General features: G+C 27.9%; 23 protein-coding genes, 1 long non-coding RNA gene and 2 pseudogenes across 50 annotated transcripts; 11 read left to right on the top strand and 15 right to left on the bottom strand.

The window, feature by feature from the left end:
- Window positions 1-14252: 14252 nt before the first annotated feature.
- Window positions 14253-27883, top strand: LOC132937924 (uncharacterized). Of its 2 annotated transcripts, XM_061004540.1 has the most exons (5): window positions 14253-14335; window positions 21965-22235; window positions 22326-22589; window positions 22978-23092; window positions 25062-27883. In XM_061004540.1, exons 2-5 carry the CDS (start codon window positions 22207-22209, stop codon window positions 25230-25232), a joined length of 579 nt encoding a protein of 192 aa, XP_060860523.1. In that variant the 5' UTR covers window positions 14253-14335; window positions 21965-22206; the 3' UTR covers window positions 25233-27883. The 2 variants fall into 2 exon arrangements, with proteins under 2 accessions (XP_060860523.1, XP_060860524.1); XM_061004541.1 differs by lacking the exon at window positions 21965-22235 and having other exon boundaries at window positions 14263-14339.
- Window positions 27884-31173: 3290 nt separating this feature from the next.
- LOC132938628 (dolichyl-diphosphooligosaccharide--protein glycosyltransferase subunit 4) lies at window positions 31174-36652 on the bottom strand. Its single transcript, XM_061005565.1, has 3 exons — window positions 36384-36652; window positions 34316-34433; window positions 31174-31719 (listed from the first exon to the last, which is right to left on the bottom strand). The coding sequence occupies exon 2, from the start codon at window positions 34430-34432 to the stop codon at window positions 34325-34327; it is 108 nt and encodes a 35-aa protein (XP_060861548.1). The 5' UTR covers window position 34433; window positions 36384-36652; the 3' UTR covers window positions 31174-31719; window positions 34316-34324.
- LOC132938822 (tigger transposable element-derived protein 6-like) lies at window positions 31637-33994 on the bottom strand. Its single transcript, XM_061005830.1, has 3 exons — window positions 33633-33994; window positions 32610-33385; window positions 31637-31719 (listed from the first exon to the last, which is right to left on the bottom strand). Exons 1-3 carry the CDS (start codon window positions 33992-33994, stop codon window positions 31637-31639), a joined length of 1221 nt encoding a protein of 406 aa, XP_060861813.1.
- Window positions 36653-36833: 181 nt separating the features above from the next.
- On the top strand, window positions 36834-40377 carry LOC132938627 (ribonucleases P/MRP protein subunit POP1). Its single transcript, XM_061005564.1, has 7 exons — window positions 36834-36983; window positions 37053-37186; window positions 37642-37763; window positions 37830-38066; window positions 38139-38877; window positions 38954-39199; window positions 39265-40377. Exons 2-7 carry the CDS (start codon window positions 37063-37065, stop codon window positions 40257-40259), a joined length of 2463 nt encoding a protein of 820 aa, XP_060861547.1. The 5' UTR covers window positions 36834-36983; window positions 37053-37062; the 3' UTR covers window positions 40260-40377.
- Window positions 40378-42497: 2120 nt separating this feature from the next.
- On the bottom strand, window positions 42498-45855 carry LOC132939543 (SH3 domain-binding glutamic acid-rich protein homolog). Its single transcript, XM_061006769.1, has 6 exons — window positions 45417-45855; window positions 45136-45321; window positions 44488-44592; window positions 44372-44421; window positions 43928-44015; window positions 42498-42992 (listed from the first exon to the last, which is right to left on the bottom strand). Exons 1-6 carry the CDS (start codon window positions 45459-45461, stop codon window positions 42864-42866), a joined length of 603 nt encoding a protein of 200 aa, XP_060862752.1. The 5' UTR covers window positions 45462-45855; the 3' UTR covers window positions 42498-42863.
- Window positions 45856-53132: 7277 nt separating this feature from the next.
- LOC132938600 (1-acyl-sn-glycerol-3-phosphate acyltransferase delta-like) lies at window positions 53133-56384 on the top strand. Its single transcript, XM_061005523.1, has 7 exons — window positions 53133-53549; window positions 54022-54194; window positions 54303-54464; window positions 54556-54746; window positions 55261-55402; window positions 55774-55993; window positions 56083-56384. Exons 1-7 carry the CDS (start codon window positions 53366-53368, stop codon window positions 56169-56171), a joined length of 1161 nt encoding a protein of 386 aa, XP_060861506.1. The 5' UTR covers window positions 53133-53365; the 3' UTR covers window positions 56172-56384.
- Window positions 56385-73500: 17116 nt separating this feature from the next.
- On the bottom strand, window positions 73501-74494 carry LOC132939866 (uncharacterized; annotated as a pseudogene).
- Window positions 74495-98672: 24178 nt separating this feature from the next.
- LOC132939177 (uncharacterized) lies at window positions 98673-105838 on the bottom strand. The gene is made up of 3 exons (XR_009663957.1): window positions 105292-105838; window positions 99870-100027; window positions 98673-99745 (listed from the first exon to the last, which is right to left on the bottom strand). It is a non-coding gene; the product is annotated as an uncharacterized LOC132939177 (long non-coding RNA).
- Window positions 105839-106097: 259 nt separating this feature from the next.
- Window positions 106098-108185, top strand: LOC132939175 (ribonuclease P protein subunit p29). 3 transcript variants are annotated; one of them, XM_061006224.1, is made up of 6 exons: window positions 106098-106396; window positions 107110-107154; window positions 107241-107389; window positions 107449-107651; window positions 107711-107898; window positions 107966-108185. In XM_061006224.1, exons 2-6 carry the CDS (start codon window positions 107151-107153, stop codon window positions 108100-108102), a joined length of 681 nt encoding a protein of 226 aa, XP_060862207.1. In that variant the 5' UTR covers window positions 106098-106396; window positions 107110-107150; the 3' UTR covers window positions 108103-108185. The 3 variants fall into 3 exon arrangements, with proteins under 3 accessions (XP_060862207.1, XP_060862206.1, XP_060862205.1); XM_061006223.1 differs by having other exon boundaries at window positions 106098-106420; XM_061006222.1 differs by having other exon boundaries at window positions 106099-106413.
- Window positions 108186-113979: 5794 nt separating this feature from the next.
- LOC132937936 (PDZ and LIM domain protein Zasp) lies at window positions 113980-146658 on the bottom strand. Of its 13 annotated transcripts, none has more exons than XM_061004564.1 (16): window positions 146255-146656; window positions 128240-128391; window positions 125925-126111; window positions 125713-125861; window positions 125550-125650; window positions 124893-125094; window positions 124548-124736; window positions 123162-123270; window positions 122693-122734; window positions 121860-121959; window positions 120554-120592; window positions 115849-117805; window positions 115250-115436; window positions 115041-115161; window positions 114831-114946; window positions 113980-114727 (listed from the first exon to the last, which is right to left on the bottom strand). In XM_061004564.1, the coding sequence occupies exons 1-16, from the start codon at window positions 146360-146362 to the stop codon at window positions 114650-114652; spliced, it is 3837 nt and encodes a 1278-aa protein (XP_060860547.1). In that variant the 5' UTR covers window positions 146363-146656; the 3' UTR covers window positions 113980-114649. The 13 variants fall into 13 exon arrangements, with proteins under 13 accessions (XP_060860547.1, XP_060860550.1, XP_060860554.1 ...); XM_061004567.1 differs by lacking the exon at window positions 124893-125094 and adding an exon at window positions 125301-125430 and having other exon boundaries at window positions 146255-146651; XM_061004571.1 differs by lacking the exon at window positions 115849-117805 and adding an exon at window positions 115536-115632 and having other exon boundaries at window positions 146255-146639.
- Window positions 146659-149056: 2398 nt separating this feature from the next.
- On the top strand, window positions 149057-152702 carry LOC132938821 (cytochrome P450 4g15-like). Its single transcript, XM_061005828.1, has 4 exons — window positions 149057-149101; window positions 152007-152179; window positions 152243-152421; window positions 152515-152702. Exons 1-4 carry the CDS (start codon window positions 149057-149059, stop codon window positions 152700-152702), a joined length of 585 nt encoding a protein of 194 aa, XP_060861811.1.
- Window positions 152703-155063: 2361 nt separating this feature from the next.
- LOC132937947 (uncharacterized) lies at window positions 155064-156021 on the bottom strand (annotated as a pseudogene).
- A 531-nt stretch (window positions 156022-156552) lies between these two features.
- On the bottom strand, window positions 156553-159029 carry LOC132939331 (uncharacterized). Its single transcript, XM_061006429.1, has 3 exons — window positions 158737-159029; window positions 158434-158687; window positions 156553-157582 (listed from the first exon to the last, which is right to left on the bottom strand). The coding sequence occupies exons 1-3, from the start codon at window positions 158807-158809 to the stop codon at window positions 157325-157327; spliced, it is 585 nt and encodes a 194-aa protein (XP_060862412.1). The 5' UTR covers window positions 158810-159029; the 3' UTR covers window positions 156553-157324.
- A 1555-nt stretch (window positions 159030-160584) lies between these two features.
- Window positions 160585-162348, top strand: LOC132938590 (52 kDa repressor of the inhibitor of the protein kinase-like). 2 transcript variants are annotated; one of them, XM_061005507.1, is made up of 4 exons: window positions 160585-160846; window positions 161056-161207; window positions 161280-161299; window positions 161790-162348. In XM_061005507.1, the coding sequence occupies exons 1-4, from the start codon at window positions 160734-160736 to the stop codon at window positions 161796-161798; spliced, it is 294 nt and encodes a 97-aa protein (XP_060861490.1). In that variant the 5' UTR covers window positions 160585-160733; the 3' UTR covers window positions 161799-162348. The 2 variants fall into 2 exon arrangements, with proteins under 2 accessions (XP_060861490.1, XP_060861489.1); XM_061005506.1 differs by having other exon boundaries at window positions 161280-161364.
- Window positions 162349-162703: 355 nt separating this feature from the next.
- On the top strand, window positions 162704-167071 carry LOC132938589 (biogenesis of lysosome-related organelles complex 1 subunit 2). The gene is made up of 5 exons (XM_061005505.1): window positions 162704-162948; window positions 163017-163129; window positions 166191-166321; window positions 166391-166502; window positions 166677-167071. The coding sequence occupies exons 2-5, from the start codon at window positions 163072-163074 to the stop codon at window positions 166814-166816; spliced, it is 441 nt and encodes a 146-aa protein (XP_060861488.1). The 5' UTR covers window positions 162704-162948; window positions 163017-163071; the 3' UTR covers window positions 166817-167071.
- A 572-nt stretch (window positions 167072-167643) lies between these two features.
- On the bottom strand, window positions 167644-174870 carry LOC132938588 (uncharacterized). Its single transcript, XM_061005504.1, has 10 exons — window positions 174512-174870; window positions 174280-174431; window positions 172236-172357; window positions 172062-172170; window positions 171783-171999; window positions 170405-170671; window positions 169624-170198; window positions 168228-168381; window positions 168107-168154; window positions 167644-167910 (listed from the first exon to the last, which is right to left on the bottom strand). The coding sequence occupies exons 1-10, from the start codon at window positions 174608-174610 to the stop codon at window positions 167872-167874; spliced, it is 1782 nt and encodes a 593-aa protein (XP_060861487.1). The 5' UTR covers window positions 174611-174870; the 3' UTR covers window positions 167644-167871.
- A 3057-nt stretch (window positions 174871-177927) lies between these two features.
- Window positions 177928-182039, bottom strand: LOC132938530 (out at first protein). Of its 4 annotated transcripts, none has more exons than XM_061005418.1 (5): window positions 181680-182039; window positions 181197-181310; window positions 180950-181084; window positions 180695-180878; window positions 177928-178894 (listed from the first exon to the last, which is right to left on the bottom strand). In XM_061005418.1, the coding sequence occupies exons 1-5, from the start codon at window positions 181773-181775 to the stop codon at window positions 178695-178697; spliced, it is 729 nt and encodes a 242-aa protein (XP_060861401.1). In that variant the 5' UTR covers window positions 181776-182039; the 3' UTR covers window positions 177928-178694. The 4 variants fall into 4 exon arrangements, with proteins under 4 accessions (XP_060861401.1, XP_060861402.1, XP_060861403.1 ...); XM_061005419.1 differs by having other exon boundaries at window positions 177931-178981; window positions 181862-182039; XM_061005420.1 differs by having other exon boundaries at window positions 177931-178981; window positions 181865-182039.
- A 150-nt stretch (window positions 182040-182189) lies between these two features.
- LOC132938207 (serine/threonine-protein kinase SMG1) lies at window positions 182190-212993 on the top strand. Its single transcript, XM_061004908.1, has 51 exons — window positions 182190-182820; window positions 185203-185315; window positions 185401-185570; window positions 185634-185715; window positions 185783-185830; window positions 190213-190338; window positions 190440-190678; window positions 190752-190909; window positions 190967-191118; window positions 191195-191373; window positions 191477-191628; window positions 191719-191866; window positions 192038-192179; window positions 192263-192490; window positions 192551-192691; window positions 192819-192955; window positions 193023-193228; window positions 193307-193494; window positions 193857-194176; window positions 194240-194381; window positions 194512-194622; window positions 194690-194898; window positions 194969-195125; window positions 195198-195350; window positions 195422-195660; window positions 195727-195986; window positions 196059-196366; window positions 196664-196846; window positions 197426-197875; window positions 199019-199246; window positions 199316-199400; window positions 199465-200007; window positions 200082-200244; window positions 200825-200978; window positions 202065-202184; window positions 202250-202518; window positions 204601-205027; window positions 205103-205607; window positions 205667-205863; window positions 206133-206318; window positions 206728-206964; window positions 207026-207314; window positions 208922-209221; window positions 209284-209441; window positions 209558-209722; window positions 209877-210027; window positions 210149-210309; window positions 210533-210695; window positions 210760-210903; window positions 210970-211076; window positions 211930-212993. The coding sequence occupies exons 1-51, from the start codon at window positions 182469-182471 to the stop codon at window positions 212005-212007; spliced, it is 10323 nt and encodes a 3440-aa protein (XP_060860891.1). The 5' UTR covers window positions 182190-182468; the 3' UTR covers window positions 212008-212993.
- A 7521-nt stretch (window positions 212994-220514) lies between these two features.
- On the top strand, window positions 220515-224078 carry LOC132938554 (MIP18 family protein galla-1). Of its 2 annotated transcripts, XR_009663921.1 has the most exons (6): window positions 220515-221138; window positions 221212-221291; window positions 221927-222110; window positions 222182-222281; window positions 223832-223972; window positions 224062-224078. XR_009663921.1 is itself a non-coding variant. In XM_061005464.1 (4 exons), exons 1-4 carry the CDS (start codon window positions 220955-220957, stop codon window positions 222277-222279), a joined length of 546 nt encoding a protein of 181 aa, XP_060861447.1. In that variant the 5' UTR covers window positions 220516-220954; the 3' UTR covers window positions 222280-222433. The 2 variants fall into 2 exon arrangements, 1 of the variants encoding a protein (XP_060861447.1); XM_061005464.1 differs by lacking the exons at window positions 223832-223972; window positions 224062-224078 and having other exon boundaries at window positions 220516-221138; window positions 222182-222433.
- Window positions 224079-224641: 563 nt separating this feature from the next.
- On the bottom strand, window positions 224642-227800 carry LOC132938553 (p53 and DNA damage-regulated protein 1). 3 transcript variants are annotated; one of them, XM_061005462.1, is made up of 3 exons: window positions 227271-227612; window positions 224944-225188; window positions 224642-224876 (listed from the first exon to the last, which is right to left on the bottom strand). In XM_061005462.1, the coding sequence occupies exons 2-3, from the start codon at window positions 225173-225175 to the stop codon at window positions 224707-224709; spliced, it is 402 nt and encodes a 133-aa protein (XP_060861445.1). In that variant the 5' UTR covers window positions 225176-225188; window positions 227271-227612; the 3' UTR covers window positions 224642-224706. The 3 variants fall into 3 exon arrangements, with proteins under 3 accessions (XP_060861445.1, XP_060861446.1, XP_060861444.1); XM_061005463.1 differs by lacking the exon at window positions 227271-227612 and adding an exon at window positions 226248-226375; XM_061005461.1 differs by lacking the exons at window positions 224642-224876; window positions 224944-225188 and adding an exon at window positions 225205-226385 and having other exon boundaries at window positions 227271-227800.
- Window positions 227799-231000, top strand: LOC132938547 (DNA replication licensing factor MCM4). Of its 2 annotated transcripts, none has more exons than XM_061005454.1 (3): window positions 227799-227928; window positions 228028-228076; window positions 228149-231000. In XM_061005454.1, exon 3 carries the CDS (start codon window positions 228151-228153, stop codon window positions 230848-230850), a length of 2700 nt encoding a protein of 899 aa, XP_060861437.1. In that variant the 5' UTR covers window positions 227799-227928; window positions 228028-228076; window positions 228149-228150; the 3' UTR covers window positions 230851-231000. The 2 variants fall into 2 exon arrangements, with proteins under 2 accessions (XP_060861437.1, XP_060861436.1); XM_061005453.1 differs by having other exon boundaries at window positions 227804-227942.
- Window positions 231001-231314: 314 nt separating this feature from the next.
- On the bottom strand, window positions 231315-234392 carry LOC132938551 (dnaJ homolog subfamily C member 2). The gene is made up of 3 exons (XM_061005456.1): window positions 234234-234392; window positions 233783-234075; window positions 231315-232922 (listed from the first exon to the last, which is right to left on the bottom strand). The coding sequence occupies exons 2-3, from the start codon at window positions 234013-234015 to the stop codon at window positions 231425-231427; spliced, it is 1731 nt and encodes a 576-aa protein (XP_060861439.1). The 5' UTR covers window positions 234016-234075; window positions 234234-234392; the 3' UTR covers window positions 231315-231424.
- A 182-nt stretch (window positions 234393-234574) lies between these two features.
- Window positions 234575-236045, top strand: LOC132938555 (barrier-to-autointegration factor). 2 transcript variants are annotated; one of them, XM_061005465.1, is made up of 3 exons: window positions 234575-234971; window positions 235456-235615; window positions 235860-236045. In XM_061005465.1, the coding sequence occupies exons 2-3, from the start codon at window positions 235478-235480 to the stop codon at window positions 236004-236006; spliced, it is 285 nt and encodes a 94-aa protein (XP_060861448.1). In that variant the 5' UTR covers window positions 234575-234971; window positions 235456-235477; the 3' UTR covers window positions 236007-236045. The 2 variants fall into 2 exon arrangements, with proteins under 2 accessions (XP_060861448.1, XP_060861449.1); XM_061005466.1 differs by lacking the exon at window positions 234575-234971 and adding an exon at window positions 235116-235299.
- A 181-nt stretch (window positions 236046-236226) lies between these two features.
- On the bottom strand, window positions 236227-246609 carry LOC132938552 (diphthine methyltransferase). 3 transcript variants are annotated; one of them, XM_061005459.1, is made up of 5 exons: window positions 246302-246609; window positions 237213-237528; window positions 236883-237143; window positions 236634-236772; window positions 236227-236575 (listed from the first exon to the last, which is right to left on the bottom strand). In XM_061005459.1, exons 2-5 carry the CDS (start codon window positions 237505-237507, stop codon window positions 236227-236229), a joined length of 1044 nt encoding a protein of 347 aa, XP_060861442.1. In that variant the 5' UTR covers window positions 237508-237528; window positions 246302-246609. The 3 variants fall into 3 exon arrangements, with proteins under 3 accessions (XP_060861442.1, XP_060861440.1, XP_060861443.1); XM_061005457.1 differs by lacking the exon at window positions 246302-246609 and adding an exon at window positions 245023-245264; XM_061005460.1 differs by lacking the exon at window positions 246302-246609 and adding an exon at window positions 238130-238373.
- LOC132938550 (DNA replication licensing factor Mcm5) lies at window positions 241920-245028 on the bottom strand. The gene is made up of 3 exons (XM_061005455.1): window positions 243785-245028; window positions 242986-243713; window positions 241920-242919 (listed from the first exon to the last, which is right to left on the bottom strand). The coding sequence occupies exons 1-3, from the start codon at window positions 244583-244585 to the stop codon at window positions 242259-242261; spliced, it is 2190 nt and encodes a 729-aa protein (XP_060861438.1). The 5' UTR covers window positions 244586-245028; the 3' UTR covers window positions 241920-242258.
- Window positions 246610-246893: 284 nt separating the features above from the next.
- On the bottom strand, window positions 246894-250125 carry LOC132939653 (uncharacterized). Its single transcript, XM_061006936.1, has 2 exons — window positions 249858-250125; window positions 246894-249515 (listed from the first exon to the last, which is right to left on the bottom strand). Exon 2 carries the CDS (start codon window positions 249488-249490, stop codon window positions 248699-248701), a length of 792 nt encoding a protein of 263 aa, XP_060862919.1. The 5' UTR covers window positions 249491-249515; window positions 249858-250125; the 3' UTR covers window positions 246894-248698.
- Window positions 250126-251313: the final 1188 nt, after the last annotated feature.

Raw genomic sequence — 251313 nt, 5'->3', positions numbered from 1 at the left:
TTATTTTAAAAAAAATGTATTTAAAAGCATAATTATAGAGAAAAAAAATTATTTTTGAATCATAAATATTTTATTTATATTTTTCTTTTGATAATACTGAATCTGTAAACCTGGCCGGTCATTACGGTCATTAAAGGCCAATTCTTATTTCCTAGTAAAAACACTATAAACCATACGGGCGAGCGTCGCCGACGGCAATACTGACAGCTATTGGTAAAAATAAATATTTTATTCTTGAAAACATTTTAATTAAATAAGACGATTAAAATTTATAATATTTATAAACATTTACACAATATTTCAACTATTACTCGGTATAGTATAATTCAAAATATTGACTAGGAAACCGTGTGCGGCGGCTATTTATTTTTAAATTATTTAATTTACAATATTCAACTATCAAAAACTTGTTTGTTGTAGATTTCTTCTACATTTTTACCATAAAATGCATTTATATACTCAAAATCTTTAAATATGCATAATCATATAAATTTAGTAAAATATGCAAAAATATGCAACATAAATTGTTGTATTTCAACTGTATGGTTCATGAAACGAATTTGTATCGAATCAGATTTGAAATATGCAGCTTCCTGAGAAAGATGCAAATGCATAAAGTTCCGAGCTCTGGTTATAAGTCATAGTTATTTGTATAAGTTCAAGACCTGTTAACTGTGAAATACATTATTATAATAATTAAAATGATCTATATTTTATTTAATATTGAATTATCGTATATATTGAATTTTACACGGTAATTTGTTCAAAAGTTCAACTAAAAAACAAATGTTTGATACATTGTTAGTTCCAATACTTGACACCATGAATTACAGTATTATAGTACACACAGTACAGTATATTGCACTGTGTTACTGTGTAAAGGTACATTACACCTATACGGAAAAAGTAGGTCATTTCAATCTGATGGTATTAAAAATTGAAACACACATAATATCATAATATTATGTGCGCACATATCATTTTTATGTAAACTCATTATGATAAATTAGGTACAATATAATAATATAGTTAGTTTGCAAATAATTATGTAATAAAAAAAAAAAGTGATTAATTTGCATGACAGTTCCGCGGTAGGAAAACGAACAATAGTGTAATATTAGACCATTGATCGTAATTTAAATGAGATAAATTTTATTGAACCGAAAATAATTTGTTTGTATTTCGTGTAGGTATAGGTAATATTGTGATGTTTTAATTTTTTCAACAAGTCGTATAATCGCGCATAGCGCCCAAAATAATATATTCTAATTAGACATAATAATAATTTGATGAATAATATACGTGATGTAGTATTATGCCGTGTCGTGCACACATGCGGAACCGTTTAACTGAAATGAAAACAAATAATGATAATATGATATTTTGTAAAGGGGCTCATCGTTGGTCGTGTGTCGAGTATAAACGTTGTAGCATATGAGAGTGAAACTCTATAGGTGGGCACGGTTATAATAAAATACGATAAAATGCTAAAACGCGTGCGACGGAGACAGACGACCAAACAAAATATGGTGGAAAACAAAGGTTGACAAACGAGATGACAACAATGCCCCATTTTAAAAATGCACTTGTATAAACCGACGGTGCCAGTAACACTTGTTTAAACCGCCATCGGCGCATTATAGGTACCTATATAGAAGCCACGCCGCCGCCGTATAATAGTGCGCCTACATATAGGTAATACATTAATATTTTTTGACATAACTGAAAAACTCTCGAACCGTAGGAATAATATATTACCACACAATTTACTGGTTTTCGTTTTTTTCTGTCCACCGATCTACGGGGACTCATTGTTTGTACCATACATTTCGTACGAAACCAAACACACGCGTTTACGAAGAGCATGCCAATTTATGCCGCTTTTCGAAATTCCCGCGTTGTAATAAAATATAATATAGGTACCAACATTACCGCGGCAGTTAACGAAACTTAAAGAACATTATTATTCATCAATTATAATGTTATTAAAAAGGTTACAAGTCTGAAATATTATTTTAACCATCTAAAAAATGTTAACGGTTTGATTTAATGATCTCGAATTACTCCCGAATTATGCGCCAGTAACGTTTGCAATTTTCCATAATCACCGTCGGTGTAGGTATATAGAAGCCATGCCGTTTACGACGTATAATTGTGCGCCTATGCCCTATATATAGTTTATACATTAATATTTTTTTTTGACCTAACTGAAAAACTTTCGAACCGTAGGGAGCATAATATACCTATCTGGTTTTTGGCTTTTTTTTTTTTTGGAGTAGATAAAAGATTTTGGTTTCTGATTGATTTTCCATTTGTTTTATTTCCACCGATCTACAAACACGTTAATTGTATCATACATTTTTCAAAACCAAACACACACGTTTATGAAGCGCATGCCAATTTCTATTTTTGAAATTCGTTTACTGCAGTATAGTTGTAAAAACAAATATAATATTGTATGATATAGTTATCAACATTACCAGTTAGCGAAATCGATCAAAAAATAACACTATTATACATCAATTAATCGCGTGTATAATATTATTGTGTTATTAAAACGCGTAGGTAATATTTTATAGACAAAACATAAATATAGGTATAGGTATTACAATCGATAGTTTAAAATACTATGTGTCAAAAGTGGGATTGCACAGCTGAAATATTATTTTGAGTAACTAAAAAATGTCAATAATTGGATTTAATGATTTCGAATTACTCGCGAATTTCGCATTAATCAACATCGGTGTAGGTAGAAAAGGTATATATAGAAGCCGTGCGACCATGCTGTCGCTGTATAATAATTAATAGTGCGCCTATATAGGTAATACAATAATATATTTTTGACATAACTGAAAAACTCTCGAACCGCCGGTATAATGTACATATACAATTTACAGGTTTTCGTTTTTATTTTAACAGATCTATGGACTCGTTGTTTCTACCATAAATGTTGTACAAACCAAAGTTTGGTCACCAAACACACGCGGCATGTTAATTTCCAATCTCAAAATTCCTGCGTTGTAATAATAATTAATATGATATTGATACCAGCATGGCAACATTACCAGTAATATTGTTGACAAAATTTATTAAAAAAGAACACTATTCATTAATTTATTAATCTCGTAGGTTATATTTTAGATAAAACATAAATAAAAAGTGTAGGTATTGTTAATATAGTTTAAAATCCTAACGTATACCAAGGCGGGTTACAAACCTGAAACATTTTGAGCAATTAAAACATTTTTATATTTCAATTTTAAATTATGTTTATATAATATAATTAGGTGTATAGAAGCCACGCCGTCGCTGTATAATAATTAATAGTGCACCTATATAGGTAATACATTAATATTTTTATTTTTTTTTTGACATAACTGAAAAACTCATGAACCGTAGACAATATAATATATACTTACAATTTACTGGTTTTCGTTTTTTTTTTTAAGGGTCCCGGTGCCAGTTTTTCAAGATTTCCACAATTCAATAACATTTTATATTTTAGTTTCCCCCTCAATTATAAGACTTTCCCACTTATCTACTACCCGATACTTATTTAAGAAGGGTTGATAGGGTGTATTATATTTAAAAAAATTACTTTACGGGAATAACTCTCAAGCATTGTAGAATTGTCGGATTTTGATGACTATTTTTTTATCTGAAAGAAGAAGACTTCCTACAGCCCGCATCGATCTCTGATTTTGTATTTTATTTCAAACAATTGTATTAAAAAAATTGTAAAAAATGCTTTTTATCTTGTATTTTTTTAGACATATTATGAAGTTTGAGAATAAAATATTGAAAAACAGAGATCGATGCTAGCTATAGAATATTCCCCTCTAGCATTGATCGATTTAGGTTTTTTTATTGTTAATATTATGCGTTTCAATTGATAAAACAAAGCGTTACGAAAATCGGCCTTGCAAAAATAGGTTAGAAAAAAAAGTTTGTACGCAGCCCTAAAACGTTAACATAAATATGTATTACCTGTTGATAGTTTAAAATTCTAGTGTAAGGCGGGTTGTAAATCCGAAACACTTTAAGTAATTTAAACATTTTAATAAGTTAATGATTTTGAATTACTCTAAAAACCGGAAAATGTTGAATTTACAAACCACGTATATCATTGGCGTAAATAGGGGGGAGGGGGCTTGGGGGACTTAGTTTCCCCCCAGTTCAAAATCTAGTAGTTAGTACTAATTTTTATATTCTGTGGTACTAAGCAATATGGGCTATGGGGAGAGGGGCTTGAATCCCCCCCAAAAAATTTAGTCAATTTGCGCCTATGCTATGTATAAACTTCGACAACTTTGTATCTCTATGGCTCTTTACCGATAGTACAATAACAGTAGTTTATTTAATTTTTGTAACTCTCGTTTTTGTAAGCATTAAACTATCTATTGTGTTTTGTTTATTTTCACACGTGCCGTAATTAATGTGTTTGTTAAGCCAACACAGCTACAGTCAGAACTGAATACCTTTTTTATGAAAACTTTAAACTGACATTCAATTTAAAAACAACCCTCAGAGTTTTTTATTTTCTAAAATTCCATATAGGCCCAATACACCAGAGCGGTTCAATTAATTTTTTTATTTAGGTATTATTATTGTATACAGGATGTTTCTAGTGTCGTTGTATACTTGTATGAATGGGTTTTTAATAATTACAGATCGATAAATAGAATTTTTAAAAAATATCAACACGACGTGTTTCTTTATATTAAAATGTTATAAGTACACAGTTGTACCAAAACAACAAAATCAACTTTATTTTCTTAATGTATTCTAGACTCTAGTAGGTATTGTTTTTCTTTCAGAAAATGTTGATTATAAAATCAACAATATTTTGGTTTAGTCGGTTTATGTACTAATTTAGTAAACGACCAGCTAATAATATAGTTTAGTAATTAAATGGAATACGTTTGATATACCTATACTTGATGTAATAGTATCAGAATTGACAACGTTATACAACAATACTACAGATCTAAATATATATAATATTTTTCAATTGTTTTGATACAATTAAATATACATTATATTTTTAATTGTTTTAATTCAATTTAATTTTTTATAAGCTTATAAATCACAAATCTCAATCAAATTATAGGTAAGTATCGTCTTTGCTCGGGTAACTGCTTTACTTCGTGTTTTATAAACAGCCATGCCTCATAAACTTAACTAATTTGTTAATAGCAATAATTAATAAACGTACAGATTTTATTTAGGTGACAAAAAAATAAGGAAATCTAATGGAACATAGAAAACATTATTTCATTCATGGTCAGGATAAATACACGAACAAGCAGGAATATTCCAGTATTAATACCGAAATATTGATATTATTATATTTAAATTTGTATTTTTAATTTAAACCGTTAATTAATTTATTAAACTTTAGAAGGTGTAGCTAACCAAATTAACGATTTGACCATAATATAACTTTCAAAAAATAGCACTACCATAATTCATTAAAAAATAAATAGCTATCTACATATTTTCAAAACACACATTTTATTATATTGTTGGTACAACAGAGTGCGCCTAAGAAATATTAAACTCAACTGTCATAAAAATAATTGCTCGTAAAGAATAGAGCAATACATTTTTATAATTTTTTTGAAATTCAATTTTATCGATTCGTTTAATCGTTAAAAAAACATGTGTACGACATAGTATAAGATATACTCTGTAAGTGTATGCACAGTTTGCATGTGTTTCAATTTTCGCAACACAGTTCATACAATGACGCTACAAAAATATTATGAAGGTTATTTAATGGTATTTTATGGGATTAGAGGAGGATTCACATCGCACCCGTATGTAATATAATATTATATATAGGTAGGTTAGATACTTTTACGTTTTACCTATGCAGTCTTGTAAAAGATATTTTTTAAAAGTATCCAAGTACAGATACCTACTTATTTTGAAAATTATTTACAATACGTATTTGAAGATACTTTTAAACACTTTCAATTTTTTATTTTATGAATCAATTAAACCGATTTTCGTGTTATACGTTAATTTTATAAAGCATTAGAATTTTAAGTTGAGTATGATTCATAGAAAAAAATAATATTACACATTATAAGTTCTCAATATTTATTATTTTTACAATTTTACGTGATTAAAATTTTAATTAATATAAACTAAAAATGATAAGTATTTGATTTTGAATATAGATACTTTGAGAGAGTGTGGAAATGCATTGTCCAAGTGCCTACCTATTTTTTTTCAAAAATATTTAAAATGCGTATTTGAGTTGTAAAAAGTATTTGATTACCTTGGAAGATTGTTAGACCCCCACACAGCATTTGGGAAATGATAATATTTTGGGAATGTTTTAAAATTCTTGAATAATGAATATTTGACTAATACTATTTTATAAATATTTTCTTCTATTTATAACAAAATATTGTACTATGTGATGGCATAAAAATGTTGACTCAATATTTTTATAAAGATGCCGTAAACATTTTTTTTTTGAAAATATATGATTAAAATGTTTTATTAATGTTTTTTCTAAAATATTTTCAAAAATATGAACTTCTTGGCCAAAGAATATAACTAAAATATTTCCTAATTATTTACGCAACTTTTTTAAATATTTTGACAACTATATATAATTATTTTTCTGAAAAAATTTTTACTATAGTTAGGAAATATTTTTATGCTGTGTGGGACTAGTACGCATAAATTGGCAGATACCTAGGTATGCGCAATCGTATAAAATATTCTAAGTCCGATTATCAGATGAGCGTGTATTCAGACTTACATAACTACGAGACAATCAAATAACTGTGCGTCTAAACCCACGGTCAAGTATAGTGCAGTTGTCAGAGGAAAAAAAACCTGAGATAAGATATGGGTCGTAAACGACTGATGGGGGAGATAATATCATTTAGTGTCGAATGGCAAGTGGAGAGCCGAGGGACGGCCGTTCGTTGTTTTCGGTTGGGTCGTCGTGGGTGCGAGTTATTATAATATATACCTATATATAGGTTAGGTACTCGAGAAATCGCAAAACAATACAAAAACTAACATAATCAGAATATAATATGCGATAAGTGTTTTTTTTTTTTAAAACAATTATTATTCTATCGTGTTTTACCGCTGCAGTTTCCGTCGGTTTCCGTTGCACGCGTTTGTGTATATCGACTCTATTATAGATCACTCCACAATAGAATGACGACGCTTTTGGCATAAAAAAAAGAACGAAATTGCGTGTTATTGATCGCGTTGTTTTTATTGATCGCGCCACGGGACAATGCTTTTTTTCCGTAAGCCACGCACCAAAACATAACTGTCGAATTCGCAATTATTGAATATAAGGATTTAGGTGATCTCCTCCGTATATATAGGTCTATCACCGCTGCACATTTTGGTAAATTTTATTTTAGTTTCTACAATTTTATAATATACACAATAATATTATGCGTATAACGCTTTCATTTTGTATTACTACCTATACGACTCAACTAAAGTCTCCGCCGTTCATTTATATTATTCCTTCGACCTATATACTCTCTCTAAAACTCCTCGTTTGTGTGAGTAGGCATACCTACTACATATTTTATAATTCGGAAGACACTTTATATTTGGTAATTATTATTTCACTGATCGTAAGTAAGTAAGAAATTAAAGTTCAAATTAAAATATATGCGTGGTACGTATAGCTTAATTTCGATTTTTAACGGAGAAGAATTTAAACATAAAAATTGTATCGAGTATAGATTAATACTGCATGACTAAGAGTAACTCGCGAAAACGCCTTTAAAATACTCAAAAGCGTTCTGTAAATAAGAAAACTTATAAAATATTTCCTTATCGTCCGATTTGCGACTAATACTTTTTTTATCCTAAACGTTGGTAATAACATTAAATTATTTAAAGTTGAAAAATAAAATGTTAATAATATGTTAATTTATCGTATTTGGTTTTAACATATTAGTCATGTACCTAATAATATAATGTGTATTATATTATTTAAAATAGTTTAATTGGTAACACAATTAATTCATTACACATCGTTATTAATAAATATTATAGTACCTACCTATATAATAATAGACCATGTACCTAGCTACGACCTACCTATTATAATATGTTATCATGTAGACAATTTATAACAATCCATACAACTATTTTGGTCCCTACAGTTCAAGTATAGTTACGTATCTACCTCTTGAAACAGTTGAAACTGATAAGATATTTTAAACTTGTGTGAGGTTTGCTAACTACGTGGATCTAACAATTATTTAAGCAGAGGGTAAATAGTGATATTTTTTAATGGCATATATATAATATGATATTGTAATTAATTAGACGTAACTGTAGATATTCATGCAATTTGGTGAAAAAGTTATCAAAAAAAGTACAATGCACACATAGGTAGTTATTATTTTATAAACCTTTATTTAGCTTCAAGAATATGTGAACATTAATAATATATCAAGTAAAACAATAATTTAAAATTACTTTTTTCCTTTACTATCCTATTAATAACATCATCTACATATTTATTAATATATTTACAAATATTATGCAATAAAGCCTGAAATTATATTAATTAATAGAATTTCACCGCATTAATCATAGGCGGAAATCCATTACAATTTCAGAGGGGGCCAACATTTTTAACATCAATTATAATCATATTTTAATTCTATAAATTAAAAAAAAGTCATTAGCATGTAGTATAAGTAATAATAATACACCTACGTGTTATTTATTTAAACATTCTAGAATAGGTACAAAAAAAACTTTAAGACTGGAAGTATGCATTATTTAAAATGTAAAAGATTTCGATTTATGACAAACAATAATCATAAGCTAGGCATCTTTCTAATTCTAAAGTAAATAATATAGGAACTATGTAATAAATATTTATTAGATATTATCTGACCCGTGCAAATAAGAAAACTACGTTCTGATGGAGCAGAAGGTACTTATTGGCAAAGTAGTAAGTTTATTGTTGAATAGATTATCACACAAAAGTTATGGCAGTATGCATCCAATGCGGCAATGCTTATAATTTATTGTATAGTAATATTGATATCTATAGTACCCGAATAGACCTACAATAGTACCTGACAAGGTGTATAATATGCCAATACACCTTGGTACCTGATAGTAATATTATCTATATTGTTATCTATGGGATTATATCATTTAAATTAATTAGGTAACCAGTTCAACATGTAGATTATAGTAACGCGTTTTATATCAGATATAATATAAGAGATATGTAAATTCCATTTGGTAAATAATATGATAGTTATTAGTGATAACGGTAGTAGTCATACTACTGTAAAAAAATATTAAACGATTCGGCGAAAAAACGTTCGATTGTGAGTGGGTGTCGCCACGTCGGGAGTTTGCAATTTGCACCACTGCAGGTAGTCGAAAGTAGTGTTTGTAATTAACACCAAAATAAGGGTATGCAATTTGCATCACCCTCAGGGAGTCCAAAATAGGAATTGTAATTTGCACCAAAATGAAAATCGATTATTTTTTCGATATTATCTCGATAGTACCAACTTACAAGCTTCTATATCCTAATATAAATTTAGTTTAGTTTTTATTTATAAAATAGCTGAGCTTATACACATATTGTTGTAAGTTTATATAACTAATTATATGTAAAATTATTTTAATTGGCTAAATTTTTTTTATATTCATAATTATACAATTTTATATAAACTTACAACAATATGTACAACAACTTGTAAGTTGGTACTATATCGAGATACTATCGAAAAAATAATCGATTTTAATTTTGGTGCAAATTACAATTCCTATTTCTTACTACCTGAGGATGGTGCAAATTACATGTCCTTATTTTGGTGCAAATTACAAACGCATTTAAAAAAAAAATGATGCAAATTATACATGTTGTTTATATTTTGGTGCAAATTGTCTACAGCCGCCACGTCAACCCCCTTCAAAAAATTCACCCCTGTTTGAGTAGGTACATTTAAATAGGATATGCCATAAAATTAGTTTTGGGATATGAATTTCGTATTCTATTTAATATGGTGGTTAATTTTTAATATCAGGTTAGGTACTATTCATAATTATTTTCACCGTCCGGTTATTAATATTTTATAATTTAAAACATAGTTTACTTTAATTTAACTAAGTATGCCTTGTTTTATGTAGGCATTTTAATTTAAGTTTGAAAATCATAACATATTGTTTTGGGATAGTTATTTTCTATTAATATGAAAGCATTACTAACTATAGTTACTACTTTCTATTATATTACTTATTAATTATTACTCATTTAAAAATGTAATATTTCCATGATAAATCCTCCCCACTGGAAATTGATATATCTTTTCTATTCATTATTGTAACGACTCGTGATAGAAAAAATAAAGTACAAAATTAGTGTAAAACAAACTTTGAATTAGATGAACATCTTAAAATTGCTACACTGTGGAAACATTTTACGATCTAGCTGAAAAATAGATATATATGCCTAGCCGATAACGTACAACAAATTTTCGTTGCGGATAAAACGAAAATAAGTCTATATGGTTATATAACCAGTCGTTAAACTCTTGGTCCTTAAGGTTCTTCGTGGTCTCCTCTAGTTGGTATATTTCAGCAGAATTACACGACAAGTTATATTTTTCCAGAACCGCACTGTGGGGGGAGGGGGCCCGGGCCCGAAATTTTTTGTTGGTACGGCACTCATACGAATTTTTTTAATCAATGTATCAACTAAAACCCAACAGCGCAACACGGGATAAAACAAAAATGAAAATTGCAGGCGAGGCGATGCGTATAAATAAAAATAGTTGTTCTGTTGTTCGCTTAATTTATATGAAATAGGTATTACTAGGTAATTAAGATAATGACCGACCGTCTTGCGACTCGTGCGTCGCGATAGTCATAATATCTATACTAGGGTGGTGCTTAAAATTCAACTTTTAGAAAAAAATTGTGGCACCTTGCCAATTTGTTCTATATGATATAAATGAGCTGTAGGAAAAGTTTCAGGTGTAATAATTAAGTTTTAAAGGTCGCTACCAGCAGATAAAATAATGCTACAGTTAAACGGATAAGTTTGGAACCCGATATTGTTTTAAGAAAAAACTTAGAAGATTTTGTAACCGACAACACTCGCAAACTCTTTGACATATTAGGAATTTCTTCTCAGTTTTTTAATAAAGATGTCGACCATTGGGATAAAGACGAAGATTTAAAAAAAATTTTTTATTTATATTAGGATTTTATTAATATTTTCTTAATATTAGGAATTTCTTAATATTAGGATTTTATTAATATTAGGATTTTCTTAATATTAGGATTTTCTTAATTTTAAGATTTTCTTAATGTTGTCGGTTACAATTAATGAAATCCTAATATTAAGAAAATATTAAGAAAATCCTAATATAAATAAAATCCTAATATTAAGAAAATCTTAATATTAATGAAATCCTAATATTAAGAAAATCTTAATATTAATAAAATCCTAATATTAAGAAAATCATAATATTAAGAAAATATTAAGAAAATCTTAATATTAATGAAATCTTGCATTGAACAAATGTCTTTGTGTGTAAGATATATTGATAATGGTTTTATTAGAGAAGACTTTTTAGAATTTGTTCCTATTTATGATGCTAGTGGAAAAGGAATGGCACATACAATTATACGAGAAATTGGAAAACTAGACTTAAAATAGAAAATTTAATCGGTCAAGGTTATGATGGGGCGAGTGCAATGAGTGGCTTGTATAGTGGTGTCCAAAAGTATATTAGAGATGAAATACCACACGCGCTTTACATTCAATGCGCGGCATTGTAATAGGAAAATCTTGTACCATTCCTGAAATACGAAATTGTATTGGTTTGGTCTCAACAATTATAAATTTCTTTCGAAAATCTTCAATGAGATCTGAGGTTTTAAAATAATGTATAAAAAAACATATTACAAGTACCCAACAAAGTACCCTTATAAAAATGTGTGAAACACGTTGGGTAGATCGTCACGAAAGTATATTGAGATTCAAAGATTTATACGAAGTTATAGCTTATGCATTACATAATCTCGAAAATAATCATAATATAGAAACATCGCAACTCGCTTTTCAATATTATCTAAGACTCATCGCTCGTCTCAATTTATAATAGCATTATATGTCATAGAAAAACTTTTTGCCTTTACATTGCCATTATGTAATGCATACAAAAAGTAAATAATTATTTATCTGAATGTTGTGAAAATTGTATACAAGTTTTATCTTCTATTCGTATAAATGCCGATAAAGAATTTCAAACATTGTTTTTAGAAGTCGAACAAAAATTGAATTTATGGGATGAAACTATTCAAATACCTCGAATAACTGGGCGTCAATTGTCTCGTAGTAATACGTCAGCTGAATCACCGGAACAGTATAATAAACGAACAATATTTATACCATTTATCGATTATTTTAAAAATCAATTAATAGAACGATTTTCTAAACACAACGAAATTATTTCTGTATTACAAAAGTTGATTCCAAATCTCCTCAACAAATTTAAAACTAGTTAAAATGATTTTAAAAAATGTATAGACTTTTATAAACATGTTTTACCCAGTTTACAATACATTTGAATCAGAATTAAAAGTATGGATAGAAAAATGGAAAAAAGTTCCTCAGAATGAGTTTCCAAAGTCTGCTATTGATAGTTTCAGTAAGATATTCCCTGATTTTTTTCCAAATATATGGTGCTTGATGTCAATATTAGTTACTTTACCGGTATCAACAGCATCATCGGAAAGATCATTTTCAACGCTAAAAAAGATTGAAGTCGTACTTAAGAAATAGTACAAGTGAAAATCGACTAACAGGATTAGCCCTCATGTCAATTCATCGCAGTATTTCAATAGACACTGAAGAAGTTAATAATAATTTTGCAAGCCAACCTCGAAAATTGGGTTTTTTGATTTGATTTGATTTATATAGGTAATATTCTAGTTTTTATAATTTGTTATTAAAATAAAGTTAATTTATAATAATACTTAAATACATTTTTTTTTATAACCCCCCCCCCCCCCCCCCCCCCCCGAAATTAATTCCTATACACGCCACTGGTGGTTATTACCAAACAATTGTCGTATTCTTTATCTTGATTCACCACTCTGTGCCCACGATAAGCAATACTTACAAGCTACAGCTGAACACTTTCGATAATATGTTCGTGACATCCTAACCGTGTTATGTCCTTATCCGAACTCAATATAATTTGTAGGTACGTGAGTTGTATAATTGGTGGGTTAGCCATTATATTATTATTTTAAAATTTTGTACTTGGGATGTTTTAGACTACTTATATAAGATAAGAATTTGTTACCCACTCATATACATAATAAATATTACTATAAATGTAATTGATTATTACGCTCATTTGGTGGGTATCCACGCTCATATATTTCTATCTGCATATGTCAATCATAGGTATTATTACAGTATTACACCATTTACTAAATTTTAAGTTACTATATAATTTTTACAAAAATATTTAAAAACGTCTAGTTAAATTTCAACACGATAAAACCAAATGGTTGTTAAAAGATTAAATTGTAATTGTATGAGGCGAATATTTTTAATTTTGCTCCGGGTGCCAAATCATAACGGCACGACTGTATTTTTCGTTTGCATAATTAAATTATTATTGGTTAAAAATGTTATATCCATACAGTTTGTTAATACAGTTAAACTACATTGATATCGCCTGTGTTAGTCAGTTGACTCAGTAATTTTCAAGAGTTCTACGCATTTAAATCTATAAATATTATAAAATAAATTTTCTGGTTGCCTCCCCGAAACACGCAGGACCGTTAAAATCGTATTTTATTTTATGATTTCGATTTGATACGTTTCCCATAATCCACAGGTTAAAGACACACAAAACAATTAATGACATTACCATAATATATTACACACGATGACACAGTGAGCAAACACGGACAATATTTACAGTCGAGTAGGTTTTGTGACCGTTTCGTGTGATAATGGTAGCAGTAGCGTAACGTAGGTGGAGGAAATAATGCTTTTTTTCTAATATTTAGCGTCTATACTATATAATATTGTAATACGTGTACTTACCGATATACGTTTTTTGGAGGAAGTCAAAATGGAAGGGGGTCGTCGGTACAATATGTATATTGAAACAAGTGTTATGGCAATAGGCGAAACGGTAGTGATAGGAAATTTTTTAACACACTGCACTCGTACTTTAATTGTCGTACAGCACAGACCACGGGAGCAGCGACACGGCGCGGCAGCAAACTTCTACCTATACCTATATCCCGCGGGGACGGCGAAATCTTGAACGTAAGTAAGTCACAGTGGTTAATATTTTTATCGAGTGTATGGTAATAATATATTCTCGACGACCTGATCACTTGAGCCAAGAGGACAAGTTTGTCTAAATTGTATACAAATCAATTTGTTCGTTCGGCTCGAGTCATGAGGATCGTCAACAGCGACTTTATATTATATATTATGTACTCAAATATTACTGCCTATTTTTATATTACAATATTATATATTGTGTTACATATTATTATCATTTATTGAGATTTCGAAATAAAATACTTATATTTGACTTTTTAATATTTCTCAATAGCGTATTATTTTTTTATTTACATTATTATACCTATTATTGTTTTATACCTATACGTGTACTGTTTTCAATCGTCGACATAAAATATAGTTAGGATAACTAAACCGTTACTTAACTTATTTCCAATTTGCAATACATAATATGCATTTAGATATTTTTTAAATTTTACAATTATTATCACATCATGTCTTTATATGAATATAATATTCTAATAATCAAAATGCATTTTACATTTCCCGCACGACTTAACATACAGCATTGAGCATAAGTACACATTTACTAAAAGCTTCGTTTCGATTTCTGTTCACGGCTGTATGATGGGATATACATTTTAAATACAATTAAAACCATCACAGGTCCTGTTAAAGCTCGTGGCTACTTATTTAAATATTAAAAATGCAAATTTATCGAAAAAAAAATTGTTAATCATATTATAAGTATGGAACGAATAAATTCTCAGAACACGTTGACATAGATACCTAGATAAAATATATTACACTGGTAGTTCAAACTTCAAAGTGTACCTACCGGGTTTATTTTTCTACATAAACGCGTGTGTGCGATACTTAAGTAAGTAATACTATTATATACATACAAGATACAATAATAAAACAGTATAATAATCGGACGAAAAAATAAATTTTACAAAAAAATAGTTTGCAAATACCTGCGTGTCCTCTTCCGCTCGACTGCACCACGCGGTTACTTATAATCGTCGTAAAGTCACAACAGTTTAGGCGCTCGCAAAGCTACACATAGTGTGTAAAGTCTGTAATATATAATAATATACAATATACTATTATATAACAATAATAACATGTAGGTATACGCACCACACACACACCAATAAAAAGTTTAACGCAATTACGGTTAAGCGCATTAGTCGTGATCGATATAAATAATAATAATAATATAATATGACACTTAAATCCTAAAATTTTTTTTCCCAAACGTCGGTGCAGTATAACGACGAATGCCATTCTCGTTTCGCAGGGTGACCGAACAGACAATTTGGCACCGAAGTGGCTAAGTATATTATTATGTATAGGTACCTGACCTATAATAGATCTCTCGTGATTATATACGTATAATATAATAATAATATTAGGTACACGCGTATTCCGTATAATACCTATACATATAGAGCAGACAACTGCACAAGTGCATAGGTAATATACATATACCTATATAATAGAATATAATTTGCGCCACGTCATACATTTCACAAGTGTCACACGCTTTTGGCCCAGCTGCGCACTTATCGGCACACCGGCGTGTACCTTTATAATGTCGCATACTTATCATGGGAAATATATACCTACTCGATATCGTACAAAATAATAAAACGTTTCACGGTTTATGGATATCGCCGTGCACAATCGTCGACGGCGTTTACGATCGTTGTTTTTGACAACATATTTGTCATTGTTTTTCTTATCAAACCGTCGCCCCCCTATACGATATTGTATAGGCGCACTGAAACATACGACACATAGGTAGGTAGGTAAAACGCCATATAACATGTATACTAGCCGGCGTCTGTGCGCAGGCCGCAGTTTTAATTTTTTTTTTTTATTTAATAGATGTGATTAAAATATAATGTATAACGTCTGATGCGAGGAAACGAGTTTTTGATAACGATGTAAATTTTTTATGTATATATATTATATATGTTATGTATTATCGATGCACGCTCGATATCGTATTATCCAAAGATTATACACGAGTGCGTGCGACCCGAGCGTGCGGTATATATACAGGCCTATATTATATTATTACACTATCATACGATTTTTGACAACACGATACTGTTATAATATAGGTATTTGGTATACGGTATACCTAAGCGCAAAATTACATACGGAATTCGGTTGGTTAGCGGTTATCGAATTAGTAATATAATATTATTGTCTTATTGACAAAGATATAATCGCGGAACAGAATGCGAGTTACACGTAAATCGTACAGGTGGTATATACCGACATGTGTATAAAATATGTAATAGAGCTGCACACGGATACGAATTGACTCCCATAAACACACGTATTATTGTATCGCAGCTAGGAATTCATAGTCGAAGGAAAAGTTTTAATAAAATAATTAATATTCCATAGCAATATATTTTGAAATGTAACAAAAACATATGAGTTTTAAATAATCTTAAATAATAATTAAAGATACCATAACATACAATAATATTCTGGCTGCAATCACGCTGCGTGTTATAATAATTGAGGCCTGAGGGCCCCTACAAATGAGGGGCCATCAAGTGTAAAATTTAAAAAAAAAACAAAAATAGACCAATGTTTAATTAAAATATTTTTAAATTATCTCATTACCTCTTATAAATTTAAAATAAAATTGCATGGCATAGGTCACTGTTGCGCTCAACCCCTCAATTAATAGTTATACGTACACCTAACGGGAAACTAGATTTGACTGATTTGAGTAGGAGTTATATTATATAAAACGGATTTTGTCTTTCCAAATTAGTAATCTCTCCCGTTCTAGTTCAATATTCTAGAGATCTATTATTTTTGTCAGAATCGAGTGTCGCCAGTGTCGGGACACGAACATATAAGAAATATACCCTAACCTAACCTACTCAAGATCTATTATACAGCGTCTACTATAGCTGATATATTAAAATTGTTAACAACTTCTTTTACACGATACCACGAGAGATAAAAGTTATATTTAATAAATTCTTTATATCACCTATAACTAGTTTTATCATATAGCAATTAACATTTTAGATTTTAAACGAAGCGATGAATGTATTGATTTTACAATAATTTGTGTTTTTTTTTTATTTATTTTTTTTTTTTGTGTCTGTCATTACCTTTTAGCAGGGCCATATTTACCATAAGGCAGGATATAGGCAACTGTCTATGGCCTCCGTTATTAGAGGGTCTCAGATTTTTATGAACTTTTTTTATTTTTTTTAGAGTACTAATTTCATCGTATAAAATAAATATAAGAAACATATTATAATATTTCAAAAAAAATAAATAATTAATCTTTATCAGTGTAAAATGTAAATGAAAATAAAAAAAAGTCTATTTTTAATAAGAAAGAATTGATAACTTAGGCTTACTATCAATAGAAAGTGATCTTACATCTTCTTTAAACTTCGATGACATAATAAATGAATTTGCTTTATAAAAAGCAAGAAAAGTAATATTATAAAATAGCTTATTATTAATTATTTCTATTATAAATATAAAAATGTACTGTTTATTATAGTTAATAAATAATATAAAAAGAAGAAATGTTTAATTTTGTTTTCAATATCAATAATAAATATAATATTAATGAATAAATAATAGGTACAAGAAATATGTAGCCTGTAGAGATAAAAATGAATAACATTATAATTATGTTAGTGAAAATGTATAAGTTAATACTAAATTAATATAAATTATTATTTTGTTTTATACAATTTGTTTGAGGAGGGAGGGGGGCTATAGTTTAAACGCCACTGTTGCCAAGGGGCCACGTATTTTATTTTGCCTAAGGCCACAAAATGCCTAAATCAGGCCCTGTCTTTTAGGACAGTAAAAATGCTTGGATTTTCTTCAACAGTAACTTTTCTGATAGGAAAGTGAATCTAGTTGGTACTTGGAGGGGGGTCAAAAGTAAAAATTTCTCAGTAGTTTTCAAAAGCGACGTGAAAAACAAAAGAAAAATTAAGGAAAATCGGGAATTTTTATGCAACTACTTTCGAGAAAATCTTTGGTTTTGGTTTTTGGTGCAACTCTAAAACAAACGACCGTAGGTACATGACATTTTGACTGAATGTTTATATTAGCATTTTCTATACACCATAATATTTTGACTTATTTTGAGCTGTTTACGGATTATTTGTTGTAGTTTTTTTTTTCTATAAAAATCAATAAGATTATTTATTGGGTAAAAAAGCTTGAAAATTTAATAGAAGGCTCCTAGGTTATTGTTTCAAAGGCAGATGAAGAAAATTAAAAATCCATAGTCACAATTTTTTTTATAAGCATTTAAAGATCGAATTTTGACAAAATTTATCAAATTTAAAATTTAATAATTATTTTGTAGTTAAAAATTTATAAAATGTTCAACTTTTATAGCTAAGGATTGAAATTTTAAAATAACGTTCCACATAAATAGGTAAATATATAAATTAATTTATTCACAATATTATCATCAAATATACTTAGTAATATCATAGGCTGACTGACCGTTTTCGCTCAGAATCGTTTTTCTTATACAATGATATTATATCATTGAATTCAAATTTAACACCATCCATTACAGTGACCCACTTGTAACCTACTGTACAGCAGAGCGACATCCACTTTTTTGTTTTATCATTTTAAAATGCCCAAAAGATCAAGATTATTTTTTAATATTGAAAATCCGTTAATATTTTTAAAATAACATATTTTATAAATAATAAATTAAAATATTACCATTAATATAATTTTATATTTTAGTTTTCTACAGTCAAAATTAAATTTTAAAACCTTAGCTTTGCATTTCCGTATGCAGTAGGATTTCGAATACAATTAGAGTAAAATTCTTTATCTTCAATTCATGTTGGTAACATAAACTAAATTGTGATCATATCTCGATTTTGTAAACTAGTTCAAATTTAAAATAACATACTTTTATGATAATTCAGAAATTATTAATTTATATAAATTTAACAATTCAATAAATATGACTATATCAAGACAATTTTTATTTTTGCTTATGAATTTTATTTAAGTAACTGTATTTTGAAATTTGTAATGGTTTTTTTTAATCAAGAAATGGAAAACTATTATATGTAATTAATAATTAATATATTGATGTATACTTAGTTTTAATTACCTACCTAACTACCTATAAATACAACACAACACAATGCGTCAATACAATATTTTACGTTAAAACTAATATTATTAACTTAAATATTTCTATTTAGTACTGTAGTATACAATATAGTATACCTAGTGTAAAATGTATCTAAATACAGTAATATTGATTTCAATATTTAACTTTACCTATTCAATAAATCGCGTATTTCAGAAATTAAAATCACAATGAGATATAATAATATAATATAACAATAATCATTTCCTCGAAGAAAGAGCTAGTTTATACGTTCTATTATACTTATACGTATATTGCAGATGAAAAAATAACGATATACATTCGAGTCTCGCAATGACTCGATTTTCAATGGGAATAAGTCAAAATTCGACTTATGTATTTTTTGAGTTAGGCGTATATACCTCAAAAACAAGTTCAGGTAATAAACTTCAAGGGGTGAGAATAAAACTCGAGTTATCGCGGTTTTCGAGTTACCAAGACTTAACTGTATTATATATTTAATTTTATTTGCGCGTGAATCAATAAACAAACACACAACCATATGTTCTCGCATTCAGTTTTTGTTTACATAATTGTAGTATTGTGAAAACTGTGTTCGTCAAGGTTGTAAAACTATACGGGCTTCGAACGATTTATAAAACTACAAATTAAAAACATTTAAAATTTTACATGAAAAAAATATATATAAAAATTATTTCAAAAGCAATTCCGGTCTGCAGTGAAAGACGCTCAAATTTCTTGGTCCCCGATTGGTCCTGTTAAATTTTGGAGAACTGACTTAATATTTTCTGAAAGCACATCTACTGCTGCAGCAGATACATGAGACCAGACGACTGACAAAAACGCATCGTAGACATCTTCATAACAATTATTAATAAGTGGAACCAATGATAAAGCCCATATTAATATGTTAATTAAATCTAAAATATTATTGAGTACCTATTGACCATTATTTCTACAAAACCATTAAAACAATGAAAAATTTAAAATTTTATTATACGCACGAGTACATTATAACTACCTACTATATTATGCAATAAATACAATGCATACACACGAACGTGTAATATAATATATTTCATAGTGTTATAAAGTTTAGTGTGAGGACTGATGTTAACAGCTGCAGGTGTCAAGTGGCGTGTGTACTGTGTATTATGTTTACGTATAGTTAGGTACTGTAGTTATAACTATAGGGCTCGGAAGTTATAGGAGCTAATAAAGGAAAAATATGCATGTGAATATTATGCATAAAAAAATGTAAGATGTGCATGAAAAAAAGTGTGAAATATGTAAAAAAAATGTTAATAAGTATTGATCAAAATTCAAAATTCAAAAACAACCATTCCCAGACAGCATTTTGTAATGATAATATTATAATAGCGTTATACTAATATTGTTCGTTATTACAATGTTATAATAATATTATTAATCAAAAAATTTCTGTCTGGGTTGTGTGTTGTTATTAATGTGCACCAAAAAAAATGTAAAATATGAAAAAATAAATTCGAAGATATGGTAAATATCGGAATAGATGTTAGCGAGATAGAGATTAAATGCGCAACCCCCCGTGCAGGTAAATGAATAGTAGACTGCGACAATAACAATAAATACCTACATTAAATAATATTGAGTTTTATATCCATTATTGTTATTAAAATATACAGCTTAAGAAAGAATAAGATCAATTTTTTAGAAAATATTAGTTATGCATATAATATGCGTACGAAAATCAATAATCATGCACTTCTTCTCTAAATTTACGAAATATACATTCTAAATTTTTTGATTTTTAAGCTCACCATTGCAGCATATAGCTCGGGTTTCTAGCTTGGTCTGCTATAAATCGACAGCATATACAATAATATGCAACTCCTATAGCTTCCGACTTTCCGAGCCCTAGTTAGGTATAATAACTTAATATTTTTTAATACTTTTTAACTATTACTAATCACAAAATATGGATTACTAGATTATAAATTATATTTATAAATTCTAAAATGTTAAAGTAAGTAATGTATAACACCAATTAATAATTATATAAGTATATAATATTATATATATTACATGATATATGAATAGTGTAAAAACATTTCAAAACAACAAAAAGCCAATTCAAATGTCGTGTAGGTATATTAAATATAAATTCGATTCGCTCAAAGTATAGATACATTTTATCTACTTTGAGCGAATCGAATTTATAACTAATAACTCATAACTGTGATAGCTAGAACTACTATTATAATATTATTATCGGACGAAGAGAATATTATTAAACGTCCACAACATCCGAACTCTAATATTGTATAAAACTATAGTATAGGTATAATATAAGACATAAGTACAATGGAACCTCGGTATCTCGAAGTCTCATGGGCTGGTGAGGTGATTCCGAACATTTTAAATAAAGATTATGTTTATTTTTGGAGAGAAATTGTTTATTCATTATATACTTTTCATTTATATAATATATTTTTTATTGATAATAGGTGCATATTATTGAATAACATATAGGTACATACGAAATCAATATACTTTTTTTGGCGCCATCTGCAGCAGGGGCATACGCTTATGTATATTTTTGTCTTTATTCAGTTCTCATTCGATTGAATCATTAATATTCGGGACGATTCTAAAAACGAATTAATAAAAAAAAAATCGATGTAATATTATAATAATATACGTTGGCCTAATAAGAATGCCGCCGGGTATTTGAAGTTTCAACCACCCGATGACCACGACCAACGTTGCGGCCAGCAGGTGATATAACATAATATGTACCTTGGTATATGTATCATTATAGGAATTATACGATATAATATGACTAATAATACACTATTATATGTGCAGGGGCACCCTCGCGATACCGGCGTCCTTGGTTATACCCTCCTTGGCAACTAACTACAGTATGCGACCTAAACAAATCGTCGATAATATTGTCGTATGGCATTTCACGAATCGTGTTCGTTACGTTCAAACGTGCGTTAATATTTTTTTGCGACCGGTTAGCGGATATAATAATATTATAATTATGTCGGAAAAAGATATCGCCAGGCAAGTATTGCGTGGCTACATAGACCGGGAAATCGACTTGGAAAACCAACTAAAAGAGATGTGAGTACCGATATTATACAAACCATATTTTTATATTATGTGATAGGTACACAAATATATTTATTATTTTTATTAAATATTGTTTATATTGTACAAGTTTCGTGTCTCATTATATTATGTCGTGGACGTCCGATTTAGAGACCAAAAGAGATTTAATGACGTTTTTATTACCAAACTGAGTGCCTATACATTATATGATACATACATCATTCAAAATATAATCTTTAAATCGTTTAATCACTCAAACATTTCATCGACTGAATAAAGTTTGTAGTGTGAAAACGTTTCACTAGATAATATACTCTTAGTTCCTACTGCCTATATTTAAGTAAATCATATCATGTTCACGATATTATATACATTAAAACAATGATTTTTATCTACACAGATTGAACAGGCGCAAGACGGTGGTGGTAGAAGAAGGAGACTTTTTTAAAATCCGCCGAGAACAGATGGAGAAACAGAAGAAAATCGCAAAAAAAAGGAACGAAACGTTTTTAAAAGTGGGTAACAGATAATACTACCTATGTCCTACATGAATCCCGGGAAAAAAATCGCCAGACAACAATATTACTCACAACCACATGCAGCATGAACAAATATTTTTTAACGTTAATTAGTATCTATAATTATCATTTACCACATTATTATTATTCAATTACAAATACGTATATTATATTATATTATATTATTAAAAAAATTATACATTATAAATAATATTTTGTTTTAAATATTATGTGTGATTCAACTTAATTAATTTAACAACTTCACAAATATAGCATATAAAAATATTTCATTTCGAATGATCGATACGTCAAATAATAAAGTTAAAAACATAGTAAACAAAAATATTATACAAAATATAAATAATAATATAATAATAATTATCAAACAATAATTTATTAAATGTAGGCACGAGGCATATTACACATAATATATTAACGTAATTTAAAACAAAATGTTATTTATAATAATATATCATTTTTTTTATAACATAATATAATATAATATAATATGCGTATTTGTAATTAAATATTAATAATGTGGTAAATATAGATAGTAATTAACGTTTAAAAAATATTTGTTCATGTTGCATGTGGTTGTGAGTAATATTGTAGTCTGGGGATTTATTTTCCAGGGAATTTTTTTTCCTGGGGATTTTTTTTCCGATTACCGTCCTATATATAAACCCAACCAACTCATAATATTTTCGTTAATATTGTGTAGTATTAGTACGTACTTCGCAATATTGTTGATAACGTTAATTTATTATTCAGATACCTCACTGCCTTAGTACAATTTATAGAACCTAACGGGTATTATCATTATATTTTAACAATTACCACTAAATTTAAAAACACATTTACAAATTATTAATTAAATCAAACTATATAAAAAGAAGAATTATATAATCGTATTCGTAGTTTGTAGGTACGTCGTCCTAAAAATGTCCATAAAAACGAACGTGTGTCTTTTAACCTAGGAAGCATTCAAACATATAATAATAATATATAGGTAGATGGTTATAAATTCAAGTTTAACGTTAAACATCATTTTTATTTTGAGGTACCTAGAAATATAATTTTCAATAACGTAGCCTACAGCTTTTTGGGAGCGTGTCCATTCAATATTAATTTGTATAATAGGCACCCAGACCCAGTATGTAATTGATATTAGATTTCTTAATTATATCTTTGCATGCAATTTTGGTAAAATCGATATGACTTAAAGGTACCTACAGCATGGCATAAGTACTTAAAAATTTCAATCTTATAATAATAATATAGTAACCGCATGTCCACGTTCAATAATTTGTTGTTTTTTCATTTACTTTATAACTCATATAGTTGTAAATTATAATACTTGGTATGATTGAAAAAAAAAACTCAACCAGTATAATATTAGTGTATCTCTATTTTATAAAATTATAAACATATTCGAATTTTTTACTCTTTTTGTGGTGTTTGTAAAAGAAAAAATGGTGGACAAGTGGGTATAGCTCTGCTGTACAGTTGTATAGGTGTCAAGTGGATCATCCCTCATGATATGTTAAATTTTAATTTTACTTCGAAAATTCAATTTTGACCTCATAAAAGCATCAACTAGGTTCACTTTCCATCAGAAAACTTACTGAAGTTGAAAATCGAAGCATTATTTCGACTACTTATTGTGTACTTACACACACACACACAATTAAAATTAAATAAAACACATATCGCTGTAAGATCAATACATTTATCGCTCAAAATCTTAAATATTTAAATAAGCATAGTTATTAAAAATGATACAAATTACAGTTATGAGTTAAAAGTGGGGGTTAATAGCTAGTGGAGTGAGCAGGAGCAGAGGCAAATCCTATTAACAGTGTTATAATGTTATATAATATTTATGCTACTCCCTAATATCACGAAATTAATCACAAAATAATATTACTAACGAAGCACAATTTTACGATAAAAATTGTTTGTTTAGGATCTCGAACACGCAACTGCGAAATTGAGAGCATCTCTCGCTTGCGACGACCTCACCGACAAAAAGTTAGACAACGAACGCAAAAAAATTTACAGATTATGTCAGACAGACACGGCGAGAACAATCTGTTTAATACCTTCCAGGAAACTGTTTTTGACGTGTAGGCTGTGATATTTTATCTACAAATCAATTTTTTTGTAGTATGAATTTAATATATAATATAATATAATATGATTCTTAAACAAACTCAATGTATATAAACCTATACTATATAACATGTACTATGTACATTGTACATATCTATTATTATATTTATTACTGTGCTATTATGATAAGAGATCTGTTTAGGAAATGAAAGGATACCTACAAATCGCGTGATGCGAGTAGGTACGGGATATGAAGAAAAAATTGTAATCGATTAGAAGTATAAAAGTTTCTTTTATTATTGTTATTGATTTATAATGTTTCGTAGTTTTGTTTCTGTATAGGAACATATTATATTTATAAAATATAGGTTACCTACTTGAAAGCTGAAGTTTTGCGTTAACTTTGTAATGTTCATATAATTTAACCTAATTTTGTAGATTTATTAAATTGTGATTTATTTATTATAAATACATACCTACAATAAAGATGTCGGTCAAGTTGCTCCAATGCGAATAAATCCTTAATTTTGTGAAATGTTTTTCTCTTCATTATACTCACATATTATTAATACTTAATTGTAGCAAATTATGAAATAAAAATTTCCAATTTGAATTTAAAAATGTTATAGGTACATTTTTAACTATAATTTTTTTTTGCAAATTTTTGTGATTTTGATGACATTCGTCAAAATTGATTTTAAACTCTCATAAAAAATTTTTATCGATTTACGATAAATTTTGTTTTCATTTCCGCTATTAGCAATTCTTGTGGAACCTATTTTACTAAATGTTTAAGGTTTTTGACTGAGTTAAAAATTTAACATCCACAGTTATTGAAAATAAAATTTTAATATATGTTTATAAATACCTATTAAGTTAAAAATCAAAGAATTTTTTCTAATATAAATCGTGGTAAACTCTTCCGGTTGTATGGTAGGTACTCCCGATTTTCAAAACTATTAAACTCCCCGGGTCAACGTTATGTTTACGGTTTACGGTACCTGTAGGAAATATGAAAACTCTCTCGAGTAGTTTTTGGATTATATATTCGAAAAAATTATAGACTATAAACAGACCGAAAATTGGACGCACCGCCTAATATTTTTATATGTTCATATTAGTTATGTCCAAGTCCACCCTATAGTTGTGCGTCACGTAAGATTTGGTGAGCGGCACGCACGCTATCCGTTGGCCTAGGATCGCATGCGCCGCAAATTTTTAAACAATGTAATTTTGCTCAAGTGTGGACCCAGCTTTATTATACTCGTATATTAAAAAATTAAATCTGTCAAGAAGTTCCATCACTGGATGGATTCTTCTCTCAAGCCTACAAACTCCCACAGCGCTTGTACTCATTGTAAAAAAATTAATTTACAGATTGTATAACAAATTAATGTAACAAAAAAAAATAAATAAATAAACATTATTATAAAAATGTAATTATGATGTTAATTTAATTTGAAATTAATTTAAAATATTATTTTATTATTTACTATAATTATAGTAAATAATTTACTTTTATTTTAATGAAATTCATATGCGTGGATAATAGATATTATATTAAATTAAAAAAATTTTTATGTTCATGTTATTATAAACATTAAGTTATAATGTATAAACCAATAGTTATTAGTTATTACGAACTCGGGAGACTTTACATGTGCCAGTCAGGTAGGTACCGGAGTAGACCCGGGAGAGTATTATACGGGTCGTTAAAATTAAGATATTATACATTTGCCAAAATCGGCCAAATCGTGAACAAATTCACACAATTCAGCCGACAGCTATATCAGAAGGATGACGTATTCCCGAGGCCTTTTTTTTCACTGGGGTTATAAATAGTGAATTGTTCGACCTTTTTGCACCGGCGCATCGCCGGACTACAGAAAATATACTAAACCCAATATAAGTGTTAGACCTTGTTATTGCTAGTAGTTTACTCGACATAATAATGTGTTCTGTCGTAAAGGTCACGTTTTACTAAATGTCACACTGCGAGTTTCAATTATTCAGCGTAAAATATTGTTTGGACTTCAGATGAATTGAAAAAACCGAAAATAGTCATTAAGGGAGTTCGATCCCATATTCCCATCGCTGTTTACTACCAAAATATCTTATGCCAACTACTGTACCGTCATCTATTCTAGCCATCGGACAACACTTGTTAATGATAATATAGGCAGTGGCGTATTTACGGAGGGGTTTTCGGGTCTCGACCCTCCCCCTCCCCACCAGAATGGAATAATATAATTATTAATTCATAACTTTCATAACTCGTATATGCAGGGTTAGAGACTTCTTGATTTTGTACGTTTTTTTGTAGTGGTCGTAGATTATTCTAGGTAGGTTATACATTTGTTTCACGAAATGGCGAAATTAAATATACAAAGTTTGAATTTGCATTTTTTTGCATATTTTAGAAGAAGTGCATATTTGTGCAATTTTTTAAATTTTGTGTTACGTAAAATTGTGGAGGATAATCATATCTGGATAACATTCAAGGATATTTTTTAAAATAAATTATGTTTGAGTAGGTAGCGTGTAGGCGCAAATGGCGTTTGAGATTTGGGGAGGCTGAAGCCTGAAGTCCTTATAATATTGAATAAGGACAAGGAGGAGGCTTGGTCCCCTAATCTCCCCCCCATATTTGCGCGTATGGTAGGTAGGTACGTGAGATCTTATGAGTCTCTCTGTGACAAGACTTTGGTACCTAAAGCTAATTGAAATCTAGATTCTAGATTGTACGAAGAAAAGAAAACCAGTAGATAGTAGTCCCCCCCACCAAATCTTTGCTATGGATCCCTGCCTGTGCTAGTGTCCCGCATTATCCGTTAAGTTGTGATTTCGATTTTTTACTCACACACTTACCTACCATATGAAATTGGGTAACTCCGGACTCCAGACACCCACGTATAAATTCATAGAAAATCGAAGAAATCATATTTGGTTGACTCCTTCACGTTTAAAAAAAAGTATTTATCGACGTTAAATACGATAACATTTTTTTCAATGAACATGTTAAACACATTTCAACAAAAGAAATAAAAAAGTTCTAATTAATAATAAATAATAGTTAAGTGAAAATAGGTTTATTGAATATTAAAAAAAAGGTTCTACAATATTTCATTCTAAAATAAAAATAAAAATATTTAATTAGGTAGAACTTTTTCTGTCTTATTTATTGTTTTTTATTATTATTCAGCTAATAATTCTTTCTCATCGCTCATCGCTACCAATCTTCTAATACGAAACAATGTAATTATTATGAAACATTGAAATCTGTATCTCGATCGTACAATTCTGTTGAATACGGATAAATGTAATAATTATTAGGTAGTGATTAATTTAATTAGAACCTTTTCATACTAACGTATTGTTAATAATTTAGTTCCATTAACCGTGCGTTTTCAATTTGATTAAATTGTGTTTATAATTTAATTTTTGGCGATTTAGATCCTTTAACTTTTAAAAAAATGATCGTATAATCATAAAATATGTAAGCATTTTAAAACCATTTTAGTTAAAAAGTGACTTTGGAATAATTAGGATTTAAAACCTTATCATTCTAGACCCACGATTAGTATACCCTAAAAATGTCAAATCGATAACTCTAATAAATTGTAATATTTATAATTATAAATTACGTATGCCATGTCTTACAATGTAATTTGTCAAAAAATAGTATTACAGGTTGATATTGTAATCGTGTATAATATATGTGATGATAATTGGTACATTTTGTTAAGGATAACTGGTGCATTTTAGTATAGGTAGTTTGGAAGGAATTGGTATATATAATAATGTACTTTTGAGAGCAACTGGTGTCTGGTGCATGTCCAAAATATCTACCAATATTTTGTAGAAATGTAATCAATTTCCTAAGGTAATTAGTAAAATTACTAATTATTAATTTAATTTCCTTTATAAGTAAGATCCAATAAAAATGTTAAAAAATGTTTTGTCCGAATTTAGTGATTTACCCCATTATTACGGAAGGTACAAACTACCAAGTTTAATTTATTATATGTACAGATGTTTTTTCTATAATCCTAGAGAATAGTGATTCAAATATTTTAGTATTTTCACAGATAACCTACAGAAATCAGAGATTTAGTATCCATAAATAAAAGATTATAGCTTAAGAGGAAGCTACACCTGCTGTGTTGATTCCCTCCGTCATACAAAATTTAATGTAAAAAAGGTGGATAAGTGGATGTCGCTCTGCTGTACAGTAGGTTACAAGTGGGTCACTGTAATGGATGGTGTTAAATTTGAATTCAATGATATAATATCATTGTATAAGAAAAACGATTCTGAGCGAAAACGGTCAGTCAGCCTATGATTTTACCAAGTATATTTGATGATATTATTGTGAATAAAGTAATTTATATATAACCTATTTACGTGGAGCCTTGTTTTAAATTTTCACGCTTTTTTACCCAACAAATAAAAATTTATTGATATTTATAGAAAAAAAAAACTAAAAAAATTGAAAACTGACAATGTCCGTAAACAGCTCAAAAAGAGTCAAAATATTTTCAACATTTTATGGTGTATAGAAAATGCTAATATAAACATTCAGTGAAATTTTCAAGTATCTACAGTCATTCGTTTTTTAATTACAGTAAAATAAGAAAATTGTTACATGAGAAATTGAGTGAATTTCAAATGTTGTAAAAATATAAATTTCAGACGCTCATAAAAATTTAATTTAAGTTTCTTCTACATTTTTTTTTTGATAAAGGTAGACAAACTTATGAGTAATCTTATATTACATTTTCAAATCTTAGATTTAAAAAGAAAAATTTTTATGAATTCTCATCAAAATAATTTGCTATTTTTCGTGATTTTTCCGTATTTTGTCAAAATTTGAACTTTAAATGCTTATAATTAAAAACTGTGACTAAGGATTTTTAATTTTTTTCATCTGCCTTTGAAACAATAACCTGGGAGCCTTCTATTAAATTTTCAAGCTTTTTTACTCAACAGATAAAATTTTATTGATATTTATAGAAAAAAAAACTAAAAAAATTGAAAACTGACAATGGCCGTAAACAGCTCAAAAAGAGTCAAAATATTTTCAAAATTTTATGGTGTATAGAAAATGCTAATATAAACATTCAGTCAAAATTTCATGTCCCTGCGGTCATTTGTTTTAGAGTTACACCATAAACCAAAATCGATTTTCTCGAAAACAGATTTTGCGTAAAAATTACCGTTTTTCCTTAATTTTTCTTTTGTTTTTCACGTCGCTTGTGAAAACTACTGGGAAATTTTTACTTTTGACCCCCCAAAGTACCAACTAGATTCACTTTCCTATCAGAAAAGTTACTATTGAAGAAAATCCAAGCACTTTTACTGTCCTAAAAGGTGATGACAGACACAAAAATAAAAAAAAAAATAAAAAAAAAAACACACATCATTGTAGAATTAATACATTCATCGCTTCGCTCAGAATCTAAAAGAGTATTTAAAAATTGTTGTATTTAAATTTTCGGAGAAGTTAAAATCAAAAATGTGGGAAGTCAATTTCAAGTAGACTTGACGATAAATTCAAATCTGTTTCTAGAATTCTTATCGCTTCATTAGATCAATGGTATGTTTAGCAAAAAAACATTTAAAATACTATGTCGCACGTGTTAGACAAGAACAGAAAATCATGGTATCGAATCCCCTTAGTTCATTAACAGTATAATGTTGTAAATGTTATAAAATATAATATACAGATAAATAGTTGTCGAACGCAGAGATTTAATTAAATTAATAGTGACAAAATATTAATTGGTAATTTTTATTTCCCCAGAATTTGACAATTTTAGAATACATTAATTTATTGTTTAATCAGAGGTACAATTTATATCATTTTATAAATTTGGATATACATTTTGTTTAACATTATCTGCCTTCTAAGTACTGGGAGTTTTTGAAGACAGATTTTATGATTTATCAATAAATAGAATTATAAAAACAGATAATATTGTAATTTTTATTTCAATAAAGTTGATTAATCAAATTACAAAATAGAACTAAGTATTAATATTTAATAATTTAATTGAAGTTAAGTAAATAGTGTTCATTATATAACTTTGTTAATAAAACACAAATAAATTATAATATTTAATTTAATGTATGGAAATAAAATTATAAAAAGAATATTCAACATGAAAATAATATATTATTTTGATAAAAAAAATTGTTGTTTTTTATGAAATGAATTGTTGCGTTGATGAATTGGTAAAAAAAAAAATCACTGAGATGCAGGGCCATTCAATCATACTCTAAATTAAAAATTACTATGATTTGAATGACCCTGCATATATTTTTTTTCTAATTTAAATTAATTTTCTGTTAACATTGAATTGGTGGACGTAGGTTGAAGTATTCATAATCCAACATTGAAATATAAATTGAGTATTATTTCATTTTATTTTAAGTATGGAATGATATCCAACCCGTAGTTGAACATCTTGCTATATATTGCAGCTGACCGGAATGTAATTCATATTGATATTCTGTAAAAATGTAAAAATTATATATTTTTAAATATGTTTTATGATTAATTGTTAATTATTCTATCCTAATCTATAGTAAAAATCACTATATAATAAATACAATTTCATATAACATAAATCATTTTCAAGTCTCTAGGAAATCATTGATTAATGTACATGATCATTGTATTATATAAGATTATAATGTTATAGACATGTTAACCAGTACAAGCACCCTGCCCTCTCCAACCATTTATACTGTATATTTTATTATTTATTATGTACAACAAAATCATATTCAAAGCATCTAAGAATCATAATTGAATTACATCATCTAACATATTGAACACTCATTTACTGCATAGAATAAAATATGCAAGTATTAATCATGTGTAGTATAAATTAAATCTAGTGTCAGTTTCAGTAATTTTAAGAACTCAATCTCGTAACCAATGTTACCCCAGTACTAGGATTGCCAGTTTCTCAAACAGTTATTCTCGTATTGTAGTAATCAAATTCTCGTATCTTCAGTCAACAAACAAAAATATAATATAAAAAATATTTACTCCAGTAAATGATTATAAGATTGATTTATTGTAATTTGTGTAATAGTTTAGGTTTGTCAATTTAATAAAAGAGAAATTAACTATGTAATGACACGTTAACATTTTTAATAATTATGATTTATTTAAAGTAAATTTACATTAATATGTATTCAAAAGATCTTAGAAAATACATCCCACATTAAAAATTAAAAAAAAATTATACCAATTAAATTATGTAATATGTTTTGAATGTAATATAATGATATTAAAATTTTTCTTTTTTTTTTAAGTACTTAATTTATAAATGTGGCATTTTAGAAAAAATAAAACGTTCAACTCGATCAATATTAGACATAGCCGCTTTACTTCCTTTTAATGTTGGGAGATAACGCCTTATTATTTTGATAGCATTAATTGTATCGTATAATGATTCATTTTGGCCAGAATCAGAATCTTCATCGCTATTATTATCTTCAGCAATATCAATTAAGTCTTCACTATTTTGTACATATTTGTGCTCTGTGATCATTAGATTTTTGTCTCGACTGGCTTTTTTTAAATGTGTTGACTTGTTTTTAATCGATACCATCGCTTCACTAGCAGTATCATCATCAATTACTTTATTAGAAAAACATTCAATTCCAGCTTTTTTAAAACACTCAGCAATTACCTGTGGCTGTATGCTGCTCCATGCTGCAGTTATATGGCGTAATGCATTCAATATTATGTTAAGCTGCTTAGTGTTTGAATTTTTTAAGACATTTAGATAGTGCTTTTCATAGTATTGTTTAAAGACATTAATCACACCTACATTCAGAGGTTGAAGATTTTTTGTAATGTATGGTGGAAAAAATACTAATTCCACATTTTTCAACGCAATATCTTTTGGAATAGTTGAACTATAATTGTCTACAATAAGTAGAATTTTCCGATTATTTTTGATCATATTTTTATCTAACTTTTTTACCCAAAAACAGAAATCCTCATTAGTCAACGATGTGGTTTTTTTTACAGAATACTCACATGGGAAAGATTTGTTATCAATGAAAGATTTAGGTTTCAATGGTTTACCAATTACAAGTGGATTAAATTTTTCTGTTCCATCAGAATTAGCACAGATAAGTACTTTGAGAAGTTCACTGCTAAGTTTATTTTTATAACATGTTTTGATGCGTTTAATATTTTTAAAACCAAGTAATTTGTTGGACATTAGTTTGTAACATAACTCAAATTCAGTAGCATTAAAAACGTCTTGTGAAGCATATTTTTCTTTAAGTTTAGGTAAAATGTTAGAAAACCAAACATTTATATCCTCATAATTTACTGACTTTCGATTTTCTACTGACTTTTTGGTAATAAATTAGGTTCCTTTTCTTAAATCGATCCAACCAGCCATTTGTTGCATTAAAATCTGTGATTTTCAACGATTTAGCAATTTTTAATGCTCTACGTTGAATAATAGGACCATTAAGAGGCATAGAATTATCATTCATTTTGTTGATCCACTGTATCAGAATTTGTTCAAGAGTAAAATATTTTCCATTTTTTATTTTCTTTCGCTTGTTTGATCCTTCAATTGCACATTTTTGTATTTCTTTTCTTTTGACAATAATTGTTCGTAGAGTAGACTCCGATATATTTAGTGATTCTGCTAACTTTGTTTTTTCTAATGAAGGATTTGAGTCATATTTGTGTAAAATTGATAACTTCTCGGTGAGACTAAGCGCAATACGTGATATTTTTAAACTCATTATGCTAATACTCATTCAAATAATTGACAACGAATAAAGATTCTATACTGACTCACAAATCATATAAAAACAGGTACTGGGGGAACACATTTATGATTCAAAATACACAAGATAACATTATCATGTAGGTACTAAAAAGTTTTAACATTATTAAGATTATAATAATAAAATGTGCTTATTATGTGGGATCAAAGTATTACAATAAACAGACATATTAAACTAGATACTGGAACACTATTGTGTATAAACTTGCAACCTAAAATAAAAAACTAAAAAGTTATGAGAATAATATATTTTGATAAAATAAAATTTTATACTTACAGTAAAAAATTATTTTGATGGGAAATTTGCCGTCACGTAATGGTAGAGAACAACTAGGAGAAATAAGCCGACACCCAATACATTGGCAAATACAGCTAATTGAACGTCTGTAATCATTCTAAAAATTAAAAATAAAAAATAAAAATAATACTTTTTACATAATACCTAGTATAAATAGTAATAAAATGTACACATTTACAATAAAAAAAATATTATGTTTCAATAGGTAACGTTTTTCTTCTGGATACCAATTCAAATGTTAATAGTATTCTTTACTAATTAAGATTGATATTACAATGAACTAATTAGCAATTAGTGAACGAAAATTTACTATGTCGTGTAAAACGGAGACAACAAATGCATAGGTAGAGTCCTCTTAATACAGTGTGGTTCAAAAATTAGAAATATCAAATGATTTGTTCATTCTAATATCAATCTTAATTAGTAAAGAATACTATTAACATTTGAGTTGGTATCCAGAAGAAAATCATTACCTATTGAAACATAATATATTATTTTATTATAGTTCTAAGACCATTCAAAAATATGTAGATTAGTTTCCACTCAATCATTATACATGAAGAATTCACATTTGTTGTTAAATTTTTAACAATAATTATAGTACCTATGTATCATTAGTCCAATAACATACGTCATATCTGAGCGCAAGGCAGTGCGCCAGGCCAAGTTCAAGTTATGCCAGTGTATCTTTACACGAACCAATTCGCCCAGTTTTTCTATCCCATATATCTCTGTCTCCTCTTAAGATAAACTTTTGAAATTTAAAACACAGATTAATCTCGAGTAGCTTAGGACGCTGTAAGAAAATGAGCCCTTAATATTGTGCCATTTCAAAATGGGAGGATTTTATGAGATAAGGTCATAAGAAAACATTGATGAAAGATTGCATACTCTTATGAATTGAATGGAATTATTATCACTGAATTATCATTATTTTGTATAATACAAAGAGTTACCAAAATAGCCATTGTTGAATATAACCATCTAAGAACTTTGTATAGGCCAGACTTCACAACTATTCTATCTAAAAAGTCTAGACGACAAAAATAAAAGATCGTATTTGGCTATCTTTGCCTGGTATTGACAACGCTCAAGAGTACAATCTCTCAGCTCCTCAACAGACCCAAACGGTCTTATAAGAGAAAATTTATGACATATAAAAAAAATATTTAAAACATTAACACGTCGTCCACGATGCTAAAGCCCTCAAAAGTAAATAATATCCCAACAAAAACCTAATGGTGAGAAAAGGCCAAGTTCCAAACTCCCTCCCAAAAAATTTGGCCTATCAAAGTAGTGAAATCTACATTGTGGCCAAGTCTGCTGTTTTTTAATTCATTACCTCACTGCACTCCTACATTAAAGAGCAACAATTCTCTTTTATTTGTATTGTTTAACACTTGGCCAGTATAAAACATCATTATCGAATGTACTCACTTATGACTTACATGGGTGATGAGGAGAAGAGAACTCAGAAAAAAGTTTAGATTTCTTCTCAAAAAAGATAGCGAATCATAGTAGTGGTATCTACATTGCGGCCAAGTCTAGTTAATGCCTCATTCAGAAACTGGCCAAGTGTTAAACAATACAAATAAAAGAGGAGTGTTTAATGTAAGAGTGCAGTGAGGTTATGAATTAAAAAATAGCAGACTTGGCCACAATGTAGATTGATTTCAGTACTTAGATAGGCCGACTTTTTTGGGAGGGAGTTTGGAACTTGACTGTTTTTCACTGTTAGGTTTTTGCTGGGTAATATCTAACCAAACCAACTTCCTACATTAGCGATTGTAGAGACTAGAGGGAGAGAGAGACCGATAATAACAAAATATTATTATTTATTACTACCTGTTCTAGTCGGCTGGTCATACTTGGATCGAAATATGATACGACCACGAGACATTACAAAGATTTTCAATGATATTCTTTATTTAACGAAACACAATTCCTACAAATATATCTTGAAAGTATATCTGTATATATATATACTTACTAATTAATATTTTGCGAAAATGATAGATAATCATAAGACGGATGACCAAATACTTACATCGGACAGCGGCGCGTGCGTCTCGTATTTGTTCGAAACTCCAAAATGATCGACAATTCACAAATTAGTTTTCTGCAGAAATCTTTTACCAGCCACCAACACAAGTTTCACGTCGCTATCCGGTGTGCTCAGTGTCTCGCTGTTTCAGTAATGGTAATCGCCAGCCGGTATCGTCAGAAAAATAAATTAAGAATATTATAGAATTGGTAAATACTAAATTCAATGTTGTATTGTTGTCGTGTTAATTAAATATGTTGTGGCGAATACTGGCGATGACGGAGTCGGATTTGATAAGATCACCGGGTCGGTCATGGAATAGAAAAATATAACATGGTAAATGCTTATCACCACCACGTCCTTATCAATCATAATATTAACATAAACGACCATGTGCGCGAGCGCGACGTGCTCGACTATTTTCTTATTATTAATTTGAAAATTCTTCGGTTTCAGTTTTTTGAACTTTCGTTAACTTTCGTAAACGTAATTTCCCGTGAGGTCCATTATGAAAATAATATTGAAAACACTCGTCTATTTGATTATTGAGAAAAAATCTCTGACACACATTATACTCTAAGAATTTATTTGTTTTAATTTATAGTACGTTTGCGGATAATACCTAATATTTATAGTGCATTTTGAATTTATCATACATTTTACGTTAAATAGCATTGTAAGCATGGATCATCTGCATACAATATTGGAAAACACTCCTGGTCATGTTAGACCAGGGAATCAAGTTGATGTAAATTCATTTTTATCTGCTCGAAATCAAGAAATACAAGCTTTGCTCAAAGAAATTCGTAAGTCATTCAATTAAGTAAAAAATTTAAATCACTGCTGTTGCCTTTTTGCTTGTATGTACTACGTAACTATAGTATATAGCAATATATCTTAAATTTTCTGAGATCATGGAACACTATATAATAATATTTTTTAATGCGGAACCCCCATGAAAATTAATATTAATAACTAATCAAAAAAGTAGGGTAGAAGTTTAGAGTTATAGAACCCCTACAATTTATTTGTGCAATACACTTTAAGAAACACTGGTATATAGGACCTTTAAGTTGTATGCAATTATATTGAAAAAAAACACATATTAGTTGAAGCAAAGTTAACTGTCAAATACTAATCTATACTAAAAAAGTGTAGTGTGTTTTTATTTTAAATCATTAATTGTTATGGTATTATGTTAACTCACTGGCTATTATTTTTTATTGTTATTAATTGTATGAATTTTTTCAATTATTTTTAGAGACCCCAAAAAAGTGCAATAAAATGATATTTCAACGTCTTCCAAAAAAAATGCGCCGTCGAGTCATGAGCACAACTGTGAAACGAATGCCTAAAGATTTAAGAACTGCTCATAAAAAATCTGTACTTAAAAATATAGATCTGAAATTATTTTTATCATATTCAATATTTTGTTTAAATATTATTTAGATTGAAAAGCAAATCAATAAACATGTGAGGCGTAGAAAAGATTATAGACGTAAACCCAAAAGTCTGCGATTGGACTATATGAGACGTCAAAAAAATGGAAAATGGCTGGAAACTCATGTATGGTTTGCAAAACGGTTTCACATTGTACTTAAGGATGGATATAAATTACCTAAAAGCTCGCATGATAAAACTTATCGAGCCTGTTACAGGGCTATAGGAAATCACTGTTTAGCTCAGGTAAAGTACCAATATGACATAATATTATATAACATTTTTACTGTACTCATGTTTGTTATTTTATTCATTTAGGATGTATCTTACATCAGTTGTATTGAACTAAGAGGACCCTATAGTCAAATAATAGAAGGTTTAATGCACCATGTTAATCAAGATTGTGGACGTACATTTAAAGCCAAGTGTTATGAACAAGGAACTAGAGAAGGAACGATTTTCATGTACAAAAATGGTGCTTATCCTTGTGGAGCTATTGGTAGGGTGTCATTTATTTGGGATACTTGTGCTCAAGACAAAATAAGAGCCGTGTGGATTTGGGCAGAACCTTCGATTTATGCACAGTTAGCAAAAGAATTACAAATTACTTTTAATTTAAAGCAAAATGACTTAGATATTTTAGAATCTGAACCTCCAGTTCTAAAAAAGCCTAAACTTTTAGAAATTATAAAAAAATCAAAGAATATATCAACTCCTGCAGTACAGACTTTTGTTAATAGTGCCATGAAAATGACTTTATTAAAAGATTCTTTGAATAGGCTAAGACTGACTGGACCATTATCAAATAGTGTTTTGAGTCGTGTACTATATCCTGCTGATTTGGTTAATTCAAACAGTTGTATTAATAAAAACTGGTGGTCATCACATTTGAAAAATCTAAAAAGTTCTATTAATATCCAAACAAAACTTTGGGAATCTTTAAGTGGAGCTGATAGACCAGAATCATATCCATCAAATTGTGTAATTGGATTTCACACAGTAGATCCAAGGCTGGTGTTTCCAATGAAAAGAACAAAAGCTTTGCCTATTTCGAAAGGTTTTTAAATTTTTATTTATATACTTATAAAATGCATAGTAAATAGTTTAATTTGTTAAGAATGTTTGATTTTTAGATTTTCTGCTAGAAGAAGACTATTCTTTTAAACTGCCCACAATAGCAAGTGTTTCTAAAATTTGGGATTTAAAGGTTCGAGATTGGTCTATGCAGAATAAGATGCCCAATTGTGAAATGAATATGTTACGTAGTAACTGTATTATTAATGGCAATGACAAAATTGCTTTGGATAAACACTCAATGTCTATTATACCAATTATTTTAATTCAACGACCTGGGCAGTATCATCCAATTACTAGACCAGGTTATTCAATTAAATTTAATATATTTTACTATAGACTTATTTAACCAAAAACTAATTTTTGTTAGGTTATGGTAGTGGCTGGGATATTGTCTTACCAGCTGGATGGGCGATGCCATTTTGGTTAGGTCTAATTATGAACGGATGTCAACCTGGAGGACTACGAGAAACTACAACCATGGTACTAGAACGATGTTTGCCAAGACCAGACGAACCAGATACTGATGCTGGAAACCTGAGAGCTATGTTAGAAAAAGAAGAAGCAATGAAAAAACACTTTAGACTTCCTCCACAAATGCGAGTTAATTACATTAAGTTAGGTTTTCAGACTCCATTTCATTGTCCTTGGGACATTCTCTGTAATGAATGGATGTTAGATTCTAATAATAAATTTGTATTACGAAATATCAAAGTATTAACTCAGCTACAAAATTTAACTTTAAATTTAAAAGAAAAAATTGATGTGAACAATTTAAAGTCTGAATTTGCTGACTTACAAACTTGTTTAGTGCCCATTAGGCTTGAGTTATCGCAGAAAGGCATTCTGAAACCTAATTCACACGTGTGTTTACCAACTCTTGATGATTTAAGTAATGTTGGAGACAAATCTAACTTGGGTCCTTTAGAGAAAATGCACAAAGATTTGAATGCTTTCAAGCGTAAGATTTATCGTTTGGAACATAAAAAACTATTGAGATCCCTGAGACGTAAACGTGTGTTAGAAAAGAAAAAGAGAAACATTCTCTGCAAACGATTTAAACAGAAGGTATCTCCAACATCACAAATAGTCAAGGAATATTTGAGCCAAATGAAAAAGTTGTGGATTCCTGAAGAACAAATGCCCTTAAAGCACAGTTGCAGTCGTGTCATTTTGGGTTTCTCATGCAATAGTCATTTTAGTTTTACTAAATCCAAATATGTTGGCATTGGTTACATGCCTGGCCCTGCACTATTGGAGTTGTTTAATCTCTGGTCAGAGTCTAAAACAAATTTACCATATGTACTTATCCGAAATCCCAGTACTAATCAGTTTAGGTATGCTTTTCTAAGTATAACAATTTAATATAGAAAATAATGTTACACATTTCTTCAATGATATTGTATTATTAATTAATTATTTTTGATAAAATGTTTAAATCAGTTTAATTGCATAAAAAATAAATATAAAGATATATAATTAATTCTATGTTTTGTCATTTTATCATCTATAATACTTAGGGTTCTAAATTTAAAATATTTAAAAATTGAAAATTTCACTGTTCATGAAATATTTTGATGAAATTATGAAAAATATTTTTTCTTCTTTTAAACGTGATCGGTTATAGTCTATAGATGATTAGTAACAATAAATTGATTACAAACTTAGAATTAAAAAAAAACCAATTATTTTTGTTGATTTATTATTTCATATTTGTATATTCTATATTGTATAGTGCTGAAAAATATTCCTGGCATTATTTTGAGAATAAAAACATTTTTTCCACGAGTTTTAAAATATTGTTGTATATCAGCGATCCAAAAGATAATGGTTTGAAATAAAGTTGAAGTCAATTCCAACAATGAATGAAATAATAGTGTATCTTCAGTAATTATAAAGTAAATACTAAATTTAATACTTAGATCTAATAGTTTGTTATAACTATTATAGATTTGTTAAACAACTTATAAATTATATGTAAATATGTTACATATTTTCTTTGTTTCATACAATAAACCAACTTTTAAAAATATTCACTTAGAAGTTGACGACTATAAACTTTTAGGTATAATAAACATTTTATTTTTATTTTTCATCAAAATGAAATATTTCAAGAAAATAAATTTCATGAAATTTTAAAACCCTAATAATACTATATTGTATCAATAATATTTTAGAAGGTACCTTGACGGCTGACTTAAATGTGGGAGTGAGGTTTTAGTATGCAGCTGGTGTATGTTGTATGGATCGTTAACGGGGAGGGGGGGGGGTTGACAGATTAATGTTGCCGTCCAAAAATCCAATGTTCCTTTATAGTATGAAATGTAATTCAAGTAGTTAAAAAAATATTTACCTTTTGTCTAGACTCTGGGTAGTGACTGTATTAGCTTTATTCCGCAATAGACAATATTTGTTCGACTTCAGTAGTAGGTATTTCACCAGTGTTGGATGTGGCTAAATCATTGTGGTCAGCAGAAAAATCTGAAGAATCTGTGACTTTGTTTCCTAGCCAAGTTTACATTCCAGTGAAAGATAAATCTCATATTGACATTCAAGTTTTCTCTGAAATCAACATTAATATTTTCATTTCACAGACCTAGGTAGAAAGTAGTGAAACTGATCATTTAACATTTGACTGCATATGATTGGTAGGTAGTTGTCAAGTTGTAAATTCATTATATTATTATAAAGTAATTTTCTTATTTTTCCACTAGTCTTCATGTAACAACAATTTCTATTAATCAAACAGATAGAGTACACATAGATTAAAAATCATACAATAATCTATGGATTTATTGATACATTTTATGAGTTGGAGAAAATTAACCAAATCTTACACAAAACTATTTAATGAATTCAACAATGTTGTATAAGGTATTTTAATTAAATAAAGTTGTATTTTTGATTTAATTTCTATAGCTTACTAAAAATTAGCTATTAATAATTGATTAATATTTTTAAAAAAAAATTATTTTAATTCAATAGCAAATATTTTATAAAATTTGAATTCAATCAAACTGTTTTCCCAACATACATATTTGGTCAAATTACTTAACCTTTTGAAAACAGTTAACACGCTTAACTGAAATTGTGCTATTACCTAAAAAGCGTATACAATATAAATTAGTAAGCTCAAAACCCTAATTATAAAATAACATGAATATACATTTTAAGTCCATAAGAACAGAAATACTGTAAGTATTACTATACAACATTATTGTTAAAAACACTTGTTACAAAAAATTATATAAATAATAATTTTATTTCTATAAAATTATAACTTTTAAATAAAATGTTATATAATAAGACAGTTGAATGCTGGTTAATTTTATAAGCATCCATCCATAGCCTCAAAAATAAATATATTTAGTTAATATATTATACAATATGCCCAATATAATTTATGATCAACTTGTGTTTATAAGCAATTGTAATTTAACTTGAACTGGCAATAATTAATTATTGCCTCCAGCAATCAAACATATTCGTATAACTTGTAACATTGAATAAAACATAATTGGTAAAAAAGAACATTTCTTAAAATGTATTTGTATAAATAAATAAATATAATATAATAATTATAATAAAATAAAATATATAATATAGAGCAAAATTATTTATTTATTCGCTTAATATCAATTGACATTTAAAGATTGTTCTAATATTCTGAAGGCGAATCAATGAATATAAACCAAAAATTACATATTATAAATATAATGTGGTTATGGATAAAAATGACAATCATAAATATAAGCATTCAATATTTGTTTAAGGAATTATTTTGGTATTTAACATAAAAAAAAATAATAATATTAAATCTAATACTTGAAGTTTCAAACTAGAAAAATATAGTAACTTTTGTTAAAAGAAAAATAAATAAATAAAATAAAAAAACTTGTTAGAGTAGAGGCAGCGAATCAATAATTAATATAATTTTGTACATTTTTATTTTGAGTAGCTAAAAAAATCTCACTCTTCAATTTCTTCTTCGGTTTCTGATAACAATTCTTTTTTAGTTTCTGGGACATCCAATAATACATTTGTGTCATCTGGAAGTGGGACGGAATTTGGACTTACAGTTGTCTCTTTCAATTTGTTCTAGAACCCATCAAAGATATAACATTAAAAATCTTAGACAAAAATATAACATATGATTTTTTATTTACATTCACGGTAGACTGAATACAAATTAAGAATGCAATGTTAATTAAAGAAAATAACAATTCATGCAATTATAATGTCAAGCATCACAATTTTTTGATGATTTAGTATTTTACTAAAGTATATATCAATCAAAGCAACAGATAAGGTAGGTATAACAAATTATTAACTAATATCAATAGACAATCAATACATATATATTTAAATTTGAAAACATTAATTATAGTTAGGTTCAATAATGTAATAATCATTAAATGTATGGTTTATTCTTAATTATTAAATTTATTGCTATTAAAACTTAAAATCATAACTTAAAAATAATTGTGAAACAATGAAAGTTAAAGCAATAGAAAATTTGAATTAAATTGGTTTATGTTAAAAATTTTAATAATAATTGTGTTTTAATTAAATTAGAAGTACTAACTAAAAAATTAATATTTTAAAAAGGTTATAACAATGGTTCAACTTAGATTTATTTTTGGAGGAAGTTATACAGGTAAAATCTATATTTCTAGGGGCAATTTTCAAATATACAAAAAGAAAATATTATTATAATTTTGATATCATAACTTATGTTACAACTCCCTTATCCTCAAGTGGTTATGAAACTTCTTTAGTTTTTGTATTCATCAATATCACACTTAAAACTTTTAGATTTTATTCATTTTTTAAGAATAGATTATGTTAATAAGTGCAAATATTATTGTATAATTATTTATTAGTGTAGTATTATTCAAATATATGCTAATATTAAACACTACTAATTTTTGTAGTGAAACATTAAAAAATACTGTTAGAAAATACAGATTATCGAATTAATAGGAGAAATTTGTTAAAAAGATATTATAATTGTTTATTTAATTGCTTGTCACCTGTGTGTCAAGCGATTCATTATCACTATCTTCATCATCAGAAGTCAAAGGTTCTTGTTGTTCTTCATTTACTTTTTCATTTACAGTTCTATGAACGGTATAAATTTAATTTAAAATTATTCATTCAATAAATCAGTTGGATGAGTACACAATTCAATTTCTAGTGTTATATAAATTTGAAATTTCTTTTAAACATGAAAACTGAAAAGTATAAACTAATTTCTAATAAAATATTATTTTGTGATAATAATAACAATTGTATTTATAATGCATTACATTGAATGTAAACTAAATAGTAATAAAATAATTGTATTATAGGGTAGAGGATTTTGTATTTGCAATAATGACCTAAATTATTTTTTTTTCTTTTAAATAATCAAAGCAATAAATATGTACCCATACTTTAGAATAAAATTTAAATTTTAAATATTTTTAAAAATTTACCCATCATTTGTATCATTGTCTTCATTTGTACTTTCAACTTTAACATCTTCCTAAAAAAACAAATATTAAGGGATTAGTAAAAAATAAATTTATTATAACAATATTTAATTATTTACCACGGTAGTCGAGCCATTTAATTCTTTAGGAGGACTTTTAGTAGAAATATCAAAAAATTTGTCCAACTCATCCAATTCATTAGCTGTGTCAAAATCATCATAGTCCTGTATAACATATCATTGTTTATTTAATAAAAAACCTTTACATATTAAAAATCCAAAAGGTACAACCAGTTTTACTTTGTTGTCCCGTTAAGTAATAATTGTGATACCTATACAGGTACATTTAAAACATGTTTTTATATTAACAAATTCATAATATTATACTAGATAGTATAAAATATAGTTTTGAACTAACGGTTAATTTCTCAAAGGAATATAAGAAACATAATAAATATAAAATATATACAAGGTTTAAAAAATATAGAACATGACAGGACAGAAAAGTTTTTCAGAATAAATAACTAGACATTTCCTAATATGGTAAATAATGATCGCTTTCAGAATTTGTTACCATCTAATATTTAATAAACGAACCAACTGGCAACTTCGTCCATACATAACAAGGCTATGCATTTTAATAGTATTAACCGTGTTGTTCTTATATTGTCTACAACCATTTAAGTATACCGACATTCCAATTGCACGACTAATATTAAGTGCGATTGTTTGATGTGATGTACACACATCTGACATCATCGAACTAACCCCGCAATAAACATCGTCGTTGAATATTTGCGGCGGCAAAGCATTTTTTGAACCATCCTTGGTCTTGCTGTTGGTCTGCATGTAAGTCTTCTCGTCCTCTTTCCCTGGTTCAGTGATATCCACCAGGTCGTACGTTATGCTCTTGCTGTCCAATATCATGGTGACTCTCTGTTGTCGTTTCTTCACCTGCAACCGCATAGCGTGTGAGGGACCAAAATGACCAAAAAGACGTCGGGGGGCACATCCGTCTGACGATATCGTCGTCCACGCGAGCTACTTACCTCCTTGTTACCCGATATGCCGGACATGTACACTTTCACCACCATTTTCGGAAGATCTATTATTGTATTTCCCGTCGCGTATTCGTGGACAGTGTGGGCGACTATTAAAATCGCACGGCGGAATAGGAATATCGCGGAAAACCTCGGTCGATCGAGTATTTAGTAATGTATTAGGACAGAACGTCGTCTGTCGGTACTCAGTCGGTCGTGAACTTACTCGGGAGTCGGGACGTCTTGGTTTTTCCTAATCAGAAATTCAAAGCGCGTTATCAGCGATCGGTGATTGTCCGCCGCCGTCGGAGGAGGAGGGATTCTGCAACTGCGGTACTGATGCGCGTGCGCGTTGGACTGCGGTTATATCTGTAGGTACAAATTTGATAAGCTGGTTATTAGCAGTGCCGTGGCCGGACGGATGTTCTGTGGCGTCTGTCGTGCTTGTGGACCACACGACTACTGCAGTTGTACTACACGAGTACACGTCACACGACCTTGCTACGAATGCTACGACTATAATAACTTTATAATTTATAAGTTATAACAATGATATTATTATTGTCGTATAGGTATTCGTATTTACTATTTATTATTTAATAGGTCCCCCGTCCTGTCACTGTGTCGCCTGATATTCTGATCCAATGTATTATTAATGTATATAGTATATATTTGTCTTAAGGTCGACCATTGTTGTCGATGCTACGATATGGCTTTATACCTAGTCAGCTGCAATTATTATTTATTACAATTTATTGTGTTCACGTGTAGTATCTATATGACTATAATATAAATAGGTACCTCATCTACCGCTGTGACTTTTCGCTTTTGTTTTATTCTAGTCATTTTATGCATAAAAGGTAAATTGTTTTTTTCCTTTTGTTCTGTGCACAAACAACAATGTTGTATTATTATATTTCTTTTTTATGGTTTATATAATAATTTATTATACTAGCTGATCCCGTGCACTTCGTTGCCCGTTAAATGTATCAACTCTATATGACTCAACCTTTGTTCAATTCGTTATTTAATATTCGGTGTATGGTGTTCAACATTTTTCTTAACTTTTCCGTTGCCCGGAAGAAAAATTCTGATTCACAGCAGTACATTATCAGGTAGGCAATCTACCTGTGGTAGATCGCGGACCCCATGCTGTTTGTGCGTAAGTGTATGATTATAGTGTATAACTCTAAAGTATTAAAGTTATAACAAGTTTGTCGTTTTTACTTAATTCCACCTACAGTGGATTAATATAATCAATTTATACAAAAACCTATTCTAACCTAACCGTACTAAAATCCGATGAATTAAAAAAAAAACCAAATTTAACCCTTTGTAAATTAACCTATCTTCTTACCCAGAGGTCCAATCTACCCACAAACATTAATTTATATATATGTATATTATATATAACTATATAAATACACAGGCTACAACTATACAGACTAAACTCTGGAACTACTTATCAGATCTTCTTGTATATATTATAAATGACGACCGACCGACCACGTGCGAAGAAAAAATTGCAGTCTAGGTCCCTACACAAATATACAACTGTGTCATAATAATGACATTTAATTTTATGCATAAAGTATATTAAAGTTTGAGTACTCCGTTTTTTCTACTTTTAGTCGTTGTTTCCCCGTATATAAAAACGGTTATGGGGGACGGAGTGGCCAACCCGAGTTCGATACCTTGGCCGCAGGTGGCATTTTTCTCCGGGCAAGTCACGGTGTCCAGAGAACAAGTGCCGCCATCCCCCCCCCCCCGGGGCACGGCACGTGCCCCATTAGAAATTCTGCCAAAAACACAACACACACGTGTACCAACCTACCCAATCTAAAAAACCTACAGTGCCCTCCCCCATACCCAATGGCCTATGTTGCCGCGGGTTACCCAATAAAAAAAAAAAAAAAAACGGTTATGTTTAATTTTTTGTCTCAGAAATAATCGTAGATTTCCATAATAAATTAGGTACCCTCTATAACCCGTGTAAAATTATATAGGGTACTCTGACCAGGTGTACATACATTTATGAGTTTACGGCGTATAATAATTCCAACTTCTAAGTATATATAGTAAAAAATAAAAAACAAATATTATTGACTTATATTCCTCTAGGGTGTGTCATATTTAAACTGTGATAAATAAGCTATTGAGTGATAACCCCCTTTCGACTCATAAAGCAAATTGGTAGGTACCTATACCTATATCTATCTACAAAGTTTACTTCAATATATTGGGTGTATCTAAATCGCACAATAATAATATAGGTAATACTCTAGTATAATAGCCTTATAGGTACATATTTTATTTTATGCTTGTAGTATGGTTGCTGTCGGGATGTACATATAATATTAAATAATATTACAATAATTGTATTATTAACTATATAATATATATGTTATTAACATAATGTTACTATTCTGTTCAGTATAGCTTAACCGTTTACAGTTAAGCCTTAACTACAAACTATGATTTTTTTTTATTGTTAATTGTCTTACTAGTTTTATAATCTGTTTTATATAAAATAAATATAATGCTATCTTCAAATGTATTTTTATTTCATAACAATATGTTTTATGTGTGACTGTTCATATAACTATTACAGTATTAACATTGCTAATATGAAGTTTACAGCCCTGTGTATATATATACCTATTTATAAAATCCTGCTACATCAAGTCATACCTAAGTTCCGTAATTGTTTTTGTACTTTTTGTACAGTCTACGGTGTACAATATTAACATATTGATATAAATAATAGGTAATTGTATGATCATAACACATAACTATATACTTGATATTTAAAAGTAATACAGCTACTTATACTTTATTATTGTAAAGCTTTTATTATATTATAAGCATATATTTTTTAAGTTTAAATAATAATATTATATCAATATATAGGTAGACATTTAGGGTTGTAGCTATCTAATTTCTATTGAAAACTAAAAGTATTTTTATTACCCAAACGTACTATTACCTATACAGTAGAACCTAGAAATCTCAAAGTCTCAATAAGGGACCAAAACAAATCAATTTTCCAAATCGAGTTATTAGAGTAATTTAAAATATGTAAATGAATGATTCAATGATCAGAACAGAAAACACTTCGATATACAGAGACTTCAAGATACCGGAGTTCGAGATACCAAGAATCCACTGTATTAGGTAGGTACCTAACAGGTACCTTTATAAATTACGAGACCTGCAGTGGACTGAGGGGTGCTCAAATGGTTACGCTGATGCCACATGATAGTACCATCATATATTAGTTATAAATTATGATTTATGAGCTACATATTATTAGGTACCGTAGATGGTAGATGCAACTTTTTAAACATAAGTTTTACGTCTTGTAAAACGGAGACAACAAATATGTGAGCGTAGCGTCCCCTCAAGATGATATACTACTTAGTACCTACTTATATAGTATCATTGTCTTTAAGTGGAGTTTACTAAATAACGATTGACTAGGTATAAAGAAAATGTGAAGTGAACATTTTGTTTAGCTTTATTTTTATTAACTAAAAAACGTGCAAAATATGTGAAAAATCGAACTTGTCCGAGTTTGCCCATGCCACGCACTGCCATCCCCTGCTACTTCTCGCCATATCATGTCAATATGCCATGAGTGCCTTGCTATATGGACTAGTGTTTTTCAACCACCTAAATCATACTACCAATTGATTTTTAATCAATATATTCAATAAACTTATACTTAAATATTCAAGACGTTGTCGCAAAATCACGGATTAAAAGAAATAAAGTCTTAATTAACAGTAGATAGGTAATAATTGTCTTATTACCTAGGTATTAGATTAATTTTAAAAACATATTATGGTAGAATAAATTATATTATAGTTTAGATCAGGGGTAAGCAATAGGTGGCCCGTGGAAGGGAAATAACTGGACAGCCAAAAATATTTTTTTAATGCTGGTTTTTCTCATATATAGGTAATAGATATATTTTGATTATATGTTGTATTTGGATGTATTTTGGCTCCACATACATAGATATGTGAAACTTAACTATCCAAAATGACATTTTTAAAGAATAAATATCGTTCAAGATTAACTGATCACCACCAACGGCACCAACACTCTGCGCATTAGTTGTTCTCCAACAGTAAGTACAACATTTTAAAAAACTGGCTATTATTATATCATATTAAATAATTTTCTTTAAATAGCTTAAACTGTATTTGTTGCACAAAAATAAACACATTATATTAACTAATATTTAAGTTTTTTCTGGCACTCGAAAATTTTTTTTCAAATTATCTGGACCGCCATAGATTTTAATTACCGACCCCTGGTCTAGACGTTAAAATGTATCTACTATTACATGAATATAATATGTATAAATATTGTTAATAATAATATATAATAACATTTTTCGATTATAATATTTCTATTATATTTATTTAATTACGAATTATAAAAATGAAATGCGTGAAATTCTAGTGGGCACGACTCGACATAAAAAAAAAAATAGTATTATGATGTCCACGATTTTCTATTAGAGTATTTAATCAATATATAAAAGTAAAATAAAAAAGTGGGTAAGTGGATGTCGCTCTGCTGTACAGTAGGTTACAAGTGGGTCACTGTAATGAATGGTGTTAAATTTGAATTCAATGATATAATATCATTGTATAAGAAAAACGATTCTGAGCGAAAACGGTCAGTCAGCCTATGATATTACCAAGTATATTTGATGATATTATTGTGAATAAAGTAATTTATATATTTACTTATTTACGTGGAACCTTGTTTTAAATTTTTAATTCTTAGCTACAAAAGTTGAACATTTTATAAATTTGTAACTACAAAATAATTATTAAATTATAAATTTGATAAAGTTGAACTTTAAATGCTTACAAAAAAAAATTGTGCCTATGTATTTTTTATATTTTTCAACTGCTATTAGAACGATATATCAGGAGCCTTATATTAAAACGCTTTTTTACCCAACAAATGAAATTTTATTGATATTTATAGAAAAAAAAACTAAAAAAATTGAAAACTGACAATGTCCGTAAACAGCTCAAATAGAGTCAAAATATTTTCAAAATTTTATGGTGTATAGAAAATGCTAATATAAACATTCAGTGAAATTTTCAAGTATCTACAGTCGTTCGTTTTTTAATTACAATAAAATAAGAAAATTGTTACATGAGAAATTGAGTGAATTTCAAATGTTGTAAAAATATAAATTTCAGACGCTCATAAAAATTTAATTTAAGTTTCTTGTAGATATTTTTTTGTTTGATAAAGGTAGACAAACTTATGAGTAATCTTATATTACATTTTCAAATCTTAGATTTAAAAAGAAAAATTTTTATGAATTCACAACTCAAAATAATTTGCTAATTTTCGTGATTTGTCCGTATTTTGTCAAAATTTGAACTTTCAATGCTTATAAATAAAAACTGTGACTAAGGATTTTTAATTTTTTTCATCTGCCTTTGAAACAATAACCTATAGGAGCCTTCTATTACATTTTCAAGCTTTTTTACTCAACAGATAAAATTTTATTGATATTTATAGAAAAAAAAAACTAAAAAATATGGAAATTGACAATGTCCGTAAACAGCTCAAAATAAGTCAAAATATTTGGAAAATGTTATGGTGTATTTTCGATTTTCTCAAAAACAGATTTTGCGTAAAAATTCCCGTCTTTCCTTAATTTTTCTTTTGTTTTTTATGTCGATTTTGATTCTGAAAGTGAAAACTACCTAACCCCCCAAAGTACCAATTAGATTTACTTTCCTATCAGAAAAGTTACTGTTGAAGAAAATCCAAGCACTTTTACTGTCCTAAAAGGTAATGACAGACACAAAAATAAAAATGTCCGTATCCGTGCAGTTTAAAAAATCCAATTATGCCGACTGGAGGAGACGGTACATTTGATAAATATGATTAGCTTATAGTTGGGTAAAAGATTTTTTACATGTAAGAATGGAATCGGGACATCGCCATGTACATTTACAAATTTTCTCTCTTCGTTACGTCATTCAACCTATATTTCCCGGTCTATACAAATACGAACATACATAACGTACATAATATAATATTGTCAACTATTATAAATATTATTTTACGCAGTCGTTAAAATATGAATATTTTATATGCTTTTGGGATTATTTCATAATTTATTAACCTCATTATAATACATATTATCAATCGTTAGATTATTTATGAGGTTCTGAGCGAAGACTCCCTTCCTTTCGAGGTACTCCACCTCATCTTCAGTAGTGCTCCTCAAGTGCAAGGATATAAACTATAAGGAATATTTTTACTTACTATTAGTCGGAATAATAAAGCTAATTTAACAACCGTTGTTAAAACTATTTGTATTATAAAATTAAACATTATGAATTATAATAAAACGTAATACAGTAAATTACAGGACCTATGTCAATAAAAGTATTAAAAATGTATAAAAATAAATACAAATTATTGTCATAATATTAGGCAGCTGATTTGTCTTTAAACTTGATAGGTAGCAAGACTAATAAATGGCCAGATGTATACCTATTTTAATGATTTTTTTTCAAAATATTTTTATACGTTGTATGTTATAAAAATATTTTGAAAAAAAATCACTAAAATAGGTATACATCTGGCCATTTATTAGTCTTGCTACCTATCAAGTTTAAAGACAAATCAGCTGCCTAATATTATGACAATAATTTGTATTTATTTTTATACATTTTTAATACTTTTATTGACATAGGTCCTGTAATTTACTGTATTACGTTTTATTATAATTCATAATGTTTAATCTTTTTATACGTTGTATGTTTCTAAAATAAAAGAATTATTATACATTTTTTTTTTTTTATTGATCTTAAGCTTCGGCAACTATGGCCATTAGCTTATTATAAATTATAATAGATACTTATAATGTATTATTTAAACAAATGACAATTTTTAATATTTTAAAAGTAGGAATTTAATACAGGTGTCAGGTGCCTATGCCGTATTACACAATATCATATTATATTTATTATTATTCAACCTGGAACAAATAATTTTAATTTTTTTAATTTTTCAAAACATACTCGCAGAAACGGAATAAATGTACAGATGTATTACTTAGGTACCTATGAGGAAAAAAATTATGCGAGTACCTACATATAATATTATAATACAACCAAAAACCAAAAAAATTGTTGTTGATGGTTTTTAAATCAAATTAAAAAAATCTTTACTCGTTATTTATTTTTAGAATCAATTTTAAATTTAAAAAATGCCTATAAATATGCAATTATAACTTATTATAGATAAACACATAATAGGTATGTATAGGTAGAACATAGTTTGTTGATTAAAATATACAAACTATATAATAATATTAATAGATTATTGATGTATTTAGACAATTTTGCAATACCCGCTATTATTGATTTAGTGTCATCATTTTTATTGTATGCCAATCAAAATATTCCATATTTGAGTATAAATCAATATATCTTAGTGGAACTAATGCAAAACACAGCGGTATACATCTAATAAAAAATAAAATAAAAATTGTTAAAACAAGAAATGTGTCTGAGCTGCGTGTATGTGTACCTATAGTTAAACGGTTTAAAATATATTTTGTGATTATGAAGTACAAAGTGCATATTTTATTATTATTAAACATTCATCATCGGATGAAATCAATGACCTTGCATAACCTTGTTTTTGATAAAACCTGCAAGTACATTTCGGGATTTCATGAATCCCTCAGTATACATTTATGCTACTTACACATTACACATAATATAATTGTCACTATCTGTAATAGGTTTTCTGTCTTAAAATTCACGATCAGACGCGGTTCTTCTCTAGCAAACGCTTTTTTAGTTTTAATCGTTCCAGTGTCGATTCAACTCCTCGGTGTTATTTAAAATTTAAATGATTTGATATATCTCACTCGTTTTTTAAACACTCAATCAGCAAAGATGACAACAGATATGTCATCCATAAAGTCGTCTCCAGTGACACACGTATTGTTCACACTGGTGTTTTTAGTGTCTGGCCTTACTGTTAACTTATTGCAGTTATTATTTTTTATAACTCTGTGGCCACTAAACAAGGATCTTTTCAGAAAAATTAACTACTATTTTTCATACATTATTTACTCAGGTATACATACATTGATAAGTTATTTTAATAATCAAAGGACAAATTAATTTAATAAAATACTACATTTATATATAGGTACTTGAACTTATAGTAACTACTTGAGCAACCTTCAAAATTCGTTATTAATGGATCTTCAATGTTGCTTTTATACCTACTTATACAAATTAACCTACAACGGTTGAAAAAAAAACGATTATTTATAAGTTATATCATAGGTATATTATATTGGTGTACCTATACATATTTTGATATTAAATTAAAATTAAATAATAATTATGTTTACAGTCTTATTTAAACAACCACCAAAACTCGTTATCACTTATCAATGAATCTTTAATTTTACTTTTATACTTATAAAAATCAACCTATAACAACGGTTGAAAAATTACGATTGTTTATAACATATATTGTACCTATAATTTTTTTAGTATAATTTACTAAATTTTTATTTAATGTAATTTTTTTTTTACAGAACTCGTTTTCTTGTCCGATTGGTGGGCTGGTATACCGTATTACTTTTATATAAACAAAGAGGATTACAAGTTCTTCGGCAACGAACATGCGATATTCATCATTAACCACAAATACGAAATTGACTGGCTAACTGCTTGGGTCGTACACGATCGAATCGGTGGCATTCTCGGGGTAAGTTTTTTTTTCATACCTACGACTGGATTCGTATATAATCGAAATAAGAACTAGCGATTAATCATTAAATATACGTTTTTTAATTATTGCATTGTTTAATAATAGAACTGCAAAGCATTCGCAAAAAATAGTCTCAAATACATGCCCGTGATTGGTTGGGCTTGGTGGTTCGGCGAATTCTTATTCCTTCAGAGAGACTTGGTAAGAGACAAGCACACAATCGAAACGAAGCTCGGAAAATTGTTTGAACATGGAAACCCAGTCACGGTATTTTTTACATTCAATGAAAATGTTCACTACACCTACTATGTTATTATATGATAATATTTTGATGTTCTGTTTCGAAATTTCCGTGCAGATGTTGCTATACGCAGAAGGCACCAGGTTCACAAAGGATAAACAAGAGGCCAGCATTAAATTTGCTCGGTCTAAAGGACTGCCGGAGTTAAAGGAACACTTGCTCCCGAGGACTAAAGGTTTCAGCATTGGATTGCCTCATTTTAGACACAATTTGCCAGCCGTATACAACGTTCAAATTGCTTTTAAAGGGTACATATAACATCATGGCTAAATAATATACATTTTAGGCGGCTCTTAGCCATTATTTATTGTGCCGGCTATATCTTGTACAACGTTTGGGAACAAATCTACTTTACCAGACACCCTTTTTTTTCAATTTTTTTTCTCAAAATACGTGTTTTTTCATGTTCTAAATTCAAAAATGTTTGAAAAAGTTTGCGGAAACTTACCGGTCAAAAGTTATGGCAATTCAAAGTTGTGACCAACTCGAGGTGGTTTTCTAAGTACACGAGCTCGCTCAGACATTAAAATCGAAAATATCCCTCGACTTATTGTGTAAACCCACCTCGAGTTGGTCACAACTTTGAATTGTCATAACTTTTAAACGGTAAGTTTCCTCAATTTTTGAATTCGGCATGAAAAACACGTATTTTGAAAAAAAAAGAAGGGTGTTTGGTAAAATAGATTTATACTCAGCGTTTCTTCCACCGATAACTTTCTTTCTAACTCATTTCTTTTCAATATGACTATATCGCAAATGCAGAGACAAAAAACCATCGTTGAGAGCGTTGTTAAGTGGTCAACGGTTTGAAGCACACGTGTACATGGAAAGAATACCCATTGAACAGGTTCCAGATGGTGACAAGGCGTGTGAAAAATGGATGTACGATATGTACGAGAAAAAAGTAATAGTCCATATTTTATAGTTTTATAATTATATCAGCTCGGTTTTCAATACAAAAATTATTTTGTAGTTATAAATATTTATAAAATATTCAACTTTTATAGCTACGAGGATTGAAAATTTAAAACAAGGTTCTACATAAATTACTTTATTCACAATTATTGTATCATCAAATATAAGTACTTGTAGTATACTGTCTAGTATCATAGGCTGACTGACTGTCTTCGCTCAGAATTGTTTTTCGTATACAATGATATTATATCATTGGATTCAAATTTAACACCATACATTACAGTGACCCACTTGTGACCCGCTGTACAGCAGAGTGACACCCACTTGCACACCTTTTTTAAACATATATTTAATCAACAGGATAAAATGATGGTCAGCTTCTTCAACACAGGAGATTGGTTCAAGGAAAGTGGCGTAAAACCAGTGGAGAAATTTGTTCCGCCATATCGTTATTACTGTCTTCTAAACATGATTTTTTGGTCTATCTTAGTTTTAGTACCATTTTTCTACTTGGCATTTAACATTTTCATTTCGGGAAATATACTTCATATATTATTGTTGGTGGTACCAATTGGCTTGCGTGAGTTTAATATTAAAACTAACAAAATATATTATAACATGCTGTAAATATTTCATCATTAAATTTAATCTAAAATATTTTATTTGCAGTTCACGTAGTCTTATCCAAAATGTTGAGCGTTTCTGAAATAAGTAAGACGTCTTCACAATACGGTACAGAGAAACAAAAAACAAAATAAATACAAATTAATGAAGAAAAGAACAAATGTTTTGTTTGAATTAATAGTTATAAAATACAAGTTAAAAATATTTGTTTAAATTCTTATTGGCTTTTGCCATAGACCATAGAGCTATACTGAATATTCCAATAATTTTAAATTGTTTTGACGTTAACTATATTTTAAGCTACCTCTTTTTTCTAAAAATAAAAATAATATATTATGTAAATAACATACTACGTATTTTTTCTTATAGTACACTTGAAAAAATTTTGTTTTGAAAAATTATATTTATTCATTTTAAATACATTATAATATCATACTGAATATTAAAATTCACTACTATTTACAATAAAACAAAATATTGTAGCTTATATTCATAATACAATTTCCGAGTGTGAAGTCGTTTGGTTAAGTTTACGATTAATACAAATTTTTTACATCAATTTTTTTTATTGATCTTAATAAATTGGCCATTGCCTATTAGTATATATTTACATAAAATATATTACATCAAGTTTATATTAAATTGTTACATTAATTTTATTTTAATGTACTATTATATCATATAATATTATATACGATGATATACACTATTTCTAATTTCTGATTATTTCTAGGTACCAAAATAATTTTTTTTAATAAATTAGGAATAATATTTTAGGCCGCTATTGTGTTACCAGTCCTATATCTATTTATAACATCCATATTATCTAGGTACTATTATTTTTTTTATACTTTATTTTGCTTAACTAATTGGGCGTTTATGGGGATAGTTGCCATTTCCTGAAATGGATCATGGCGTCATTGCCAAAATGAATATAAATACAATACGAGTAGAACTCGTCTAGTTTTTTGAGAATTAGGAACCTTACCAACTTATTAAACCGATGTAGGCATTCGCCGACCGTGATTTCTTTCCAGAGTAACACTGTTGTTGTGGACCTCTCATAGTTACTTCCAGTCTTTTCTGGAGTACAAGTTGTTGACATTTTGTCTTAAATATTTTTATAAATACATTTATTTATATTTTGTTAATCTAAAGAAACCGGTGTTATTTGTATTTGAAACTTATAATCGTGAGCTTTCACGCTACACGACTATTATAGTAGTTCATAGCTAATTATACAATATATTTAATACAATTATTAATATTTAGTTGTGTGTAGAGATAGAACAGACGCGACTGTGGAGCACAGTGACACGCACGCAAATCAGTGGCGTATTTAGGATTTAATTTCGGATCGAGGGCGATAGCCCCCCCCCCCCCCCATCACAAATACAGTTTATACGAAACTGACGCAAAACCTGTTGTATCTAGTATAATTTAATGTCATACAAATCATTAAAGAAACATTGCACATATTTGCATGCATCATAATTTCTTACAGTGGTAGTGGCGTGTCGAAGAGGTTTTTGAGAGGACATGGCATCTGAGTTTTTCAGTGGGTGAGTGAGAGTAGTCAAGGGCTCATGAACAATATAAGGATCCGGGGGGACTATTTTGTACGGCATATAAGGATTTTTTTCGTGCGTATGATCGTTCGTACGCATTATATTCGTATACGAACGTATAATTTGGTATTTTATACAGCCTACGAAATGTAGATCTATGAATCTTTTTGCCGTATAACGTATAACGTCATTATAATATTATGACGTACCTACGTCGGTATTTTAATTTTGTACCTATACGAATACATCGTATATGGATTATGGATATATTTAAAAATGTGTACAACGTATAACCGTCTGTATCTATAAGTGTAATATATATAATTTACCTAGGTATATATTATACTTTTTTTAATTTTTGGGGCAGTCACCATCTTTTTGGGGCAGTAAAAATACTTCGATTATTTGACTTAAGCTTCTTTTCTGAAAATAGGAAAATAGGAAAATAGAAAAATGAATCTAGTTGCAGTGCCGCAACAATAGGGTAAGCAAGGTATGCATTGCATTCCCTTGCTAGATTTTATGTTTAAATAAGGGGCCCATCAACAAGAAAAAAAATTAAATAAGTTATTATTCGAAAAAAAAATGGAAAATATACCTTCTATAATATATTGATATTATTTTAGATATGTTTTATTATTTTGATATTATTCGAAAAACAAAAAATCAAACAACTAAATAATTGACATTTTTAGATTTTAGCGGAGCGGCGAGGCGAATGTATTGATTTTATAATGATGTGTTTTTTTTTGCATTTTTTATTTTTTATTTATTTTAGATTCTGAGCGAAGCGATGAATGTATTGATTTTACAATGAAGTGTGTGTTTTTTTTTATTTTTGTGTCATCACCTTTTAGGACAGTAAAAGTGCTTGGATTTCTTCAACAGTAACTTTTCTGATGGGAAAGTGAATCTAGTTGGTACTTTGGGGGGTCAAAAGTAAAAATTTCCCAGTAGTTTTCAAAAGCGACGTGAAAAACAAAAGAAAAATTAAGGAAAAACGGGAATTTTTACGCAAAATCTGTTTTCGAGAAAATCGATTTTGGTTTTTGGTGTAACTCTAAAACAAATGACCGTAGGGACATGAAATTTTGACTGAATGTTTATATTAGCATTTTCTATACACCATAAAATTTTGAAAATATTTTGACTCTTTTTGAGCTGTTTACGGCCATTGTCAGTTTTCAATTTTTTTAGTTTTTTTTTCTATAAATATCAATAAAATTTTATCTGTTGAGTAAAAAAGCTTGAAAATTTAATAGAAGGCTCCTAGGTTATTGTTTCAAAGGCAGATGAAAAAAATTAAAAATCCTTAGTCACAGTTTTTAATTATAAGCATTTAAAGTTCAAATTTTGACAAAATACGGAAAAATCACGAAAAATAGCAAATTATTTTGATGAGAATTCATAAAAATTTTTCTTTTTAAATCTAAGATTTGAAAATGTAATATAAGATTACTCATAAGTTTGTCTACCTTTATCAAAAAAAAAATGTCTAGAAGAAACTTAAATTAAATTTTTATGAGCGTCTGAAATTTATATTTTTACAACATTTGATATTTACTCGATTTCTCATGTAACAATTTTCTTATTTTATTGTAATTAAAAAACGAATGACTGTAGATACTTGAAAATTTCACTGAATGTTTATATTAGCATTTTCTATACACCATAAAATGTTGAAAATATTTTGACTCTTTTTGAGCTGTTTACGGACGTTGTCAGTTTTCAATTTTTTTAGTTTTTTTTTCTATAAATATCAATAAATGTTTATTTGTTAGGTAAAAAAGCGTGAAAATTTAATATAAGGCTCCTGATATATCGTTCTAATAGCAGTTGAAAAATATTAAAAATACATAGGCACAATTTTTTTTAATAAGCATTTAAAGTTCAAATTTTGACAACATTTATCAAATTTATAATTTATTAATTATTTTGTGGTTAAAAATTTATAAAATTTATAAATTTTTAACTTTTATGGCTAAGGATTGAAAATTTAAAACAAGGCTCCACGTAAATAGGTTATATATAAATTACTTTATTCACAATAATATCATCAATTAATATACTTGGTAAAATCATAGGCTGACTGACCGTTTTCGCTCAGAATCGTTTTTCTTATACAATGATATTATATCATTGAATTCAAATTTAACACCATCCATTACAGTGACCTACTTGTAACCTACTGTACAGCAGAGCGACATCCACTTATCCACCTTTTTTTTAGTTTTTTTTCCTATAAATATCAATAAAATTTTATCTGTTGAGTAAAAAAACTTGAAAATGTAATAGAAGGCTCCTAGGTTATTGTTTCAAAGGCAGATGAAAAAAATTAAAAATCTTTAGTCACAGTTTTTATTTATAAGCATTTAAAGTTCAAATGTTGACAAAATACGGAAAACTCACGAAATATTTATATTGATATTATTAAATATTATTAATACTGTAGCCGGTTAAGTTGAATTATTATTATTTGTTTATTATCGTATTTGTATATGATAATAAATTATAGACGTTTCAATTACCCACGAATAATATTTTTAAAATAGGCATATGTATATATTACAAGTAACAACGAATTAAGAACGATATTGCAAAAAATAATTGCCGGAAATCATTAGTTTTTAACTGAAAACGACAGGGAAGTCTGAACTTGGCGGTCAGTCTTATTTTTAAGTTATATGACGTATTATAACTAATTGAAATTTTTGGTATTTTCATATGTACCCGGTATACCACACTGCGCTTGCTCGAACAATTAAAATCAAAAACATCCCTCGACTTGTTATGTAAAACCACCATGGGTGGGTGTCAGAATTATTTTTGCATCATCAATTTTAAAACGTTGATTTACCTAGATTAAAAAATAAATTAATTTGTAATACTTAAGCTCGGTAAACTTTAAGCGTTGTACGGGTGCGTAAGACACCGAAAATCGTGAACTTCTTAAGGCTATACCATAAAAACCAATGATTTGCAGGTAGTCGAGTTTTGGACAAGTACCTACATAGGTAACTTATAATAATACATATTGTAAATTAATTAGGTACCAAAAAAATATAACTTCTCAAACACTTTGTCTATTGGCACTGGCGGGAGAATGTATTAGAATGTCTATAAACTTGCGGACCAGTTTGTATAGTTAAATTTGGCATGCGAACTATAATTGAAATAGAAAACCAGAATAGGTGCATTGCAGATCACAAAGATTTCTGTAAAAGAACATACGATTTATAAATATACTGTATAGGTTTATTGAGTACTTATATAATAATATATAAGTTCTTTGGATTTATCATAGTAAATAATATATTTTATGATATCTATGGCAATCGTCAATTGTCGAAATTCGTCGGCGACGGTTAACAATTCTAATAATTTCAGCAATACTATTGTATTATAAATATAATATATTGTATATTTTGATTTTAGTGAACAAAAAAATAATAGGCCACAAATATAAACGGACAGTTCGTTAAACCGGATAAGTTGTAACACAAACTCGCAAATTTCGTTTGATCAGGTTATTTTCATAAAATATTTCGATACTTTCAAGTTTCAGCTCATCGGAGTAAGATGATTAGATAAAGATGGATGAAGATAGCTGTTTCTTCGGCGATGGCAGCACTCTAGCTATACGTTTCACCGGAAGAGTAGATGTTTACGAGTAAGTTTGTTTTCATATTATTACCTACTATTTTACATTTACTTTTTAGACTTAAATTAAATATTTATTACCACGGACAATCTGTTAACTACGTGACGTAGAAGCATTTATAAGTTTAATCCCAATAGCGCAATGTATAAAATACGCGAGACCGTCTTCGTTTCACCACGCCAAGTTTAATACGCACCTTTTTGCATGTTATACTATACGCCGGGTATCACCTTAGGTTTGCGCGAAGTATTTAAAACAATATAATGTTATTAATCTTTATATTTTATATTTTTATATAGGTACATAAATACATTATACACCTCATATATTTTATTAGTATACTTACACCTTTTTTAGTGTAGTTTATACCCTAGATGGCTATAGATATAGGTATTAAATGTCTTGCAATTATATATTTTACTATAATTATTAATTTCATTATAATATAATATAACAATACACTCTAAATTAAATTAGTTGTTATCAAGACAGATAGTCTTAAAACAAACTCTTTTCTGGACGTTTTCAAAACGTATTATGCATAAAAAAAATTGCACAGTTGTCGTAGCAGTCAGTTGCTAGATCAACCCGTGTGACATCAAATAGGAATTATTCTTGTTTTTTTAAATAGTTTTTTCGAAAAATATATGTAACATGTATAGCTCATACAATTATGAATTTATAGTTAATGGAAATGCGGATGTTTATACTTCATAGATATTTTTTTAGTTAATAATCGTGTAAATAATTTGATTAAACAATAAGGTACTTACCTACTCATCACTAGTATCAATTGTATTATATTACGTGTAAAATCACCAACACAAGGTGCAGACTGCGTTTAAAAAATTAAAAACATAAAATAAAATATAAAATAATGTTGTAGTAGAAGCTGGAAACTGTAGTTTATTTTAATTTATAATCCAATTAATGTAACCGAGAATGTAACTATTAAATTCATCATTGAATGATTATTCAGAGATCACTTTGGGATAAATGTAAATTAAATTAAAAATAATTAAAAAACATTTTGTGAAAGGAACAAGATTACTGCTAATATTTAAGTCTTAATTATTATTAACAAATAAATATAAATAATAGATATTTTAATAGCTTTTTACTATTAACATTCAGTGTAAATATAGTTTCTGATCGACTTACCAATATGTAATAAACCTATATGTAATAAAATAATTATTCATATCAAATAATCCTAACAATTTAATGCAAGGATTCTCATAAATTTATCTTACAGCAGCCTTAAAACACCAAAAATACATTTGTACATCATTTACAAAATTTTAGTTCCCTATTATGGTGTAGGTATTAATACAATTAATACAAACAATAAATTGCTATTCGAAAACACAATTTCGTATACCTATTATTATTTACTAAATACCTACAATTAAATTAAACTAAAAATAAACATATTATGATTACACACTGAGTGCCTATAATATAATATTATATATGAAAATTGAATCTTTATTACGAATACTTATCGTTTACACAGACCACAAGAAAAAATAATTAAAAATATTTAAAAAAAAAACACACACATCATTGTAAAAATATAGTTGGTATTATAGTATTTGATGAATTTACATTTACTGTATACGTTTATGGCTTTCCGTTAACTCTAAAATCCAGTAATCACATTTTTATTTAATAATTCATAAAATACAATATGCTCTTATAAAAATATTCTTGTGCTTCTGATATCTATTCACCACCTTAATCAATAATTAAATTGATAAACGAAAATAATAATTTAAATAATACCCATATCATATTATTATAATCAAAATTATAAACTATTTTGGTTTATTGTCATATCAAATTTAAATGAACAAATTGTTCCTTAACACGGAACTCTTTGATATAAAAAGTTGCATTATATTATATCCGTGGATTCATCATATTGACGTACCTAGTATAATATCTATCATTTATTTATTTAATCTATGGCAAATCTCAAAGTCGTTGCAGAAGACACAGTCGATAAAAAATTCTAAAATTTCAATAAGCAAAGAAGATATGAGCAAAAAACTTACTGCGTTTTGTATAATTTTATTTTTCATAAATCACAATATTCTAAGTTCTGGCTGTATTCTGGAGCGTTTCCTCATGGGCGTCGCAGTTCACACACGTCACGGATTCCGCCGAAGGAGTCGATAATTAAAGTAAGTTTGTTTTTATATTCTTTTGGGGCTTAAATTTACTTTTAAGACTTAAAACAAATATTTAATGTCACGAAAAATGTGCTATCCAAGTGTTGTAGGCGCATATTTTAGTTCCGGACTAGAAATGTATAAAATACGCGAGATATAAACGCCGTCGTCGTTTTTCCAGTCCCTGTTTGTAGAATAATTATAATTAATAGGTGCATACCTATACAGTGTACTTAATATTATAAATATATAAATATTTTGGTTTAATTTATAGAAATATATGTTATGACTTATAAAGTTATAACTAAAGACCGGATTTATATGTTTTTACATATCGTTACTGGGTCTGCAGTCTTACGAGAGTAAAAAATGTGGATGATTTGTTCAATTCTGAATGCATAGAAAAAAGTTTTTAACTCATTTAGCATATTTTGGAATATTTTGTAAATTGTGAGAAAAAATTTGTATTTATTTTTAATTTTAATATTACGGTACCCAGAAAAAATTTTTTTGAACATTTTCAATTTTTTATTTTATCATTTCCAACTCTTACTAAAGTGCAATAATATTCCATTAGAATACGAAACTTTAAATACCTAATAATTAACTCACTATTAATATAAAATTGAAAAAAAAAAAATTTTAAATGCATATAAAAGTAAATATAATGATGTTTATTGATTATTTTTGCATATTTTTGCTTTTTTTTTGTATATTTTGCATATTTTAGCATATTTTTTAAATTTTTAAGAGAATATAATGAAAATATTTTAAGGTTTTTTCGAGAATATTAGCATCATATTTAAGGTATTTTAAGAGAATATAAATCCGGTCTTTAGTTATAACTGATAATAATAGTCATAAGATACAATTTTAATTAATAACTGGTAATTTTTTTTCCAAATACAACGTTATAAGTTATAGGTAACTATTAATTTAGTGTCACATACTTAACTTCTATTGTTCACCTAATATCTATATTCTATATCATAGGGATTAGGGATGTATAACCATGTACACATAAAAGTATATTCACGGAATGGTCAAGTGCCTATCCTGACGTGTGCGCACTTATGAATAATATACCTACTCATATACTCGTATAGGTATATAAATATACCTATATAAATAGTGTAATACTACATACACGAATGTGTTACCTATTATGTCCCTAAAAGTTCAACAGTTATTATTATATTTATTAATTTTTTAAAAATAGGTAGGTACATTACAAGACTAATTAAAATCACATTTTTTTTTTATTTTTTTGAACACAATGTTTTAAAAATTATTAATTAATATATAATTTATTGGCATAGTACTAAATAAATTAATGAAATAAAACAAACACAACTACTATAATTATTAGTAATAATAATATATCCACGTATAAATTATTAAAATACAAAACGAACAAACGAAAAACGATTCTGAGCAAAGATATCGTTAACTAATAAATAATATTGAGATTAAAGTAATTTATTTTTTTCGGTAGAAAATCGGTATAAATATGAATTATAAATATTTTTTTATTTTCATACCATGACGCGTGTGTGAAAAATTGTTTATATTAAGTGTTTAAAATGTTAGATTTCGGTTCGGCTGATTGTCCACCCCCTCACTCTTCCGCATCAATGCATCAGAAATTATTATTTATAATATTTAAATATAAACTGCATTTTCTGAATTTTCTAAAACATTGCTTTCCAAGCAAAGTATTCGTTCCATATATTATCAACGAATTGAAAAATGAAATTAGAACATTTATATGGGATAAAGTCAATTTCATAAAAACTTATTAGAAAAAAATTAAATACAATTAAATAAAGGTAATTATTTTTCTTATATTTCTATTTTTTTACGTACCCATTATGTTCGATACTATAACTTCAGTCTTCAGTTATAGAAAACAACACTTGCCAATATGGAATTACTGTCGAATTTTTTTATTTTAAAATATTAAATAGCATCTGATCGACTGATGTGCTATAATGAAACTCAAAATATAACGAATACACTACCTATACACTTATCTAAATTCTATTTTATATTCGTTTAAATTGGACTTTTAATTTTTCTGGCCATTTTATTAAGCTTTGTAATATAAGTGCATTAAATCGTATTTTTAAGGTATTTTTCTTATTTTTAATGCATATAAATCCACGTCCTATTTATAACTTAACGTTATTTTGTATATACCAATCGATTAGTGTACACAATAAAAAATATAATATTATTGATGGGTTAATAGGTTGATAACTATTATGTAGGTAGTTACAGTTTTGTACGTTCAATGTATCGTTCTTAATTCATAAAGTAGGTAAATGAGTCAAATGATTTTGTCAAGGGGTGGGGGGGAGGATATGGCTGATTTTTTAACATGCACTATTTCAAGGGCTCTTAACCTAAGGGGCGCACCACTCTAAAGAGGAGTGACACAATTTCGTAAGGGGGGGGGGGGGGGGGGGTACGTGAAAATGTTTAAAAAAAAACACGAATTTATTTAGTTATTTTGTTATTTAGGTAATACATATTAATTAATAGGTATTTCTTAATTTTTTTTTATTATTTTATTTGAAACATTATTTTTAAATATTGGGATCAATAAAACTATTTTTATATAATTACTATTTTATATCAATTAAAATTTGTTTATATACCAAGTAATAAATAAATGGTTACCAAGTAAAAAAACCGTTATCTATATTATAAATTTGAATTCAATTTACCGCATTTGCGTCTAGTAGAAACAAATAAATGTTTTTTTGAAGATAATGTAAAAAAAGGTGGATAAGTGGATGTCGCTCTGCTGCACAGTATGTTACAAGTGGGTAACTGTAATGGATGGTGTTAAATTTGAATTCAATGATATAATATCATTGTATAAGAAAAACGATTCTGAGTGAAAACGGTCAGTCAGCCTATGATTTTACCAAGTATATTTGATGATATTATTGTGAATAAAGTAATTTATATATAACCTATTTACGTGGAGCCTTGTTTTAAATTTTCAATCCTTAGCCATAAAAGTTAAAAATGTATAAATTTTTAACTACAAAATAATTAATAAATTATAAATTTGATAAATGTTGTCAAAATTTGAACTTTAAATGCTTATAAAAAAAAATTGTGCCTATGTATTTTTAATATTTTTCAACTGCTATTAGAACGATATATCAGGAGCCTTATATTAAATTTTCACGCTTTTTTACCCAACAAATAAAAATTTATTGATATTTATAGAAAAAAAACTAAAAAAATTGAAAACTGACAATGTCCGTAAACAGCTCAAAAAGAGTCAAAATATTTTCAACATTTTATGGTGTATAGAAAATGCTAATATAAACATTCAGTGAAATTTTCAAGTATCTACGGTCATTCGTTTTTTAATTACAATAAAATAAGAAAATTGTTACATGAGAAATCGAGTAAATATCAAATGTTGTAAAAATATAAATTTCAGACGCTCATAAAAATTTAATTTAAGTTTCTTCTAGACATTTTTTTTTTGATAAAGGTAGACAAACTTATGAGTAATCTTATATTACATTTTCAAATCTTAGATTTAAAAAGAAAAATTTTTATGAATTCTCAACTCAAAATAATTTGCTATTTTTCGTGATTTTTCCGTATTTTGTCAAAATGTGAACTTTAAATGCTTATAATTAAAAACTCTGACTAAGGATTTTTAATTATTTTCATCTGCCTTTGAAACAATAACCTAGGAGCCTTCTATTAAATTTTCAAGCTTTTTTAATCAACAGATAAAATTTTATTGATATTTATAGAAAAAAAAAACTAAAAAAATTGAAAACTGACAATGGCCGTAAACAGCTCAAAAAGAGTCAAAATATTTTGTAAATTTTATGGTGTATAGAAAATGCTAATATAAACATTCAGTCAAAATTTCATGTCCCTACGGTCATTTGTTTTAGAGTTACACCAAAAACCAAAATCGATTTTCTCGGAAACAGATTTTGCGTAAAAATTCCCGTTTTTCCTTATGTTTTCTTTTGTTTTTCACGTCGCTTGTGAAAACTACTGGGAAATTTTTACTTTTGACCCCCCAAAGTACCAACTAGATTCACTTTCCTATCAGAAAAGTTACTATTGAAGAAAATCCAAGCACTTTTACTGTCCTAAAAGGTGATGACACAAAAATAAAAAAAAAACACACATCATTGTAAAATCAATACATTCATCGCTTCGCTCAGAATCTAATCATCCATCGGTCATTATCCATATATATATTTTCTATGATTAGGACGGTTAGGTTATAATTATAAATAATCTATGGCAAATGACAATCGTTTGAGACGAACAGCGCAGGGGCGTATACAAGGGGGGGGGGGATGTGGGGGTCAGATCCCCCCCCAATAGGCCTTTTTAAAATTTTATAAAATAGTGTTCTTAATGACTTAATGTAAGGAAATTACAAGGAAAAAAAGTGGCAAGGATTTTTTGTAAATTTTTATTTTAACACATTCAACAATTAATTAAAAATAATTTACTTAATATTAATCAGTAATCATATATTTATTTCATATTCATATAATCGTATTATGTGATATTTGATAATATGTATATTATATATACAAGTATAATAACTTATTATAAGATAATAATATGTGGCAGACCAGCCACGGGCCGTCGCCAGTCGCCACCGTCACCGATATCAACGCGGCGGAGACGACGCCCGCATGTCCGTGCGTATAATAATACATTTTCCTATACATTAGAAAAAGATTTATAAAAATAGCTAAAAATAGCTAAAAATAGCTTAAATAATAAATATTATTATCTAAAAACAAAAATCAACAACAAATATTATTATTTATATATTAAATGTTGTACGAACAAGTCATAACTACATATAACTACTTGTAGAATTTAAAATAAAATGTATTGAATATATATATGTTTTATCATTTATTAGGTATTTAAATGTGCACATACCTAGGTTTAGGTATTTTTGTTCCATAATAATTTGTTTGAAACTGATCCCCCCCATACAAAAGTTATGTATACGCCACTGGAACAGCGATTCCAATACGTACTCACATATTTCGTTCCATTCTGGTTATGAGCTAGGTGCCTATTTTTATAAATGTCATTAATCTCAATACTTCCAGACTGAACTTTTGGATCGGAGATATGAGACGCGCGCTGCATTTTGCTTGGCGGAGACGCACAGCTCTGACGACTGACACTAGACAATATTATACACTCAAAGGGACCGCGTTTCGCCGGAAGAATAAATAATCACGTAAGTTTTGTCCTACTACTCTGTTGACGCGGTAGACCTAATGTAAATATTTATTGTCAGACAAACTTATATACCCGCTAGACGTAGAGTAGTTTTTAAAATCCAGTTGTTATAGGTGTACAAAAATTAGGATATTATGAAAAATACCTTAAATTATAATACTTTGCCTACAACTGTTAATTTATTGTTATAGTAGAATAATTTTTAAAATTTTAAATCAATGATTAGGTAATGCTTTTATAAGTAGGAAGGTAGGTTTTTATACCTACCTAACAAAATAAGAAAATACATAATGATTAATGTTATTTAACATGATTTGTAAGTACATAGCAGATTATACCTATCACTTGGTGACGATTATTTTTGTTTTGTACGTTCTTCGAAATCCAGTTCCGTCACGATAGTTTTAGTTTTCGTTAAATGTGAAACATACATTTTCTATGCATACGGGATACGGGCATTAAATATTTGGGTTTTAAGAGAACACCTCAAACGTACGTTTTATTTTGGGGGTTTTACGGGATATACCTATAGGAAATTTTCTTCAATTTTTCACATTTCACTATTTGATATTGTGATATTATTTGTACCTAGGTTAAGTTTCTGTTTTAGAATCGATCGATATGTTACCTAGGTATATCACATCTTTAATTTAAATTCTGGTAGTCGAGTATTGGACAAGTACCTACGTAACTTATAATTCGTATCGTAATTTAATTACTAAAGAAATATAATTTCCCCAACAGTGTCTAGGGCCACCGGCAGCAGAATGCATTATAGAATGTCTATAAACTTGTGGTCTAGTATATGGTTAAAATTGGCATGCGACCAACAACTGGGGGCTTGTTCTGGAAAATTTAAATGATCCAATAAGGTTCATCTCATTATTTGAATTAAATTAATTTTTAAGCGATTGTTGTGTTAATCAATTTTTCAATTTATTTCATTCAACACACTCGTCTCAGTTTTCTAGTACCTCTAGATTTCTCACAAAATTCATATCGATCATCTCACAGCTTTCATATTCAAAACCAAAAAAATATGTATTTTTATCTTATTTCAATCTTTTTCAACGAACACCAGAATATATTACAGATCATAAAGATACTAGTATTATATACTAGATAAGTTTCAATTAGCGAGATGTAGAGAGAGATGGAGATGGAGCGAGATGTAGACGGATGGAGATAGCTGTTTCTTCGACGACAGCGTGTGCTGCAGTACAGCTAGGTTTCACTGGAAGAGTCGATGTTTATGCGTAAGTTTGTTTTTATATTATTTTGGTCTTACATTTACTTTTTAGACTTGAATTAAATATTTATTGTCGCGGAAAATCTGTTAACTAAGTAAAGTAGAAGCATATACGTTTACTACTGCCTACCAAAGGCGCAATGTATAATAATAATAAATTATATGCCAGTCCGAACAATCCAAACGCTGTCTTACTCGTAGTCGAGTTCTAGTTGATAACTGACTTGTGAATAAATGTAATTTTTGTTAGGTATAAAAATAAAACTAATAAATCCTTGAATACAACATTTAAAAATACAAACTCTGTGTAATAAAAATTAATATTAGGTATTTATTGGTAGGTTTATATAATATCTGTAGACTGTAACGCATAGGTCATTAGAATATTGTAGAACATTTTACTGCATAAGATGCGTGTTATTTCAGAAATGGTATTCGTCAGTGAACATTTTCAAACTGGGAATAATATATCATAAGCAGATTGAAATGTGTGAACGTTTCAGTGTTTCGAAGACTAAGTTTCGTAGCAGATTTTGATTCCGTCACGGGGTATGTATTTTCTTATTTCTCAGTAGGTTTTTTTTATTATAGTTAATTGATCAGGGGATGTATTGCCCGAAAATTTTCAATATTTGTATTGTAACTATACTGGTATAACACTATTCGGGCTAACAATAAAGTCGTGTTCAAAATTAGAAAATTGGTGAGGTATGATATTTTTTTAAGCAATTCTTTCGAGTAGGAAATTCGCTCAATGATATTTAAATATTTTCACCGATAATCAAGTACGATGACTTGTAAGTAACTAGAGACTGAGTGAATAGGAATTAGGAAGTGTATGATATGGCGAAGATAAGGAAATGGGTCAACAGGATTTCAGAATGTTTGGCGTATGAAAGGGAAAGATGAAAAAGAAATGTAAGGTTAGGGTAGGTAAGTGGAGTGAGAGTAACAGATATGAGAATAATAAGTAAGGTGTTAAGGTACAAAAGAGGATAAAATAAGAAATTAATTAAGGGTAGTGTAGAGTAGTGTACATATTGTAGTGAAAACAAGAGAGAATAGGTTTAGTTGGTTCGGTCACTGTATGATAAGAGATAGTGAGAGTGGCTATAGAAGTTAATTTAGGGGAGAAATGATGTACGAGAAGACTGAAGAAGAGATGGATAGACAAAATACCGATCATATGGAGGTGTGGAATGAGAGTGGCTGAACCTGTTTATAGCTGTGATAGACCGGGGACGAAAAAGTGTAAAGGTAGAATAGTTATGTTAACAATACCGACTACGTAGGAAAAGATCTTGAATTGCAAAGGCCCTATCGACTCTTTGGCTTCAACTAACCATAGGTTTACCTAACTAACCTTCTTATGACTCATTAGGACACTTTGAATAAAAAGATCCTGAGTTGCAGGTTGCTGAACTTAAGTGTTTGATTATCAAGTTGATCCTTTGATTGTTGACACCTTAATCCATGCTATGGATAAAGCCCATAGATAATAAAGATATGGATAGTCCACGCCTATGTTAAATACATTTGAGGCTGCGTTCCCGGAGGGGAAGGCAATTGAGGCTCCTTTATATTGATAGTCGATAGTCGATACTCGATATAAGTATACTTTATTTGGCCTCAATTTATTGTTCCCCTCGAAGACCGCTGATAAGACCATTATGTCCTATCCGTTGACTGCAAAAACCGCACACTTTTGATAAAATACAGGTCAAAACCGCACACTTTAGGTAGGTTAAAACCGAACATTTAATAGGTCAAAACCGCACAATTTTAGAAATTGTCGTATCCAAAAACTGCACAGTTATGATTAAATATCAATTTTAAAAAAATGTCAACTTAAAAATGTATAAATTCAATAATTTAAAATATTAATTTAAAAAAAATGTAAAACAAAAAATGTATAGGTATATTAAAAAATTTTAAATATTAATTTTAAAAAAAATTAAAACTTTCAAAGTTTGATTGGCTGAAACCGACTGCCGACGTTTTTTAAAAACTTTATACAATCACAGAGATCGTAAAAATTATGCCCAAAATTGAAACAATAGTACATATCATATAATCTTATCTTTTCACTATTTTTACTAAAAATAGTGTGCGGTTTTAACCCACTATAAATGTACGGTAATTTGTTATACAATGACCGTTAAGCTGTGCGGTTTTTGGCTATCGACCTTTTTAGGGCTAAAATCAAAAGTGTGCGGTTTTTGGGTGCAACCGTCCTATCCATATATTTATTATCTATGATGGAGCCATACCCAGCTCACTCGTGTAAACTTGTTGCCGGTTGGGATGTCAGCGCACTATTTGTTTTCCATCTTTGACCCACGCGTAGCATACCAAATGTACGATTAAGAAAACACTAAAATGATTGGGTCAGAGAGAGAAATAAATGGTGCGCTAAAAATCTGACATCCTCTTAGTGTTATCAATTTGAAGAAGCAGTTGATTGTTGACAATTTGACATTTAACATTAACTGTGGTAGGTATTATGATTGGAAGTAAAAGTAATTAGCAGGGCTGTGAATTTAATGCAATGAAAAAGTGTTAAATATTTGCCTGCATGTATGCACTAAAAATAGGCAAATATATGCTCTGAAATATTCAAAAATATGCACTTAAAATTCAAAAAAATACTGAATGAAAACGTTTTTATTAAAAATTTTTTAAATGAATAAATTATAATTCAAATTGGTCTACAAAAAAGATTCTTTATTTACACATTTGGTAGGTAGGTATGTAGGTAGGTAACGGATGAACCGAAAATATAAAAACATTTTAAGAAAATAAGCATAAATACGAAGAAATCATGAAAACATGCAATTATATTAACTAACCAAAAAAAAACGCAAATTGGTAACGGTGTTGTTATAATAGGGAGATAATTGGAAGTCTTGATTAAGTATTTAATCATTTATCTAAAAGAGATGTGCCGGGTCGCCACATTACTATATCAAGGGACCATCCCAATCGGAAATCCACAACAGGCGCAGCATTCCGCCAGTACTGGCTAATGCTGGCATATTACTGGCAGGCAGATTTAGACCAGTACTGAATAACATTATTGGTGCAGTACTAAGTAATATTACTGGTTCAGTACCAAGTAATATTACTGGCGCAATAATATTCTGTACTGGTGACTGGTCTACCATTGCTGGTTCTGTGCTGGCATGCCCTTACTAATAAAACTTATATAAATATTTTATAATATATTTTTAATGATCTATAATTGTCAGTTTATGTATTGTGCCAACATGCAATGTAACAATGATAAATATATTAATATATATTCCTATGTATGTATAAATATAAAAAAACATGTTATAAAATGAGTAGAATATAGTAGGTAACTATAAAAAAGTTGAATACAATTTCCAAATTAATAATATATAACTTAGCATGTTTATGCCTAGTTCAAAAAATAAAATGTTCTTATAGTGATAAATCTTTAGTGTTTCTAAGATATAAATAATTTATAAAGTATAATTCAATTTAGTTCTTCAAAATCTTTATTAAACAACACCTTTTTAAAATACAATTAATATATTTTAATCACTTTTATCTTCTCTACTAAGGCTGTGTTTCATTTTCTTAAAAATCCTTTCTTTCTTCCCACCTTCACGATCCTTAGCACCCGAAAACCAACGGCTTAGTTGGCTTGAAATATCCTTTAGTTTTAAATTAGGGTCTTTGGTAGTAATGGTTTCTGAAATCAAAAATAAATAACACTTAAAAAAATAAAATACAAAATATGAACAATATTATATACCTAATAAGTATGATTATGTCCAAGAAAAGTTCAGTTTCTTGCTTCCATTCGTTTCCCTTCCAAACGCACTATAATTATTATAATAATTGTACTTCCTTCGAAATTATTCTCGGAATAACTGCTTTTAAACTTTCAGATAATTTATCTCCACTTTTAATGGTGATCAACATAAAACATTTCTAAAAAATAAAAAATAGATTTACAAATCAAATAAAACTGTGCAGTTTCAGTAGTAATTCTACCAGCTTTTTTATTAACTCCAAGTTATGTTTTAATTCATTATCAAACTGTTGGAAATCTTTTAAGTTTAATTTGGGCATGTCATCTAAGTTTTCTTCTTGCATGATTTTGTTAATATCTCCTATATTATTGTGGGATGCAAATAAGTGCCTTGTTTGTTTGGCCTCTTCTGTGATTTTATATTCTAAGCTTCTTTTGACCGATTCTAAATTTGCTTTTGAAACATAAGTTTCTGAAGGTGGCATACCTAATTTAAAAAAAATACATTAGGTGAAATTGGTAAGCGGCATAACAAATATTTTTTTTTTTTTTGTAGATAATCACTAAAAAGTATACTTATAAAGTAATATATTATAATGTGCTTGGTATTGTAAAAATGTGAAGAGATACTTAAGTGAAAAAATAATGAGCATACATGCAATGATACTTAATCTTATTGATTAAAATATAATTAGAAGTAGTATGCTAACATATGTGACTGGACTCGCCTATGAATTAAACATTAATTACAATTACACAAACCTATTGGCTATTACATTGAATGAAAATAATCAATATGCGTATACAAAATTGAATACCTATTTTTTTATATTATAGCATAGGTAACCTATTATTTTTATATTAATTCTGATTCATGTAAACAGTGAGTTTTAGTACGAAGTTACAATTTATAATATTAATAACAATAATGAGAACGATAATAATTAAAAAAGTAGATAGGTAGGTGAAAATGCACCTGCACAACTAAACTTTTTTGATGTACGTGGTACGTTACGTCAACACGTGCGTCGTACCTGGGTGGTTAGTAAAAAAATTTAAAAACCGACGACACAATATAGTTTACATAATTTAACAATATTCATAAACATTAACAAGACGTATTGCGCTATAACACTTACACAGACGTAGACGGTATAATAAAATAGAGAATAGTCACTGTTCAGTGAACGCTGTAATACGTATGTGTGTATCGTATTCGTATATATCGTGTGAGTGTGTGAACGCCGCGAAATGATCGAACGATAATACATAGGCAGTGCGGCGTACAGCCGTTATATTATAGTTTTCTCCGAAAATAGGCTGATTAACAACAACAGATTTCTATATTTATAACAGAAATCATTATACTAAACAATATAATAATTAATAATACAATACTATATTATAATATATTTGTTTATTAAACTGTCATCTTCATGAAACTGTGAAACTGAAATTTGAATATTTGTATTGGAATATACTAATATTATAATTTGTACGACTTCGTGAATCGTGGCTAATACAAATATAATACTTAGGTAATAGTATTTTGTTACACATACATTTAAATAAAACAAATGTGGTTCAAATCGCTTTTAAGTATTAACCAAGTTAATTGTAAATCATTATAGTCAAATACGAGTATACGACATACCTTTGATACACTGACACAAAGACAAGGCAAAATACTGTTTTAAAAACAATAAAATTAAAATCAGAAGGTACCTCACCAGAGGTAGGTCATATATAAAACTATAAAATAGCTACCATTATAGAGTAGAACTAGAACAAACCTTTACAAAAATATGTACCTACCAATATTATATCGTAATTCGTAATATACCCACACAATTAGATATTCAGACTACTCAGTCTTAAACGATTACCCTTTATAACACAGTAAGTAAAAAACAGATGTACATGATACCTATGTATTTAGGATGACTGAATACGCCGGTATATTTATATTATTTGCACAGCTATATTATACCTACCCCTAAGCGCTATGCCGAACATTGGCATGGGAATAGGTATACTGATAAAATGTATGATATCAATTTAGAAAATTTAAACAGCTTGAAAATAGTTTATCATTGTGGATGGTTGGTTTTATTAGTGTCCTGGATATTTGTCCTGTAATATTAAATACCTACAAAATCAGAAAAAGTGCCAAAAAGCATTTTATTCATAAAAAATATAAATTAAGTATTATAAGTTCAAACAGAGCCCGTAATATTCTATACTTATATACTGTCAGTATCAAGTATCAAGTTAATGTTGATCTGCCATTATATTTACTTCTATAGTTGATTGCCGCTAATCATTATCTGGTACTCGACTTGAATGGGTATCCCCCCCCAAAAAAAAAATCATCCACTGGCTGTGGAACGAGAAGCTATATTTTCACCGTCGAAACCATTGACCGACACCGACCGTGACAGCGTCGCCGCCAAAACCGAAGAACGAATTACGGACTAGGATGGGTCAACTATATACAATAATAGTTATAGACACAACTACGACAAACACTGGCTGGCCCTTGCTCGCCATTGAAACAGAGCCCGTAAAATGCCAGTACTCAGCCAACCTAGGCTCAACTACGAGGAACAGTGGCTAGCCTTTACTAGCATATCGATTGGAGCGCGTAATATGCCCGTATTATACCAATGTAGGCATAACTACGACAAACACTGGCTGGCCCTTGCTCGCCATTGAAACAGAGCCCGTAAAATGCCAGTACTCCGCCAACCTAGGCTCAACTACGAGGAACAGTGGCTAGCCTTTACTAGCATATCGATTGGAGCCCGTAATATGCCCGTATTATGCCAATGTAGGCATAACTACGACAAACACTGGCTGGCCCTTGCTAGCCATTGAAACAGAGCCCGTAAAATGCCAGTACTAGATCAGCACTAAACTACCAGTGCTGGTTTTCCAGTACTACACCAGTACTGGATAAAATTATGGCCAGTACTGTACCCGTAAGGGCCAGCCAACTGTTGGCTTCCAGTACAGTCACAGTACTGCGCCCTTCGTGAGTGTCGGCGTAAGTCACAATTATCCGATTGGGTATATAGTGTCGTCCATAATTATCATAACATATATTATATTAGAAATACAAACTTAATATTTCACTAACAGTAAATATTATAAAAAAATATTACTCGTACTATACTCATATTATATTATGATTGTATTAGTTACAAGCTCTTGAATTAAGAGTTATGTTTGAGGATTTAATTAATTTCCTAAAAGGAAATGCCTCAAGGTTATGTACTTCAAATTGTTTACACGAGTGAGCTGGGTATGGCTCCATCATAGATAATAAAGATATAACATAATGGTCTTATCAGCGGTCTTCGAGGGGAACAATTGATGCCAAATAAAGTATACCTATATCGAGTATCGACTATCAATATAAATGAGCCTCAATCCGGGAACGCGGCCTCAAATGTATTCAACATAGGCGTGGACTATCCATATCTTTATCATCTATGGGCTTCATCCATAGCATGGATTAAGGTGTCAACAATCTAAGGATCAACTTGATAATCAAACACTTAAGTTCAGCAACCTGCGAATCAGGATCTTTTTATTCAAAGTGTCCTAATAAGTCATAAGAAGGTTAGTTAGGTAAACCTATGGTTAGTTGAAGCTATGGTAATGATAGACGACTACCATCACCGGTCGTGAGCTTTGCGATGATCTTTTCCCACTAACTATCAAGGTATTCGATATTGTAAACATAACAATGAAAGAAAATATTTAAATATTATTAATTTAGTTAGGTTAGGTTAGGTAAGGATAGAGCAAGAAATTAGATGTTAACTAATTATCATAGTTTTTAACACGGTCTTAAAGACTGTCAGCAAGAGTTGTACCAGTATAGTTATTAAAAACTTAAATACAGCCAACATTAAATAATGATTTTTTTACAACAACAAATTATAAAATGTATTTTAAAATATAACAGAATAATATTTTATTAGGGTTTTATAAGGTTTTCAATACTTATGAGTTTTTGTAAATAGAAAATGTATAAAATCAATAGTTTTAATTTAATATATGGTTTTGTGTTTTAATATCCTATTGTCAAAAAATTCTCAGGGTTTCCTTTCCACATGTTTTTACATTGTACTAAATCTAATTTTTTTCCGCACATATTTACAAAGATTAAAACAAATATCTGACTATGTTTTTATTTGCATTTAGACTTTGTAGTTTGTAATTTAATATTGACTGTAGACCCACCAAACACAATATTATTTTAAATTAAACATTAATTTATGTCCTTCATAAATTACAATCACATAGTAGAGTCCGTGCAGGACCTTTTATCATTTAATTTGTTTGCATCCTTTATAATATACATTCATTTTTATACATTTTCTAATACATATATTACCGTGATACACCTCTGATCATAATAACTGTTCGCATTATTATAATGTAAACAACACCTAGTTTTTGGATTGTAGTTAATATGTATTGCAGTATTTAGCTTCCAGCGTATTCTTTTGTTTAGTGTTATTTCACCCAGACTTCTCAAACAATTTTTTTTTCAATTCATTGAACACTAGTAGATTTTTTTGTATAAAATTTTTTTAAGATTAACCGGCTATACCTGGGAGTACGCTGAGTACCTGTGTACATAATATATAATTTTAAAACAGACTGGAATTTTAGTTTGTACTTTGTAATGTATACTTTGTAATGTAATCATACAGTTAAAATAAATCAACATTTTTTTTTGGATTCCTAAAATGCATTTGCCTGCGGGCACCAACACCCTCTTTCAATTTTTTTTTTAGGATTTAACCTCTAGCCAAATATTTTAAACATTGACAATCTGGTACCCTTTGAATAATCTTTGTTTCATGAAATAAGTATTTTAAATACTTTTTTCTGTTTAATATTCTGTGCATTTTAGTTTGAACTTTGAAATGTATTTTTCTTCTGTAAAATGTATTCAAAATTTTTTTTTGGTTTCCTAAAATGCATTTGCCTGCTGGCGCCAACACCCTCCTTTAATTTTTTTTTTTAATAATGTAACTCTTGTTGAATATTTTGTATTGACTTGAAAATTGATAACTTGGTGCTCTATGAATAATCATTCTTTAATGAACTAAATATTTTAAATAGTTTTTTTTTTGTTTAAGATTCTGGGCATTTTATTTTGTACTTTGTAATGTGTAATCATACAGTTAAATTTTTTCAAAATTTTTTTTTGGTTTCCTAAAATGCATTTGCCTGCGGGCGCCAACACCCTCCTTCAATTTTTTTTTTAGGATTTAACCTCTAGCCAAATATTTTAAATATTGATAATCCGGTACCTCTTGAATAATCCTTGGTTAATGAAATAAATATTTTAAATAGTTTTTTCTGTTTAATATTCTGGGCATTTTAGTTTGTACTTTAAAATATATTTTTCTTCTGTAAAATTAGGAAACCAATAATTTTTTTTGGTTTCCCAAAATGCATTTGCCTGCGGGCGCCAACACCCTCCTTCAATTTTTTTTTTTATGATTAAACATCTAGCCATATTTTTTAAACTTTGACAATCTGGTACCCTTTGAATAATCCTTGTTTTATGAAATAAGTATTTTAAATGGTTTTTTCTGTTTAATACTCTGGGCATTTTAGTTTGAACTTTGAAATTTATTTTCTTCTGTAAAATTTTTTCCAATTTTTTTTTTTGTTTTCTAAAATGCTTTTGCCTGCAGGCGCCAATACCCTCCTTCATTTTTTTTTTTAGGATTTATACTCTAGCCAAATATTTTAAACATTGACTATCGAGTACCCTTGAATAATCCTTAACTTTAATGACCTAAATATTTAAAATAGTTTTTTTTTGTTTAAGATTCTGGGCATTTTATTTTGTACTTTGTAATGTGTAATCATACAGTTTAAATAATTCAACATTTTTTTTTGGTTTCCCAAAATGTATTTGCCTGCGGGCGCCAACACCCTCTTTCAATTTTTTTTTTAGGATTTAACCTCTAGCCAAATATTTTAAATATTGATAATCCGGTACCTCTTGAATAATCCTTGGTTAATGAAATAAATATTTTAAATAGTTTTTTCTGTTTAATATTCTGGGCATTTTAGTTTGTACTTTAAAATATATTTTTCTTCTGTAAAATTAGGAAACCAATAATTTTTTTTGGTTTCCCAAAATGCATTTGCCTGCGGGCGCCAACACCCTCCTTCAATTTTTTTTTTATGATTAAACGTCTAGCCAAATTTTTTAAACGTTGACAATCTGGTACCCTTTGAATAATCCTTGTTTCATGAAATAAGTATTTTAAATGCTTTTTTCTGTTTAATATTCTGGGCATTTTAGTTTGAACCTTGAAATTGATTTTTCTTCTGTAAAATTTTTTCCAATTTTTTTTTTTGTTTTCTAAAATGTATTTGCCTGCGGGCACCAATACCCTCCTTCATTTTTTTTTTTAGGATTTAACCTCTAGCCAAATATTTTAAACATTGACTATTGAGTACCCTTGAATAATCCTTATCTTCAATGAACTAAATATTTTAAATAGTTTTTTCTGTTTAATATTCTGGGCATTTTAGTTTGAACTTTGAAATGTATTTTTCTTCTTTAAAATTAGGAAACCAATAATTTTTTTTGGTTTCCTAAAAGGCAGTTTCCTGCAAGCGTCAACATCCTCCTTCAATTTTTTTTTTATGATTAAACGTCAAATTTTTTAAACGTTGACAATCTGGTACCTCTTGAATAATCCTTGTTTCATGAAATAAGTATTTTAAATGGTTTTTTCTGTTTAATATTCTGGGCATTTTAGTTTGAACCTTGAAATTTATTTTTCTTCTGTAAAATTTTTTCCAATTTTTTTTTTTTGTTTTCTAAAATGTATTTGCCTGCGGGCGCTAATACCCTCCTTCATTTTTTTTTTTAGGATTAAACCTCTAGCCAAATATTTTAAACATTGACTATTGAGTACCCTTGAATAATCCTTATCTTCAATGAACTAAATATTTTAAATAGTTTTTTTTTGTTTTAGAATCTGGGCATTTTAGTTTGTACTTTGTAATGTGTAATCACACAGTTAAAATAATTCAACATTTTTTTTGGTTTCCTAAAATGCATTTGCCTGCGGGTGCAAACACCGTCTTTCAATTTTTTTTTTAGTAATGTAATTCTAATTGAATATTTTGTATTGACTTGAAAATTGATAACTTGGTGCCCTATGAATAATCATTCTTTAATGAACTAAATATTTTGAATAGTATTTTCTGTTTAAGATTCTGGGCATATTATTTTGTACTTTGTAATGTGTAATCATACAGTTAAAATAATTCAACATTTTTTTTTGGTTTCCTAAAATGCATTTGCCTGCGGGTGCCAACACTCTCTTTCAATTTTTTTTTTAGGATTTAACCTCTAGCCAAATATTTTAAACATTGACAATCTGGTACCCTTTGAATAATCTTTGTTTCATGAAATAAGTATTTTAAATAGTTTTTTCTGTTTAATATTCTGGGCATTTTAGTTTGTACTTTGTAATATATACTTTGTAATGTAATCATACAGTTAAAATAATTCAACATTTTTTTTTGGATTCCTAAAATGCATTTGCCTGCAGGCGCCAACACCGTCTTTCAATTTTTTTTTTAGGATTTAACCTCTAGCCAAATATTTTAAACATTGACAATCTGGTACCCTTTGAATAATCTTTGTTTCATGAAATAAGTATTTTAAATAGTTTTTTCTGTATAATATTCTGGGCATTTTAGTTTGAACTTTGAAACGTATTTTTCTTCTGTAAAATTTTTTCCAAATTTTTTTTTATGTTTTCTAAAATGCATTTCCCTGCGGGTGCAAACACCGTCTTTCAATTTTTTTTTTAGTAATCTAACTCTAATTGAATATTTTGAATTGACTTGAAAATTGATAACTTAGTGCCCTAAGAATAATCATTCTTTAATGAACTAAATATTTTGAATAGTTTTTTCTGTTTAAGATTCTGAGCATTTTATTTTGTACTTTGTAATGTGTAATCCTACAGTTAAATTTGTTCAAAATTTTTTTTGGTTTCCTAAAATGCATTTGCCTGCGGGCGCCAACACCCTCCTTCAATTTTATTTTTTAGTAATGTCACTCTAGTTGAATATTTTGTATTGACTTGAAAATTGATAACTTGATCTGTGAATAATCATTCTTTAATGAACTAAATATTTTGAATAGTATTTTCTGTTTAAGATTCTGGGCATATTATTTTGTACTTTGTTATGTATAATCATACAGTTAAATTTATTCAAAATTTTTTTTGGTTTCCTAAAATGCATTTGCCTGCAGGCGCCAACACCATCCTTCAATTTTTTTTTTATGATTTATCCTCTAGCCGAATTTTTTAAACATTGACAATCTGGTACCTCTTGAATAATCCTGGTTTAATGAAATAAATTTTTTAATTAGTTTTTTCTGTTTAATATTCTGGGCATTTTAGTTTGTACTTTGTAATGTGTATTCCTACAGTTAAACTTTTTCAAAATTTTTTTTTGGTTTCCTAAAATGCATTTGCCTGCGGGCGCCAACACCCTCCTTCAATTTTTTTTTTAGGATTTAACCTCTAGCCAAATATTTTAAACATTGACAATCTGGTACCTCTTAAATAATCCTTGTTTAATGAAATAAATATTTTAAATAGTTTTTTCTGTTTAATATTCTGGGCATTTTAGTTTGAACTTTGAAATGTATTTTTCTTCTTTAAAATTAGGAAACCAATAATTTTTTTTGGTTTCCTAAAAGGCAGTTTCCTGCAAGCGTCAACACGCTCCTTCAATTTTTTTTTTATGATTAAACGTCTAGCCAAATTTTTTAAACGTTGACAATCTGGTACCCTTTGAATAATCCTTGTTTCATGAAATAAGTATTTTAAATGGTTTTTTCTGTTTAATATTCTGGGCATTTTAGTTTGAACCTTGAAATTGATTTTTCTTCTGTAAAATTTTTTCCAATTTTTTTTTTTGTTTTCTAAAATGTATTTGCCTGCGGGCGCCAATATCCTCCTTCATTTTTTTTTTTAGGATTTAACCTCTAGCCAAATATTTTAAACATTGACTATTGAGTACCCTTGAATAATCCTTATCTTCAATGAACTAAATATTTTAAATAGTTTTTTTTTGTTTAAGAATCTGGGCATTTTAGTTTGTACTTTGTAATGTGTAACCACACAGTTAAAATAATTCAACATTTTTTTTGGTTTCCTAAAATGCATTTGCCTGCGGGTGCAAACACCGTCTTTCAATTTTTTTTTTAGTAATGTAATTCTAATTGAATATTTTGTATTGACTTGAAAATTGATAACTTGGTGCCCTATGAATAATCATTCTTTAATGAACTAAATATTTTGAATAGTATTTTCTGTTTAAAATTCTGGGCATATTATTTTGTACTTTGTAATGTGTAATCATACAGTTAAAATAATTCAACATTTTTTTTTGGTTCCCTAAAATGCATTTGCCTGCGGGCGCCAATACCCTTCTTCAATTTTTTTTTTATGATTTTACTCTAGCCAAATATTTTAAACTTTGACAATCTGGTACCCTTTGAATAATCATTGTTTCATGAAATAAGTATTTTAAATAGTTTTTTCTGTTTAATATTCTGGGCATTTTAGTTTGTACTTTGTAATGTATACTTTGTAATGTAATCATACAGTTAAAATAATTCAACATTTTTTTTTGTTTTCTAAAATGTATTTGCCTGCGGGCACCAATACCCTCCTTCATTTTTTTTTTTAGGATTTAACCTCTAGCCAAATATTTTAAACATTGACTATTGAGTACCCTTGAATAATCCTTATCTTCAATGAACTAAATATTTTAAATAGTTTTTTCTGTTTAATATTCTGGGCATTTTAGTTTGAACTTTGAAATGTATTTTTCTTCTTTAAAATTAGGAAACCAATAATTTTTTTTGGTTTCCTAAAAGGCAGTTTCCTGCAAGCGTCAACATCCTCCTTCAATTTTTTTTTTATGATTAAACGTCAAATTTTTTAAACGTTGACAATCTGGTACCTCTTGAATAATCCTTGTTTCATGAAATAAGTATTTTAAATGGTTTTTTCTGTTTAATATTCTGGGCATTTTAGTTTGAACCTTGAAATTTATTTTTCTTCTGTAAAATTTTTTCCAATTTTTTTTTTTTGTTTTCTAAAATGTATTTGCCTGCGGGCGCTAATACCCTCCTTCATTTTTTTTTTTAGGATTAAACCTCTAGCCAAATATTTTAAACATTGACTATTGAGTACCCTTGAATAATCCTTATCTTCAATGAACTAAATATTTTAAATAGTTTTTTTTTGTTTTAGAATCTGGGCATTTTAGTTTGTACTTTGTAATGTGTAATCACACAGTTAAAATAATTCAACATTTTTTTTGGTTTCCTAAAATGCATTTGCCTGCGGGTGCAAACACCGTCTTTCAATTTTTTTTTTAGTAATGTAATTCTAATTGAATATTTTGTATTGACTTGAAAATTGATAACTTGGTGCCCTATGAATAATCATTCTTTAATGAACTAAATATTTTGAATAGTATTTTCTGTTTAAGATTCTGGGCATATTATTTTGTACTTTGTAATGTGTAATCATACAGTTAAAATAATTCAACATTTTTTTTTGGTTTCCTAAAATGCATTTGCCTGCGGGTGCCAACACTCTCTTTCAATTTTTTTTTTAGGATTTAACCTCTAGCCAAATATTTTAAACATTGACAATCTGGTACCCTTTGAATAATCTTTGTTTCATGAAATAAGTATTTTAAATAGTTTTTTCTGTTTAATATTCTGGGCATTTTAGTTTGTACTTTGTAATATATACTTTGTAATGTAATCATACAGTTAAAATAATTCAACATTTTTTTTTGGATTCCTAAAATGCATTTGCCTGCAGGCGCCAACACCGTCTTTCAATTTTTTTTTTAGGATTTAACCTCTAGCCAAATATTTTAAACATTGACAATCTGGTACCCTTTGAATAATCTTTGTTTCATGAAATAAGTATTTTAAATAGTTTTTTCTGTATAATATTCTGGGCATTTTAGTTTGAACTTTGAAACGTATTTTTCTTCTGTAAAATTTTTTCCAAATTTTTTTTTATGTTTTCTAAAATGCATTTCCCTGCGGGTGCAAACACCGTCTTTCAATTTTTTTTTTAGTAATCTAACTCTAATTGAATATTTTGAATTGACTTGAAAATTGATAACTTAGTGCCCTAAGAATAATCATTCTTTAATGAACTAAATATTTTGAATAGTTTTTTCTGTTTAAGATTCTGAGCATTTTATTTTGTACTTTGTAATGTGTAATCCTACAGTTAAATTTGTTCAAAATTTTTTTTGGTTTCCTAAAATGCATTTGCCTGCGGGCGCCAACACCCTCCTTCAATTTTATTTTTTAGTAATGTCACTCTAGTTGAATATTTTGTATTGACTTGAAAATTGATAACTTGATCTGTGAATAATCATTCTTTAATGAACTAAATATTTTGAATAGTATTTTCTGTTTAAGATTCTGGGCATATTATTTTGTACTTTGTTATGTATAATCATACAGTTAAATTTATTCAAAATTTTTTTTGGTTTCCTAAAATGCATTTGCCTGCAGGCGCCAACACCATCCTTCAATTTTTTTTTTATGATTTATCCTCTAGCCGAATTTTTTAAACATTGACAATCTGGTACCTCTTGAATAATCCTGGTTTAATGAAATAAATTTTTTAATTAGTTTTTTCTGTTTAATATTCTGGGCATTTTAGTTTGTACTTTGTAATGTGTATTCCTACAGTTAAACTTTTTCAAAATTTTTTTTTGGTTTCCTAAAATGCATTTGCCTGCGGGCGCCAACACCCTCCTTCAATTTTTTTTTTAGGATTTAACCTCTAGCCAAATATTTTAAACATTGACAATCTGGTACCTCTTAAATAATCCTTGTTTAATGAAATAAATATTTTAAATAGTTTTTTCTGTTTAATATTCTGGGCATTTTAGTTTGAACTTTGAAATGTATTTTTCTTCTTTAAAATTAGGAAACCAATAATTTTTTTTGGTTTCCTAAAAGGCAGTTTCCTGCAAGCGTCAACACGCTCCTTCAATTTTTTTTTTATGATTAAACGTCTAGCCAAATTTTTTAAACGTTGACAATCTGGTACCCTTTGAATAATCCTTGTTTCATGAAATAAGTATTTTAAATGGTTTTTTCTGTTTAATATTCTGGGCATTTTAGTTTGAACCTTGAAATTGATTTTTCTTCTGTAAAATTTTTTCCAATTTTTTTTTTTGTTTTCTAAAATGTATTTGCCTGCGGGCGCCAATATCCTCCTTCATTTTTTTTTTTAGGATTTAACCTCTAGCCAAATATTTTAAACATTGACTATTGAGTACCCTTGAATAATCCTTATCTTCAATGAACTAAATATTTTAAATAGTTTTTTTTTGTTTAAGAATCTGGGCATTTTAGTTTGTACTTTGTAATGTGTAACCACACAGTTAAAATAATTCAACATTTTTTTTGGTTTCCTAAAATGCATTTGCCTGCGGGTGCAAACACCGTCTTTCAATTTTTTTTTTAGTAATGTAATTCTAATTGAATATTTTGTATTGACTTGAAAATTGATAACTTGGTGCCCTATGAATAATCATTCTTTAATGAACTAAATATTTTGAATAGTATTTTCTGTTTAAAATTCTGGGCATATTATTTTGTACTTTGTAATGTGTAATCATACAGTTAAAATAATTCAACATTTTTTTTTGGTTCCCTAAAATGCATTTGCCTGCGGGCGCCAATACCCTTCTTCAATTTTTTTTTTATGATTTTACTCTAGCCAAATATTTTAAACTTTGACAATCTGGTACCCTTTGAATAATCATTGTTTCATGAAATAAGTATTTTAAATAGTTTTTTCTGTTTAATATTCTGGGCATTTTAGTTTGTACTTTGTAATGTATACTTTGTAATGTAATCATACAGTTAAAATAATTCAACATTTTTTTTTGTTTTCTAAAATGTATTTGCCTGCGGGCGCCAATACCCTCCTTCATTTTTTTTTTAGGATTTAACGTCTAGCCAAATATTTTAAACATTGACAATCTGGTACCTCTTAAATAATCCTTGTTTAATGAAATAAATATTTTAAATAGTTTTTTCTGTTTAATATTCTGGGCATTTTAGTTTGAACTTTGAAATGTATTTTTCTTCTTTAAAATTAGGAAACCAATAATTTTTTTGGTTTCCTAAAAGGCAGTTTCCTGCAAGCGTCAACACCCTCCTTCAATTTTTTTTTTATGATTAAACGTCTAGCCAAATTTTTTAAACGTTGACAATATGGTACCCTTTGAATAATCCTTGTTTCATGAAATAAGTATTTTAAATGGTTTTTTCTGTTTAATATTCTGGGCATTTTAGTTTGAACTTTGAAATGTATTTTTCTTCTTTAAAATTAGGAAACCAATAATTTTTTTGGTTTCCTAAAAGGCAGTTTCCTGCAAGCGTCAACACCCTCCTTCAATTTTTTTTTTATGATTAAACGTCTAGCCAAATTTTTTAAACGTTGACAATATGGTACCCTTTGAATAATCCTTGTTTCATGAAATAAGTATTTTAAATGGTTTTTTCTGTTTAATATTCTGGGCATTTTAGTTTGAACCTTGAAATTGATTTTTCTTCTGTAAAATTTTTTCCAATTTTTTTTTTTGTTTTCTAAAATGTATTTGCCTGCGGGCGCCAATATCCTCCTTCATTTTTTTTTTTAGGATTTAACCTCTAGCCAAATATTTTAAACATTGACTATTGAGTACCCTTGAATAATCCTTATCTTCAATGAACTAAATATTTTAAATAGTTTTTTTTTGTTTAAGAATCTGGGCATTTTAGTTTGTACTTTGTAATGTGTAACCACACAGTTAAAATAATTCAACATTTTTTTTGGTTTCCTAAAATGCATTTGCCTGCGGGTGCAAACACCGTCTTTCAATTTTTTTTTTAGTAATGTAATTCTAATTGAATATTTTGTATTGACTTGAAAATTGATAACTTGGTGCCCTATGAATAATCATTCTTTAATGAACTAAATATTTTGAATAGTATTTTCTGTTTAAAATTCTGGGCATATTATTTTGTACTTTGTAATGTGTAATCATACAGTTAAAATAATTCAACATTTTTTTTTGGTTCCCTAAAATGCATTTGCCTGCGGGCGCCAATACCCTTCTTCAATTTTTTTTTTATGATTTTACTCTAGCCAAATATTTTAAACTTTGACAATCTGGTACCCTTTGAATAATCATTGTTTCATGAAATAAGTATTTTAAATAGTTTTTTCTGTTTAATATTCTGGGCATTTTAGTTTGTACTTTGTAATGTATACTTTGTAATGTAATCATACAGTTAAAATAATTCAACATTTTTTTTTGTTTTCTAAAATGTATTTGCCTGCGGGCGCCAATACCCTCCTTCATTTTTTTTTTAGGATTTAACGTCTAGCCAAATATTTTAAACATTGACAATCTGGTACCTCTTAAATAATCCTTGTTTAATGAAATAAATATTTTAAATAGTTTTTTCTGTTTAATATTCTGGGCATTTTAGTTTGAACTTTGAAATGTATTTTTCTTCTTTAAAATTAGGAAACCAATAATTTTTTTGGTTTCCTAAAAGGCAGTTTCCTGCAAGCGTCAACACCCTCCTTCAATTTTTTTTTTATGATTAAACGTCTAGCCAAATTTTTTAAACGTTGACAATATGGTACCCTTTGAATAATCCTTGTTTCATGAAATAAGTATTTTAAATGGTTTTTTCTGTTTAATATTCTGGGCATTTTAGTTTGAACTTTGAAATGTATTTTTCTTCTTTAAAATTAGGAAACCAATAATTTTTTTGGTTTCCTAAAAGGCAGTTTCCTGCAAGCGTCAACACCCTCCTTCAATTTTTTTTTTATGATTAAACGTCTAGCCAAATTTTTTAAACGTTGACAATATGGTACCCTTTGAATAATCATTGTTTCATGAAATAAATTTTTTAATTAGTTTTTTCTGTTTAATATTCTGGGCATTTTAGTTTGTACTTTGTAATGTGTATTCCTACAGTTAAACTTTTTCAAAATTTTTTTTTGGTTTTCTAAAATGCATTTGCCTGCGGGCGCCAACACCCTCCTTCAATTTTTTTTTTAGGATTTAACCTCTAGCCAAATATTTTAAATATTGATAATCTGGTACCTCTTGAATAATCCTTGGTTAATGAAATAAATATTTTAAATGGTTTTTTCTGTTTAATATTCTGGGCATTTTAGTTTGAACTTTGAAATTTATTTTTCTTCTGTAAAATTTTTTCCAATTTTTTTTTTGTTTTCTAAAATGCTTTTGCCTGCGGGCGCTAATACCCTCCTTCATTTTTTTTTTTAGGATTTATACTCTAGCCAAATATTTTAAACATTGACTATCGAGTACCCTTGAATAATCCTTATCTTTAATGAACTAAATATTTTAAATAGTATTTTCTGTTTAAGATTCTGGGCATATTATTTTGTACTTTGTTATGTATAATCATACAGTTAAATTTATTCAAAATTGTTTTTGGTTTCCTAAAATGCATTTGCCTGCAGGCGCCAACACCCTCCTTCAATTTTTTTTTTATGATTTATCCTCTAGCCGAATTTTTTAAACATTGACAATCTGGTACCTCTTGAATAATCCTGGTTTAATGAAATAAATTTTTTAATTAGTTTTTTCTGTTTAATATTCTGGGCATTTTAGTTTGTACTTTGTAATGTGTATTCCTACAGTTAAACTTTTTCAAAATTTTTTTTTGGTTTCCTAAAATGCATTTGCCTGCGGGCGCCAACACCCTCCTTCAATTTTTTTTTTAGGATTTAACCTCTAGCCAAATATTTTAAACATTGACAATCTGGTACCTCTTAAATAATCCTTGTTTAATGAAATAAATATTTTAAATAGTTTTTTCTGTTTAATATTCTGGGCATTTTAGTTTGAACCTTGAAATTGATTTTTCTTCTGTAAAATTTTTTCCAATTTTTTTTTTTGTTTTCTAAAATGTATTTGCCTGCGGGCGCCAATACCCTCCTTCATTTTTTTTTTTAGGATTTAACCTCTAGCCAAATATTTTAAACATTGACTATTGAGTACCCTTGAATAATCCTTATCTTCAATGAACTAAATATTTTAAATAGTTTTTTTTTGTTTAAGAATCTGGGCATTTTAGTTTGTACTTTGTAATGTGTAATCACACAGTTAAAATAATTCAACATTTTTTTTGGTTTCCTAAAATGCATTTGCCTGCGGGCGCCAATACCCTTCTTCAATTTTTTTTTTATGATTTTACTCTAGGCAAATATTTTAAACTTTGACAATCTGGTACCCTTTGAATAATCATTGTTTCATGAAATAAATATTTTAAATAGTTTTTTCTGTTTAATATTCTGGGCATTTTAGTTTGTACTTTGTAATGTATACTTTGTAATGTAATCATACAGTTAAAATAATTCAACATTTTTTTTTTGTTTTCTAAAATGTATTTGCCTGCGGGCGCCAATACCCTCCTTCATTTTTTTTTTTAGGATTTAACCTCTAGCCAAATATTTTAAACATTGACAATCTGGTACCTCTTAAATAATCCTTGTTTAATGAAATAAATATTTTAAATTGTTTTTTCTGTTTAATATTCTGGGCATTTTAGTTTGAACTTTGAAATGTATTTTTCTTCTTTAAAATTAGGAAACCAATAATATTTTTGGTTTCCTAAAAGGCAGTTTCCTGCAAGCGTCAATACCCTCCTTCAATTTTTTTTTTATGATTAAACGTCTAGCCAAATTTTTTAAACGTTGACAATATGGTACCCTTTGAATAATCCTTGTTTCATGAAATAAGTATTTTAAATGGTTTTTTCTGTTTAATATTCTGGGCATTATAGTTTGAACCTTGAAATTTATTTTTCTTCTGTAAAATTTTTTCCAATTTTTTTTTTTGTTTTCTAAAATGTATTTGCCTGCGGGCGCCAACACCCTCCTTCAATTTTTTTTTTATGATTTAACCTCTAGCCGAATTTTTTAAACATTGACAATCTGGTACCTCTTGAATAATCCTGGTTTAATGAAATAAATTTTTTAATTTGTTTTTTCTGTTTAATATTCTGGGCATTTTAGTTTGTACTTTGTAATGTGTATTCCTACAGTTAAACTTTTTCAAAATTTTTTTTGGTTTCCTAAAATGCATTTGCCTGCGGGCGCCAACACCCTCCTTCAATTTTTTTTTTAGGATTTAACCTCTAGCCAAATATTTTAAATATTGATAATCTGGTACCTCTTGAATAATCCTTGGTTAATGAAATAAATATTTTAAATGGTTTTTTCTGTTTAATATTCTGGGCATTTTAGTTTGAACTTTGAAATTTATTTTTCTTCTGTAAAATTTTTTCCAATTTTTTTTTTTGTTTTCTAAAATGCTTTTGCCTGCGGGCGCCAATACCCTCCTTCATTTTTTTTTTTAGGATTTATACTCTAGCCAAATATTTTAAACATTGACTATCGAGTACCCTTGAATAATCCTTATCTTTAATGAACTAAATATTTTAAATAGTTTTTTTTTGTTTAAGATTCTGGTCATTTTATTTTGTACTTTGTAATGTGCAATCATACAGTTTAAATAATTCAACATATTTTTTTGGTTTCCTAAAATGCATTTACTGCGGGTGCCAACACTCTCTTTCAATTTTTTTTTTAGGATTTAACCTCTAGCCAAATATTTTAAACATTGACAATCTGGTTCCCTTTGAATAATCTTTGTTTCACGAAATAAGTATTTTAAATAGTTTTTTCTGTTTAATATTCTGGGCATTTTAGTTTGTACTTTGTAATATATACTTTGTAATGTAATCATACAGTTAAAATAATTCAACATTTTTTTTTGGATTCCTAAAATGCATTTGCCTGCAGGCGCCAACACCGTCTTTCAATTTTTTTTTTAGGATTTAACCTCTAGCCAAATATTTTAAACATTGACAATCTGGTACCCTTTGAATAATCTTTGTTTCACGAAATAAGTATTTTAAATAGTTTTTTCTGTTTAATATTCTGGGCATTTTAGTTTGAACTTTGAAACGTATTTTTCTTCTATTTGCCTGCAGGCGCCAACACCCTCCTTCAATTTTTTTTTTATGATTTATCCTCTAGCCGAATTTTTTAAACATTGACAATCTGGTACCTCTTGAATAATCCTGGTTTAATGAAATAAATTTTTTAATTAGTTTTTTCTGTTTAATATTCTGGGCATTTTAGTTTGTACTTTGTAATGTGTATTCCTACAGTTTAACTTTTTTAAAATTTTTTTTTGGTTTCCTAAAATGCATTTGCCTGCGGGCGCCAACACCCTCCTTCAATTTTTTTTTTAGGATTTAACCTCTAGCCAAATATTTTAAACATTGACAATCTGGTACCTCTTAAATAATCCTTGTTTAATGAAATAAATATTTTAAATAGTTTTTTCTGTTTAATATTCTGGGCATTTTAGTTTGAACTTTGAAATGTATTTTTCTTCTTTAAAATTAGGAAACCAATAATTTTTTTTGGTTTCCTAAAAGGCAGTTTCCTGCAAGCGTCAACACGCTCCTTCAATTTTTTTTTTATGATTAAACGTCTAGCCAAATTTTTTAAACGTTGACAATCTGGTACCCTTTGAATAATCCTTGTTTCATGAAATAAGTATTTTAAATAGTTTTTTTTTGTTTAAGAATCTAGGCATTTTAGTTTGTACTTTGTAATGTGTAATCACACAGTTAAAATAATTCAACATTTTTTTTGGTTTCCTAAAATGCATTTGCCTTCGGGCGCCAATACCCTCCTTCATTTTTTTTTTTAGGATTTAACCTCTAGCCAAATATTTTAAACATTGACTATTGAGTACCCTTGAATAATCCTTATCTTCAATGAACTAAATATTTTAAATAGTTTTTTTTTGTTTAAGAATCTGGGCATTTTAGTTTGTACTTTGTAATGTGTAATCACACAGTTAAAATAATTCAACATTTTTTTTGGTTTCCTAAAATGCATTTGCCTGCAGGCGCCAACACCCTCCTTCAATTTTTTTTTTATGATTTATCCTCTAGCCGAATTTTTTAAACATTGACAATCTGGTACCTCTTGAATAATCCTGGTTTAATGAAATAAATTTTTTAATTAGTTTTTTCTGTTTAATATTCTGGGCATTTTAGTTTGTACTTTGTAATGTGTATTCCTACAGTTTAACTTTTTCAAAATTTTTTTTTGGTTTCCTAAAATGCATTTGCCTGCGGGCGCCAACACCCTCCTTCAATTTTTTTTTTAGGATTTAACCTCTAGCCAAATATTTTAAACATTGACAATCTGGTACCTCTTAAATAATCCTTGTTTAATGAAATAAATATTTTAAATAGTTTTTTCTGTTTAATATTCTGGGCATTTTAGTTTGAACTTTGAAATGTATTTTTCTTCTTTAAAATTAGGAAACCAATAATTTTTTTTGGTTTCCTAAAAGGCAGTTTCCTGCAAGCGTCAACACGCTCCTTCAATTTTTTTTTTATGATTAAACGTCTAGCCAAATTTTTTAAACGTTGACAATCTGGTACCCTTTGAATAATCCTTGTTTCATGAAATAAGTATTTTAAATAGTTTTTTTTTGTTTAAGAATCTGGGCATTTTAGTTTGTACTTTGTAATGTGTAATCACACAGTTAAAATAATTCAACATTTTTTTTGGTTTCCTAAAATGCATTTGCCTGCGGGTGCAAACACCGTCTTTCAATTTTTTTTTTAGTAATGTAATTCTAATTGAATATTTTGTATTGACTTGAAAATTGATAACTTGGTGCCCTATGAATAATCATTCTTTAATGAACTAAATATTTTGAATAGTATGTTCTGTTTAAAATTCTGGGCATATTATTTTGTACTTTGTAATGTGTAATCATACAGTTAAAATAATTCAACATTTTTTTTTGGATTCCTAAAATGCATTTGCCTGCAGGCGCCAACACCGTCTTTCAATTTTTTTTTTAGGATTTAACCTCTAGCCAAATATTTTAAACATTGACAATCTGGTACCCTTTGAATAATCTTTGTTTCATGAAATAAGTATTTTAAATAGTTTTTTCTGTTTAATATTCTGGGCATTTTAGTTTGAACTTTGAAACGTATTTTTCTTCTGTAAAATTTTTTCCAAATTTTTTTTTATGTTTTCTAAAATGCATTTCCCTGCGGGCGCCAACACCCTCCTTCAATTTTTTTTTTATGACTAAACATCTAGCTTAATTTTTTAAACTTTGACAATTTGGTACCCTTTGAATAATCCTTGTTTCATGAAATAAGTATTTTAAATGGTTTTTTCTGTTTAATATTCTGGGCATTTTAGTTTGAACTTTGAAATTTATTTTTCTTCTTTAAAATTAGGAAACCAATAATTTTTTTTGGTTTCCTAAAAGGCAGTTTCCTGCAAGCGTCAACACCCTCCTTCAATTTTTTTTTTATGATTAAACGTCTAGCCAAATTTTTTAAACGTTGACAATCTGGTACCCTTTGAATAATCCTTGTTTCATGAAATAAGTATTTTTTTAATGGTTTTTTCTGTTTAATATTCTGGGCATTTTAGTTTGAACCTTGAAATTTATTTTTCTTCTGTAAAATTTTTTCCAATTTTTTTTTTTGTTTTCTAAAATGTATTTGCCTGCGGGCGCCAATACCCTCCTTCATTTTTTTTTTTAGGATTTAACCTCTAGCCAAATATTTTGAACATTGACTATTGAGTACCCTTGAATAATCCTTATCTTCAATGAACTAAATATTTTAAATAGTTTTTATTTGTTTAAGAATCTGGGCATTTTAGTTTGTACTTTGTAATGTGTAATCACACAGTTAAAATAATTCAACATTTTTTTTGGTTTCCTAAAATGCATTTGCCTGCGGGTGCTAACACCGTCTTTCAATTTTTTTTTTAGTAATGTAACTCTAATTGAATATTTCGTATTGACTTGAAAATTGATAACTTGGTGCCCTATGAATAATCATTCTTTAATGAACTAAATATTTTGAATAGTATTTTCTGTTTAAGATTCTGGGCATATTATTTTGTACTTTGTTATGTATAATCATACAGTTAAAATAATTCAACATTTTTTTTTGGTTCCCTAAAATGCATTTGCCTGCGGGCGCCAATACCCTTCTTCAATTTTTTTTTTATGATTTTACTCTAGCCAAATATTTTAAACTTTGACAATCTGGTACCCTTTGAATAATCATTGTTTCATGAAATAAGTATTTTAAATAGTTTTTTCTGTTTAATATTCTGGGCATTTTAGTTTGTACTTTGTAATGTATACTTTGTAATGTAATCATACAGTTAAAATAATTCAACATTTTTTTTTGTTTTCTAAAATGTATTTGCCTGCGGGCGCCAATACCCTCCTTCATTTTTTTTTTTAGGATTTAACCTCTAGCCAAATATTTTAAACATTGACAATCTGGTACCTCTTAAATAATCCTTGTTTAATGAAATAAATATTTTAAATAGTTTTTTCTGTTTAATATTCTGGGCATTTTAGTTTGAACTTTTAAATGTATTTTTCTTCTTTAAAATTAGGAAACCAATAATTTTTTTGGTTTCCTAAAAGGCAGTTTCCTGCAAGCGTCAACACCCTCCTTCAATTTTTTTTTTATGATTAAACGTCTAGCCAAATTTTTTAAACGTTGACAATATGGTACCCTTTGAATAATCCTTGTTTCATGAAATAAGTATTTTAAATGGTTTTTTCTGTTTAATATTCTGGGCATTTTAGTTTGAACCTTGAAATTTATTTTTCTTCTGTAAAATTTTTTCCAATTTTTTTTTTTGTTTTCTAAAATGTATTTGTCTGCGGGCGCCAACACCCTCCTTCAATTTTTTTTTTATGATTTAACCTCTAGCCGAATTTTTTAAACATTGACAATCTGGTACCTCTTGAATAATCCTGGTTTAATGAAATAAATTTTTTAATTAGTTTTTTCTGTTTAATATTCTGGGCATTTTAGTTTGTACTTTGTAATGTGTATTCCTACAGTTAAACTTTTTCAAAATTTTTTTTTGGTTTCCTAAAATGCATTTGCCTGCGGGCGCCAACACCCTCCTTCAATTTTTTTTTTAGGATTTAACCTCTAGCCAAATATTTTAAATATTGATAATCTGGTACCTCTTGAATAATCCTTGGTTAATGAAATAAATATTTTAAATAGTTTTTTCTGTTTAATATTCTGGGCATTTTAGTTTGAACTTTGAAATGTATTTTTCTTCTTTAAAATTAGGAAACCAATAATTTTTTTTGGTTTCCTAAAAGGCAGTTTCCTGCAAGCGTCAACACCCTCCTTCAATTTTTTTTTTATGATTAAACGTCTAGCCAAATTTTTTAAACGTTGACAATCTGGTACCTCTTGAATAATCCTGGTTTCATGAAATAAGTATTTTAAACGGTTTTTTCTGTTTAATATTCTGGGTATTTTAGTTTGAACCTTGAAATTTATTTTTCTTCTGTAAAATTTTTTTTTTTGTTTTCTAAAATGTATTTGCCTGCGGGCGCTAATACCCTCCTTCATTTTTTTTTTTAGGATTTAACCTCTAGCCAAATATTTTAAACATTGACTATTGAGTACCCTTGAATAATCCTTATCTTCAATGAACTAAATATTTTAAATAGTTTTTTTTTGTTTAGGAATCTGGGCATTTTAGTTTGTACTTTGTAATGTGTAATCACACAGTTAAAATAATTCAACATTTTTTTTGGTTTCCTAAAATGCATTTGCCTGCGGGTGCAAACACCGTCTTTCAATTTTTTTTTTAGTATTGTAATTCTAATTGAATATTTTGTATTGACTTGAAAATTGATAACTTGGTGCCCTATGAATAATCATTCTTTAATGAACTAAATATTTTGAATAGTATTTTCTGTTTAAGATTCTGGGCATATTAGTTTGTACTTTGTAATGTGTATTCCTACAGTTAAATGTATTCAAAATTTTTTTTTGGTTTCCTAAAAGGCAGCTGCCTTTATAAATATTGAATATTAAATATTGATTTTGAAGTTTTTTTGAATTATTCAATAATATTTGAATATGGAAATAGATATTTTTTTTAGAATACCTACATAAATTAATTTTTATATTGGTATCGCCATTCGTATAATTAGTAGAGAATTTTGGTACAGTTGGTTGGGTTTTTTAGTTTTTTAATACATGATAAATTCAAAAAGTAGTTCAAAATTTAATTTTGCGGGAAATTTTTCTTTTGTCAATCTTAATGTTGATACTTTTTTGAGAATATAAATTTGATTTGAAGGCTTGGCTGCGTTGAATCTTGAAGACTTTAAGTCGATACGACCATTATTGAATGATATACTTTTTCGATATAATACGAATTTGAAAAACATATCAAACAATTTAAAACGCTTGACTGCGTTGTATCTTTAAGACTTCAAGTCGATAAGACTAATATTGATGAAGTTAGGATTTCAAGTATTTTTAAAAAAACTATAAATCTAAAGTTCAATTTTTGGAACTTAGATCAGCTATGATAAATGCTCATTAAGTACCTACTTGAGTTAAAGTATTCAAATACTTTTTAATCACTTGAATACACGTATTTTACATACTTTTCAAAACAGGTATCCGTATTTGAATACTCTTAAAAAGTATTTTTTCTAGTATGTATTATATTAATATTGTTAAACTAACATTCTAATAGATTATAGATTTAAATAATAATTTAACAACTATGTTCCAGAATACAGAATATAATATATAGTGTATTATATATGGATACATTTACGACTTATGTTACACTTATAAGTTATAATATATTTACAAGACTTATTTTATTTATTTGATTTTTTGTTTATTATAGTCAACAAATAATACCTTTTGGATAAATTAGGTATTCACAGAGTTAATTTGAAATTATGTTAATAAATCATAACCATTGTTATTTGTTAACTGTTTTCAAAATTTACATTAACAGTAGTAATATTTAATATAAAATTGTCAAAATTGTACTTCATTGTTATTGTAGTCGTTAAACGTCTGTGTTAAAATATTTCCTTATTTATATGAAAAAAACATTATATAGCCATATAGGTAGTATTATTTAAACATTGTTAATTAATCAAAAGTTCATATTATATAATATCCATTTATAACTTAGAATATAAATTTAAAACCATAGTACGTGCAGTGCTACTCTACCTATGTTGTGTTAAAATAAATTAAATTATTTATCTAAGTAATCACTGTAGCTTATGAAAAAAACAGTCTGTTGTGGCATTGTTCATGTACAAAATGTATCTGAACCACTCAGAACACCCTGAAAAAAAGTTCTAATGATGTGCCTGATAGTTATTAATATAGTATAGTGCAGTGGTCGGCAACCTTGTGAAGAAGGTAAAAATAAAAAAATAATAGAGAATAATTTATACCCTATAAACAGTATAAACATTACTCCAACTTTACAGCAGTTTAGAAAATAATCTTGATTGGGCTAAATCTTCTAAATAATTTTAATATAGGATTTAGTCTTTCCACTTAAATATTAAAAATATTTTGGTAAGCGTCAATAAACTTTAGATTGGGGGCTCGGCTCCCTACACCCCCTCAAAAGATGTGGTTTTTGTTTTATAGGTGGTGGGTGTCCAAAGTTTTTTGGCCTCATAGGTAAAAAAAAGCTTACCACGCCACTGTAGCTGTATTATAAGAATACTATTAGAAGATAAATGAAATCCTAGATTTTACAAACAATATAAATATTGTTATTAAATTATTATTATTTCGCGACATCGAGATTTTCTTCTTTTGGTTTGCACCCAGTTGGATCGGCTGTGAATTAGACATTATTATTAATAACAAAATAACTCAATAGTATAACACGTTTATTAAAGTTAAAAAATATATAAAACAACAGTAACACAAAGTATTAAGTATATTTAAAATTTTCAAAACATTAACGAAATAATTAAAAATGCATAACATAAAATATTTAATACTGCAGAAAAGACACTTCGGTACAAATAAATTTGTATAGAAAAAATATCAGATATTTTATTTATATTTACAATGTACATCCCAACACAAATAGATGACATGAAAAATGAAAAAAATGATTGAAAAAATTGTTTAACAGTAAAAAAAAAATTATGTTGCGTTTGAACAATTTGTTTAAACACCTAAAACTTAATCGTTTTTTTTTTTTAATTTAAATTTTAAAATTAATATTGGTACTGTAAAATACTTTTTATAAAACAAATATATTATAAATTATAGCAAAGTGAAGAAAATATGTTAGTTTCGATATATTCATAATACACATTACACAATGAAGGAATTTGGAACTTTGCAGTATTAATACTACTGCATACATAAGTATATAGTATACAGTATACCTAATTCTTGTTGGGGGTTTTCACACATCTAATAAATTTTTTTTAATTTCAACAATTTATTTTTGATTAATAGAGTATCTTTATTCTTCTACGAATATTCTGAACTAACAAACCAATTTAAATTTATACCTATAAAATATATTGAACAAAGATATATTTTCAGCTGTACGGTTGATCTGGTCTGCATAACAATTGTATTGTTCATATTATAATTCAATTGTCATACATAGTTATTATTGTGTTTTATTAATTAGTTGCTTTTTTCTATGAACGGAAATAAATTGACATATAATATTAAGATAATTTAAATGGGGTAATTTAAATATTGGGAATGATTAATATTTAAATTTACTTTGGAATTACGTATATAGGTGCTGCAACATTTCATTGCGGATACTTTTGGTTATCATATTATTATACAACGATTTAATGACAAATTAATAATTTATTTATAAAGAAGATAGGTGTGCTGATGTAGTTACCGGTGAATTAGGTTCTGCTGATCTGACGATAGGCTAACGGCAATACGGCAGTATGTATTTGAATCTAAATGGTAACAGATAATAATATAGTTATTCGACATAAAGTTATAGGCACAAAATGTTTTATTTTTAGGTACATCACATAAAAACTATAATTTAACAAACACTAGGAATGTAAAAAGTATTACCTGAATCATTGAGTTCTTCGGTTGAAGATTTATTGTATAAACAATTTTTTCAAGGTTACTGCATTTTTATTAGTGCCAGTATACACGTAGGAGAGGAATATAAGTACCTTTAAATTACTTGCCATTAGGTATGTTGCTTTATTGAAATTATTAGGTATCTAAGCAAAAAAAAAACAAATATTCATTATAATATTATTATTATACAAACTAATATTCTATAAAATACGGATTCTAGACCGGAAATATATTTATTTTAATGTGAAGTCAGTTTTAACAATGGTTATATAGGGCATTATAGGTACTTATAATTTTATTTTTATTAAAATGCATAATTTATTTTTATTAAAATCTATTCAAGTTTACGTACAATAGTTCATTTTGATGACATTATTACAATAACAGAAATTACAAATGGGTAGGCACCCGTCACACAATAGTCCACACTGCCGGTTGATTTGGCTGGACTACTGCAGTAGGTCCCTAGCTAGACCAGCATTATTTTAGCCATCAGTTAGGATTTTTGGGGATGGTGGAAGAGGTAAAAAGTTTGATTGGTGGATTTTGATGATTTTGAATTTTTTGGTGAAGTAAGGTGTCGTGACTTTTTGCCAGCTATTTGAATTTTGAGGTCTTTGTGGTGATTATTATTTGTAATAAATTATTTGTTGGAGTTTTGGACCAATATTAAATTATATCGGGGTATTTTTGAATAAATTCAAATCAGCTCATTATTAGAAGTCGTTATTATTGTATCATCGACGAATGTATTAACAAATGCGATTTAAGGGTGTCGTAAGTAAAAATTGTATAAACAAAAGGTGCTTAAGGAACTTTGGACAGCATAGGGTATTTTGTGGGGCAGCAGTTATTAACCCAGACCTCGAATACGTTTTTTTCTAAATAAGATTTTATGAGGAGATAATATGCAGCAGAAAGACATTTTTTTGACTAGAAAAAAAATCTCTCGTGCCACACCCGATCGAACGCTTGTGCCACAAACAACTGCGTAGTATTATTTATTTCCATGCTCGAGGATATAAAATCAACTGAAGTTGATGGACTGTGGAGGGTTTTGATATATAAATACAAACTGGTGATTTAGAATGATTATATCAATGGCATTTAAGAGAAATTTTTTCAAGAATATTCGAGAATGTTGGTAGCCGACCAATTGGTTTATATGGCGAAATAATGTGTGGTGGCTTATATATCTAGTGGCTAGTTTGGGTATAAGAACGATGATTGAGTGTTTACAATCCCTAATGGGAAATATGACAAACGAAGTAATGAATTTAATTACTTGAAAGAAGGATGAGGGACTTTTTTGGGAGATTTTTAACTATAATTAATAATTATAGGTTGCTAATAAAATCATGACCGGGTGATTTCTTGACCGACAGTTTCCGAATAATAATTCGCTATTATAGCAATACACATAGTGGGGTATTACCCCTTAGAACTAGGTTAATTATTTTTAATATTATGTAAATATGGGTAATTATATTATGTCAATACTTAAGCAAAGAATAACGATTTCATTTATTTTTTTGTAATTTAAAAATTTAATATTATTATTCGTGGTACTTGAAACATTTAATGTATTTATATTATTGTGTATATTTTATTCACATAACGAAAAAATAACTACTCTAATAGGTTTTTGCTCAGATAATCGTTTTCGTATGCAATTATTTTAAAATTTTATTACACTCATTATATAGTAATCCAGTTGACACCTACAGTACAGCAGAGTGATACCCATTTTCCCACCTAATTTTAATTATTCTCTCTCCTCCCACCAAAAAAAGAACCAATTTACTACAAGGAATCATCTTCAAAGTCAAAAACTTAAGCATTAAAACTGCTCCAAAAGTTTATGACTATACTGATGACAGACACAAAAAACAAAAACAAACATCATTGTATAAAATCAATGCATTCATCGTTCCGTTCTGCAGAATCTAAAATAATGTACAGTATGTACACGTTAGAACATCCTTTAAAACCTAAGCTGATAAAACAATATAAATATTACAAATAATTACATATTATTACTTAATACCTAATATTAACCAGATAATAAATGGATGATGGAGGTTCCATAGTTTCAAAATATATATTACTTCCATCATTATCATTATTCATTTTACAAAATAGTATATACCATAAATAATACTTAAATACCTAATGACAATACAAACTATTTTAATCGTAATTATATGTTGAGTCAATAGTTGAAAGGCTTTTGACAACACCAACTCTATAGTAGTCATAGTTGATTGTAGTACAAACTCAAGAAACGTTTGTATTAAAATATAATTATAAGGTAAATGCTAACCTAAATTACAATGAAGAGATTGTATACAAATTATATAGATATGTCACGAAGACTCACGGATGAGTTTTGCACGATTCCCTTCTTATGTTTTTGCTGACTGTAATTTACTATAATAGATACCTAATACCTATACTTAATACCGGTAATCAGCTAGTGTATGAATTAAGAGCCTTGATATAAAGAAATTTATATACATCAAGGTTCTCTATCACGTATAAATATATGTATCCGGTGCGTATGAATTTCAGTATAGGTGCCTAATTTATTGAAATCGTCGAATTAAACATGCCGAATTATAATGCCAGTAATGAATTCAACTAATATTCGACGAAAACAAAAACCTCAGAATACAATAAATTACATACATTTTTACCATCACTCATTATTAGGACCCTGAATTATATATGCACTAAAATGATACGAAATAATATGCATCCACTTATGCACTGATTATCATTCAAATTTATGCATTTTAATTAATAATTAAATTAAGAGCAGCGGAAAAACGTGCACCTAGTTGTAATAGTTGTATTATATTACACGATTTTTATCATGTTTTTTATATGAATCAAAATCACGGATTTTGGCAATTGTTTGTTCGTATACATCGGGTTTATAGTTATTCTTTAATGTTGACCCGACCGGAATAGTCCGGAAAAACGAACGAACAATAGTAAAACAAATGGGTATAAAGCACTTCGGTATATTCGTAAAATACAGAAATATGCAGTACCTACTACAGTACTACACATAAAAAAATGACAAAATACATTTTAAACCATCATTTTGAACCATTTTCATATGCAATGAAAAATCGTAAAATTCAGAAATATGCACCCATCAAAAAATGACAAAATATGCTAAAATATGGAAAGTAAAACTTTGTATTCCGGATCTATTGACAACAATTCAAACTGGTAGCCCATCTAGCTACTTTTTGGACTGTTACAAAAAATACGTGCAAATGCATATATTACAAATCTGGGCACTACTCATTACATATACTATTGCATTTCGACTACCAACTTCATTACCTATACATTTTGCGTTTATATATTGCAATCAAGGCGGAGGGAATATTTTCGCATTGCAATGCGTCGTCCCGACGTTGTTAAAATTGAAGCGATACGAATCGGGTGTAAACACCTAACGACTATATTATAGCCGGTATCAAGGACTAATTTCAACCGAGAGGTGGAGGGACAACCAAATGTGCTTTGAATTTTTACCCCAATAAGTTAAAAATTTCGTTAAACTTTAATACATTTGTTATAGCCATTGACGGGGGGGAGGTAATTGCCCCTCCTGTCATCCCTTGGCTACGCCCTTGGACGGTATCCGACGTAAGACATTTTATACCAGCCGCATATATACGTTACAGCTAGTCGAAGTTTAACGACGGGAATTTATCGGCGCGTATATATTATGTGCGTTGGCGTTAACTGAACATTGCGCACTCGATCGATTTATTGCAACAGGTGGGTGGTACATATCATAGACATATTATACGCATAAGAACAATATTCTACTACGTCAGTGGCTCAACTTTGAGTTGTTATATTTTGTTTCTGCCCGGTGGGGGGAGGGGGCAGAAAAATTAAATATTTTTCACTCAGTGTCTAAAAATTTAATGGAGGTAGACAACACCTTTTTATTCTTCAAATAATAATTAGTACCAATAATAAATCTATATATAAACGTATAGACACTATATACCTATATCATACATGGCTAAAAAATATATAGTAGTCCTTGAAGTTGTCGAGCTGGTGAAAATATATTATCAAGTTAGTACTACATCTATATTGTATTGTGTAAAACACTCTAAATGCTTAATGTACCGATGTAATAATTTTAGTCTATTGTACACTATTGCATCTACGGCTATAAAAAAAAATATTTAATGACTTATTAGTAATTAGGTGGGTACATAAAATGCACGCAAAAAATTACTATTCAAGCATAATGCTTTTAAAACAAAAACAAACGTGTTGTAAAATATACGGTGAAACCCAAACGGCTCCCATCCATTTGTTGTCTGTTCCCTCCAATAACGGTTTCCGTCGAAAAAAATTTTACGCGAATACCTACGTAAATTCTCAAACGGCTCCGGTCGACAACAAAAAAATCTGTATAATTTACTTTGCATGATTGCATAAAAATTGAAAATAAAACCAACATAATATTTTCAATACTTTATGATGTAAGTATAATACCTATGATTTTTTACAAAACGCCAATTCTTAAAATTTACTTTGAACGTGCAATTTAAAAAAAAAAATACCAACACATTATTAACTACGCCTCTATTGAGACAGTCCTAAGTGGCTAAGTCTAGTGGAGCCGAAGTGTTTAAAATACGTCCGTGAAGTGTAAGGGCCAACTTCACGGCGGTGTTTAAAATATATTATGACATCGTATATCGAAGCCCCCCCCCCCCATCATCCATCTTTTTTGGTAAAACTAATTGACATCTAGATTGTACGAAGAAATAAAAATTAGTAGAATTTAGTCACACGTCACGGTCTTCGTTATTACTTATTCTTTAAACCAGTAGATGTTCCAGTGTTATAAAAAAAAATAAGTTGTTATTAGTTCACGATAGTTTCAAAATGCCTGAACATGTAATAATGTCCATATGAATCAATATATTATATTTGAATTAATAAACTCATGTATAAAATATTATTTTTATTTGTTTATTATCGTTTATGTACTTACTCATTTTTGAGTTTTTATTTCCAAAATTGTAATATGTTTTATGCATTTTTCGAAAGTAACATAAAAATGTAGATGCATATATCGACTGCATATTTCGATTATTTTCGAGCAACAATTAGTCCCGAACACTTCTCATATGCATTTTTATAATATTATAAAAACACTTACTTACTATGCACTTACTTATCTTCTTGACCTTCCCCCCCCCCCCCATCAAAAAATTTGAAAATACGCCTCTGTATTAACCAATAACAATATTGAATATAACAACAATAATAATTACGTTATGTAGCTGTTGTTCGGGTCTCGTAACAATCATAATAATATTATAAACGTGCGTGTATTATGGAGGTAGGTACGTACCGATGTAGCAATTGAGGAAAATCAACAAACAATAATATATATTGACATATTATTATAACGGGCACGACCGTGGCGGAGGTAGTTGCACTGGCTGCAATGAGCTGGTGTGTCGGCGGCGTCGGCGTGGCGGTCGTGTTTAAAACAACCAAAAGAATATGTAAAAGCCTCGGCGGTCGATGACCGTGCCGTCGTAACGGGAGAAAAACGACCACAGCGAGACGTAATAATAGATGATCATCAGCAGCAGCACGCAAAAGCCCTGAGCCTCGACGGGGGTCATGTTGGGGCCCGGGCGACCTTTAACCGGGGTGCGGGCAACGTGCTGGCGGTCCGCCGTCGGGAGTCTGCACACTCGGGGGCACTCGGCAGTCGGCGGCGACGGCGGCGCGGCCGTGCGACGAAGCGACCGACGGCCGACGATCTACGACCGACGGCCGACGACGGACCGCGACCGGCGGACGGCCGGGCCGAGCACTCGGCGTCCTGGGACCCTGGTACGAATCCGGGCAAGTGATGCGTCCGTGAACGGTGCGACTCAAAATGCACACGTACAGACAGCGGGTGCCCAAATTGTCGAGCAGCTGTCGGCGGACCGCGCGCACGGAGGACCCCTTGGCTCGGCCTGCGCACCGGCCGGCGCGTTGGGGCAGGTCATGGTCCGGGCGAGTCCACGTCGGCCGCCCGGGTGAGGGACGGTACGCGGCCGCCCGGACCAACGATGGTCCCTCACCCGACCGGCGGCCGATGGGTTTGCCCACGACCAAAGCGCAGCGAAGTGCACGTGCTTATCACCGGTGTGCAACGTTCTTATCACCGGCCACGTTCCACAAACGGCTACGCGTCGACTGCAGCAGCAGCTAATAAAATATAACGTTTATTACCTACTCGAACGGTTTCGCTCGCGGTCTCATGAGCCCCCCATCCTGTTCGGTGCACTATTATGTTCTTATCATGGACGGCACAATCAGAGTGCAGTGACAACTACTTTTGCGATGACAAGTGACAACAGCTTCGTCTCGGTGTCTTGAATCGGCGGATTTGTTTCTGCTGCAGCTTCTGTCACATTTGATTGTTTGAAGACGAATTTGCCGACACAGGCAAAAAGGTACCCTAAAGTCGTCGGTGCGTGGTAAAAACATTGGCATTTTTTATTTGGAATTGCGTTACCTTTAATAAATAATAATATTAACATTGGTGATCGGTCATTATTTGAGTTATTGGTATAATAAGGCTCGTAGTTCAGAGTCGTACGTATACAGACGGGTAATGACGCCCACGTCCAGTGAAACCAAATACTTACCCCGATAATAACAGATTGCTTTAAAGGAAAATCACTGTGAACTGTTTACATTTTGAGTGTTATTTGTACACTAAGTGTAAAGTACTCGTGTAGATAGTGGAATTAATTTTTTATAACGATAAAATTGTTTTTAAATGTAACTATGTAAGCTTAACATTTTACGAATAACTAATAAGTAATGTTATTAAATGGTTTCTTTCAAAATTCATATACTTCTAAATATTGTCAACAGGTAGCTATTATGATTTATTAATAATACTTTGCCATAGTTTGTATGCGTTCGGCAGAGGTACAGGTGTTTTGCTGACATAATTTGTTATTTAATTAATATAATACTTAATGTTCATCTTAAACTTACAAGAGTTTTTTTTCTTGATTTTGGATTAAAACTTTACAGTATTACGCTATAAAATATAAAATATCTCATAAGTTTCAATTAATTTAAACTATTTTTCCTGGTGGGGGCACAGTATTATTTTTTGAAAAAAATAAGTAAATTATTATTATTATTATTTCAGGCACTAGTGCATATTACAATTGAATTGAGCTGATTTAAAACATGTGTAAGTAAATTTGATACATTATTATTATTATTATTATTATTAATATTATTATCTATTAACACGTTATATACTCTGTATATTCATAGCTAACATTTTATACACTAAATTGCCACAAACGGAATTTGAGTCTTCTGGGGTCTCAAAAGTGGACAATCTATTAACTGTTAATCAGTTAGCACGTCAATTGTTGCCATTGAAAGTGACTAATAAAGAAATAGATTCCGGTCTTAAAAGGGCAAGTGAAATATAATATTTCAAACTGGTAATGATTATTAATGAAGACTAATTTTCTAGATATACTGGTTGGGTAATTATACGCACAAGAAAAAACCAAAAGCTGTAGATAAATGTAAACCAAAAAACCAATTGAAACGAATACTAGGATTAAATCATCCACCAAAAAATGTTTTGTCATACACTGATGCAATGAAGTTGAATGAGCTCTGGATGTCATACATGAAAAAAATTGTTAATTTTGATGATCTCCGCAAAAGAGGGTAAGACAAGAGGTTTATATTTTTAATCATTGTTATTCATAAATTCTATGATTTTACAGATGGGATGGTACTCCAGGATGTAAACATTGGGAACAATTCATGACTTCGTTGTATAAGTGTGATTTTCACGGTGCTCACATTAAAGTGGTCAGTTCCAAATGTTGTTCATATATTTCGGTGGCAGGTGTTATAATTCTTGAAACAAAAAATACTTTCCAAATCATCGGAGTTGATAATAAATTAAAGAGTGAGTTTCTTACATTACAAATTATGGTAATATATTAAATTAATTAAAATTATATTTGTTTTTGCAGCTGTACCCAAAGACCAGTGTATTTTCGAACTAGAATTTGAAGGATATATCATTCAGCTTTATGGTAAACATTTTGTAGTCAGATCAAAAGATCGTTCTAAAAGGAAAATAAAGGATAATCTTATATTAGAACTGTGAAAATTAAGACTAAAAAAAACAGAACCTATTGTTTAATAATGTATTTTTATGTATAAATTAAAATTTGTTTTTTATGCTAATAATTAGAATATTTTTTGTATTCTTTTTTTTTTAAGATTTGAAGTTTACTAATTGAAATTTTTTAAAGAAAAATTATAAAATACTACTTAGTGACAATTTACAAATATGATATTGTACTGTTGTTACTAACGCCAGGTACACAATGGCAGTAAACCATGATAGCTCCAATCTTGATTTGTGACAGCTAATATCATGACACTAAGATAGTTTATGATAATGATAGTTCAAAGACTGTCGCCAAGAGGACAATATGGTAGTTGGGATCACAATTTGAGACATATTTTTTTATTATATTATTATTATTGCATATGACATGGTATTGGTGTAAAAACATAAACAAAATAAAAATAATAAATTATTAATAATAACAATTATAGTAGTAATACACATGAATTAATATAAATAAATCAATAAACTACAATAATAGTAATAGGTAACAATTATAAGTAAGAGCTAGGCGCTATAAGCGGATGGTATGATTGTGTAATCAATCTAGCGCTTTTTGATCGCTCTTATTTAAACCTGCTGTTCCTCTGCTAAACATTGTTTCCGGGCATTCCTCAACAATATGCCTAATAGTTTGGACTTGACCACAGTTGCAGAGAGAATCATTTCACATGTATGCATTAAATAACTGCACCTACCCAATCCAGTTCTTATGCAGTTAAGCGCAGTTCATTATGGTACGTGGGTATTCGAAACCTTGGACTAATTAAGTTGGATCACTTAAGAGATGATTATTAATTACCATTCCATCCCTCCAATTGTATTATTTATTATAGTGTATACTGTATAGGTACCTTGGTATAAAGACTATAATTAAACATAATATAATATAACTCAACAGTCTATCGGGCATTTTTTTTAAATACCTTTCAACGTCATTTTTTTGTACATACTACATAGGTTAGGTCTTTTTCTATTGATCGGGGTGGGGGAGGGTTAGAAAAGTTATACATAAGTACGCCTTTAAGTACCTACATAATTTGAGTTTTGACAACCATATTTATAACATATAAATTCTTATTTTAAGATGAGATTTGGTAGAGTAAAATTAATATTGCCATTGCTATTGCGAAAAAAATCTTACCGTACCATGTCCCTTTTAAATTGCTACATAACTACCTACTTTAAAGGACCAAATTAAGTATAAATGTATAATGCAATGACTTTGTGTTGTATGTTGACTGAAATATTTAGTTAAGTTAGTGCTCAGTAGTTACTTAGATACTTCAAATTATAACTATTATAACTACCTGTATAATTAGATTCTAAGGTAGGTACTTATAATTAACTATAATCAACTGGTGGATAGATTAGAACATTTTCATTATCATTATTGATGACTGTTGGGCAGCTGGACAATAAAATTAAAATATCAAGTTAGTAGTTACAGCAGCTCTCTAATTTCCAATTGACTACCTATTTTATAGAGAAAAAAACAGTTACCTATATGGCTATATATATTATTATGTATTAATGTCAAAAAATCCTAAAGTTACATGATGAACATTGGCTAATAGGTATTTTCTTGCAATTATTTGAATTACTTATTATAGATTGTATTGACGATGTAACTGTTTTCAAGCTAACTGTAATTCCCAAACTAAATGTTTCATATTTGTTTATAATTATTAATTACTAATCAAATCATTAGTGTGTGTGATAGATTATGTAACTGAAGAAACTTCAAAGTCGGACTTCTTATATAGTAGGTATGTCAAAATGATAGTCTCGTAAAATTCTGAGTTGTAGACTTGAACTTTTCAGATTTCCCTCTAAGTTTGGACTCATGTATTTCGTACGACCGACCTATTAGAATCAATAAGAATTTACTTTTTTTTAAAGTCAAGTTGAAAGTCTAAAATGCACTTATTATCACGTATCCCTCACAAATTACAAATTTTTTTTTTTATTAAGTTACGTGTTTTTTAACGCTGATTTTGAAATTGTTTAGACTTTGTTGCGGGAACGCTTAGAAGTTATGATAAAACCAGAAATATTACCAGAAGTTATGATAAAAATACTCATGGTTACAGGTGCCTGGTTAGGTTAGGCTGGTGCATTCGTAAAATAAGGGTTCAGAGTTAAATTCCAAATATGTACCATACTTTTTTGTGGCATTTTATAAAGTTATTTTTGAGATTCACTCGACACGGTGTTTTTCAAAACAAATCGAGGGATATTTTTGGTTTGCGGAACAGGTGACATGCGACAGCGCCGAACGAGCCAACGGTCTACTTTTGACTTTTTTTAGGAAAATTTACTTTACCTTGGACCCAAAGTTTTTGAAGTTTTTTGTTATAACTTCTTTATGGTTTCTACAAATAAGTTCAAAAAGTTTCAAAATAAGCGTTAAAAAACATGTTTTTCAAAAAAATTTGAAATTCAAGAGGGACGCGGTAAAGTGCAATTGCTCCAGTACCAAATATAATCGATAATAATTTGATTTTTTCAACTAAACACTTCCACTAATTCAATTAGATATAAATAGTATTGTATTATTTAGGCATGTATATTAGGTAGGTACGCGACAATGTGACATTGTGACTGAAATATTACAAATAACAATATTTTTCAGTGTACCTACTTACTCAATAAGGCGTATTACTATATTAGGTATAGACCAACTAATACCTATACTCTAAAGCATGACAAAATTAATATTTTTTGCCATTCTCTATAGGAGGTAGCAATGTCATCATTTCAGTTTTTATTAGACTAGGGCAACTTTTCACTGCTTTTCCGACTCAACATTTTTTTTACTCGGATTCTCATAGCATAGTTCCATAGTGGTTAAAGGGGGGGGGAATAAATGTGCCGACTTAAGGTTGATGTAAATACTAGACTGGGGAAAATGCCCCAGCCCCCCCCCCCCCCCAACCACTATGGCACTATGCTATGAGAATCTCAAAGACGCCACTGATAGGTAGTAGATAGTTAAATACTATAATATAATATAATTACTAGTACCTATATGGCTGTATACCTACAGTGGCGAAACAAACCTAAAATAACCAACATAAGCAACATAAAACTTACCCACCAACAATTTATAATAACCACAAACAGGTGCCTACCTTATATTTTCTATTGAATATTGATAAATACATAATTTTTAAACTACTACAAACTGTTATAGTGTTATTAATCGTAAAGAGACTATAAAAATATGTCCCTTGGGAAAAATAATTAGAAATTAAAATTCTAAAACTAGAAAATCCACAAAAAAATGTCGCTGTAAAAACCGGGCAGTCGCAGGGCCACGAGTATATTCCAATTTACCGGAGACAGGACGTGTTGCCCAAGTCCAGTTCATGAAACTTTGGCAGTCTTGTTAAGAATACTTTTCAAATGTATTCAAAATACGTATTTAAATACTTGGTGTAATTTGTATTAAAAAATACGTATTCACATACTTTTTTTAAAAGTATTTGAATATAAATACAAATACTTTTTTTAAAAGTATTTAAATATAAATACAAATACTTTTTTTAAAAGTATTTAAATATAAATACAAATACTTATTTTTTAGTTAAATAAATGAATAATTAATAATCAATAATTCAATAATGACTAGTCGACTTACCACTACTACCCACGCCATGAAGTACTAATATTGAATAGTTTCTTTAATCAAGGCAACCAAACCTATGTATCCCTCCAACTAATGTGCTTATTGTAAAAATATTTTATACAAATTGTAAAAAATAAAACAAATGACAAAAAAAAAAGTTGAATAACATTAATACCAATATCTTATGTCCAAAATTTAAACTACAACCACAGTACCACCCATTAAATAAGAAGAAAGACTATTTAAAAATTCAAGATAAATGCCAATTCAACCAGTGGTGGTCAGTGTCTTGTATGCCATGGTATAATATGGGAGTGAGGAGCCGACGGGGGTTTCATCGTTCAGTCCTTCTATTATCTGCTTGTATTTTGATGATACCTTATTTATAAATTATCAGAAGTTAGAACCATTTTAAAATAATATTTATAAACAAAATAAACCACGAGAATGAAAAAAATTATTTAGTATTCTAGAATAGAAATACAAATAAAAAGTATTTTTTAAGTATTGAAAATCCATTGGTCAAAAAGTATTTGAAAAGTATTTGAAATACAAAAAAAGTATTTGAATACTCAACAAGACTGAACTATGGTTATAACCTGATTCGGGGTAATGCGGTGTGCTCTATAATTAAAAATAAGTCTCATGACTATTGGATAAGCTGTAGTTCCAGAGCCAACCCGTGACCAAAAATACCCATTTGGTCATATTAGTCTTATTATTATAATATTATTAACTAAAAATACTATAATAATCAATCACCAATGACAATGTTAAAATACAGATATATGCATACCTAGTTAGATAGATAATTACCTGGTTATATATATGTGTATATACAAATTAAGAAGCTGTTTACATAAAGGAAAATTTTAACATTCGTTTAACCCTGCATCATCTTTTTTATGTTTCAATCGTAATGCGACACAATTTAGTAGCCACTAGACAGTTGTAGGTAGTTAGGTATGTATGTCATTAATAAAATACTTGAACAACTTTTATGCATTTTAATATTAAATACAATTTGAGTTAAAAAAAAATTAATATTAATAGGTACCCATTAGCTTAAATGTTATCAACGTCAACATCTCTTTTAAATAAAGAATAAAATATAATATAATATATACCTAGGTATATTATATTATTATGTATAATTACTTAAATGTCTAAATTGTATAATATAAAATATTCACGCCTCACACGCGTACCTATTTATTTTTGTAATTTAATCTAATAATTATAGTATTGTCCGTGTTAATGTTTGCATGACGCGTGTTCATAAGATAATTTAAATTGTAAAAAAATAACTCTTTTAAAAATTGGTTTTTTGATTATATAAGTTAGTTAGAATTTAGTATAAAATATTAAATAACTTAAGTTAGGTACCCAAGTATATCTATTTATAAATATTATATTTATATAATAATATGTAGTTGCCTAGCTCCTGTGCAGAGTTCTCGCCACCGCAGCCGATAGCACGTATTGGTACTCACTGTACTAACAAAAAAAAAATTCCATTATTGAGTCACTGTGAAGTAGGTATGTATTCAGATTATATATTATATTTTTTATGACTAAACAAAAAAGGAAATGTTATGTCTGATCGATCTATTAGTAATATTATTATTATAATATAATTAAGAATCGACGGATCAACTTATGCAGCATCTCTATAATATTAATTTAACACGTTCCTGTTTCCTGCTGTAAACATTGCTGTTATAGAGTTATAGATATACTACCATACGTATAATTTACGATTTCAATTTTCCAATACAAGAATGTAATTTGTTTATTTTTACTCAATGATTATGTCAGCAAATTTACTTATCAATTAAATAATTGTGTTTGCGTAAAGCGCTCTTTGAAATTTAATGCACGCAGACAACGCCCAAAAACAGCTACCTATATTATAAATTTATAATGTTGAATAGCACTATGAAATTTATCACTATTAACTATCTACAATTTAGACACTAAATAACTCTATAATAAAACTATTAAATGTGTAGGTACGTACCTCTATTTTTTTTAAACTTTTTTAACGGTAGATACTTTAATAGTTGAATCCAGGAACACCATGGGGGGGGGGGGGGTCCGTGAGTTCTGGCCCCTTGACAATTCTTTTTTAGTTAGGACAGTTTTTGACTGGTGAAAAAAATTCTAGATAACCTTGAAGGAGCTGATGAGTAGGTAAATCAATTATTACGACAAAATAATTAAATAGGTAGATACCTAGGTGCTATTTATAATATATAATATTTAAAATGGGTAACATGTATATTGTTTAGGTAAAAGCCAAATAAAAATATTACAATAATTATTTAAATAAATTATTAAGGGTAAGACACATAACAAGCTAGACTGCATACAGTTCTGTACTTAAATGGCTCAAAAATATGATACCATAATTTAATGAAAGTCATTACCTCTAACAAAACATTTTTGACAAATAAAGAAATATTCGATTTATATTAGATAACCTACTGGATTACAAAATATAAGGCTATAAATAATTGGTGATAGGCAAGTCCCTACCAAAACTATATGTATGTGGACATGTGGTATGTCGCTAAATATGTTAATCTAAAAAAATTGTTATATAACTTTAAACTGTAATGTGTTTACCTAAATACACATTTGGTATCTACGTAATAAGTAATAAATAAATGATTAAAGTCTATGCCTGAACAAATTTTTGGTACAATTTTGTTAATAAATTTAAAATAAGCATCATCTAAGTCTAAAAATGTATGGATTATTTAAGCTAAAACTAAACTAGAAAATAAATAAATGGTTTAAAATGAAATGGTTGTACACGTCAATAAAAATTGTTTGGTAAGTTATCAATAATTATTCACAATGGTCAATTGATGTATGTATTTTATATTAGCGTGCGTGGCTTTTGCAATAAGGCCTTCCTCCTTTCGCATAGAAACTCTGCCCTTCCAAATTTATCTTACATTTCTATAAACAATTATTAAAATTTTCAACAAAAAATATAAAATAATTGTAATCATCAAACAAATTATGATTAACGGGCACACAAGAAGGACAAATAAATACGTACCGAGCAATTGAAGCACGGACTATGATAATTGCTATTTAAAGCTTCGACCCAACGGTCACCCGCCTCAATTGGGAAACCACAGGCTATGCACTTAGTCGTGAACAATTCATTCCAATCTGCAATATAGGTATAGTAAATAATGGTTATATTTTTATTGCCATTACAATATGTAAATGTTACATTTATTTTTCGATAAAAATAATAACCCACCATTTTCACAATACGGAAGACTATCTTCCAAAAAGAACGGGCTGTTACCGAAAAGTTTGCCGCAATATGTACAGTTGAAACATTCTGGATGGAATTGTTTTCCAATAGCATTCAGGCAATCCTATGATTATAATATCACGATAAAATGTCAATCATTGCTACATTATCTGTTAACGTAAAATCAATCGATAGATTAATAGATATGTTACCCCTTTGATTTTCTTGGAGCACTTGGAGCACACTGGAGCGAGATATTGCTCGAAACAGTATTCACAGTACAGACCGTTGTCTTCCTCCACAAAACCAATGTCCTGTAATGGACGTCTGCACTTTTCATTTGTGCACACGAAATGTTCCGGACACCAAATCTTGCCGAGAGCGGTAATAAATGGTCCTCTGTTTAAATAATAAAATATTAAATATAACGTAATCGTGAAAGCCAGAATTCGTGTAAAAACAAACAAAAATAAAAACCAAAGCAAAAAGCTAACAAACCTTGTGATTTGGGTTTGACAACAATTACATTCGGGGCTTTTAATGATCTTTGGTGCATTGCTATCGATGTCTTCTGTAATTGTAAGTTTTTCGAGTCCTGGGAGATTATTAATAACCGTGAGAAGCAAACAAACAACAATTAAGATGAGTTACAAAAACCAAAACATTGTTAATTAAAACAAAACCAGTGCTGAGTTGTCTAACATTAATATCTACTGATTTTCTTACCTCGAACAGTTGACTATAAATAAAACTGTAAGTACTAACTATTGCACACAAACAAACAAATACCCTAGATCACAGTATTATTTACCTTATGTACAAATTGCATTGTCCACACAACGGCACTCTAGCACCCGGGGTTAAATTTTGTGGGTTCAGCACGCCACGACCCCTTCTGGGTGCTGTAAGACCCGCTGAAGCACCAGTTCTTCCCGTCGGCTGACCACCTATATCGGGTACGGGTATAGGTGTTGGAACACATTTAGGTTGTAGTTTTTTTGTAAGACATGTTAATTTTTTAGATAACAATGAAGCAGGTAATGATGATTTAGGCATAGGAACGACCGGTTCTGCGGGGGTATCGTTAGTTATAGAAATTTGTGGTGTTAATGGAATAGAATCTTTAAAGGATTTTGGTATAGGAGTGGATTTTGGAGTGGCAGCGACAGATGTGCTATTAGATGAAACGGGTTCAGAATTGCTCGATTTCATGACATCGGCATCAGCGTTTTTAGATTTGTTTGAACCCCCATCTAAAGATGATGGCTCATAACCTAAGGCAGGAGCAACCTTAGAATTTACATGAGTTTCTTGTTTTAGAAACGAAGTATTTTTTATAGATGGCTTTGGTGTAAATGTAGATACTTTTTCTTGAATTCCTGGACCTATTAATTTTGCACAAGATTTTTCAGAGGGGGTAGCTCGATGAGGATTTTCTGGTATACTTTGTTGATAACGTGGGATATCAAATGGCTCATGGAGACCCGAGGCAGTGAACGGATGTCTAGGTTGAGGCTTAGGTGGTTCTGCTACCTCATCGATTTCTTCATTTATTACTTCTTTTGGATCTTCCAGTTTGGGCTCATCAAAAACTAATTCTTCTACATATTCAAAACTAGATTCACTACGGTCGAAATCACCTGCTGCTGTGGACCATTTAAGCTCGTCCGATACGGGAGGGAAAGATTTCAATCCTAAAATAGCTATTTGTTCTTCCTCTGAATCAATAGCTGATGCGGGTGAATATATTAACGACCTTGTCATTAGTAAAGGAGCCACAGGTGTTTTTTTATTATATCCATGCATATATCGAACCGGGTTGTTCCCTACATGTCTTGACGATGTATTTGATTCGGTTAATTTATAACTACGATCGGGAGCTATTGCTAACGCTTCTGTCATGGTCATTGGTGATTCTTCTTCTTCTGTGAGATTTTCTATTGGATTTGTAATAAATTCTGAAGCGTCCACAAAAGTAGGAAGGGGGGAATAACTTCTCTCGGGAGCAGTTTTTAGTGCGGCAAGCATTGGCGATTCCGATCTATTTTCTTCGGCTACAACGATTGGTTGTTTCGATTTCATTTTAGGTTCAGTAACAGTAGTATGAGAAATCGGGTGATCTTGTACGATGTCAAGTATTTTGGGTTTTGAACTACAATGTTCATTAACATTTTGAACATAATTTGATTCAACATTTTGAACATAATTTGATTCAACATTTTGAACGTGTTTAGATTCTACAACTTCTAAGCATTCGACCGTGGATCGAGAAATCGTGCTTTCCACTTGATGAACGCTAGAATTAATTAAACCTCGTGATTCGGGTTCTTCATTAATTTCATGCTTTGGTTGTGGTGTAGAGGTTTTTGACCGGCTGTAATTTCTATACTCCAATGGAATTTCTGGTGGAAATATTACCAAATGAGTAGGTGAAATGGATCTGATATTATTATTTGGTGGCAATAGAGACCGAATTTCATGAGGCACTTCTGCAGTAGAAGTTTCTATATCATAGTAATTTGGAATTGGTGATTGAGACCGTTCTTCTTTGGACGAATCTATCAACATTTGGGTGGATATTGAAGCACTTAACGATTGTTTGCATTGGTTTAGTGTACGACTTCCGTCCTTGGTACACGATGTGGGACACAAACTTGAATCAGTAGTTAGTGGTTTAGAAACCACAGGACAAAATGCAGAACCGGTCGAAGATTTAGGTTTTAAGAAAGGTAATCTTGGTTGGGAGTTAACAGAATTTTTAGACTCATCTAAGGTTAGTATTTTAAGGTAAAAACCAAAATAAACATTTGAATTAATTTTTTATCTAATATAAATTATAAACAATAAAAAGCGTACTGAACAAATTATTATAATTTTAATTAGGAACCTATATACTATTAAGACTATATATGATATTCGTCAGATATATTAAATGATTTTAATTCATTTTCTTTTTGCAAATTATTTTATTGAAATAAAAATTGTAAATACTAGTACTTAACAATAATTGTAAGTTTTAAAGCTTTAAAAAAAATAGAAGTGTTTGAGCGTAAAACTGATGGACAGTAGGTGCTTAAATATTTAAATGCGGTCAAAAACTGGTGTAATATAATATTTGTGAATCGTGGTGACTTTTTAAGATTGCTTTACGGCGTTCGAGTAAATGAAGGCGCTGAAGGAGAAGACGTGGTATTAGAGAAAAACGGAATAGCCTTACACAATTTAACAGTACTTGGATGGTCACTTTTAAACTTAAAGGAACTATCCAAAGTTGAAGTGGGCTTGTTGTCAGTATTTGGTACAACTTTATAATGACTATTTGCAGATTGATTTAAAAATGACGTGTTACTTGTTAAAGTATTTAGTGTAAATGTTGACACTTTATTTTTAATCCCTGGCCCCATAGACCTATTAGATAAGTTATCGGAAACCGATGATTGTATCGGTTTCGTTATGTTTAATTGATATTGTGAATAGTTAAATGGCATATTTTGATTTGAAGTAGTACATTTGTATTCAGGAAGAATTTGTTTTTGTTTTTCAAAATCAGGCACACGAGTAATAAATGTCTCATTGTAATTAGATTTACTTTCTATTGGTTCGTAGGGGCCAGTAATCGATAAATTATCGGAAGAAAATTGAGATGATCCTAAACCTGTTATTGGTCCTTTTTGTGAATTCATATTTTGTATTTGTTGAGGTAACTCTTTATTAATTTGTAACAATATTTCAGACGTTTTATTATTATATCCGTGCATGTATCTAACAGGATTGTTCCCAATAGGCCTTGTTGAATTTTTGATATCAGATGATCCAAAATTAATATTTTTAGTTTGAAAATTTGAAATTGTTTTATTAACGTCATTAGCGGGATCTACTATTGGTGGTGGTAAGAGTTCAGAAGCATACATAAAAGTTGGAAGAGGTGAATAACATCTTTCGGGGGCTGTTTGCAGTGCAGCTACTAATGGAGATTCTGGTCTATTTTCATTTTCTGGAGGTAAAGATATCCAAGGTGCTGGTTTAATAATCGGTTCAGTAAGTGCAACTGGTGTAAACGGTCGATCAGGTGCTACTTCCATTGCCATGCTAATTGGCCCCTTTAAACCACGAAATTTTGGTAAGTAGTTCAGTTCCACATGTTCAGGATATTCATCTGGATATCGAGAAATATTTTCTGATTGAGATTTCGTTTTAAAAGCAGCCGTCGTTACTGGTCCATCCATAATAATGGTTTTATTTTTGGGCTCTGGTGTATGTGGCTTAGAGTATATTCGATATTGAGATGGCATTTCAGGAGGAAAAGTGATTAATTGATTGGGTGAAATTGCTCTAACATTATTATTTTGTGGCATTAAAGATCGAACTTCGTGAGGTGCCTCAGCAGAAGTAAAATCTTGACCTTTATCATCTGGAACAGGTGAATGGGGTCTCCCTTTTTTAGTAGTTTCTATTAGTAATTGATCTGCAATTGAGTCATTTAATGAATGTTTTAATTCAGTCATTGTACGACACACTTCTTGAGAACAAATAGATGCACGTTTTCCAGAATCATATGACACTGTCTTAGATACCACAGGACAAAAAGCAGAACCGATCAATAGTTTTGGTTTTAGGAAGGGTAATCTTGGTAATGAGTTAGTTTTGTATTTAGGTTCATCTGAAGTTAGCAAATTAAGGCAGAACACCAATGAAAATAAAAATTGATTAAAATGTTTTCAGTTTTAGAATAAAATTTACATATTTATAAAATTATAAGCATGTACTTGATATTGTCTTTAACCTACTTCAAATTAAAAGGACTATTAACCATACTAATTGGTATAAGTATCCTGTTACTACGTAATATCTTATAGGTAGTGACTTATTGTAATAAGACATTTTATAAATTTTATGTTCTGACTTTATATTTTATAAAATGATTTAATTCAAACAAAAACGGTCAATTAAAAAAAAAATAAGCTTTTAAAATCATAAAAACCAAACAGAAGCTTAGAATATTTGTACAGATATCTAAGAAGTGAATACGGCTGAGAAAGGACGCGGTTTGGAGTTGAATGTTTTTATGTCTGAAAAATTTAAAATAATTATGTCTTGTATTATATTTTATGAGTTATGATAAACAATAATTAGTGATTTAAATTTATTGTTATTAAAAACTATATTTTTTTAATATATATAAACCGTTTCTGCTTATTTAAAAAAAATATTGCTATACTACCAATTGATTTCAATATATTTTACGTATATAATATCTTTTGTTTCAATTCAACACAGTCAGAATATAATTTTTATATTAACTACAATAAAAGAACCGATTCCATAATCACCCATAAAAATCAATCAAAGTAGCTTAAATAGGTTGAGACGCTAAGTACCGGCTACTATTAAACAAAATTAATGTAGATGTAAACCCGTTCTTAAAATAAAATATAAATTATGGAATGGTTTTTTTATACCTATTAGGTACTTTTATGCAAATCAAAAGCTATAATTAAAACTAATGGTTGTTTTACCTGAAGTAATAGATTTTGTTTTCAATTGAGAGTTGAAGCCTACAAAATAAATAATTATAGGTACAATTGTTTTTTCGTAGCACTGTTACTTTATATTAATATGAGAAATAAAATTATTATGATTTTCTAATTTTAATTTTGGTACATTTTTTTTTGCGTGATAAAATATTCTTTTTGTTTATTTTATTTTAACATTTTTAAAAAATATATTTCTTGAAATCTCCGCTATCTTACTAGGTAGGTTTAAATTTCTAGATAAAAAATATTTGAATATTACCTAGACGGTCTCATAGGAATATTAGATAAAAAAATCCAAGGACTATAAACGCTATTCCTTGGATACAGTTGTTACAACTTACAACTACAATAAACATACCTAATCTACTAATCTAATTGTATAGGTACTATTATTCCTCCAATTATCATTTAATTGTATTTTGCCTATTGGTGGCGTCATTTCAGTTTTTATTAGACTAGGGCAATTTTGCACTGCTTTTCCGATTCAAAATATTTTCACTCAGATTCTCATAGCATAGTGTCGTAGTGGTTAACAGGGGGGGGGGGGGGGTGGTAAATGTGCCGACTTAAGTTTGATGTAAATACTAGAATGGTGCAAATTCCCCAGTTGCCTCCCCTCCCCAAATGACGCCACTGACGCGTATGGATGGCGTTTATAAATAATATGGTTTTAGTATAATTTTAGCCAAGGCTGGGCATTAACGAGTTAAAAAGTTAAAGTTAAGTTAAAAAGTTAATTTAATTTTAACTTTTTAACTTAACTAGTTACTTTTGGCTTTTCATTAACTTAACTGTTAACTTACTAAATTTCTTTCTAAATTAACGTGAAATTAACGAGTTAATTTTTCGTTTTAAGAAGTAAGTTAAGTTAATTTATTTTGTTTTTAATTTTATAATATTTCACTATTTTAGTCTATTTTGTTTTCATGTCAAAAAATATGTATCGTAAATTAATTAAAGTTAAAAATATATATCATTCGAATCTAACTTATATGGAAATACTGTATGAAGTATTAATACTATATCCTAAAATTTAGTTTTGGGTTGGAAAAATATTAAGTACGCTAGCGTTGTATAAAAAAATTAACTATTTTTTAACTTAATAAAAAGTTAACAAAAAGTGTGGATTAACTTTTAACTTAACTGAGTTTACCTATAGTTAAATTAACTTTTAACTTATAACTTTTTGTTATTGGTGCATATTAACTTAACTTAACTCAGTTAAAAAAAATCATTAACTTACCCAGCCTTGATTTTAGCACATATAATAAAAAAGTTCATAACTTACCGGTCTGAACTTGGCTGTATCCACCAGAGAACATCGGAGGAGTTGGTGTTTGTTTTGGTGTTTCGTATGGTTTAGCATTCGAAAAAACTTTTGACGGAGTCTGGAAAATAAGTTATTTAAAAAAGTTTGTTTCGTTGTAAATAATAAGAAAAAATTGTTTTGTGCGTTTATAAAACATTGTTGAAAAATGTTGCATTTTGTAAAGCATTAATAACACAAAGTTACAGCGTGTTTCAACATTTTAACAACCTATATCAATCATAGTACAGTACAAAAATATGAAATATACTTCAGACGATGTCATACTGATGATATACGGTGATACTTTTTAGATATATAATTTTAAGTGTAACTTTAAAGTCAAAGCTTTGCAACACAATTTTCTTTGTATAGGTACTAATTGCAGTGGTGAAACTGTGCAACCTGTAAATATAAAATAACTCTTCCCTAGAATTTGTAGAATAATATTTCTTGTGTTGGTATGTTATGTTTATTACAAATGTATACCAAAAGTTTTTCGTTTCATTTCTAAAAATTATTGCTATTTTTAATTTTGCCACTGCCATGGACTAATTTATGACCACGTCAATGTTCAGTAATCACGACTATATCATAGGTATGATGTATATCAAGCAACAACAATAATCAAAAACATTTTCATACAACCAAATAATAACTGTTAACTAACTATAAAAATTATAAATTTAAAAAATCTCATTGTTTTGTTATTTAAATACAAACATAAATACGCTTTAATTATAACTTTCACTCGATTTATGATTGAACAACGGTTAGTATTGAAATTTTCCACATTATAAATAGTATTGATCTACCTGCTGTTTGGGGGCGTTTACGTGACTAGGAGCTTTTGGAGCCTGTATAGTAAAAATATTTTTCATAAAATAAAAACTTCAATTTATAAGAAATATATAATATTATAATAACATAACAAGATGTTAAACATTTCAATATTTTAAATAAATTATGATTTAGGTACCTACATTGAATTTAATTAATAAATATAAAAGTCGCTAGTACAGTCCCCTCAAATGTTGTAGATCCCAAGAATAATGTATTTTTGTCTTAATACTTTTTTTGTTAGTAGTAGACAATATAAATTAACTATAAAAGTATATAGTAGAACATTACATAAAATAATAGATAAAAGTTTAAATTGTAAAAATAAAATAAATGCTTTACTATCAGACATAAATGTTGATCTATTTTCAAACTATTATACATTTGTGTTTATCTTTTGTATTAAAAATATGCATTTATATAGATTCCAAAACTTTAACTTACGTGGAATGGTATTGGCGATAAGGTGCTTGGTTGTGGCGACTGCACGGATTGTACGTCCTTAGGTTTAGTTGGTATTATATTGAACGATCCTAAAGGCGGATTTGAGCCCCTGTTAAAAAAGAAAACCAGTAGAAAATAACGAGGTAGCAATAACAATTTTTACTAATTTCACAAAATTGTGGGTAAGTATTTATAGATAATATTTTTGGGGGTTTTATTTGATTAACCAAAAACTTACATAATTTGAATTATATTACTATTTAGCAGCATTACTAGTATTACTAAGTAACAGTATAATTACGTATATATAATTTTAAGTAAAATACAATACTAGATGTAATGAATATATAAAGATACAATATTAAAAATCTATTTAATTATTTGACAGAAACCTAAAAAAAAGATTAATTAAAAATATAATTGATGAGGTCAATAAAAATGCATGTTAGGCGCCCGGTGCTGATGCCATTTTGTCCTCAAAAATACACTCAGCGGGAATAACGATACCGCCTTGTAGAATCAACCAAAGTTCATATATTTTTTTTTAATTGCTATAGGGAAATATTTTACAGCAATATTTTATTCTCAAACTTTATAATAATATGTCTAAAAAAAAATACAAGATAAAAAGCATTTTTTTACAAATTGTTTAATACAATTATTTGAAATAAAATACAAAATCAGAGATCGATGTGGACTGAAGAAAGTATTCTTCTTTCAGATAAAAAAATAGTCATCAAAATCTGACAATTCTACAAAGCTTGAGAGTTATTCCCGTAAAGTAATTTTTTTCGATATAATACCCCCTATCAACCTCCCTCCCATCCCCCTAAATAGTTTTCTGATAGTAGATTAGTGGAAAAGTCTTATAATTGAGTTGGCAACTAAAATATAAAATTTAATTTTCAAATTTTATAGAATTGTGAAAAATTTGAAAAACTGGCACCGGGACCCTTAATTATTTCATTTATATTCGAATTATTCATTGAACAACTTACCTACCAACAAAACAAATACTGTTTATATTTTTATTCAAAATTAACTCAACAATATTTTCGAAAATATAATTTCTTTAGTCTTAAACGTGTTAAATTAAAAACTAATAATCTTTGTGTAATCGAATTATTGAATTTATATTATCATTCAAAATTAAATTATACTATTGTAGTAGTACAGTGGAATCTTTACAATTCGTCATATTTGGTAAGCTGACGAACAAAACTAATTTTCTCGGAGTTATAATAAATTATACCAAGACCAAGTAAATTTTATATTTTAAAGTTATTGATGACACAATTATTTTTTTTGATTTTTGGACTTCAAAATGTTGAGCTTCAGTGTACATTACAACTACATGAAACAATTCCATTATAAGTAACTACTTACGGTGCTACGGTAACTGGTTCCAAATTTGGTGTCGGTGGATTTTGTCTGGCAACCATTTTGGCATGAATGTCGCAATACAATTTGTTGTTGATGTTGAAATAGCCCACGTTTTTCAGAGACGACCCACAAGTGGCGCATTTAAAACACTCGACGTGCAGACTTTTATCTTTGATGCGTACGAACACACCGCTATATTAAAATTAAACTTATATTATTTAAATAACAAAATTGAATATTATAACTATCACACACAAAAAGTATTAGTGCCACGCGTGTTAGTTTGCTAAAAGTGGTTTCGGGATGGGTTTATAGATAATTGACCAAGGAAAATCCATCAAATCTTACATAACATCGTTTCTGCAATCACTGCACTCAATACGCTTGGTATTCTCCACGTCCAGTTCTTTCAGAGGAGAACCCAAATATGGATCGCGCTGTTCGGGCATGTGCATGTTTGCTGCTATGGGTGTCATAGGGCGTGGTGATGTAGCACGGCCCCCTATCGCATGGCTCGAAGCCGAGAAATATGCGAATTTCGATTGTAGGTCTATTGTTCCAAAATAAAATAAATTTCTTAGCCTCTAATTTCCGAAATATATAAAAATCAGAAATTTCAGACTTATCTAAATGCGTGATAACAAATACAATATACCAAATAAGTTTTCAAGATCAAATGTTCACCCTACCACATTATCTTTTTCAAAGCGTCACCATAAGCACCAAGCACAATACACAACATTTCACATAACTTACACTATGAGTCTCTCACAATCGGCGCAAATATTTTGATTGGGAGCGCTTTGTGGTGCTTTTGGTTCAGGTGCGGACACATGCCGCGTTGCAATTTTGTTCATCGTATCGACAACAACGTGTTGATTAACTTCTGCGTATAGAACATTTTGAACGTCATGGAGAAAATAATACGACAAAGACATTTTTTTTTATATCTCTATTAATTATCAGTGGCGGTATTACGTCATAAAAATTGCATTGATATTTTACCTGTATTTAAATCCCTTGGTTCTTTATCGGCTTCCTGTACCATTCTTAACACTTCGCTATTATTAGCTTCGTAATTTTTTTCGTTTTTCTTAAAATTGACTCTGTAATTTTTTTAAAACTTAAATTACCATGCATTAACAAAGGTTGTGAAACGTCCACCAACCCTAATACTCCTCCAGCCAATACTTCCGCTTGAGCTGTAAGCGTCTCAGCAATGTTCTCCTCACTGTAAATACCTACTGGTGTGTTGTACTGTTTATTTACAATAGCTTTAACAGTACCAGAATCATTATTGTATCCACTCGGATTAACCTATACAAACATTTCCTTAGTGAAAATACACCTATCATGGTTGTAAATTATTTGTTTATTTACTTTAGGCGATGAAGTTCCACTGTATGGCCGTGAAACAGAATTGTGCGAAGAACCAAATGCAGGAGATTGTGGTCCAACTTTGGCCAATGATGTTTTCGTCAGTATTTGGGGAGATTGGGAAAGACGGCTGGGAACTGGACTTGGTCCAACAGGTGTTACTGACGGTTTCCATGTACTTGTTCCACCACTAAAACAGAAGTAATTATACTTTTTTTGGTGTTCAGTTAAGTTTTACTGTCAATTGGTCATTTAAGCTTAGAGTTATAAATTATAATTATTATAATTGTAAGCTTATATTATACAAGTTAACTTTTTCGGATATTACGTATACCTATTGCAGTGTATTGGTTTACAATATAAAATAAAAATAATTATTTACAGCAAAGCAAAACTTATAAAATTAGAAGTACCTACTATTCTTAATAATTCAATATTATGATATTATAAACTAATATCATGAACGTCATAAAAAAATTGAATAAATTATAATATCAAGTGTACTTAAAATACTTTTATATACCTTTTATAATTTATTTACATACAATTCTTTAATTTAAATCAATGAAAATAAAACTTTAAATTTGAATTACCAAAAAGGTAAATTTAACTTTGTTAAAACATTTATAAAAGAAAAAATACTGTCAGTATTGTCACCCCTAATTATTAACATATTATATCATTATTATGAACCCGAACAATATATGTATACTATGCATGCGCATGTAATGTTTTTTCTTTCGCGTGATTTATCCAAAGTTGGCTATGATCCGAAAAAAATATTATTTTCAGCAATGTCAAAGGAATTATTTGACAAGAAACATTAATGTTATTACTTCCTTTTAGAAATAGAATTCACAAAACATATTCCCGGACATATACATTTGACATTTGGACACAGACCAACCACATATTGTATACAATTCAACGTCACATTAGATACTGAATTGCAATATTTAAATGATAGATAATATTTAATTTCCAGACGATTAGTAAGGATTTAAATGTCCTAAAAAAATAAATACGATTTAAGCCACTAATTAGTAATTAGTAATTACATTTAAAAAATGGCCTTAACGATGTTTTTAACATAACGCTAAATAAAAATGGTTTAACTACCTAAAATCTATTGGTATAATTTGAATTTACGTAATTTTGTGTTATCGCAATTGAGCAATTGTTGCAAGTCGTAAATAACACTATCCGTCTATAAATTATATATCTGCCTGCGCGTGACAAAAATGTTGTTTGTTAGACCGTTGAGCTTGTGAAACCGCCACCGCTTTTGTCTAGTACATAGGTAAACACATAATACGTAGGTTTTATACCAGATAAAAATAATATGACAAAGCAAAATAAATAATATATATTTAATTTTTTTTCTTTTCAGCGGTATAGTATATTTATAGTAAGTACCTACCTAAATATATATATATCAAATCGTATCTATTCTTAATTCTTATAAAATAAGCGAAAAATGTAGGTAACGAGGTACAAGCATTGATTAAATACACTTTAGTATATTTAACCAATGGTATAAGAACCTACTCAAAATATGAAAAAAATGCTCTAGAAAGTTTAAAAAATGCAAGTTCAACGAATTTTGTGTTTAGAAATTGTTCTAGGAAATTTTTTTAGGACATTTAAAAAAAAATTCTTTTCGCATTTAAATCCACGTCCTAATGATTAATAAAGAGATATGTTACATTACATAGTAATATATTCGAAAATATTGAATACCATTTATAACTTATACGTGTTAAAAAAAAAATTACTTACATTTAAGTCATACAAAAACTGTGAGTTTGAAATTCAATTAAACACATCAAGTAAATATATTAACTGTAATAGAATACCTGTTTAAATTTGCGTCATCAATTTTGTGATACAGTTCCAAAGTTACTTACAATTAATATTATTTTTTTTAAAGCATTATTACTTACTACACTATGAATGGAAATATAAAGTTAAAAACAAAATGTAACTATTCATACATTTGTTACAATATTTTTGGTTTTACTTTTTTAACCTAATTTATTGTTAACATAATGTTTTTATTCTGTTTTATATTGAATAACATTTCCAGAAACCGTCTATTTCAGATTATAATCAAAAATATATTTCATTCCGTTTCACTACAAACCGCATAATATTATGATAGATCATAGATGGTGACTATTGTTGTTGTTGTATTTTCTGATTAAAAAAAACGGATCAACGTCTGGACAACGTAATCGTCACAATGCACACGGCACGATTCGACAACAATAGAATATAGGATTTACCTACTGAATATTAAAAATTATCATTTCCTTTACCGTTGTATGGTCACTTCAAAAGCGTTCCCAGCTCCCAGGATAACATCTTGGGCATCCTTGTGCTTCACGTCATACACATCTTGATTATTGACCCTAACTAGGGCGTCGCCTACTTGAAGACCAGATTTCTCGGCTAAACTGCCAAAATTCACCTAAAACAAAACATGGCATTTATGTTATTGGACGTATTATGCGTGTGTGGACAGTTATTGGTGTAATAAAAATTGAAATACGCTTCGTCATATTTAAACATTTCGTATTATACAATAGAGATTTACTCGTTCAAGACTACCATTGTTTAGTTAAGCCGCCAATTGAACAGAGATACTTCAGCATCATTAAACAACAAGTGCAAGGCAGATATATGATAATAATATTCACTGGCACATATTATTATGATATCATGATCTATGTATTAAATAAGGAATGTTAAGATGTATTAAATAAAAAAAAGTGAGTTACAAAAATTGAGTGTGGCAGTGGAGTAGGGATCATTAAATGTACACGTAATGATGATAAATGTTTTTCACAAACTATATCTGCACGTTTTCAATAAAATAAAATATACAATCGAACGACAACTATATTAAATAATGTCAACTGAGCGTACAAAAATAGATGATTTCATGAATTAAAAAAATATTTGTTGCAATTGTTATTGAAGACAAAAATATAATATAGGTCAATTGAAAAGCACAATATGGAACAAATTTTAAAATAGATAAAAATTACGAAAATAACTCTATGAACTCATAGTTGATTAAGATGAAAATTAAAATATAGACTATAGTATTGAATAATATAAAACAAAATATGAACAATATTGGAATAAAATAAATAAAAATGTAAAAAATCTTATGAAGTCCAAAAATAAAATATAAATATAACAAAATCAAAAGATTTTAAATTTCTTTTCTTCATTTCTTTTTAATATATTGTAACAATAAATTAAAAATAAAAATAGATTTTTATCTTTCTTTGCTAAATGTCTTATAATTTTCTTAAAAATATGCAAATGCTTATACATTACTACTAGTAGTATAAGCATAAAAAAAATGTAAATAAAATTTGTCTACAGAAAATGAACAATATCATCGTATGTCGTATTATTGTCTATCTTAATTTATTAATTATTTAATAAACTATCTTATCATTAGGTATAACATATTTTCATTAACTGTTCACTTTATATTGTTTAAAAACTAATTAATGTCCGTGTAGGATGTAGAATCAATTAAAATTGTTTGAGGTAAACTTGTATGTTTAAAAACATTGCCTAATCTATGTATTTTTTTTTTTTTATTTGGGTTAAGGCTTCAACTACTCAGGTCATTAGCCTGTGGTACTGTAGGGGAGGGGGTACTGTAGATTTGTTTACTCGTGATTTGTTTTGGCAGAATTTTTAATTTGGGCACCCGTAGGTATCTGCCATGCCCGGGTGGGGGATGGCGGCACTTGTTCTCCGGACACCGTGACTTGCACGGAGAAAAATGCCGCCCGGAATCTATGTATTATTTTTATTATAAACTTCATTTAATAGTTTGAAAAAAATCATCCAGTTTTAATTTCTGTTTGTATAAAATAGTAGACGTTTTTGAAGATGTAGTAAATTTACATTTTGTTTAAAAAAAATTATTATTATTATTATTATTTGATGCATAAATACGAGTAAACATTTACTGACTTGTGGTTCACTGAATGTGTTAAATGAATATATTATGTTTTATGTTCATAATATCTTGAACTAACTCTGTAGAGGAGTGTATATATTATATATACCAACCTACCTACATATGTTATAATAATAATAAAACTAAAATAAAATTTCGATGGGCCTGAAAAAAATAAGAGGTTAAATAAAAAAAATTAAAAATAGAGTGTCTAGGGAAGAATATATTATTGGAAGATGTTCAAAATGAAAAACCTTAAAGTATAATTATAATATATTATACTCATATATATATACACAAGACAAACATCTAAGGAAATACTATATGTAATTTAAGGGGCACATCATTATTACTTATCCATATTTTATAACAATATTGTTTTGAAACAAGAACAGTTAGAAATCTATACAATAATATTATAATATATTTTGTTCTTTAAAAATTGATTTAAATTCCATCTAAATGCTGACTTATAAAATATGTAATATGGACACGGCAGTTTCCCAGAACTCAGAGGTATGTTTTGTTTTCTTTGAGAATATTATATTGTTAGTCAATTATTATAAAATAGTTGTACTGTACATCGAAGAAAAACGCTGATATATTATATAAAAACATAACTATGTTGACCTAAGGTATGCGACTTCATTATCATGACATTTTTTTTAACTGGAAGTTAGTCTGGAGTCTGGATAATACGTAATTAAAAATTTCAACTGAAACAACAATGGTAAAAGCCAATAGGTACCTATTATAGAAAGATACTTTAAATACCTATAGACGTAAACGGTTAAGAGATTACAACTTTAAATTATTATATTTCTACTGAATAATTTATACCTTACATAATTGTATTATGTCGGTACATTGTACACTAGCTAAATATGATAAAATGATAAGTTGACAAAACAAATATAATTCATCATTATATTACACGTCGTGTAATATTATGTATAAGTACTGTATGGTAGGTATGTATTAAAATAACGGGGAGTCGATCTGCTGTATAGTAGGTTTCGAGTGCACATGTATATATATTATATAGGTACTTCGTCATTGCGTCATTTGGGACTTCTTAATTTTTTTAATTACCTAGAGAAACGATTAAAAATAATAATTTTATGAACACAGCGGAAAAAATTAATTCTCAACAGTTACCTGACAAAGTTAACATATATATTAGGTGGTCAGTATGATAGGTGGTCAAAAAGATTGTGGCCCCCAATAGGTATTACCCACGAGCCAGGGTTTCTTTCTCTCTCCAGGGCCCAAATTACGCAAATGTAATAACGACAATTGTTTGATTTACAAAATAATAATAATTAAAATCGTTAGATATATAAACGTAAATATCTGTATAATATATCTAATTTCGATTAAATTTCTATGTTTGTCAAAATAAAAACTTAACATATTTAAAAGATTGAAACGTAGCAGTCTATAAAAAAAAAACTGTTCATTATTATGTACTGATTTTCGATTTTTCAAAACACTGTAGGAATAACTTATGAAAATCTTGTACTGTATTTTCAAGCTTTATCTGACCAAAAAAAAATATTTTATCAACATATATAAAAAAAAAATTTAAAAATTACAAAAGTTCAAATTCCAATAAATTGCTAAATTTTAGTTTGGACTACTTATAGATTCAACGATAGTATTTTTTGAAATATAACAAAATAACAAAATTTTAATTTACTGTTGTAATAAAATTGTACTAGTAACCTTGTATTTGTATACATGTATTTACCTAGATAAAAAAATACCAACTGGATCTAATTTTCTAACAGAAATTATCTTTATTTTTTATTGTTCTAAAACGTGATGACAGATATAAAATAAAAATAAACACATATAAAAATTGTAAGACTAATACGCATTCATCATTCCACTCAAAATCTATAAAATAACTACTAACTAAGTATACCTAATTATTACGATTTTACCTTTTAATTGTATAATTTAAATATTTTAAATATTATCTAAAATAACCATCTAATTCAGAGCATGCTTCAATCCATTTATTATACATTTAAAAATAAATAACATAACAACTAAAACGGTTTTCTCAATTCCTACACAAAAGATATAAGACATTCTGTGTTTTAGTTTTGAAATCTGTTTTGATAAAAACACGAACTACCTACCAAATACATTCACCTACCTACATTTTAAAATCTAAACAGTCAAATATGTAAATACCAGTGTATGTGTTTAAAAAAAAAATGAACAGAATTTTCTTTCATTTAGGTTTGCTATACATAAAAAAATACCTTTCGATATTGTTCGAATATTTACATACTGAACTCGGCACGTAATTAAACGCCTATTGTTCACGTATATATAATAATGACTAATGAGTATGTACCGAACCAACCTAAACTGTTACAACTTGTTATAAATATTATTACTAGGTACCATATTATTCCAACAGTTTGTCAGTTTAACAGATTGTATTACAAATAATATTCCCGATTTAAAATTTTAATAAATAATCAAGGACGTACCCATAACGATAAGAAAAAAAATTAAATTATTTTATAGACCGCGAGCAAACATAATAGTAATACCTACATATTTTGTTCGCTTAGTAAATATTTATAGTGATTTTAATTTTAGTAATTATTACATGTCATATATTTTGGATTGATAAATTAATAAATATTAAATATGAAAAGCCATTTTTCAGCAGCCAATACGCCAATAGGGTTATTACCAACAGAGTTACCCAAAAGTATACATTTCCCTTTGCTGCCAAATCATAAATTGATGGATTCCTTTTTTCACCATATGAAAAAAATATAAAAAGCTTATAGGTTTTTAGCTATTAGTGGGACGAACAAATTATGACAAATAAATGGATAAAAAAATATCAATTATTAAATTAAATCGAGACATTTTAAATTGTTATTTATGTATGATAAAATGTTTATTTATGAGTAAAAAAGATTAAACATTAATACAAAGGTTCCTCATAGTAGTTAAATAGTTGCAACATGTCCATACCACAGTTAATAAATATTAAAAACATATAGGTAGTACATTTTTTTTTTACAATTGTGCTTATATGAGTTCAAACGTTAACGAAGTTCGTAAAAATTAAATACTTTTTGTAAATATGTTAATTATTTTTCAGTGGTCAGTATAATGACAAAATAATGTAATAGTCATAAAAATTATAAAAATATGTGTAATAGGTATACAATATACATGTACATAATATATGTACTGCAGTACAATGTCGTATTGTGTTACATGAACTACGATTATAATTTAAAAAGTTGAAAGATATCGTGGAAAAGTAAATCCACCAATTTGTGATTTGGCGAAAACCGGTAATGCCAATTATAGATGGGTATCATCTGCTGTAGTACTATATCATGTGTATAATATAATCACTATATTATGGATTGTGGCACTCCGATATTAAATCATGTTTGATAAATAAAGTAATTAATAAAAAAAAAATTATTATTTTAATAAAGATATTCATAAAAGTATATTTAAACTATATTTTTTACAAGTACAAGTGTACAACCATGAAATAGATTTATTATTATTTATTATTGATAGTATAGCCTTTATTATAGAATTAATTTCCCAGTACGAAATAACATGTAAGAACATCGTAATATCAATTATTGAATTTTAAAAATGTTTTTCTTAATAATTTAATAACACCTATCAAATTATTCAATTATTCAAAAAACTATATGTCTATGTCTAATTAATCATGCCAAAAGGTTGTTTCGGTATAAAATGAAAATTCCTTAACAGTTAACACATAGTATCAAAGTATCGATAGCAGATACAGGTACCTTGCTAAAAAAAAACCCACCACCGAATAGTATTGTTTAGTTACGTGTTATAGAGTGTACAAGTTTTTATTAAAATTCAAGTTAAAATAATTTATTAATTATAACAAACGCATATTAAAAATATAACATTTCTATAACCACAACTGTGCCTATATAGTTAAAACCCGTTTAAAATGTTTCTCAAATCGAATTTTAATGCCTATGCGTTTTTTAATTAAAAAAGTACAACAAATAAGCGATTATTATCACTAATGTTTATTGTTAACAATAGGTTATATAGCAGTTTTACAAATTCTGAAAATTATTTAATTTATACGTATAAGTAGACATAAGAAAATACCTAATAATTAAACATTAAAGAAAAAATATTCCCTGTAGGTATTCACTACCTACCAGCGAATTTATATATAAATATAATTAAATATAACTTATAAATACGTACACTTATAATATTTATTATGATAATTATTAATCGTCATGGAAAATGAATAATTTTGGTTAAAACAGTGACTACATTTCCAAAACATAACTTTTATAAATACTAATAGATTTTTAAAGTTTCATCCTTATCAGTTATTGTTTATTATTTGACCATTAATTAGACACATTATTTATAATATATAATATTATAATATATTTAATTTGATAGCACAATTATTATTATAATTGTTTTATAATAAGCCTACAAATAATATGATATTTTAAAATAAGATAAGTTGGAATATAATAAATTAGTACTTAATAATATATATTATTATTTATTATAACATAATTATCTATATTGATTATATAGTTTTAATATTGATGGCAATTTTTGACTATTCAAGTATTATTAAACTACACAATATAGATGTATCCGATTTTTTTTAGTTTTTTGCCTATATAATATGTATATGTCGATAAATGTTTTTTTTCTCGGTCAAAAAGCTTTAAATCTAATACAAGGTTCCTCATAAGTTGTTATTATTTCTAATTAAACACTAATTTTTTCGATAAGGATTTCAAGTTAAAATGTTGACAAAATTGGCCAAAATTACGAAAAATTAAAATTTATATTATAAGTAATTAAACATTTATAAAATGTTAAATTTTTATAGCTAAGGCTTTAAAATTGAATACAAGTTTTCTTATAAGTATAGTTTATACTGAAATCAAAAAATATACAAGTACAATTTTTTTCTATAAACATTTGAAATAGAGTTTGGTCGAAATTAGATATTTAAACAAAGAATAACGATTTTAGTTATTTTGTTGTAATTCAAAAATAAATTTAACTTCCTGTATCAAATGACTAGGTACACAGTACACTCGACATCTACTCTAGTACAGCAGTAGCTACCTACTTTCCCCCTTTTCAATTTCATATCCCGAGGCAAAATATATTTTCCCAACAATTTCAATATATAAAAACCGGAGAAGTCACTCTGCTGTATAGTTGTAGGTGTCGAGTGCCCCTTGTTATTGAGTAGGTCATTTTAATAGATGTGTTAAGCTTATATTTAATAATAAATCATTGCGTACCTACGATAGACGATTCTAAGCAGAGACAGCATATGCCCTATATTTCTAAAAAGGATATTATAACGTATTATATAATAATATTTGTATATTAATAGTTATTTATTTTTCTATTAGTAATACAGTAGGACAGCAGGTTGAACCAATTCTTTTCAAAAACAATATGTTTTATTGCCAATAATATTTTTTTAATTATAATAAAATATTTAATGTAATATTTTATTTCAATATCAAATTTTGTTAAAATTTGAATTTAAAATATCTATGGAAAAAAATTTTGCATAATAATATGTATCTATTTTTGATATTTTTAGGTCACTGTAAGAACAACTTGTGAAGAATTTCGTACTAAACGCTTTTTTACTCACAAACAAAAAAAGTAGAACATTTCAAATGACGGTTTATAAATAGCACGAAAAGAGACAAAATATTTTTTAATTCATCTCATGTCTAGACAATTATAATGTAAATATCTGGTGAAAATTAAAGTTTCTATAAACATTCATTTTTGAATTTTAACAAAAAAAAAAACAATATTGATGTTGCTAAAAATGATTTTGCATAAAAATTCATGTTTTCCCCTATTTTTAAAAAAAAGTGCTAAAGTAGGTACCAAATAGATTCAATTCGCCACCAAAAACCCCCATGAAAGTTAAAGATAGATGTACTACCTACCTATAAAAAGTGCCCACAGAAACATATCTCTGTTACACACTTACACTTCTCCACGGTGGCACGGTCTACAGTTTAGACAAAGTAAAAAATAAAGTAAAACTTAAGCCCCTCAAATATGGCCTCAAAATGGTCGTAGAAAAAAATGTTTTCACCAAAATAAAAATGATACTGTAGATGATAATTCATAACATTTCATATATTTAAACACTGGTATTAGGTTATATGATGCCTTAATTCAGAAACTGCTTGAAAATATTCAAAAACTACAAAAAATATTATTTTAAATAATTAAAAAAAAAACCACTTTAGTAAACTTTGTAAATAATGTCATCCTTGATTTGATGAAAGAATATTAGCACGAATTGACGTTCGTTACACTAATAATAGCTACTATTTTAAGTCCAAGACCATGTTTTAGCAGATAATCATATTGCTGTTGCAGTTTTATTGCGTCTTAACACTTAACATAATAAATACTTTTAAAATCATAACTATTCAGGACAATGAACTCATAACTAATAATAAAATGTAGGGTATTTTTTACAACATAGTTTGCGAGTATTTTTAATGTTTAATAGGTAGGTAGGTAGGTAGGTAACTTAAAAATGTTGCAAATAATGTTTTAAAAAAAAAAAAAAAAATAATATTTAAATCCATTGAGCCAACCTGTTTAGATAATATATATTTAATATATTATAATTGGTAAAAAAAGAAAAACTGTAATTTTTTGAGTTAATACATAATATATTATATGTATTATAATTATAACAAATTTAAGTAACTAATATCTGTATTACATATATTATTATATTAAATTTAAGAATTAAATTATAAAATCTGTAAATGACATTAATATTAACACTAATTGCTATATGTTGTAGAATTTAACTGAATTTGGTCCAAAAAAAGGCACTGTTAGAAAAAACTGCATTGCATTTTTATACCTTATCTTTTTAAACAATTTTTTTTTTTAGAAGATTAAATAAAGTTTTATTATTATTATTATTATAAATTTCCTGAAGCAATCTAAACTGTTTTAATGATAAACATAATAAAAATAATATAAATAAAAGCAGGAAAGTGAATGTCGCTCTGTTGCACAGTAGAGTACAAGTGGGTCAATGGATAATGGATTGTATTAAACTTGAATTCAATGATATAATAGAGCATTGTATAAGAAAAACGATTCTGATCGGAGACGGTTTGTCAGTCTGGATTTTTTATATTGTTATTATTTATTATAGCCTGTAAATTGAATTAATATTATAATATTGTAATTTTTTATTCGTTGCAATGTTGATAAACAAAACGTTAGAAATTAAAATCCCATTTTTAGCGGTTTTTTGTAATTTGTTGGTAGTTTTCCCCGTGGCATTAAATAACTATTGAGAAAATGACCTCTTTAAAGTATCATCTTGATCCAATTTGCTAAAAGATAAGGTACTATATGTTGAAATCGAAGCACTCCTTCTGGTAGAAATTTTGTATACATGATAAAAAAATAAATAAATAAATAAACACCATTGTAAAAATTCTAGCTTCCTCGCTACGCTCAGAATCTAAGACATCAATGCATTATTTCAAAATCTATTGAATACTAAAACTTTAAATAATATATTAGGTATACTAATCAATATAATATTAGGTATAAATGTATAATGATTTGATTAAATGCCATTGTCATTTCCTCTTCCTATTTCTTGTTATTATTAATATAATAGAATATGGTAATATATAATAATAATATGTTAGTGGGGGACGAGGTGGCCGAGTGGTCTAACGCGACGGATTCGGCACAGCCGGTCCGAGTTCGATCCTCGACCACTGGGCGGCATTTTTCTCCGTGCAAGTCACGGTGTCCGGAGAACAAGTGCCGCCATCCCCCCACCCCGGGGCACGGCAGAAACCTACGGGTGCCCCATTAGAAATTCTGCCAAACACAACACACACGTGTACCAACCTACCCAATATAAAACCTACCAAACCTACCCAATATAAAACCTACAGTGCCCTCCCCACACCCAATGGCCTATGTTGCCGCGGGTTACCCAATAAAAAAAAAAAAAAAAAAAAAAAAAAAAAAAAAAAAAAAAAAAAAAATATGTTAGTAATATTCATAGGCGTTATGTATCCGTGGACACTTTATAGTTGATATAGTAGACAAAATGCTTCGATCTTCAACTATAAGAGTGATTTCTATTAGAAAATTGGATCTGAGTAGTATAGCATACTATTAACTACTGGGGGCGTCAAAATGTAATTCCCAATAATATTCAAAATAATCGGAGAACAATTTTTTTTGTAAATCAATAACTGTGAGAATTAACAGAGATTGGAATTAGACAGGCACTGTTTAGTAAGTTGTGGGTACCATACTTAAAAAAATCGTACAAATTGTATATCAACGATATTACTCTAAATAATATAAATATTTTACTATAAGGACGCAATGGAAAAGTTAAATATAGTTATACAATTATAAGAGAGTAAATAAAATAAAATTGTAGAGGTTAAATTGTAACTGACGTAATAATTCTATCTTTGATAAAATATAATAGAACAATATTACAAGCGTGGGTGGTACTCTGGTTACATTACGAGTTGTCTACATTAAAATTTACAAATTTATGACATTTTACTTACATTTCCATTTAATATTTTAACACACATAATTCCTATATTGCCTATAGCTACCTACCTCAATACCGTGACTTAGAAAATACTAATAAACTATTTGCTCCACCGTTGAAAAATAAAATAGGTAGGTATAATATTAAAAAATAAGAAATACCTTATAATATGTATAGAATGTAGTTAATAGTTATAGATGTTTAAATAATTCCAACGTAATTGTTTTCGTGTAACTTAAAGAAAAATGCTTGACGTAGGTAACAATAATAGTCCATAATTACGTTTCAGAGAAATGTGCATAATTTTTCAGCAAAACTCTTGAAATATAATTTGTATCAAACTTAAATCACTCGAATTGTGATTAAGCTACTGGAATTATTTATTGCGAAACGTGTGAACCGATTAAAAGAGTAGGTAGAATAAATATCTAAACGTATAGGTATATTTAAATTGTTTTTATTGCGGGAGCTCATAATAATATGCTTATTGCAAAATGCAGATATACCAAGTAGAGATACAAAATTAAACATTTTTACAAAAAACAATAAATAAAACAGTTGTAATTTAACAAATTATGTCATGTCTTAACAACTATAGTTTTACTATAATGTTTTATACTTAAGTCACGTATTACCATTTACCTATCTATATTGCTGACGATTCTATAATAATAAGTAACAACACTCGTATAAAATGTTTAGTCTGCACATGATTTTAACACAGAGAAGAATATTATCTATGTAATATACTAATATATAATATAAATCGAGGTGCCTAATAATTTCAAAAATGTACAATCTCAATAATTATTATTAACACAATAGATTCAATAAACAAATTTATTTTTAAATAATTAACACGATTACATGAATAATAGATAATAATCTCATTGTTACAAAAACATTTCAAATAACCTAATATATTCTGTAATCTGTATCTGTATTACCGACTTCCATCATTAATTAAACACGGAAACAAAATAGTCAATATATTATAGACATGTACCCACAGAATATGTTTTACTACTCAGCGTTGCGTTTCATGTGTTGATGAACATTTAAATAAAAAATGAAATAGGTACTTTTTGTGAAATAAAATGAAAACTTTCTTTTATATTCTTTCATATATTTGTATGATATCTTATACAGTTATACATATTAATACCTCATACAATTTGTAGTAATGCTAATAACATATTATATATTTTTTATTTGTAACACTCTTTTCAAACAATGGAAAATTTAATTATTTTAAGACATTTTTTTTTAAATTCATATTCTAGTCGAAAACTACATATTATTATAAAATCATTGGCGTACCTTTAGTCTCCGTTCTGCAGAGACATATTATTTTTTCCCCATCTTTTTGTAGTAAAATTAATGTTTAAATATAAATGTTTTCATATTATTTTAATATTCGTTTTAAATTGTTTATTCTTCAAAGACAATAATATAATATTATAATATCATCTATCAGTTAACTACACATTTTTAAATTCTGCACGCAGCGATTATTGTATTGTATTTAATGTCATAATTATGTGTTTTTTTCTGTCATCACGCTTAGGAATCAAAATTAAATCTTTAGTTTTATACTTTAAGAATGGTTTCTAATAGGTAACAAATTGGTTAAAAATATCCATTACTTTATTATCGGGAAAAAACTATAAAACGAAAAACCGGAATATTTACGCATCATCAGTTTTCGATCAAATAGTTTTTTGTTGTACCTAACTGTATACAGTTAGGTTAAGCAAATATCAACTTGAAATTTTCAAAAAAAATAATTTTCAAAATATATTTACTGTTTTTAAAGCTATTTTTAGACGTTTAAATTACATTTTAACATTTTTCTTAGATTTATATTTTCTCATAACACAACTATAATAATATGTTTATAGACATATAGTAATTACTAATTAGTTAAGCATGCATAGATTCATGGAAAAATATTTCATCAAAATTATATACTACACATCAACAAAATATAATCATATAGTATTCAAATTAATAATACGTGAAGCATAAAAATGTATAATATTAATTTTATAGGAATTATAATGATGAAATATTTGGCTTCATTCGACCAAATGAAGATATTTTATTTTTAGGTTTGTTGGCATTACAACAAAACATTTTTGTCCACAATGTAGGTTTTAGAAAAATAGTGCGAATAATAATTTAAATTTAACTCTAACAAGTTGAGGTAGGGTACATTTATTGGTATTGACCTTAACCTATAGGTATTTTAGAAAATAGTTTATTCAAATTCTAAGTATTTTTATTTGTAAAATCAAATATTTGAAAGAATTATAATTATTATTAACTGTATTTAATATATTTATTTACGTTTTTAATAATATATTATATTTTAGTAGGTAGGTACATATTATGTATTAATATTTGTTTTATTAGGTGTCAAAAATAAAAATATACTATTTTTAATCTTATATCACAATTCACAAATAATATTATTAAAGTGCACACATAAACATAAACATGTTTAAATGTTGTTTGCAAAACTCAATTTACATACCTTAAAGAAAAAATATATAAGCGAAACTAATATATTTAAATGTTTAATACTATCAAAAAGATATTTATTCAAAGTGTATAACCTAACTTTCAAATATACTTATTAGTTGGAAGTTGGAATACATATATTTCGTAAATGTTTCTGGACTTAGATAACAATTGTATAAAGACACCAAGACTAAGTGTACTATATGTACCTACTTATTTATTACATTTTATGTATGCTTTACTTCGTCCTATTTGTAAACACGTAGATATCATATGGCTGAACCCATTAAAAACGAATAAATCTCATTTGTATAAGCTGTGTCTTTAAAAAGTACACCCATTTTTAGTTTTTGTTTAACTTATTATTCAAAACGTTATTTATAACTATATATCTACTTGGTCGCTATTAAGCCATGTCCAAATGCATTTTATTGTTGGATTTATTTATATAATATTTACTTGACAGCGCAGATGTCGAGAATCTACTATCTAGACGGTGTTAAAGCATTATTCGTACATGATAGCAGCAGATGCTTACAGTATTTTTTTTTTTTGTAGTTTCGTAAATTATAAAAACAAATAATTAATTTATGATATGATGAGCTAAACACATTATCTGATGTGGTGGACGTTTCGAGGCTATTCAATCGCCAAATCATATTATATAATGTGATCTAGTAAAGTTAATTGCTTTGACCAATATTTTGCCAAAACGAAATTTGTGCACACTTCACTTTCTGGCATAGCTCCCGAACATTCGAACCGTTCTGCATTGTTTTTCTTAATATCATTAACCCAAAAAAAATATTTCCGGAGTATTTAAAATTAACTTAATATTATAATTAAATCATAGTATCTTATACATCATGAGCAATCTGTATAGTTATTAGTTTCATATAGGTTAGTTTCAATTATCATTGGTGATTCAGTTATTGAATATTAATCATAATATGATCACACTCCTGCAACTTATTCTGGATATTTATACAGAAAATTAAAAGGATTAATTCTTTATATATAAAAATGGAAACACTGAAATTAACAAACAGATAGCGATTATTATTATTTTTTTTTAGCAAACTATCATCAAATTAAAAACATATATAAGGTCGAGATAGGACAGAATGACATCAAACGGAAGTTATATTTTGCAAACATATTATAAATATTCGGATGTTATACGGCATTCGACAAATATCGACGTCAGTACGTCATTTACTGACTTACATAATATAATATAAAAGTCTACAAAGTACAAATATCATATTTTTTATTACTGTTCATATACCTACGTTTGACGAACTGAATCGAGTATAATCCCATTTACATTCAAATTTCGTTAATCATTAGTCCCTATATTATAATGAATCAAATACTCAACTTGGTATGATTTTCAATTTAGTTTTAATAAATCAAACAATAATAATTAATATATAAGTGAAAAATATTGACAAATATATCGTTTATACTCTATATTGCTAACCTCTGCTGATAGCCTGATATATAATTAATATAATCAAAAGTGTGTATAATAAATGTGTAAATACCTACCAATGATTGCATTTTGAGAGTAAGAAATATCTATTTTATGATTTTAAGTTAAGTTAGTAAGTCATATTATATTATTATGTAAGTTATTTTATTATTTTATTTGGATTACAGCTGATGATCGTTTTAATATAAGAGTAGATCACATATTATTTTGGTTGAAAAAATGAACACATCTACAACTTACTCTAAAACAATGCATTTTTAAATCTCGCCATTATTACCGTTGTTATGTATATATATTAAATCGAATGGTAACTTTTTCCTATTATTCATTAGAAAAATGTCGTTCATGATATTAATATAATATAAATCATAATTCATAAATATTGTAACCGTAATATGTATTATAATTCACTAATTCACTATGAATAAGTACAGTAAACCCAATTAATAATTAATATATCTCACATTATCAACTTTACCATAAATACCTATTACCTACACTTTCTAATATTACCAATACTCTTTTTGACTAAAATACTGAACATTTTTTTATGTTTAAAAAAATTAAGTGGTCAAATACGATTTATTTAAGGAAAATCGTTGTCAATGTAGTTTTGTTGAGTATATACCTACTATGTGTTATAATAGCGAGTGTCACACATTTATTGGTACAATTTATCGCCACTTGTAAGACCTGTTTTTTGGTGTTCAATTAAACGGCATTAAATAGTATTAAAATTACCAGATTTCACAAAAATATAGGAGCCAGGAGCCTTTTATTGTATTTTTGCTTTCTCAAAAAATAATATTTTTTCATCTCATAGTTTTATTTTTGATAATTTATAATTACCTACTTTACTTTTAAAATAATTGCCAAATTTAGTTAAATTTTTAATCATATACATTACATATTATGTGTATAGTAAATTAGTAGGTGTAATTGTGTAAAAAATTTCGGCTACAACTACTTGCAACAATTTATATTAAAACCTAAAATAAGCGTATTAGTTTATACTACGAAAATTAATATACACCAAAGTAATTTAATATATCATTTTTTAACACATATAGGAATAAAGGTCGTATTAGTAATTTTTATTGTCCACGACAAGTTAACAGTGTTAATGTGTAGTAATAATGATAATAATAATACTTATATACAAGTGTCATTGTTTAAACAAGTGTTTTACCATTTGTGAACGAACATACTAGATTGAAATAGTTGTTGTTAGGTACCTATGTATTATATTCTAATAAACTTTATACCGTTTAAAATAAGTATAGGTATAGAATTAATATAATTTTTCGTCCTATAACTTATCCCAAACTAATAAAATAATAAAACAAATATCTAACATCATAGATTCATAACTATCCATCGGGCATGATGTATAAAGTATAAACTATACGTTTTAGATAATAATATATTTTTTTTTTTTTTTAAAAACGACGATATAGTTATCGGATAGTAATATATATGTACCTAATATGAATAATTGCGAATATTTTTAGTTAAAACTTCAAATTATATTTTCGTTATTATGTATTGTTGTTATAATGTATGTACACGGAACTTATTTTTTAGGTTTGCCGTTTTAAACTATATTATGTATTATCATTATATTATCAAAAATCAAAATTAATAATTATTAATTACATTGAGAATATTTTTTTAATATTATGTGTGTTACGGAATTCCTACTAAAAAGATTTTCAATATTTTCCTATACCTATATAATACACTTTTTCATGGTGTATTTCATCATAATATGTATATAGTGATTGTACGGTGCATATAATATGTTATACATTTGTTAGAAATAATTTATTTACCTACACCTAGCCCAGCTGCAGTTTTCAGGCATTCTATTAAATCGTAATAGTAATGCAAGCAGACAGTTTTTATTCCCCTAGGACCTAAAAATCTCGGAAATTGTAGGTAGCCGGTAGGTTAGTTACAGGGATTCGTAATGAAATTGAAAATTTTTTATTCGGCATATATAAAAATGGATTGTATTCTCAACATCCTAAATAAAAAAAGAAAATATTATAATAATTACTTTGCATTTATTTTCAATTATCTATAATGACCCGTAATGCCGCACAATACGAGGTATGACCCAATCTTGAATTACGTATACAAATGTATATATATATTTAACATAATATTGTTGGATGTATCTAATTCTAATATACCTAACAGCCTACAGGGGTCATTGTAATCGTGGGAGAATCGTGATGTACTAGAGCCGCAAATGTCATCACGGACATAATAGATTTTTCTGATATTTTGTTTCTGCTTGACTGCCAAACCAATATACCACATCTAAGATAATTATCCGTGTTAATCCTCTGGACCATAAACTTTATATAGATACTCTTAATTTTGCACTGGAAAACGACCGAAAATACATAATTTGAATATAATGATCGGTATTAATTGCTAAATTGGGTTGATTACGAATTGATTTCGTGATTGGCGATTATAACAATCGAATAACTTGTGACAGTGGGAACATTGCCCAAATTACAGAAGGCCAATACGCACAGCTACATAAATAGAAAAGACTCTATACTCGTATGGTAACTTATACTAATGGAATGGTCTCAATACTCTCAATGCTTCGAGTTTTATTGAATGGAATTTCTGTTGGAAGAACAGTAGACAAGCATATGTACGTGGAAATTAAATCACTAAAATAATAATTAATTTATCAAAATATAAAAACAAACATATTCGAGTAATTATTTACGAAACTAATGGAATGTAGCTATATACAAATAATACCATAATCACTAATGAGACATAATAACTATTATAGTAGGCACTTATAATATATACAAAAACAATTTAAAGGTCAATTTCATTTAAGTTGAGCTAAAATATATTTCTGTAATATGTTAACGAATATAAGTACTTTACTAAAATTAAATAAATACAAATAGATTACGTAAGTTTATTCATAATTTAATAATCGTCCACTTTGCCTATTTACATTTATTCGATGTTTTAGCTCATACCATTTCTATAAAATATAAATTAAAAATTATAATATATATTTTCTAGAATTTGGTTTTTTATAATTTGTCAATCCTTCTGTGTTAATTTCAATCAAAAGTTACATCTATAAATTAGTTATGAAATTATAATTATTATTTTTAAATAATTGAATGTAATTGCCATGATAACATTTTTATTTAGGCATGTCAATATTTAGACATTTTGAAACTATAAATTATAAAATAGATTATATTATTTACGAAAATGAATGTATGAATGTTTCAATATTGATCTGATTGAATATGATAATAAATATACCGATGTTGATACATAATATTGATTTAAAAGTTCTAAAAGCATATCAAAATTATTCTTTTAGAATATAAATGTAATATTGGCACTATTATAATATAATATATTTCATCTGAAAAAAAATCTTAAATGTATCACCTACCTACTTATTATATAGAATTATATATGAATTTATTGATGTATGGTTAAAAATTGTTTATAAAATTAATAATCAATACAATCGAGTATTCGTGTTACAGAGAACTTTTACATTTTAATGGACAACTGTTATTATCTATTACAGTATTATTATATTATCTAACCACTACAACACTATTTGCTAAATTTATTATAAACTGTCAATTAGGTACAATAAAGAATCGTTTAAATCTTACCTTTTGTATAAGCAACGGTGTCCCAAAATCTTTGCCTCCTTGTAATCTAAATCCCCACGGAGACGATTGGTCGTGCCTGGATAATTTCAAATTTATTAGCTGAGCCATTTAAATGTCTAAATAATTTCGTGTTGTCACAAAAAATTGAATAAGTAATTACGCCCGCGAAAAAAATTAAGCCGGAGGTATAATAAAATAACGATTTAATATGAGTTTTGGCCGTTATTTATTTATTTTAAATATTATGTGTCTTATTATTTCTCGTTAATAATTTCCCGACGTTAATAATGATGGTCAACACTCAACCGACGTGAGCCAAGACTAATGCATTTTTAGAACAGAGACGTGAGCGCGCGCGCGTGTTTAAACTCTACGTTTTATTTTTGAAGCTTCTCCGGATATATAAAATGCGCCAGCAGTGACGACAACTCGACCCGTAATGCGCATATCCTCTTTCACGTTATCAACCGCGAGCGCGGTGCAGATTGTGCCATTGTGGAAGGACAGGGCAGCTGCTGTGTATACCGTGTGCTTGAAGTATCATAAGAATAAAGAAACGATTTTAAGTCAGTGGTATACTACTAATTCAAAGATAGGCAAGTTACTTTTTTTAAAAAAATTAATATAAGCTAAATGTGTAAAAAAAAAAATAACATTAACTAGTCAAATAAATAATAGATACCTGCCTACATTTGTTTGGAAAAAAAATATATATTATTATTAAGAGACAACAGTTCACAAAGTATAACCGACTACGTTTTTTTCGCCAAACCAATTTGATAAAACATTTTTATTTTTACGATAAGTATGTATATTATATTATGTAGTCATGTAGAGACACCCACTATATGTTAATAAAATAAAATATTATAGCAATTATATTTCATAATAACTTGTAAAATATAACTTTATTACGGTCATCGGGCCATGATGCAAAATATTTTGTTCACAATGATATAATAAAAAAAAAATTGTTTGTAGGTAATAACTTGACAAATAACTAGCTAAGTATTCTATAATTCTATTATAATAAATAATAATATTAATAGGCAGGTAATTAATAACATAATATTTTATGGAAAAATAACAAAATAATGTAATAACTCGCATTATTTGTTATTAATATAATATGACAAACTTTGATTTATATAATATATGTATTATAATATATGCCCAAATGTCCATTTACCATACGGCGTGCATCTATTATACGTATAATAGAGTATACCTATAATGTTTTTACTAACGTTTTAAATTAAATATTATTTTCTATCGATTAACTTTAGTTTTCGTTTCCAAAGAATTATTAACCACACGGTATGTAACATTGATGAGGCGCCAACTCGGTTACATTTTGAGTCGGTCAACAAATTGTATTTTACTTTACACCATTAAACATCAGCGATAATTAGAACAACAAGAAGGGAGTAGGCGAAAAGTTACATTGTTATTAAAATATTTGTTGAATAGCTGATTTTGTGTTCTATGTGATGATGGCTTATAAAGGATATGGGTATACTAGAATAGCGTGAACAGTGAGTACCAATGGCGCAACTAGGGCTAAAATGTTGGTGGGGCTGTAGCCCCCACCTGATAATACATGAAAAGTAACCCGTGGGGGCGATGCCCCCCACACCCCCATATATATTCACGTAAAAATATAAAAAAATCAATCAAAAAATAGGTAAGTATCTCTTTTTTAAACACAACCTATAAAAAGGTGGATAAGTGGATGTCGCTCTGCTGTACAGTAGGTTACAAGTGGGTCACTGTAATGGATGGTGTTAAATTTGAATTCAATGATATAATATCATTGTATAAGAAAAACGATTCTGAGCGAAAACCGTCAGTCAGCCTATGATTTTACCAAGTATATTTGATGATATTATTGGGAATAAAGTAATTTATATATAACCTATTTACGTGGAGCCTTGTTTTAAATTTTCAATCCTTAGCCATAAAAGTTAAAAATTTATAAAATTTATAAATTTTTAACCACAAAATAATTAATAAATTATAAATTTGATAAATGTTGTCAAAATTTGAACTTTAAATGCTTTTAAAAAAAATTGTGCCTTTGTATTTTTAATATTTTTCAACTGCTATTGTAACAATATATCAGGAGCCTTGCATTAAGTTTTCACGCTCTTTTACCCAATAAATTTAATTTAATGATATTTATAGAAAAAAAAAACTAAAAAAATTAAAAACTGACAATTTCCGTAAACAGCATAAAAAGAGTCAAAATATTTTCAAAATGTTATAGAATTGTGCATATAGAAAATGAAAATATAAACATTCAGTAAAATTTTCATGTATCTACAGTTATTCGTTTTTGAATAACAATAAAATAACAAAACCGCTACATGAGAAATCGAGTGAATATCAAATATTGTAAAAATATGAATTTCAAACGCTCATAAAAATTTAATTTGCTTGTAGACATTTTTTTTGATAAAGGTAGACAAATTTATGAGGAATCTTCCTAATATACCGACATAAATTGTTTCCTTAAAACAAATACAGGCATACAGCTAATGATATTTACTATATTTATCATAGGCAATATAAAATAATGTAATGTTTAAATAGTATTTAAAATAGCGAATTGTTTTAATAACCCACTTTATTTTTGTTATTTAATAACCGTTGTTGTTTCATTTCTGGTAAACAAAAGCGTGACGCGAAAAAAGTTCGTTAAAAGACAAGTGTTACTTATGAATGAGAGTGAAAAGTGTTTCAAAATAAACTATATATTTACTATACAAATGTAGATGTATAAATAAATGATCTGGACTTTAGATGAATCCAAGATTACAAGAAACATTAGATGTAACCACAGCTACCGTAGATTATATGCACCAAAATTGACCCAAAATATATACGTCATGTGAAATTTTCACCAACATTTTTTAAGTGCGTTTGTAATTTGCACCATCTCAGGCTGTAAAAAATATAAATTGTAATTTACACCAAAATTCAAATAGCGTATTCTTTTGATTATATACGTACGTGCGTTTCGATAGTAAAGTCACGGACTAAGACATCCCAACTATGAGAAGCCAATAATAATGACTTTCAAAGAACACAGAGTCATAGAATATTCCATTTTATTTTCTTATTTCCTTATTAACCTATTCATGCACACACCGTTCTACGGTAGGCACGTCAATATCTATTTACTTTATAGCTATACCTAATAACAATAATAATAATTATATATTATATATTAGGTATGAAAAATTAATATAATATAATAATTAATAAAATAGTCGAAAATTGTTAACTTGAAGTTGAAGGGACCGGCCAGAAAGTTCGAGTTATCCATGAATAATAAAATTATAGAAAATTATAGGGATCACGGAAAAAGTTCGAGGTATTGATGATTTCGAGTTAACCACGTTCAACTGTATAATAAATGCATTATTTTTTTCAAAAATTAATAAAATGTGTCATACTGTTTAATAACGCTATTACGACGGATGGAACGTCAAATTTTCTAATGTTTATCAGATAAAGCCTCAATGGGTAATTAAAAAATCTAAGAAATAATCCCTTGAAATAATAAATAGAAAAATTATCAGTAATTTAAGTCCTTCGAGTGCCTACGTCAATGAGGATATACCGACGAAATTATCGAATACCTACTTGATAAATGATTATCAAATACCTACACATATACATACTAATTTTGGCGTAAATTTCAAACATTATTTTCGACTACCTATAATGGTGTAAATTACATATTATCATTATTTTGGTGCAAATAACAAACTCCCAATAAACTGAATACTTTGATAATAGCACAGCGCCCTAAACATTTTATATAGGCAGAACAATTTACACTCTCCCGACCAACTACAAGTTACCAATACATTTTTTGGATGTATTTCATAAGTGTATTTTATGGTTGTTCTACTAACTTTATGAGGGTAATTATTATTAAAGGGACCAGGTGCCGGTTTTTCAAATTTTTCGCAATTCTATAAAATCTGAAAATTATATTTTATGTTTTAGTTGCCACCTTAATTATAATACTTTTCCGCTAATCTACTACGCGATACCTATTTGGGGGAGTAGGTTCATACTTCATATGATGTATTATTCAATATAAATGACTTCACAGGAAAAAGTCTCAGACCTTGTAGAATTTTCGAATTTTGATAACTATTTTTTATCTGAAAGAAGAAGACTCTCTGCAGGCCGCATAAGACTCCGATTTTTTTTGATTTTATTTAAAATAATAGTATAAAATAATTTGAAGGAAAGGCTTAAAATTGTCTTATTTTTAAAGACACATTATAAAGTTTGAGATTAAAACATTGTAAACGGAGTTCAATGCGTCCCAGGGCTGCCACCCGTCCTGTATTTCACGGGGCAGCCCCGTTTTCAACAAATCTGGCCCTGCGTGCCGCATCCCGTTTTAATAACCAACGGGACGCAATATGTCCCGTATTTGAATATTTCTTAAAATAATACACAAAAAAGTGAAAAATTAACTAATTATATTATCTTATATCAAATTTGTTTATAGGTATACATAAATGTCATAAATATATAAATAAAAAACCAAAAGTATAAAACTTTAAAAGTAATAGGCTTTGTTTATATTTTTAATATGTTAATCTGTTCGAATTTTTTTAGGCCTACTTAATTGTGTGCACCAAAATTATTTGCATACCTAATAAAAGAAAGAGCCATATTTATATTATTATTTTGAACTTTAAGGAGCTATAAAAATTGACAATATTTTATTTCATCGGAATGCTAATTAATCAAACTTAATAATATTTAAATACATGTGGGCTCCGTATTTTTGACATTGAAGGCTGGTAACCCTGATGAGACCTGTAGAATATAAGCTTCTATAAGTTAAAAAAAAAATCAAATTTGATTGATTCAGCAGAACAAGATCATTGTTCCCGTAATTGTGGACAAAATTACGTTGGCACCCGGTGGTGGATGGCGATAACGACAAGGGAAAATATTAAGTGGACTGACTCAACAACGACACGCACTTTTTATGAGCTTAGCGAATTAAACAACGTAAAAAAGAGATAACTATATTTTCAGAGAAAACGTAGAATGCACACAGAGTAAAACATAATTTTTTTTTTTGAAACACTCATACATAAACACAGTAATATTCTATTGGATAGCCTTTTGGCAGCATTTGCTAATTTATTCTAGATTTTTTAACCATTAGAGTATTAGACAGTTAGATTAAAATAATTTTTGTCAAAAATAAATTAAAGATACATTATAATATTATTTTATGAAATATATCTAGGTGTTATTAAGAGGGTGCAATAGTAAAAAAAAATATGGCATAAAAACATGGTTTCGTACTTCAAGTAATACGATTTATTGAAGGGGTTCACAGAAAAAATACTTATTATGAAAATTGTAGAGGACAATGTTTTAAATGACATTATAATTTATAGGTATGTAATTACAGGGTAGTGAAACCAGCGCTATCACAATCTGTTTTTGTCCATTGATGTTAGCTATACATCAAGATAGGTATCCAAGTAAATATAAATAATTATATAGTATAAAAAAATACAACAAATTTTTGAGGTTTTCGTGACAAGTGTATATAGGTACACGAAAGTTGAATACGTCAAAAAATGTTTAAATTACATTTTTAGTTACTCAGTTTATATTTATATGGAAATTAAAACAATGTAGATATGTTATGTAAATAGTTACCTCACTTTTTTTTTTGATAAATTTGATTTTTATATTTTAGAATAAAGTTTGCGATGAAATTTACGATATATTTGTTGTAAGTGATCAAACAATAACCATTAAAGATACTACTAGACTTGTGTATTTAGAACAAGTGATAAAAAAAACCCTTCGATTATACCCTGTAGGACCATTGCTTTTCAGGGAAATTCTAGATGATCTTAAAATATGTGAGTGAATTAAAAAATTTACTACCTGTGTAAAATAATATTGAATTAACTGTATTTTAGTTTCAAGTGATTACGTACTGTCAAAAGGAACAACTTGTGTTATAAGCCCAATAGGCACACACCATAGTCCTGATTTGTACCCAAATCCTTGGTCTTTTAATCCTGAAAACTTCAGTCCTGAAAATGTCACTAAACGTCATAAATACAGCTTTATTCCATTTAGTGGTGGTCCAAGGGGTTGCATAGGTAAAGTAATACTTTGTGAAATCATAATAATAATATTAATATAATACTTCAATATATTTTAATACCTACAATTGTATTTAAATTCAACAACAGGAATCAGATATGCCATGTTGTCGATGAAAGTCACGGTGTCAACATTCTTGCGACATTTTAGCGTACATACAGATATCAAATTAACAGACATAAAGTTAAAATTAGGTTTATTGATGAGAAGTGTTCATGGTTATCCTGTTACGATTCGACCAAGAGACAAAATACCATATAACATATTATTATTATAATAAGAATCAGCTAGGATAACACGCAATTAATAAATAAATCAAAATGTGAATAATGTTGATATTAATTATTAATATGCGATGATTAGTATAATATACTATATTTTGAATATTTTTACATTAGATATTGGTACCTAATCTTAAAAACAAAAGGAAATCCGTAAACTCTAGACTTCACCTGCTCCGCCCACTTCTCCGCTCCAAATTAAGCACCAGAAATAAACTGTTAATTTATAAAGCTATTATACGACCAATGTGGGCTACGGCATCCAGATATGGGGCTTAGCTAAACCCTCAAACCTGCGTACTATAAAAGCCTTCCAGTCCATATGCCTCCGTCAAATTGTATCTGCCCCATGGTACATAAAAAACACCAATTTTCACAACGACCTAAAAGTAGTTACACTTTCACATCTGACTAAATCCCGCACCTCTCATTTCACTCAAAACTAACCCATTAATAAAAAGACTGTCTTCCTGTGCAATCCCTGACAATCCTTAAAGAAGATTGAAACGCTCTCGGCCTAGAGACTTGATGGTTTGACCTATCGGGTGGTACTACTGAGTACCTTCCCACTCCGTATATTCACCGCTATTCCACTCAACAAAATATTACTTGTAGCTTGTAATTATTCTTTTAATAAAAAAAAAAATTCTAAATACATATCGTTATATGCATCTTTAAGACTGTCTTGTATTGGTATAAAAACTAGTATTTTAGATATATTATATAAAATATATATTATTTGTATAAGATATAATCACAGAATACCTAAATGAAATATATGTAGGTATATTTCATATAGGTACCTATTCTGTGATATAATGTCATAATGATGTACCTATGACTTCCCCTTCCCGTCAATAAACTGTCATCAAACTTACCCATTGTATAACTTGTAAATATAGATTGTAAAATGTATTTTACATTTTCTTCAATAAAAAAAATATTATAGGTATACAGACTGTCCCGTGAGGATATACCCATTAGCTGTAGAAGGAAACTCGCCGCCCGGACCAAAACCGTTTTTTTTTCAGTTTGCCTACTTATAAACTAAAAAAATGATTTAAAATCATGAGATTAATGAAAATGAAATGTCAACATTTTCACAAAAATAAACTGTATAAAATGGCTATCTTCAATTGTTTCAAAAATAAAAAAATAAATTTTTTAACTTTTTTTACCAAAAAATGTAATTAAATTGAAAAATAAAATTTGTATAGTCCTTGTCTCTGTGAACCTAATAAAAAACAGATTTAACAGATTTATGATATATTTATTATCTAAGGATATCCGCAATAGGTAAATCCTCTCGGGACACCCTGTATATATATATATATATATATATATATATATATGAAGGGTTATGTTATTAATTAATTTACTTATTCATATTGTTATAGGTCTTGAACTCTAGTTGTTGGCTTAAATCTATTTGCGCACTTGTCATTTATTTATACCTATATATGCAATTGACAATAATGATATTTTACTCTGCCCTGAACCTCGCAAATCGTGGGACGGCCCTTAAATTACTATAATGAAAGCTTTTATTTAAACTATTTTTAATTATTTTACAATAAAATTCCATGTAAATTGTCAAATTGAAAAAAACAGATACCTACATATTATTATAAATTATTATACACCTACCTACTACATATTGTAACGATAGCCACTCTTCATAAATATACTACTCTAAAAAGAGTGTCAAATCATAACCCTAACATATACCTACATTATAATATTGTATAATGTATATACAGCCACACAGATGTTCATATTATAATATAAGGTCATATACCTTACCCTTTTTCTTTGTCAAATAAACTGTTTCATCGGCTCGGACGATACCCATCAACCATCGGTCCGATCCACACAACAGCATTCTCCCTGTGTATGCCCTTGGTGACTATACGTAGTGAGATATATAATATATGTTCAGTGTAATATTTTTGTGTTTCAAATAATAAATGTAATTTGTATTCTTGATCAATACTAAATCATAAGTAAATCAATAGTAAACCTATTTCTTCAGTCTGCAGTCGATTTAGGTAAGTTAGATATTTTACTATATAATTAAATCCTTATATATATATATATATATATATGAGAAGGTAGTAATTTAGAGTGTGTGCGCGATATATATAAATAGTAAATCATATACAAGTAAAAAAGAGGTAAATACGTATATATTGCATGCACATCCTATTTTCACATTACTATAATATAAACATAGTACCTATAAATTATAACTTATAAGGGGCGGACTGCTTATTTTTGATCCAGAGTACAAAATTAATTATGGGCCAGTATATATTTTTTTAAACTTACTGATTTCAGTTCCCAGGCCCATTTTAATATCAACAGTTTTCAATAATTTTCTTAATATCATAAATACATGTAACTGATGTCTGTGTTATGTTTACTTGTTTATTTTTAATGAATACCTGAAATATATTGTAAATTGTAATATATAATATTATTATTGATATTAGTTGTTAAAATCATACCTTTAAATATAAGTCTTTATTGGATATTATAATTTTTTTTATTAGTTCATGATTAGAATCTAAATAACCTAATACCAATGAACTATATGCATAACAAAAAAACCAATCATCAGGTAATTTCATATTCTTTAACGTATTTTGTAAATTAGCATGAATTTCAGATATATTATCAATTGAACTTAAATATTTTCATTAGAACAAATATTTCGTTCAGCAATTTTTTTTAGTTGGTTTATTCATAGTTAAGTACTGTAGCAAATCTGAAAAAACTGATGGTATTGCATTTTTTTTTAATAATAATCTATCCCTTTCAATCTGATTAATTGAACCATCGGGCATCTCAGTTTCAAAATATCTAGATATATAAGTTTTGTCAAAATGTTTTTCACATACAGAATCAATTCCTGGTCGCAACTTTTATCAGTCCATTGGATTGCTTTAGACCATTTCTCCAGAAGAAGTGTATCCTATAACAATAAAACATAATAAATTTTAAAAAAAAATTTACTAATTATTACTACTTATATACGCGAGTTATAACTTATAATTATATATTTTTACTATTTAAATAGTAATAATTAAAATTACAAAATATATTTATAAATTTTAGTATTTATAATCAATGGTGGTATACTAGTATGTAGGAATGTAAAACATAAATACTATTAAAATAAATAAAATTTAGATTTTAGTAACTTACCTTCGGTGCTGTAAACATTGTTTTTTGTCTTATTCTGAGTAATTTGTTTTTTTTAATTTGGGATTTGTAACCCTCATAACAATGAGGAACAAAACAGTTTCTGGGCATTGTATTACATGCACATAAAATATAAAATGTTATGGTGTGAACCTACCTAATTCTTATTTCTTATTAATTCAAGACTTAAGTACAGACATTTTAATAATGCATAAACTTTTTGATGGAGCGCTTGATATTCTTAGAATATTTGTGTCGTCTAATGCTAAAGCGTTAACAGTCGATGGACAGTTAACTTCAGCATTGATTATAATGGATTTGTATGCAGCTTCAAACTGTGCTATAGTGGGGTTATTATTGAAACCTCCCTTAGCTCTAATGGCTCCAAATAGTAGTTCTATATGGTCTTGATTAAATTTATAGGTAAGTAAAAATTGCAAAAGTTTGGTTTCTATAAGCTCACTGTAAAGATTTTTAATAGTTTTTAAACATGTTATTAATCCTAAAAATGCAGTCTTGCGTTCTGATTGTAACACTGATCTTTTTCCATATTTAGGTGGTTTCTCAAGACATTGGATGCCATTTAAATAATCTATGGAGTCGTCAATGAATATATTCAAGTTCAAAAAATTACCAGACAGTGGTTTGTTGAAAGGACTCTTACTCAAAAACTTCGACAAAATTCAATGGTAGCTTCAGCATTTTCAAAAAGTTCGTTCTTCAGGTCTTTACAACAATATTCCAAGGCATCAGCAACACTGTTACTGAAAACCTGTGTTGCTAAACGAACCTTCATTTTTTATCGATGATAATGTATAGGTCTTGTTCTAATTTTTGTAGCAGCATGTAGACCAGTCACATTTTGCATATTGACCAAATGTTTAAAATATTTCCATTCAATTGGTTTATTATTTTTGTCAAACAATAATCCCCAATCACCTAAGCAATTCCTTATTAATTTCACCATATGGCATGGGTCAAGAACTATATGTACATTATCTTCTGTTAATGGATGTTTAAAATTTGACTTTAAATCAGCGTAATTTAAATTAGCTCCAAGCAAAGACGCCATCGACATATTATTAGCCGCCCCATCAAAAGTTATTGTTTTTATTATAATACCAGTTTCATGTAGTTGATGAAGACAAGATTTTATAATGTTGGATTTTTCTTCTGAAGATATTCCATTGACTAAGTAATATGCAATCGGTACTTTCCAATGGGTATTTAAACCAACTACCATAATGACAAAAGCATCTTTAGCATATGGCAAATTATCCATTGAATCGGTACCACCTCCTTGACCATAATCAACATAGCCTTGATGCCTAGAACCCGTCCATTGAACATGTTGCTTTATGCTCATTTTATCTATGATCAAACATCCATATAATTGTTTACCAATGATTTTCATTTAATTTACTTTAATGGAAATAGCTTGAAAAGATTCCCTCGTTAATCCTGGTAAGCCATTAATTGTTGTGTACCACTTCCTGATAGTACTAATATCTGGCAGAGCTTTTGAAAATAATTTTCTTATGTATAAATACGCAGATGGAGAGTAATAATGTAATATAATGGCAAACTTTCTTAACTCTGGAGTAATATTTTTACCACTGCCTAATTTTAGTTGGCGCATAAGCAAGTGCTTTTCTTCATCAGATGTAATATTCTAAGGATTAAAATAAATACTCAATTCTTTATTTATTTTTTAAATGTTCTTTATTATTATTATTCTGATTACATATATTTTATATTAATATTATTTGAAAGTATCAAAAAATATAAAACATACATACATACATACATATTTATTTGTATTTAATAACTTTATTTCCCGAGTATTCAAATAGGTACATATTTTTATACTATTCAAAAGAAGTATCTGTATCTGTACTTGAATACTTTTAAAAAGTAACTTATACAAGACTGTACATTATTAATTTATTTTTAAACTGTATTAAAACAAATAAAACATAATATATTTAATGTCTAAGTCTTACACGCATACAACATAGCAAATTTTCGTTCACCAATTTTAATAATGTGCTGTTAGTTTTGATATTCAAGCGAATTGACTTACTATATAACTTATTGCTAAGAACATTTTCTCCGCTTAAGCGTTAGCTTTTATTCAATATTTAAATTTTCAAGCAAGATATGGTTTTGTGAAATATTACAAATTAAAAATGCTCATCTTACTTAAAAATTAAAATATTAAACAAAAGCCAACGCTTAAGCACAGACATGTGTAAGACGGAGACAACCATAGACCTCTAAACTAATGGACAGCGCATTCCACTTCCCCCTGCCCACAATGCACGGAAATCATATAAGAGAAAGAAAGCAGAAAGGGTAAAGAGGTAATGATAGACTTATAAACTAACACAGTATTTCCCCCACGTTTTCTTTTCTCTTTTACTCTATATCGTACCCCTGACCTCTAGTCCATTAGTTTATAGTTCTATGGAGACAACAGACGCATGGGTGGCATCTCTTAAAAGTAACTTAAACTGTATTTACCTTCAACATATATGAACCATTAGCATTTAACTTGCTTTGGGACTGTAAATCATCAATTAAACTATAAAGGTTATTTATTTGTAATTTGAGACTACGGTTTTTTTGCTGTAATAATTTTATTTTATCATTTTTGGTTTTAATCATTTGTTGATAAGTTCTCCAAAACATTTTCCGTTTTCTAGGTGTCTCTACATCTTCCTCAGAAAAGTCTCCAGCATATCTTAACAGTTTACGTTTCTTTTCTGAAAGATGGACTGAAAATTCAAGTATACAGTTAAGAATGTTTTATAACTAAAATGTTACTTTTTGTAATATCAATATTTTCATTTGCTTGCAAAGTAGTCACTTCAGTATCATAATATGTATCATTATTCATTGAATCTGTAGAATTATTTTCATAATTTCAATTTTCATATATAATATTATTTTATAGGCACTCAGTATATTATGTAATCATATGTTTATTTTTAGTTTAGTTTAGTTGTAGGTATTTAGTAAATAATAATAGGTATACGAAATTGTTTTTTCGAATAGCAATTTATTGTTTGTATTAGTACCTACACCATAATAGGGAACTAAAATTTTGTAAATGATGTACAAATGTATTTTTGGTGTTTTAAGGCTGCTGTAAGATCAATTTATGAGAATCCTTGCATTAAATTGTTAGGATTATTTTATAGAAGGTACTTACATATATGTAAGTCGATCAGAAACAATATTTACACTGAATGTTAATAGTAAAAATCCATTACAATATCTATTATTTGTATTTATTTGTTAATAATAATTAAGACTTAAATATTAGCAGTTATCTTGTTCCTTTCACAAAATGTTTTTTAATTATTTTTAATTTAATTTACATTTATACATTTGGCATTTATCCCAAAGTGATCTCTGAATAATAATTCAATGATTCAATTTAATAGTTACATTATATGGATTATAAAAACTACAGTTTCCAGCTTCTACTACAACATTATTTTATGTTTTTAATTTTTTAAATTCAGTCTGCACCTTGTGTCGGTGATTTTACACGTAATATAATAAAATTGATACTAGTGATGAGTAGGTACCTGATTGTTTAATCAAATTATTTACACGATTTCAATAAAAAAATATCTATGAAGTATAAACATCCGCATTTCTATTAACTGTAAATTCATAATTGTATGAGCTATACATGTTACATATATTTTTCGAAAAAATTATTTAAAAAAAAGGTGGATAAGTGGATGTTGCTCTGCTGTACAGTAGGTTACAAGTGGGTCACTGTAATGGATGGTGTTAAATTTGAATTCAATGATATAATATCATTGTATAAGAAAAACGATTCTGAGCGAAAACGGTCAGTCAGCCTATGATTTTACCAAGTATATTTGATGATATTATTGTGAATAAAGTAATTTATATATAACCTATTTACGTGGAGCCTTGTTTTAAATTTTCAATCCTTAGCCATAAAAGTTAAACATTTTATACATTTTTAACTACAAAATAATTAATAAATTATAAATTTGATAAATGTTGTCATCATTTGAACTTTAAATGCTTATAAAATAAAATTGTGCCTATGTATTTTTAATATTTTTCAACTGCAAACTGATATTAATGTATTTTATTTATTTATTTATTTTATTTATTTTTAACAAACAAGTTCATTAGACACTTGGATTTTTTCTAATACATAATTTTTTAAACTTGGAACTTATATCATTGATTATAATTTTATTATTTAAATTTTTAAATTTTTATTTATATTTATTTTATTTTATACTTATATGTTGTGTTGCAGACTACAAAATATCGGTATAAGTTAATATAATAGAATACATTTATTTTATATTTGAAATATAACTTTTAATAATATTAGATATGAATTTTTTTAAATCCTTACCTTGAATAGAACCAAATATAATAATTTAAATGTAATCAAACGATTATGTGATAAAGCAACTGTCATGATAGTGTGATACTGATAATAATAGTACTGATAAGAGGCGCTGTCTCTAAACCATAGAGTAATTACCACAGAATAGATTAAATCAGAAGGGACACTTTAAATGTAAACAAAAACGTGGCGGCCATGTTGGCGTTGGCTACTTTATCAATTTAGTGTTATCAGGTAAACAACTGGTATCATAATTCATATTTTTCTTTTTTTTATTCATTAAAAAATTTAGCAAGAGCATTTGTTACACGTTTTTTATTTATAGTGCGTACTGCCTTTTAACTGTGCTCTTGTGGTCTGTGCCTTTGTCAAAAATATTGTACATTTTGTTATATATCTTCATATTATAACAATGTCGAGCCGAAAGAGTGGGTATTCATTTAAATGTATTGTGAAATCGTGCGGAGAACTTAAAATTCAAAAAGAAAGTGTTAGTTTTTTTTCTTTTCCCAAAGATCCTGCTCGGTAAGTATTTTATATTATAACTTATAATGATGTTAATTATCAAACTATTCAATGGTACTTGTTAAATATATAACATAATATTACACAGTTGCACAATATACCAAATGTTTTAAGTCTAGTAAACTATGTAGTGCACCTACAATATGTAACAAGAACCAAGTCAATTGTGTTTTTTAGTATAAATAAACCATTTTTTATTACACTTTTAGATGTAAAATTTGGTTAGAGCGATGTCAACTGCTAGCTGACATTCTACAACAAAAAAATACTAAATTATGTGGAAAACATTTTGAAAAAAATATGTTTTTAAATTTTTTGGAGAACAGGTTAAAACCAGATGCTATACCTACACTATTTCCAGGTACGTAAGAACTAATATGACATTTAGCAGCAGTAATTTTCTAATCGCCTTTTATTTTTTATTTATATTCAGATGAAAGAGATGGTTGTGATGTAAGTACATCTTTGGAGTTATCATCTAGTGACAAAGTTGGAATCTGTACCTTTATTAGCAGTTGGTAAAGGAATAGCTTCTAATTTAAATGAATTTTTATGTAATGTACCTTTTAAGCACCCATGTTCAAATTTTGATTATGTTTATTTAATTAAGCTATTTGTAAGATTTAGAATATTTTCTTCTGTTAAATTTTTAAATAGAGAGTTAGTATCAGAACGTCAATTTAAAAATAGAAAACTGACAATACTAAAACATTTATAATTAATGATAACATGATGACATAATAATGTAAAATTCATCATATTCTAGACAAATATTGTTTAATTAGTATTTAATATTTATTATTGTTGTTTTTTTTTATTTTTTTTTTATTTGTACAATTTAGTTATTATAATTATAATTAAAAAAATTTCTTAGTCTAATTTGAGATTACATGTTGTCTAATATTTTAAAAATAATGACTTATTTATTGTTATAATTTTACAGGCACTTTAGACACCAGGATCCTAAATACCTGAAAATAGTATAAAGATACAAATTACAATTAACTATGTCAAAATATACAAGATAGAAATATATCTAAGACACTGCCCATCACTGGCAGTGAAGTGATCTCATTAGTATCATTTAATTATTTTAATATGGCTAGTATATTGGTCACGTATATTAATTTATGTTTTATTTTTCAGAAATATTTCACTGCTGCTTCTGCTTCTCCAACTTCGCCTTTATTCCACGCAAGTGGGGTCTACTACTATTTGTTTTGCTCAATATACCATCATATTCCTGCAATAACCAATCCTCTTTATCTTTTTCCTTCAAATTTGAGTTACCTGTCTTGACTTTTATTATTTCTTCATGCCTCAACATGCCTTCTCAATCTATTCTCTAATTTTTAACCCATATTCATATGGTATCTCTCTCCACTATTCAAGCCTGCCTTCAAACACTTGTGTGCTATTAGCTTTTAAAACTACATCAGCTGCATTTAAGCTTATACATAAAATATATATTTGATTTAATAAAATAAAATGTGTATTTTTTCCACCATGTGTTTCAGTACATTATCCTTCCTTAACTGTGTATTTGATCCATAATAGTCTTTTACGGTTGCTAAAATTAAAAATTTTAAATTTTAAGCATGTACCTAGCAAATAATTTGAATAAAGCTAATTGGATCTATACATTTTTGGAAAAATATTGTAATAAACATTTTGTTTTTCTGGTATGGTGACACTGATTAACCAACGCCAACATGGCCGCCGCGTTTTTGAGTATTCTGTATGTTTACCGTGTTAATTTTTATCAGTGTCCAGGCCCTGTAATTACTCTACGCTCTAGACGCTCGTTAGTATAGCACAGCCTATTATTAATTATTATCATTTATTTATCACCTTTAGCCGTGGTAGTTAATATTATATTTCACACATTGTTTTGTAGTTCTATTACTTAAATTTGTGTTTAGAAGATTATGTTCTATCTTCTATAGTAGTTAAAAACTTACAAACTACTTGTTAATAATATCACATATACAAATTAAAAATAAAAACATTCTAAAGATTATACTTAAACTTTTCTGATCAATTATTATAATATAGAAATTTCAAAATACTACATAAGAATATAAGACGACAATACACATAAAGTATTTATTTAATTTGACTGATTAGTGTTTTGACCATTGACTGTAATATAAAAATGTATCATTGGTAGTCCAACAGATTAAGAATTCAATACTTACCAACTTGAGTCATCAATTATAGAAATTATGTCCGAGGAAGATAAAATTGAAGACTTTGCATGTGTAGAAGAATCTCCCAAAAGAGGTGAAAAAAGTTTTATTTTATAAACTAATATAATTTCTTCTATGTATTAATTGCTACAATTAATTTATTTTGAAAATATTCTTCTTCTTAAGCATTGTTTTTGATAGGTACTTACTGTTTAAAAATGTCAGGTTATTTAAATATTATTTATATCTGTTATTAAGAAATTTAAATATATAACTTTACTTTGGCATAATACTCACAATATTAAGAAAAAACTATCATAAAGTGGATTTGATATTCATATAAAAAAGTGATAGGTAATTATCATTAACATTTAAAACATTTTTCATGTAAATAAGGTTAGTTAATAAATGTCAGATGTTTTAAAATTATAATCTTTTAAATAATCATATTAATTTGTTACTTGTTATGCATTGAAATTAAAATAGTATGAAATTATTAGTTATAAATTAATTTATGGCTTATACATACATTTGTGTGGGATTTGTTACTGTTAAGGCTAAATATGAATTAGAATAACTTTATTGTTCATATATAACATTGGAACAAAATCTCTTTACCACGCCCCACATGAATTTCAAATTCTTTTTTAAAAAAGTTGTGTTCTTCAACGCTGATTTTGAAACTGTGAATTTTTTGCGGAAACCATTATTTTGTAAGTTATAGCCTTCCAAAGTTTGCAATTTTACGTTTATACGCTTGCGCACAACACTACTTTGCTGCCACGCACAGTGCCTATTTAACAATTTTTGAACCTTGTTAATTAAAGTAACGAAAGTATCAGTTAGGGCCGTCAAAAGCGAACCATTTTGAAGAGGTCGGATTTAGGAAATATTGTACATCCATCGTTATTGCTTTGTGACTATGTGTGTAGTGACTGATCATTAGTGTGTGTGAGTTCCCCGAACGATTTATGTAATTAAACTATTAAAGATAAACGACGGCTAAGTTTCTTGAACCTCAGTAACGTACATACGCGCAATCACGTCACTATATTTCATGATAAAAAAATGTTCAATTCTCCTATGTGCTACGAAACTCCCAAAAAGCGGAAGAAAATTTCACCCAGTAGCAAAAGCACTATTTTAATTTTGAAAACATATTTGAATTCCTTAAGAGGACGCTACCCATACATTTGTTGTCTTCGTTGTACATACATACGACATAGCAAATTGTCGTTCACTAATTTCAATAGTGTGCTGTTAGTTTAAATACTAGAGCGAATTGACCTATTATAAAACTTTTAAGTAAGAACATTATCTGTACCTGAACGTTGCCGATTTTTCAAAATTTTCATTTTTAAGCAAGATATGGTATGGGTACGTAAAATATCAAAAATTAAAAATGCTCAAATCTCGCTTGAAAATTAAAATATTGAATAAAATCCAATGCTTAAGCACAGATAATGTTATTATCTAAAAAAATTATAATAGGTTAAATCACTCTAATATCAAAACTAACAGCATACTATTGAAACTAGTGAACGAAAATTTACCATGTCGTATGTGTGTAAGACGGAGACAACAAATGCATGGGTAGCATCCTCTTAATCTCTTTTATAGATTATGTAGGAAATGGATTTTTGATTTTTAGTATTGTTTAATTAGTATAGTACCAAATTAATTTTCTTTTTTTTTTCAAGATTCACTTTTATTTTAGTATTAGTGAAAAAAAATAATTCGCTTCCTACAAAACAGAGATAAAAAGCAGGGAAATTCTTTTTTTTTTTTTTGAAATTAAATTTGAACTTCTGAAAGTATTGTTGTTTTCCGCTTATTGGTCTAAATGCACAAAAAACGACCAGCTTTCAACAGTCCTAATATAGACTTGTATTTTTGTTAGTTAATTTTAATAATATTCTAACAAAAAATGGAATGTTTTGTTTACAACACATTTTGATATAATTATAATAATTTATTAATATGCTTATATTAATGAATACATTAATCTTTGGTTTACAATAATATGAATATATTGTTTTATTAAATGTAGGTACTACAGTTCAATAGTTGTTAACATAAATATATAGTCATAAAGAGAGTAGATGTGGTTTATGAACAAAGGGGTCATAATTAAATTATAAAAGCATTTCAAAGGCTAGAGATAAAAATTAAGTGCTCCCCCCCCCCCCAAAAAAAAAAAAATTTCTGGCTACGACTGAAAAGTATATTATAGTGGCTCCGCTAACTGCCACCGTGACGGAACTACCTTTTTAAAGAGACACAGAATTCACTCACTCATAACCATGTGCACAGTGTGAGCCCAGGGTCGACCAGAAATTTTAGAGGCATGGTAATATTTGGGTAAATGTATTTAATGCGTTATATATTGTAATAATATGTTCATGGAGATCATCGAAACCTTATTTTTCATGTTATAAAATTAAAAATATTTGTGTGTACCACTACTCATTAGTCACTACGCTAATTGTATTCATCCATCGAAAACATTGTATACAAAATATAAATACAGTAACTATGGACATTAATAGGTTAATACATCTATGAAACATCATGCTTATTTAATATTAAACCCATTAGTATATTTATAATAAGTCATTTTCAAATTTAACTGCTTACTTTTTTAATATTTACTGTGTTAAGTAATATTTAGATTTTTGATCTGCACTTTGCGTGAAATATTACGAGACATTATTATTATTAATTTTATTCTTATCGATATTCATAATATTGTAATTTATTTATAATTAGTTAATTTACAATGTATGTTGATGTGTTAAAAATATTAGGAGCACTGTCCAAGTATTAGGGCACTAATTTGTCCAGGCACTCCCAGAAATTGAAATCCGCGCACTCATATGCACTCACTGTAGTATTTTAAAGCTATAATAATTTAGGTTAGGTATGTTTAATGTTTAAAGTTCTTGGTTTAGGTATTTGGTATTCTCTAAACTATTGTACCATAACACCATAAAAATAATAGGCAATTATTGATTTTATATAATCATATTTTTTGTAACATCAAATTAATGAAACTATATTACTCAATAATATAAAACATAATTATTTATTTATTATTTGTTATTAATTATAATTATTTTATGTAACATAACTTAAAAATTGTGTACTTTTTTTAGGACCAACTCTTTCAACTAGCACTAGTAGTTTTGAACGTAATGATCCTCATGATCCTAATTTAAGCTTATTATCCACTAAAATGTTTGAAAAAACATCTGAATATTTGATGGGAGAACTTAATATTACTGAGGTTGGTTCATGATATTTTTTGTTAAAAAAAATAATGTGTATTTAATTCTATTTTATTTGTTCCATATAGGAGGATTATAAATTATTGGAAACCATGAATAAAGTCACCATGCAAAAATATGCATCTTATAGACAAATTGCTTCAGATGTTGGCAAACAAATCATTGAACTAAATGAAAAATGTAATATGTATAATATTTTCATTAAATTTAAAAAGTTACTACTTGTTACTTAGTTTAACATTCCTTTCTTACCATCGCTTGTAATTTTATTCTTGTATTTATCTTTTACAAATAGATGCTTTTATAGTTTCCTTGATTCCAATTCACTTATTTACTTATTATTTTTTTATTCAGATAAATCATTAGAACCATACCTTTCTCAAATTGACCAGATTGAAGATAGTGTTTCAAAGCTAGAACAAGCAGCGTTTAAGTTAGATGCATATGCCAAAAGATTGGAAGCAAAATACAAAAGTTTAGAAAAACGACAATAATTTTAATGTTATTTCATTTTTTTTTTTTTTTGTATCCTGTGATAAGTTTAACATAATTATCTATATTGAATAATAAATAAATATATAAACTATTAATTTCTTTGAATTAAAGTACATTTTATTTTCATATTTTTTTAAAAATTGTACAACAATTATTTTATGTTTAAACTACTAAATCAATTTTATATATAGATAAATTAAATTTTGAGTTATGGTTGTAGTATAATTAATTAATAATATCTGAGTTTTAGTTAACTTGGTGCATTTTTTGAGGAGGGGGAGGGATAAAAAAGACCTAATGACTTATAAGTTATATTTTAAGATTAGACCAAACCTAAGTTTCATCTACTGAGCTAATCTTCTGCTTATTCTACTTCATTCCTGTCTTAAGGTTGAGCATTTTTTTAAATAAATTTAATAAATTTTTTTTTATAATAAAATACATAGTTTTATACATTTATGTTAGTTAATAAGACTTCTTCATATGTATTTGAATTTAATTCAAATTAAAAGAATGTTTCATTATTTGGTAATCTAAGTACAAATATTAATTAATACTTGGTAATTAATCTATTCGTTTTTAAGTATTATACTTAGTTAGATAGGGTATACAAAATTTTAATTTTTACAAATAGGTATTGTGTTGATTTTTTATAATAATTTATTATTAGTTATGATTTTCAGCCGTCTTAAAACATTTAATAGATAGCTTAGCTCTACAAAACTGTTTTTGATTTGATAGTAGATACCTGTGGAAAATTAAAAACCAATGTTTCACTATTAGACTTCTAACAAAATATAACTACTAAATTAATCAAAATCAAATATCAGAGAATTAATTAACATTAAATTATTAACACATTAAAAATAAGACATAAACTTAATACAATAAATTAGAAAGTTTTGGTACATTTTGTGATATTCTAACATTTTCTATGATATTAAACTAAAATGTTAATTGTAGGTATAACAAATAATAACAAATAACTTATACTAAATAATATTTTTTAGAACAGAATACTACTTTGTATTTAAAAATAAAATATAGTTTACATCTAATGTCCATATTGATTATCTGATTCAAAATCCGGAACCTAAAAATCAAAATATGTAGCTATATACTTATACCCAGAGCTATAGCTATAAAAAATATTTCTAGTAACAAACGTAAAAAATCACAAAAATATGTTCACTTAATTTACAATAATAGGTAGGCAACCTAAAAATTGCATAGCAAATTGTAATATTTAATAAGTATTAGGTAATTATTGGTATTAATTATGTACTTACTGTTCTTGGTTGTGGGAGTGTAGCTAAGTAGAATTGTCTTGCGTCAATCTGAATACACATAATTATAAGTCATTAATGTAATTTAAAAGGAGAGAATTTTTTTTAAATATATTCATATTACTGGTTTGTGGTAGTAGAAATCTTCTTCGGCAGCGACTACTTCAGGCCTATTTTCAATACCCCCAGTATTTTTTTTCTCAATATTATGTACTAATTTGTATACCGCTGAATTAGACAAATCAAATTTTGGTGGCTCGTACTTTCTAAAATTTACCCTAAAAAATCAAAATACTTATTAAAGTCAAAAATATCTTCTTTTTTTTATTAATTTAGGAAATTAATAAAGGTACCTAATACCTTTTCTTGCGTGAATATAAAGAATCAAATAATCAATTGTATTCTATTGTATTATATTATACAATTAGTTTAATTATCCTTATATACATATTAAGTATAAAGAATCAAATAATCAATTATATTTTAGTATAATACTACATTATATTATTTAATAATATGTAACATATATGTTATATATTCAATTGTCACCTGTCAGCCATACAAGTTGGAACAAATTTGTTCTCCCATAAAATAAAAGACATTTATCTTTTTATAACTGATGCTTTTTATTTTATTTTTTGAAAAATATTAGCAATTTTATAAGATAACTACACAAATTTTGATAATAAAAAAAAATATATTGTAAATTTGTAACCATAAGATTCTAAAATTAGTTAATATGCCTTAGTTATTTAGCACCAACAAACACCTCAATTGTAAAGACGTCAATCGATAGTTTTAGGTAGAGTTTTGAGAGCTTATTTTTTAGTAATAATTGTACTCATACCTCAAATTAGACGAGTCAATTATTGCTAGTTACTTAATACCTACTTGTTACTAGTTGTATGTTTACTACTGTTGTCTCTGTATTACTAAATCATAACATAGGAAATATTATGTTCAAAATATTAAATTTTTTTGGTATTTTAATAGTATAGTAAATTGGCCTGTTATCAAATTTAAAGTTAAGAATATTATTTAAGGTCCCACATAAGCTTTATTTGATATTTTAATTTTGAAGCAAATTTCGAGAATTTTTATAAATATTCTAGCTCCATAACGTTCTAAGAGCTACATTCATAGCCCTGCTCAAAATCTAATATTCTACTTTATATGAGTATATTGTATATAAGTGATATAATGTATAATCAGGGGTGGATGGTTCAATCAAACTATTTGAACAGCCAGTTTTAATTTCATTTGGTGCTAGTGCATGTAACTATGATATGCCCGACCCTGTCTATAATATATACACATTATATACCAACATAATATCATTGATTATAAATACTATAGATGTATCTAACTAATATAGGCTGAATAGGAGAAAGGCATATGTGCCATTCAGCATTCTACATAAGCAAATAGATCAATTCGCCTGAATAGGTAGATCGTGGATGTTAATGGTACCTAAATATTCTATATTATTAATTTAAAAATTTTAAAAGTTCAATTTTTACCCCAATGTAGAACCAACTAAAACTTCCGCTTGTGATATCAATGTTTCAGCAATAAATTTCTCATTGTAAGCATCTTTGGGGCATCTCCATTTGCGACCACCTGGTAATACGATAGGTCTTGGCAATGGTGTAAGGGGGTACATTGGCCTACCACTAGGTTCTCTATCTTCAGCTTCTTCATCAAAATTATCTTCTGATATTCCATTAGATTCCAATTCTTGTACATCTTCAAATGTTTCATCAATGACTGTCTCAAACACTTCATCATCATCATATAATGTCTCAAGTGACCCGTCATCAACATTTTCCTGTTCCTCCTTGTTTTCTTTTTGTTCTTCTTCGTCATCATTGTTTTTAGTTTCATTACTTTCAGTTGATTGAATTTTGTGTGAGAGTATATCTGAAAGTTGTTTTTCCAACAATGAAATATGATTTTGTATCTGTAGCGGTAATTCCCGAATAGCTGACAACTGATTTTGAATATTTAATATACTCTTTTCAAACGTATTCTCAGGCTCTTTGTTCACCTCAACTATTTTTGATTCATAAATTTCTTCATTTTTTTCAATAAAGTCCTAAAAAATATAGTTATAAATTTTAAATTAAATTTTACATTTGCATTAAAAATGAACGATCAATGAATACCTAATTTATTTTTAATTATATTAGTGATATTTGTACAAATTTGAATTATCAATTACTGAAAATTAACGTACTTAAAACATTTGGGTATAGGTCACTACTAATTTATTAAGGTGCATAAATTGTTATATACATCTACCTCATTTGTTTTAATATTTTCTTTTTCTTCATGGTCAATCTCACTTGGCTCTTCATCTCCTTCAATTTCAATGTCAATTAGATTTTCCAAATTCTCTTCAAAATTTTCTACATTATGATCAATATTGTGATTTTCTATTTCTGTTACTGTATCCGTAGATACAATACAATCTTCTATATCACTTAATTTACATTTACAGTTGGTACATACTTGTTCGCAAGAATCTGATTTATTTTCCTCGACTAGCTGATTTTCAGATTCATTTACCTAGATATCAGAAGTTGTTTTTTTTTATTATTACTTATAATCACAATACCTTGATAGTTAATATATTATACAAAGTGATTTTTTAAGCATGCTCACCCTATTTTTATGCTGAAATTATGCATATATATTCAAGTTCTGACTTTTGGTATGTTTAAATACACTTGAAAACCATATTTACTAATCCTTGAGATTTTTTTTGTATCACTTAAGGTTGATCCAATGACAATACAAACTTCTGTTTCTCAAAAAAGAACGATCTTTTTCATTTTTAATTATCAAGCAGATATTTTTTTTTGAGAATTTGTAGGTAGGTATCTAAATCAAAATTCAAGCGAATAGTTTTTGAGTTATATAACTTAGTATACTAAGAATAATATGTCTATATAGTAATGGGCTAAGTAGATCTTAGGATCTTAGGCGATTTAAAAAAGTTAGTAATTACTATTGATTTGTCAATACCTATAAATAATATAAATATAATTTGTAAAAATGATCCAAGTATAATAAATACTACATATACCTAGTTTTTATTTTTATAAAACATTTTTTAAGGATTATTATTCTTGGTATAAATATTATAATAACTCAGAAACTACTCATTAGAATTTTGATTTAGACACATCACAATTTCCAAGAAAATCATCCACTAAATAATTTGCAGTATAAAAGAGGGGTTCTCATTTGAAATATAGAAGTTTGTATTGCCACATGACACTATTTAAGCAGTACAACAAACATCAGAATTTGAAAATATGGTCATTAGGCATACCTACTTAAAATTTCTAAAAATCAGAATTTAAACAAATGTATTATTAAAGGGAAGTATTAGGGGGTGAGCATGCCTAAAAAATCACCCTCTAGAAATTCGCTAGACTAAACCGGTATGAAAAATAATGCACCGGAATGTTTGGACCATATCATTTACATATCCGGTGTGGGATAATGAACCATGTAAATGATATGGTAGAATATCCAGGTGTATTATTTTTCACACCGGTTTAGTCTAGCAAATTTCTAGCCTGTATATATATATATTACCTTAATGTTTATTAATGTACAGATAGAATATATTAAAATGTAATTTTATATAATTTAATTCATAATATCACACCTCAGTTTGTTTCACTTCTTCAGGTTTTTTTTTTTCAGGCGGTCTGATTTTTGGCCTATTTGGTGGTGTTAAAAATGTTGAAAATCTTTTTGTCGGACACCTTTTTAATTGTTCTTGCTCTGATTTTTGGTCAAAAATTTGTTCTTCTTGTAATGTTTGAAATACCAGTGAATTTTTAATGAAATCACATTTAGGCACAAAACGTTTAAAATTGACACTATCAAAATTTAAAGTATATTAATTTAAATTAAATACAAACATTATATATTTACTATTTACCCTATGACATTTTTCCCATTATTTTCAATAACTTCAGCACTTTCTAATAATTTTTCAGCTATTTCTTCCTCAGTCATCTCATGACCACTCTCATATGATTCTGATACAACTAAGCCACAGAATTATTAAACCATTATTATTAGTTTAAATCCAGGAGTTACCGTTTGGACTGACCTGATACTACATTATCTCTATGCTCATATTCAGTTAAACTTCCAATAGAAGATGTTGCACGATCAATGACTGAAGGTGTGTGTAGTCCTCTGGTCGGTGTAACTGCTAGTACAGGACTTCCTCTATAAATATAAATTTAATTTTAATTTTGTGACAAATAGAAATAATTACTTATTTTAATAGTTTTATTTGTGTTTTTTTAAATTTTATTTAGTAAATATACTAACTAAACTTCAAGACATATTATGGTACCTAACAGACAATATAATTTTATATAAACATAAACAATTTTAAAAAAGAAGTGGCTTCTGATGTAACTTTAACATAAATTATTTTATGTTGTTGTATATTTATAGGTATTATACAATAAGTTGGTTTTATTTGTACAAAATCAAGCAAGAAATAATTGAATAGAAACGTTAGGAAGGTATATAAAAACTAAAAATAAAATAAAGATTATTATAGAATATTAGAATTTAGAGTAGGTAGGTATACTTATAACTTGGTTAATTTAAAATGTATTATGAGATAGATGAACTATCTATTGCCTATAGTTTAAATTGAATTGTCATATCATAGGGGTGAATTATTGGCACAAGCACATTTCATCCTTTAACAATGAATTTAAACTAAAATTAAAATTTTAAATAAAATTTATGAATTTATTAAAATTTTGATTTTTGGAATTTTTAATGAATTGAGAACAAATTTTCAAATTCTTGAGATTTTTTGTACTACATAAGATGGGAACTGTACTCTGTAGTGATATAAACTTCTGTCATTGAAATAATAGAACCCCCAGTTTGTCAGATATTCAAATGTTTACATATACTAAGGATAATAATCTTTAAAAATTCATAAAATATTTAAAAATTAATTTATTGTTATTTGAACTTTACCTATTTAATATTTAGTGATCACAATTCACAATTCATGCTTATTAAACCTTTGTACCTACATAACATACCACAGGTTAGATGGTACAACATCTCAAAAGCGTGTCTACGGATCGTGCCTCAGTGCCTATCATTTTGGGAACAAATCTACTTCACCAGACACCTTTTTTTTAAAAAATCGTTTTTCCTAAAATACGAGTTTTTGAATTCTTATTTCAAGTGTTTGAAAAAATTTGCGGAAACTTTGTGTTAAAAAGTTATTACAGTTTAATTGCTAATATAACAATATAGGTAGGTACGGCTAAATACACAACACTGCGCAAATCATTAGTTTCGAAATTACAACGAATGATTAATGAGTAATAACGGGTAATATACATTTAGAATTTTGCACTTTATTTTCGATTTTTCAAAATACGATAATATTATTATATATTATGTTAGAACAAGTATGACAACAAATTACTAGTAGCTTTCTATGACTTCCGGCTTCGGTCGCCTTCTAAGAGTTCAATCGTTTAAACAAATAAAATGTGTAACATTTAATAAGGAGTTTTATAAAAATTGTCATATTTTTACGTATAATATGAGAATTAAATAATAATTAATATTATAACTGTGTCAACTGTGCTGCTATATTAATTGTAAACAATTTATTATTAATTTTATTTGAAAGTTTTGTTACAGTATATTATGAAAAATATCATAGTACGATGGACCGTCAACCCAGTGGCGCCCGATAATAAACAAAGAAGTAGGTACCAAAAAATGTATTTTGAAATTTTTTATGTTCTTAAACTACCTAGTAAAAATAATTATATTAAAATATGAACCCTCAATTTTATTAACAATTTATAACTTTCTATATATTATGTTATACATAATGTGTTTTTATTTTAGTTTTAAAAGTATTTTTATTGTTTTTACATGCCGATAGTTAAATTGTTCAGTCACAATTAAAAAATGTTCTTATTATTGCGAGTTTTTTTATCTAAAAACTGGATGTTTTTTCGTCTCTAAAAAAAAATAGGTGACACGATATGAAAATTAGTTATGCCCCCTCAGCCACCAGTCTGAACACGCCTATGTTTAGCATACTTGGTGAATCACCATATACACTATATGGTATATTAATTATATTTATTCACCGTAAAATCGAAAGAGTAATACTATTGCCAGCTTCTAAAATACATTGCTGAGCTTCACTATGAGTTATCTGTGCTGTGTTATCTCCATTAATTTCAATAATCATATCTCCAACATTCATGCCAGCTTCCTCGGCCAAACTACCTCCAGTCACCTATTTTAACAGTTAGGTAATGATAATTAAGAGATCAATATTTCTTTAACATTCAACTCTATTTTAAATTTAAAACTTACCCGAACGACAGTAAGAGGAATTCCGAAATCATGGCCTCCTGTCAGTCGAAATCCCCAAGGCGTGTCGTCGTATCGATGAAGTTCGATTTCTTCGCACATTTTATGATTGTATGAATTTGATTTGTGAAAATTATTTATGAACGTATATAATTTATATGACAATTAAGTAAATTCTATAAATTGATTTGCATAACTTCAAGTTCATCGTAAAAAATCGTTCAGCCATGCGTTCGATTTGTATTCTAGCTGTACCTATATTGACGATCCACTTAGGATACTCTAATCTCAGAATACCTTTTGGCTTTTAGCCATTAATACCTGACATTCTAATTGTACATATAACTCAAGATATCATTACGTACGAATAGTGTCGGAGTAAAATTGGCACATCATGAATATAGTGATCTCATACTACCTATAATTTATTATAACATATATAGATACCTATGCGGTATTGTAAATAAACATATCCATATTTTTGAAACAATCACAAATCATAATATATTTTCTAATATACCTTATACATAGGTAGGTACCTACCTAATTCTGACTATTAAAAATGTGTTTTATATTTTTATTAAAATGACTGCATATTGTCCTTAGTATTACAACTATACCCTAATGGCCTAATCCTAAAGGCCTAAACGTCCTAAACTATATATATAGTCATAGATATTAATATATAGGTACCTATTTAAATATGCTATACTTAGACACTTTAACTCTTAATAAATACCTACCTATTTGAAATTAACCATATTTAATGAATTGTAACTTTTTGCATTGTAAGTGTAACTATGTGAGAAAGTTGATTGATACATGTACTTATGGACTATGGTATAACATGTTTTTTAAACAAATATATTATTATTAATGTTGTTTAAACTATTGTTAACGATGTTTTAATTATACATGGATGCTTATTAAGAGTGATAAAACATGTAGATTTAAGATTGTAGGTAATTATAATATTTAAATTATATGGCAAATCGTGTAATACAATATACAATATGTAGGTAGGTAGGTAATATAAAATAATCATATTATTATAAAATCTAAATATAGTTAAATTGTATGTATGCCAAATGACCTAAAACTTAATACAAATATACATGACGATTTGATTAATGTTATTGCAATGACACAAATTGAGCGTTTTGTAAACACTAAACATTTATCCAAACAAAATACCTCTATCAGAAATTGCATTAAAATTTAAATGTAGGTACCTATCGAACAAATAGGTACCTACGTAATAAATCGCAATAAATATTGCGCAATGCCGCAACCAAATGTCAATACTTTTATAGGGAAATGTAAACTCCTAGTTCCTACACGAACAACCTTTTTACCTGAAAATCAAAGATATTATAATCTCTCTTACATAGACATATTTACTTGAAAAATAAATAGGGTACCTAATATACTACACTCCAACATTTTATTTGAATACCGATTTTGGAATTTAAAAGCTGAAAAAGTTAAAAATGTTAACTTGAAAATAATAAATATTAAAATTTATTTTTATGAATAAAATACAACGTAGAACGTGTTTATGCGCTGCGTATTATGACAACGGTATAATGATTCTCATTCTAACGAAAAAAAAATATAAGTCGGTACATTTAATTATTGTAAAAAATATTTTTTGCAGTTATTTACTATTCATGGTTTTAACTTTTTAAGAATCAAAATGATATTCAATTAGTTTTTGCTTTGCTTCCTGACAAAAATAGCCATACACAAAGCACATTATTTTTAAAAATTAACGAAATTTGCTTACGGTTCCAACCATAGTTACAGAAGAAAAGTTAATTTATAATTACACAAAAAAATAAATAGGTATACACGAGGAGAAATTTCACGTTTAAAGTTTATCTTCAAAGTATGCCACAAAAATAAACGTAAATTAATATGACTATTGTTTTAACATTTTTTATTTTTTTTCAATCAATTTTTGATTTAAGTTTGTACTTTTGGTTAATGTATTGACGGCTCTAGAGCGGGCACTCCATTTTCAATTCCTCCCAAAAGTACCAACTAGATTCACTTATCTATCAAAAAAGACGCTAATCTCGAAAATCGGAGCATTTTTACTATCCAAAATGTTGATGATAGATTTTCGTATATGTATTAATGTATTGCAAGACTGATATTTTATTTTTAAACGGTTTTAAACTTGAGGATAAACACGATATGATTATAACATGTGATAATATTATATGCACTCTAAGTCTCTAACAAGCATATTGTATCGCGTCGTGAAAATTATGGAATAGCCACAGCACCCCACCCATATATTTTAGGGCAAGTTGATATATAATATGTATACAATCAATTATAAAATTTAATTAAAATTATTTTTTTACTACACAAAATACAAATATAAAACGTTGATAAATAGTTACAATGTGGCATTATTTTACCTAACGGGTTACAATAATAAAAGTACAAATATAGAAAAGAATAGCAAATTCGAGTTTAGAAATTAGAATATATTCGTTAGAACGGCATTGATCCAATTTGGGGAAATTGACCCATTAGTTATGAACCGTTAGGATGATTGCTTATTCCACAAAACAAATGTTTATGTGGGCGAATAATTATGAACAGGTTTATTGTAAAATTATTTTATATATTATACTATTTTTTAGATTGTAATGTATCGTTAAAATTAATTAGTTTTATTTATTAAAGTTAGTAAGATGAAACGTATAATTATTAAACTTAGTTATAGATAGTGCTAGCTAGGAATATCTTAATGTATAATAAAACAAATTAAAGGAATTGTATGCAATAATAATTAATGAAAAATTATATCAATTCAAATAAATTGAAAATTAAGTCTATTAAGAAACTACATTCTAAGTAGAAGTATTGTTACTGATCTAAAATCTGAAGATAATCTTAAAGAAAAAAAACATACAAAGTTTATAGGAAACCCAATACATTTATCCTTTGCTCAAAATCTATAAGTGTGACCATTTTTCAAACCCATGAAATCACATGTTTAGTAAAATTAGAATTTGTAGGTACTTAACTTCATTTGTTCCAAATTAAATATTGATGTAGTATAGTCTCTGAAGCCTGAAATAATTTGTTAGAATTACTGATTTAACAATAAAAAAAATTGACATATAATATACTAGCTGTCCAAGAAAAAATGATCCAATTAAGTATTATAAATTATATTTTTACAATTTGTTATTTGAATGCATTTGTTTATAATTAAAACTTCAATAATAGCAGTATTTACATAATTATAAACAATTATTTTTGTTATTGAACTATTGAAGTATAATAAGAATTCAGTATTTAAACATAATTAAATGCAATTTTTGTTTTACATACATATTTAATTTTAAATTAATGATTTATAAAAGTTTTTTTCTTTGCTAATGAGTAGTACATACAAACTTAGTGTGCTTGGATTTTGAGAATATAAAATTTGGGGTGATGAGCTTGATGCATGGCAGTGTACATGACCCATAAGATCCTGAATATTAGACATTAACATCCAGTGATTACAGGTTGAATTATTTTCTTTCTTAAGAGGACGTTACACCGACATTTGTTATCTCCATCTTACAAGTGCGCATCATAGCATATTGTATGTCAGTAGAACACGTTACAAACAATTTACAATTTTAAAATACCCATAACTCGCTTTTAAATTAAAATATAATAAAAAACAAATGCGGTTTTCTTGATAATAACCTAACCTTTAAAATTTAGAATTTTTTGAATTTTGTTAATTCACTCTTATTGTTAAACTAACGGAGCTAAACGTGTTCTGCTGAGCATACAATTTGCTATGTTACGCACTTGTAACACGAAGACAACACATTTCGGTGTAACGTCCTCTTAATACAGATGTCTAAAATAATTTTCTTTGTAGTCACATGGCTAGCTTTGGTATCATTATACTTCTATATTGATTTTCTTACTAGATTCTTGTCTTTTCTACAACTTGATGGTAATACTAAAATTGTGGTGTTGGAATTATTATTAAAATATAATTTCTAATTTAAATGAAGTAAGACTGTTTTTAAATAATATGTTTTTATTATTATTAAATATAAAGAATATGTAAATGCAACATTTATTTATACATTTATTTACCTATGTACAGCAGAGATCTTTAATTTACCTTATAAATACATACCAATAATGATACAACGTGTTATTCAATTGTCAAACAATGTTGCTTGTGTTTAACAATGTACATAAAATTCATAATTTTACCACAAGTCTGTATACCACATCGATAACTATCAACCGCTGTTGACTTTTTACCAATATGGTCTTTGCAGAATTTTAAAGCACAAGGATACCAAGGAATGGTTACTTTCATCGTACATAAACAGTGTGACCATACTTTACCTGTATCTCGACATAGTTTCAAATTAGAGTTTGGCGATTTATAGTTAATATATTCAACAGCTTGTAATAAATTTCCCAAGTACATACCTAAACAAATAAAGCATATAAATTAATAAAATAAAATATATTTAAGAATTTTAGAATGGGAGTTGACCAGGAAAGATAATTTTAGAATATTTTGTACGAGTGTGATGTTTAGCTGAATGCCTGAATATAGTTGAATATATTTATTAAAAGTTTGAACTTTTCTTCATTTATTTCAACAATGTTTTATAAATCAAAAACCATTTTAAAATAATGTTCACCATTTGAAACTTAGCAAATTTAACTTAAGTATTGTAAATATAATATTTATGAACGCTGAATGGGAGGCTGAAAATAATATATTAACCAACTTACATAGATCTCTCGTTAGGTCCAAACTAGACTATGGATCCATCTGCTATACCAATGCAAACCCCAATATTCTTAAAACAATTGAATTCACAACAGCGGTCTAAGAGTTGCAACTGGAGCATTTCGAAGCAGCCCCATTCCAAGTATATTATCTATCTCTGGAGAACCTCCCCTTCACATTCGTAGAATCAAATTAGCTCTAAATTATATTACTCGCATCCCCCCAGAAAACTCAACATTACCATTATTAACACAAAATCGTTTTGCAAATACATTTTGCTCCAATCCCAATCTAAAAAAACCACTGGGTTTAAGGATGTTGAAGGAGTCCACCTAGCCATTCAACTACCCGATTCCACCATTAACATTTGTACAGATTCACTCAGTGCTCTAAACAATCTGAAATATAATTTACACTCAAGCATCCTAGCAATCAAAATAAGTAACATCATTGAAAAAGCCAACAAGAACATACGGTTCATATGGACTCCTGGCCATTGTGGAATTGATGGCAATGAGAAAGCTGACTAAGTAGCTCGTGAAACAGTAAATAACCCTCTGACTGAAATACGCACGTACTCCTCACTCATCGACATCCATAGGAATGTCAACACCTTTTGTACTAATTTATGGGAATCTGAATGGCGTCGTACACCCAATAACAAACTGAGAGAAATAAAAAATACTACCGAATACTGGCCTAAACCCCATACATCAAATCGCAAAGATGAAGTAGTTATCAATAGATTACGTATAGGTCACTCAAAGATGTCCCATGGACATCTTATGCGCAGAGAAGAACCAGCAATGTGCCTAACCTGCGGAGAACCTCTCACAGTCAAGCACCTCCTTATCAACTGCCGTATCCATACAGATACCAGAAAAAGTCTAAAATTGTCCGACAACCTCTTTGAAGCCCTCAGCCCTATCCATGACAACACCAACAAAATAATCATATTTTTAAAACAAATTGATATGTATAATTTAATTTAAGAATTTATTGTATAACTATACTCTATTATGTACTAATTACCAATTTTTGTTGCAACCTTAGCAGTTGATGTACCATGAATAAAAAAAAAAAAAATAATATTTATGATGGTTAGAGATTTGAATAAAGTATGTTTAAAAGGTTATAATTTTTTAAGTTTAGCTCAGGTATTTCAAGCAAAAATTCTTTTTAATATATTTAGTATAATCATCAACAAAACCGTACAAGATTTTTAGCAAGGCGTTTTTTTCTTACTTAAGTTTATCATAAATATTGCTTAGTGTGCAAGAGCCTACTTAGATTTTTCTAAAGTTTTCAACATAACATACAGGTAATAAATTAAAATAAATTTGTTAAAAATAAAGAAGGTTGGATGTATACAAATATAGTTGTTACTGTATAGTTTTAATTACCCGGTACAGTAGCCCATTTATCAATGTCAAATTTGCTAGTAAAAGTTGTATCTTGTGCTTCAGAACATAATGATCCAACATGTTGTGATATATAATTACTATCTTTTAATTTGATTTTCATATCTATTGTAATATTAAATACACCTTTATTTTCTTCTGCAACACGAATTGTACCAGGATTTTTCTGAAAAAATATTTATGTTTGTAATATACATTTATAAAGTAATTAATACTATTTTTCATTTATAATAATACTTGTCTAAGTTTTGACATTGCATCTGGTGATATAAATTCATTTGCATGTACATGATTGACAAAACAAAGTATTTGATATGGCTTTTGACCACGTTCTTCTTCTCCAAGCAACAACACTTGTACTATTTGAACTTCCTAATATGAATTAATACATTATTTATATAATATGTACCTACCTATATTTCATTATTCATTAATAAGGTTAAAACATATAATAAAAGTAATATTTATATATAATTGTAAATACCTTTATGAAATCAATGTGTTGTGTGATTAATGTAGAGTCCGGTAGTTGTAATTCTAGTGTGATTGTATCATCTGTTATATTTGCATATATTATTTCTTTTATAACACTACCATCCTAAAATAATATGTTAAAATAAGTTATTAGTTATAATTATAAATACACAATATGTTAATTTCATGAGTTAAAAAATAATAATCAGAGTAGATAATAATAAATACATTTTTTTTAAATGAGTAAGTTGGCTAAGATTTCATTATTTTTTATAATTTGAAAAATAAGTATCCTAAATAAAAAGTTAGGAATTAAATTAGACTCAATAAAAAGAAAGCCTATTTCAAAAAGAGTGTACAACATCAGTGTACTCATTAAATTAATTTAATCAGAAACTGTAAAACTTAAACAAAAATGATAATGTGTATTTTACATTTAGTATTATTAATATCTCTATTTTATACCTATAATTAATTATTTGTTAAAAATTACCTGATCTTTAACGTTAACAACTAAACAAGAAAATTGACAACTATAATTTAGGATAATATAAATAACATAAAAATAAATTTTCAAAATATTGATCATTTTTACACATAAACTACATTTTCATAAAACCATTGTTTATTTAATCGATATAATCAATTTGTAGTTAATAATTTGTTCTAACATACTACCATGCATATTTTGTTCCATATGTCAAATTAAAATACTATCTGACAATATTTTGACAAAAATAATAATAGTAATAATTAGTATTGTATTTCAATTTTCAAACTCAAATTGTTCGGAAAATCAGAAGTCAGAACAAAATTGTTCAAAATTCAGAATTGTCTGTGCTTAATGTTTTCATATAAGTTATCAAGTAATTTGGGGTAATTTACATTGATAACAGACATGAATATAATAAAAACCACGGTATACAGTGTTGGTTGTAAATATTATTTCGGTTACTTCGGTCTGGTATCATCAAACGTGATAGCGCATGCGTTTGAACTTACTCCTACCCTCCGCTCATTCATAAGGGATAACCGCTCGAACCTCGAACTTTCATCCTTTTCGTAATTCTATCAACCCCTGAAGGCCTGATCCCTTCCTATTCATTCAATTCGTGTGTTACATGTGCGCAGGTTCAATGATAATGAATGAAAGTTCTCAATGTAAGTATGACGTTTTTTTTCATGAACGGAATTCGTGATTGGCGCGATGCACTCTCAACTCGTTCCCTTGATAAAGAATCTTGTTACTCTTTCTGAGTGACCATTGTCCATTATATCGGCTATGAGCGATGTTAAGTTACCAACGATGATCACCATAAAGTCTAAGAGTAAACCAGATGTGGATAAGGTAGCTGTCAATGGTTCCATTGATAAACGACTAGAATCCAGTTCAAACAAGTTAGAAAACGATGTAGCTCCTGTCGATCATTATACGAAGAATGGCACCTTCAACAAAGATGATTATCGTAACAAGACTACAGGATCATATTACCGAAGCAACAGAGTTTTAGTAAAGAACAGATCTTACAGTGGTGACCAAGGATTTACTTCACGTAAATATTGTGATGACATTCCTAAAAGACGAGATGAATCATTTGACTCCAGATCCATGTATTATTCCAATTATCGTAATGGTAAGAAATTAATAACTGTTGTAACCTATTAACTTTGTTGAGGTTGAAATTAATTGATAATTTATAGATTATTATTATAATACAACCACAATTCAGATCATGAATTATTCTTAATTTTTTTTTTGTTAACGTAATGATACGATGAAAAATTATCACTTCATATTATACTTTTTGAATTTAACTAGTTGTAATATTTATATTAAAATATATTCTGTTTATACCATTTGGTATATTTATGTATTACAATACTGGCAGTTAAATCAATTAACTTGTTGATCAGTGATCACATAACTAGATAGATTAGTAATATTATTTCAATGTTTTGTTCAAATAAAACATAATAAGCGAAGTAGCTTTCATTTATATTTCATCTACCTATGTAGGCATGACATTAAAATGTATACAGTTAACTAATATATTTTATTAATTTTGTCACCTTATTGTGAAATAGGTATACATTATTAACACTTATCCACTAATTACTTTATTTATTTTTCGTATACTTGAACATTTAAATATAGTTAAAACTCAATTAACTCTTTGTTTTCGCCTTAAACAAAAAAAAAACAACTTCTCTTTTACCTCTTTTACTTCCGTAAAATATAGAACATTTCTGCTCAAAAAGCTCGAGCCTCGAAGAAACAAAAGAAGATGATGGAATATTTTGTTCAGTATTTTTGAATGAAATATGAAATTTGTACACACATTGTAAAATATATACGTTTAATTTATTGACAATAACTGTCATAGTCCCAGTCCTGACAGTGACAGTTAATTGAATTTCTACTGTACCAATATAGTAGTAGTCTTACAAAAACATATAGGTAGATACTATAAAACAACTTTTAAAATATTCAATATTGAGTTATTAACGTACCTATTGTTTTTATAATTTTAATAAATTATTGAGTTATTGTTTGCAATTTAAATATTTTAGATTCTGAGCGAAGAGATGAATATATTGATTTTACAATGATGTGTTTGAAAAGAGACAAAAAAGTGCTTGGATTTTCTTCAACAGTAACTTTTCTGATAGGAAAGTGAATCTAGTTGGTACTTTGGGGGGTAAAAAGTAAAAATGTCCCAGTAGTTTTCAAAAGCGACATCAAAAACAAAAGAAAAATTAAGGAAAAACGGGAATTTTTACGCAAAATCTGTTTTGAGAAAATCGATTTCGGTTTTTGGTGTAACTCTAAAACAAAAGACCGTAGCTACATGAAATGTCAACTGAATGTTTATAATAGAATTTTCTATACACCATAACATTTTCCAAATATTTTGACTTATTTTGAGCTGTTTACGGACATTTTCAGTTTCCATTTTTTTTAGGTTTTTTTCTATAATTATCAATAAAATTTTATTTGTTGGTTGAAAAAGCTTGAAAATTTAATAGAAGGCTCTTAGGTTATTGTTTCAAAGGCAGATGAAAAAAATTAAAAATCCTTAGTCACAGTTTTTATTATAAGCATTTAAAGTTCAAATCTTGACAAAATACAGAAAAATCACAAAAATTACCAAATTATTTTGAGTTGAGAATTCGTAAAAATTTTTCTTTTTAAATCTAAGATTTGAAAATTTAATACAAGAAAGTCAAATTTAAATTTTTATGAGCGTTTAAAATTCATATTTTTACATTTGATATTTACTCGATTTCTCATGTAACGATTTTGCTATTTAGTTGTTATTCAAAAACGAATAACTAGATACATGAAAATTGTACTGAATGCTTATATTTTCATTTTCTATACACCATACAATTTTGAAAATATTTTGACTCTTTTTGAGATGTTTATGGACATTATCAGTTTTCAATTTTTTTAGTTTTTTTAATGTAAGGCTCCTTTATAAGCATTTAAAGTTCAAATTTAGACAAAATTTATCAAATTTAATAATTATTTTGTAGTTAAAAATTTATATAATGTTCAACTTTTATAGCTAAGGATTGAAAATTTAAAACAAGGTTCCACATAAATAGGTTATAAATACATAATTATGTATTTAAAAATTTTCAAAACTAACATATTTCCAGTGGTGTATTTAGGCCGTGGCCCCCAGGTATATTGGAAGGCCACAGTTTATCATGACATTAGAAAAACAAAATTTTAATCCAACGAAATGTCCATTCTTAAGTATATAATGTTATTTTAAATACATTTATGAGTAGTAAACAATTATTATCATACATACTAAAAAAGAACTAAAAATATAGATACGTTTATAAATTAATTAATTTATTTTATTTGGTATTCAAATTATTGTTAGCAGCTATACCCATATTGATTTTTGTTTTCTTATTATTTATTATTGATATTTTTTATACTTATAAATTCGAGAAAAAAAATGAATTACCTATTATTTATTATTTATATTTCACAATTTTAGATTCATTTAGTAATAATGGACCATCTGAGGATTCAAAAATTTCAAAGATTATTAGAAAAATATTAAATGAGGAAGATACTAGAACACTTATAACATTATGCAATCAACTTCAGGTATTTATTTTATGCTAGATAGATTAATTACATTTTATAACTAGTTTATATCTATTATTGTTATTTCAATTCTTTGTTTTTATAGGAAGTTTTTGTTCTGCCTGAGAATAAAAAATATATTAGACGCTCTGTTGATAACATAGTTGAACACCTTTATGTATGTTTTCATTCAACTACAATTTCATATAATGGCAAGTGCACTGTTGCTAAATGTTTAGGAAAATTTGGACATGCTTTACAATTTGATTGTAAAAGGTATAAGAAATATAATTTGAAAATACCAAAATGTTGTTTACTAACTTCATTATATTATTTAAGGTTTATTGATTTGATGTTTATTAAGTATAATTCAGAACGTAGTAAAGAAGTTAAAACTTTGATAATGCTGGCCTTCTATGAGGTGAGTCGAAAAAAATATTATTTAATAATGAACTTGATTATAATCTAATTGAAATGTATGTTTGAAGTTATCAATGGTTGATCAGAAACGGTCTTATTTGGAAAGTTTGGCATCGGTATGTATTTTATTTGTGTGTTTAATTTTGATTAGTATTTAGATATTATCAAAAAAGTTAGGCATCCAATTATTGGTTATAACCAGGGCTTGGAACTTTATGCGCTAAAAAACAATCATATATGTGTATATGTGTATGCACTTAAAAAGTGCAAATCTATAATTATTTTACATAACTTGTAATTATATAGAAATAAACCTGGAGGCCATGAGCTCTTAGTAAAAATAAATCATTTCTTATTGAAAATAACACCATGCCATTCATAAGAAAATTACAATTAATACTCCGTATAGTATTGACAATTTGTTTGTTTTTGATTTTGTATTAAATTATAAACATAATTTACATTAATAATTAATTTAAAAAAAAAAAATAATACGCTAAAAATCTTTAATTATGCAAAATCGTATAAATTTAGTAAAATATGCAAAAATAGTCTACATATTTTTACTATACTATGTAATATGAAACAAATTTGTATCGAATCAGATTTTGAATATGCAGCTTCCTAAGAATTATGCAAATACTTGAAATTCCAAGCCCTGGTTATTAATATATTAAAATATTACATTAATACCAGTAACATATTTTAACAATATTTTACGCTTAACAAATAAATTATATTTATACCAATATACCTAAATTTGTATAAATATTTATTTTACATGTTAAAAATGTATTGTCTTAAGTAGGGTTACCTTTGATTTTAAAGTTATTCAAAACCTGCAGTGCCGACGCTAAGGGAGGACAAATGGAACATATGTCCAGGACCCGCGCGTGTTAAGGGTCCCAAGATTTTTAATTATTATCTTAATATTGTGAAACACATTGATATTTTACATTAACAAATTATAAATCTATAAATTTATTATTCTATACCTACTACACATGTATAATATTAATATTATTCCTATCATCAGTTATTTGGAAAACAGTATTTAAATTTAGCCATAGTACAAAGTAAATCGTTATCGATACGACGAAGGAGTAATATTTTAATCGCCGAGTAGGATTGTAGGAGTATACTATAATGAAATTAATAATATAAATATTTATTATCTCTATAGTTATTATTTTCTCTGTTCTTTGTTTGGAAAGGCTTAACGTGAATTGCCGTATGCCCGTATTATAGAAATTTTATTAAAAAATAAAACAATTATTTGATTATCTAATATTATATATTCGACATTTGAGTATTTGACTGCAATCCGCTTTGCCCCTTACAGTATTTTTTCAACAATTTCTGCATAATATCCTAAAAGTAAGTTATTACAATTTAGTATATAGTATAGCTGTGTTAGATAATGTGTACCTACTGCGTGCGTATCTAGTGTATCAGGATTAGTTTTGATGTATTTTATTGTCTACCACCACCACATACTTAGATATTAAATAATTTATTATTTCATTCAAACATTTTGATGAATTTTTTTATTTTTTATTGATGGTTTTATAATTTGTAATTATTAAAATTAATATAAATTAATAAAATAATAAGCCCCCACGAATTTATTAACTTATAATTTTCAACACATACATATTATTTTATTGTTTGTAAATAATTTTGTGTTAACACATTATAATAAAAAAAAAGTATAAGAATAACATAATATTATTATTTTTAATGTTTAAAATTAAAATAAAAACAGCATTTTTTTAAAAAAATCCTGATTTAAAAAAAAGCTAAAATTATGCCCTCCTCTGGGTACCTATTACCTATGTCCACTGTCCAGGGCCCCGCAATACCTAGCCCCGGCACTGAAAACCAGTTACAGTAGTCACTCGATAATTCAAAATTCAGGGGACTGAGTTAAAAATTCGATTTATAGAGGTTTTTGATTTACCGAGTGTTCGAATAATTGGTTTTCCCCTCGAAATTGAAATAAGAGAGGTGAAAAATTGTAGGTATATATTACATATTAAAGTTTAGATTAGGTATAAGGTACGATAACATTTATAAACTACAATAATATTTAACCACCGTTGTTATTATCAAGTGGCTGCTGTATATAGTTGGCAGTGTTGGGAATAGATAACTAAAAAATTATCTAGATAAGATAATTTTAACAAAATATTATCTAGATAAAAATAAAGATAACATAAATGTAATTTATCTAGATAAAGATAAATACAACAATACATTTATCTATATAAATATCATTTTTTCACACTTATTTTTTTATTGTTTTTTAGTATTTTTGTAATATTTTATTTATATTTATATCAGTATAATGACATAATATTTATAATAACAACAAATTGAGCCTTTGAAATACAGTTCTACGAAGTTAATTTTAATTTATTTTTAAAATGAATGGGGAAATAAACCTATACTTAATTAATTTTAATATGCTCATTATGGCTAGTAGAGAACGATGTAAAGTGCAAGCCCGCATGCCGGTTCTCGTATTATCGTAATATTGTCGTTGGCAATAATAACAAGAAATATATTCTTCTAATTTTATAAATAATTCATATTATATTAGAATTTTAGTAACATTGGTTTTATAATTTTTTAGGGGCACTATAATATTTATCTAAATAAGCCCATTTTTTATCTAAGCTAAACAATAGATAAATCATAACATAATTATCTAGATACTTTAAAAGATAATTTATTTCAAAAAATCTAATTTAGATAATTCCCAACACTGATAGTAGGTGTCAATTGTACTCCATTATTGAGTGGCCACTGTAATATGTTAAATTTTATTTCAATGATAAACCATTGTATACAATGAATAACAATTCTGAGGGGGAACTGTCTGTCGGCCAATATTTCAAAGAATTTATTATTGTACATTTATATTGCTGTTAGTAATATAGTAGGTTAAACTTATTTATTCTAAAACCAATTTACGTATATTATTATATAATAATAATTAAAATATTACTAGCTGTTATTAACTTAATAACAGATTTATATTATAAAAAGCTTAAAACTGTTTTAAATATTTTAAAAACTTAATTGTGTGTAGCAAATAATAATTTTAAATCCCAACACAGACTAGTATTGTTATATTTAATTTAAATATCCAATTTCAACAAAATTTGAACTTCAAATGTCTGTAAAAGAAAAATTATACTTATGTATTTTTAAAATAAAATGTATTGCCATAAGAACATCTTATAAAGAACCTTGCATTAAAGTTTCAAGCTTTATCTCTAAAATTTGAAAATGTTATTACTTTTTTACTACAAAATAATTTAAAAATTATCATGATTTTGACAAATTTTGAACTTTAAACCGGTCTGTGTATGGTAAAAGTCGAGTTTTTTTTTTCATTGAGTAGGCACTAATGGATGTATTAAAATTGAATTCAATGATAAATCATTTTTTGTGATGAAAAAAATTTTAAATTTTGGAAAATAACCAACTAGATCCATTTTTCTACATTAAAGTTTATGATCAGAGAATTTTTTCTCATGGATTAAGGACTTTGATGTCCTATTAATTCATTGCATAGAATCTAAAATTATTCAAATTTATTATTTAAAATTTTTTGAATAATACTAAAATGTTAATTTAGGCATACATTTTTATTATACCTTTGCTCCAATATTGTTAAAGTTTAAATTTTAAACTATTATAATAAATTAATGTGTCCATGCTAATCTTTTTTTTTAAATTCCAGTAAAAATGAATTATGAGAAACCTAGTATTAAATTTCACAACAAAATAACTTAGATTTTCCTGATTATTATGATTAGTAATTTTTTTTGTTTGTGACTTCTTTATATTATTTTTTAGCATATATAATATTATAATTTTCTGCCTGAAACCACTTGAAGTTGAAGATCAATGCATATTGTTTATCATATAAAAAAATATTATTGTATGTACTATGTATATCCAATACATTTATTTGCATTATTCATTTTAAACATAATTTATGATACAGTTTCTTCTGATTAAACTTTAGGAAATGTCTAATAAACAAATATACTTTTATAAGTTACCAGTAGGATGTTTTTAGTTTTAAACAATTCAACCATTTGTAATTCTTAATTTATAAAGTGAGTAATAGTATATTAATAATAACGAATGACTATTAATTTCATATTATAAATGACCTAGGTGCATAATGAGTGATTACTGTTTTTTGTCCAAAAATTGTAATGTATTATTTTTATAATACTGTAATTTAACAATAAAAACTACTCAAGAACATACATTTTTTAAATTCATTATTTCTTTTTTTATATAAGTGATTGTTGTGTTATCCGTTTTCTCTAAAATAATTTCCATTTTTGTTATTTTTATTATAATTAATAATTAGGTTCATTAATTAAGCCAACCTTTTATTTGATTTTATGTTACTTACCTCATCTAAATATTTTGCTTTTCAACTAACTTGCATACGTTTTTTTTTGGTTTTGAGCTTATACTGGAGAACATGTACTTGACTTTAGAATCAATTGATTCACCTGAATTAATTACAGTCACTGCTGATGTTGCTATAAACTTTTCCCATGTGTACTGCCGAGCTTTTGAACCTTACTTTAAGGTTAGTATTTGTGTACATATTACCAAGAATAATTATACTTAATTATAATGAATATATTTATTTATTATTATTATTATTATTTGTATTGTTGATGTTCACAGGACACAGTGGATATATTAGTTGGTTGGCACATTGATACTTCTCAGTCTACAGAAACAAATCAACGTATATCACAATGCATTTTTCGTTTATCAACTTATTGGACTGCTGACATGAGCTTCACTCTTGGCTTACTTGAACAGTTATTAGAAGATATGTCTTCAATATCTGACAGTTTTGAGGATAATATCAAAACAAAAAAACTTAGTGAAGATTTAGATAAAATTTTAGCATTTATAAGGTACTATTTCCATTTATTAAAACATACAATTATTAATGTATGTATATGTATTTTTACATTTGTTTATGCTTAGAGTATTCAGTATTGTGGCTGAAAGTGTTGGAAAACATTTAAGTCCTAAAAGTTCATCGGTTGTGTCCTGGCCTTTTTTAAGTAATGCACTAATGACTATAATAAAGACTCTGCTTAAATGTGTAGATGTTACTGTTGATGAAAATATTATTGAAGCCGGTAAAAACTATTACCTATTGTTATTTTTATTTTCATTAATTTCTAAATATTTTATAGCTAATAACTGTATTTGGTTGATTCTGGATATTCTTCAATCACAAATGCCTTCAATTAACGATTTAATGATAAAAGTCATTGAAAAAGAAATGCTACATATTGATGAGTTCAAATTAACTGTTATTGTTTCAATATTCAGAGTAATTTCAAAGGTTTGTCATTAATTATTAATCTTAAAATTGAACAAATGCCAATAAAAAAAAAAAATATTTATTTTTAATTTATTAGGTTATACGAGAAGGAAGTACAAATCTATCTAAAGAATTTGTTGAAATGTTGTTATGTGGTGATTCACACTTACGTCAATTGAGATTTTTACCATCCGTGAAATTACATGATTCAAATATAGCACTTTACCAAAGTTTATTAAGTATGAAAAATGTTTCTCTGGTGCTCATAGTTTACAGGTATTTTGTTTTATAATAAGAATAATATTGTTATACATTTTTTAAAATTTATTGCCAAATAATATAATTTGAATCTTAAAAATAACATTATGTTTTTTTGTAGGTATATCACAGGAGATTTGGAAAAAGCTTGCCAAACATTAGACCCTAATCTGCCATCATTTTGTGTTGATAATCCATTTAAAGACATCGAATATACACTTGAAGAAGCATCTATTGTTGTTCATATAATTTTGAAAAGTCTAACAGTTATTGGTACAATTTATATATTTTAATATATGATTTAAAATGAATTTAATTTTTGTATTTTGTAATAAAGTTAAATTATTTTTTTCCCCTAAATAGCCAATGACAGTAATTCTATTATTGGTATGTGGGCACTACAACCAAGTATTTTTGAACTATTATCTACAAAGTTAGATCCAACTATTATCAAAATGAATGACCCTCTGCGTTTTTCATTAATGTTCTTGTTATATTCTCATTGTAAAAAGTAAGAACATATTTAAACTTAAATTAATAAAATTATGTATTTGATTTTTAAAAATTGTATCTAGTTTCTACTTGACCATACATTATTAACAAACAAGTTTATTTTATTATTTTACAGTTCGATTCTAATTTATTTTATGTAATTATTTAATTCTACTTCCAATTTTTTTAGGCATAACAATTTTGTTGCAAGTAGCCGATTAGTGACAGCTGGAAGAACAAGTGAAAAGTCTCAGCAAAACGTAGAAATTAATTCTCATAAGAGTGGAAACCTTGTGAAAATCTTAAATATCTTTGAAAAATATTTGAAAATGGTATTTTTTATTATATTATATAGGAATATCCTACACAAAGCATTAATACATATTTACCTAATAAAATAAATTATAATTTTTAGAATGTAAATGTGGATTGTAAGCTATTAGTTTTGAAATGGATATATGAATTACTGATGCACGCTGATAGTGCTAGTTACTTGAACATAATTTTACTTTCACCAGAAATGATTAATATTGTGCGTTCTTTAATATATGTAGCACTAAAGCGTAATGAAATTTCTTTATTTGATGGCATAGCGCAAATATTAAATATTGTTCTGGGAAACCCTACATTCTGCCAGTCGAAGGTAATTAAAAATTATATATTCAGATATGTTTATATTTTAATTGTATTGTTTTGATTGCAGCCACTTATAGTTGTTGACATTTTAGACTTATGTCTTTCATGCATCAATCTTACAGAACATGATATTAGCAAACAATTCTATGCCTTAATTCATAAAATATCCCTGATTACTGTTTTACAAAATGTATCAATCTGTTCGCTGGTAAGTATTACACTAGAAATTATAAAAAAAACATATTTAACTTGTGTCTTATTTATTGTATATTTGGTTTTATTTTAAACAAAAAAATTAACTTACTTTTCTGTATTTTATATTTTTGCATAAATAGAAAAACAAAAGCAAATTTAATAAGAAAATCAATCAAATGATGAGTTCCCATATGAGAAGAAAAGCTGTTGTTACATTAAAAACTGAGTATTTCAAAAATTATATGTGTGAAATGATTGAACCTAATAGCAATAATAAGTAAATAAATAATAATTTTTTTATTGGATATTTTTAATTATAAAATGTTTTGTTTGTATTTTTCTAGTGATTCTACCACCCATTGGTTATTAGATGTAGTAAACAGTTGTTCTTTTGACATTGATAGTGGCGAAACTGAACTTTTATCTCATGCTCAACACTGTCGTGTTCTATTATATTTTTGGATCAACTGGGAGGCAGCTAATTTTTGTGTTATAAATCGTCTTCGTACTCCATTTGGAAAGCCTAATTCTACTTTTAGAGCCATTGAAGGTATTATATATCAAATAACACATTTTAAGTATTTTCATTTATTTCACCAATAATACAAATATATTTTTAATTTTGTAGGTGGAATTAAAATTTGGGCACGAGATTCAATATTAGCATTAAATGATGATACAAAAGTTAAAAACACAGAAGGAAAATTAAATAATCTTAGATATACTAGAAATTTAGTGGCATTCATAGAATGTTTAGAGAAATCTGTTTGCAATGCTATTGATGGTACTGCAACTGCTCTACCAACTGCACAAAAAGTAAGTGTTTAAAAATTTAGATAAGACTAGCAGTTTTATTTTAATATCTTTAAACTTGAATTTCATCTTTAAAGAAAAAGTGTTTAATATAGGTCTTTTTTTGTACATTTTTTTATTATAAGAACACTAAATAGTGATGGGTTCAAATCCAGCCTTAGTTAGTTGTTAAAACTAAGCAAATACATTTTATATTCTGAAAGGAGCAATGATTGTATTTATTTGTTTACAATAACGTGTGTTGTTTTTCCTAACTAAAGACAATTTTTGTCTCAAATGTTGTGATATTAGTTACAAGTTAAAATTTTTTGGCCAATAAATAAAATATTCCAATTTATTACATACATTTTTTATATATTTTTTAGCCGGTTAGACATTTTTTTCATACAAATCGTAATACTTGTTATGAATGGAATTCAACAATACGCAGTGCAATGCTTGCTGTATCCTTAAATTCTGGTCTTAGCTCTTCAGCTATTCGTCATGGTCAATATTTAGTTCATCATTTATCAAAACAGAGCGAATTTCCAGTTAAGGAGTTTATTTTAGCTATAATTCAATTAGCTTGGGCTTATTGTAAACTTAAAGAATCAGATTGCATTCGTGGGCTTTATGAGTGGTCTAAAGAAGTTGCTCACATGAAACTTCCATTTTTGAATATACTTGCTGATCAGGCTAGTGGAAAGTAAGTTGGAAAATAATTTTCTGGTTAATCAATTATTTTACTTAAATATCAATAATTTTAAAGATTTGAAGAAGCAGCCGAATCATATATGAATTTGCTTACTACAAGCTCAGATCAAATAATAATATACCTTAAAGGTGGAGGAGGTTCAATTAATAATATTGAAGGTCCTTTAGAAGTTTTACAAAAATTCATCATTGAACAAGTATATAATAGAATTATTTTTAAATTAAGTTTATATATTTTCAAAACAAGAGAAGATACAAACCAAAATATGCAACCTATTTCTCTACTTAACTTTTAAAATATTAAGTATTAACACTTGTTATTTTCAGTTAAAAGAATGTTATATGTCAATTTGTGACTGGAAACCATTAATGGATTGGTCACAAAATGAAGAAAATCTTATACCATCAATTGCAAAAGATAAATATTTTTGGCAAAATGTAAGGATCTGGTGCTTATTAAAAAATAATGCTTATAATAAATACTATTTTACTATTTTTTATTTAGAGATATGTCTCTGCTAATGATTTGCAAATTGTTAATGATGTCGAAGAAGGAAATTACAGTTGTATTGATGATTTAGTTAATTGGTCCATTGATAAAAATGCTAAAATAGTAAAAACAAACTGGAATTGCTATGATCTTATAAACCAAATTAAAAGTCGGCTGATGTATGTTGTATTGAAAATGAATATTTCTAAAGGAAAATTAGATACGTATGTAACATAAAAATATATTTTATATAAATATTTTATTGGTAAAAACATTTTGGATATTTTATTTTAGTGAAAACAAATTAATTGTTGAAGACTGTCGAGAAGTAGTACAGAATCTTCTTCAAGAAAGTTTAACAGACAGTCTTTTGGAGTACACACAAGAAGTATCTGTCCTATCTTATGCAATAAACTCACTCTTAGAAAACAGCCCTATACTATTTAATTTAGTATGTTTTTAATTAGAAAAAAATGTATTTTAACTAGTTATTTTATACATTTTTTTTTATTTTTCTATACAGGTTAATGATATAAGTAATAAATCAGTAAGATCTAATTTACTATGTCAGTCATTGTTGTGGAGTAAACTTCTAGAAAATCAAATGTCAGAATATGAACACAATATTCAACAAATAAATAAACCAAAATCTGACACATCAATATTATATTTAAAGGTAATATTCAAATTATTTAAATTAAAATTAGTCAAAATTAACCTTAAAATATTTTATCATTTAATTTGCAGTTGGCTCATGTAGCCCGCAAAGAAGGCAATGTAAACCTTGCTACACGAGGAATGCTTCAATACTTACGATCAAATAGAGCATATGATTTTATAAATCTACCGTCTATGGGAAACAAATCTGAATCTATTTCATGTATGCTACAACAGATTGGAGAACTTCTTGTGGATGATACAAATGCATCACAATGGCCAAATAATCATGCTTTAGTAGTTAGGCAGTTCTCTAAACTTGTCCATCAGTAATACAAATAAATTAAATGCTTAAAAATATAAATGTACTGGATTATTATTATTTTTGTTTTTAGTTGTGTCTCACAAGAACTGGGGATAGAAATGTGCATGAAATCGGCATTTAAGTTATTAGAACAAGCACAATTCATGAATGACAATGATCTTAAAGAAGATAGTTCTCGAATGTTAATTACATTAGGAAAATGGTTAAATTGTGGAAATAATATTCCTGACAAAACTCTTATTAAGTCATCTATTGAAAAATCTGATATTTTATTGAATTTTTCAAATGAAAATTTATCAAAAACTAGCCAGTTAATTCGTGAAGTCATAAGTATATATTTATTTATATTTTATATTTAAATAATGTTTTTTAAAAATGTTTGTAATTGTATTTATTGTACAGAATCTGATTATACGCCTTCAAGTGATTTGGATGAACAAACTTTGATGATTGGTCAACTTTTAAGAATTTCAGTATCATATTGTCCGTCAATGGCAAAAGCATGGAATGAATTAGCAGGCTGGTGTTATAGATTAGGCCGTAGAGTAGTGGATGAAGCATATAAACGAAATACATATCTGTTGAATGATACAGAGATGGCTACTATAGATGCTTATATTCCTTTCAATGCTACTCGAGAGGATCGAGACAAAATATATAGCATTCTTAATGTAGTTACATCTTCGCCACAAGATGATGATGATATTGGTGTATGATATATTTCATGTACTTCTATGGTTAAAAACTTTTTTTAGATTTAATATTTTTGGTTTAAAATAAAAAAAAAATAAAAATGGTTTTAAAATTAAGTAATTAGTGTAACTTCAATGGTTATTATAACTAGTGTAAACTCGCCATTTATAAAGATGTACATATATATCAAGTTTTAAGTTATCCAAAAATGATATTTATATTTTATTTTATTTTTGATCAACTTCTTAAAAAAAGTTTTGACCTTTGGTATACTTTTTTACTCAGTTAATATATTGTAATGTTTTTATTTTCAGAGTGAACATATTTATACTACTGAAACACTAGAATATCAATTACAGAATGTTTTACACTTTGAAGATATAGAGCTTTCTGGATTGATTGATTGGTGGAGAAAATCTCATTCAAGGATTTATGGATATTATCAATTATCTGCTCAAGCTTATTTTAAATACTTACAGTTATGTAACAATCATCAGGTAAATAAATATAACATTTATAAACAAATTTACCAGAGGTCTTCAAACTGGAATAATAAAATGCTGAATAATTACAATTTATTCATATAAATTAAATAATATTATTCATATAATATTCAACCAAGAATAAAATTATAAAAATATAATTAATACAATTTGTTAGCCCGTCAGCACACATTTATAATTAAATGTATATTATTATAATTTAAAACAACTTTGTTCATCTCATTATTTAGTGCAAAAAAAAGGTCAATGTGTCATGAATATTTTTTGAGGAGCACTGTGCTGTGGTTATTAAAAGTTTGAAAACCACTGAAATATACTATAAGGCATAACCTACATTGTTATACAACTATTATTTTACCAAGTTTTTAAAAAAAGTTAATTGTTGTTGAAACAGTTATTGGTATTTAAATTCGTGAAATTAATTCAGTTGATTTCGAGATATGTGGCTTACCTTTAAAATATCATGTTATTTTTATTCAATTTATGACATTAATTGACAATTTACTGAGAAAATTATAGTATAAATATATAAAATGTTTGGTAATTCTAAATAACTATTTTAATATTAATTAGGAGGAGTCTATTGCAGCAACATTGAGATTATTACGTCTTACTGTTAAACATGCTCTTGAACTACAAGGTTCATTAGAAGAAGGCCTAAGCAATACACCAACACAGCCATGGCGTTCCATTATACCTCAACTATTTTCAAGACTTTCTCACCCTGAACCTTATGTTAGACGTACCGTGTCTGAATTACTTTGTCGTTTAGCCATTGATGTGCCCCATTTGATTACATTCCCTGCAGTTGTTGGATCTGATACCGGTCTCAGTACTATAAATGAAATACCTTCTTCAGGCTTGTTGAAATCTAGTAAAGAGGTTGGAGATGAAACAAATTCAGTGCATGAAGAATTTGATAGCAACGAAGAAGACGATGAGGATTTAAAAATTGGACAAGATGAACAGGCTATGGTGTTGGAAGACTGTTTCCATTCAATGGTCAATACACTATCAAAACAGGTATTTAAAATAATGAATAAATATTTTACTACAAACAATATACATTTAAGAGGACGATACACCCGCATGTGTTTTCTCCGTCTTACAAATGTACAACTTAGAAGAACTGTTAAGCGCGAGAAAGAACCAAAAAGGCTATAGTCATAACTAAGAAACGAGATATTCACCACATAAAAAGAAGAACTTTGGTTGTTTTTATTTTTTTGATATCATTTGTATCAAAAAAGTTTTTCAAGTTTGAAAATCACAAACAAATAAACAATAATGGTTTTTGAAACAGTAAGAACTTTTTTCATATAAGTGATATCAAAAAAATAAAAACAACGTTGCACACCCAAAGTTCTCCTTTTTATGTGGTGAAAATTTTGTTTCTTAGTAATGAGTCTAAAGACCGGATTTATATTCTCTTAAAATACCTTAAATATGATGCTAATATTCTCGAAAAACCTTAAAATATTCTCATTATATTCTCTTAAAAATTTAAAAAATATGCTAAAATATGCAAAATATACAAAAATATGCAAAAATAATCAATAAACATCATTATATTTACTTTAATATGCATTTAAAATTTTTTTTTTTTCAATTTTATATTAATAGTGAGTTAATTATTAGGTATTTAAAGTTTCGTATTCTAATGGAATATTATTGCACTTTAGTAAGAGTTGGAAATGATAAAATAAAAAATTGTAAATGTTCAAAAAAATTTTTTCTGGGTACCGTAATATTAAAATTAAAAATAAATACAAATTTTTTCTGACAATTTACGAAATATTCCAAAATATGCTAAATGAGTTAAATATTCTCTAACCCATAAAATATTCTCAAATATGCAAAAAAAACTTTTTTCTATGCATTCAGAATTGAATAAATCATCCACATTTTTTACTCTCATAAGACTGCATAGACCCAGTAATGATATGTAAAAACATATAAATCCGGTCTTTAGTAATGACTGTAGCCTTCCGGTTTCTTTCCCGCGCAAAACAGTTTTCGCTATGTTGTACTTTTGTAAGACGGAGACAACACATGTGGGTGTAGCGTCCTCTTAATGTATCAATACTTTTTTAAATTGTGTACTTACAACAAAAATTTGATTTTAACAAGTTACTTTAAATATTAAACATTTAATTTTATATTTAGGCCGGTGAAATGATTTCTGAAGTACGGGTTTTAGTATCTGAATTGAGGAGAATTACATTATTGTGGGATGAATTATGGTTAGGAACATTAGTGCAACGTCAAACCGATATAAGTAGACGTATTAGTCAACTAGAGGCAGAGCTGAACAAAACTGAAAATCATCCACATCTTACAGATATAGAAAAAGAACACATTTCTGTTGAAAAATACACTATGTTACTTAAACCAGTAATATATTTTATTTATATCATTTTCGTAATTTTTAACAATTTTATTAAACAATAAACATTTTTATAGATTCTTTTTATATTTGAACAATTACATGCAATTACTTCTGCTAAAGCTGAAACACCTCACGAAGAATGGTTTCAAGATAAATTTGGTAATTTACTACAAATTATATGTAATAATAATAATTATTAATTTGAGAATATATATATTTTTAGGGTCATATATTACTCATATGTTAGATAAATTACGAAAACCTACAGATTCAGTTAGCATAAATGTACAAGAAGTATGGAAGTCTATAAAAAATTTGCAGAGTAATCTACAATCTCGCATAAGCAAAAGAGGTTCATATTCTTTGAAAATGGAAACAATTAGTCCTGTCCTTGCCAATCTTAAAGATACAAAAATTGCCATGCCAGGCGTTGAACGAGTTGTTACAGTAGCTTCCATTCATAATAATGTGGCAATTTTACCTACATTTACTAAACCAAAAAAATTAATATTCTATGGATCTGATGGCAAAGTATATACATACTTGTTTAAAGGTTTAGAAGATCTACACTTAGATGAACGAATAATGCAACTTTTATGTATTACTAATACATTGCTTAGTGGGTCTTCTGATCATTATAGAGCTCACCATTATCCAGTAATACCACTGGGACCAAGATCTGGTTTAATATCTTGGGTAGATGGTGTTGTACCTATATTTATGTTGTATAAGAGATGGCAACAAAGACAGGCTTCTAACAATGATGGTAATAAATAATAATTAAAATCTCTTGTGGTCGAATTTACAATTTTATATTTTTATGTGTTAATTTTATCATAGGTGTGAATATGCGTCCCTCAGAATTATTTAACTCCAAATTAACACCATTGTTGAAAGAAAAAGGAATTGTCAATATGGAAAATAGAAAAGAATGGCCATTAAGTATTCTAAAGGATGTGTTAGTAACTTTGATGAATGAAACGCCAAAAAATTTGCTTTCAAAGTATGTATAACTAGTATAAATATAAAAAAAATTTATAGGAAATATAAGCTTCATAAAATACAGGGTTTCTTGTGAGGATATACCCATAAGCCTTAGTGGGGGACTCGCCACCAAGACAAAAACCGGTTTTTTGCTGTTTTCCCTAGAAACTAAAAAAATTATTAAAAATCATGAGGTTAGTGAAAATAAAATGTTGAAAGGTCAAAAATATATATATAATATATAAAATTCTTATCTATTAATTGAGTCTTAATTTTTTTTTCATGTGTGTTCACCTCTGAAATATAACAAAAAAAAAAATTGAAATTTATATAATATAAACAAGTAAAATAATTAATACTATTTTTTTTTTCTATCTGTTATTTTTTTTTCTTCCTTGGACAGTACACTTATAATATGCAAGTGTAAATAAAAATATTGTATTAGGTATATTGTTTGTATTACACTCGTCATTTCTATTCTAAAAATAAAACAAGGTTTTGAATTAGTAGCCTATTAATGATAGAATTTTTTTTCCTAGCCTCTAAGTATTTATAGTTGTTTAATTATGTATGTATAATCTATTTATTTTTTCTTTTAGTGAACTTTGGACACAAAGTGTTGATTCTGGTTCTTGGTGGCAATCTACATCATTATATGCAACATCGTTGGCTGTTATGTCTGTAATTGGTTATATTATAGGCTTGGGTGATAGACATTTAGATAATGTACTTGTTAATTTACAAACTGGAGAGGTTCGTATATTTTTTATTTATTTTTTGTTCTTAATTTAAGTTTCAGTTTAATTGTGATGGATCTTTTTTTAAGTATCCTAATTAAAATAATAAATAAATTATATTGTTTTAATGTTTTGTGATCCTGTGATGCACAAGTTTACTAAATAGTAAATAGTTACTTTAAAAAAAAATGTTATGTTTTAACCCTATATTGAATTAGATCCCACACTCACGCATGATTTACTGAAAACTATTTTGACTATTTACATAATTGCTACTCACATTCAAACCAAAATTTAACTTTATTTATTTATTCATAATTTTGAATAATTTTAACTATTTCTAATTAAAAAATCTTATGAGTTATGTGTTTTAAATAACTTTTTTGTCACGCCTGCACCGAAAGTTTGGTTTTCGATTGCGGTTGAAACGTTGGAAAGCGTCCTTTTTCCGTCCAGCAGGCGATAAAGCGGGAACCCCTAAAAGTGCCGTGCATTAAAGTGGAAATCCCATTTATCATGCGCAGCACCCAGCACAACCAGACACTGTAATCTATACCACGGTCTTTACAAAACATAAACTTTTAGTTACAATTTATATTCATATTATAACTACATGCGTGACGCTTAAAATAAATAAAACCAAATTGTTTCTTTCTTGAAATATTGTTGTAGTAGAACTATAGTCAAGTCGTTGCATAGATCTCTGCATTACCTTTGCCGTGATCGATGAATGCAGAGGTGTGATAAAGAATAGTATGTGTGGCTCGTGCGGGAAGGCAATTTCAGTCTTGGGCGAAATGCAACTGAAATAGCTCACTTCCCGCCCTGGCCACACAATATACTACAACATAATATAATATAAAGATACCTGAAAAATAAAATACTTAGTAAACAACCTTGAGGGTACTTATAACATGATTAATAATAAATTGAATTACGTGTTATTTTTATGTAATACTTACATACTAATATAATATAACTTTTATTTTTCAATACTTTACATTCTATGTTTTGATCAAATTAAAAGAATCCAAACCTGTCTTAAATTACTATTTCTTTATACCATTATAAATATTTAATTGACTAACTATTGTATTTACAGGTAGTACACATTGACTATAATGTATGTTTTGAGAAAGGTAAAACATTACGTGTGCCAGAAAAAGTTCCTTTTAGGTTAACTCCAAACTTAAAAGAAGCTCTCGGAGTTACAGGGATTGAAGTAATATATTATTCATAAATTATTAATACATTTTTGAATTAACACAAAAAAAATTTTTTAATCAGGGTAAATTTCGTTTGACATGCGAACAAGTGATGAAAGTATTGAGAAAAAACAAAGAAACTTTATTAACATTGTTAGAAGCATTTGTTTATGATCCTCTTATTGATTGGACCCCCGGTAATGAAACTGGATACACAGGTGCTGTATATGGTGGAGGTCGATCAATTGTAATGGAAAATCGATTAAACAGACGACAGCTAGAAAAAGAAATTACATTGGCTATGCTTAATGTGCGCATTACAGAAGCCAAATTTGATTGGTTAAATAATAGGTAATTATTATACAAATACTAATAATCAAAAATCAATCTTCTGTATAGCAGAACCTAACCCAGGTTGCATCTAGTATTCTAGGTCACAGTAATAGATGCGTTGTTCATTGTTTATACTTTACAATGAAAACGATTCTGAGTGTAGACATTTTCTCAGCATTTATGTCTACAAAATAATTCGCAATTTTGAAGAAATTCATCAAAATTTTAATTAAAATATTCTTAAAAAAAATATGGTCGTAAGAAAAACTTATGAAAGACCTTGTACTAAAATTTCTATAAAAATTACTTGTAAACTAAAATTTTATCATACTTAAGTCTAATAAAAACTAACAAAAAACTTATTTGTAATTCTTAATGTCTATAAATATCTCAAAAAGAATAAAATAGTTTTTAAATTTTAGTATGTCTACTGATATATATTTTTAAATTACAACAATATACCAAAATCAATTTTGTTAAAAACTAGTTAATACGTAAATATTTATTTTTTTTCGTAATTTTTAATTTTTTTGATTTTCTTATTATTTTGAAAAGTTATACAAATACAAACTAAGTTCAATTGTTTATCAAAAACTCTAAAAAGTTTCTTCACATTAAAAATAAATAAATAAAAAGGTGGGTAAGTGGATGTCGCTCTGCTGTACAGTAGGTCACAAGTGGGTCACTGTAATGGATGGTGTTAAATTTGAATTCAATGATATAATATCATTGTATAAGAAAAACGATTCTGAGCGAAAACGGTCAGTCAGCCTATGATATTACCAAGTATATTTGATGATATTATTATGAATAAAGTAATTTATATATTATAACCTATTTATGTGGAACCTTGTTTTAAATTTTCAATCCTTAGCTATAAAAGTTGAACATTATATACATTTTTAACTACAAAATAATTATTAAATTATAAATTTGATAAATTTTGTCTAAATTTGAACTTTAAATGCTTATAAAAAAAAATTGTGCCTATTGTAACAATATATCAGGAGCCTTACATTAAATTTTCATGCTTTTTTATGCAACAAATAACATTTTATTGATATTTATAGAAAAAAAACTAAAAAAATTGAAAACTGACAATGTCCATAAACATCCCAAAAAGAGTCAAAATATTTTCAAAATTGTATGGTGTATAGAAAATGAAAATATAAGCATTCAGTACAATTTTCATGTATCTAGTTATTCGTTTTTGAATAACAACTAAATAGCAAATTCGTTACATGAGAAATCGAGTAAATATCAAATGTAAAAATATGAATTTCAAACGCTCATAAAAATTTAAATTTGACTTTCTTGTATTAAATTTTCAAATCTTAGATTTAAAAAGAAAAATTTTTACGAATTCTCAACTCAAAATAATTTGGTAATTTTTGTGATTTTTCCGTATTTTGTCAAGATTTGAACTTTAAATGCTTATAAATAAAAACTGTGACTAAGAATTTTTAATTTTTTTCATCTGCCTTTGAAACAATAACCTAAGAGCCTTCTATTAAATTGTCAAGCTTTTTCAACCAACAAATAAAATTTTATTGATAATTATAGAAAAAAACCTAAAAAAAATGGAAACTGAAAATGTCCGTAAACAGCTCAAAATAAGTCAAAATATTTGGAAAATGTTATGGTGTATAGAAAATTCTATTATAAACATTCAGTTGACATTTCATGTAGCTACGGTCTTTTGTTTTAGAGTTACACCAAAAACCGAAATCGATTTTCTCAAAACAGATTTTGCGTAAAAATTCCCGTTTTTCCTTAATTTTTCTTTTGTTTTTCACGTCGCGTTTGAAAACTACTGAGAAGTTTTTACTTCTGACCCCCCAAAGTACCAACTAGATTCACTTTCCTATCAGAAAAGTTACTGTTGAAGAAAATCCAAGCACTTTTACTGTCCTAAAAGTTGATGACACACAAAAAAAAAAATTAAAAAAATAACACACATCATTGTAAAATCAATACATTCATCGCTTCGCTCAGAATCTAAAACATACATCATTGTCAGACCAATCACCAATACACATTCATAGCTCAGATTTCAGAATTTAAAAAAGAAAACAATTAACGAAGACTAAATTTTTTTAGGGATAATATGTTGGAATCAATGACCAATATTATGGAAAGTTTAAAGAAATTTTTGATGGAAAGAGAAAAGTTACAAAAGATGGAAGAAGGTTTAGCCGAAAGTCATCAGCTCATGGCATTGGTTAAAGAAGCTGAAGCATCACCAGCTGGTCAGCATCCACTGTATAAATTGCCAGAACGATACTTTGCATTACAACAAACCCAGAATATGATGATTGGTGCTACAATGTCATTAAGACAAAAAGTTGAAGACTGTGATTCACGGTTGTCACAGTATGAAATGGCTGTACATTTTCTTGGAAGTAGGCAAATTCGTATATTAATTGATCAAGAAGAGTCAAGGTCAATTCAATTATTTAACAACCTTTTATTTGACGATGTGAAAGAGTTTTTACAAAATGCTGGCCAACCTATTTTAATTGAACAAGTAATATTTGATATTAACATTAATTTGTTTTTTTTTTTTCATGTATAAGATTTGTAATTTTATTTGTTTTTACAGTGTATACAATCAAATGATGATTTAACACTTTTATGCCACCAAAGAAGCAAATTGCTCACGTTGTGTTTAAGATTGCTTTACGATGTACAATGTTTGTTAAATCTGTTTCCAAAATCGCATGTTCGTAATCATCGGCTAACATATTATAGACGATGGTTACAATTGCTAATGGATTGTCCAACAACATCAATGTGTGATCAAATAAAAGAAGAACATAAAATGTTATATTTAGGTGTTCCTAATGCTGAACCCCCAACACCACAAACAGTAGCATATAACATGCAATTACAGCAAGCTGCTCTAGAAGCAAGTCACAGAACTGCTAAAATTGTAGAACGAATCAAAATAATTGACACAGAAAATGAAATAACTTGTTCATTGTTAAATGATGAAAATTCTATCATTAAAATAAATGAAAACTCAAATGAAGGCCTAGAATTTGTTATTGCTACTGGTTTATGTGCAATAAATAAAAAATTTTTGATGATGGAGACTTCTACATCAAGTAAGTTTATCTTTAAAAAAAATGTATAGGAAATTACTAACAATAATTTGGATATTTAGATGCAGGGACACAGCTATTAGATATGACTTCAAAAGATGGAGAATGGGTTTTGGTTGACATGTATATGACTACTACAATTGCAGTTAAAATGGTCTCATCCGTTTTGACTGATAATGATAATGTTGAATTTGATACTGATTTAGCCTTTGCCTTCAACTGTTTACGTGCTATACAAAACCTTTACTGTAGCCTACAGGTATGATTATAATATGATATAATATACTAAATTACTAACATATTTATAATAAATGTTATGTTTAGTTATTGATCTATAATTATATAATATTATAATACATTCAATGCTGCTTCTGATTATTTCTTAAGAATTTTGATTAAATTTCTTACTCTAGAGTACTGCATCTCCTTGAAAAATTTAACATCACTAGCTAAATACTTTAGCTAGTTGATTTATTATATTGAAGAATTATAATACATATTGATATGCCTATTGATTTCTAATTATAGAAAATGAACTACAATTTTTTGGATATCATAATGCCAGAAACCATTAAGAAATTATGTGTGGAAGAACCAAGTACAATAACTATTATCACAGAGTTAAATAATGTAATAAATAATTGTTCATTGAACTTTAATGATTTGATAGAACAACTCAATGTTCATCTTAGACATGTGATTATGGGAATGAAGGTAATTTGCTTTTTTTTGTTCTTTTAAAATGTCATTAAGAGTAGGTCAGCGTATTGTTTATTTTCTCTCTCTAGCTCACACACAACATAGACAAAATGCATTCACACAAATTTGTTTTATTTATGTTTTTAAGTAATTTTAAAGTAAAACAATTACCAGTTAGGATAACATGCATATTTATATCTAGTATTGTTCTAATTTAGTTGCTAATAATTTTTTTATGTCAATAGTTAATATAAATACAGATAAAATACCTCTGGTGGTACTGCAGTTCAAATACTTACACGGAAGAGCCTAAACATATTATAGGCTCAACTTTTCTCTCATTTTTTTGAATACAATATTTTTTTTTTATTAACACTTTAAATACGAAAGATTCAATTTATATATATTCTTTATTTAATTTCAGTCCCCAAATGAAGATTGTCGAACAGTTGTACAACAAGTACGAACAAAATTTGCTGAAATGATAAAAAAACCAGAAAATGTGGTATTATCTCAAGGAGAGATGCTTTTAATTGGCTTTAATGGTCTTTTTGAAGATGTATCTTTGGCTAATGAAAATGTCATTAAAATGACATCCAAGCTCAAAGTTTCGACAGCTTGGAAAACTGTCGATCAAATTAGAGAAGCAAAATCATTACTTGTAAAGTGTACCAGTTGATACTTTAAATGAAATACTTACAATTTACTTTATTAATTCATAGGGAGCTGTTATGGATGAAGGCCCTTGCAGCATATTAGATGATATAATGTTCTTGAAGTCTCTTCTTACTATAAAAGAGGTGTTCAACATGTGTGCTGAAGTAGCAATTAACTTTGGAGGTAGAAATACACAATGTCGTAGTGGTTCTCGCTATAATGAAGATATGATATCCAAGCCCGTGAGATGTTTTGTTGCTGATTATTTAACTAAACGATTATTAGGACTCTTTTCACACACAGTGGCTGTTAATATTTGCTTTTTATTGCAACATACCGGTTTCAATATCAATGGTAACATAATTTGTTCTTTTAAAACCTAATACATTTTTTTTTAAATTGCGGAAAAACATCCCAGTAAAAAATCTTATTGCTAGAAAAAAAAAACAGTATAAAGATTAATCCATTCTAATGTTATTTACTTACACCTTAATAATAGTTAATAACAATTTAAGTGTAGAAACATAAATGTTTAAAATATTAATTTAGCTTTTTACCATTAGATTAAGTACAAAAGAGCATAGTACTAAACATTAATAAATAAAAATAAAATATATATTAGATTTTAACAAAAAAAAAAACTATTCAAATATAATGAAAAAACAGTTGCCAAGTCAGGGATCGGCATGTAAACTTTCTTGATTTTTAATTTTTAGAAATGTATTAACTGATATCACACCCAAACGGTATAACAATTTGAATCCAGAAAAATATCGGTGTGAACAGCCCAACAAAAAATCATTTTCATTTTCATTTAGAGATAGATCTCCAAAACCGGAGAGCGGATTTCGTTGTTTGGAGTCTTGTTGGATTCACATTGGTTAGGAGAAGTGCAGTGAAGATTTTCAGAACTTAATCTTCAATTCTCTACAGAACATTAAAAAAAATTAAAACAAATTTTATTGGGCGTTTTTTAATGTTTTTCAGCTTTACAGCTTTGTAGTGAATTAATGATTGGAGATAAAGTTCTGAAAATATTCACTGCACTTTTCCTATGCAATGTGAATCTAACATGACCCCAAACAACAAAATCCGTTCTCCAGTTTCAGAAATCTACCTCGCTAAATGAAAATCTAGCAAAAAATAACTCTTTTTTATCAGTACAAAATTAAATAATTTTTTAAAAAAAATTTTAATTCCACATTTAGTATTTACTTGATGATCCCTTTTTAAGGAATTATCAACCAACTTTCTACCTATCATAGTTTAGGAGAAAAGTTATAAAAATAGACATTTTGGGACTGTTCGCGCCGACGTTATTATGAATCCAAGTGGTTATACCGCTTGAGTGTGATATCAAATCCCTCTCATTAATATTTTATATTAAAGCTAGCTAAATTATCTTCCTACTCATCATTACTGAGTTACATTTTTATTATTTTCCTATACAACACAAATTCTTGAAGATTTCAAAATTCAGACTTTTTTCATTTCAATTACCATACTTGATTAAAAATCAAGAAAGTAAAAAAATTTAAATTATGTAAAATGAAAATAATAAATAATTACAACATTTTTAATGTTACACTTTATCAAATTACATTTTGAACAACACCATCAAAGTAAATGCAAACAAACTTTTTTGTAATGGATACATAATATTATGGCCATTGTCTAGGCTTATAATTTCTATTAAAAATTCACTATGGTCATGAATATATATTTTATAATATATTATTATCTATTATATGTTTGAACAAAATCAGAACAAGTATATTATCTCAAATATTGCACCTATTTAATATTTTATCATTAAAATTATTATTAATCAATTTAAGAAGTATTAAATGGATGTAACTTTTTTATACTGCTGATTTTTTTACAGTGATTTTTTTCCTTGAGGATTTGTTTCCCAAACAATTTAGTTTTTATATTTCATATATATTTTTGTTGTTTTATAGCTGAATTAGAAAAACGAGATATTGGAGCAGATAGTAAAGTTCCATTAGAAGAACTTTGCAAAAAGTGTATGGAAGAAGGAATTAAAGTTGGTAAATTCAGTCGTGGGCAATCGATGGATTTATCATCTTCTTTGACAAAATTAGAAGAAGTTTGGAGAAAAATTGAACGACACACTCATTTGACACACAGAGCTCATCAATCAGACATTGGTGCACAAAGATTGGCTATACAATATGCAGCCCATTGTTGGCTCCATGCTATCCCAGCTGCTGGACATTTGGATAACTTGCTCATTCCTGGTGAGTACATAGTTATTCAAAATGTTGAATTAATTTAATTTTCATTCCATTTACTTTTAAAGATCGTGGTACAATTTTGATGGAATTAAACAATATATTATCGCCATTGGCAGTAATGCAATCTCAAATTATTGAACACATGGAACATAGAAGTTCATTAACATCGAGTGTTGATCAACGTTTAAAATGGGCTTCAGGGGCAAACCCAACTGTTGTAGAGGTATAATATACTAAGAACATGTTGATAGTTTAATAATATAGGAATAAAACATTTCATAAGTTGTGAATTATAATATTATGTAATACATTTTATAATGTAAAATGTTAACATTTTAGATGGCTAATAATTTTGGAAACAGAATGAAACATGAAAAATTAATGATAGACACCAACCAAAACTTATGCAGTTCTATATTGACAGTAGTCAGTTCTCTGTTGCAAACAGAATCATTATTCACCCGTACTTCAGAAGCTATTTCTGCTGATATTTCATTTTTACAAGTATTTATATTACACAATAATGATTTTTAAAAAAACTTTTAAATACAATTAAGTTGTAGTTACTAGTTATTCTAACAATAATCATACATTATATTATGTTATAACACCAATATGTGTATAAAATAAATACTAATGATTTTATTATTTTTAATAGTTGGTTGAAGATTATCAGAAAGCATGTTACATGGCTACAAATATTGGTATATCAATAACGCCAGAAGAAGAAACTCTTATTAAAGTAGTCCCTATACCTCAAGGACCTATTGAGTGGACTTGGTTGAACAACACAGTTCACATTATTTCTGGTAAATCATCTAAAAAATCTAATTATTTCATATACTGTTATCATTGTGATTTCTCAATAATATTTTATTTGTTAGTTTAATGTGAATTGAATTTATGTAATTTATACATCTTTGTGTTTAGACAATGTTCAACAATTAATGGCTGCCCAAGAACCACTCAGATCAGAAATTGCTTGTATTCAAATATTGATTAAAGAACAATTGAATGTTCTTAAATCCACTTTGACATCCCATAATAAAATAATATCCGACGTTCGTTTATTATTAAAGTCATTGACAAAAGTATGTTTAAATATTTAAATATTTAATATACTGTGCTATATATTTTACTATTAACTATACAAATAATATATAATTTAAAAAAATTTTATTTAGTCTCAATTATTTAATTGTTTTTGCTATTTACTGTAAAATATTTATTTTTATTTGATTTAATTCAAAATTATTTAAATGTATATTGTATAATAGTAATAATATAAAACTGATTAAATTGTTTATTTTTCAGATTGATAATGTTGGTACAGCTAGTATTAACTATTTAACAAAATATTGTTCTTATTTAGACCATTTAATGTCTTTAATTGAACAATTAACAACAATTAATGAACCAACTATTCAACAAGTGAATGTTTTACTCGAATCGATACAATCACTTCACAAAAAAACACGTAAATAAATGCCATTGTACAGTTAAACAAAATATGTTATACTAATTTATATGTTTTATTTCAGCACAAATTTATGATGATTTACTAACAATCTTGGGTGAAAAGGGATTACTTATAAAACAGCATAAACGTCCACCTTTGGTACGTCAGGATAGCATTTGTTTGTCACCAAGAAAAGGATTACCAAGAGATCCCCATACAGGAAAAGGTATTTTAATTTTAAACAATTTAGTTGGGTTGATAGTTGATAAATATCTAAACAATGTTTTTCTAGCGGTTCAAAAATGTAACGCATACGCTGTAAGCGTTTGGCGACGTGTAAGAATGAAACTTGAAGGTAGAGATCCAGATCCTGGTCGAAGATCAACTGTTACTGAACAGGTAATAAAAATTGAATGATCTGTGTAATAGTGTGAAAATCAATTTTTTTTTAACTTCAAATTCTAATAAAACTTTAGTTTTTACTTTGTTTCTATTAAATAAATTTTCTGGTATTCTAATATATTAAATAAATTGAAAATTTTAATGAAAATACAAAATATATACTAACTATGTTACAATATATAAAATCCATCTCAAGTTTAATTGAAGCAACAATGTTCTTAATGAAGAAGACTAATGCACGTATGTTTTGCTCCATCAAACATAATACAATATACCAAATTTTTGTTTATAAGAATCATGTTTTTGTTATTAGTTTTAATATTACACTATGTTGACCCCATATAAAATTTAAAGAAATGATTATTATGTGTTCTCTTGTGGTTCTTTTTATATTTTAATTTTAAAGTATGTTTTAATGTAAAAATGTTCAAAACTCTAAATTTAAAATAATAAAAGAAAGTGAGAACACAGATAATATTCTTACCTTTAAATTTTGATGATAGGTCAATTTACTGTAATATTATAACATATAACACAAAACAGATTTTGCTAAACGCTGGTTTGATATGTTGTGCGTTTGTAAGACAAAAATTACCACATGCATCATCATGTCCTCTTAATCTAATTTTTCAACAGCAGTATTGTTTTTGTAGTAATATCTATCATAAAAAAAGTTATCATATAAAAATTAACTTTTATAAAATGTTTATCTTTAAAAATGTTATAATTTGACAAGCGACTGTTTGAGTGTCCATTCTTAATTCTTATAACTTTGATACTTTATATTTAAAAAATATCCAATTAATAAAATTATTAAATATATTATTGTACATTTTATTTCATTTATTAGGTTAATTGGGTGATAAATGAAGCCACGAATCCAGACAATTTGGCACTGCTGTATGAAGGCTGGACACCATGGGTGTGAATAACCAAAGTTAAAGGCACTTGATGGTGTCTTTTGGGATTGAATTATAAAATACTTTTACTACGACAAATTGAATCAATGACCGCGCAAAACCTAAACGAGTTTTATGAACAAAACTACACAGATGGGTTAGCAGTGTGTTTGTCATTTATAAATTACCAATAAATTATATAAAAAAAAAAAATAATATTATTAATAATAAAAATAAAAAATCCCATAATTATTAGCCATGAGAAAAAGCAATTTATTAAAGAAAGATCAGTGTTATTATAATGGCTATTTAAATGGTATCAGATTAAGGGTAAAGTTGGTGAATATGTCGTATCTCGTAAAAAAAAGAGCATTAGTTTGTGGTAATGATTGTCATTTTTTTTCATTAGCATTAAGTAATTCAATATTTCTTAATATTAGGTCTTTGTTGCGTTTCTAAAAATACATTTACTTTTTCACCACATGTCTATATATATATTTATAATTTTTTTTTTTTGTCACAAAATTTGTTCAATTGTAACACATTTTTTTTGAAACAATGTAGATTTATGACTTTTATTTCTGAAACATAAGAAAATTGTAGAAAATTATACTATACAATGAAACATGGTCGATCTTTTTAAAAATATATACATTTATTAGAACTAATAATAATTATATTGTATGCAAATATGCATGCATTCACCTTAATTAGTAAATAATAATATTTACAAACTTTTTAAATAAATTAAATTGTATTTTTTGTGACAAACAATGGATAGTATGTGTTTATTGTACATGAAAGAAGGAAAAAAATATTGATCATGTGAAAAATGTTTGTTCTGTATTATTTTTGTTTAAAATTTACAACTGTCTTTAAAATTATTTTTCTTTTCGAAAATAGTTTTCGTGCTTTTTATTCTTATAATTATATAAAATTGTTTTATTAAATACATAATAATATATTGTTTTTAATATCTATATTCATATAAGGGTATAGATATATACAAATAATTTTTTGAGGTAATACCTAATATAATATTTTATCAGAATTCAAGATCTGGTGTTAACTGTTAATATTATGTTCATATGTGAATAATTATCATTATGATACACAGTGAAACATATTTTTTAAAAAAAGTTTTTTCACTAGTTTCCTTGTTTTTTAAATTCATTAGTGTGATTTACCATCAGGTGCTCAGGTCCAATACCATCAAACAGTCATAATTTTAAAAATTTAAAAATGACTATAATATTAGCGCCATTCCCGACAAAATTCAATCCTTTATGACCCTCAATAATGTTTCTATATTATGTTTCTATTGCACAGGTACAAATAAATAGTGACCCGTAACCCGTTCCACGTTAAACCCCGTCAAATACCTATTGGCCTTCAAGGCTTCAACGTCGTGATACCTTTGTATAATTGTATTACCCTGTGATATTTGTATTATTATTTAATTAGAAATACATAAATGTATTTCCTTTCATACCTAAGATTAAAAATTTTAATAGAAGATTTTGCACAAGTTTCCTACCTATAACAAACAAAAAAAAGTGTACTTAGACAGAACTTTATCTTTTTATGCGCTTTTAAACTTATAATTTTTTCTACATTTGATATTCAGCGGTAAATAATTGATTTTTTTATTTTTTTATTGATATTTGGTTGTATCTTCAAAGCGAATAACCGTAGACAGTAGACTCATTAAATGTTTACCATATATTTATATCAGCATTTTTCATAAACGGTGAAATTTTTAAACTATATAAAGCCATGATAATTTTTTCAAATTTTATAAACTTTTTTAGTTAGAAATTCATAAAAAGTTTTTCTTTTCATAGCTAAGATAAGAAATTTTAATAAAAGATTCCCAACAAAATTTTCTACTTATAACAAATCAATTAAGTTTAGCGTTAAGTAACAATATTTTTTTATGAGCGTTGGAATATATAATTTTTATGATATTGTATATGTAGTAGTAATTTATCAAAGTCAACGAGACCTTAAAGCACTCACCCAACTACCCACCCACCACCTACAAAAGTTATGGGGTATTTACCCCAGTAGCCATACGTTCGGCGCCACTGAGCTAGGCCTAGGCTAACGCACAGTCTTCGCTCGGAATCGTTTTTCGTATTCAATGATTTATCATTGAATTCAAATATAACACATCCATTACAATAACATACTCGACAACTATACTGTACAGCAAAGTGGTACCCACTTGTGTGCCTTTTTTTAATTTTTTCATTTCTGCCTGTCATCACGATTTGGGGCCGCACTTTTTCGATTTTCTTCAACAGTATCTTGTTTGATGAGAAAGTGAATTGGTTGGTACATTCGGGAGGTCAAATTTTAAAATTCTCAATAGTTTTCAAAAGCGCCGGGAAAAACAACATAACAATTAAGGAAAAACGGGAATTATTACGCAAAATAAGTTTTTGACTAAATTGCATTTGGTTTTTGGTGTAACTTTAAAACAAATGAACGTGTATATAAATGAAATTTTCACTGATTATTTATATTTGCATTTTCTATACACGGTAAAATTTTCAAAATATTTTGATTTGTTTTTAATTGTTTAGGGACATTTTCAGTTTCCAATTTGTTTAGTTTTTTTTTCTATGAATGTCAATAAAACTGTATTTGTTGGGTAAAAAAAGCTTGAAAATTTAATACAAGGCCCCCGCTATAAATATTAAAAATCCAGTCACAATTTTTTTTTATAAGCATTTAAAGTTCGGATTTTGACAAAATACTGGAAAATTACGAAAATTAACATATTATTTTAAGTTAAGAATTCATAAAAATTTTTTTTTTTAAATCTACGATTTAAAAAAGGTGGATAAGTGGATGTCGCTCTGCTGTATAGTAAAATTTGAATTCAATGATATAATATCATTGTATAAGAAACACGATTCTGAGCGAAAACGGTCAGTCAGCCTATGATATAACCAAGTATATTTGATGATATTATTGTGAATAAAGTAATTTATATTTAACCTATTTACGTGGAGCCTTGTTTTAAATTTTCAATCCTTAGCTATAAAAGTTAAACATTTTATACATTTTTAACTACAAAATAATTAATAAATTATAAATTTGATAAATGTTGTCAAAATTTAAACTTTAAATGCTTATAAAAAAAAATTTGGCCAATGTATTTTTAATATTTTTCAACTGCTATTAGAACGATATATCAAGAGCCTTATATTAAATTTTCACGCTCTTTTACCCAACAAATAAAATTTTATTGATATTTATAGACAAAAAAACTAAAAAAATTGAAAACTGACAATGTCCGTAAAAGGCTCAAAAAGAGTCAAAATATTTTCAAAATTGTATGGTGTATAGAAAATGAAAATATAAGCATTCAGTACAATTTTCATGTATCTAGTTATTCGTTTTTGAATAACAACTAAATAGGAAAATCGTTACATGAGAAATCGAGTAAATATCAAATGTAAAAATATGAATTTCAAACGCTCATAAAAATTTAAATTTGACTTTCTTGTATTACATTTTCAAATCTTGGATTTAAAAAGAAAAATATTTATGAATTCTCAACTCAAAATAATTTGCTATTTTTCGTGATTTTTCCATATTTTGTCAAAATTTGAACTTTAAATGCTTATAAATAAAAACTGTGACTAAGGATTTTTAATTTTTTTCATCTGCCTTTGAAACAATAACCTAGGAGCCTTCTATTAAATTTTCAAGCTTTTTTACTCAACAGATAAAATTTTATTGACATTTATAGAAAAAAAAACTAAAAAAATTGAAAACTGACAATGGCCGTAAACAGCTTAAAAAGAGTCAAAATATTTTGTAAATTTTATGGTGTATAGAAAATGCTTATATAAACATTTAGTCAAAATGTCATGTCCCTACGGTCATTTGTTTTAGAGTTACACCAAAAACCAAATTCGATTTTCTCGAAAACAGATTTTGCGTAAAAATTCCCGTTTTTCCTTAATTTTTCTTTTGTTTTTCACGTCGCGTTTGAAAACTACTGAGAAGTTTTTACTTCTGACTCCCAAAGTACCAACTAGATTCACTTTCCTATCAGAAAAGTTACTGTTGAAGAAAATCCAAGCACTTTTACTGTCCTAAAAGGTGATGACAGACACAAAAATAAAAAAAAATTAAAAAAAAAACACACATCATTGTAAAATCAATACATTCATCGCTTCGCTCAGAATCTAAAAAAAAAAAACTAATATAGTAATACATTTAACATGTAAAGAAGTAATAATTGTAATTAAAAAAAAAACTTCTATACGCTAATAACGTATTTGTTGTTAAAGCAAATTGATCAAAAATAATAAAAAAATCAGTTTACATAGCTAAAAACAAGTCAAAATATTTTGAAAATTTTATCAAGTATAAAAACTTGATACTATAAACATTTGGTGTAAATTTCAAGTATCTACGGTTATTCATTTTTGGACATCAATTAAGAAAATCGTTCCATAAGAAAATGAGTGAATACAGGTACAATTTGTAAAAATTTGATCTTGAAACGCTCATAAATAACTAATTTGACTTTCCGGTAGACATTTTTGTTTGTTAAAGGTAGAAAAACTTCTAAAAAATCTTGTATTGTAACAAAGACGATTTTTATGTATTTCTAACTTAAAATATTTTATTATTTATTTATTAATTTCAACTGTATATACATTATACATATATTAATATATTATATATAATATATGTACAAAGCAATTACATGGATTATAAGTTGATACCTACTATAAGCAAAAGCTTGTGTTGAGAGTAGGGAGTTTAAGTTACTAAAAAACAAAAATTGTTATTTAATTTTACATATATTTACCTAGTAACTGACATTTCTATACTAAATATAATCATTTATAAAATAATTTGTAAAATGTCATGATTTTGTCAAAATTCTGACTTTAACGCTCATAAAAAAATTACTATGGATTTATGCTCAAATTTAAAGACGCACAAAAAAAATCACATTATAATAATATATGCATGTATGATAAATATTTTATTCACTATAACAACTTAAACTTAATGCCTATGCTTTTATAATGCACTTTTCTGCCTACAATTTATAATATAATATTTCCAAATAATCTGATTTAGATAATTAGATATCACTCAAATGTATTCTTTTTTTTTTCTAGAAATCTAAATAATTTGAATTAAGACTATTTTATGAAAATATGAAATATATTTTTTATACCCAATAAATAATAGAAAATTATTTATAACATATTTTGATAATTATTTTATTTTTCATATAGGTAATACGCTAATACCACAGAAAAGATAAAATCTATACTTCGTCTATTCTCAATTCAGCGATAATACTAGCCAATCTTGGAGGGCATTGCCCGTGACAAATTAAATAATGCTAGTGGGCATTAAACTCCGCTAAATGTGAACTAAACATAATTTTAACATTAATTTGGGTGTTTTTTACCAAACATAAAATACAGCTCTAAATGTATATTCAAATTTCATAACTAAATATTGTATTTTCCGTAACCAATGGCAACACTCTATACTTACTAACAAAAAAATATTCGTTGGATTTTCAGAGTCCATAAATCCTAATCTAGGAAAAAAATCCCCAAAGCTATACCAAGGCAATATTAGCAATATTATAATACATAAATAACAAAATGTTATGTAAAAATAATAATTATAATTTATGATACTAATATTATTTTCAGTCAGTGTAAGACAAAGTCAGCGTTCGTTTGTGGAAGTTTTCAATAACAATAAATAATAATAGTAAAAATTATAAAATTAAAATTATAATTATAATATCTTAGTCAGTAAATTATAAAAAAAAGCTGATCAGTTCACTTGCGCATAAAATAAAAATAATTATAATAATATTAATAGCATAAAAATAATGAAAGTTTTTCAACTTTTTTTTTCAAATCATCCGAACCATCAACAATATTTATTTATATCTATATTTAGTTGAGTGTTACTACTGGCCGCTGGGTAGCTTGTGGTCACCTCAAGATTTCAGGTCGTGTATATTATTTTTGTTTTTGTTCACACTCATAATATGCTTATTGTAACTGTAGTTATTACAGATTGTACCTACATATTAACATAGGTATATTGAATATTCTAATAAATGTAAAAAAAAAATAAATATTTATATTATCCGCAAGCGAACTGAGTAACTTTTTTTAATAACTGACTGCCTAGCCCCCCCCCCCCCAAAAAAAAAAAAATATCCCCTATAAGGCCCCTATGGGTTATTTTAAATTAATGGTTTTATTAGGTGGGCTTAGCCCTCTCCCCCAGAATTTAACCCAAGTTGCACCGGTGACCATTGAATTGGCTTACAATTTTGGGTAAATATTAATTCAACCCTTGAACTGGCTCCCTAAACGGTAAAATATTATTATTTAACAAGTGGTTCTCATATTATTATACGCGTTTACTTTTACGTCGTCATTGGCACTTTGCACTCAAGTATAGTCTAGTAACACGTACGTTGTTATAACTTATAATATAGGTATTATATAATATAGGTACCTATATTATATAATGATTTTAGTATTTAGTCTTATCGAACTAATCGTTGTAATCCTCTACAATAATCGATAATCATTGATTCCTATTATATACCTACTACTTTAATTTTGTTGTTAATATTTGATGAGCACGACAGTCAACAGCCATGTATTTATAAATTGTACTTTAAATTCGAAGACATGACACTGCAGATGTAAATTCAAGGTTGAAACCTAATATTTGATTGATTCATTCAAATAGTAGCCAAAAATAAATATAAGCCACGATAAATCAAGTTAATTATATACCTATACTATATTTGTATTAAACTTATTAATTTAAATTTATATAATATTATAGTATTTATACCTGTAGGTATCAGATGCCTATTACCTATACATAATACATATTTTTTTAATTTTTTATTTATTGTTTAGCTTTTATTCTTTCTCCATGTGCACTTTTGTGAGATTTTTGTACAATTGTACTACATTCATTAAATAATTTTGTGTAAAAAAATTCATATAGTCAGATATATATTACTAAATTAGGTACATATAGTATATTATAAGTCTATGATTTGGTAGGTAGTAAGTACTAGATTAATAATTATGATTATCTTATATCTATTAAAATAATTAAATAGATAATTTTAGTCGAGTTTATTTTTATGTTTATCTAAATAGATTTTTGGTATACCTAGGTTATGTATTTGGTCTTAATCTTTATCTAGATGAAAAACAATTTACCTGGGCTTAACACTGCTGACAACGATGACTATTATATAATAACATTTTGGTAACCAATATATTTTTGAAAAAAGGTAGGTAGCGAGCCAATTCAAAAATACTTATTAAGGGTAAAATATCGACTAGTTGTTACTTGTATTTGGAATCCAATTCAATTGCGCCGGTTGTGCTTATGAGCCATGAACATAAGATAATTATCAATATAGGTATAGAACTAAAGACTATAGTTATCATAAGCGTGGGCACGGGGTAGTCACGGTAGGCACTTGACTACTCTGCGAACTCTCCCCGACCCCCCTCAATATTCAATATTATTATTATTATGATAATAAAATTGATATTCAATCATAAAATACTTTTTTACTATGGTAAATTTAGTTAAATGAGATTACCCCATACAAATTAGTTTTTATAACTTAGGTGTGAATATGAATATTATATATACGTAATATGTGCGTGTGTTCATGTTTTATGTACTTATGTATACAATTACCCTGCCAGAAATTCTGCGCACGCTTATGTCCAGCAACATTTTAATTCTGACCTGTTGTTAAAAATTGTCTAATGTTTTGTTTGATGGCTTCAGTTTTGAGATTGGTAATCCATGATATTAATACAATAATACCTACATGGCTATATGGGATGGAAACTTAGTGCCCGCAGGTGGGTTGGGACTTTGGGAGGGCTATATTTTGTTGGAAATGTATTTGATCGGAACCGTACCTATACCGTAAGGTAAGTCTGTAACCCATAATATATATTTCCAAAGAAATATAAATATTGTCCTTAAAAATATGCTTTCGAGTTCCGACAATCCAATACAATATATTATTTTAAACGGTTTAGTGTATACGATTCCAAAGAAATAAATGATTCAATAAAATACAGTTCCAAAAATATGTGTTTCCGAATGGCGTGATCTTCCGCAATAAAACGGTTTGAAACGACCAAAACAATCAACTTTGGTGCACCCCATCATTCCCGCCTCAGTTTTGACCACGATTTTAGATCGTAAATAGTTAGAACAGATTAAATTTTAAATTACAGAATAGATTCAATTTTAAAATGTATCTATTCTGTGGTTGTTTTATGATGTGTATGCGGTTTTGATACACCTTCCCTAGTTCACAGCATAGACCTCACACCAAGGTTAAGGTCTATGGTTCATAGTTGTTATGACACATATAAAATAAACACATTTCTATATAATCTGTGATTATGATTCTCCCACCTCAGTTATGATACCACAGGAAAAAACTGTATTTTGTGATTGAGTAGGTCACTGTGACACTGTAATTCACGATTAAAGATTATATTAAATTAAATTGTTTCTTAAATCGTGCTGTAAAATGTAAATTGTAATCCAAACGTTAAAGACAACATTTTATTTTATTATCAATAATATTAGAAACATTCATAGTAATAGCACAGAATATATGAAATTTCATATATTCTGTGGTAATAGTAAGTTCATACCGCGGGCAACGACACGGTTATCAATTATCAGCCTCTGTTGTTGTTGTTGTTGTTACTTTATGGTTGTTTTCGGGGATTATAATAAATATAATAATAATCATAATCATTTGTATTTTAACTTGTAATCAGTAACTATGTGCGAAACGAAAACAATTTAAAATAATACTTATAAAACCAATTTTGTGTATGAAATTTTTATTTTTCATCGAAACCGAAGTACAAAGAAAAAAAATTGCTCATGATTTTGACTATAAGTAGTTTGTTGATGATGTTTGCTAATCTCATGCAACAAACAAAAAAAATTATTCAAGAAAAGTATTTAAAAAACGACAGTGGAAATACGACGGTAAACCCGATTGCAATTGAGGCTACTGACGAACAACTCGACGAAAAAACACATGAATTGAAGGACCAAATCTATGGTGGGTATCATCACTCAGTTTAATAATTACACAATATTGTTAATTGGTTTTAAAATTATTTTTGAACAAACAGATATTATTAGAACAATTAAGGATCCGGAGAAACCAGCTACGCTGGAAGACCTTAGTGTCGTGTATGAAAATGGAGTAGAGGTCAGTATTCAAAATAATGATTTTATTAATTGGTAAATAAATATTATAATATATTCTTTCATTAAACTTACACTTTAACTTGTGCATACAAGTATTCTTCCCTTCACTCCTGTATTTTGTGGGGTCGGCAGCCTTTGTATGTGCATATAAATATTTTATTTATATTTACCATTTTTAATAATTGGCCAAGTTATTCAATGGATAAGATAAGGTAAAAAATACTATTTTAAAATAACTACTTATTATTACTCGTCATTGCTGTTCAGTAAACAAATCATTACATTTATTTATATACTAAAATACCAGACTAGTTATCATTGAATCTATGTAAATTATGAATTAATTATTTCTGAATCATACAGTACTAAGGATTGAATGTATAATGAATTATTAAGTTAATTTTTATACAATATAATTGTACTAAAAAATAATCAATTAAATAAATTAAAATTTTATGCCATCTTATAACTTATAAAATAATTGTTATACATTTTATCACCTATACCACGGAGTATACCATACTTGCCAGATTGATATTTTATGGTTATTCTCATATGCTAGAATCATAATATATTTATGTCCCTTGTTCCATATGGAAATTACTTAAAGGGCAACTTTGAAAATGATAATTTCAGGTAATTAATCAAAGAAACTTGAAACTATATACTGTCCGAATTGAATTTAATCCTACAGTACCACATTGCAGTTTAGCTACTTTAATTGGCCTTAGCATAAGGATTAAAGTTATAAGATCTATTTTGGAGAATGTTAAATTGGATATATACATTAAAGAAGGTGCTCACACAACTGAAGAAGAAAGTAATTATCATTTTATGGATTATTATTACATAGTTTGTAACTATCAATATACTTATTCATTATATTTACAGTTAACAAACAAATAAACGATAAAGAACGTGTTGCAGCTGCAATGGAAAATCCAAGTTTAAGAGATGTAGTGGAAAAATGTATAAAAGAGGAAGAATAAAAGTTAGTTTTAAGTACATATTATGATTATTATATATTTATGTTGAAGAAAAAATTTATACGATGGTGTACGCCTTTTTATTGAAGTAAATTTTATTAAATAATATAAGGGAATATTATTGCAATATAGTTATGTATTGTAAATTGTTTAAAAATTTGATTATAATTCATTACCAGGGAATGTAATATGATAAATCAAAATAATTATTATAAATTATAGTTATTTAAAAATCAAAATACTCAAAATAATATTATGCTTTAAAATATATAGTTGTGACACGCAAACTTCACAGTGAAAATACCTAAAGAATGAAATCGGTTAAAAAATGATATCTTAAAATTATTTAAAAAATTTTTTATAAATCATTTAGTTTTTAAAATAATCTGTGTTCTTTGATAAAATAATTATAACTGCAAGGCTGTAACTGAAAAAAAATGTGTGTGTGCAAGCAAGCGCATATGAATTAACCTTAGATCATTTACTATGGATGTAGTTACAGCGTATGATTTTGTTGCCCCGATATAGTCACTGAATTAGGTAATCGATGTGCGCAAGCGCGATGCAACTCCTCGCATAATTATCCATAGGTACAATAGGCATCTGTGAATAAATATGCGAGAAGTCGCATTGCGCATGCGCATATCAACCATCTAATTTGACAACTTGTCAATGATATCGGCAATGTTTTTTTGTATTGATGTACTACGCTGTGGCTCCATCCATGATCTAAGGAATTAACACTTCTTTTGAAGTTTTTAAATATCTAGGCTTTTCTGAAAATGAACAATCTCGCAGTAGATTTGACATGGACTGAACTCAGTATCTTATTCGATGGGAAAGTGAAAATTTTTGGTGCATAGGGGAGGTCAAATTTTAATATTCCTAATAGTTTTCAAAAGCGCTGTTAAAAACAACATACAAATTAAGGAAAAACGAGAATATTTTGTAATTTAAACAATTGAATTTATATACATGAAATGTTCACTGGTTTATATTTGCATTTTCTATAACAAAAAATTTTCAAAATATTTTGATTTGAGCTGTTTACGGACATTTTCTGTTTTCAATTTTATTTGTCTTTTTTTCTATAAATATCAATAAAATTTTATCTGTTTGGTAAAAACGCTTGAAAATTTAATAGAAGGCTCCTAGGTTATTGTTTCAAAGGCAGATGAAAAAAATTAAAAATCCTTAGTCACAGTTTTATTTATAAGCATTTAAAGTTCAAATCTTGACAAAATACGAAAAAATCACGAAAATTAGCAAATTATTTTGAGTTGAGAATTCATAAAAATTTTTCCTTTTAAATCTAAGATTTGAAAATGTAATACAAGATTCATCATAAGTTTGTCTATCTTTATCAAAAAAAAAATGTCTTCAAGCAAATCAAATAAAATTTTTATGAGCGTTTGAAATTCATATTTTTACAATATTGGATATTCACTCGATTTCTCATGTAACAAATTTCTTATTTTGTTGTAATTAAAAAAACTTATGACTGTAGATACTTGAAAATTTCACTGAATGTTTATATTAGCATTTTCTTATTTAGTGCCAGATATAAAAGCCGGAATTCTATTTCTACTGTCCAAAGGCATTATTGAAATGACAAATGCATGTGAAAATGGCCACGAAATGTTTATAAAAGGGTCGAGATGGCAATGTCAACGAAGGGATTGTTGTAAAGAGAAGGGTATTAGAGTAAATAATTGGCTGAACGGTTCGAGATTACCGATAAATAGTAATGTATATTTTATATACTCTTATGCTTACCTACTTCAGTGACGTATTGCAAACGTGAATTGGGTATTGGAAAAAATGCGGTAGTCGATTGGAACAACTACTTACGAGAAGTTTGTGTTTCGCGCATGGAGAGCAACAACAATCAAGTAGGTGGTCCAAATTTAATAGTAGAAATAGATGAAAGAAAATTATTTAGATCTTGTAAATTAAACCTATACCAATTATTTCAATTTAAAGTATTAATGCAGATCTTACTAAACTTTAGAGGACCATAGTTAATAAACTAGCAAACCAAAATTGATGATTTGACTATCAAAATTTTCAGAAAAAAAAGCTTCACCAGAATCCATTAAAAAATATAGTAGTTGCCATTTGAAAAAATAAAGTTGATTTTGCTATTGGTATACCTGCGTGTTTAAACATTTTGAAATTGTTATAAAAAAATTGCCTGTTAAAAATAAAGAAACACGTCTTTTTTCATGTCATCGATCTATAACCGTTAAAAAACCCCGCGTACAATGACATAAGATACACCCTGTATAATATATTTGTATAGTTATCCAGAGAAAAATTTACCTGACAGAATTATAGTATAAACATACCCATAATAAATGCATAATATTCCAAGTAAATAATTATATTTTCATTTAAATTAATATATTGTTGATAAGACACTTAATATGTTTAATCAGCTATTCCGAGTACTTGATTCATTGCTTTCATTTCTTTCTTTGTAAGTGGATTTAAAAATAACCCTTTCACTGGTTCTTTATATTCCATATCATTCAATTTATTCACTTCAACTTTAATGTCGCTTCGAAGAATATTCATACGATTATTTAAAGTAACTTGATCTGAAAATTATTTATGTATTTTTATACATTATGATGATAAATTAATCAAAAAATAATATAGGTGTACCTGCTTGAAGCATAGTTTTAGCTTTTTCAACAGAAACTTTTACCATGGTTAAACCCACTGCCATCCATATCTTATCTTCTGGTATTTTACAGTTTGTTAATGCTCTAATGGCCATGCGATTACTATTTCTACTTTTATCCAAGGCAACCATTTCACTTTTATTAAGAAGTATTTTTTCTGCTTGTCTTTCTACTTGAAATAAGTATTCCATTGTTGTATTTTCGTCAAACATAATGAATGATTTACTAAAAAAAAAATATTAAAAATGATAATTTTATTACGATATTAATTATTTATTAACTCGTTGTTAGACTGATAATAATAATAATAATTTATAGTAAAATATTTAGACCAATGCAACAGGAAAATTATTGATATTAAACTATAAACACAGTTTTTTTTAAAAAATATATATTTGTGATTACTAAAAATAATAAAAGCATATAAAAAATGGTATAAATTTAAATTAATTATTATGTTATGAAATCCAGTTTCACATAAATACAGTTTATACATAAATTATTACAACAATAGTAAGTAATAAAAATAACAATATTTTTGTTACATTGTGTTGAAGATTATCAGTTATAAAATAATATTTTCTACAGTTTTTCCATTAATTTTTTAGTTATAGCCTTCATTGCTTGCTCTGCTATTTGTACCGCCATCATTGCTTGGTCCATGTTTGGTGGTAATCCATGGTACATTTTTTTCTGTTCACATTTTAATTCAGAAGTTTCTGAACAAATTTCTTCTTGTTTCTTTTCAATGTCCGTTATTTTTTTGACCAACTTCACAATTTCATCACAGTTGTCTACAGTCTGTATACTTTCAATTGGTTTAATATTGATAGGTTCAGCTGTATAGCCTACAGGTGAGTAGTTAATATTAGATAATTCACATTTAAGATCATTCTGTTGTTCAATTATTATTTTTAATTTATTTAAATGTTCATCAATGTCATCAATAAACTCTTTTTGCTTATTACATTTTTCAATCATTGACAAATATTTAGTGAATAGGCTACTTGCATTATAATCATCAATACCGGTTTCTTGTAGGATGTTTGCCGCAGATTCTAACTGGACATCTTTTGATAAAAAGTTTTGAGAAATTCCAGTTTTATTAAAGTAAAACAATTGTTCATTTTTCAAAGCTTCTTTGAAATTTGAAAGTTGTGTAGCATAGTCATTGCTTTCTCCTTCAATTGATAACTTTTTGACAGTATATTTCATTTGATTGTATAACTCTTTGTTGTCTTTCAATTGTTTGACTTTATCACAACTTACTTCAAATTCACTTACTATTGATTTCATTCCCATATTTAATTTTTCTGTATCCGTAGTTTTTAAATTTGACGCCATTCTATTTGTTGATATAGGTGAGTAGTAATAGGTATAAATAAATATATATTTCAATTTTAATATATTTACTTACTCAATCTGTCAAAACAAAAATATATACATATTGCTTAGAATTCAATATCAATCATATATTATATCTGAATTTAATTATTTAAAATAACTTGTTTTTAAAAAAATTGGGAAATTTGCTAAAAAATTTAATTTTTCCAAACTTTATAATTGGGAACATAATATATAATTTTAAATGTACAATACTATAGCTAGCCATACTGATATACATCAGTGATTCCCAACCTTTTTTTTACTCTAAGCCTCTTTTAGATTTTCAAAAATCCCACACCACCCTCCTGGGTTTTTAATTTTTATATACTGAATTCTTAAATATAATAATATAAAACGCCTCCCTCAAAATTAAAAAATCCCACGTTGAGATTCATTGATCTACATACTCTGACCATTTATATATATTTTTAAGAAATCTAATGAGAATTTATATAATGGTTTTTTTTCTAAGTTCTTGCTACCTGCCTCCTAGCTAGGTTGATATGATTAATTTTCGAAAATTAATTATACATAATAATCACAGCTATGCAAAGGAAATATTCAGTGGTAATTACTTAAGAGCAAATAGAAACAAACTAAAAACATAATATAGGTAAATAGGCAATACCTACCATTACTGAATTACTGTACAATTATAAAAACAATACAAAAACCATAGAATATTTTATTACATGCCTAACTGATACTGTTTATCATCAATTATTATTATTTTATTCTCTGGCACTTTTTATTATATTTTCCAACAATAATACAAGCAGTAATGCAGTATACTAAAAATATCCATTGTGTGTAAAACTCTACCTAATATTGTGTAATAAAATAACTTGATAAAAGTTTGTTAGTGGTTAAAATATAAAAGTATTGTCATAATAATATTATGTATGCCATAATTGTACTTACATCAAAATCCGGTTTTAAAAATTAGATAGAAAAAAAGGTATAATTCACAGTAATATAATTTAAATGTTTTAAGTATTTCAATATCGAACTTGATGCTCTAGAGAGTCAACTGTCAAGTCCCAGAAATCGTTGTTTATCAGTAATTATTACTACAGATACATCATATACTATTCCGTGACAGATAAAATACAAATTATCATGACAAATTGGCAAATGAAATATGAGTATACAACATTACACTGGTGAGTGGTGGTGTTGTACTGACGACTGATCTGTTAAAATTAAGATTAAGATATTAGTAGTATTTACTATTTACTGCGCGCCACTTTGACAAATCATTTTTATCAGTTTCTATTGACCATCAGTATGTCCAAAATATATCTTCTAAATATTGACAAATTTATGGTATGAGAAATGGCTAAACTGATTAGTAACTAGTAATAACCTAAAATTATTTATGAACATTGTATATATTTTGCCGCCAATTTTGTTGATATATTTATATTGCATTGTTATTGTTATTAGTCTCCACTCTCCAGCCTCCACTTCTCCACTGACCAGTGACCACTTTCAAGATCATCACAGTCCGCACTCGCCAGTCGCCTCACTAGACTAGATAATCCACTCTCCATCCGGCAGTCCAGTGTTGAAATCTGAGGTCAAAGCTTAAAAGTCTGAACTAATGATTTTTTTTGAGATTTCTTGTAATAAATTACAATATTAAAATCTAAACTAACCATTTGTTTTGTAATTATAGTTGTACTAAATCTCACATTTCATTCTATTTGTGTTTCTAAAGGAATCAGGTAAATACAACTTAATAACTTATACTTGGGTGAAGTTGATCAAGTGTAATTAATATTGTATTGTGATTTAAGATATGTCAGGTCGCACACCTCAAAGAAATGGTAACACTACGCCAAGAGGAGACCGTACTCCTCGGAATAGTGCCACTACGCCAAGAGGAGGACAAACTCCTTCTAGAAATAGTTCCACTACTCCAAGAGGTGGCAGAACTCCCACCAGAAATGGTACTACCACTCCAAGGGAAGGAAGGACTCCCACCAGAAATAGCACTACTACCCCAAGAGAAGGAAGGACTCCTTCTAGAAATAACATGACACCAAGAGCTAATGGCCGTTCACCTCATGCTAGAACACCTGGCTCTGTTTCCAGTCGTCGGTCAGGGGCTATAGTCTCTGAAGCATCTTCACCTGCTCGTCGTTTTATGACAAGCCCTCTGCGAGGTTTGCGTACCAGTGAAGTAGACCTTAGTTCTCCAATAAACTATGGCTCCCCTTTAAGTTCCGTAGATTCTCGGGCTACAGGTTTCACAATGCGTAGTGGTGGTTCAGTTCAAAGAAATAACTTATCGGTTAATCGTCGGCAAAGGCAAGTGGATACTGCAAATTATGAAAATGGCGCTCCTCGTCCTGATCCTGATAATCAAGATGTTGCTCCCAATTTAGTCATATGGGGTACAGATGTAGTAGTTGATAGATGTCGATTAAGATTCCAACATTTTATTGAAACATTTTGTGTGAATGAATCTGAATTGCCTCATTATATGACTAAATTGAGTAATGTTTTGGAAATGGAAATCCCATATGTAGATATTGATTGTGGTCACTTACATAAATTTGATTCTGAAATTTATGATCAATTAATATGCTACCCGCAAGAAGTTATCCCAGTTTTTGATACAGTTGTTAATGAAGTATTTTTCACTAAATATCCAGCAGCTGATTTGACACATGTTACTAAGGCTCTTCAAGTTCGACCTTTTAATGTACAAAAAACTAAGAATATGCGATTCCTTAATCCTGAGGATATGGATCAGCTAATAACCGTTACAGGAATGGTAATTCGATGTAGTGACATTATACCTGAGATGCGTGATGCATTTTTTCGTTGTATTGTATGTTCTTATACAACTATTGTTGAAATTGATCGTGGTAATATTGCTGAGCCAACTCTATGTCCCCATTGTAATACTAATCATTGTTTTGAATTAGTACATAACCAATCTAATTTTACTGATAAACAATTGACTAAGCTTCAAGAATCCCCTGATGAAATGCCAGCTGGTCAGACTCCACATACTGTCAATTTATATTCCTATAATGAACTTATTGAAACTGTGCAAGCTGGTGACCGTGTATCTGTAACAGGCATTTATCGAGCCGTTCCAATGCAAGTAAATCCTAGAATGAGAAACTTCCGTAGTGTATACAGGACTCATATTGACATTTTACACTTTTTGAAAAATAATGATAGCCGTATATCATTTGCTGTTGAAGAAAAAAATAAAATAAGTGAGGAACGAATTGAAGTATTGAGACAATTATCTAAGACAGAAGATATTTATGATAGATTGTCTAATGCTTTGGCGCCTTCTATATACGAAAATTGCGATATAAAAAAAGGTATACTAATGCAGTTATTTGGCGGGACCAGAAAAACTTCTATAAAGAAAAATCATTTAAGGTCTGAAATAAATATACTATTATGTGGTGATCCAGGTACAAGTAAATCACAGTTTTTGTCATACGTTTATGATATTGTACCCAGAAGTCAGTATACTAGTGGTAAAGGGTCTTCAGCTGTTGGTATGACGGCTTATGTAATTAAAGATCCAGAAACCAGGCAACTGGTTTTACAGACTGGAGCTTTAGTTTTGGCTGATAATGGAGTTTGTTGCATTGATGAATTCGATAAAATGAGCGAGTCGGCCAGGAGTGTTTTGCATGAAGTTATGGAACAACAAACTTTAAGTATTGCCAAAGCAGGTATTATTTGTCAATTAAATGCTAGAACTTCCATCTTAGCTGCTGCAAACCCGTGTGAATCGCAGTGGAATAAAAACAAGACCATTATAGAAAATATACAGCTTCCTCACACGCTGTTATCCAGATTTGATTTAATATTTTTAATGTTAGATCCACAAAACGAACAGTATGATAGAAGATTAGCCAATCACTTAGTATCTTTGTATTATCAAAATGAACACTACGAGCGAGATGAGCAAATGGATACTAGCCTACTTCAAGATTATATAACTTATGGGCGAGAAACATTTCAACCTATTTTGAATGAGGAAAGTAGACAGAAACTTATTCAATATTATGTGAACATGAGAACTATTGGAAGTGGTAGAGGACAAGTATCTGCATATCCAAGACAGTTAGAATCTTTGATACGGTTATCTGAAGCTCATGCTAAGATGAGATATTCAAACGTCGTGGAAATGACTGATGTTGATGAAGCTTGGAGATTATACAGAGAAGCACTAAAGCAAAGTGCTACAGATCCTCTTTCGGGCAAAATAGATGTTGGAATACTTACTACAGGATTGAGTTCGGCTGCAAGACAAAGACGACACGACCTTGCAGAATATTTGTCAAAAGTGATATCAAGCCAACCAAAATCTACTATATTTAACTATCAAAAATTATTAAGTGAAGCTAAATCAGCTTTTCCATTTCAAGTAATCAGAGAAATGTTAGATGATGCACTTAAGGAAGTACAAGATTTAGGACAAATTATGGTTACAGGAAGAACCACTATTCGTCGTATTTGAGTTATTTAATAATTTATACTTTTTTTATCATGAATTATTTTTTTTTTAATTATTATTATCATATAATGTGTATTTTTATATTTTAGGTATGTAGGTATTTAAAGTATTTTATTCAAAATCATTAATAAAAAAATTTCATTCAAACTTTAACACATAGTTGCTTTATTGACAAACTTCTTCCCACTCCACAAAATGTTCAACTGTATTTATTTTGGATTGTAATAATATGAATATAAGTAATACAAAAATAATATTTATACTTCATAATGTAATAATATACATTTTTTGAACTGATTTAGTAATTTCATTTGTTATCTAACAACATCTTTTCTGTAAAAAATAAGGAAACTCAAAGAATTGAATTTTAGATTTTTAAGTGTTAATACAAATTGGTACACCTTATAAAAATGAATACATTTTACAAGTTGTATACATTGTGTCAAATGATTAATGGTCATTAAAACTATTGAGTTAAAAATTTAATTTTGTTCAAAAATATTAACAAAACAAAAAAAAATTAAATAAAAACATTATTAAGTTTTGTTAACATGTATTTAAAATAGTTGATAATCTTTTACACTTGAGCAGCTTTCTTGGCTTTAACTATTTCAACGATTTCTTTATATCTTTTCATACATTCCTTTTTCGTTCTGGTTGGAACACATTCTGCTATTCTATCCCAACGTTCTTTTACTGCATTTGGATATGTTTTAAGAGCTTGTTCCAATAATTTTTGCTCGTCTGCCGACCATCCAACTGGACGTTCTGAAACTACTTCAGGTATTTGTGATTCACATTTTTTTTCCTTTTCAAATTGATCATACGCATTGGCATTCATTTCAGATTTTAAAGCATTGTCAGTGAAGTTAGTATTTTGAAGAGATTTAGCTTTTGCTAATACTTGTTTGGCATTTCTATCACCATTTTTACTATGTTGATTAATAAAATTTGCAACAGCTTCCCAACGTTGACTTGTACCGGCTGGAAACAAATTTACCGCTTTTATCAATAATTGAACATCATCTGTTTCCCAATCATTATTATTTTTTTCAACAATTTTGATATCATTTTTAATAACATTATTCATTTCAACTCTGCATTCCATTTGTTTAAGTTTTTCTATTAATGCTTTGCGACCTTCTATTTGGAGGGCACTAGCCAATTGCTTAAGTTGTATGGCAGAAAGTTGATCACAAATTTTTTCAACACCAGACATTATTTCAATTACATTATCACCGTGTTGTATATAGTAATTATTTGTTTTACATAAATCCCGTATATGTTTACGTTCCTTTTTCAAAGCTTTCTTTTGACTTTCTTTTTCTGCCTTAAGTGCATTTCGTTGTGCTTTTTCTACAGCCTCACGTTCATCTTTTTCTTTTTGTACTTTGGCTTCTTCTTCTTCTCTTAGTCTAATTTCTTCTTCTTGTTTTTGTCTAATTGCATCTTTTTTGGCTTGTTTCACAGCTGCTTTCCGTTCTTGTTCCTCCTTTTTAAATTTTAAAAGTCTTGGATCATTGGCATATGCTAGGTCAACTAATTGTCTAATACGAGTACTCTCTTCTTTTTTTAGCTTAGTACGATTTGCACGGTTTTGTTTTTCAATCCATCTTCGTTCTTCACGATCCGAGGCCTGTTCACGATCTTCTTCATCAAGATATGAAAATTCTCTCCATGAATTGAAACCATACCAAGAATTGTAGAAACGATCAACATGATCACGGCTACTATCTATATCTCCTAAAAGTGGTACAGAACTTTGTTCTGACCACATACTATTACGAACAAATACTGGTCCAAATAATTGAAAGAAGTCAGATTTTTTTGCCATTTCCTTGGAAGGAATACTGTTGTCAAATTTAGGATCAATTGAATCATAAGCACGCCTTTTAGTTTTATTTCCAAGTGTTTCCCATGCTTTAGTGATGCATGTAAAATAATCATCATCTCCTTGAACTTTCTCACCAAGCTTTTTTCTTTTATCTGGATGATGATTAAGAACTCTACGTCTATAAGCACTTTTGATTTGTGCTTCAGTGGCTTTATATCGTAATTTTGATAATCCTAAAACTCTGAAATTCAATAATAAAAAAAAAAATTAATAATTAAGATTAAATAATTATAGAAAAAAAATAGTTAACAAAATTGAAAAATTTAATTTGAATTGTACCGGTTTTTTTTTATTCATTTTTAAAAACTTACATATTTCAACAAATTTTAGTACAATGGACATTTTTATGTCAGATTTGATTTCAACCTTTTCAGATATCATCCTTAACATTTATTTATACATAAGAATACCAATTTTTAAAAACGGTTCATGAACAAAACTGGATATATGCCAAATAAAAACAAGTAACTAAATATAGTAGTAGAGAGTGAAAATGGTAATCTTGATACCCTGCAAAAATTGTTAAGGTGCCTACTTTTATATTACATTTATAGATTAGTAATAGTAAAATTAAATCCAGCTTTTAACAATTAATATGATTGAAAGTGGCGTATTTACGTATATGCACGGTAAGCACTATTATGTAGAAGAAAAATTCAAAGAAAAATGTTTATTGAGCATATGACTAACGTGTATTTTTGTAGCTTAGCAGAATAAATTGATTTTTGTATTAGCTAAAGTAATATAATGAATTTTAAGTAAACATTTTTAATAAATTAAATATTTAAGTTATTTAAGTTATTTAAGTTAAAATCAGTGAATGTATCAAACAGAAATTGTATCAATACAATTATATGATATTCAAAACCTTGTATGAAACATGGAACAGATTTATTCATACACTACTATAAGTTTTGAATATTCTTATGTCCTGATATGTATGTCATAATTATTGTTCATAATAAATGTAATAGTACAGTGTATTATCCAAATTTGTAACGATTATGACTATATACTACTAAATATATATTTTATAATTACTGATAATGATCTTGATCTTTCCATTCCTTAGGATCTAGAGTTTTTAGATAAATTGTATCGGATTCAGTTTCTTCATCGATGAATGATTCGTTTGTATCTTCTACTTCTTCACCATTAGTTAAACATTTATCTTGAACAGTTGAACCTGATAAATATCTTAATATCCATGGTCCGACTGTTTCCACTATACGATGTTGAACATTTAATATAGGTGGTCTCTCTTTGTCTTTCATTATATATGTGGGTAATTTGATGACGTAATATATTCACAATCAAAGTTATTTGCGCATAATCTAAAATAACATATATATCTTGACTTAGAATAAAAAAAATTTTTACCCATGTAAAACATACTGGTTTAAGTTAAGACCTATATTTTTGTTAACTTGAGTTAAGTTAACACAGATTTGTATTAGATATTAAATTTATGCAACAGACAAACTGTACTTACCCTCAAACTGTAAAACAACGAACTAAATGTACATCGAACACAGATTAATGTTAATTATGAAGTAAGCACTACGTTCTACGAGGACTTCAAGCAATTTGAAATCCTCAAAAAAATAATTTTTTTGAATATAGCAATTCTAGTCTCGGAATTTGTAGGTTATGTGCTTTGAACAATTCAAGGACATTTCATATAAAATATATAAAAAGTGAAGATACATGAGTTTATAACGTCTTTGTAATTTTTTCATAATTATGGTGAACCACTTGTTTGCACCAGGCGTGTATTACGTCCAACCGGCAGACGACAACCTCCGAAATATACTAATTTAGTGTCCCCAGTCCTCACTCCTAGAACCGATAATCAACTATAAAGTGCCTACTATAATATCTAAATTATGTATTTTTGAAATTTATGTTCTAAAATAATAATTCGTAATAATATTATACAATATTATAATATTACGACTTACGAATAGGCGTCATACACGATACAAAACCGGATACAACGAGACGTTATAAACTCATGAGTAATACTACGACGTATAACGTATATGTCAGATGTCCCTGTTTTCAACGATTATAATATAATATAAAAAATTAGCAAAGCCGTGATAAACGTACAAACACTACAAACTATAAATTAATGTTATATTATCGTTAACTATTTAGTATTTGCTCAACGAATATTTTTTTTAGTTGGAATAACCAACTACTGTATACTTTACTTAATTTATAATATGTAAGTAGTACTGCTATGACAATTTATATTTTCATAGACATAAATACACATATTCATAAACATTAATTTATGTACAATATGAATAATTAATATTACTGTTTTAAATTGTATTTGCATATTTTCAATTTTCTTATACTGATTACTGGTAATAAGTTGTTTGTGTCAGTTGGCAAAGAACGATTTGTAAACTAATTCCAAAATAGTGTAGTAATTATTACTTGTTTACTTTTTTCAATTTGACTCCATAACAATTAATTAAAAATACGTTTTATGTTTGCGGATATTACACATATTTGATTTTATCTTATCAGTCTGTCTACCTAATATCGTAATATTATTATTTAATCTCTTCAATAAAACATTGAAACTTGAGCACTGGAATTCACTTGAAATTCAAAACTATTTTTTTCTTTCAATTAAAAGAAAATTCTATAAGCAATTCGTAATTCATTCTTTCATTATTAATACGTTAATTTTTTCTCAGATTTGCAAAATAAATCATAACTATGACTACTCCATCATCCACGACCAGCCAAAAACACAAAGCGTTTTCTGGGGAGCCTATGCGAGACAAACCAGTTGAAGATCTCGCTGGTATTGGACCTGTACTAGCAAACAGATTAAAAGAACAAGGATTCAACAAAGTAAGTAAATCCAATACCATTTTTTTTTTAATTTACCCAAATTCTAATATAAACTGTTATATTTTATTAATTATTGGTTGCATTGTTAAAACCATGGTTATCTACTCTTAGGATAATCGTGATTAAAAGATAGTTTACATACTGATTAAGATTACACAATGACGTACCTACCTACAGTTTACAATAATGTAAAAAAAAATTTTATTAATTTACCAACAGAGAAATATTATTTATTTTGTTTTAGGCTTACAATGTATTGGGCCAATTTCTTCTTTTACAGATGGATCAAGAGTTATTCTGTGACTGGTTAAAAGATAGCATAAAAGCTAACTCAAAACAATCCAAAGATTGTCATGCTTGCTTAAAAGCATGGTGTGATGAATTTTTGTAGATTAATTTTGTATTTTGTAATAATAATTCTATATCCTTATGTTATGTTTTGTTTCATTAAAATTGTGTGTATTCATTATTAAATATAATTAAAATATTTCATTTAGTATATAACTTATATACATATAGATATTAACAAATTTCATATTCTGTAATTCATTAGAAAATAATAAAATGAATACATTAATATTTATCAATCACTTTAATTATAATATATATTTTTATAATTTTATATTGACAAAAAATAAATCTAACCTATGGTCATAAAATGAACATGTAGCAATTATTTTTTTGTTTTTTGATTTTGTGTCATGTTCAAATTTTGTATTATTATGACACCAATCGGCTCCGTAGTAAAGCCTATTGTTTTTTTCACCAAAAGATTGACAAATATTAGCTACATCTAATGATGTATCTATTATATGTGCAGCATTAAACATTGAAGCACTTAAAAGATATTCTTCTTTATTAGGTTCCCATTTCAATCTCCAAACTCCACCATCAACTTTCACACTATTATAACTATGCTTCATATTACGTATATCCCATAGCCGTATATTTTCATCATAACTAAAAATTTGATAAATTACATTAATATATTAATATTTATTTACTAAAACTAACTTGCCTTCCTGTGACAATTATATTTTCTCGAATTTTATTGGATGAGCAAGTTGTTACTCCTTGTTCATGCTCTTTATTTTCAAATACAGGTTTCTCAAATTGTAAACGTTGGTCATAACACTTAAATTTACAATCGTCACCACCTAAACATTGAAATATTATTCAGGTACCTACTAAAATACAAATAATATATAAACTCAAAACCTAAACAAAAAATTAGTAGTGTAATTTGTAATACTAATAATGAATGTACCAGTGTATAAAATGTTTGGTTCCCAATAATTATAAGTTACTATCCATGATTCAAAACCATGAGCTTTGAAACTTCGTATGAGTTCATCGTTTAAATTTACTAAAGTAATGTAACCACATGAGTCGCTAAATGCAATACTTTGTGATCCATTTTCATTAGGACGTGACCAAGCAATTGATAAACTCATATGAGATTCACCGTCAGTTTTTGGAAGATCAAAACTAGTGAACAAACTTAAAGACAAATCAGTTCCATTTTCATCTAAAAAATATAACAATTAATTTGATATACTGTCATTTGTCTTTTTATTATTAATGATTGAAATTTTACCCAAGCGATATATGCTAACATGCTTGCCAGACAATGCAGCTGCTAGTAATATTTTTCCAGAAGCAATAAAAGAATTCCACTTTAAATCCAACACAGCATCTTCGGGAACACTCTGGACCAATTTGATCTTGTTTAGACTGTCTAAAGAGAATAAATTGATAGTGCCAGTTTTTGTTTTGGATGCCTCGTCAAGCTTATAAGTTCCACATACAAATACATTGCTGTATTCTGCTATTGGACACCATTCTACAGTATCTGCAGGATAAATAGTGTCATATGACGCAAAAAGCTCCATACTATTATAGTTCAAAGAACCCTGTAAAAAAAAATCAATTTTTAATTTACCTGATGAAGGTTATTCTTCTTTAAAAATGCGGTGCTTGATTTGTGAAAAAAACTATTAAGGGGTCGCTAAAGTATGAAAAAAAATGTGCATACCTAACTCTTTCAATGTCTTATAGATTAGGATATAATTAGAAAAGGAGTACAGAATACAGATAAATATATTTTTTTTAAAGAGGAACCTCAACCCCCCCCCCCCCCCCCCCCACACACACACACAATCACAAACAAATCAAGCACTGCTTACAATTGTTGAATTGTTTCTATAATATGGCTATATTATGCAAAGACATTCATAATATTAAAAATATATTTCTACTTAACACATACATCAGGGCGGACTGGGGCAACTATTCGACCCGGGAAATCTATATTTTGATCGGCCCTTAAAATGTTGTCATCACTAAATGTAAGACTTAAATATGGTTCCAAAGTTTTAACAAATAAGGGTTGTATCCTCTACCAACTCAACTTCAATTTTCTCAGGAGACAACTTAAGATTCTCAATGTGTTTAGTATTATATCTTAGTTACATGTACTGCAGAGTATAATGTACCTATCACTTTATGTATTACCTACTCTATAACTGATCCACAATGGATGAAAAATATAGGTTCGTTTAAACTACTTTAACTTGATTTTTCTAAGAGTATCCTTTCTCTCTCTCTGATTTTTTCAACCCCACCCTTTCTTTTAGTTTCCATTTTAAACAACAAATAGATGAGTAAATATTACAAAAGCATCAAACAACACAATACAATAAAATAAAAGACAAGTTCAAAAATTCACTTTTTTGAATTAAGAAAGTTACATTGAACCGGATTGGATGTACAAAACTGTAATAGTTATCAGCTTATTGATACCCATCATTCATCAAATTATCACAAATTATTTTTTATATTTTTATTTTACCATTATGTAGGTACAATATATTAATATTATATTTTTTATTGTGTACAATTTAATTTTATGTAATAGATAATATTAATTAAATACTGGCTGGCTAGAAGTGGATATATTAATTTATAAATACTAAATAGGGCATGGATATAAATGCAATAAAAAAAGTGGGAAATTAGATGTCGCTCTGGTGTACAGTAGGTTACAAGTGAGTCACTGTAATGGATGGTGTTAAATTTGAATTCAATGATATAATATCATTGTATAAGAAAAACGATTCTGAGCGAAAACAGTCAGTCAGTCTATGATATTACCAAGTATATTTGATGATATTTTGAATAAAGTAATTTATATATAACCTGTTTACGTAGAGCCTTGTTTTAAATTTTCAATCCTTAGTTATAAAAGTTGAACATTTTACAAATTTTTATCTACAAAATAAATTATTATATTTTAAATTTGATAAACTTGGTCAAAATTCGAACTTTAAATGCTTATAAAAAAATTTTGCCTATGTATTTTTAATATTTTTCAACTGCTATTGTAACAATATATCGACAGCCTTGCATTAAAAATATGAATTTCAAACGCTCATAAAAATTTAATTTGACTTTCTTGTAGACATTTTTTTTTTTGATAAAGGTAGTCAAACTTATGGATAATCTTGTATTACATTTTCAAATCTTAGATTTAAAAAGAAAAATTTTTATGAATTCTCAACTCAAAATAATTTGCTAATTTTCGTGATTTTTTCGTATTTTGTCAAGATTTGAACTTTAAATGCTTATAAATAAAAACTGTGACTAAGGATTTTTAATTTTATTCATCTGCCTTTGAAACAATAACCTAGGAGCCTTCTATTAAATTTTTAAGCTCTTTCAACTAAAAAATAAAATTTTATTGATATTTAAAAAAAATGGAAACTGAAAATGTCCTTAAATAGCTCAAAATATTTGGAAAAAGTTATGGTGTATAAAATATAAACATTCAGTCAAAATGTCATGTAACTACGGTCTTTTGTTTTAGAGTTACACCAAAAACCAAAATCGATTTTCTCGAAAACAAATTTTGCGTAAAAATTCCCGTTTTCACGTCGCGTTTGAAAACTACTGAGAAATTTTTACTTTTGACCCTCCAAAGTACCAACTAGATTCACTTTCCTATCAGAAAAGTTACTGTTGAAGAAAATCCAATCACTTTTACTGTCCTAAAAAAGACACCAAAAAAAAAAACACACATCATTATCATTGTAAAATCAATACATTCATCGTTCCACTCAGATTCTAAAAAAATTATATTTAATTATATCGAATTTCTTGAAGGAATTTAAGCTAATGGTGTTAATAAAATTGTATTTATATTTATAAAATGTATGAAAAATTACTTCAGACCATAAAAACTTTTCATTTTTAAATTATTTTATGTATGAAATAATTTTAGATTTTGAGCGAAGCGATGAATGTATTGATTTTACAATGATGTGTTTTTTTTTATTTATTATTTTGTGTCTGTCATCACCTTTTAGGACAGTAAAAGTGCTTGGATTTTCTTCAACAGTAACTTTTCTGATAGGAAAGTGAATCAAGTTGGTACTTTGGGAGGTCAAAAGTAAAAATTTCTCAGTAGCTTTTATACGCGACGTGAAAAACAAAAGAAAAATTAAGGAAAAACGGGAATTTTTACGCAAAACCTGTTTTTGAGAAAATCGATTTCGGTTTTTGGTGTAACTCTAAAACAAAAGACCGTAGCTACATGAAATTTTTTCTAAACGTTTATATTAGCATTTTCTATACACCATAACATTTTCTGTTTCGATTATTTTTAGTTTTTTTCTCTATAAATATCAATAAAATTTTATTTTTTAGTTGAAAGAGCTTGACAATTTAATAGAAGGCTCCTAGGTTATTGTTTCAAAGGCAGATGAATAAAATTAAAAATCCTTAGTCACAGTTTTTATTTATAAGCATTTAAAGTTCAAATCTTGACAAAATACGAAAAAATCACGAAAATTAGCAAATTATTTTGAGTTGAGAATTCATAAAAATTTTTCTTTTTAAATCTAAGATTTGAAAATGTAATACAAGATTATCCATAAGTTTGACTACCTTTATCAAAAAAAAAAATGTCTACAAGAAAGTCAAATTAAATTTTTATGAGCGTTTGAAATTCATATTTTTACAACATTTGATATTCACTCGATTTCTCATGTAACGATTTTCTTATTTTATTGTAATTAAAAACGTATGACTATAGATACTTGAACATTTTACTGAATGTTTGTATTAGCATTTTCTATACACGATAAAATTTTGAAAATAATTTGACTCTCTTTGAGGTGTTTACGGACAATGTCAGTTTTCAATTTTTTGTATTTTTTCTATAAATATCAATAAAATTTTATTTGCTGGGTAAAAAAGCGTGAAAATATAATATAAGGCTCCTGATATATCGTTCTAATAGCAGTTGAAAAATATTAAAAATACAAAGTTCCCGGTACCCCGCCGGCCCAATCCCACCCCTACAATACACAAATGTTATAAATAATTTTACTGCCAAACATGCTCGAAGATACCAGTTCTATTATTTTTGATGAGCTGATTCCTAACATATTATATTTAAATGTGTCTATAATTTTTGTGGTTGTTAATTTTGCATAAAACCAATTATTTATTAATTAAAAAATAAATTTCCTAGTTTCTTGCACTTAATAATTTGTTTTTAAAAATCATTAAAATTTGTGAGGCAATTAAATGGATTATTCTGTTAACTATACATGTAATTATAGAGGTAAATCATATATGTACCTAATTAGCAGGGGCGCTGTGTCTTATTACAGGGCTAGATGTCACAGATAAATGTGCCTCAAGCCCTTTTTACATGGTAATATAACAAGATTAGACTGATTAATGATATTTAAATTATTAACGTGTTTGGTTAATTTGAAAAAAATTATTTCATCAAAAGTTGTATTAAATAAAATTTTTTATTTTTATTTTTAATACCGAAAATTGATTTTTAAATAAAACTTTTTACAACCTTTTTTACGTCTAGAATATCTATCATGATCCAAAGTGAGGTGGGCAAGATATATATATATAATATACACACCAGGCCAGAACATAACTATGCTAGCTATGAGGGTCAGTCACCCAGCATACCACACTAACGCAGGGCCAAAATATTTATGAAATTTTCATCCAGCCTTTAGGTAAAAAAAGACAAAAGCAATATAAACCTGCTCAATTAAAAAAAAGATCAGTTTTTTATAAATTTTAATCAATTTATTTATAATTTATATGTTAAAAAATTAGTTGAACATTTTTGATTTTCCTCATGAATAGTGAATCAGAAAATTCTTAATTACATTAACAAAGTGGTTGGTGGAGGTTGAAGCGCTTTTAATATTTAATACGGCATTTAGATCAATATGATAAATTATAATATTACAAATTATGGTATAATAAATTACAAAATATAAAAATATAATATTAATTGTAGTCAATGGAGTTATAAAATGATAATTAAATAATAATAAAAAACATTTTAGAACAATCCTACCCTCCTCTAAATAAGGCCCTGATCATTTACATCATTTACACCAGGTACTTAGTTTGTAATTCAAAAACTAATTATATTACATTTTAATTATATTATTAATATTGAAATAAACTACTAAGATCAACCAAAAAAGATACAGATTATTTATTATTATCTTTATAAATTTAAACACAATATGAAATTCATTTTTAATTGGTAGGTACATTACATTTGAATGGAAATATTTATAATTTTTCATGTTAATTATTATTTTAATCTAATTAACATTTTACGTTGCATAATGTGTTGTATTTCACCTCTCCTGATCATCAAGTATATAACTTTATCTATGGCTCTTTGTGGATATTTTTGTCTCAAAAAATCTTGAATAATACTGAATTCAGACACTTGAGATCCAATTGGGAATCGACGTTTCAACTGCTTCTCAATTCTCTGTAGTGTTTCTGTATCTTCTTCAGTTGAAAAACCTTCTACACCAGATAAACAGCCTGATGTAGCTGCACTCAAAGTAGATACTTGAAACAATCTTAAAGCTTCATCTACATGACTATCAGTAGCGAATGGTTGCAACTGCATTTTAGCTAATGATTCTGCAATACGAATTATAGCTTCTAGCTGTCTGACAGTAATAGGAATGGCAAGTTTTTTCTCAGACTCCAATTCATGACACCCAGTTCTCATAATTACATAACGACTTTTAAGCTTCTCACCAGCTTCTTCAGATAATCGAGGTCCACAACGTCGGCGAATGTAATTTATCAACTTTTTGATTGTTGCCAATGGTAATTCTCCTTCAACTTCTTGCTTCGCTTGACCATTCATTAAATGTACATTCATGATATGCTTAGCCAATGTCATATCTCTGTTTTGATCATGTTCATCTTTAATAATAAATATCATATCAAACCTGAAAAATTTATTTATTTTTCATTAAATTCTCAAAAAAAATAATAAGCACATAATATTATACTACCTAGATAAAATTGTAGGCATGAAATCAATATTATCTTCGCCCTTACTGTCATCCCATCGACCAAACACCGAATTTGCAGCAGCCATTACTGAACAACGACTGTTAAGAGTAGTTGTAATGCCTGCCTTAGCTATTGATATGGTTTGCTGCTCCATAGCTTCATGAATTGCCACTCTATCACCTTCTCTCATCTTGTCAAATTCATCAATACAAACTACACCACTATCAGCCAAAACCATTGCTCCACCTTCCACAACAAAATTATGAGATGTTGGATCACGAGTTACGGAAGCTGTGAGTCCAGCAGCTGAAGAACCTTTACCAGATGTGTATACACCAATAGGAGAAACTTGTTGTACAAACTTTAAAAGTTGTGATTTTGCTGTACCGGGATCTCCTAAGAGCAATAAATTTATGTCTCCACGACGAGTTAACCCATCTGGAAGTCTTTTTCGAGAACCTCCAAACAGAAGACAAGCTATTGCTTTTTTTATATCACTAAACCCAAAAATAGATGGTGCTATAGACTTGGCAATACGGTCATAAATATCTGGAGATGATGACAATTTTCTGAATAGTTCTTCTTCTTCAACAGAAGTGGGTAATAAAAAAGTAGAACCTCCAACATTATCATCCAATTGGAAACCTAAAACTCTTAAATATGGAGCACGCACACCAACCACAGTACGAGAATTGTCAGTAACATTTTGTTTTTTAGCAGTCTTGACCTGAAAACATATTAATTTAAAACTAAAATATATATCGACAAATCAAAGTATGTTTTTCAAATCAATTTTACCTTTTTTATAGAATAAACACCAACCACCATAACACGGTTTCCTGGAACTACACGTTCACACAAGTAGCGATCACAATATAACTGTACATGTCGTGGCATTTCTCCTTGAGGTGTAGAGTCACTCAATTCTTGTAATTTTAAAATTTGAGAATCAACGCACTTGCATTTGTCAGGTATAATAAAATATGGATCCAAAGGGCATTGTGGACGGCCAGCTTGTTCAGTGGTACATTTTCTTGGCAAAATATAACCATCCATACCAGGTTTCACAGGTAAATGTGGTACTACATTACGACAAGATCGACATTGCAATGTTATCTGTGTAGCCTTAGCTCGAATACTTGATGCTGATACTATAATACCAGGAATTTTGACCAGCCGAGAAACGGACTCAGATTTAATAGAACGCAAATAAGAAGCCAATGAATTTGTTGACAGTAATATTTGAACACGCTCAATATCTTCCAAGTTATCTGAAGCAAGCAATTCTTTTGCTAACTCGGTCGCAGCTTCTTCAAATGCTGGCAAATGTTCCACTGGCTGTTTGTATAACTTATCGGCAAGATTTTCATCAAATCCAGCTAAGTCCTCAACATTTATTTCCAAACAAAATTGACCCAAGTTACAATTTCGTTTTAATGTATCTCTATACTTGTAGTTAAAATTTTCTTCATTATATGTTTTTAAGAATTCTTTGAACGACTTTTTTATTGTTCTTATGTTCGCCAATGAAGACGCCAAATTATCGTCGTCACCGAATGTGTCAGAGAAAAATATACCAGGTGTATCAAACCCTTCCATATTTATTTAATTAAGTTTTAACAATAATTGTTGAATATAATAACACCACGAAAATTTTTTAAAAAACGTTACAATTTACTTCGTAGAAAAATATTAAAATGTGAAATCAATTTAAAAAATAAATAGTTAAAATAAAAATTGAGCACAACAATGACACACTGAAATTTAATATAATAGTATGGTAGTAATGTACCTAGTAGTATTATAGAGTGTAGGACTATAGACTGTAGACATTAGCAAAAATATGAAAGAAGAGTATAACGTGAAAGAAAACCATTCAGCATACGCCATACGGCTATTGCCTATTACTATTTCCTAAGTTTCTAACAAAGCACTTGATAGTTGTTGATACCTAATGGTAAATGGCGGGAAACATTGTTATTAGTACGCAGTAGGAAGTTAGCAACACGGAATTATTTATAAAACCATTTTCTTACCGATTGTGAAGGAAAAGTTAGTTGCGTTTTGGATAAAGCAAAAACATCTCGTAGTAGAAAAATTAAAAACCAATTTTGAAATTTAAAATAGTAAATACAAAATATATAAAATATTTTATATTACACAGTTGAGTATCAAATATCGATTAGCATAAATCCTATACCTATTATCCGTATTCACTCTGATATCTATGAATTATGATGGACCATAACCACGAATTAAGATATATCTTAATTCGTGACCATAACCATAATGCAATAACTCAAATCAGTGTTTACCAGATGTACCATGATATAAACCACATGGTATGATCGCAAAAGTCCAGATTTGGTCCAAGTCCGCGCAAACGTCACTTGCTTACCCATATTATCATATTGTCATTAAATTATTATTACTATCACAGATATATAATATAATAAACATTTATATTTATTATATACATGACAATTTAAATTTAATTTTTCATGATTATATTATATTATATCTGTGATTACTATACACTACTCTACGTCACGTGCTTACCGAATGATCTGACCGTCAAAAAGATACGATCATACCCTGTTTTTATATCATGAGATGTACTTTGTGTATACGTTCATCGCGCTTAATATTATTTAATATTTTAACGTAATGTAGAAGACCACCTACGTAGTTGTAATATTATGAACACGTAGTACTAATCAATACTTTATATTCAATGAATAGATAGCAAGGTAATCATAAGGAAAGTAACACAAGTATGTAGTGCGAATATAAATTGTTTAATTATAACATAGATTCAGATATATAAGTCCATTGTAAAGGACAGTAGGGAACAGTCTTACAACAAGCGTATGACTCGTACTTTATCATTGTCGATATATGTGTGTTTATTTTAAAATATACTTAATTAATTAACAAATTGTTATTTATTTTGAGTTACCTTCACTTTCTACAAAAAACTCGTTGTAAGCCTACCTGGCTTATAACAGTAATTACAACTATAATTCATAATATATTAATATTATACATTTATAAGTGACAAAATAGATATTTTGTCATGATATTATAGATTGTTTGTATTTAACCTACTATAATAGTACTGAACAATACAATTTTTTTACAGTGTTGACCACGGGCTAAGATATAATTATGATTTTTTGGTCCGTGGTGTTGAATTATTTGCTTTCATAATAAATACATACTACAAGATATATACTATAATACATAATACAGGATATAAACATTAAAATATGTATTATATTTATATAAAATTTTATTTAAATATTAGCTCATTACCTGAAGACTGAAAAGTAATTGGATTACGATTTTAATAAAAAAAAATTAATTTGATTTCTTATAACACAAACATAATTATAATTAACATTAACACACACTTGAAAAATTAAAATCTAATTTAACTGAGCGACGAACGAGTATTTCATTTCCAAATCACGAATTTAGATATACTTAATTAAGTGTCTTAAATCCTAATAAATTCGTGATCCAGATTAACACCAGAAAACATTTTATCAGTATGTAACTACTGACTAGTGTACTGTTAACTAATTTGATACATTTTAAATTACAAACAATACGAACCAGACTACTATAGTCTATAATCCTATGCTCAGAAATCAAAAATCTAATCCTCGAAGTAGAGTGTGATGCATTACTGTTTTAGTAATGCTATCAAAAATATGAATAAAATTATAGTTACTTATCAAGAACATTATTCTGAGCGGAATGCTGTTCTCTAATACTCTATCTATCATAAAGAATGAAGAAAATGTACGTTTAAAATAATTTAAAAGGTATAGCCCCGTATAGGAATTGAATAAACTTCAATAAATAATGAATATCCGAATAACCGCTTTTATTTAAATCAAAATACCTAACTTACACAATTACTCAACGTCGTAGTTTAAAAAAATATATTATTCAAAGTTCAAAGTCCTCAGATATATTATATTGACCGTTATGATAATTTTTTAATTATAATTACAATAAGTTATTTAATAGTTTCTTGTTTTTATTTTCTGCATAAACATGAAACTGATTCATTGATTAGGCATATGAGCAAGATGGATTTATACCCTCCAAAGGAATAAATAATTACAGAAAATATCACAATGAGAAAAAAATAATACTATAATTAATAATCAATATAGACATATAGTTTTCTGGGTAAACTTAGAATTTTAAACCATGTTCATATATTAACATATTAAGATTAAGTAATTAACAAATTAAATATAGTGAAAATAATTTCTTTATTTATTAATACCTGTAATTAATTGTGTAAAAACATATTGGGTATCAATAAAATAATTGTATGTCATATAATATAATCAATTAATACTGAAAAATACAAAATTAATTTTGTACATTAGTTACTCTTTTTTGGTTCTACATGGAACAAGTGATTATAAATAGTATTTACTAAAATTTCTTATAAAACAAACAACAAATTATAGTACATTTATAAAATTAATTGATTATGTTTTAATTCAATATTGTCTTTAGACATATTATTAAAATTTAAAGCATGGTAAACCCTGTAATATACAGTATCTAAATAAACTATAAATACTATTTTAAACACAATCTTATTATGCTAAGACAGACATTTACCATACTCAAAAATTACATTTTAAATTTATTGAAGTATTAAACTATATAATATTATATCATATTGTAATTTGTAAGTTATAAATTGTACACAAGTAAAAGTTTTTAAAATGTAAGGTTTATATAATATAATTATACCAAATTATACAAATGTAAAAATATTATATCATTTTATTTAATTGATTAAAAATGAAATAATCTATGACTCATCCTGTTAGCTTTAGCTAATGTAATAAGTTTTAACCTACCCTCAATTAAATCAAAAAATAATAAAAATACAGTTTGTGTATCTAAAACTATAATTTAAAATAGTGCATGATTATTACAAATAATTAATATAATACCCGTTTAGTATGAACTTTGTACAGTTAAATAGAATATTTTGTATAATATGCATAAAAGTTTAAAAAAAATAATACAAATCAATGTAGTAACTAAAATCTTAAAAAATATTTGTATAACATTTGATTCTTAAACATATATAGTCTAACAAAAATAATGAAAATTGAACATATACCCTGGTAGAATAAAAATGCAATTTTAAATTTAAAGGCCTCAGAAAATACCGTTATCACTTTGTTACCATTATAATATTTAAAAAACATTATTTTTTTTTATGAAAAAAATACTAGTAATACTACCCTTTATTTTACTACTGTCAGTCATTAAATTAATAAGATCTTGTTTAATAAAATTGTTTTAAATATATTTTTTAGGTGCAAGTATACAAATTCCAATTTTTGTGAAAATGTTGCTATTTAAATTGTTCTATATACATTAAATAGAAAATAATTAATTATAGTTTGAAAAATAAAAAATGTATTCCCTAAAGTAAAAACAATTTTTCTTATATAAATATTTAAATTATTTATATATTGTTAGCTAAAACCAATTATACTAAAAATAAATAAGAGTTATGCATAATTGTTTTGATCTATTATAGTGAGTTTGTAAATAATTAAATTAATTTCTACTGTCTTCAGATAAAAAGTAAAAACCAAAAATTGTTTAACCAATTGATTATTAATTATGGTAGGTATTTTTCTATAAAATAATATATGATCCTTAAAGTTGTCTAGATACTTTTTCAACTTCTTTTAAACATTCGCTTACTAAAGCTTTAGCTTTATGAATTGACTTTTTCAACCTTTCAGTAGAGTTCTTACAACCTGTATAAATTGGTCGGATCGACCCAGACATTTCTTCAATAACCGTCAACAATTCTCTATATTTAGCCCAGCCATCTTCACTACTCAAAGAATCAATATCAAATGTTTTTTCAACATTTTCTAATTGACCAGATATTCGGTCTGCAGTAGTAGAAGGTGGCGGCATATGTTCGTGTTTATAATGTTTAGTTTTATTTTGTGTATTTTCTTTGTTGTAATTCACTGCAGTCTTTTCTTTAGGTTGTTCGTATGAATATGCTTTTCTTTTATTTACTTGACCAAAATTCATTAACAATTCAGGATAGTTAAACGGCAAATTAAATGGCCATTGTTGTTCATATTGAGCACTATAATTAGGATAGTTATGATGTTTGCGATTCATTGTCAGGTCCAAGAGTGGATTGTAACTGTTCATATCATTTACCATGTGGTTTAATTGAGGCATACTGGATTTTCCACGTTTGCGGGGTGCACCTCCTTGTGCATTTGACGGCAATGAGTGTTTATTTTTTGATTTTCCACTGCTAGTATTTGGTACTAACGATAATGATACTGTACTTTGTGGGGAAGTAGATGAAACTGCATACTGGCTGTTGGATTTTGAACTTTGTGATATAGGTATGATGGTCAATTCTGAATGGCATCCCATATTGCCAGACTTAATTGCTTCCAATAAACTATTTTCCATGATATCAATTTTGAAATTTTTCGTCCTAAGAATTATATATAAAAAAAATAAATACCGATTGAGAATTGTTTTTATACTAAAAAATAAATAACTCCTAACACTGTTTCATTAAAACATATAATTTACATTTCATGAACACTTATATTATATTAATTTAAATTGATAATCTACATAAACAAAAATAATAATAATAATAGATAGGTTAATATAGATAGGATACAATTGTAATTATTAGTTTTACTTTTATTATAAAACAATTACTTAAATAATGCATAGTTAATATATGGTGAAAGTTTAAATTTACTACGCAAATGACCTATTAAACTTCTAAGGTATTAATAATAATAGGTAATTGATATACACTTACTCTGTTTATAAATGTACAATTGTGAAGTTTTAAGAAACTTAATTTATAATAACTTTCAAATAGCAGTGTAAATAACCATACAGCATCATAAAGTAACAATAATACTACAAAAAGATCTTTAGAAATTTCGTAGATTAAAACAATATAATAACTAAATAGTAAATATGCAATTACGGTGTTGGTATTATTATTTATTAACTTGAGGAAAAACCAACGTCATTTCGTCAATATCATATTATTATCATCTACAATTTATTTTTTATTCTTTTTTTTTTATACAAGCCACAATGGAAAGATCAAGATCGAGAATCGAGAGCGATAAGGTACATATTTTATTATTTACTATTATTAAAACCGTTACTATGTTCATTTTGGTGTTTGGAGAAATAATTCCTAATTGATATTTGATAAGAAACAGAGGAATAAGTGTCGGGCACTCGGGCGTCGGCTGTCTGCTCGAAATGTTACATAATAATTATCATAATAAGTTTTTACTTAAGGGGATTGGAACCGGTGATTTTCTGTCTTCGTCTAACACACGTGGAACATAGGATATAGCAGGCTATACGCCTGACAAAAATTAAGGTACTTCTAGTTGTTCGATTTAAAAAATGTAAAGATATTTGAATTGGTATACAAGTTTAATTTGCATCGGTCGAAGCACTTTTTCAATTGTAGTAATATTTTGATGAGAATAAACATTTTAAATTTTATAAATTTGCCAATTTTTAATATTAAGTGTATTTAAAAAATACTAATAAATATGCTTGGACCGATGCAAAGTAAACTTGTATGTCAATTTAAACATCTTTAAATTGTTTGAATCGAACATCTAGAAGTAACTTAATTTCGTCAGGCGTATTGATATTTTTCCTATGTTCAACGTATGTTAGACAAAGACAGAAAATCACCGCTTCCAATCCCCTATTCCCCTTAATTATATCATAGCGACCACGATTTAAGATAGTATGGTTGCCCAACACAGATTTTTATATATAGTTCTAGATAGCGAACTCCCGTCATGAATTGAAGCTTCAAGGTCGGTTGGCAATTGTATGATATTTCATATGCCAAATAAGAATAATTATGATTTATATTTGTATTACCTGTAGATTTAAAAAAAATATTTTGTATAATAAATGAAATGTTTTGCAAACCGACAAAATGGAGGCTGTCCAAAGCTGAGCTTCACTTGTAAGTTAGGTCTATATTGATAGAAGTCTAGTATTATGCTAGTATAGAAGTCTGTGTTGTCCAGCGACCCATTAGAAAAATGTTATCACACGGCATACGGTTGAATAATACTAATAATAGACATATAATAATATCTATTATTATATGGGTTGAATTGAAAGGTCTAGTACTCGAGTGAACAACAGGGGTCCTCGCATACAGCCAAGGTCACAGTGGTGTAGCCAGGAATTTTGTATGGTTGGAGCTAGATAATCGGTCAAAA

This window comes from Metopolophium dirhodum, chromosome 2, assembly GCF_019925205.1.
Source record: "Metopolophium dirhodum isolate CAU chromosome 2, ASM1992520v1, whole genome shotgun sequence".
Classification (NCBI taxonomy): domain Eukaryota; kingdom Metazoa; phylum Arthropoda; class Insecta; order Hemiptera; family Aphididae; genus Metopolophium; species Metopolophium dirhodum.
The sequence above is the reverse complement of the archived record's forward strand: the minus strand, read 5'-3'. Positions and strand labels throughout refer to the sequence as shown.

Excerpts from the sequence above, each read along its gene's own strand:
- LOC132937924 (XM_061004540.1), top strand. The coding sequence starts at position 22,207 with ATGACCACGACCAACGTTGCGGCCAGCAG. Across the intron at positions 22,590-22,977 it reads GAAAACCAACTAAAAGAGAT|ATTGAACAGGCGCAAGACGG; the intron begins GTGAGTACCGAT and ends TTATCTACACAG. Across the intron at positions 23,093-25,061 it reads GGAACGAAACGTTTTTAAAA|GATCTCGAACACGCAACTGC; the intron begins GTGGGTAACAGA and ends TTGTTTGTTTAG.
- LOC132938822 (XM_061005830.1), bottom strand. The coding sequence starts at position 33,994 with ATGAGTTTAAAAATATCACGTATTGCGCTTAGTCTCACCGAGAAGTTA. Across the intron at positions 33,386-33,632 it reads TTTAATGCAACAAATGGCTG|CAGTGAACTTCTCAAAGTAC; the intron begins GTTGGATCGATT and ends AAATAAACTTAG. Across the intron at positions 31,720-32,609 it reads TCTCCCAACATTAAAAGGAA|AATATCAATATGAATTACAT; the intron begins GTAAAGCGGCTA and ends ACATTTTTACAG.
- LOC132938628 (XM_061005565.1), bottom strand. The coding sequence starts at position 34,432 with ATGATTACAGACGTTCAATTAGCTGTATTTGCCAATGTATTGGGTGTC.
- LOC132938627 (XM_061005564.1), top strand. The coding sequence starts at position 37,063 with ATGGATCATCTGCATACAATATTGGAAAACACTCCTGGTCATGTTAGA. Across the intron at positions 37,187-37,641 it reads AGCTTTGCTCAAAGAAATTC|AGACCCCAAAAAAGTGCAAT; the intron begins GTAAGTCATTCA and ends AATTATTTTTAG. Across the intron at positions 38,067-38,138 it reads GAAATCACTGTTTAGCTCAG|GATGTATCTTACATCAGTTG; the intron begins GTAAAGTACCAA and ends TTATTCATTTAG.
- LOC132939543 (XM_061006769.1), bottom strand. The coding sequence starts at position 45,461 with ATGGTGGTGAAAGTGTACATGTCCGGCATATCGGGTAACAAGGAG. Across the intron at positions 44,422-44,487 it reads TAAATGGCTCGACTACCGTG|GAAGATGTTAAAGTTGAAAG; the intron begins GTAAATAATTAA and ends TTGTTTTTTTAG. Across the intron at positions 42,993-43,927 it reads ATGAATCGCTTGACACACAG|AACAAATTGAAAGAGACAAC; the intron begins GTGACAAGCAAT and ends GATGGGTTCTAG.
- LOC132938600 (XM_061005523.1), top strand. The coding sequence starts at position 53,366 with ATGACAACAGATATGTCATCCATAAAGTCGTCTCCAGTGACACACGTA. Across the intron at positions 54,195-54,302 it reads GAATCGGTGGCATTCTCGGG|AACTGCAAAGCATTCGCAAA; the intron begins GTAAGTTTTTTT and ends GTTTAATAATAG. Across the intron at positions 54,465-54,555 it reads AACATGGAAACCCAGTCACG|ATGTTGCTATACGCAGAAGG; the intron begins GTATTTTTTACA and ends ATTTCCGTGCAG.
- LOC132939175 (XM_061006224.1), top strand. Across the intron at positions 107,390-107,448 it reads TAGATTCCGGTCTTAAAAGG|ATATACTGGTTGGGTAATTA; the intron begins GCAAGTGAAATA and ends CTAATTTTCTAG. Across the intron at positions 107,652-107,710 it reads GATGATCTCCGCAAAAGAGG|ATGGGATGGTACTCCAGGAT; the intron begins GTAAGACAAGAG and ends ATGATTTTACAG.
- LOC132937936 (XM_061004564.1), bottom strand. The coding sequence starts at position 146,362 with ATGGCTCAGCTAATAAATTTGAAATTATCCAGGCACGACCAATCGTCT. Across the intron at positions 123,271-124,547 it reads GAACCAGTTACCGTAGCACC|GGGCTCAAATCCGCCTTTAG; the intron begins GTAAGTAGTTAC and ends CTTTTTTAACAG. Across the intron at positions 115,162-115,249 it reads GCTCCAAGAAAATCAAAGGG|GATTGCCTGAATGCTATTGG; the intron begins GTAACATATCTA and ends TTATAATCATAG.
- LOC132938821 (XM_061005828.1), top strand. The coding sequence starts at position 149,057 with ATGAATCCAAGATTACAAGAAACATTAGATGTAACCACAGCTACC. Across the intron at positions 149,102-152,006 it reads TAGATGTAACCACAGCTACC|AATAAAGTTTGCGATGAAAT; the intron begins GTAGATTATATG and ends TTTATATTTTAG. Across the intron at positions 152,180-152,242 it reads GATGATCTTAAAATATGTGA|TGATTACGTACTGTCAAAAG; the intron begins GTGAATTAAAAA and ends TTTAGTTTCAAG.
- LOC132939331 (XM_061006429.1), bottom strand. The coding sequence starts at position 158,809 with ATGAATAATGATACATATTATGATACTGAAGTGACTACTTTGCAAGCA. Across the intron at positions 158,688-158,736 it reads AAATATTGATATTACAAAAA|TCCATCTTTCAGAAAAGAAA; the intron begins GTAACATTTTAG and ends TTGAATTTTCAG. Across the intron at positions 157,583-158,433 it reads ATGGTTCATATATGTTGAAG|AATATTACATCTGATGAAGA; the intron begins GTAAATACAGTT and ends TTTAATCCTTAG.
- LOC132938590 (XM_061005506.1), top strand. The coding sequence starts at position 160,734 with ATGTCGAGCCGAAAGAGTGGGTATTCATTTAAATGTATTGTGAAATCG. Across the intron at positions 160,847-161,055 it reads TTTCCCAAAGATCCTGCTCG|ATGTAAAATTTGGTTAGAGC; the intron begins GTAAGTATTTTA and ends TTACACTTTTAG. Across the intron at positions 161,208-161,279 it reads TATACCTACACTATTTCCAG|ATGAAAGAGATGGTTGTGAT; the intron begins GTACGTAAGAAC and ends ATTTATATTCAG.
- LOC132938589 (XM_061005505.1), top strand. The coding sequence starts at position 163,072 with ATGTCCGAGGAAGATAAAATTGAAGACTTTGCATGTGTAGAAGAATCT. Across the intron at positions 163,130-166,190 it reads AGAAGAATCTCCCAAAAGAG|GACCAACTCTTTCAACTAGC; the intron begins GTGAAAAAAGTT and ends TACTTTTTTTAG. Across the intron at positions 166,322-166,390 it reads GAGAACTTAATATTACTGAG|GAGGATTATAAATTATTGGA; the intron begins GTTGGTTCATGA and ends TGTTCCATATAG.
- LOC132938588 (XM_061005504.1), bottom strand. The coding sequence starts at position 174,610 with ATGTGCGAAGAAATCGAACTTCATCGATACGACGACACGCCTTGGGGA. Across the intron at positions 170,672-171,782 it reads AAGAAGTGAAACAAACTGAG|GTAAATGAATCTGAAAATCA; the intron begins GTGTGATATTAT and ends TCTGATATCTAG. Across the intron at positions 167,911-168,106 it reads CACTCCCACAACCAAGAACA|GTTCCGGATTTTGAATCAGA; the intron begins GTAAGTACATAA and ends TTTGATTTTTAG.
- LOC132938530 (XM_061005417.1), bottom strand. The coding sequence starts at position 181,775 with ATGATCAATATTTTGAAAATTTATTTTTATGTTATTTATATTATCCTA. Across the intron at positions 181,085-181,196 it reads AACACATTGATTTCATAAAG|GAAGTTCAAATAGTACAAGT; the intron begins GTATTTACAATT and ends AATTCATATTAG. Across the intron at positions 178,982-180,694 it reads TAAATGGGCTACTGTACCGG|GTATGTACTTGGGAAATTTA; the intron begins GTAATTAAAACT and ends TTATTTGTTTAG.
- LOC132938207 (XM_061004908.1), top strand. The coding sequence starts at position 182,469 with ATGAGCGATGTTAAGTTACCAACGATGATCACCATAAAGTCTAAGAGT. Across the intron at positions 193,229-193,306 it reads TACTTTTAGAGCCATTGAAG|GTGGAATTAAAATTTGGGCA; the intron begins GTATTATATATC and ends TTAATTTTGTAG. Across the intron at positions 195,987-196,058 it reads GTTAATTCGTGAAGTCATAA|AATCTGATTATACGCCTTCA; the intron begins GTATATATTTAT and ends TTTATTGTACAG.
- LOC132938554 (XM_061005464.1), top strand. The coding sequence starts at position 220,955 with ATGATTTTGACTATAAGTAGTTTGTTGATGATGTTTGCTAATCTCATG. Across the intron at positions 221,139-221,211 it reads ATTGAAGGACCAAATCTATG|ATATTATTAGAACAATTAAG; the intron begins GTGGGTATCATC and ends TTGAACAAACAG. Across the intron at positions 222,111-222,181 it reads TCACACAACTGAAGAAGAAA|TTAACAAACAAATAAACGAT; the intron begins GTAATTATCATT and ends TTATATTTACAG.
- LOC132938553 (XM_061005461.1), bottom strand. The coding sequence starts at position 226,307 with ATGGCGTCAAATTTAAAAACTACGGATACAGAAAAATTAAATATGGGA.
- LOC132938547 (XM_061005454.1), top strand. The coding sequence starts at position 228,151 with ATGTCAGGTCGCACACCTCAAAGAAATGGTAACACTACGCCAAGAGGA.
- LOC132938551 (XM_061005456.1), bottom strand. The coding sequence starts at position 234,015 with ATGAAAGACAAAGAGAGACCACCTATATTAAATGTTCAACATCGTATA. Across the intron at positions 232,923-233,782 it reads AAAGATCAAGATCATTATCA|AGTTTTAGGATTATCAAAAT; the intron begins GTAATTATAAAA and ends ATTGAATTTCAG.
- LOC132938555 (XM_061005465.1), top strand. The coding sequence starts at position 235,478 with ATGACTACTCCATCATCCACGACCAGCCAAAAACACAAAGCGTTTTCT. Across the intron at positions 235,616-235,859 it reads AAGAACAAGGATTCAACAAA|GCTTACAATGTATTGGGCCA; the intron begins GTAAGTAAATCC and ends ATTTTGTTTTAG.
- LOC132938552 (XM_061005459.1), bottom strand. The coding sequence starts at position 237,507 with ATGGAGCTTTTTGCGTCATATGACACTATTTATCCTGCAGATACTGTA. Across the intron at positions 237,144-237,212 it reads TGTTAGCATATATCGCTTGG|ATGAAAATGGAACTGATTTG; the intron begins GTAAAATTTCAA and ends TATATTTTTTAG. Across the intron at positions 236,773-236,882 it reads ACCAAACATTTTATACACTG|GTGGTGACGATTGTAAATTT; the intron begins GTACATTCATTA and ends TTCAATGTTTAG.
- LOC132938550 (XM_061005455.1), bottom strand. The coding sequence starts at position 244,585 with ATGGAAGGGTTTGATACACCTGGTATATTTTTCTCTGACACATTCGGT. Across the intron at positions 243,714-243,784 it reads GTGTTTATTCTATAAAAAAG|GTCAAGACTGCTAAAAAACA; the intron begins GTAAAATTGATT and ends ATATGTTTTCAG. Across the intron at positions 242,920-242,985 it reads ATGCCTACAATTTTATCTAG|GTTTGATATGATATTTATTA; the intron begins GTAGTATAATAT and ends TAAATTTTTCAG.
- LOC132939653 (XM_061006936.1), bottom strand. The coding sequence starts at position 249,490 with ATGGAAAATAGTTTATTGGAAGCAATTAAGTCTGGCAATATGGGATGC.